The sequence below is a fragment of the Dendrobates tinctorius genome, unplaced genomic scaffold, assembly GCF_039654945.1.
Source record: "Dendrobates tinctorius isolate UK_male_01 unplaced genomic scaffold, ASM3965494v1 ptg000073l, whole genome shotgun sequence".
In the NCBI taxonomy this organism is placed as follows: domain Eukaryota; kingdom Metazoa; phylum Chordata; class Amphibia; order Anura; family Dendrobatidae; genus Dendrobates; species Dendrobates tinctorius.
The window spans coordinates 6452106-6715073 of record NW_027361741.1 but is presented as its reverse complement, the minus strand read 5'-3'; the positions used below and the strand labels follow the sequence as shown (position 1 = coordinate 6715073).

The 262968-nt window shown below is 45.4% G+C and overlaps 3 protein-coding genes across 7 annotated transcripts; 1 reads left to right on the top strand and 2 right to left on the bottom strand.

The window, feature by feature from the left end:
• Positions 1-27098: 27098 nt before the first annotated feature.
• Positions 27099-82476, bottom strand: UNG (uracil DNA glycosylase). Of its 2 annotated transcripts, XM_073582599.1 has the most exons (7): positions 82202-82473; positions 81512-81721; positions 67477-67572; positions 57546-57643; positions 45343-45431; positions 34745-34923; positions 27099-27730 (listed from the first exon to the last, which is right to left on the bottom strand). In XM_073582599.1, the coding sequence occupies exons 1-7, from the start codon at positions 82403-82405 to the stop codon at positions 27590-27592; spliced, it is 1017 nt and encodes a 338-aa protein (XP_073438700.1). In that variant the 5' UTR covers positions 82406-82473; the 3' UTR covers positions 27099-27589. The 2 variants fall into 2 exon arrangements, with proteins under 2 accessions (XP_073438700.1, XP_073438701.1); XM_073582600.1 differs by lacking the exon at positions 67477-67572 and having other exon boundaries at positions 82202-82476.
• Positions 80339-109610, top strand: ALKBH2 (alkB homolog 2, alpha-ketoglutarate dependent dioxygenase). Of its 2 annotated transcripts, none has more exons than XM_073582602.1 (4): positions 80339-80388; positions 99873-100224; positions 108065-108263; positions 109242-109610. In XM_073582602.1, the coding sequence occupies exons 2-4, from the start codon at positions 99954-99956 to the stop codon at positions 109537-109539; spliced, it is 768 nt and encodes a 255-aa protein (XP_073438703.1). In that variant the 5' UTR covers positions 80339-80388; positions 99873-99953; the 3' UTR covers positions 109540-109610. The 2 variants fall into 2 exon arrangements, with proteins under 2 accessions (XP_073438703.1, XP_073438702.1); XM_073582601.1 differs by lacking the exon at positions 80339-80388 and adding an exon at positions 81975-82122.
• A 520-nt stretch (positions 109611-110130) lies between these two features.
• Positions 110131-180398, bottom strand: USP30 (ubiquitin specific peptidase 30). 3 transcript variants are annotated; one of them, XM_073582596.1, is made up of 13 exons: positions 180208-180394; positions 173930-174039; positions 165917-166096; positions 161326-161429; positions 159152-159250; positions 157291-157333; positions 156601-156695; positions 147860-147919; positions 132456-132542; positions 132068-132148; positions 116613-116811; positions 115603-115708; positions 110131-112662 (listed from the first exon to the last, which is right to left on the bottom strand). In XM_073582596.1, exons 1-13 carry the CDS (start codon positions 180276-180278, stop codon positions 112404-112406), a joined length of 1494 nt encoding a protein of 497 aa, XP_073438697.1. In that variant the 5' UTR covers positions 180279-180394; the 3' UTR covers positions 110131-112403. The 3 variants fall into 3 exon arrangements, with proteins under 3 accessions (XP_073438697.1, XP_073438699.1, XP_073438698.1); XM_073582598.1 differs by lacking the exon at positions 180208-180394 and adding an exon at positions 180038-180158; XM_073582597.1 differs by lacking the exon at positions 132068-132148 and having other exon boundaries at positions 180208-180398.
• Between the last annotated feature and the right edge of the window lie 82570 nt (positions 180399-262968).

Below are 262968 nucleotides of genomic sequence, written 5' to 3'. Positions count from 1 at the left end.
GTTTAGGGGGACATAACACATTTTGATTGCTTTTCATTGCATTTTTGGGGGGAAATGCAGCAATCAAATTATGTCTATTATCGCATTGTTTTTTTTTTTTTTTGTAATTTAACATGGATTAACTCCGTTTTTGTTTTCATTTTTTTGCTCCCCTTCTTCCCAGAAACATTACTTTTTATTTTTCTGTCAATATGGACATCAGAGGGCTTGTTTTCTATGGGATGAGTTGTACTTTTGAACAACACCATTGATTTTACCATATAATGTACTGGAAAATGGGAAACAAAATTCCAAGTGCGGTGATATTGCAAAAAAAAAAAAGTGCAATTCCACTATTGCTTTGTTTTTGTTTACCATGTTAACTAAATGCTAAAACTGACCAACCATTATGATTCTCCACACGTCATTACGAGTTTGTAGATACCAAACATGTATAGGTTCTTTTTTATTCAAATGTTGGGGGAAAAAAATCCCAAATTTGTAAAAAAAAAAAAAAAAGAAGAAAGAAAAATTAAAAAAAAAAATCATACCATTTTCCGAGACCTGTAGCCTCTCCATGTTTCTCGTTCTGGGGATGGATGAGGACTTATTTTTTGCGCACCAGACTGACATTTTTATTGCTACAATTAAGGCTATGTGCACACAATGCATTTTTGATGTGTTTTCGCTGCTTTTTTAAGAGCGGATATGCCCCAAAAACGAAATGGAATACTAAAGCAAGGTAATGCAATGACAATCCTAAAGTGCTGTGCACATGATCAGTAAATTTCCGTCTTTGCAGCATTTTATTTTCTGCAGCACGTCAATTCTTTTTGCGTTTCTGCAGCATTTTTGACTCATTAACTTCAATTGAGTCAGTCAAATCTGCAGCAAAAATGCATGTGTAAAAAGGTTTGCATATTTGCTGCCGATTTGCTGCCAAAAGCGCTGCTGAATTGTCAAACGAAATGTCAGAAGGAGTTTGAGTGTGTGGGCGGAGAATATGTGCGTGTCTGTCTGTGTCTGCGTTTGTTTGCATCTGACTGTGGATGTCTGTGTCTGTCTGCGTAAATGGGCGGACACACCGCATGTGCCCAGAGGCTCCAGGCGGCCCCTGCAAGGTGGCTAACAATGAGGGCAATCTGGCCTGTTTATCCGGCCCCGGGGAGCCCCTGGCCAGATCGCCCTCATGCGCGGCGGGCAGGGAGAGATCTATGCAGCTCCGCTGCCTACAAAAGAAAATGGCAATGGAGCTGCAGCAATCCGTCCTGCTCCCTGCCAAAGCTTCCTGTCTCTGTCACAGTAGTCAGCGGCGGGGCTGGATAACATCATCCATCACCACAGCTGACGGCTGTGCCAGAAAGAAGCTGCAGGCGAAGATGATGCTGCGGGAGAGCATGCGGTGAGGTGTGTGTGTGTGTGCATAGCTGCAGGCGAAGTTGATGCTGCAGGCGAGCATGCGGTGAGGTGAGTGTGTAGGAGAGGGGAATGATGGGGGTGATTGCGGAGAAGGCAATAATGTGGTGCTAGGGGAGAAAGCAATGATGGAGGTGGTGGAATGGGAAATGATGAGGTGGTGGGGAAAAGGCAATGATTGTGGTGGTGGCAAGGACGATAATGGTCGTGGAAAAGGCAATAATGGGGTGGTGAGAGAGGAGGAAATGATGGAGGTTGTGGAATGGGCAATGATGGGGTGATAGGGGAGGAGGAAATGATGTAGGTGGTGGAATGGGCAATGATGGGGTGGTTTGGTGAGAAAGCAATGATAGATGTGGTGGAAAGGGCAATCATGGGGGTGCTGGGGGAGAAGGCAATGATGGGGGTGAGGACAATAATGGGATGCGGGGGAGGAGGAGAATGAGGGGTGTGGGGGATTGGGGAGGAAGGGGGATTTATAATGGATTTAGGAACAGGGGGAGGTGGAGGAAAACCTTATTATCGCTTATTATGTTTAAAGGCAACCTGTCACCTGTTTTGGACGCTTTAAAATGCGGCCACTGCCTTTCAGGGCTTATCTACAGCATTTTATAGTGCTGTAGATAAGCCCCGAACCGACCTGCAAGTGAAGAAAAATAAGTTTTATTATACTCACCCGGGGGGGGGGGGTAGTCCGGTTCGGTCCCGATGGGTGTCGCAGGTTTGGCGGCTCCCATCTTCTTGCGATGCTGCCCTCCTGCTTGGGTCGAGGCTCCCTGACATCGCGCTCCAGCTCAGGCTTATGTATCTGTCCTGGTGAGGGCAGAGCAAAGTACTGCAGTGCGCAGGCGGTAGGCCTCTCTGACCTTTCCCAGTGCCTGCTCACTGCAGTACTTTGCTCTGCCCTCAACAGGGCAGATAAGTACGCCTGCGCAGGAGCGCGATTCCCGGGAGCCATGAAGCAAGCATGAGGGTGGCATTGCAAGAAGATGGGAGGCGCCGGACCCAGACCTGCGACACCCATCGGACCGGACCGCCCCCCAGGTTAATTATAATAAAACTTATTTTACTTATTTTTCGGGTCGGATCAGGGGCTTTTTTACAGCATTATAGAATGCTGTAAATAAGCTCTGAAAGGCAGTGGCCACATCTTATAGCGGCCAAAACAGATGACAGGTTCCCTTTAACACAGTCCCTTAGTATATAGTGTACTTACTTATTATACATAGTCCCTTAGTATATAGTGTACTAGCTTATGTATAGCACTATTCCTCAGTATATAGTGTAGTCACTTTTTAGGTATAGCACAGTCCCTTAGTATATAGTGTACTCACTTATTATGTATAATACCATCTTTAGTTACATAGTTTCCTCTTTTGTTATAACACCGTCCCTTATTACATACCATCCTCTAATTATATATGGTGTCGTCCCTTATTATATAGCTTCCTCTGCTGTTATGTACAGTGCTGTCTCTTACATAGTATATTCTTGTTATTTTTGTTGTTCACAGTGCCCTCTTTTATTACATAGTCCGCTCTCTTGTTAGATGAAGAATGACTGCTGATGGTGGAGCCGGTGAACAGACTACCAGTCTATTATCTCCTCCATTAGGGAAGCTTTCCCATGCTCCATCAGCCATCATTGCATTATAAATCCTGCGTCGCTGATTGGTCACGCCCGACTGGCCGCGACCAATCAGCGACAGGCGCAGTCCGGCCGCGAATTGGTGCGGAATTCGAACGACAGATGCCACCGCTACCGTCGGGAGATCTACGGCGCTAGCGTGCACAGCGTTTTTTTTTTTTTACATAGGCTACAATGGTACTGTACATCACCTGCAGTTCTGCTGCAAATCCACAGTAGAAACCGCACCGTGTGCACAGAGCCTTACATAGTCACCTTTATAAAAGACTCCTGTCCACAGACTCAATTAATCAGTCAGACTCTAACTTCCAGAACATGGGCAAGACCAAGCCGGACAAAACGCCAGAATTGGCTCATCTAATAGATGTGCCTTTTCTGAAGAGCTGCGGGCTGCTATTTTTAGGCTGGGGGTCCAATATCCATGGCCCCTTACCAGCCCCCTGCTGTCTGCTTTAGCAAGGATGGTTATAAAAAATGGGGGGAACCCCACGCCATTTTTTAAAATTAAATAATTGGAAAACAAAAAACAGCGTGGGGACCCCTCTATGCTTGATAACCAGCCTTACTGAAGCTGACAGCGGTTGCAGCCCCCAGCTGTGAGTTTTGACTGGCTGGTTATCAAAAAGAGGGGAACCTACGCTGTTTTTTGTTTTTAAATTCTTTGCAGCGCAGGAGCGGCTGATACATACTCCCATCCTCTGCTCCTGCAGGTGTTGGATGATGGGATCAGTAGTCCCATCAGCAGACACCAGTGACCGGAGGTAAACTTTATACCTCCGATTACAGCTGAGCCCTCATGCTGTCTTTGACAGCGTGGGAACCGTGACTCTCTGACCGGCGGCGATGATTTTTCCGCCGATCAGTAGCGGTGTTTGCTGCGCTGTCATGCACGTGACAGCGTGGCAAACACTGGATGTTCAGACCCCCATTCAAGTGAATGGGTTCCAGGGTACTGCTCTGGTACCCAAACTTTTTTTAACCGTTCGGCCGGACACGAACATCCAGGGATCCGCCCATCTCCAGCCGACGATAAAACATTTGCTGTTTAGGCACTCTGTGCCAGAGGTCTGTAGGCCAAAACAACAGAACTCCGGATCAGAAGGTCTAGTTCTGGGACTTCTGATTATGGGATCTTTGACCTCACTTCCGGAAAGCCATCTTGCAGCATAGTGTAGACTCCATTTCACTACTATTAGGCTGTGTGCCCACGTTGCGTTTTTTTAAGCATTTTGGCAGCGTTTGTGCCGGCTCAGACGCTGCAGAAACGCTTAAAAGAAGCTTCAAATTAATTTGCATGCGTTTTTGGCTTTTTGTGCCAATGCATGCGTTTATAAACGCTCAGGAATCGCTTAGCGGCTAAAAACGCAGCATGCGCATTCATTTCCGCATTGTTGAGCGTTTTTAGCCTTGCCCAATGTTCCCAGAAAACGCGCGTCAAAAACGCGCATCTTTTGTGCAAAAAACGCGCAAGAAACGCGTGGAAAAAAGATGCGCGTTTTCTGGGACGGGGATCAGTTTCCTGAGCGTTTAAAACCGCTAAGGCCTGTTTCACACATCCGATTTTTGATGTCACTTCAATGGAGAGAGAGGGAGAATTTTTTTTTTTGCCTGTCCCGGAATGGCATTTGAGGGTTAAGTGTTCCTGGAGCAAAGCTTCCGCGCAGGCGCAGTTAAAAATAGCGGTCCGTCAAGTCAAAAAAACGTTGCAGTGTCCGTCCCATCCGCCCGGGAGACCAAAATATTTTAGCGGATCCGTCAAAAAACGGGTGTGACGGACGACTGTCAGTCAAGATCCGCCACTAATTTAAGTCTATGGGGGAAAAATACGGATCCGTCCCTTTTTTGGCGGATCCGTTTTTTTCGGAAATTGGCGGATTTTGACTGATGCCAAAAAATGGATGTGTGAAACAGGCCTAACGTGGGCACATAGCCTTACTGTTGTGCATCCTTATTAACCCCTATTTCTGCTCATTAACCCTGCCCTTTCCTAAAAGACAGTTACATGTGCCATCTTGTGGTCAGTTAGGCTAGTTAACCCCTAATTGCCTGCAAGGCTAACAGGCTACTTATAATTCTATCTTCTGTTACTGCCCCCCTGATAGAGAACCCAAAAAATTAAAAAACAAGGTAAAGTAAAGGAAGTAAAGAAAGTTTAAACACAAATTAAATAATATCAAGACCAACAAAAGAAAGCGACTAACGGATGAACAAAGAAATCACTAAGCAGGTAAGATAAATACCGTATTTTACAGTTTATAAGATGCACTTTTCCCCCCAAAACTTGGTGGGGAAATGGGGTTGCATCTTATAATGCGTATATACCTTACCGGTACCGTTGCTGCAGGCTGGGATGAGGGGGTGTCCGGCGGTGCTGCTGGGGGCTCTGCCGACATTTTGTTCCTTGGTTTCCTGTGCGGTGGACTCCGGGAAAATGGCTGCTGGGGGGCTGCGCATGCGCAGATAGAGATCTCGGCATCAAAATCTCGGGAGATGAGATTTCAGCGCTTAACTGCGGGTGCTCTGGCCTTTCACAAAATAACGGCAGAGGTCCCCGCAGCAGCGCACTGCACATCGGAATACCCCTCATCATAGCCTGCGGCCTGCAGCATCACCCCACTCCTGCCTCCTCCAGCAGCGACCCTTGGACCCCGCTTCACCGCAGCCACCACACCCATTAAGTAATAAGACGCATGGATTACAAGAAGCACCACCATTTTATTAAATTTTTTTCCTATTTTTTTCCTCAAAATTTGGGGTGCGTCTTATAATCCGGAGCGTCTTATAATGCGAAAAATATGGTAATTAGTTTTTGGTTTATTAAATACAGTTATATATTACAATTATACATTTGTTATAAATATCGCAAAATAGGGATACGGTGTACTCACCGTAAAATAATTTTCTCTGAGCCATTCATTGGGGGACACAGACAGTGGGTGTTATGCTGCTTGCCACTAGGAGGACACTAAGTAAACCAGAAAAAAAGTTAGCTCCTCCCCTGCAGTATCACGCTGGATGAGATTTCTCCAGTTCGGTGAAAAAAGCAGTAGGAGCTTAAACAGTCAACAGTAACCATAACTATGTCAAAACCTAAGAATGCTACAATAAGCCAGTAGGCAAACAGGTGCTGTGTCCCCCAATGAATGGCTCGGAGGAAAGTATTTTACAGTGAGTACACAAAAATCCCTATTTCTCCTACGCCTCACTGGGGGACAGACAGTGGGACATCCTAAAGCAGTCCCTGGGTGGGGAGCATACATCTGCTAATACCCCATGTACCACTGAGTCAACACTGAGGTACTGCCGATTGCAGGATGCGTCTGCCGAGAGCTGCAGCTGCAGAGGCCTGAGCATGAATTTGGTAATGTTTTGTAAAGGTATGCAGACTGGACCAAGTCACAGCCTTGCAGACCTGTTCTGCCGAGGACTGGAGCCAAATGGCCCAAGAGGCGCCCACTGACCGGGTAGAGTGCGCCTTAATCCCCGCTGGGACAGGCGCGTTCCTGACACGGTAGGATTCCTGAATCGCTAAGCAAATCCACCTGGCTAGCATTGCTTTTGAAGCAGCTAGACCCTTCCTATGCCCCTCTGGAAGTATGAACAGGGCATCTGACTTGCGGAAGGGAGCCGTCCGCGAGATGTACCGTCTCAGCGCCCTAACCACATCCAGGGTGTGGAGGGCCTTTTCAATGCGATGGACTGGCGCCGGACAAAAGGCAAAACAATTTCCTCATTGAGATGGAAAGAGGAGACAACCTTGGGCAGGAAGGACGGGGACGTCCTGAGAACTACCTTGTCCTGATGAAAATTCAGAAACGGAGAATGGAAGGACAGGGCTGCCAATTCCGAAACTCATCTGATTGACGTAATTGCCACTAGAAAGACCACTTTCCAAGAGAGGACGATCAGTGACACGTCCTGCAGTGGTTCAAAAGGAGCCTCCTGTAAGGCCCCGAGAACCAGGTTAAGTTCCCATGATTCCAATGGCCTTCTACAGTATAAGGAGGTGCCACATGGGAAACTCCCGGAATGAACATCTTGACCTGAAGTTTGGTGGCAATTTTGCATTGGAAAAGCACTGACAAGGCAGAAATTTGGCCCTTGAGTGAGCTAAGCGCGAGGCCTGATTTTAATCCGGATTGAAGGAATTCCAATATGGCCGGAACGGAAAACACCAGAGGTGATCGACCATGATCCTTGCACCACGAAAAGGTCTTCCAGGTGCGGTGATAGGTGCGCCTGGACACAGACTTCCTAGCACTAATCATGGTGGAAATCACGTCGTGAGAGAACCCAGCCTGCGCTAAAATCCATGATTCAACGGCCACGCCGTCAAAGACAGGGCCACGGAGTTCTGGTGGTAATTCGGGCCCTGTGAGAGCAGATCCATGCGATCTGGAAGTCGCCAGGGGATGTCGGCGACTAGTTGTATTAGTTCTGCATACCATGCTCGGCGCGGCCAATCTGGCGCGCCTAGGATCACTGGTACTCCCTCCGCTCTGATCTTCTTGATGACCCTCGGAAGCAAGGGAAGTGGGGGAAAGATGCACGGGAGCCGGAACCGGTGACATGGCAGAACTAGGGCATCCGCTCCGATGGTGCATGGATCGCGCGATCGGGCAATGAACCGAGACTCCTTGTTGTTTAGTCTTGAGGCCATGAGATCCACATCCGGAGTCCCCCAACGATGACAAATCTGCTGAAAGACTTCCGGATGAAGAGACCACTCTCCCGAGGCAATGCCTTGGCGACTGAGAAAATCTGCCGCCCAATTTTCTACACCCGGGATGTGGATTGCTGAGATGGGCAAAGGGTTGGTCTCGGCCCAATGGAGGATGTGACTCACTTTGTGCATGGCGATCCTGCTCCGGGTACCTCCCTGGCGGTTGATATATGCTACAGCCGTGGCATTGACGGATTGGATGCTGATGGGGTGACCTGCAAGGAGATGGTGGAAACTCCGTAGAGCTAATCTGATCGCTCGTATCTCCAAAATGTTGATGGGGAGACGTGACTTTCGAGGCGACCAACGACCCTGTGACGTGTGGTGACGAAAGACCGCACCCCAGCCGAGAAGCTTTGCGTCGGTGGTTACTACCAACCATCTTACTGGGAGAAAAGACCTCCCTTGATTCAGGGAGGACCTCAGAATCCGACAGTCCAGGGAGAACGGGTTCTTGTCCCAAGCTATCAGCAACACATGTTGTAAGGGACGGAGATGGAACTGTGCAAATGGAACTGCTTCCATCGCAGCCACCATCTTTCCGAGAACTCTCATGCTAAAACGAATGGAGTGAGAAGCTGGTTGGGAAAGAGTCCGCACTGCCTGTTGCAAGGCTTGGGTCTTTTCTGGAGGGAGAATGACCAACCGGCGGGAAGTGTCCAAGATCATTCCTAAAAAGGAAATCTGCTGAGCCGGTTTCGGGAAAGACTTTTCGAAGTTTATCTTCCACCCCAGGCGCGAAAGTGTATTTACTATTATATCCACGGATTACTTGCAGGCTGGAAGGGACGGACCCTTGATGAGCAGGTTGTCCATATACGGTAACACCACTACTCCCCGAGAGTGGAGAATGGCCATGACAGACGCCATGACCTTGGTAAAGACCCTGGGGGCGGTGGCAAGTCCGAAGGGCAAGGCAACGAACTGGAAGTGTTCCTCGTGAATTGCAAAACGCAGGAACTGCTGGTGGGACGGGCAGAACGGAATGTGAAGGTAAGGGTCCTTTAATGTCAATGGATGCTAGGAGCTCTCCTTTTTCCATGGAAGCGACAACTGATCGGAGATTACATTCGGAATCGCTGTACCCTGACAGACTGATTTAACAGTTTGAGATCCAGAATGGGTCGCATCATCACGTCCTTCTTTGGAACCACAAAAGGTTTGAATAAAATCCTCTGAACCTTTCGTGATGAAGGACCGGAATGATGACTCCTTCCCTTAGCAGAGCCTGACTAGCCCGAAGGAAGGCTCTTGTCTCTTTTTTTGGGGGGAGAAGGGAAAAACCGAGTTGGAGGGGGAGAAGAAAATTCTATCTCGTATCCGGAGGACACCAGCTCCCTGACCCACTTGTCGTGGACGACCGCGAGCCAGGCGTGGCTGAAGGAAAGTAGGCGACCGCCTACTTTGTCGGTGTCCGCCGGATACCGCAACAAGTCATTGGGTAGATCTATGAGATCTGGCTCCCCTAGATCCAGAAGCATTAGGCCTGGGTTTCCAAGAGCGGTTAGATCTGTATGAGACCTGGGAGCCTCTGTCTCCGCGCGGGGACCGACCTGATCCGGAAGAGAAGGTAGAGGAGGACCAACCGGAATTGTTGCGAAAAGATCGAAAATGTGTCGGCTGTTGGTTGCGAAACGGCCAAACAGCCTTTTGTTGAGAAAGGAATTTACTTTTTCCCCCCGGTAGCATCAGAAATGAGCTGGTCCAGTTTCTCTCCAAAAAGACGACCCGTTTCAAAAGGGAGAGAAGTTAACGATCTTTTAGATGTGGCATCCGCCCGCCAGTCGCGGAGCCATAGGGCTCTTCTAATGGAGATTGCATTAGCGGCAGCTTGATCAGCGCAATTGGCAGCATCAAAAGAGGAGTCCTGTTGTGAATTCGCTTTCTAGCCTACCTCTGGTTATTGCTGAAGGTGGTGGAGCTGGTCAGGTTGACGGAGGGGTTGCGAGTTTTCTTTCTGGGCTCCCTTTGGTTACTGGAGGTAATGGAGCTGATCTGATTAACAGAGGCTTGCCACCTGATAATGAGGACGACGATTGGAGATCTGGGGTTTTTCAGACTGGATTTAAGACAGCCGACTCCCTCTTTCCCTGCTGATTTTTTCCTGTCTCCTGAGGTCTTAGTTTCCAGCTCAGTCCCTGCATGCTCAGCTAAGTGTTCTTTTGCTATTCTGTTCACATTTGATCTGGTTTTGTCTATTTCAGTTTTGTGTGGGTCAGCCAGCTCCGACTAGGGCTGTGCTGAATCACCATCCATATGTTACTGCTTGTACCAGTTTGTTTTTGTCCCTTATTAGATTGGCCTCTTTTTGCTCTACTTTCAGAATATACCAGAGTGCTGATATAGTGGGCGAAGTCGTGCAGCTTCAGTATTTTTGCATCAGACGTGTTGGACCTTTTTGCAGGGTTTTTTGCGAGATTGCAGACAGTGTCTTTCCTTTCCTGTCTAGTCAGTGTGGGCCCCATCGTTTGCTCAGTCTATTTTCCTACCTGCGTTTGTGTTTTCATCTTGTCTCCGACAATATATGTTTGGGGGCTGTCTATTCCTTTGGGGTCTGCTCCAGGGCAGTTTAGATTTCCCCTTTCTTGCTTTAGGCTTAGTTAGTTTTCCAGCTGTGCCGAGGCGTCTAGGATCATCGTAGGCACGCTCCACGGCTACTGCTAGTTGTGTGGATAGGATCAGGGGTCTGCAATCCGCTTAGTTACCAACCTCTGGTTTTCTGTGGCTTAGCTTGGGCTTGCTCTCCTCCTCGGTGACCCAATCATAAGAGTCCACTACAATGTCCGCTGCGTGAATTATCTGCCTGGGGACAGTGGCTGCCTCCGGAGGAAGATCGGTGCCCTGGAAGTAATCAAGACTTCTGCCCAAGCTGCCATGAAAGATGGAAAAAGCGCTGCTCCTGAAGCTTCAAAAACTGAACAGGCAAGGTAGTCAATTTGACGATCATAGAGGTTTCTGATTGAGGATCCCTCAGAAACGGATAGGAGCGTTTTAGAAGCAAGGCGCGATACAGGAGGGTCCACCGGAGGGGACTGTAACCAATCCTTCATTAGGTCTGGATCAAAAGGGTATTTAGCCTGAGTAGACTTTTGCACTGTGAACCGCTTATGTGGACGATCCCTATGTTTCAAGACAATTTACTTAAAGTCCGGATGGCTGGTAAATAACCTGCGCACATGCTTGGTTTTCTTAAGTGAGATAGGATGTGCTGGAGCGGGAATATTTTCCTCATCCAACTTCAGAGTCCTGTTGACTGATTCTATAAGAGAATCAAGCGACTCTTGATCAGTTGGGGGATTCTAAGGGGCTGACGTGTCAGATTCAAATTCAGAGTCATGCCCGCTGTGAACTTCAGAAGAGCGAGACAGGAGTCGCAGATGCTGAGGTGCGACCGTGACTAGGGGATGAGTCATGGGTCCACTTTCTAGAGACCTGACCATCCCTTGAAAGAGTACGGCCCCTGCTGGTGGACGGTTCCCGGCTGACGCCAGAGCCCTCCTCGGGAGGTAAGGACGCTTTCTGACCTAGAGTCCTCCCGGAGAGAGAATATAGCCTGGGTCAGAGACTCCACCGACTGTGACAGGGACGCAGCCCACTCAGGGGTACTAAACGCAGGAGGCCCATCAGCAGCGGCGGCGAGGGGCGTTTGAGCGCAGGCTGGGTCACAGTCCGTGCATAACGGATTAGTCTGTGCACAGGGTAAGGCAGACTTGCAAGTGGTACATACGGTAAAGAACGCAGTGTGCTTCTTAGCAGCCCGTTTAGCCTCCTTAGATGGAGACATAGTGCTCCTGAAAGGGTTAACGGCAGAGTCTGTCTGCATCTACAGGGAATGTGCCGGGAAGGGGTTAAGATTTAATCTGAGGGCAGATGCAGATTACCCACAGTGCTGTGCTGTCCCCAGGAGGAAAGTGGTGGCCCTGTGGTGTCACCCAGTATCCTGCACGCCTCACAGCTCGTGTCCAGAGCAGGCTGAGGTAAAAGACATGGCCCCCGAGATTAGGATTGCGCATCTTGTAAGTAATGAGAGGCGCCAAGAGGAGGGGGCGACGTTAGCGCGGGCGGCGCTATTTAAATTGCGACCTAGTAGGCCTGAAAAGCCGTGGACTAAATTTTTGGCCTACCCGAGCACCAAGAGCGGGAGTGGGCGCCGGTGCACCGCCGCTGACGCCAAGTCAGCGCTTTTACCGGGGGCCAGGACCCGACCCCATACCTCCACTCCAGTGCTCGGCAGGCCGCGCTGTCCGAGGCCATCCATGCAGGTCTTCTCATCCTCCTCAAAGCCACAGAAAAGAGGAAAGAATCCTCCAATATTTGAGAAAAAAACAAAACAGGAGGAGATGCTTACCTGTATAGACAGGCCTCAATACAAATGCACTATCAGGGTGCAGCGGACCCAAGTAAAATGGCAACTGAACAGGTGCAATACCACCTAATGAAACAGCCAGCCCACAATCAGGGATTGGCCGTGTGGCACACCAGTGCAAAAAATAATCCGTATGTGGCAATGTTCACACAGGGAATGCAGAGCATATGGTTCACAGCCTCTTAGTATCACCATATAGGGGGGCTGCCCAGTGCTAACTATAATGCATCCCGTGTGAACAGAGGCCACAGTTTACAGAACCATTTGGGCCCAACTGCACCCTGAAAAGATAAAAAGTGCACAAAAACATATCAATATATGTAAGGTATTGGTTAATATTATGGCCATAATACGTAAGCTGGCAAACTGCGTCAAAGTTCCTTACACTTGCCAGTCCTACTCTAACATGAAAACCACAGAAAAGAGGAAAGAATCCTCTAATATTTGAGAAAAAACCAAAACAGGAGGAGATGCTTACCTGTATAGACAGGCCTCAATATAAATGCACTATCAGGGTGCAGCGGACCCAAGTAAAATGGCAACTGCACAGGTGCAATAATACCTAATGAAACAGCCAGCCTACAATCAGGGATAATATTAACCAATACCTTACATATATTGATATGTTTTTGTGCACTTTTTATCTTTTCAGGGTGCAGTTGGGCCCAAATGGTTCTGTAAACTGTGGCCTCTGTTCACACAGGATGCATTATAGTTAGCACTGGGCAGCCCCCCTATATGGTGTTACTAAGAGGTGTGACATCGGCGGCCGTGCCCGCCGATGCCCCTTCAGCGGCGGTGCCCGCCGCAGCGTTCCCTCACCTGCGCGCTCCTGTCCACGCGCACTTCCGCCCTGCCCTCCGCCCTGCTGCGGGTACCCGCGCCGGCCTTAGGCCGCGCACGCGCGTTCCCCCGCTCTCTTCCACTAGTGGGGGGCGTCGCTGAGGGGCGGGCCTGTAGGACGTACTTCGTGGTTCAGGATATATCAGGCGTCCGCCCTATTCTGAGGGCGCCTGGTGATTGTGTGACTTCCCTGCACTCACCGGCCGCATATCTGCTCTAGAGTACCCTGCCTGTCCTTCTGTCTAGGGCTATTTCCCCCTGTGTGCCTTGTGTCCTGCTCCGCTCCCGTCTGCCTGTCTCTGCCCTGTCCCCTCCGACTCTCCTCCTGTGGACTTCTGCCCAGTACCCTCCGCTATTCCGTCCTGGTACTCTTGTTCTGCCTGCCTGTCCTTCGAGCCGTCCCTCCTGGTACCGGCTGTCGCGGTTCTGCCCCCTGCGGTCCTGCCCCTAACGATCCCTGTACAGGGGTCGGTCTTCACCTGGTGAGCTCGGCCCAGGGGCTCCTGATCCACGACCCAGAGGGTCCACTCTCGGACGTATTTGGCCAGAATCGTCACAGTATCACCAGGCCATGGATCCCGCCGGTGCCGCGGCCGCTACACAGAAGGAACTGCTTTTCCTACGAGAAAATCAGACCCGGATAATGTCCTTCATGAAGTCAATGGACACCCGGCTATCCGCCTTGCAGACCTCAGACCCCGGGCACGCCCCCTTCCTGGCCAGCCTCCAGCAGGAGCTCGCGCAGCAGCGCGACGCTCAATCCCACATCTTAAGTTACATGGCATCCGTGGATGATCGATTGCTTGCTCTGCAATCCTCTGCGGCCGCAACAACTTCCTCCTGGGACGTAGTCTCAGCTCCGTCTCCCCGTCTGGGTAAACCCCCCAGGTACAGCGGAGACCCTAAGTTATGCCGGGGTTTTCTGAATCAGTGCAGACTGCACTTTGAGCTGGCCCCCCTCCAGTATCCTACTGACCGTGCTAAGGTGGCGTTCATTGTGTCCCATCTCGAGGGTGAGGCTCTGTCCTGGGTGAATCCGTTGTGGGAGAGGGATGACCCCGTAGTGTCTAGCATTCAGAATTTCTTGGAAACCTTTCGCAAGGTATTCGATGAACCGGGTCGCTTAGCATCCACTACGGAGGCTCTTTTTAACCTCCGCCAGGGTTCCCTTACTGTGGGGCAATACGCCATCCGCTTTCGGACCCTGTCTTCAGAGTTGGGATGGAACAATGAGGCTCTTGTGGGAGCCTTTTGGAGAGGTCTATCCAGTAAGATCAAGGATGAGCTTGCCGGGCGAGACACTCCCACCACCCTGGAGGACCTTATTTCTCTGGCCACTCGTATTGATCTACGCTTTCAGGAGCGCGCTCGAGAGGCGGTCGGGGAGAGAAGGTCCTTTAGGCTGTACCAGGCTCCTGTCCCTCGTTTCCCTGCATCTCCTGTTAGTACCGCTCCTGAGCCCATGCAGATTGATCGTGTCAGACTGTCCGAGCAGCGGCGCAGGGAGAGGATCACCAAGGGACTCTGCCTGTACTGCGGAGGGGCCAACCATTTTGTGCGCTCTTGTCCGGAGAAGCCAGAGAGGCCGGGAAATGCCTCCACCTAGGTCAGGTAAGAGAGGACCCCCTAGGTGATCAAAATTCCTCTCTCCCCCTTACCCTTTCAGCTTTGATAATTGCAGGTCGGGAGCGTGGATCTGTGGAGGCGTATGTGGACTCGGGTGCTGCTGGTAATTTCATCCGCCAGGAGGAGGTTGATAAACTCCGGATCCCGGTGAATGTATTGAGGAACCCTCGTGCTATTTCCTCCGTCGATGGTAAACCTCTGCCCGGACTCATCACCACGGTTACCGTCGAAGTAGATCTTCAAATCGGAGCACTCCACCTCGAGAGAATAGCCTTTTATGTCCTGCCGCAACTAGCCCATGCTGTTCTTCTTGGGTTACCCTGGCTCAGACGGCACGAGCCGGTGATTGACTGGCGCTCTGGGGAAGTTCTCCGTTGGGGGCACTCCTGCCAGGAGCACTGCCTGCGGGCTCTCATTCGTCCCGTCCGTGGTCGAAGCCAGCCGACCTTCCGGGCCTTCCCGCTCCCTATCACGCGTATGCCGACGTATTCAGCAAGAGGGAGGCGGACTCTTTACCACCTCATCGCTCCTATGACTGCCCTATCGACCTGATCCCCGGAGCCACCCCTCCCAGAGGAAGAACTTATCCTCTATCCCCAGCAGAGACCACGGCTATGACGGAATACATACAGGAGAATCTGGCCAAGGGGTTCATCCGGAAATCCTCGTCCCCTGCGGGCACAGGTTTCTTCTTCGTTCGGAAGAAAGATGGGTCCCTGCGACCCTGTATTGATTACCGGGGCCTGAACAACATCACTGTTAAAAACCGGTACCCGCTCCCGCTGATTCCAGAACTCTTCGACCGGCTGAGGGGGGCCAGGATCTTCACGAAGTTGGATCTGCGGGGAGCTTACAACTTAATCCGAATCCGAGCAGGGGACGAGTGGAAGACGGCCTTCAATACTCGGGACGGCCATTATGAATACTTGGTCATGCCGTTCGGTCTCTGCAATGCTCCGGCGGTGTTTCAGGAATTCGTAAACGAGGTATTCCGGGACCTACTCTATTCCTGCGTGGTGGTATATTTGGATGATATCCTCGTTTTCTCGGCCGATCTGTCCTCCCATCGGAGAAGTGTACGCATGGTCCTGCAGCGCCTTCGAGAAAATCGTCTTTACGCCAAGATTGAGAAGTGCCTCTTCGAGCAAACAGCGTTACCTTTCTTGGGATATATCATCACGGATTCCGGCCTAAAGATGGATCCGGAGAAGCTGTCCGCGGTACTCCAGTGGCCTCGTCCAGTTGGCATAAAGGCCATCCAGCGTTTCCTCGGCTTCGCTAACTATTACCGACAGTTTGTACCCCACTTTTCTACAGTTACCAAGCCCATCACGGTCCTGACCCGTAAGGGGACGAAGTCTAACGGCTGGTCTTCCGAAGCCGAGGACGCCTTCCTTGCCCTGAAACGCTCTTTTGCCTCTGCTCCGATCCTACACCGCCCAGTGGCCAGTAGGCCCTTCATCCTAGAAGTGGATGCCTCCTCCACTGGAGCTGGGGCGGTCCTTTCCCAACAGGCTCCATCCGGACGTCTAGTCCCCTGCGGGTTCTTCTCCAAATCCTTTTCCCCTGCGGAGTGCAACTACTCCATTGGGGACCGGGAATTGTTGGCCATTAAGATGGCGCTGGAGGAATGGCGATATCTGCTCGAAGGGGCAGTGCATCCCTTTACTATCTTCACGGACCACAAGAACTTGGCCTACCTGCAATCCGCCCAGAGACTCAACTCCAGACAAGCCAGGTGGGCCCTGTATTTTTCCCGTTTTGAGTTTAAGCTCCACTTCCGGCCCGGCAGTAAGAACATCAAGGCTGATGCACTTTCCAGGTCCTTGCAGTCACCTGAAAAGGAGGAGGATCCATCATATATTATCGAGCCGGCTAAAGTTATCTCCGTGGCTCCTGTGAGATTCTCTACTCTTCCGCCTGGCAAGACCTTCGTCCCTTTGAACAAGCGTCTGGAGGTGCTGCGCTGGGGGCATTCCTCCAAGGTTGCTGGGCACGTTGGGATTAAGAAGACCCTTTTGCTTCTCTCCCGGTATTACTGGTGGCCCTCTCTCCACCAAGACGCAAAGGACTTTGTAGCCTCCTGCAGGACCTGTGCTCAGAACAAGGTTCCGAGGACTCTGCCCTCCGGTCTCCTTCACCCGTTGCCTGTGCCAGAGGCCCCTTGGCAGCAAATCGCAATGGATTTCGTGACTGATCTGCCTCGCTCTGCTGGATGTACTACCATCTTAGTCGTCGCAGACCGCTTCTCCAAGATGGCCCACTTCATTCCCTTGTCCGGACTGCCATCTGCTCCGAAGTTGGCCGAGATCTTTATCCACCAGATCTTCAGACTGTATGGTCTTCCTCTACGAATCGTGACCGATCGAGGGGTCGTTTACCTCCCGATTCTGGAGGGCTCTCTGTCGGCTCCTGGGCACATCTCTCGACTTCTCCTCAGCGTATCATCCGCAAACCAATGGCCAAGTGGAACGGATTAATCAAATTTTGACTACCTACTTACGCCACTTTTCTAACGCCCATCAGGATAATTGGGTCTCACTCCTACCTTGGGCAGAATTCGCTCATAATAATCATCCCAGCGAATCAACGGCCAAGACGCCGTTCTTTGTAGTAACTGGGCTAAATCCTGGTGTTCCGCTGCCCTTTTCCGCATCGTCTGGAGTTCCTGCAGCAGATACTCTCGCCAAGGAATTTTCGCAAATCTGGAGGGAGACCAGGGAGGCGCTCGAGGTAGCCAGCATTCGAATTAAGAGACACGCAGACAAGAGACGAAGGGATCTACCCCCATACCATCCCGGGGACAAAGTCTGGCTTTCAACCAAACATATCCGCCTAAAAGTCCCTGCTTACAAGTTAAGTCCTCGATACATCGGGCCTTTTGAAGTACTTGGGCGCATTAACGAGGTAGCCTACAAATTGAGGTTGCCGGCATCGCTCCGAGTCCCTAACGCCTTCCATGTCTCGCTCCTTAAACCTGTAGTTCTGAATCGGTTCCAACCAACCTCCATGTCCCCTCCTTCGCCAATTTGTTCGGACGATGTCTTTGAAGTAAAGGACATTTTGGCCATGAAAAGGGTCAAGGGTAAGACTCTTTTTCTTATCGACTGGAAGGGTTTTGGTCCAGAGGAGAGGTCCTGGGAGCCCCGAGAGAATGTCGATGCCCCCCTTATCATGAAAAGATTTCTGGCCAACCTCAGAAGGGGAGGACCTATGGGGGGGGTACTGTGACATCGGCGGCCGTGCCCGCCGCAGCGTTCCCTCACCTGCGCGCTCCTGTCCACGCGCACTTCCGCTCTGCCCTCCGCCCTGCTGCGGGTACCCGCGCCGGCCTTAGGCCGCGCGCGCGTTCCCCCGCTCTCTTCCGCTAGTGGGGGGCGTCGCTGAGGGGCGGGCCTGTAGGACGTACTTCCTGGTTCAGGATATATCAGGCGTCCGCCCTATTCTGAGGGCGCCTGGTGATTGTATGACTTCCCTGCACTCACCGGCCGCATATCTGCTCTAGAGTACCCTGCCTGTCCTTCTGTCTAGGGCTATTTCCCCGTGTGCCTTGTGTCCTGCTCCGCTCCCGTCTGCCTGTCTCTGCCCTGTCCCCTCCGCTCCGACTCTCCTCCTGTGGACTTCTGCCCAGTACCCTCTGCTATTCCGTCCTGGTACTCTTGTTCTGCCTGCCTGTCCTTCGAGCCGTCCCTCCTGGTACCGGCTGTCGCGGTCCTGCCCCCTGCGGTCCTGCCCCTAACGATCCCTGTACAGGGGTCGGTCTTCACCTGGTGAGCTCGGCCCAGGGGCTCCTGATCCACGACCCAGAGGGTCCACTCTCGGACATATTTGGCCAGAATCGTCACAAGAGGCTGTGAACCATATGCTCTGCATTCCCTGTGTGAACATTGCCACATACGGATTATTTTTTTGCACTGGTGTGCCACACTGCCAATCCCTGATTGTAGGCTGGTTGTTTCATTAGGTATTATTGCACCTGTGCAGTTGCCATTTTACTTGGCTCCGCTGCACCCTGATAGTGCATTTGTATTGCGGCCTGTCTATACAGGTAAGCATCTCCTCCTGTTTTGTTTTTTTCTCAAATATTGGAGGATTATTTCCTCTTTTCTGTGGTTTTCATGTTAGAGTAGGACTGGCAAGTGTAAGGAACTTCTCATCCTCCTGGGCTGATGTAGCAGAGCTGCAGGAGTTCTTAAAGGGGTATGCTCAATCGATCCTCCCTATGGCAGGGGGATGGAGAGCTATGGGGCTGATTCAGGGCATTCGGAAGCGCTGTTCCAGTCTTCTCCATTGCACCCATGCGCTAGCCCTCGTATCTGTGGATTACCGGACCGTAAAGTTCATCGCCATTATCGCCAGAGGAATCAGCCCCAATCGTCGCAGGAAAGTGTATAGGGAGGTATACTCCACGTGCTTGCCTGTTGTTAGTTCGGGGGAGAGCGGGCCGTAGAAAGGAACCGTCGCCCCCTTAACTCCATTAATTAAAAAATAAAAATTTACAGAAAAATCAAAAATAAAATAAAAACGGTGGGGTCTGAAACCAGCCCCTTGTGCCTCCTATAGACACTAAGCAAGAACTGGAGAAATCTCATCCAGCGTGAGGGTGTATACTGCAGGGGAGGAGATAACTTTATTCTGGTTTAATTAGTGTCATCCTAGTGGAAGCAGCATAACACCCACTGTCTCTGTGTCCCCCAATGAGGCGTAGGAGAAATTATGTTTTCTTTCTCGAAGTGACAACACCCGTGTTATGCTCGGTTTTTTGGCGTATTTTGACACGCCAAGCTCAAAAGGTTGCCCATCACTGCCCTAGGCCCAGCTTCGGCATAAGAGCATGAAGCTAGAATCAGCCCAGAAGCATAGCCCTTTGAGACAATTACACAGTGCAATTACCTGTGCTGCCTCCACACCATCCTATAGCTTCACCCCTTCCTTCCTCATAACCTTCCCCTCAAGATACCATTAGAAGGGAGCTGGTAATGTTGAGAGCCCATCTACCCAAGAGGGAAGCAGCATCACAACTAGGAATGCTGAATTTTTACAGAAGGTGCACTGGCTGTAAGCTGTGGGACCTCTACCCAAAGAAATGTCCACCTCGGACATGTGGAGGGGGGGGCGGAGACTTCCCAATCCCCCAACAAATCCATACTCTAATACAGTGACTGATAGCTGAGGGACCTCTACTCAGAGAAGTATCAGCCCCGGGACTGCTTGGCAGGGAAGGCCAAGCTAGGAGACCCTCACCTCTCAATAGTCTGTACAATGAAGCTACACAGGATAAGATATCTTCACTCCAAGGTCGGGGTCACACTACCGTAGAATACAGATGTCTGCTATGCGATAATACATTGCATAGTACTCGGACCAGTGTTAATCTATGGGGCAACTCACATCATCACATTTTTTCTCAGGCATATTTAATGTGCGTGTAAAAACGCATCATGCTGCAATTGTACGCGTATATCTTCCGAGAATCACCAATGCAAGCCTATGAGTGCGAGAAAAACTCGGGACACCACACAGACAATCCATATAGCTTGCTACAAATATGCACACATTTTCCTCATTTCAGCCCATTGAACCATTAAATTCAATTGGGAAAAATCAGTGAGAAATGTAAAGCCATTCGCATGTCATACAGATACATAGGCAAGAGAAAAATCGCATTGGAAACGCATTACACACGGATGACCTACGGAGAACACTTGTGCGACTCTCGGCAGGGAGACTCGGACCGATTTTCCATACGTTTAGTGTGACCCCGACCTAAGAGCATTTCTCATGAGATTTTCCCCTGTAGGGATATGAAAAACACTGCAGGGTGGCGGTGGGAGAACAGCAGATGGATGACAAGAAAGGAAAAAAAAAAAAAAAAGGAAAATGTACCACTTTTCTGAAAATTGTGCCTTTTTTTATACTGTCTTTGACTCTAGCTCGCACATGTCAGATTTATATGCTCGTCTGCATGAGCACTTACACTGATAAACAACATCTATCTTACAGGTCGTCTATGATTGGTCACCATACATGGAGAGCAATTTTTGACTCACTGTCACCATAACCATTAGGAAACCACAATCACATCCCAGAGGGGTGGAAATTTTGATGGGTGAGAGGAAGCCTCCCCATCTCCTTCTAAATACTACAATTGCTATTTAAGGATAAACAGCCAGTAATAATACTGGAACCAGGTATGGCTGTTCCAGCAATACCTCTGTTGTGAAGCCAAGTTCCCACAGTTATTGAGGCGGTCACAACTCTTGTACCCAGATGATCACCAGGACAGGCTGGTATGTCAATTCGCAGAAATATCCTGGCTGATAGCATGCATCAGCATGTTCTATGTTTGAATTTGATTAATGTCTTGAAGGAAGGAGGGGAAAAAAGATGGATTTTTGGTTCTTACCGTAAAATCTCTTTCTTGGAGCCTTCATTGGGGGACACAGAATACCATGGGGTGTATGTTGCTGCTGCTAGGAGGCTGACACTATGCAAAAACAAGAAAATTAGCTCCTCCCCGGCAGTATACACCCACCGACAGGCACCAAGCACCTCAGTTGGTGAAAAAGCAGTAGGAGAAGCAACGAGAAAAACTCGAACCATATGTACCAACCCAACAAGGGACTCTAAGACCCAACACGGTACAACTTAAACAGGGAGGGTGCTGTGTCCCCCAATGAAGGCTCCAAGAAAGAGATTTTACGGTAAGAACCAAAAATCCATCTTTCTTTATCGCCTTATTGGGGGACACAGAATACCATGGGACGTCCCAAAGCAGTCCCAAGGGTGGGAACAGCAATAAGGAACGAAAGTAACCGAAAGGCTTAGGTCGGCCGGTGAGCCACCGCCGCCTGCAGAACCTTCCTACCAACCACAGCATCAGACGAGGCCTGGGTATGAACCCTGTAGAACCTCGTGAAGGTGTGCAAAGATGACCAGGTTGCAGCCTTGCAAATTTGCATGGCCGAGGCCTGGTGACGGGCAGCCCACGAAGCCGCCACAGCCCGGGTGGAATGAGCACTTACTCCCGGAGGGGGCCACTTTTCCTGAAGACGATACGCTTCCAGAATGGTAGAACGAATCCAGCGAGCGATCGTGGATTTGGAAGCCGGAAGGCCCTTCTGGCGACCTTCAGAGATGATCAGCAAGGAATCGGACAGACGAAAGGAAGAAGTCCTGGCGAGATAGACACGCAGGGCTCTAACTACGTCCAGTTTGTGGAGAGACTTCTCAAGAGGATGAGATGGAGCCGGACAAAAAGAAGGAAGGACGATATCCTCATTGATATGGAAAGCGGAAACCACCTTTGGAAGAAAAGAAGGAACGGGCCTGAGGACGGCTTTGTCCTGATGGAGAATGAGGTAAGGGGAACGACATGACAAGGCCGCCAATTCAGAAACTCTTCTGATGGATGACATGGCGATCAAAAAGGTGACCTTCCAAGAGAGAAGGGACAAAGGAATGTCCTGGAGAGGCTCGAACGGCGCCTTCTGGAGAGCGCTAAGGACGAGGTTGAGATCCCACGGGTCTATTGGCGAATGATGAGGAAGAGCCACGTGGGAAACCCCTTGCAGAAAGGTTTTGACCTGTGGTAGAGAAACTAGCTCTCTTTGGAAGAGGATAGAGAGAGCGGAAACCTGGCCCTTGAGCGTACTGAGGGACAGACCCGCGTCTAACCCAGACTGAAGAAACCCCAGGATAGATGGGATAGAAAAAGACATTGGGAAGACTCTTTTATCATCGCACCAACGGAAAAAAGCCTTCCAGTACCTATAGTAAATGCGGGAAGAGGCTGGTTTTCTGGCTCTGATCATAGTTTGAATAACCTGACTGGACAGACCTGATTCCTTCAGAATTGCGGTCTCAACGGCCATGCCGTCAAACTCAGAGACTGAGAATTCTCGTGGTAAAGGGGGCCTTGTGAGAGAAGGTCTGGACGGTCTGGAAGCCTCCAGGGAACGTCCGCGAGCATGTTGACCAGTTCCGCGTACCAAGGCCGTCTTGGCCAATCTGGAGCGACTAGAATCACTGGTACGCCTTCCGATTTTATCTTTTTGACCACTCGAGGGATCAATGCCAGAGGCGGGAACAGATACGGAAGTTGAAACTGGGACCACGGAGTCACCAGTGCGTCGCACGCGACGGCTAGAGGGTCCCTGGACCTGGCTACGAACTGCGGCACCTTGTGGTTCATCCGAGATGCCATGAGATCGACATCCGGGGTGCCCGAACGGTCGCATATCTGAGAGAAAAACGCGGGGTGCAGGGACCATTCGCCGGACGCCAGGCCCTGGCGACTCAGAAAGTCGGCTGCCCAATTTTCCACCCCTGGAATATGGACGGCGGAGATTGTCGGAACGTAACGTTCTGCCCAGCGTAATATCTTGGCCACTTCTGACATTACTTGTTTGCTGCGCGTGCCCCCCTGATGGTTTATGTACGCCACGGCCGTGGCGTTGTCCGACTGAATACGGACCGGCTTGCCGGAGAGGAGGGGCTGCCAATGAAGAAGGGCCAGGAAAATTGCTCTGATCTCCAAAAGATTGATTGGGAGGAGAGACTCCTGTGGCTTCCAGCGGCCTTGGGCCGCTTTCTGATGGAACTCGGCTCCCCATCCTAGAAGGCTCGCATCGGTGGTGATGACTTGCCACTGAGGCGGAAGGAAGGACCTCCCTTGGAGAACTGACGCTGGCCGTAGCCACCAAGTGAGAGACTGCCTCACTCTGAGAGGAAGCCGAATTGGACGGTCCAAGGACATGGTGGTCTTGTCCCAGGCTGAAAGCAGAGACAGCTGGAGGGGGCGAAGATGAAACTGCGCAAAGGGTACTGCTTCCATGGAGGCCACCATCTTCCCCAGGACCTTCATGCAGAACCGAATGGGAATGGGAGCAGGCCTCTTGAGAGTTCTGATGCCCTTGGACAGAGTTGTAAATTTTTCCTTTGGAAGAAAAACATGGGCTAGCTTCGTGTCGAATTCCATACCCAGAAAGGTCAGACGCTGGGTGGGGATCAGAATGGACTTCTCCTTGTTGACCAGCCAACCTAGGCGGCTGAGAGTGTCCAGGGTTATCTGAAGGCTCCAGAGACAGTCCTGGCGAGACGAACCCTTGATCAAAAGATCGTCCAGATAAGGGATGATGAGGATCCCTCTGGAGCGAAGGATGGCCATGACGGTCGCCATCACCTTCGTGAAAACACGGGGCGCTGAAGCTAGGCCGAAAGGAAGAGCTGTGAACTGAAAGTGGTCTCCCTGAAACGCAAATCGAAGATACTTCTGATGTTGCACACAAATTGGAATGTGCAGATAGGCATCCCGAATGTCCACCAAGCAGAGAAATTCCCCGGGCTCCATGGAAGCAATCACCGACCGAAGAGACTCCATCCTGAAATGAAGAATCTTCACGTGGCGATTGAGCAATTTGAGGTCCAGAATAGGACGAAGAGAGCCGTCTTTCTTCGGGACTACAAAGATTGGAGTAGAACCCAGAAAGCCGTTCGTCTGAGGGAACGGGAACAATGACTCCGGCGGAAAGAAGGGAGGAAATGGCCTGCAGAAAACCCGGAATCTGGGCCCGCTGTCGCGGAGGCCGAGACCGGAAAAACCGTCTGTTCGGGAGTGAAGCAAATTCGATCTTGTATCCGGATGCGACGAGTTCTCTGACCCAAGCGTCGTCGACAACGGACAGCCAAGCATCCGCAAAAAAGGAAAGTCTGCCTCCCACCCCGGAAGAAATTCCAGGTGGGGGTGACCCGTCACTTAGACGAAAATCTGCTGGAATTGGCTCCTGCAGATCTGGAATATTGTCCTCTAGATCTCCAGCGAGGAGCGGGTTTGTAGGAAGGTTTCCTCTGATCCCGCTCCCTGGTGGCGGGCGGCCGATCCTGTTGAGTGGCTCTCTCCGTGGCAGAGAAAGGACGAAAGGGCCTGAATGGTCGAAAACCCCTTCTGTTGAAAGGACGTTTTGGTCGAGATTGGGGAAGCGAAGTACTTTTACCTCCAGTGGCATCGGAAATTATCTGATCCAGCTTTGCTCCAAAGAGCCTAGAGCCATGGAATGGCAGATTGGTAAGCGACTTTTTCGAAGTAGTGTCCGCATTCCATGACTTTAGCCAAAGGACTCTGCGTACAGCTACTATGTTGCTGTTAGCCCTTGCTACGCAGCCGGCCGCGTCCAAGCAGGCGGCCAAAAGGTATTTTCCCGCCTGGTTAATCTGATCTGCAAGATCTGCCAACTCGTCTTGAGGAGCTGACGCTAAGATGCCTCTGCGAAGAATTTTTGCCCAAGCGGAAATGACCTTCTCCACCCAGGCGGATGCGAAAATAGGGCAGAGAGAGGCGCCAGATGCCTCAAAGATAGACTTAGCCAGAGATTCAATCTGCCTGTCAGTAGGATCTTTGAGCGATGCCCCGTCTGGCAGAAAGAGCACCGTTTTTGAGGCTATCCGGGAAACTGGAGGATCTACCTCGGGAGCCTTGGACCACTTTGAGAGCAGTTCTGCGTCAAAGGGGTACAGAACGTCCAAGTACTTGCGGCCTGAGAAACGTTGCTCAGGGCGCTCCCAGTGTTTGGATAAGGTAGTATCGAAATCGTTGTGATTGGGAAAGGTTCGAGACGGAGGTCTGGCTCGTTTAAGGAGAACCGAGCTTTCCTGAGGTGGAGCCTCATCCTGTTTAAGTTTTAGTGTTTGGAAGATAGCTGCAATAAGACTATCGACCATGTCCCGCGTTTTAGAAACGCTGTTCCCCTCTGAGCTAGCTTCCGAATGAGAATCATCGCCTGACTGAAGGTTGTCATCCGAGGAAGGAGAAGGAGGCCTGGGAGCGGAAGGGCCCTGCGAGCTCGAAGACGAAGTGGACAGAGCCCGCTTCCTAGAAGTCCTTCCCTGTCTGTCTCTCTGAAGGTCGCGGTCAGGTGCGGACGACTCACCCCGAGAGGCGGTCGGGGCAGAGGTGGCTGAGGATAGCTGAGGTAATCGTTCTAAGACCTGGACCAGCGACTGTGATACTTTTGTCAAGTCAGAAACAGACTGTGACATTGTAATGGCCCACTCCGGGGGGAGAGAGAAAGGAAGAGCGCCCTCCGCCCGGGACTCTGTGCGTTCCTGAGATGCTGACATATTTGAAGGACTGCAGGGGGGGCAGAATGGGGACGACTGACCCGATGCCCACTTCTTTTTACAGCACGCACAGGCGTAATAGGTAGCGGTGGGCCTGAAGCAGAGATCCCCTGAAGGGTTGGGCATAAGTAAACTGCACTGAATGGCCGCAGAAATTAGGGAATAACTGCCGAGGAAAGCTAACCTCAGAGCCGAGCCTACCGAGATTCTGTGCGAGCAGCAGAAGAAACGCCGAAGTGTCCCCCAAGCAGCGCAGGAAGGAGTGATTCAGGCATCAGGAAATCCTTGTGCTGGGAGATGGGGGCGGAGCTTAGCGGCCGCGCCTGGTTAATAGCGACGGAGAGGGCATGGCAGAAGAGGGGGGCTGGCATCCAAGAGAGAAAGAAGCCCTGTGATGGGCTAGAAAGGGCGCGCTGAAAAGAGCGCGCTCAGGAAGGGAGGAGGGAGAGCAGAGGAGTTCCCCGCGCTGAGGGGAAAGTGAAAGTGAAAGTGCCTCCCACCCTGACGGCGCCGCAGCCCCTTGCCCGACATACCGCGCTAAGGATGCAATCCAGGTCCTGCTGCTTGAGACGCTGCGGTGAGTGAGGAGATCCCCATAGACTCCCTGACTAGAGCAGGGAAAGTGTAGGAACGCAAGCGGCTGAGCGCGCGGCAGGCAGAAAAGGGCGGGAGATTCAAATCTGTGGACCTGAAACCAACAAGGTCCCTTCTTCTCCCAGGTCACTGAAGCTTATGCGGGGCCGGAGGGAACGTACAGGCACTTACCTGACGTCCCTGAAGAGGATGAACACGGGCCCACGGGGAAACGGCAGGCCGCTGGGAGGGGAAGGAGTCCTCTGTACCCGCATCCTGCAGAAGACGGCTTTCTTGGAACACCTACGATCGCCTTCTTCCTCTCAGCCCTGTCCTGAGAAAGGGGTGAGGAGGGGGATTCGGCAAGGACCAGCCACCTGTCCGCAACCCTTATCACCAGAAGGTGATAGGGAAAAGTCCTGCCTGCGGTACTGAGAGTTGCGATGTGGGTGACACCACACTGCTCGCTCAGCCGCATGATATAGGAAATCAGGGTGATAACTTATACCCTGTTTCCCAATGGAAAAAACCTAAAAGACAAAAGAGGGAGAAAATTAAAAAGTTCAAACTAAACCTGAAAGGAAAATTGGATTAAAACTGCGGATCTGGGGAGATCCCGGTCCGCCTCCTACAGACACTAAGCACAAACTGAGGTGCTTGGTGCCTGTCGGTGGGTGTATACTGCCGGGGAGGAGCTAATTTTCTTGTTTTTGCATAGTGTCAGCCTCCTAGCAGCAGCAGCATACACCCCATGGTATTCTGTGTCCCCCAATAAGGCGATAAAGAAAAAAAACCCACACACCTCACTTCTCAAAACACTATTTATTAAAAATAAAAAATAGATTCACATTCACCAGTTTGTATCAAAACATGGCAACTATAAAAATAAGTTTAAATATACAAACTATATACCAACTGAATAATGCAGTACAAGAAAATGCCCCTTACATGAGATGTTCACATTCTGACTTCACCAAGAGGCTACAAAACATTTCTAAATTTTGTGTCTGCATGAGATGTTCATGCAGTATGTTAAACATTAATAAGGGTAGCATTTTCATTAAACAACATTCTAACAACATTCATGTAGATTTCTCACACATTAAATGTCCTGACTATAGTGTATTTAAGTTATAGCTTCCTTGTAGATTTTTTTTTGTAGAACAGGGTATTGTAAAATTTATGGAAATCATAAATTCAAGTATTAACTGAAACAGCACCAATGGCAAAGACAAGGAGCTGATCCACCAATGCTTCCTGCTGCCAATAGTAGGTCTGACCATCTACTGTGAAACAGGCTATAAGGCTTTCCAGTCAATCGCTTTTTTACCCAAATCTTCCAAATAGGAGTTTGTCTTCGAGAAATGACGGCAGCCAAAAAATCCTCTGTGTGCTGACAGAGGAGAAGGATGTACAGTCTGTAGTACAAGATGACGTTTCTAGGAGAGAAAAATAGGAGACCTTAATTAATATGGCTCAATTATATAAGTTATGGATTTCCTATTGATTTATTCCAAAGTGCATAGCAGAACAACAATTTAGAAAATGCTCTGCCTCAGTTTGGGAAAAGGATGTAGCATAAAAGAAAATGTTCTTGGCACCTCTTAAATGTATAAAAAACTCTTTACTAAACACGAATCCCAAGGTGCTACTTCCCCCCTCGCCGACTATTCTCCCTCCTTTCTACTCCCTCCCCCTCTCCTTTGTCCCAGATTCCTTTTGATTTACTTTTATCATTCTTTCCAACAAATGTGGAAAGTTTCTATAATTCTTTTAATAACAGTGATTGAATCCTCATACACAAAATTGCCTCTAAACTTTGCCGGAAGCATTTATTACTGTTTCCATCATAGATACTGCTTCTTCCTCAAACACTGTTTGTTTCATTCACACCTTTTCAATAAAAAGAACACTGAAAGAAAAAGAATAGAAAATGGATTTTTTAATTACCGTATTTTTCGCTTTATAAGACGCACCACAATTTTTGAGGAGAAAAATAAGAAAAAAATATTTTTTAATAAAATGGTGGTGCCTCTTATAATCCTTGCATCTTATTGCTTACCGGGGTTGGTGGCTGCGGTGTAGAGGGGTCCCAGGCTCGCTGCTGGAGGAGGCAGGCGTGGAGTGATGCTGCAGGCCGCATTCAGGGATGAGGGGGGGCTCCGATGTGTGCTGTTGCTGCTGCAGAGTCTTGTGCTGGTGTCAGGTTTCTCCACTTGTCCGGCGGTTGGAAGCCGGTGCTGCGGGTGCTCCGGTGCGGCGTTGTGTGCCCATCGATGCCCGGGGCTCTGCCGACATTGTTCGACAGACCAGAGCCCCAGCATTTCCTCGGTTCCCTGTATATGTGCGCTGAAGTGCCGGTAAAAAAAAAATGGCCGCCGGCGCGTGCGCAGATGGGATCTCGGGACCAGTTCTCGAGAGATGAGATCTGAAATCTCATCTCTCGAGAGCTGGATCCCGAGATCCCATCTGCGCACGCGCGGCGGCCATTTTTTTGCAGGCACCACCGCGCGCACACAGGGAACCCAGGGAAAATGGCCGCCGGCGCGTGCGCAGATGGGATCTCGGGACCCACCTCTAGAGAGATGAGATTTCAAATCTCATCTCTCGAGAACTGGGTCCCGAGATCCCATCTGCGCACGCGCCGGCGGCCATCTTTTTACCGGCACACAGGGAACTGAGGAAATGCCGGGGCTCTGGCCTGTCGCACAATGTTGGCAGAGCCCCGGGCATCGACGGGCACACAACGCGGCACCGGACACACCCGCAGCAGCGGCCAGCAACCGCCGGACGCCCCCGATCACAGCCTAAGTAAGGCATGTCCGCTTTGTAAGACGCACCCCTGTTTTCCCCCCAAATTTTGGGGGGAAAAAAGTGCGTCTTACAAAGCGGAAAATACGGTAAGTAAAACAACATTCTATGTGTTGCAAAATTTTCGGTGTTGTAACAGCATGCTGTTTGACACTGGACACGCGATTGCATCAAGAATCAAAAACATGAAGAGCTGTAGGCTAGACAGCTGATGGCCCATTTACACATTTTCTTAATGAAACAACAGGATGCCAAAAAACGCTGTAGATCTGTGACAAAGCAACAGCATATTGTAAATCGCTCATCTCCCATTAGACAGTTGTCAGGGTTTATTTATTTATTTTTTAATTACAGCAAAACTAGAAATTCGTTATTAGAACAAGAAAAAAAGATACAAGCTAAAACTAGCAATATTTAGTTTGGATGTCATACACCAACAGAGCAAAATACAATAAGGAGGGATAATCATTTACATACAGAAAAAATGACAAATTTTCAGTTTTTTGACCTTTCAATTTTTACTACGCTCTTCTAACCATTTGATTTGTTTTTCCAACATAGCTTTAAAGCTAGTTTTTTTTGCAGGACGAGTTGCTGTTTTGAATGAAACCATTCACATTACTATGTAATCTACTGAAAAATGAGGGGAAAACAAAATTACAAGTGTGGCAAAATGATGAAAAAAAATGCAATTCTGCCATAGTTTATTGGGTCTCATTTTCAACTACCTGGCACTATTACTCTTCCAGTTGAACAGCATACCATTTTCATATTTCAGTGGTCAAAATATAATTTAGTTAGAGTTATTTTCTGAGACCTATAACTTTTTTGGAGATGTGCGAGGTTTTTTTTTTACACGGCAAACATATTTCTGTTGATACCACTCTGGTGTCCAAACATTTTGATTAGTGATGAGTGAACGTGCTTGGATAAGGAGATATCTGAGCATGCTCGTGTGATAACCGAGTGACTTTGGTGTGCTCGAAAAATATGTTCGCGCTCCTGGAGTCTGCATGTATTGCGCCTTTGAATTAGTGCTGCCTCATATCTGGGGGTATTACTTAGCTCTCCAGTTTCAGCATTTTAGTAGATGAGATTGGAAGGGACTCAGGAGACAGGGAGGATATTAATAAAACATTTGGAGGGGGGAAAAATAACTTACTAGATTTGTTAGAATCACACAAATTCAAGGGCAATGAGATGCCACCTCTCTATTTCAAAATATTTGGTGGACATGTAAAAAAAAAAAAAATAAAGGCTGCTCAAAGTATACTCCCCTGTGGAATAATCCTAACTTGAGGGAACTGCAGCATCTGGAGGGATTTGGGGAATGGAGAAATCAGGGGCTGAAGTATTTTTAGCAGTTGTACTTAGATGGCCATTTTTGTACATTTGGCCACCTAAAGCAGGAGTTTAATTTGTGCAATTCGGGCTAAGTACTTGCAATGAGGGCTCAGGAAACCATCTATGATCTTACCATTTCCTTTAATTGGTTGTTAGACTTTGTGGTACACACTAAAACTACTAATATTTATTTTTTTTAAATAACTCCTTGCCGTTAAATATTCTGGGAGATCGAATGGGATCGGTCAAGGCTAAATGAGAAAGACGTGGGCAGTATTTCCACTGAGGAATGGAATGATGTAATAGAATCGACAGGATTGGTCTCAATAAATATGGGGTAGAGAAGGTCCCAATTGTTTCTTACACAAAGTCTACAGTGCTCCAAAAGTATATAGATCTGATGACTGTTGTCCACGTTGTAGAGAGAAGAGGGTGGACTTAATGCACATCCTATGGACATGCCCTCGATTAGTCGGGCTATGGGAAAGTATTGGCGCATCGTTAAATTTGGGAAAGTGTGGGGAGAATGGATTAGATGACCAGTCGTAGTTTCTGAGGCACAAGCAGGGGGTGCACCTACTATGAGGCAAGTTGAGCCCTTTGCCTCAGGAGGCGGTGCGTCCCTGAAGATAGGGGGCGGCAGATTTTCCTCTCCTCATCTGCTGGGGTTGCTCATACACGGCTACTCTGTGCGCACCGGACCTGTGATGAGGTCACAGGAGGGGAGAAGTCAGGGGTCACGTGATCAGGGGCCTCAGTGTGTGCAGGACGCTGCTGTGCTGGTTGTCATGGTGCTGGATGAGGGGAAGTTTGTGTGTGGGGTCAGAAGGGGTTTACAGGGTGGATGTAGCGGAGCCGCGCGTGTATGCGGTGTGCAGAGCCGTGCGTGTACGAGGTCAGTGTATGGTGGGGGGCATTCATACCTCCCAACCGTCCCAGATCCAGAGGAGCAGTCCCGATTTTGAGAGTCTGCCTCGCTGTTCCGGCCGGGAGCTTACTTTTCCAGCGGACACAGTACTACACGGCGGAGCCCCGTGGAGCACTTTAAGACTCGCACGTGACGTTCCACCGGAAGTGACGTGCTGGAAGCTGACCGGAAATTAGGTAATTTCATGAGGAGATTGTGACGGAACCATGGAGGCACTTCAGGGAATGCTTCAGATCCATCACCATGTCCTCCTCTGCCAGCGCGGACAATGGGATCGCCTTGGAATCGGGGATGCCGGCCATGTGAGCGGATCATGATAGGATGAATAGTATATACATGATCTCATTTATATGGTACAAATAAGTCGTGCTTATAAGAAAAGGATTTGATACCCATACATGTTTGCTATGAATGGGTCACCGAGGAGGAGAGCAGGTCCAGGCTAAGCCACAGAAAACCAGAGAGGTTGGTACCTAAGCGGATTGCAGACCCATGATCCTATCCACACAACTAGCAGTAGCCATGGAGCGTACCTACAATGATCCTAGACGCCTCGGCACAGCTGGAGAGCAAACTAAGCCTAAAGCAAGAAAAGTGAAATCTAAACTGCCCCAGAGCAGACCCCAAAGGAATAGATAGCCCCCAATCATATATTGTCGGTGAGACAAGATGAAAACACAAACGCAGGCAGGAAAATAGACTGAGCAAATGATGGGGCCCACACTGACTAGACAGGACAGGAAAGACACTGCAACCACGCAAAAAACCCTGCAAAAAGTCAACACGTCTGATGCAAAAAACACTGAAGACACACGACTTCGCCCCCAACTATATCAGCACTCTGGTATATTCTGAAAGCCGAGCAAAAAGAGACCAATCTAACAGGGGATAAAACAAACTGGCACAAGCAGTAACATATGGGCGATGATTCAGCACAGCCCCAGCAGGAGTGGGCTGACCCGCTCCGAGAAGAGATAGACAAAACCAGATCAAATGCAAACAGAATAGCAAATAAACCACTTAGCTGAACATGCAGGGACAGAGCTGGAGAAATCAGACCTCAGGAGGAACAGGAAGCAAATCACCAGCAGGGATAGAGGGAGTCAGCTGTCTTAAATCCCAATCTGAAACCCCTGATCTCCAATCGTCGTCATCATTATCAGGTGGCAAGCCTCTGTCAATCAGATCAGCTCCATTACCTCCAGTAACCACCAGAGGGAGCCCAGAAAGAGAACTGGCAACCCCTCTGTCGATCTGACCAGCTTCACTACCTTCAGTAATAACCAGAGGGAGGCCAGAAAGTGAATTCACAACACGTTATTGTGACTTACTTGGGCAAGTGGATGACATATCCTATGGGCAACTATAGTCATTTTGCTATTAGGTCAGATAAATATTGAGGATCTGAGAGGCCAGTAGTACCTTTTTAACACCCCCTCTCTTTCTCTGTTTGTTGGTTATAGGGAACTTCCTTCACTGTGGTACCCCTTTGTTTTTGTTGTTTGACTAATTTGGCTTTTTACAATTTTACCTAATAAAGGTTAAGTTTTAATATCCAAGTTGCTACACAGAATCTATTTTGTAGATTGTTCTACTCCTACTTTACATGCTAAAAGATATTAATACTGCAGTGATGTATTTTATTTTTTGAGGATACTGTTTTAAATGGATGGGCAGTCCTGTTAATGTGCAGAGCGACACTGTCGCTTTTTTCTTCATATGGAGTAGTTTAGAATTTGGGATAAAATTAAGTAATGTGTTCTGGAAATGGTGCTCTAGATAACTGTGTCATTTCCTGCAGAGACGAGCCCTGGCTGGAAGAATTGACAGCGGTCTGTGCTGGATGAAAGATGAAAACTACGAGAACTTCACATAAAGACGTCACTGGCGAGTTAGTGTGTTACCTGTACACTGACACTATACATTGCATACTATATACAGCAGTCTGGTGTATAATGTCACCGGTGATCACTGTACTGTATTACCTATACATTATATACAGAGCTCCTGTGTATAATGTCACCGGTGATCACTGTATTACCTGTACACTGACATTGTATACAGAGCTCCTGTGTATAATGTCACCATCTCCACCTTTTATCTGCGCCATCTTGTCACTGCAACATCTGTCTGCAGGAAGTCAGAAGTAGCAGAAACCCTCTATCAGGCCACATTCACATGTTCAGTATTTTACCTCAGTATTTGTAGGCCAAAACCAGGAGTGGAACAATCAGAGGAAAAGTATAAGAGAAACACGTCACCACTTCTGGATTTCTCACCAACTCCCGATTTAGCTTACAAATACTGAGGTAAAATACTGACCAAATACAGAACGTGTGAATGTGGCTTTAGGCTGGTTTCACACATCCTGATATTTTCGGTACCGGAAAAACCGGTAGTGAAGATATCCGTGTCCGTGTGTAATACGTGTGGCAACTGTGTGCCGCATCAGTCCCACACGGATGGCCGCCAGGGAAGAAGCACTACAGTAAGCACTGTTCCCGGGCCAAAGGTGCACCTAAAATGAAGCAAGTAGATCACTTCACCTCAGGCAGCATTGAGTCCCTGGAGACAAGTGTAAAGATTGAGGTTTCAAATATATTCCTATTTAAAAGTGTATATATTTTACATGCGCGTCAGGATAGGCTAGTAAAGAGTAAACCAGACTTATTTGTACTGATTTTACTATGGGGAGGGTTGCGCCATTTTCAAGTTCACCTCAGGCAGCAGAGAGGCTAGGTTCACCCCTGGGCACAAGCAAAGAATGTTGTTTTCCCATCTGTTGGTCTTTTTTTAATTCCGGTCTTACTTGGAATGTGTAATACTAAATAGGGTACTTAACCTACGGAAACAATATCACTTAAACTTGATTGGTGTTCAATGACAAATGACCGCAAAGAGTGGAGGGGTAACCGTATTAATTCAGGGGCAGGGAGGGAGGGCATTTGGTTTGTAACATGTATGAAAATTGGTTTATATGTTTGCCACTCTTGTACCCAAGTTGCATAAGGTTCTGCCTTTTGCTTTTTTTTTTTTTTTAAATCAAGAAACTTATTAAAACCAAACAAACAAAAACCACTGCCTTAACATAATACGGTCCTCCTCTATGCAGAAACACAGATCTCTTGTCCTGCGGCCGCTCGCTTTTCTTCTTCTATAGGTTTAGCAAGGACACTGTTCAGGCAGTGCTCACTCCAGGCAAACAGGCACTGTCCATGTATAGGGAGGGGTCATGTGGTGAAAATTCAGGGGCTAGAATAGTGCACTGAGCTCTGGGCCACACCATGAACCCCAATTGCATACTGGTTAAGCAGTGTTTTATGGACATTAAAGACATGGATTAAAACACTAAAAAGATACCATAACTTACTCTGTCAATGCTGATGCCTTTCTTCTGAGCATAGGCCCCCCACAGCATGAAGACCAAGCCATCCAGGTTCTTGTTTAGCCATGACACCACTGAATCTGTAAACTGTTCCCATCCTCTGTCCTTGTGCGAATTTGCATTGTGTGCACGAACTGTTAAGACAGCATTTAATAGAAGGACTCCTAAACAATAAAAAGAAAAAAAAAGAAAAAGATTTACCTAACTTTGACTATCCTTTCTTATAGGGAATATCCAGGACTTTGTAAAAGGACTGCTCCTGTCGGCAAGTCAGCTGCCTCTACTGACGTCACGTCGGCGGAGTGGTGGTTTATTTTCTTCTCTGATGACAGGGCAAGACTGCCGACATCATGTAGATTTACAACCGGATCCCCAATATAGAACTAGGGGAGCTAGCTGTCTATCAGCATGACGTCAGCAGTTATGCCCCATTGACAGAGCAGGGCGGAAAAGAAGCCGCAGCTCCATGTCAGCGAAGAACGGTGCTGGCAACACAGGTTGGTAGGTAGCAACTATCTGCCTGTTAGGTCTTAGGCACTTTTTTTTTCTAACAAACTCCCGGATATCCCCTTTAAAATAGGACCTGTCATGTCTGATAACGCTCTTAACTTGCAGATATAGAAATAATATAAAGATAATCTGCAGGTACTTTCAGGCATACAGGCGTGGCTACAGTCAACCCTTACAGAACTGCGAGCGACAGCTATTAACATGCCCCGACACTATGACTGACAGCCGGTCCTGCAGTACATCAGTGACCGAAACTGTGCCAACATGCATGCATGATTCAATGTCGGGGGCTCTCGGAAGTAATAAAGTTAATTTTCTATGGGTATTGCAACCAGGCACCTTATTAACACTAGCAACCTGCAGATTTGAAGCGGTTTATGACGTGACAGGTTCCCTTTAAATGCTGGTGTCCCTGGTGTAAATAAAAAACAAACAAACCCAACCCATAAGGTGTGTGCACTCGCTGCGGATTCTGCTGCGGATTGATCCGCATGGATTTTGCAAAATTTGCGGGTAAATCCGCTGGTCAAAAGACCTGCAGTTTATCTGCGGATTAGCCTGCGGTTATGCCCTGCGGTTTATCACCTCTACAATGGAGGAGATGGTAAACCGCAGCGGAATCCGCAGAAAGAATTGACATTTCAATTCTTCCTGTGGATTAGAAACCGCGGAAAAATCCGCACTGTCTGCACTGCGGTTTCTATTTCCCATAGGATATTAAGGTACTGCCAAAACCGCTGCGTATCCGCAGCAGAATCCGCATGTGCACACACCCTTAGGCCAAGTTCACATGTTCAGCATTTAGTTACTTTTTCAACAACATTTAAAAATGGAGACTATATTCACGCACATGCTGAGCTGACCATATCCCTTTCCCCTTTTTATTATTTCATTTGTAAGCCAAAACCAGGAGTGGAACAATCAGAGTTAAAGTAGAATAGAAACACGTCACCACTTCTGTATTTTTCACATACTCCTGGTCTTGGTTTACAAATACTGATCGTGTGAAGGTGGCCACGGGTCCAAGTTCCATTTATGAAGTTCTGAATAGTTTAATTAAATTTGAGGGGGGGGGGGGGTTTACAGACTTCTTTTAAGGAATATTTTTTTCAGAATGAAATAGATGTATCACACAATGTAAAGAATTTTGGGTATGTAAAGATACATTTTTAACAAGGGGATAGATCATTCATTCAAACAAGTTCAGAGATACCTTTACATGGCCAGTCCATTCAGTTATTTAGAAATCAGCATTTCAATTCATATGCAAATGAGACTGTAGATCTGAAGCCTCTGTCACTCCAACTCTATTCCCAACCCAGCGCTTCCTCCACCTGCTTGATTGGCAACGCCTTTGCCTGAAGTCACACAGCACAGAGGCTGTCGGTCAAGCAGGAGGCAGTGGCGGAACTGGGCAGGGAATAGAGCTGGAGTGAAAGAGGCTTCATATCTACAAATGGCTCTTTAGCCTAATTTGCATATCAATTCAAATTCAAGAGCTGATTTCTCAGTAATGAAGGAAAGGACTGGACTTTTAAAGGTGATACTGCTGGACTTGTCTGTGAAAGATTTACAAGCACATATTGTTTGGGGGGAGAAATCCTGCTGGTAGATTCCTTTTAACTTCTTTATGACATACTAACTTCACATGACCGGATGAAAAAACAAAAACAAAAAAAACCTCATCTGACTTTTAACCCGAAAAAATGATTTTTCATCTATATGGCATCTGTTTTTCTACATTAGTAGTAGGGATGAACACAAGTGCTAGTTACTTAGGTATGCACTGAGTATCGCTGGTACTCGAGTAACATGTTCGAGTCCCCACGGTTGCATGTTTCTCGGTTGTTCGACCACCACAAAACAAGTAGGGATTGTTTGATAAATATGGGCAATCCCCTGCATGTCTTGTGGCTGTTTAACGGTCACGAAACATGCGGCTGCAGGGACTAGAACATGTCACTCGAGCAACCGCAATACTCTGTGCATACTCGAGAACTTGCACTTAGCACTAGTGTTGAGCATTCAGATACCGCAAATATCGGGTATCGGAATTCCGATACTTTTACATATCGAATACCGGAATCGGAAGTTCCCATAATGCTATGAGCCAGTTTGATTTGATTCAGCCAATGAGGAATCCTAAGAAATGTGGGCACGTCCTGTTAGGCATGTAAGCATGTTAACTAATGGCATGGCTGTGATTGGCTGCTGAAATGATGTCATGATGCACTATAAAAGCCGCCGCCATTTTGGGTTCACTCTGCTGTGAATTCAGTTAGGGACAGGACGCTGCTCTTGTGACTCTGAGGGAAAGTTAGAAATATCGATTTGCTAGATTGTGCTTTACCCAGGCTAGTTTAGCAACCCCTGTGAGAAGCTTTCTTTTGCCTTGCAGCGCTGTTCACAGCTGTCCGCAAGGTCGGTGTGAGTGCACCTCATGCTGTATTGTGTCCTGCAGCCACCTCTGGTTGTAGGCCGCTCAGCGTGCGTCACTGCCTCATACATATTTATTTTTGCTTTATTGCTGCTCATTTTTCATTAAATTCTCCTATTAGTGTGCATCCATCCGTATGCATCTACATTGGTTGCAAACACTATATAGGAGTAGACAGCGGAGCCTTTCTGCAGCCTTTCAGTTCTCTGCACTATTCACGGCTGTCTGTGTGTGAGTACAGCTCACGTTGTAGTGTGTTCTGCAGCAACTCTGGTTGTAGTCCGCTCAGCGTGTGTCACTGCCTCATACATTGTTCTTTTTTGCTGTAGTGCTGCTTGTTTTTCCTGAATTTCTCCTATTAGTGTGCTTCCATCTGTATCCAGCTAGATTGGTTGCAAACACTATATAGGAGTAGATAGAGGAGCCTATTTTCTGGCTTGTGCCCTGCAGTCCCAGCCAGATTAGTATTAGCCTATTTTTTTGAAGCCTCATCTATTGCATTGTAGGTTACCTTCCTGCATTGTAATAGCTCCAAAAAGTTTGTGATACTATCGCTTTCACATCTTTGGTCACATCCTTTTTGTTTTTTTGAAAAAAAACAAAACACGTAAATAAAGTTCACCAAACACTCCACTTGACAGTTGTGTAGGCCACATTAGCTCATATTAAAGTGTAGTCCACACACTTTAGCTGTTCAGGAATAAGCACACTAAGCCCCCCCTTTGTACTTTTCTGCCTATCTTTATCAGTCTGCCAAGATGAAGAAGGCAGGGAGTAAGGCACGTGGTCGTGGGCGTGGAGTTTCAGCAGAGAGAGGACGTGGGGATTCTGTGCCTGCTGCGGGCACCAGTGACTCAGCATCCCCCAGTTTTACCAGGGAACAGTCCAATATGCGCAGCTTTGTAGGACCTCGCCGTACCCCACTGCTGCGGGACGAACAAATTGAAGCCGTTGTCGGATGGATGGCAGCTAACGCATCGACTTCAATTACTTCCACATCCTTTCAGGGCCAGAGCACTGAAGAGCAACCATCTGTCTCTTCACCACCTGCCAAATTGCCCAGACAGTCAAGAGAGCCCTGGACAGGAGCCATCTCTACTTCTGTTCTCTGAATCTCTTGGCTTGGAAACAGGGGGCCAGTCAAGCATCATTCTAGAATGTGAAGAGGGAGTATGCAGTGATGCGCAACTGCTTTGTCCCTCTGAATTTGAAGAGGCGGGTGGGCCAGTGCCTATGGTCAGCACACCCCAGTACGCATCAGATGACGAGACTCAGGTGCCACTTTCTGGTGCGTACTGTGCTGGCGAGACTACCCAGGAGAAGCAGGTGTTTGAAGAGGGGAGTGTAGATGATGAGGTCCTTGACCCATCATGGTGTGAGGAACAGGAAGGTGGTGGGAGCAGCTCTGAGGAAGAGATTCCCCAAATGGCCAAAACAGGAGGGAGAGGGAGGGGGCAGACTTGGTTGCCTGAAGCCTCCACTTCGGCACCCGTTAGGAGCATTCCTCTTCCAAAACGGGCGCTCCCAGGACTTGCAGTGCGTGGTCCTTTTTTGACACAGTTGCAGATGACATTTGCTTTGTCAAATGCAAGCTGTGTAATCAGAAAGTCAAAAGAGGGAAAAGTGTCAGCAACCTCAATACCACAAATATGTGGAAACATGTGCGGACCAAGCACGTGGTGGAGTTACAAAGACACACTGAAGATGTAGGCCAACCTACAGCACCACCTACCACCTCTTCAGCTCGAGTTGTAGCCTCTTCCTCCAGCTCACACACAGCTGGTTCGGCTTCCTCACAGGATCGCCATGGAAGAACCTCTGGCACTGTTGTTCAGAGACCCAGTGACATTCCACCCACAGCACCACGTTCCCTGTCATCCTCACACTCCCAGGCCACTCTACAGCCATTGGTAGCACAGGCATGGGAGAAAAGGCGGCCATACTCGGCAAACCATCCCCGAGCACAGGCTCTGAATGCTGGCATTGCAAAACTACTGGCCCTTGAAATGCTCTCATTCAGGCTGGTGGAGACTGACACCTTCCGTAACTTCATGGCATTGGCAGTCTCACAATACACCATGCCCAGCCGCTTTTATTTCAGCAAGCAAGCCGTCCCTGCCCTGCAAAAGCATGTGGAGGGAAAAATTAAACATGCGCTACTAAACGCTGTCAGTAGCAAGGTCCACCTGACCACCGATGCGTGGACCAGTAACCATGGACAGGGACAATACCTTTCCCTCACTGCCCATTGGGTCAATGTTGTGGAGCCGGGTACAGATCTTTAGAGTGGCGCTGTACGTGTTCTGCCAACTCCAAGGACTGCAGGAATCCAGTATGTATACATTGACTCCTCCTCATACTCCAGTTCCTCAGAATCAGCGCTGCAGGAGCCGTCACGGTCTACCTCCACATGGACCCGTGAACGCTTACCTGTTACGACCGATATGAGCACAGCCGTGGCCAAACGTCAACAGGCTGTACTGAAATTAATTTATTTGGGGAATCGAAGCCACACAGCGCAGAAGCTCTGGAATGCCATCAAGCAGGAGAGCGACGTGTGGTTTGTGCCAGCGAATCTCCAGCCAGGCTTGGTAGTGTGTGACAATGGCTGAAATCTGGTGGCAGCTCTGGGCCTAGGCAACCTCACTCACATCCCATGTCTGGCACAGGTGCTCAACTTGGTCGTGCAGAGCTTTGAGGGACTATCCGTATCTTGATGCACTGCTGCACAAGGTCCGCATAGAGTGCGCTCACTTGCGGCGTTCCAGCATGGCAAGATCGCGCATTGCAGCGCCGATTCCGCCTTCCAGAACATCGCATCATATGTGACCTACCCACCAGGTGGAATTCAACGTTACATATGTTGGAGCGGTTGTGTGAGCAGCAGGCAGCAGTAATGGAGTACCAGCTGCATCAGGCGCAAACAAGTCGCACTGAGCGCCGGTCACACTTCACCACCACTGAGTGGGCCTCTATGAAGGACATCTGCCACGTTTTGCGTGCCTTCGATGATTCCACGACGATGGCGAGTGCAGATGATGCACTAGTCAGCATGACTGTCCCCCTTATCTGCCTGCTTCAAAAAACACTGCAAGCACTAAGGGAGGAGGTTTTGGAAGAGGTGGAGGATGAGGAGTCACAAATGCCATCTGCTTCTGGACAGTCTGCGCAACATGGTTCCTCACAAAGGCCTAGGCAGGGGACACTTTGTGAGGAGGAGGAGTCAATGGATAAGGAAGACATCTCTCCAGAGGAGGGAGGTACACAATGCTCTAGTAGTCAGTATGTAGAGCGAGGGTGGGGTGATGCAGAGCAGGCAGAGATGACGCCTCAAGCAGGGGACAGCGTTTCTTGGCCAGTTGGGAGTCTGCAGCACATGGTTGATTTCATGCTGCAGTGCCTGAGAAACGACCGCCGCATTGCACACATTCTCAACACGGCTGATTATTGGGTGTACACCCTCCTAGATCCTCGCTACCGGGACAACTTACAAAGCCTCATAACACCGTTGAAGCGGGAGCGTAAATTGCGGGAGTACCAAGACACACTGGTGCATTCCATCATGTTCTCCATTACACCCGAGAGCAGTGCTGCTAGTGCTTTACAAAGCAGCTCTGTGCGTTGAGGCATTGGAGGAAGCTCTGCACAAAGAGGGAGCAGAAGCAGCGCCTCAGCACAAGGCAAGACCAGTATAGCCAAAATGTGCCAAAGTTTTGTGTGCCCGCCACAAAGTGTCTACACCATCACAGACGGCTCCAGTCAGCAGGAGGCAACGTTTCCGTCACATGGTGACAGACTACGGGTCTTGCCCTCTCAATGTACTCCCAGACGACTCTTCCCCCTTCAAGTTTTGGGTCTCTAAGGTGGACACCTGGCCAGAGCTTAGCCAGTATGCATTGGAGGTGCTGGCTTGCCCTGCTGCTAGTGTGCTAGTGTATTATCGGAACGCATCTTTAGTGCCGCAGGTGGTGTACTAACAGACCGTTGCATGCGACTATCCTCCGATAACGTTGACCGGCTTACTTTTCTGAAAATGAACAAGGCCTGGATCTCGCCTGAATTTGCAAGTCCTCTTCCAGATTAAATAATTGGTTGGCAACAGTATCCAGGTCTCCTGTTGTGTTCATGTTTCTACCACCTGAACTGTAATCCCTGGGCTCCAACACGACCAGTTGCTGCTCAGAAGTGCCGTCTGCACAGAAAAAAACACTAGCTCCTGTGTTAGTGGGGTTCAGTAACGCCAGCTGCTCCCCTGCTGTGTGTCCGGCAATATCTCCTGCTCCCTCCACATTCAAAGTACATCAGATTTTAAACTTGCTCCAAGTAGGCCTCAGCCTACTCCATGATTGACCCTGTGCTCCAACACAGCCAGTTTTTGCTCAGAAGTGCCGTCTGCACAGAGAAAAACACTAGCTCCTGTGTTAGTGGGGTTCAGTAACGTCAGCTGCTCCCCTGCTGTGTGTCCGGCAAAGTCTCCTGCTCTGTCCACATTCACACTACTTCTGATTTTAAACTTGCTCCAATTAGGCCTCTGGCTCCACTCTGTCTCTAGTATTTACCCTGGGCTCCACAACCGCCAGTTGCTGCTCAGAAGTGCCGTCTGCACAATCGACACTTGCTCCTGTGTTACTGGGGTTCAGTAACATCAGCTGATCCCCTGCTGTGTGTCCGGCAGTTTCTCCTGCTCTGTCCACATTCCCACTAAAATGTGGACAGAGCAGGAGAAATTGCCGGACACAGAGCAGGGGATCAGCTGACGTTACTGAACCCCACTAACACAGGAGCTAGTGTTTTTCTCTATGCAGACGGCACTTCTGAACAGCAACTGGCGGTGTTGGAGCCCAGGGTAAATACTAGAAACAGCGTGGAGCCAGAGGCCTAATTGGAGCAAGTTTAAAATCAGTTGTAGTCTACAACAGATATTAATCTTGATCCAATTAGGCCTCTGGCTCCATTATGTTTGTAGTATTAACCCTGGGCTCCAAGACCGCCAGTTGCTGCTCAGAAGTGCCGTCTGCACAGTCAACATATGCTCCAGTGTTATTGGGGTTCAGTAATGTCAGCTGATCCCCAGCTGTGTGACCAGCAATTTCTCCTGCTCTGTCCACACTCACAACTACAGATTTTAAACTTGCTCCAATTAGGCCTCTGTCTCCACTCTGTTTATAGTATTTACCCTGGGTTACAGCACCGCCAACTGGTTCCCGGCAGTGGCTTTGGCACGGGTTCTCCCTCCTGCCCAGCCTGGTTCCAGCACACTAGCTGTTTCCGGGTAGTGTCAACGTCACTTTGCCACCAATACTTTGTCCTGTCGTGTTGCGGTCGGGTTAGCCGACTCTATGGTGCCTGCAGTTTAGGTGCTTCCTATGTGGGCTGTGGGATCTGGCAATAAAGGCTGGTTCCGTAGTGCCAATAGGACAAGCACCCCCTGTAGGACTGTGGGTTTTGGTAACTGCGGCCGGCTCGCGGCCTTGCAACTTTGTTTTTCATTGGTACTTTCTGCTACCCATCCGGGTTCCAGTACCGTCAGCTGCTTTGGCTTAGGTGCCTCCATCTCGGTATCCGAGTACCAGCAACGTCTGCCGGTCCTTGGTAGTGCTTTCTAGCACAGGTACCTCCTGCTTAGTAACCGGGTTCCAGTACCATCATCTGGTCCTCGGTAGTGCCATTGGCTCTTGTTCCTTCTGCTACCCATCCGGGTTCCAGCACCGTCAGCTGGTCCTTGGTAGTTCCATTGGCTCTTGTAGCTTCTGCTACCCATCCGGGTTCCAGCACAGTCAGCTGGTTTTCGGCAGTGTCTTTGGCACGGGTTCTCCCTTCTGCCCAGCCTGGTTCCAGCACGCCAGCTGTTTCCGGGTAGTGTCAACGTCACTTTGCCACCAATACGTTGTCCTGTTGTGTTGCGGTCGGGTTAGCCGACTATGGTGCCTGCAGTTTAGGTGCTTCCTATGTGGGCTGCGGGATCTGGCAATAACGGCTGGTTACGTAGTGCCAATAGGACAAGCACCCCCTGTAGGACTGTGGGTTTCGGTAACTGCGGCCGGCTCGCGGCCTTGCAACTTTGTCTTTTTCATGGGTACCTTCTGCTACCCATCCGGGTTCCAGTACCGTCAGCTGGTCCTCGGTAGTGCCATTGGCTCTTGTTCCTTCTGCTGCCCCTCCGGGTTTGAGCACCGTCAGCTGGTTCTCAGCAGTGCCTTTGGCTTAGGTGCCTCCATCTCGGTATCCGAGTTCCAGCAACGTCTGCTGGTCCTTGGTAGTGCTTTCTAGCACAGGTACCTCCTGCTTAGTAACCGGGTTCCAGTACCATCAGCTGGTCCTAGGTAGTTCCATTGGCTCTTGTTCCTTTTGCTACCCATCCGGGGTCCAGTACCGTCAACTGGTTCTCGGCAGTTTCTCAGCCTTCTTGTACCTTCTGCTACATTTCCAAGTTCAAACTTTTTGAAATGGTTTTTGGTAATCACTCTGGATCTCCCCGACAACGACCCTGAAGACCACCCCAAAGAAGACCCTGTAGAAGATGACCAAGAGGACAAAGAACATGAAGACAACCACCAAGATACAGAACAACAAGAGACAGAAGACCAAAAAGCAGAAGACCAAAAGATATCTAAATTATAAGCAGAATACGACTAAGCTGTGTATGGAGGCGAGTCCGTTCCTCCTTGTGGTGCCCCTGGAAAATGCCTGCTGCTGCAGGCCAAACTGAACGCGGACAAATCCTGTTGTAAATCTTTTGTGACAGGCAGAACGGCTAATGTAATCTTCAAACTTTTATAGATAACTACAGGAATGCCTGTCATAAATAAGAATATGATGAAGAAGAATAGGAAGAAGATGAAGTAGAATATGAAGATGAAGAATGTAAAAAAAAAAAAAGAATAATAGGAAGAAGGTGAAGAAGAAGATGAATAAGGTGAAGAAGTTGATGAAAAAGATGCTGCTGCTGCGGATCATGAAGGAGAAGGTGTGGGAGAAGTAAAAAAAGAAGGTGAAGAGCATGGAAGTAGTGAAACATACATATCTGACAAAATATAAAAAAGGTTAACATAGTCAATATCTTTGTAACTCCGAACGTCTTAAAAAAAAAAAATTCCTGCTATTCCATTTGATTGGCCTAAACCTCTATGCCTTTAATGTCTCCTCCACCTCCCCCAATACATTCTACATTATTATTAGTTGTTTTTCCTCATATAGAATTAACCTACAAGGAAAGTAAGGGTTTATTTTAATTCCGATATTTCTGTCCCATTGACTTGCATTGGTTTCCGGTATCGGAATCGGCGATATCCGATACTTTTTGGGTATCGGTCCGATACGATATTTCACGATATCGGAAGGTATCGCTCAACACTACTCAGCACTAATCACCAATAAATAAAATTTAAGAGACCAAAAATAGTTTCCTACATTAAGAATTACAATGTAGTCATAAAAATCAAACGCTATAAAAAAATGATCTGTATAAGAAATGATTTTTTTTTTGTTGCGCACCAATAGACTTGAGCATGTTACAATTCTTGTCACGTGAACATTTGGTCCTTGTAAAAACAACATGTCCATGGGATGTCAGTTCTTCCAAGTATGAAACGGTTTTGACACCAAAGCCCAAAAGTACTAGCTGCATTACTTTTACCTTGCTTAGCCCAACCTGTCAGATCTCCATGTCCTGGGTGCACAAAGCCTTCAATATCTGTCTGCAGCTCCTTGTACATATTTTCCAAGCTAAAAGGGAAAAATGGACATTTTGAGACAAATACAACAACTTGTTAACTGAAGCAGGACACAAATATCTGTCTGATGATCGTACCAAACAAAATTAGAAATACTACATTTCATTATATTACAATAATAAATCCACTGAAAATCTGCCTGAGGAGATCTCCACAAATCCTCATGTGCGGCATGTGGATTTGGATGCAGGTTTCACAGCTTTTCAATGAAGGGAATGAAATTCACGACATAATATTGATAAGCTGTGGATTTAAAAATCAGCACAGATTAATTTTGGGAATAAAAAAAACAAAACAACAAAAATTGTACAGCATGAACCATGCAGGGGGCGTGGCTTTGACTGCTCATGGCATAGGACGTGCAGTCTGAGTTCTCCCGTGCACCCTTCCTAAATCTACAGACATCTGCTGATATAAGCACATCCTGGCTAAATCTGCACTGAAGAACTGTCAAACGTTCTTTTCAGATCAACATCAGGCCCTTTTGGACTGTATTGCCAAAGAAATCAGTGTGATTCACTAGGGATTGTGCTCACAGGGCCAGAACTCACTACTGAGGCCTACCGGACCTGCCGGGCCGGTCTCTTTCAAGCCCAGATACAGACTGGAGGATCTGGGAGAAATACACCCCAGCAACCGTCCAGACTTGCATCTACGACTGAAGAAGCTCATATCTGGATTTTGTACAGCTTGGGCCCAAGACAAAGAAACATCATCCTCTGGACCCTGATCCCTCAGCGGCTCCTGCCTCCCGCCCGCACCGCGGCTCCCCTCAAGGGCCCCCCGCGGCTAAGAGAGGGGAAGAGAGGACCCCCCGCTGTTCTCCTAAGAGGCCTCCAGGACTCTGACTTCCTCAGCCCTTCTCCCCGGTAAGATCTGACGCAATCCCAAGCCCCGAAACACAGACGCATTAGTGGCGTCAGATAGGCGGCCTTCTGCGCATGCGCGGCAGCCTTGGCTGACAACCTCGAAAAGTCAGGGATAATAGCGGCACACTGGGGTCCATGTTAACAGCACCCGCAACCTCCGCTGGTTTCATCGAGCCCCACAGCCCCCGCCTGCTCATATTAAACTACTGCCACCGGCTAAACCAGCCCGCACAGAGCCCCGAGGAGGCACAGCTAACAAGACTAATCTGCAGCCACGACTAGGCTGACTGACATTCACCCAGAGCGCAGGCGCACTGACCTCCACTCACGGCTGATAACCCCGAGCGCTGTGAGACAACAGCGGCAAATCGGGGTCCAGAAACACTCCGCCCGCAGCCGCTGCAGGGCTCGGAGGCCCCCGCTCTCGCCGCCAACCCACAGAGCAGAGCCGCCTGCGGCTTAACTTGCACGGGACTGGGAAAAACACAGCGGCTGCTGACGAATCAGTCGCTGTCACAAAGCGGCTGAGTATACCTGATAGCGCGCATGCGCACATCTCCCCTGCTGTATCCCCGCTGACAGCGAGTGAACCGCTTAGAAAAGTGTTGTTTAGGCAATATAGGCGACCTGCTGGGACAACAGACATTTATTTACGCAAATAGGGCGGAACTCTGTCTCGTGCCTCTGAGTACCTGCCGGGCTGTCTCTTTTACCGGCTGGGCCGCTCTGGTTAAGAGTCTTATCTCTCATTCCAACACAAGTATGGAGGGTGCTCTGCATGAGTATCTCTCCGTAATGAGCCTATAGTGACACCAAGTGTCCATTCCTCGTAAGCTGTTCTTATTTCAAAATATGGGCAAGTAAATTATCTCCACTCGTCCAAGTTGTGTACGCAGCTACTCACGTTATTAAAAGCCTCATCATGGTTAAATCACAAAAAGAACGTGAAAAGTTAGCGAATAAGGCTATTGCAGATGAACAGAAAAAGAACACCCGTGGAGAACTTGACAAATACCTAAAGAAGAAGATTGATTCCTCCCACACACCGTTAAAACGCACCCTTAAAAAAAATCTATTTCTCTTGATAATATGGATGACTCGGATCTCAGTGAAGTTGACTGTGAATGTGACTCCACACTACAAGATGCAGCGCCTATTTCCAGGGCTTTTATGAAGAAACTAATGGCCCAGAATATGAAAACTCTTCTGGAAGAGCTATCTGGTATGCGTTCGGACTTTCAACAATTGGGGCAGAGAGTGGAGGTGCTGGAGTCCGGCACCGCAAAGACAGTTGATGCATTATCTAGTATCCAAGACCAGGTCCTTAAACAACAACACCATCTCAATATTGCTCTGTTGGCTGCAGAGGATCAGGAAAACAGGAGCAGGAGGAAAAACATTCGTTTAAGAGGCATTCCGGAATCCTTTGCACGTGAAGCCTTAGAGAAAGTAACCAGAGAAATTTTTGCCAATCTCGTAGGCCAAGAGAGAGCATCTGCAATCACAATTGAAAGAGTTCACCGAGCGCTGCGACCTAAGCCAAAAACTGATGAGCCGCCAAGAGATATCATTTGTGGCATTCTCAGCTATGTGGATACAGCAGCTATTCTGGCAAGTGCCAGAGAACAAGAAAAGATTGTGTATGAGGACTCTCAAATTCAGCTGTTCCAAGACATGGCGGCTTCCACGTCCCCTTATTTCAGCCTTAAAAGCCAAGAATTTGCCGTATAAATGGCTTTTTGTGTTTGGTCTGGCAGTCAACGCAAAGTGTAGACAGATAGTGATTCGAACCCCAGATGAAGTACCAAGTTGTTGGGAGACACTCAACATCTCTCCAATTGAGCTCCCTTCTTGGATGCCTGTGGACTCCAGCTGGAGACTTCCTCCGCTCACCAAACCACAGGAATGGTCCTTAAAGAAAAAGCAAGCTTCGCCGAAAGTCAAGAAATATGACCCCAAGAAACACCCTCCATGAAGAATCAGTCTTATGGACTTCACCTTATCTAACCTGTTCTCCCAAATTCTTTTTCTCCTTTTGATATCTATGATGTCGTGGACCATCCTTTAACTAGGCAGTTCTATTCTGTAATATCAGAAGCGTTATTCATCATTCCCATTTTTTGGTTCACAACTTGGACTACCTCGCCTATGTTTGGGTATATTAACCCCCCCCTGCGTTAGGCGAGCGAATGTATGTAAAAAGTTTGATGGTTATGCGGTTTTTCTTTTTTGTCAGGTATCTGGTTGAGACAAATTTCTCTACAAGACATGTCGAGGGGGAGTAGTCAGGTGAGTTCTGGGTCCGTCACTGTGGCTTCTTTTAACGTGAAAGAGCTTAATTCCCCTGCTAAGCGAAACCAAATCCTTACACTCTTTAAAAAACAGCACTCACAAATTGTCTTTTTCCAAGAGACTCATTTCAAAATAGGTAGAGTCCCCAACACATCCTTTTCCGCATACCCCACATGGTTCAATAGTTGTAGTACTTCCTCCTCCAAGGGCATCAGTATAGCCTTAAGGAAGGGTCCGCCTTTTTCTCTCAAGGATAGCTTAAGTGATCAAGAGGGCAGATATATTTTTGTTAAAGGGACTTTAGCTAACACAACAGTTACTTTTGCCAACTTATATGCTCCTAACAACCACCAGGTCCATTGGATTGCCAAAACTCTTGAAGTATTACACTTATTTAAGGAGGGACTATTGATTGTGGGAGGTGATCTCAATTTGACTCTCAATCCTGAATTAGACGCATCTAGCGGCTCATCACCCATCTCCCAACGTCTAAGAAGGAGTCTTCTTAACAAGTTTAATTCCCTACACCTTGTCGATCCCTGGCGTATTCTCCATCCCACAACCAAGGACTACACATTCTTTTGTCCCCCGCACTCCTCTTACCACCGAATTGACCTCCTTCTAATACAATCCCAAGCCTTGCATTTGATTAAATCTGCTGATATAGGTTCGATCAAAATTTCTGACCATGCCCCAACCTTCATCGATATCATCATTAATACCTTACCCTGCCCTGCAACATCCTGGAGATTAAATGAATCTTTATTGGACACTGCGCAGAATTATGAAAAAATAAAATCTAGCATTTCACATTATTTTGAGGAGAACGTCACAGAAGGCACTCTCACACCTAATATTTGGGAAGCGCATAAGGCTGTACTTAGAGGAGAACTTATATCTATCGGTTCTTATACCAAGAAACAGAGGGAAAAGGAGATTATGCCCCTTTTACATCAAATAAGTACCCTAGAGCGACTCAACAAAAGGTCTGGCGCACAAAGATTTCAGCTAGACCTCTCCTCCCTTCGTAGTAAGTTAAAAGACCTACTCAATGTCAATTCTGCAAAAAATGTTTTTACACTGTAAACACAGATGTTATGTCCATGGGAACAAGAGCAGTAAGCTCACTTCCCGATTGCTTAAAAATCAATTTGGAAATAAATTTATAAAACATATACATACAAATTACAATACGAGGGTGGAGAGATCGGGTGAGATTGCGGAGGCATTTAGACTTTATTATGAATCCCTTTATAATTTAGACCCACCTGAACTAATGAAAGATCCACTGTTTGTAGATGAAAGGATCCAGAAATTTTTGACCCCCCTCTCCCTTCCAAAAGTCCACCCCGAAGATTTCCCAGCTCTACTTTCCCAAATCACCCCTCAAGACATTTAAGACACTATACAATCAATGGCAAACAATAAAACTCCAGGACCAGATGGTTTCCCTTTGAGTTACTATAAGAAATTCTTGGACTTGCTCCTCCCTCAGCTAGTATCTCTCTTTAATGCATTCCTGGCAGGAGACACCCCATCTAAACAGACTCTTGAGGCTCACATCGCTGTTATCCCTAAGGAGAGGAGAGATGGCGGTTTTTGTGGTAATTATAGACCCATCTCGCTGCTTAACACGGATATAAAATTAGGGGCAAAAATCCTTGCTTCCAGAATTAGCACTGTTCTAAACTCTTTGATCCACCCTGACCAAGTTGGCTTCGTCAGGGGCAGGGAGGGTAAAGATAATGCCACAAAAATTCTCTTAGCCATTTCCTACACGAGGCGCTCGGGTTCATCCCTGACCATTCTATCAACTGATGCAGAGAAGGCCTTCGATAGAGTCAGTTGGCATTATATGGTAAGCACCTTCGGAAATTTGAATTTCCCCCTCCTTTTATTGATGCCATAATGACTCTTTACTCGGCCCTGACTGCTAGGGTTAGAGTAAATGGTCTGCTCTCTGACTCCTTCGCGACTGGAAATGGTACCAGAAAGGGATGCCCTCTCTCCCCTACCCTTTTCGTGCTAGTGATGGAGACCCTGATTCAGAAGCTAAGACAGGAAACTGAGGTTAGAGGTATTGTAACAGACCATTCCGAATTTAAGACGGCAGCCTTTGCAGATGACCTCTTACTCCTTGTCTCGAATCCTGAGACAGCTTTCCCCAGTCTCCTAACCCTGCTTGAGTTTAGAACTGTCTCTAACTTCAAGGTCAACATGGACAAATCCGAAGCCTTAAAAGTCTCGTCCCCAAAGTCAGTGGTCTCTAGACTTAAACAAATAACCCCTTTTAAATGGCCTTCTGAAAAGCTGAAATACCTTGGAGTGTTCCTAACAGATCCATCTACACTATATGAACATAATTTCCCTCCTCTGTTAGATAAATTGCAATCATTACTCAAATCATATGATTTGCCCTACACCTTTCATGGAACGGCAGGATCAATATAGTCAAATCTTATATTCTCCCTAAAATTTTCTACTCCATGAATATGATCCCCATTGCTCTCCCTGAGTCGTTCTTTTCCTTGTTAAATAAACTGATATCTAAATTCGTTTGGAGAGCTAAGAGAGCCAGACTCCCCTTCAAAATCCTCTCCTTACCTAAAAATGCTGGGGGTCTTGGCCTTCCCAATTTCAGGACATATTACCACGCAATACACATAGCCCAATGGTTAAACCTGGTAAGACCTAGACCAGACAGAAAAGTACCCAATCTTGAACTTACTCTATTAGGTAAGAAAGCGGAGATCTATCTTTGGACCTCCTCTGTACCCCCACCCTATTCAGTAGATGCCATAATGAGCAATACTCTAGCCATTAGACATAAACTTATCCCCCAATGGACTACCACAGTGCCTGTTTTTAGATAACATCCCCGTAAAAATTATCCCCTGGCTTACGGACTCGAGTTATGTAGATGTATTTGATTTGTGGGAATCCTTACCTAACCTACCTATCTCGCATCTTCTCTCCAGTCAGATTAAATGTGATGACGAGTGGCCACGAGGTGCTAAAAAAAGACCTCGTGACTTCATACAAAAATACCACATACAACATATCATCTCTAAATTCAAGTCCAAAGTCACACATAACACCGATTGGCTCTGGCTAGAGCTTCTTCTTAGGTTAAAATCCCTACCTCCAAAACTTATCTCTAAAATATATGCCAACCTTGTTTCTCCTTCCCCTCATTTTAAACCGCTTTATCTATCCTCATGGGAAACTGAACTTAACTTGTCTTTATCCCTTGCTGAGACGAAGCAGATTTTGAGTCACTCTCACGGTTTTTCCAGATGTGTTCTGCTGCAGGAAAACGCCTTTAAAATTCTATCACGCTGGTATAAAACCCCTGAAAAACTGCAGTATCTAGGCCTTTCAGAGTCCCCTCTATGTTGTAGATTTTTGAGTTTGGTGGGTCCCTTCCTCCATATCTTTTGGCAATGCCCAAGAATTGCTATTTATTGGGATGAAATATTCAAGTACATTCACCAGTTGGGTTTAATTAAAAAAAAAAATTAACTCCCCAGGAGGTTCTGTTATCACTCCCCACAAATTCCTATAATCCTAAAAACATGACTTGCTCCCTCTTTTGGTAGCTGCAGCAAAACACCTGATCTTGTTACATTGGAGACAAACGTCCCCTCCTTCTTTAGGCCTCTTTCACACTTCAGTTTTTTGCATCAGTTATAATCCGCCAAAAAGGCGGACAAGCGGATCCGTTCTCAACTGATGTGAACGGATGGCACAGGATCCGTATTCAGACGGATCCTGAAAATGAAGAAATTTAAAGGAATCGCTGGCCGGGAAAGAAAGAGAGAGAAAGAGAGAGAAAGAGAGAGAGAAAGAGAGAGAGAAAGAGAGAGAGAAAGAGAGAAAGAGAGAAAGAGAGAAAGAGAGAAAGAGAGAAAGAGAGAAAGAGAGAAAGAGAGAAAGAAAGAGAAAGAGAGAAAGAAAGAGAAAGAAAGAGAAAGAAAGAGAAAGAAAGAGAAAGAAAGAGAGAGAGAGAAAGAGAAAGAGAAAGAGAGAGAGAGAGAGAGAGAGAGAGAGAGAGAGAGAGAGAGAGAGAGAGAGAGTTTTTTTTTTGTCCGGCACCCAGAAAGAAATTCGGGTTAAATCAGTGTTTGCAGGATCCGCCAGAGAAAAAAACGTTACAAGCTCCGTTTTGAAATTTTTGAGTATGGTGACGGACAGCAACTTTTGGCGGATCCTCACAAAAAACTGATGCAACGGACACCAATCCGCCATTAATGCAAGTCAATGGGAAAAAAACGGATCCTCAAAAAAAATTTGAGGATCCGTTTTTTTTCAAAACCTGGCGGATTGTGACTGATTGTAAAAAACGGAAGTGTGAAAGAGGCCTTAGGGGAATGGATAGCTAAAGTACATGAAATCCGTAGGATGGAAGAACTGTCTAGCTGGGACTCTCATATATATGACAAGTTTTTTACTACATGGCTTCCCTGGATAAGCTCTACTTCTCAGCATACATGATTCTTGTGCTCTCCTCCCCATTAGTCTAATTACTCTCGTCTTTGGTGTTACCCCACAGCCACAATGACTGGACCCAGACTCTTAGTTTAAGTTCGCTATCTCAACCTAGCTCACACTGTACTCTCCTTTACTCGCCATGTGTCTATTCAGAATTTATGTGCCTTGATTGGGCTAACATGTCTCGGCCCTGTTAAAGGCTCCGGGTTTCGTATTTCTGTTAACCGGAGCTATTACTCTTAGATTATTCTAACATTACTAAATACCTGAAATGTTAATGTTGTTGTGTTATGTTCTTTCATGGAACTACATCTGATGCTATCCATCTCATTGAGGGTTTGGATACCCCTCTACTTCACTATCGTGATTGTTTACAGATGTGAGTACATGTTTGTTATATTTTCTGTAATTCAAAATAAAGAATTTAAATGAAAAAAAAAAATTGTACAGCATGTGGACAAGATTTGCTTAAATGTCTGCCATATTGTAGGTATTGAAATGGAGTGTTCACTACGTTCAGATGAACGTCTTTTCCTAAAGCAGTCATGTCAGGCAAATTGTCCCTGTGCAGCTCCAGCCGCTCAAAAGGCACCTGCCATTAATTGAAGCAGTGCCTCGGCCACAATGTGGACAAGGATGGTGCAAGATGCTTTTTTTTTCTCCTTAGGCTAGTGCATTTAGTTAAATAATTTTCTGTTCATAACTGACTGCACACAGAAACGCCCAGAATGCGTAAATGCACAAGAGTAATTTTTCACATGGAAAAGTTTTGTCCAATTTGCTAGTTTTAATGACAAATAGTTCCTGCGCCAGCCCACGATGCAGTAGGATACATGCTCATGGGTCCCAGTCACGCCAGTACTCCATGTTCATTTGAAAGAAACCTAACAAATACATTGCACAAAAAAATTTGACTTAATACAAAATAATGCTTTAACCCTGTAATGCAATATTAGATATACATAATTATGGTGTGTGAAGAATAGTAGAGATATAATTTTGTGTCACTCGTTTGTATGCTATTTGGCATGGGATTATAAAACCACCTTCCCATGTGCAGCTGGAACAGGACACCTAGCTCAGCAAGGGGTCAAGCCTCAAAAGGCTGTGAGTGACATCTCATATCTTGAGCCAGCTAAGCTCAAAACTAAAAGGTTTGCTTGCAAAATAGATACCATGCATTCGCCCTGTGTTGAGTCAGCTATGATTTCATAAGGAGAATATGGAATTATCGTACACACTGGATACATTTTTTGAGATCCCTGAAATGGACTGAACGAACGCCTTCCAGGGTTCTCAATCTATTCTAACATCACAGGGTGCGGAGATACATAGCTTTGCAACCTGGCTCCTACTAGTCATTCTGAGTTTGGTTTCAAAGTGTGGCAGGGGCCTGGCCGGATCCGATGGCACCAAAACCATCTTCCTGGGACCATTCATTAAGGTTTTGAAGTTTTTAGCTGCTAGAGGCAAGGGGAGGGGATTTACACTCAGCCCAGAGGGCAGTAGGGGAGTGACTCAAAGAGGATAAAGGCTAGTGTAAGGCTATGTGGCCTCTCCCTCTGTTATGCTTGCAGTTCACTTAGAAAGTGGGGGCCACATCGAGCGATGTGCTGTGAAGGAATGAGGAACCAGCTGGCAACTCATGCTCCCTGCGGTCCAGCGCAGACATGGTCTAACATTAAACTGGTAATTGACAGAATTCCTTTTTATATACATTTTTTCTCCCACCATTACTGTATTTGCATATCTGACCATTGTGTATATAGTGTATTGTCTAGTGTGCCCTTAAGGTGATTAAATATAGAATTTAACCTTGGGCTGCTTTTATCTCGATCCACACGTCCGTTTCTCGGTTTAACTTTCCATGCCACCGGGGCTGGTTTCTGGCCCGAAATAATCCAGTTAATGAACTGGGCTTATATCTAAAAAGGAACTGGTGGAAGTCCTACCGGGCTGGCAGCGCTGTTTCACTGGTGCTAGTGAAAGGGGCCTCACATGGTTGTGAGAGTATGGTGCCACGTTAGTGACTGTGTGGGCCACATCCTCTCACTCCCCGTGACTCTTTGGGCCCATGTGGGCAGGGAGTGCCTGTGTAAAACTCTACCAAGCTGACTTTACGTGTCCCCAGGGGGTGCAGAATATAACGTTGGTGCAAGTGGGGAGACCGCATTACGTGATCCTTCTGAAGCAATAGTGATGTCAGGTGGGGTGGCAAGGTGCGGGTTCATCACATGGGTATTGGCGTGTACAGGGGGCTCAGGAGCTGAGCTTCCTCCACAAGTGGCAGATCCAGGATGTATTAAATAGCCAGCATCTGTCTAACATGCAAGGCCAAAGATGAGTGCCGGCAGTTAACCATTTATACACCACTGTCAATCTCAGACAACGGTATTTAAATGGAATGCGTGCCGCTGCTTTATGTTTACCGGCTCCCAATGGCATTCATGATCTGTCAGCACGGGATAGTGCTGTCACCCTGCTCCCAGAATCCTTGCTGCATGCCATCCTCGGTGACCGAAGACCCCATTCCTCTCCTCAGATCCTTTCCTGGCGATGTGTGAAAGCGAGGCGACAGGGGCCTGACACATGGTGGAAGGAGCAGGGTGACAGCAGCACAGAGTATTTCAGGAGAGCAGTGTGCTGGTCTATGGGGGGCACCCTGTTCGGTGCCTGGGATTGTACATAGAGCGCTGTGTTATATACACCTGGATGGACCGTCTTCTTGTCTGCTCCACAGAAATCCAGGAAACATTTACATTTCTGCTGATTGGTGACCTGTTCTGATCCAGACTTTATATGCAAAGACAGTCAGTAACTTTGCAGGCCCCATAAAAATGGCAGCTCACTGTGTTCCTAGACGTCATCCTCTCTTTTCCCTTAGCAATCACCCAGAAGGGGAGGGGAGGAGTGACATCACACCCATGTCATCAGACTCTGCCCATAATTACTGCAGGGTAGTAATGTGAGCTAGTTGTACACTAGGTTTTTGTGCCAAATTTCAGTAGCTGCTCCCCCTAGTGTTAACAAGTGGAAATGCCAAACTTTTTAAAATTATTTTTCATATTTTACAAAATTAAAAACAAATGGTAATAGTTTTTAAGAAAATGTAAACAATTCTTTACATTTTTTTCAATTGCTGAAAAAAATTTTTTGGATGGCACCTTCCCTTTAAAACACTGAAGTCATCATTCATTGGCCAATTCATGTCACATGGGCACCAACAATTAGTCACAGGTGATTCTCATTTGTGATTTACCATGGGCGAGTCAAAATTCATTACCATACTAATTTAATGTAAAGGGTGCCAATACCAGTGCCACAGCAAGCCTTAGGTTTTTATACTTTTTCCTCCCATTGTTTGTTTTAAAATATTGTTTATCATTTGCCCTTTTTTTGTATAGAGCACTCGTGTTAAATACAACTGTTGTTTCACTTGATTCATTTTTTTCATGAGATATTTCACATTATGTACTTAAACTTCATGGGTGCCAATAATGATGAGCAGGTCTCTATATAGCCAAAAATGTTATCAATAAAATAATCAGCTTGTCATGCAAAAAAACAAGCCCTCACTAAGGCCGGTTTCACACTAGCGCTTTTTCAGCGCGCGCACGGCCGGGGGTAGCTCCGCCCCCGATCCGGCTCTCTGCCCGGCGTGCCCGCCCCTTCCTTGTAGCGCCGCCTCCTAGCGGACAGCGGCGCCTGCGATCGGCGCACCCTATCTTTAGCATAGGGTGCGCCGATCGTGCGCAGGCCGTGCGCTAGTTGCGCTTTGACCTGCGCTGCGCACTTTTGACGGTGCGCCGTGCGCGCCAAAATCAAACTTTTCGGATTTTGGCGCGCACGGCGCACCGTCAAAAGTGCGCAGCGCAGGTCAAAGCGCAACTAGCGCACGGCCTGCGCACGATCGGCGCACCCTATGCTAAAGATAGGGTGCGCCGATCGCAGGCGCCGCTGTCCGCTAGGAGGCGGCGCTACAAGGAAGGGGCGGGCACGCCGGGCAGAGAGCCGGCTCGGGGGCGGAGCTACCCCCGGCCGTGCGCGCGCTGAAAATGCGCTAATGTGAAACCGGCCTAAGCTCGATCATTGTAAAAATAAAAATGTTATTGATCTTGGAATATAGTGACAAACGAAAGACTTACTTGAAATTTTTTTTACTCCACTTAAAATAAATAAATACATTTTTGGAACCATGATGTAGAGTAACTTTTACCATGAAATATACGCTGTAAAAAAACAAAACACAAGAAGCCATAGCAGAACTGCATTTTTCCCTCAACTTCACCACACTTGGAATGTTGAATGGTAACATGAATGGAGTTATAAAAACTACAACTCGTACTGCAAAAAAAACAAGCAGAAATAGTGGATGGAAAAAAAAGTGCAAAAACAAAAATAGTCTACGAAGGGAAGAGGTTATTAAATTGTTAAAAATTAGAAAGCCTTGTTACCTGGGTGGTGGTGATACAGGTTTTTGAACACTGAAGCACAAACCGTGAGCTTGATTAGGACCATGGTAAGGATCCTGTCCTAAAATTACAACCTTTACCTAAAAATAGAAACAAAATATAAAATTAGTTCCTAAGGGGGGAGATAAAGAATATAAAGAAAACAAAATGCTGTCTGACTAGGAAAATTATTTTCTTTATACCAGCTTAGACCCTGCGATTGATTCTGCAGAAACTACAGGCTGCATAGTAGCCCTAATTGAGCAGATCCTGTAGTAGCAGAAGTTACACACCTGGGATATCCACTTAAGAAAAAACAAACCAAGGGATCACCACCCGGTGTTGGATATTCAACAGATTTTCCTACTAGGAAAAGTTGCTGCATAGGGTAGTTCAGTGGCTCAGTGGTTAGCAGTGTTGCTTTGCAGCAACGGGTTCAAATTCCATCAAGGACGACATTTGCAAGAAGGAGTTCGTACTGCATGTTTGCATGGGATTCCTTCCACACTCCAAACATATAATGATATTAATTTATAATGTGAAACCCAATGGAGACAGTGATGCTGATGGCTCTAAGTACAATAAATATTAGTAGCCAGCATTGTGTATGAGATTTCAGTAAAACAATGTAGTATAAATTGGCCTACGATGCAATGGTTGAAAAAACAAATTTGCAGCATTCCAGCAATGAAAGACATCACGATCTTGTGCAGATTTTGCAGCTGCGGAATGGAGACAGAAGAAAATCTGCAGCGGCCAAGTCACACGTGTGGTGTTAATATCTCTGAGCCGCAACGACCTCACAAGGTTTTAACCATTTTCTCTTTGTAAAAAGTAGTAAAACCCACTTGTGCTGGACACAGAAATTAGTTACCAGCTGCTGTGTTTGGGTGACAACAACCACCTGTTGTCAGAAGTAAAAAATAAATATATAAATATGTAATATCCAAACAGCGCTCCAAACTAATATGAGGGGAGATAAGAGAGGAAGGCGCTTGAGAACCACAATTGGACGGAGGGGGCAGTTCTTCTTTGGGACAATGAAAAGATTGGAATATGTATAAGATCACAGAAGGGCACCACTAAATAAAGAAAGCGGATCCACCAGCGGCCAGTAAGAACAGTAACTGTAAATTGTGAGAAGAAAGCTACTGACCATCAATGCAGGGATCACTGCAAAATTACAAATTTTATTGGTAATAGACAAACAAAAAGCTTATTAGCTTATTAAAAACATTTAAAAGTCAAAGAATGACTTAGACAAAGCACAAGGCTCACAATAGAGCCAAACAAGACTCCCTCCAGTGGATGGAAATATATGCAATTGGCTTTAAAATGCGCTATAACAAGCCTGCAACAATATTACATTGTCAAGGGTATACATATCTACATGGATCTTAATAGTCCTGTAGAGGAGGTAGATCTATTAGAATTAAACATCATATATAACAGGCTATGCAAATACACACAAAAAAGAGCCATATAAATGAGAGGAGCACAATGCAACCATGAAATACAAGAGGAATCAGCAACCTATATAAAATATAGCGTATAAAGTGTAGCCCAATGAGCTGATAACGCAAAGATAGGATCCTGCCTGCATAGTCCCAATGTGAAACCACTTACAAGGGGGGAGCTTGTGGAGTGCCCGACGCGTGTCGCCACCGCAAGGTGGCTTCGTCAGGGGCTGAAGAGTCGGTCTATTACACTCATATAAATATAGTAGATAATCAACAATTATAAACAGCAGCTGCGGCGACATACCTAATTAGCCGCAATGGAGGCCAGGACTTACAGACGCGCCGAGGAACTGGGAGTGATCCGTGACTCATGGTGATTTCCGGGTTTAGAGCAATGTGACGTAACACAGCCCACTGCGCATGCGCAGACAAGGATGACTCAATAACATAGTAGCTTCCAAGTGCCGAGCAGGGTAACGTCACACTATCCAATGCACAGGCGCAAACACAGAGGGTTGCCATAGTGTCAGGCAGAAAGCGTCAAGGAAGCTGTATAATGTGTGGTTATCAAATGCGCTCACAAAATTAGAGATGATGGCAGATATATTGCATTCAACACAGAGATGCCATAGTGACAGGCAATGGGCGTCAAAAAAACTAATATAACGTGTGAATATCAAATGCGCTCGCAAAGTTAATAAAGATGGCAAATATATTATACTCAATCCACAGTGCAGAAACGAGGAGAATATAACAAGCACGGTTATCTCAAATTATGTACCTAGATCGCTTGACTTAGCCGTCACATACCGTCACAACATTAAAGGACATGCAATATACCAAATCGCATAGCGCAAGCGTGTAACCATTTCTGAATAAATGGCTACGTAATCCCAAATATAGGGAATCAGAAAGGCTATATAAGGTAATCGTGATCAAATGCACGAAAGCAACGGTTTGGGAAATGTATTGCGCATGTGCAAACAAGGATGACTCAAAAACAGAATAGCTTCCAAGTGCCGAGCAGGGTAACGTCACACTATCCAATGCGCAGGCGCAAACACAGAGGGTTGCCATAGTGTCAGGCAAAAAGCGTCAAGGAAGCTGTATAACGTGTGGATAACGAATGCGCTCACAAAGTTAATGATGATAGCGGATATATTGCATTCAACACAGAGAGATGCCATAGTGACAGGCAATGGGCGTCAAAAAAACCTAATATAACGTGTGAATATCAAATGCGCTCGCAAAGTTAATACAGAGGGCAAATATATTATACTCAATCCACAGTGCAAAAACGAGGAGAATATAACAAGCACAGTTATCTCAAATTATGTACCTAGATCGCTGGACTTAGCCATCACATACCGTAACAACATTAAAGAGCATGCAATATACCAAATCGCATAGCGCAAGCGCGTAACCATTTCTGAATATATGGCTATATAGTCCCACATATAGGGCATCAGAAAGGCTATATAAAAGTAATTGTGACCAAATGCACGAAAGCAGGGGCAAAAATTGCCGCAAACGTGATGTATGTGTATTACATTTGGCCTACAATATAAAAGCACAAAATCACGACTGGCTGGCGCACAGTTGTTTCAAAACATACAACTGTATGCCATGCCAATCCACATTACATAAGCGTGCCTAAATGTCACAATGAAATGCATATGTAAATACCATAAAAAATGCCCAGATGCAGTGGCAAAAATTGCCACAATCAAGACACATATGTTTAACACTCTTTAGATATCAAAATATCATTTGACCTTGCACAAAAAGTGTATGGAGATACAAGAAAACGCACGAAGGGTAGATAGAACCCCACACTCATAATTATATTAATAATAGGTCTTGTTTCCCCGATTGGTACATAAACCAAAACGTAGGAGATAATTCACCACAAGCTCCACCCCTTTTGAGATTTGTAAGTCAGACTTGTATTAATTCACAATATTTTGGTCTACTATTGAAAGTTGAACAGATAGAACGACACAAGCTCAACCCCAGTGTCAGCACATAATGGACTTCCAAAAGTTTAAGCAGTCAACATTTCTTTATCCATATACAAATACAGATAGTACTGGCGTTTGTTTTGACGCCCATTGCCTGTCACTATGGCATCTCTCTGTGTTGAATGCAATATATCCGCTATCATTAACTTTGCGAGCGCATTCGTTACCCACACGTTATACAGCTTCCTTGACGCTTTTTGCCTGACACTAAGGCAACCCTCTGTGTTTGCGCCAGCGCATTGGATAGTGTGACGTTACCCTGCTCGGCACTTGGAAGCTATTGTTTTTGAGTCATCCTTGTTTGCGCATGCGCAATCCATTTCCCAAACCGTTGCTTTCGTGCATTTGATCACGATTACCTTATATAGCCTTTCTAATGCCCTCTATTTGGGATTACGTAGCCATATATTCAGAAATGGTTACACGCTTGGGCTATGCGATTTGGTATATTGCATGTTCTTTAATGTTGTGATGGTATGTGACGGCTAAGTCAAGCGATCTAGGTACATAATTTGAGATAACCGTGCTTGTTATATTCTCCTCGTTTCTGCACTGTGGATTGAGTATAATATATTGCCATCTTTATTTACTTTGCGAGCGCATTTGATATTCACACGTTATATTAGTTTTTTTGACGCCCATTGCCTGTCACTATGGCATCTCTCTGTGTTGAATGCAATATATCTGCCATCATCTCTAATTTTGTGAGCGCATTTGATAACCACACATTATACAGCTTCCTTGACGCTTTCTGCCTGACACTATGGCAACCCTCTGTGTTTGCGCCTGCGCGTTGGATAGTGTGACGTTACCCTGCTCGGCACTTGGAAGTTACTATGTTATTGAGTCATCCTTGTCTGCGCATGCGCAGTGGGCTGTGTTACATCACATTGCTCTAAACCCGGAAATCACCATGAGTCACGGATCACTCCCAGTTCCTCGGCGCGTCTGTGAGTCCTGGCCTCCATTGCAGCTAATTAGGTATGTCGCCGCAGCTGCTGTTTATAATTGTTGATTACCTACTATATTTATATGAGTGTAATAGACCGACTCTTCAGCCCCTGACGAAGCCACCTTGCGGTGGTAACACGCGTCGGGCACTCCACAAGCTCCCCCCTTGTAAGTGGTTTCACATTGGGACTATGCAGGCAGGATCCGATCTTTGCATTATCAGCTCATTGGGCTACACTTTATACGCTATATTTTATATAGGTTGCTGATTCCTCTTGTATTTCATGGTTGCATTGTGCTCCTCTCATTTATATGGCTCTTTTTTGTGTGTATTTGCATAGCCTGTTATATACTGTGCCTACAAGTAGTATTCAACCCCCTGCAGATTTAGCAGGTTTACACATTCGGAATTAACTTGGCATTGTGACATTTGGACTGTAGATCAGCCTGGAAGTGTGAAATGCACTGCAGCAAAAAAGAACATTATTTCTTTGTTTAATTTTTTTTTAAATTGTGAAAAGTTTATTCAGAGGGTCATTTATTATTCAACCCCTCAAACCACCAGAATTCTGTTTGGTTCCCCTAAAGTATTAAGAAGTATTTCAGGCACAAAGAACAATGAGCTTCACATGTTTGGATTAATTATCTCTTTTTCCAGCCTTTTCTGACTATTTAAGACCCTCCCCAAACTTGTGAACAGCACTCATACATGGTCAACATGGGAAAGACAAAAGGAGCATTCCAAGGCCATCAGAGACAAGATCGTGGAGGGTCACAAGGCTGGCAAGGGGTACAAAACCCTTTCCAAGAAGTTGGGCCTACCTGTCTCCACTGTTGCGAGCATCATCCGGAAGTGGAAGGCTTATGGAACTACTGTTAGCCTTCCACGGCCTGGACAGCCTTTGAAAGTTTCCTCCCGTGCCGAGGCCAGGCTTGCCCGAAGAGTCAAGGCTAACCCAAGGACAACAAGGAAGGAGCTCCGGAAAGATCTCATGGCAGTGGGAAAATTGGTTTCAGTCAATACCATAAGTAACGTACTCCACCGCAATGGTCTCCGTTCCAGATGAGCCCGTAAGGTACCTTTACTTTCAAAGCGTCATGTCAAGGCTCGTCTACAGTTTGCTCATGATCACTTGGAGGACTCTGAGACAGACTGGTTCAAGGTTCTCTGGTCTGATGAGACCAAGATCGAGATCTTTGGTGCCAACCACACACGTGACGTTTGGAGACTGGATGGCACTGCATACGACCCCAAGAATACCATCCCTACAGTCAAGCATGGTGGTGGCAGCATCATGCTGTGGGGCTGTTTCTCAGCCAAGGGGCCTGGCCATCTGGTCCGCATCCATGGGAAGATGGATAGCACGGCCTACCTGGAGATTTTGGCCAAGAACCTCCGCTCCTCCATCAAGAATCTTAAGATGGGTCGTCATTTCATCTTCCAACAAGACAACGACCCAAAGCACACAGCCAAGAAAACCAAGGCCTGGTTCGAGAGGGAAAAAATCAAGGTGTTGCAGTGGCCTAGTCAGTCTCCTGACCTTAACCCAATTGAAAACTTGTGGAAGGAGCTCAAGATTAAAGTCCACATGAGACACCCAAAGAACCTAGATAACTTGGAGAAGATCTGCATGGAGGAGTGGGCCAAGATAACTCCAGAGACCTGTGCCAGCCTAATCAGGTCTTATAAAAGATGATTATTAGCTGTAATTGCAAACAAGGGTTATTCCACAAAATATTAAACCTAGGGGTTGAATAATAATTGACCCACACTTTTATGTTTAAAATGTATTAAAATTTAACTGAGCCACATAATTTGTTTTTTAAGATTTATGCATCTGTTAATAAATCCTGCTCTTGTTTGAAGTTTGAAGGCTCTAACTTATTTGCATCTTATCAAACCTGCTAAATCTGCAGGGGGTTGAATACTACTTATAGGCACTGTATGATGTTTAATTCTAATAGATCTACCTCTGTACAGGACTATTAAGATCCATGTAGAGAAGTATACCCTTGACAATGTAATATTGTTGCAGGCTTGTTATAGCGCATTTTAAAGCCAATTGCATATATTTCCATCCACTGGAGGGAGTCTTGTTTGGCTCTATTGTGAGCCTTGTGCTTTGTCTATGTCATTCTTTGACTTCTAAATGTTTTTAAGAAGCTTTTTGTTTGTCTATTACCAATAAAATTTGTAATTTTGCAGTGATCCCTGCATTGATGGTCAGTAGCTTTCTTCTCACAATTTACAGAAAAGATTGGAATAGAAACCGGAGAAACGATCTTGGGCTGGAATGGGAACGATGACTCCTGCTAGGATGAGGGAAACTATGGCTTAAAAGAAACCTGAAATCGGAGCTGGGAGCTTTGGTGGCGGGACCTGAAGACCCAGGTCCTGGGTGAGACGAGAACTCTATCTTGTAGACAGAAGTCACCATTTCAACACTGTGATCTCATCTCCCAAGATCATGGTGCCGAGATCTCCATCTGCGCATGCGCCCCCCCCCCCCCCAGCTGCCATTTTCCCGGAACAACAGCATAGGAAACGATGGAACTGTAGGGGCTCTGGCCTTTCAAAAAATGTTGGCAGAGCCCCCACAGCAGCACCAGACACCCGCAGCGGCGTGCCGAACATCCGAACACCCCCTCATCACAGCCTGCGGCCTGCAGCAACGCTCCACTCTTGCCTCCTCCAGCTGCGACCCCACTTCAACGCAGCCACCACCCACGGTAAGCAATAAGAGGCATGGGCTACAAGCACCATTTTATTAAAAAAAATAAAAAAATAAAACTTTCCTATTTTTTTCCTCAAAATTTGGGGTGCGTCTTATAATCGTAAAATACGGTAAATGGCTATGCTTCAAAAGGTAGTCACCAGACATGGTCTTCCAACTGCCTTGAAGGAGTTTTCAGAGATGATTAGCACTTGTTGGCCCTTTTGCCTTCACTCTACGGTCCGGCTTACCCCAAACCATCTCGATTCGGTTCAGGTCTGGTGACTGTGGAGGCCAGGTCATCTTGCGTAGCACCCCATCACTCTCCTTCTTGGTCAAATAGCCCTTACACAGCCTGGAGTGTTATGAATGGGTCACCGAGGAGAAAAAGGCAAAACAAGCTAAGTCACAGAAAACCTGAGAGGTTGCTAACTATGCAGATTGCAGACCCCTATCTTACCACACATCTAGCAGTAGCCGTGGAGCGTGCCTACAATGTTCCTAGACGCCTGGTCACGGCCGGAGGACTAAATAAGCCTAAAGCAAGAAAAGGGAAAACTAACTGCCTCAGAGCAGACCCCAAAGGAATAGATAGCCCCCACACATGTATTGACGGTGAAAAAAGATGAAAGCACAAACACAGGCAGGAAAATAGGCTAAGCAAATGATGGGGCCCAAACTAACTAGACAGGCAAGGAAAGGAAAGACACTGTCTGCAACCTGCAAAAAACCCTACAAAAATCATGTCCAACACTTCTGATAGCAAAATTAACCCTGAAGTCACTAGACTTCTCCCACTATATCAGCACTCTGAAATATTCTGACACAGAGCAAAAAGAGACCGAACTAGTAAGGGACAAAAAGCCAATTGGCAAAATACTGATAAATAAGAGTGGAAATTCAGCACAGCCCCCAGAAGGGGCTGGCTGGCCACACCAAAAAACTGAATAGACCAACAAAATCAAGTGTGAACATTAGCAGAAAAACTTAGCTTTAGATGACTGGAACAGAGCCGAAAACCAAGAGCTGACAAGCCAGAAGGAATCACCAGCAACTGAATAGGGCGTCGGCTGTCTTAAATCCAATCTGAGACTCCTGAGATCCAATCGTCATCCTCATTCTCAGGTGGCTGATGTCAACCGATCAAATCAGCCTCTCTACCTCCTATTACCACCAGAGGGAGTCTGGAAGGAGAACTCACAACTGGTGAACCAGAGAATGAACTCAACACTGGAGGTGTGTTTGGGGTCATTGTCCTGTTGAAAAATAAATGATGGTCCAACTAAACGCAAACCGGATGGAATAGCATGCCGCTGCAAGATGCTGTGGTAGCCATGCTGGTTCAGTATGCCTTCAATTTTGAATAAATCCCCAACAATGTCACCAGCAAAGCACCCCCACTCCATCACACCTCCTCATCCATGCTTCACGGTGGGAACCAGGCATGTAGAGTCCATCCGTTCACCTTTTCTGTCGCACAAAGACACGGTGGTTGGAACCAAAGATCTCAAATTTGGACTCATCAGACCAAAGCACAGATTTCCACTGGTCTAATGTCCATTCCTTGTGTTCTTTAGCCCAAACAAGTCTCTTCTGCTTGTTGCCGGTCCTTAGCAGTGGTTTCCTAGCAGCTATTTTACTATGAAGGCCTGCTGCACAAAGTCTCCTCTTAACAGTTGTTGTAGAGATGTGTCTGCTGCCAGAACTCTGTGTGGCATTGACTTGGTCTCTAATCTGAGCTGCTGTTAACCTGCGATTTCTGAGGCTGGTGACTCGGATGAACTTATCCTCTGCAGCAGAGGTGATTCTTGGTCTTCCTTTCCTGGGGCTGTCCTCATGTGAGTCAGTTTCATTGTAGCACTTGATGGTTTTTACCACTGCACTTGAGGACACTTTCAAAGTTTTCCCAATTTTTCGGACTGACTGACCTTCATTTCTTTAAGTAATGCTGGCCACTCGTTTTCCTTTACTTAGCTGCCTTTTCTTGCCATAATACAAATTCTAACGTTCTATTCAGTAGGACTATCAGCTGTGTATCCTCCAGACTTCTGCACAACACAACTGATGGTCCCATCCCCATTTATAAGGCAAGAAATCCCACTTATTAAACATGACAGGGCACACCTGTGAAGTGAAAACCATTTCCGGTGACTACCTCTTGAAGCTCATCAAGAGAATACCAAGAGTGTGCAAAGCAGTAATCAAAGCAAAAGGTGGCTACTTTGAAGAACCTAGAATATGACATATTTTCAGTTGTTTCACACTTTTTTGTTAATTATATAATTCCACATGTGTTAATTCATAGTTTTGATGCTTTCAGAGTGAATCTACAATTTTCATAGTCATGAAAATAAAGAAAACTCTTTGAATGAGGTGTGTCCAAACTTTTGGTCTGTACTGTACATAAAAACATCTCCAAAAAAGGTATATAGCATTTAGCTTGTCTGTCTGAAAAGATGCTTGGACATAATTAAACTACCTTTCTCTATTTCTAGGGCTGCCAAAGTCCAAATGATGCACCACTTGTCAGGGCTGTCTATAGAGATCTACAAGGCAGTAACCGTGAAAGAAGGAGACAGCGGCATGCAGAAATCAAACAGCAGCTGGACATCATGATCTGTTGTGCAGCAGCAGTTTTGAAGCCGATTTTTTGGTCAGTCCTTTTTTGCAAAAATCAGATTAAAATAGAAGGGAAATTAAAATTTTCCTACCTCAGCCTCGTGCCAAGTAGAGTAAGAAAAATCAAAAACCTTACATTAGCATGAAATAGGCAGAAGCAAACACTTACATCTGTAATATCACACATCTGAGTCCAGGTAAAGACCTGATGCGGTGGAGGGTAGACTGTGCATCGTTTCCGTTCTTCTGAAACAAAACTGGTTAGCTACAAATGGAAAACAAATAGGAAGGTATGAAATGCTTTGTACGGTTGTAGATGTATTATTATTTTATGTATTAAAATTTATATGCTCCTATAGTGGGATTGATAGCCTAACAGCCACAAGTGGACAAGACACCCCTGTTCAAAGTGTGCTCATTAAGTTAACTTCAGATGAAATAAAATAACTTCCACTGCTCAAGGACAGTAATATACACTATGTAATCCCTTTGACTGCTTTAGGTAGACACCTAGGAGCGAGTATTTAAAAAAAAAAAAAAAAAAAACGGACAGAAAAGTGATAAAAATCTAGTGAGTAATGATCCCTCTGCTAGTACACTGCAGCCCATTATCTAATACATAAAGCTCAATGTGTGTATGTGTGTATGTATGTATGTATGTATTGTGATAAAACACTCCGGGATCGCCTTTGCTGGGGTCAAAGGTCACGTGCATTCAGCATGAAACTCAGGCGCAGAGCTGGGGTTCGTGTATAACTGACCCTGGGTCAGGTTTATTAACGGTGAAAGCAATGCAAAAGGAAATAGAAGCATAAAACAAATCCTTGCCTGTCCGGCACTAACTAAACAATGGACAACCTAACTACCAACTGGCGGGCTTCTCCCGTCCAGCCAAACCACAGTTGCAGTGGGCACTGCTTCCACTCACGTGTGTCTCTCACACAGACAGGCTCTCTGTGTTCCCAGGCTGAGACACTCACACAACCACCTTGCATCCTTTTATATCCACCTCCCATTATCCATTAGTAAGCAGGTGCGATACTGACCAGACTAGGCCACATAGGAAAGGAATCTGGGCGAGATATACCTGCCCTCATCCACTATTCCCACATGATTCTCACATATCCCCCTCTTCTGCTCAGACCACTCCGGTCGAGCAATGACACCCGCCAAACAGTGCACTCGGGACAGGGCATCTGCATTTCCCATCTGTACCCCTGGGCGGTGCTCCACTGTAAAAGTGTAGGCCTGCAGGGCAAGGAACCACCGGGTCACCTGGCTATTCCGTTCCTTGTTCAAGTGCATCCACTTGAGAGGGGCATGGTCAGTGATCAGCCTGAACTTTCGGCCCACCAGGTAATATTTGAGGGCCTTTAGAGCCCACTTAATGGCGAGGCACTCTTTTTCTACGACTGCATACCTTTGCTCGTGTTTATTCAGCTTCCTGCTGAGATAGAGGACTGGGTGTTCCACTCCGTCCCTCACTTGTGAGAGTACAGCCCCGATACCGGTATCAGAGGCATCCGTTTGTACCACAAACTCACTGCGGAAGTCCGGAGTCACCAGTACGGGCTGAGAGCAAAGTGCCCGTTTTAGGCTATGGAAGGCTTCTTCAGCCGCTAAGCTCCATTTAATCATGACGGAGTCTTTCCCTTTTGTAAGATCCGTCAGGGGGGTAGCGATGGCTGCAAAATTTGGTATGAACCGGCGATAATAACCGGCGATCCCCAGGAAGGCTTGCACCTGCTTCTTGTTGACAGGTTGTGGCCAGTCCTGAACCGCCTGAATCTTATTAACCTGGGGTTTAACAACACCCCTCCCAATTACATACCCCAAATACCGGGCTTCTTCTAGCCCGATGTGACATTTCTTGGGGTTCGCGGTTAGACCTGCCTCCCACAGGTCGTCAATCACAGCTTGTACTTTCTGGAGATGAGTCTCCCAGTCCAAGCTGTAAATGACAATGTCATCCAAATAGGCCGAAGCATACCGCCTATGTGGCCTCAAGACTCGATCCATCAGTCTCTGGAAGGTCGCCGGTGCCCCGTGCAGTCCAAACGGCATATACACATACTGAAATAAACCTTCCGGCGTAGCAAATGCAGTCTTTTCTCTGGCAGCCTCCACCAGAGGGATCTGCCAATACCCCTTTGTTAGGTCTAGGGTCGTAATATACCGGGCTTTTCCTAACCGATCTATTAACTCGTCGACCCGGGGCATGGGGTAGGCATCAAATTTTGAGACCGCATTCAGTTTCCTGAAGTCATTGCAGAACCGGATGGTGCCGTCCGGTTTAGGAATTAGCACAATCGGGCTGGACCACGCACTGTGCGATTCCTCAATGACTCCTAACTCTAACATTGCCTTCATTTCTCGGGAAACGGCTTCACGGCGCGCTTCCGGGATTCGGTAGGGCTTTACGTGAACTGTAACACCAGGTTCCGTTACGATGTCATGTTTCATTAGCATAGTCTGCCCGGGTTTTTCTGAGAAAAACTTTTGGTTGTGAAGTAGAAACTGCCTGACTTCCGTCTTTTGCCGCTCCGAGAGAGTCTCTGCAACCCGTACCTCCGGTACGGTATGCGAGCAGACAGGACGGGCCAGCTCCGCTGACAAGGCAGACCGATCCTTCCAGGGCTTTATCAGATTTACATGATAAATCTGTTCAGGTTTCCGTTTACCTGCCTGGTATACTTTGTAGTTTACTTCACCAACTCTTTCTTTGATCTCAAAGGGGCCCTGCCACTTTGCCAGGAACTTACTGTCCACCATGGGGACCAGGATCAACACCCTATCTCCGGGTGCAAACGTACGGATGTTGGCACCCCTATCATAGATTCTTTTTTGGGCTCCTTGAGCCTGTATCATGTGTTCTTTGACGATAGACATAACAGCCGCAATACGGTCCTGCATTTGTGTGACGTGATCAATCACTGTTTTAAATGGAGTGACCTGACCCTCCCAGGTTTCTTTTGCAACGTCTAACAGTCCGCGAGGACGTCGGGCGTACAATAACTCGAAAGGCGAGAATCCCGTGGAAGACTGGGGTACTTCCCTGATGGCAAAAAGCAAATACGGAAGTAAATAGTCCCAGTTCTTCCCATCCTTGTCTATCACCTTTCTCAGCATCTGCTTCAGAGTTTTATTGAACCGTTCAACCAACCCGTCTGTTTGAGGGTGATACACAGATGTGCGTAACGGTTCGATTTGTAACAATCGGCAGAGCTCCTTCATTATCCTGGACATAAAGGGGGTCCCCTGGTCGGTGAGTATCTGTTTTGGTATACCGACCCGACTAAACACATGCACCAGCTCCTTGGCAATCGTCTTGGTGGCCGTGTTACGCAAAGGGATGGCCTCCGGGTAACGAGTGGCATAATCCAAGATGACCAGGATATGCTGGTGTCCACGTGCAGACCGTGGAAGGGGCCCAACTAAATCCATCCCAATCCTCTCAAACGGGACTTCAATAATAGGTAGGGGTACCAAAGGGCTACAGAACCGGGGCTTAGGTGCAGAGGCTTGGCAGTCAGGACAAGACTCGCAATATACACGAATATCATGATGCATGCCTGGCCAAACAAAACAGTGTAATATCCTTTCGGTGGTTTTCTGGACTCCCAGGTGACCTCCCATCACATGTCCGTGGGCCAGGTCCAGCACCTGCCGCCGGTAGGGTTTTGGCACGAGTAATAGTTGCACCGTATCTTCCCCCTTTTTCTCTATCTGATAGAGTAAATCATTCTCCAGAACCATGTAAGGATATGCCAGCCTAGAGCCAGGTTCTACGGGTACCCCATTTATCACCTTTACATTTGTCCTAGCCTGAGAAAGGGTAGGATCCTTTATTTGCTCGCTTTGGAAGTCATCTTTCTGAACTTCTAAATCCGGCAAACGGGGAGGTGGACGGCTGTCAGCCTCCTCCTCTTCCCCGGTCTCCTCATTATCACCCGCCATGACTGAAAACGGGAACTGCAGGTCATTTCCCGCAGACTCTTCCCCCGAGTCTTCCGGGGAGACCTGTTCCAGGGGTTCGGGACCCACACGCTCCCTGGGAGAAGAATCATGTACACTATTACCCGAGGGCATCAACTGATTCTCCCACAATTGCCAGAAGTGGGGAAAATCCCGGCCCAGGATAACATCATGAAATAACGTCGGGACGAGTCCCACTTTATGTTGCACAGACCCATAGGAAGTAGTAATGCATATGACCGTGGTGAGGTACGAACAGGTGTCTCCATGCACACACGTTACAGAAAATTTGTCTGATGGTCCAGTCGGGGCTGACACCAGACTGGCCTTCACCAGAGTCACCACACTTCCCGAGTCTAACAATGCCACCACATTTTTGCCATCAACAGTTAAATCACACAAGTGTTTTTCCACATCCTTTTGACCGGCATTCACACTCACTACCCGTGCAACCATAGACATGCGGTTTTTAGAGTCTGTGACGTCGCACTGCATGGGTTCAGTAGTGACCGGACAGTTCGCAGCAATATGTCCCATCTCTTGGCAGCGGAAACACCTAACGGGCCCCTTGCTTAGACCATAGTTCGTTACTCTCGGCCTCGCAGTGCGGGCAGTCCCGTTTTCCTCCCCCACTGTCTTAGGGATTTTTCCATCTCCCCTACTCCCTGGAACAGTCTTACCGGTTCCACGTGGAGATGATGAAGAACGAGATGGGGTAGCGTCGTCTCGGAGTCCTTCCGCCACGGAGTAATGTTCAACCAGATCCACCAGTTGATCTGCCGTCGTAGGATTTCCATGGCTTACCCACTTCCTCAGGGCTGGCGGTAGAGCCCTCAGGTACTTGTCCATGACGACTCTCTGGATTATCTCTGGCGCTGTCAACACCTCGGGTTGTAGCCACTTCTTCGTCACGTGGATCAGGTCGAACATCTGGGACCGCGGTGGTTTATCCGGCTGATAAGTCCATTGATGCACTCTCTGTGCACGGACAGCGGTCGTCACTCCCAGCCGGGCCAAGATCTCGGCTTTCAGTTTGTCAAAGTCCTGCGCGGCTTCAGGCTCTAAGTCATAATAAGCCTTTTGGGCCTCACCGGAAAGAAACGGGGCAATCAGGCCGGCCCATCGTGCCTTCGGCCATTTTTCTCTCACCGCCGTCCGTTCAAACGTGGTCAGGTATGCCTCGACGTCATCTTCGGTTGTCATTTTCTGCCAGTACCGACTCACGTGAATCACTCTCGACTCGGCTTCCAGGTTAAGCTCAGGTAAGCTTGCCAAGCGCTGCGCCACCTGCTGGAGAAGCGAACGATCGGTAACTGTCATGTCCACCAACTCCTTCAGCTGGGTCATCATCACCCGATTAGCTTCCTGCTGGACGGCGGTGGACTGTACCAGCGCTTTCACCACATCCTCCATGCTCATGCTTGCAACGTGATGCCCGCATTCTCCACCACAATGTGATAAAACACTCCGGGATCGCCTTTGCTGGGGTCAAAGGTCACGTGCATTCAGCATGAAACTCAGGCGCAGAGCTGGGGTTCGTGTATAACTGACCCTGGGTCAGGTTTATTAACGGTGAAAGCAATGCAAAAGGAAATAGAAGCATAAAACAAATCCTTGCCTGTCCGGCACTAACTAAACAATGGACAACCTAACTACCAACTGGCGGGCTTCTCCCGTCCAGCCAAACCACAGTTGCAGTGGGCACTGCTTCCACTCACGTGTGTCTCTCACACAGACAGGCTCTCTGTGTTCCCAGGCTGAGACACTCACACAACCACCTTGCATCCTTTTATATCCACCTCCCATTATCCATTAGTAAGCAGGTGCGATACTGACCAGACTAGGCCACATAGGAAAGGAATCTGGGCGAGATATACCTGCCCTCATCCACTATTCCCACGATTCTCACAGTATGTATGTATGTATGTATGTATGCATGCATGCATGCATGCATGTCCGGGATTGGCATGCGCATCGTCGCAGCTACAGCCACAAAATTTGGCACAGTCACACATCTGGTCCCCGAGAGCGGGCTATGTTGAGGCAAAATTTTAACCCCGCACGTTCCAATTCACCAAACAATTTTGCCCCTATCTGCATAATGGGGAAAAAGTGTATGTATGTATTGGCATCCGCACCGTCGTAGCTACAGCCATAAAATTTTGCACAGTCACACGAATGAGAGCGATGGCACCAAAGAGTATATACCGTATAGTTGCTAAGGTGTGTAGCTACAGCCATAAAATTTTGCACAGTCACACGAATGAGAGCGATGGCACCAAAGAGTATATACCGTATAGTTGCTAAGGTGGGGCCCTGACATGGGATACTCACCACACACGGGGATATGAACACACACACAAAATGCACCACACACTACCACGTGCTTCAACACATATACCACCCTCAGCATACATTTCACTACACATACACAAACCTCGCCACATAAAAGTCGAAATACAAAAGTCGCCACTCAAAACTCGCCACGCTGTCCCAGAGCTGTTTAAAAGATGAAAAATGAGCTGTGATGGAAATAACACAATTTATTACCGTGCCAACACAGACCATCCTCTGACACAGACTGCAGGGGGAGCCCAGTATCACACAGGATAAGATTAGATACACGGTTCAGCAGTCAGTATCACACAGGATAGAATTAGATACATGGCTCAGCAGACAGTATCACACAGAATAGGATTAGATATTAGATACACGGCTCAGCAGTCTGTATCACACAGGATAGGATTAGATGCACAGTTTTTATGTGCAATATAATCATAATTTGTTATAACTAACCACAGTTGGTTACTATGCCCAGGCAACGCCGGGCTCTTCAGCTAGGGAACATATATAAACCAATGAGTCAGTGCAGGACTATTAACTGGTGGATAATAAAGCAAGCGAGTTACCACATTAAAATGATACAGGAAAGATGTATATCTTTGTACCGTGTTAGTTAGCCATTAAAAGGTATCAACCACTGAGGACTCTCAAATCTAAATATTCACATTAAGGCTATGTGCCCACGTAGCATTTTAAAACGCTCACTAAAAACCGGACTCCTTCCCAGAAATCGCGCGTTTTTATCCGCGCGATTATGATCGCGATTTTGCCGCAATTTTCGAGTGCGATATTCAAGCACTTTCCAAGCGATTTGAAGCATCGCTTGGAAAGTGATTGACAGGTTGGTCACACTCGTCAAACATAGTGTTTGACAAGTGTGAGCAGCTTTTTACTATTGGGGCCGCCTATGCTGGCATCTGTGATGACTACTAGATATGGCCCAAATACTCTTAGGTCAGAGAAGGGGATGGAGCATAATTTGGACTTTGAAGCGTTATCCCCCGACCAGGACTTAAGCCGGCAGTTCTCTGTGCTGCATTAGACAGGGAGCTGTTCCTGGCCGCAAATCTTACTGATTCGGCCGACGTGTCTGACCAGAACGCCGTGGTTGATTTCATGAGGGGAAGGGAGGCCAGGATGTCTGCTCTAGGGGTCTTGTTGGCAAGGTGTTAATCCAACTGACCCATCCATATGAACATAGATATGGCCACCGAGTTGGCTGCTATGTTAGCTCTAATAAGTGATGCAGAAGTCTCCCATGTCCTTTTCAAGAGAATGTCCTCATTTCTGTCCATTGGGTCACGGAGGGTTGATGAGTCTTCGAACACTTAGGGACTTCTTCCATTTGCATTGTGTTCCTTACTGCCTGGACCAACTCGTCGGTGTCTTCCGACTGAAACAGGTACTTTCTGCCCCAGTCATGGCTGTCTGCTGGGATTTCTCCTTCCTCCTCTGGATCGGAGTCCCGCAAGTCAGACTCCTCTTCAGAGCTCGGTTCCGACTCCCCTGGTTCTGTCTCCCACCTTGCGTGCTTGCGACTAGGCCCTGAGCTGGGAGGCTGCTGTCGTGAGAGGCTGGACATGGAGGTCTGAACTTCCTCACGTATCAGGAATCTCATCTCAGAGGAGGGATGGCTGCTCATCTCTCATGACCCTTGATGTACAGGGTCCACAGAGGGTTTTGCCATGGGTGTCGGGTAGCTTCACGCGGCATACAGGGCATCTGACAGATTTTGCTGAGTCTTTAGTCGCGGTCGGGGGGCTGCTGGGGTTCCCTTATCCTAATGGCAAAAGATAGGGATAGTCAGGTCGGTCCGGGCCCTGCAAGTAGCTGCGGGGCTGGCTGTGGAGAGGGTGGTCTGCGCCAGGCGTACTAACCCCTCCGTCTGCTGGAGCTTCTGCTTCCATTGCCGGTCCGCGTCTCCTGCGATTGCAGTCAGTCACTCTCTGCCACGGAGCGCGCGCTGAGTGTTCAAACCTGGCAACAGTGACGTCACCGAAAGTGACACGCATCCTCTCGCGAGAGCCGGGGATCCGTGTGCTGACCACTTTCGCTTTCCACCCTGGAACGCAAGTCGCCACCCGCTCGTCTGACAGCGCCTGGTCATGACGTCGGCCCCCACCCGGAAGCCCAGCTGCCTGCGGGGACCGTGCTCTGTACCGCGTTCACCGCCGAGATCCGGTCTGATGTCCGGAGCAGAGAGCCTCCCACCAGGAGGAGCGGCCCCCTCCAGGAGCGTCAACCTGTTCACTGGCCTTTGGGGCAGAGGGACACCCCACCGGGAAGCTTTGGCCCTGGGCTTCCTGACAGGGGGAAGGATTGGACTGGCCACACAATCTCCCTGAGCCCTCCTGTAAGCTCTGCGCAGCGATCTCTCAAGTGTCCCTCCATGCAGGGACAAGAAAAACACTGGGGGAAAGGGGGTGGGACGGGACCTTTTAACCGCTCATGTGCTTTCCTGCCCCTGCAAGGAGGAGGAGGACATCCTCCATGGTGCTGTCAGGAGGGACGTCCTGGAAAAATTCACTGGATGTAAATGGTTTGGTGTACAAACACTTATTGCACAGAGTTTACTCAGGCAAAATGTGCCCGGCTTTTAGTCCATGCTAGATGCACTCAGCAGCAAAATGCACACTGCAGTGTTCAGAAAGTCCCAGCCGATGACAAACCTGACACGAGATGGTGTGCGAGGAAGCAAATGACATGACGTCACTATCTTCGCAAGGTACAGATTCCTGGAGACACCGTGTTTTCCTTAACATGTTGGAGAAACTATTTGCTTCATCAGAGGCCCTCTCCGTCATTAGTCTATGTATGTTCTGTGAGATAGTGGCCGGCATTGTTGTAAATGGCAGGTATGTGTCACAGAGGAGGTGATCCTCTGGGTTGTAAGCCTGAAATGTTGCTCTGGGACCTGTAGTTCCACGAGCTTTGTTTTCTTTATAAAGGAGGGGCTTACAGGGTTAGCTGGAGAGTTGGGCGGGACTGGCTAACCACACACACCTCCCTCCTATGGGGATGGTTTCAGCTACATAATGTGACCATGGTTTGGGTCACATGGTCTAGATTGTAAGGTCCTACTAGAGGTCAGGCCTGTGTGTTGGAAGGTCCTACGAGTGGATGCACTTCCTGAATAGCACATGGAGAGGCCATGTACCTGGAAGGCCTGTGTTGGAAGGACCCACGAGGGGACTGTATTCCTGAAGAGCACAGGGTGAGACCATGTGTGTGCAGAGTATGTGATGGCACTATGTTGGGGAAGCTATCGACCTTCTGAGGGTCTGGAACTGCCCTGGTCGCAAGGATGTGATCACAGTAAGGCAGCTTCCCTGGGAAAGAGGACTGACAAGGACTCAGTGTGTGAAGCAGGAGCTCCTGTAAGGTAACTCCAGACAGGGGGGTTATGGTAACGGCAGACAAGTAACTGTCTTTGGAACAGACTGTTGGTGCTTGTTATGTTCCGTGGATGTTAATGAATTGTGCGGTCACCAACGGTAACTGGACGAAGTGAGATCCAGCATCTTTAGAGAATGAAACCTAATGTTGTGGAGTTAAGTTGTGAGAGACACTGACACGGCGTGTGGTCGCCCACGTTACCTGGACAAAGAAGTCCGGCGTGTTTAGTGTCTGCTGGAATTAAAGCCGTGTACGAAGAAGTGTTATGGACTGTGTGTTAGGTCTGTGATATATAACATGGCCTCAAGTGGTTTATGAGTGCATAATAAACCGCATGGACTGTTTTGTGAAAAAAAAAAAACGTGCCTGTGTGCCTTCATCCAGTTGCCAAGCAAGTGTCCCCCAACACATGCAGTAAGCGCTGCTTTCCAGTTCATAATGGGCAGCTAGCTGTAGAGTACTTTTGGAGCGATTACGCATTAGATTTTTATCACATTTCTGAGCAGCAAAAGGGATTGTAGGGATTGTACAGTGTTAATTCCTGTCCTTCTAGCATAGTGGACGTTATTTTATATGATGTATTAATTTGTTCTCCAGGGAAGATACGGTAATTTCTCAGCTATACACAGGGTAGATGATAACTTATAGATCGGTACAGGTCATGAACCCCACGAATCAGGATCTTTGTATGCGCTTTAGAATGGAGCAGCAGTGCATATGTTTAGAGATGGACAAATCCGAACAGTAAAGTTCAGCGTCCATACCGAACACCTACTTTTCAGGAACGGACACTGAACACAGACTTCACCAGAAGTCTGTGTTACTGTTCGGGTTTGGACCCCCCAACACCTGGTGTTTCTCGCGTTGTCAAGTGAATGACAATGCGACAAACACTGCCTCTGATCGGCAGTAAAATAATTACCACTGGTCAGACTGCTGTAGTTCCCACGCTGTCAAATGACAGCGTCAGTGCGCAGCTATGACCTCCGGTCACTGGCGTCAGCAAATGGAATTACTGCTCCCATCAGCCTAAGCCTGCTGCCTCTAAAAATAGCAAGAGCAAGCGGCGGCTGATGTAAGCATTTATCAGCTGCCGCCTGTGCTCCAAATAATAATAATAATGAAAAAAAATAAATAAATAAGGCATGGATTCCCCTGTATTTTTGATAACCAGCCAAGGAAAAACTGACAGCTGACTGCAAATACCAATTTTTTTTTTTTTTTTTTTTTTTTTAACTGTTTGGCCGAACCTGAATATCCAGGGTCCGCCCATCTCTACATATGCCCAAAGTGAGTTTTATTCATTCTCATTGTTAGCACTGAGCACTGCATTTTTACAGCAGTCCCACTGAGAATGAATGGATCAGCGGTTGAGCATGCGTATTCTCGCTCCATTCGAACAGACACCCACAAATCGATAACTTATTTCCACCAGACAATCCCTTTAACAATTGACTAGAAAACAGCCTTACTCCATGGGATCTTTTTCAGTGTGTAGAAGGACTGTGAAGTCTGTGTCCATTTTGGCACAGTCGATATAAAATGGACAGACTCCTGATATATATAATAAATTGTGTACAGTAGTACAATGCAGGATGTGCTGTAAATGTATTCATAAGAATTTGGGAAAGTTATGAAATGTCCTATAAAGGTCTGTTCTGTTCCTGATCTAAAGATCTCGACTTTTAGCTGCGATGAATCGGTGCTGCACTTTATTTATTTATTTTTTTTAACTCCACAGCGCTTTACAGACATTATTGGCACTGTCCCCGATATGGCTCACAATCTAAGCTCCCTATCAGTATGTCTTTGGAATGAGGGAGGGAACCCCAGCAAACACAGAGAGAACATACAAACTCCTTGCAGAGGTTGTTCTTTGTGGAATTTGAACACAGGACCCCGATGCTGCAAGGCTGCAGTGCTAACCAATGAGCCACCACGCCGCCCTACGTACAGTTGTGCTCCAAAGAATTACATACCCAGGCACAATTTTTGCTTTCTTGGCCTTTTTTCAGAGAATATGACTAACACCAAAACTTTTTCTCCACTCATGGTTAGTGGTTGGGTGAAGCCATTTATTGTCAAACTACTGTGTTCTCTCCTTTTAAATCATAATGACAACCCAAAACATTCAAATGACCCTGATCAAAAGTTCACATACCCCATTTCTTAATACCGTGTATTGCCCCATCTAACATCAATGACAGCTTGAAGTCTTTTGTTGTAGTTGTGGAAGAGGTTCTTTATTTTCTCAGATGGTAAAGCTGCCCACTCTTCTTGGCAAAAAGCCTCTAGTTCCTGTAAATTCCTGGGCTGTCTAGCATGAACTGCACGCTTGAGATCTCCCCAGAGTGGCTCAATGATATTGAGGTCAGGAGACTGAGATGGCCACTCCAGAACGATTACCTTCACTTTGTTCTGCTGTAGCCAATGACAGGTCGACTTGGCTTTGTGTTTGCTTCGTTGTCATGCTGGAACGTCCAAGTACGTTCCATGTACAGCTTCTGGGCTGATGATTGCAAATTTGCCTTCAGTATTTGCTGATAATGTGCTGCATTCATCTTTCCTTCAACCTTGACCAAGTTTACTGTGCCTTTGTAGCTCACACATCCCCAAAACATCAGAGATCCACCTCCGTGCTTTACAGTAGGAATGGTGTTCCTTTCATCACAGGCCTTGTTGACCTCTCTCCAAATGTAACGTTTATGGCTGTGCCCAAAAAGTTCAATTTTGGTCTCATCACTCAAAATTACCTTTTTCCAGAAGTTTGTGTATTGTAGGCAAGATACTTTGTGGCATTTGCGCAGTAATGGCTTTCTTCTGGCGACTCGACCATGCAGCCCATTATTCTTCAAGTGCCTCTTTATTGTGCATTTTGAAACAGCCACACCTCTAGTTTTCAGAGAGTCCAGTATTTCAGCTGATGTTATTTGTGGGTTTATCTTTGCATCCTGAACAATTTTCTTGGCAGTTGTGGACAAAATATTTGTTGGTCTACCTGACCGTGGTTTTGTTTTTACAGAGCCCCTGATTTTCCAATTGTTAATCACAGATTGTATGCTGCGGACTGGCATTATCAATTCCTTGGATATCTTTTTGTATCGCTTTCCTGTTTTATACAGTTCAACTACGTTTTCCTGTAGATCTGTTGACAATTCTTTTGATTTCCCCATGACTCACAATCCAGAAACATTAGTGGCTGGATGAAAAATGCAAAAGTCTGTCTGAATCCCAGAAACTCACTCAGGTTTTATGCACACACACTGATTACAAGCAAACAGGTCACAGGTGGGGATGTTACCTATAGAAGCCATTCAGACCCATGTGTGTCAACTTCTGTGCATGTCATCAGGCCAAAATCACCAAGGTATGTGAACTTTTGATCAGGGTCATTTGGATCTTTTGGGTAGTCGTCGTGATTTAAAAAGAGAAAACACAGTAGTTTGACAATAAATGGCTTCACCTAACCATGAGTGGAGAAAAGGTTTTGGTGTTATCATTCATATTCTCTGAAAAAAGGCCAAGAAAGCAAAAATTCTGCCAGGGCATGTAAACTTTTGAGAACAACTGTACCTGCTCATTAGTGAGGATTGGGCTATGGGGTCAGAGTCATAGAAATCAAGAAATCTGAGGTTTGGCTTATCGATTCCACAGCCCTGTGTCAAAGGGATCATCAACCGCACTTCAGCACTTCCCAGTTTTAAAACCTGCCCTATGGAGCCTTCACATGTGTGTACACAATGAGACTACTGTAGAGTACAGACATATGATTTTATTTCAATACGGTATAGCCGACGGCCCTGCCAGGTAGGCAGCGAGCAGCCAACCGCCTGTGAGAGCTCAACCTTAGGTTCATAGTTCTGTTATACATGTTGCTCCATCTAACAAGAATAGTTTGTAGCCAAGCTATGTGATTGCCGAATCAACGCAATTTGGATGTGCACTGACAATTCCCCGGTTTTCCCGATGTGAGCGGGCAGTCACGTTTAGCATACCTCATGTGTCCACTAGTCTCATCCAAAGTCACTGATGGGAAGCCGCTCACCCGCATGGGCACTAGTGACAGTGTGGCGGTGCACAATATCATGATCAGAGTGACTGCCCGCCTTACGGCTTAGACGGGCACAACCCCTTTAATATACTAGAGACTAGAATTTAACGAGGAGCTGTCATCTGTCCAGAAACACAATGATCCTATTCTCCATGAAATAACATTGCGGCTCGTATCTTTTAGAAGTCTGCATTGTGCTGTTCCTGTTATTCCCCCGAAATATTTATGAAGTGACAACTGGGTGTTACCAGAAGGTAGCGTGTCGTCCTGTAAAGCCTAGGACAGATTGGATAGTGGCACAAGAACACGCCGCATTCGGTGACACCCATACATTTCTAGGATTATGGGGACTAAGAGGACATCGGTGACAGGGGTGATCGTACGGACGTCCTTGGCGACAACGGCTATCTGGGAAGTGAGGACATGTGCCCCATGTTACCTTGGTGAAGTAAGGCTTGGTGAACTCCACCAGCAGCTCCTGCCGCCAGCTGTCCCCGAACCCTTCCGGAACATGGCGAGCTGCGAGTTTCTGTAGTGCTGCAGCTTTGTTCCTCTGGATCCGGTCCAGCTGCTCCGGGCTCAGGGGAGGGGACACGACTGCAGGGGTCTGCTCATCTTCTGGATGTCTGCTCTTCTTCACTGGAGTAATCTGGGGAGAGGAGTAACACAAGGCTCGGATCACACACTGCAGTCTCCGGCCATCGTACACGCGCGCCCCTATGCTACACAGTAGGCTCATGGTACTGCACAACGGCCGGGGCCCTACCAGACCAGGCGCCGCCTCCGGCTCACACGTGCTATTACACTTCCGGATGCTGCACACGCTGGATTTTCCCGGCAAAAAAAAAAAAAAAAGTTCAGTTGAAACTCCGCCCTCCCATCTGGATCTGTCCCCTAATTGGCTGTCAGACTTGCCATTCAATGATCCAGCCTATAGGATCGAACAGCACTTCTCTCAATGGCTCCATTCAGTCACACACTCTATAATAGACAATCAGACATGCTTCCCTTCAGCAGCTGACTGTGCGCGTCTGCCCTGCTGGATGACAGGTAATGACAGCGGTACGAGCAGTATGTAGTGGGCACTATTCCTGCATTACCACAGCCACCGTGCGTCCAGGTCACTCACCTCTCCCCTGCACCCTTCCGCTTCTGTAAAGGCCTCTGAGGAAGACCTCTTCTTGGAGACGGGGGTGAAGAAGGAATGGATGGTCTTCTGGCCGATCATGGTCGCCCTGCGGGAGTTCAGCTTGTCAGACACAGTCCTGCAGAGTGCACGGTTTTGGCGCCAAATTCTTCCTGCCCTGTAGGAGGCGGACCCAGCGGTTACCATGGTTACTGGCTGCGCTGTGAGGGGAGCTCCATGCCTGCACTCAGCTGTGAGGGATTAGGACGGTCACCTGCCCTGCAATGTATGGTGTCACTTGTAGTGCGGGAGTCGCAGCTATCGGTTATAGGCTTATAGAGTTATAGGCTATGTTCACACAGAGACCCAACCCTTTAGGCCATGTTCAGTATTTGGTCAGTATTTTACATCAGTATCTGTAAGCCAAGACCAGGAGCTGGTGATAATCCAGAAGTGGTGACGTGTTCCTATAAAGATGGGTGCCCACGATCCGGAACTAGAACTGTGAACGCAGCGCATGTCCCCTGCATCCAAAGCGCTGCCGTCTATTGAACGCAGGTGACGCCGCATATGATCACTGAACTGTGTGGAATCACCGCATCCCATACGTTTCTATTGGTGAAATGTCTCTTGCGGAGGCTGGCGTCTCCAGGAGAAACTGACGTGCTGCGGTCCTGATAGACAGGCTGCGGGCATCTCTGGACACAAAGCGGACATGGGATTCTTTGAAAGCCCATCCACTCTGCTGTAACATCTGGGCGCTGCACATGATCGTGGGCACATTCCCTTATACTTTTTCCTCTGATCCTCTCCTGCTTTTGGCTTACAGATACTGATGTAAAATACTGAACATGTGCACGTGGTCTATAGAGACACGCACGGAGCGTGCGGCTGCAGCCTGTGCTCAGTACACATTGGCCCGGGCACACTGACAGCCATCTGTGCAGTGTATCAGACAATGTGCCAGGGTGCTTCCAGCCGCCGGTGACTGAAGCCATACCAGTGTCTCTATGACTACGTGGGGACTGTGTGGCTTTACGCTATGTACCTACAGATTAACAGCATTTGGGGTCATGAAAGTTCGCCTTAAAAGCAGGCCAGGGACCAAGCTGCATGGGAGACTAGTCAGATCAGTGGATCCTTGGCAGCTGCCTCCTGCCAATGACTCACAGATCTCTCCCTTTACCCGCCAGAGACTCACCTGTCCGACTAGCCCCCCGTGCGGCTCTGTCCCCGGTTGCTATTAATCTAAGTATCTTTCTCTGGAATGAAGCAGGGTTTCAGGATCAAACGTATATGACTGAAAATAGACAGCCAGTGTCTTCTGCCTGTGGATCGGGCAGCGGGTATCACCTGCCAGGGACCCTTTAATTTAAATGGTAGAGAAGGACCTTGTTCTAAAGCCTCAGTCAGACATCCATGTTGCACATACGTTTTTTTCCACTGATATAAAGTGTACCTAGTATAACCTATAGTGCTAGTCACATGTCCGTGTTTTTCATGGACCGTGTATCCGTGCAGTACAGATGGAGACGTCTATTTTTCCCCCCCCAGGTGCACGGATAATAAGGGCAATACAAATATATGGATCTGTAAAAAATACGTACAGTAAACAGTCAATATTGGACGTTGCAAAAAATAGGAGACGCTTTGTAATTTTTGCATCCATGAAAAATGCTGGCTGAATGTCATTTACTGGTGGTAAAAACAAACCATACACTGATGACACCGGTAGCATTTTTCATGTACGTGTTTTAACACTTATGTGTGAATGAGGCCTAGACGTGTGTGTTGTGTTTACTACACACCTAATGTTCAAACTGAAACCTCGCCCGCTGCAACCAATGTTCTTGCTGTGGGTCTTTTGCAGTTACGCTAGTGGTTTTTAAGCACCTACCTCCTCAGGAATCTAGTCGGTGATGGCGTCCTCTTTTTGCCACATCCTGTATTGTAGTTAGCGTACCTTTAACCTTGAACTTTGCTTTTTGCTGTATCTCGAAGAGCATTTAATGACTTTGCTATCTTTTTGTATTCTTTCTGTATGCTTTTCTTTGTTTCTACAAGGCAGTGGACTCTTCAATTGTACAGTAACTAAAACTTTTGTATTTTGGGTTTTATCAATGTTGATTGCAACTTTGTTGTGGGTACTGAAACTCACTGCAGATTTATGGACCTGGACCCCAACCAATTCAACAAGCAAAAGAGCTCAATCCCCTGTACACTGCGTTCCAAATTATTATGCAAATTGGATTTATGTGTCATAAAGATCTAATTTTTTGTTTTTCAAATAAACTCATAGATGGTATTGTGTATCAGGGCCCTTTGGATCACTGAAATCAATCTCAAACGCCTGTGATAATTAGTTTACCAGGTGAGCCCAATTAAAGGAAAACTACTTAAGAATGATGTTCCACATTATTAAGCAGGTCACAGGTTTCAAGGAATTTAGGAAAGAAAAAGGATCTCTCTGCTGCTGAAAAGCATCAAATAGTGCAATGCCTTGGTCAAGAGATTAAAACATTAGATATTTCCCAAAAACTTAAATGTGATCATCGTACTGTTAAGAGATTTGTGTGCTCAGAATCAGCCAGACATGTTTGTGCTGATAAAGGCAGAATGAGGAAGGTTTCTGCCAGGCAAGTTCATCGGATTAAGAGAGCAGCTGCTAAAAAGCCATTACAAACCAGCAAACAGATATTTAAAGCTGCTGGTGCTTCTGGAGTCCCTCGAACCTCAAGGTCTAGGATCCTTCAAAGGCTGCAGTGGTACATAAACCTACTATTTGGCCACCCCTAAACAGTGTTCACAAGCAGAAACTGTTGCAGTGCGCCCAGACACACATGAAGACTAATTTTCAAACAGTCTTGTTTACTGATGAGTGTCGAGCAACCCTGGATGGTCCAGATAGCTGGAGTAGTGGATGGCCACTATGTCCCAACAAGGCTGTGACATCTGCAAGTAGGTGGAGGAGTCATGTTTTGGGCCGGAATCATGGGGAAACAGCTGGTAGGGCTCTTTAAGGTTCCTGAAGGTGTGAAAATGACCTCTGCAAAGTATATAGAGTTTCTGACTGACAGCTGTCTTCCATGGTATAAAAAGCAGAAATGTGCCTTCAGGAGCAAAATCATCTTCATGCATGACAATGCACCATCTCATGCTGCAAAGAATACCTCTGACTCATTGACTGCTATGGGCATAAAAGAAGATAAACTCATGGTGTGGCCGCCATCTTCCCCTGACCTCAACCCTATAGAGAACCTTTGGAGTATCATCAAGCAAAAGATCTATGAGGGTGGGAGGCAGTTCACATCAAAACAGCAGCTCTGGGAGGCTATTCTGACTTCATGCAAAGAAATCCAAGCAGAAACTCTCCAAAAACTCACAAGTTTAACGGATGCAAGAATTGTGAAGGTGACATCAAAGAAGGGTTCCTATGTTAACATGTAACTGGGCCTGTTAGGATGTTTTGGAGTTAAATGGCTTTTTTGTTCAGTGAATCTGACCTCCTAATGCTGCAGATTCCAGAAATGAGCATTTTCAGTTCTTTAAAACATATCAAATGTTTAGAAATTCTACTGTGCCTAATAATTTGGAACAGTGCATTTTGAATTTTTATTCATTTTGGAGATTATACTGTTATCATTGGGAGGTTTCTTCAATAAAATTCGATGTATACTCTAACGAGTGATGACTTTTATTAGATTGACTGTCATTTGTACCGACTATTTAGGAAAATCAGAGAAAAATATCATTTGCATAATAATTTGGAACACAGTGTATGAGCGTGTGTAAAGTGTAGAATTTTGTACAGGTTCAATATTAAGTACTTGGGCCTGTCACCTCTGTGAGGGTTTGTGCAGGAGCTTAAGGCTGGAGTCACACTAACCTGTGCAAAATACGGTCCGTAGTTTACACGCGTAATACGGATGAATGACCCCTAAATAGTGCTCCGTAGGTCATCCGTAAGCAAGGTGAGGTCGCGTATTTTGCGCATGTCTGCATCCGTATGCAATCCGTATGGCGAGATTTTCTCGCAGCCTTGCAAAATGGACATTTAACGGTTTTGAGGCCTGCAAACAATTTAAATCATTAGCCTGCACCCTATTTAGACACTCAGAAACAGGTGACTGCCTACATTCTGTCCATTTGTCACATTGCTTTCACGAGGTGTGTTGGTGTTCTTTGTGCAGCATGGCAGAGGGTCTGAGATTCAATACAACTGAGCAGGTTCTCCTTACCTGGCTTTTGTCACGGCGCTTTGGGCAACCATATCCTGTGATAGTGGATCCGCGGAGGAGGAGACGCATGTGGGTCCATCCACTTTTGAGGCAACGACTCACAAGAGGTCATTTTCACCGCCTCTATTCTTCTCTGCGGGAGCATCCGGACAAATTTTACCAGTACTGTCGCATGAGCATTTCCACATTTGATCGACTCTTGGAGACAGTGCTCTCTGGGATAACCTTTCAGGACAAAAGGATGCGCAAAGCTATATCTGCAGAGGAGCGACTTCTACTCACAATATGGTATGTACTACACAACCACATTCTCTATGTTCATAATGTGTGGGCTAAATTGTTTTTTGGCCTTCTTGGACAAAGTTTAATGCCCTCATCTTACTCCAAATATGTTTCAACTGACACAGCAGAATGTTAGGTCTAATATGTACTGCATATCACTTAGTCATTGTGCCACCAAATGTGTGTGTGTGTGTGTTATTCTATCTCAATTCCTACCAAGTTTTGTCGGCATGTAACTGATTTTTTTTTTTTTTTTTTTACTTTAGCCATTCTAAACTTTACTATTTCTGTTGTCCTACAGCTTCCTGTCCACTGGCCTGTCTTATGCTGCCCTCCACCATGAGTTTCTCATTGGAAAGTCAACCATTTCAGGCATAGTGAGGTCTACATGTGCAGAAATCCGGACAAGACTCCATCAGGTGGTCATGCCCGAGCCCAGGATGGAAGACTGGTTAAGGATATCAAGGGACTTTGAGAAGGACTGCCAGTTTCCAAATTGTATTGGGGCCCTGCAGGGCTGTGGAGTCGGAGTTAGTTTTGGTCGGAGTCGGTAGAAATGTACCGACTCCAGCTTTAAAAAAAATGTATTAATATTTCATAATTGATCTTTCATATGAATTTTATAAATGTTACTCAAATATATATGTTCTATCAAACTATGAACAACAGTGATAAGCAGTTCTGCTGGAGATAGAGACATTTCTTACTTCTTGTGTCACTGTTCTCCACTGCCCTTATCTAATCTTATACTTGGTTAACCTCATGCTGCCCCAACCCCCCTACTTACAATGTATGAAACTGAAAGTGAAAATGTGTTGCAAATTCTTAGTAGTAAAGCTCCTCCTCTAGACTAGATCATACTAGGTGTGCGTCTTCCAAGCATCTCACAGCTGCCTGCTACTCGGAAGAGGAAGACTGTAAGAAGTATTATCCTTTCAACAAACTTTGCATCAGTTAACTGTGAGTACATGAGGAATAATAACAGTATTACTGACCACTATATCAGTTGTACGACCTGGCAATAATTTTGTACAATTGTTTTTAAGAAAAACAATAGTCATTTGGATTGTGAATGCAGAATTAAAAACCTGAGAATGTCAAAGAAGCATCACATTAAATCAGCTGTATTTGAACATTTCACCATCACTCAAGATAGAAAACATTATGTCTGTCAGTGTATGACAAATGATCCAGACGAAAACAAATGCTGTGAAGCCAAGATGAGTGCATATTCAGGCAAAGATAAAAATGCTCCTACCAGAGCTTCTAATCTAAAGAGACATTTACAGCGCTTTCATCCAGAAGTACTGAAAGCAGTGGATGAGAAAGACTGCATCCAAACCAATGAACCAGTGCCCAGCTATTCCAGCCAAACAAAGGAGCAGAGAACTTTGCAGCCATCAGTTGCAAGATATTTTGTCAGTGACAAAGTTACTGTGACAATGACAGTAGATACATTTAAAAAACAGATCATAGAGCTGCTTGTAAAGGATAGTGTGCCTATTTCATTATTTTCACGACCAGCTTTTATGTGTCTGAATGGGGAAATGGCCCTCAATCTTGGTGTTTCTCTGGAGAGAGAGAGTATTAGAAAATTAGTAATCGAAGAAGCTTTTAAACAAAAGGAAGAACTTAAAAAAACTCTCAAGGGACGCTTTCTGTTTCTTAAAATGGATGCCTGCACACGTCATAGAGTGAACTATTTTGCCATCAATGTCCGATTTGTTTGTGACAAAAATGAAATAGTTACCAAGACATTGGCAGTAAAAGACACCAAAGCTCATCACACCAGTGAGTTTCTCCAGGTCTTGGTGGAAAAGGTTCTGCAAGACTATGAACTTAAAGAGCAAGTTCTTTCTGTCGTAACTGACAATGCTTCAAATATGATAAGTACTATTAAGCTAATGAATGAGAGTAATGATGGTGACCAGCAGCTAGAAGAACATTCTGGGTCCACAGACACAGACATGTTTGAAATAGAGGAACACAGTATTGTAACTGAGGAGCAAACTGAAGTTGCTTCAGATGAACAGCAACATGATAGTTTAGATCTTGTTGAAACTGTGTCAATATGTTCTTTCATTCCTCACATGCGCTGTGTTGTGCATACGCTACAGCTGGCTATAAGAGACAGTCTGTAAGAAGGACATGCTGCTGCACTGATTGGCAAGGTGAGAAAATTGGCTACTGTTGCCAGAACCCCTAAAGTTGACTCAATTTTGAAGAGACGTGCTGGAAAAGGGGCAATTATTGATCAAGCCACACGATGGGGCAGTACTTACTTAATGATTCAGCGCTTGGTTGAACTGAAAACCTTTCTTGTAGACATGGCTAACCCTCAACTGACGCTAAATGAAAGTCAGTGGAATCAGGTGACTGAGCTGGAAAAATTGCTAGAGCACCCATTTACAGTGACTAAAAAATTACAAGCAGAGGACTTAACTCCATGTATTTTCTTAAAGGAGTGGAAGAACCTGATGTTTCGCCTGTCCCAAAGAGGAGGGTTAATTGCAAGTGGCATTGCTACATCAATGAAACGGAGAGAGGAGCTTCTATTACAAAATAACATTCTTTTGGCAGCTGTTTATGTAGACCCAATGCATCGGATTCTTCTAGATGATCAACAGCTAAGTAAAGGAAAAGAAGCTCTGTTTGAAATAGCAGTAAGGATGAAAGGGTTGCAGAACAGTCAGGAGGAACAAGAAGAACTTGGTCGTCCTGCCACATCTTCACCCTCATCAACTGATGAAGAATTTAATTTCGAAAAATATTTGGATCACAAGGACCGTGCAAAGCGTTCCCGCATAGAAGAGTCATCCCCATCAAGGAACACAGCCAGTACATTTCAGCAGAATTTTTCATGTGCACTAAAAGAAATTGAGAAATTTGACCGTTCTTCAAAAATAACAGTGCAACAAGCGATTCCTCTGTATCCTGACATTGTCAGAGATGTTGCCCGAGTGGTTACTGCTTTGCCACCAACACAAGTTAGTGTAGAGAGGTTGTTCTCTGCTCTCAAAATAATTAGATCAGATTTGAGGGCATCCATGAAGGAGGATCTGACAGAGGCAATACTTTTTCTGAGGACAAATCTATAGATTTCTTCTTATTAACTGCATAAAAGTGTTTATTGCATATTTACTTACAGTTTAGAAAAGTTTATAAAAGTTATTTGCTATATTCTAATTGTATTCTAATAAATGTAGTTTTTGCTCTAAGTGGTCTGATTACTTATATGATGGTGAGAAACTGAATAAGCACGATGTTTAATATTTTACAACAGTAAATTTGTTGTTATGAATTGGCCATTTATGAAGGAGTCGGAGTCGCAACTGTGGCTTACCGACTCCACAGCCCTGGGGCCCTGGATGGCAAACATATCAGGGTGCGTAAGCTGCCGAACTCTGGCTCCCAATTCTTCAATTATAAACAATACTTTTCTGTTGTATTGTTGGCTCTGGCAGACCCTTAATACAAGTTTATAATTGTTGACATTGGGGCCTATGGAAGGACGGGAGACTCTAGAGTCTTCAATACTTCCATAATGGCTCGGCGGCTACGCACCAACCAGTTGGATCTACCACCACCACGCCAGCTACCAGGCTCCACTGAAGAATCAGTCCCTTATGTCCTTGTGGCAGATGAGGCCTTTCAGTTATCGCGCAATGTCATGAGGCCATATCCCTGGCACAACCTTGACCACAGGCGCAGAATTTTTAACTTGCGCCTATCACGTGCTAGGAGACTGGTGGAGTGTTCCTTTGGGATTCTTTGTGCCAAATGGCGGGTACTCCAGTCTGCCATTCAGTTGAGTGAGCAAAATGTGAATGAAGTTGTGAAAGCCTGTGTTGTTCTGCATAACTTCACCAGGATACATGATTGTACCTCCTCTGATGGTGTTGTGCGCAGGGTGAGACCACCTATGAAACCTCAACGTAGACCGCTCTCTGGCCTAAAAGTGCGTGATATTTTCACTAATTACTTTATCTCACCTGAGGGGGCAACTTATTGGCAAGGGCATGCTGTGTTTGTTATAATTTTTCTTTAATTGTGTCTAAATATATATTACTCAAGCCCTTATGATTCTGAGTGTTTCATTGCATTGGTTTGTGTCTGTTAGTATGTTGTGAGGGATTGTGAAAAATCAGAGACGTTAACTAGAGTAGACAAATTTTTAGTGTTGCCTTTTTTTTTTTTTTTTGTTTTGCTTAAAGGCAAACATAATATTGCCATAATAAAATTTTGGCAATGGGCAAAATGACCCTTTGTGCCGCCTTTGATATTCTGAATGCTGGTTGCCTTGAATTTTTTTTACTAGAGATTGCTAGCAAAAAAAGGTGACTACTTCACTAAGGCCAGCACGCCTTTCCTAGGCGTTAGCAAGTGAGTAGTGCATTTTCATCCTTTCATTTTACAGTATAGCGCGTTTAAATATTCTCTTTTCTACACACATGTAATATCTGTCTGAAAGGTGTGAGGTAGCGTTGCCTGTCATGATGGATTGTTTAATATGTTTGGAAAACATTGTTTAAAAATGTGAATGTTAAATTATGTTCTAAATGTTGGTGATGGAAAACACCTGTTTTTTCCTTTCTATTAGGAGCACCAGTTAAAACTCACTGGACATCTCCACCCATCAGAATCATAAATCCTCATAGGTTGGGGAAGGGGAATGTGGAAGAACAGCCTGTGGGTGCTGCTGGACACTGTGGCCAACATCGCCCTGTGTGGGGCCATACTGTTGCCCATGATGCTGGAATTGTCCTGCCTCCTGGGACTGTTGGGGATACTGGCCAGAGTAATGATGATGGTGAGGGGCTTCTTGTTGGCTCTGGTAGGCACGTGGCTCATACCCACCAAGATAGCCAGATCGTCCCCCAACCAGGTTGGGACCAGCCTCCAACACTGGGTGGGTACAAGTGGCCATATTGGTGGGGTTGGCTTGAGGAAGACATTTGGGGCTGCGGAATAGAAGGTTGGGTAGGGGGAGGAAGGGGTTGAGGTGTTGGCCCACGTATTAGGGGCTGTTTGGACCCTGCTTGAGCAAGCATCTGTGTGGATGGTCTCATGCGCATTAAATTTCGTGGTGAGAGCTGCCACCTCTCCAGAAACTCAAAAACCTCATATGGGGTATTGGGGGGGGGGGGGGGGGGGTGCTTGCATCAAGCAGGATCTGAATACATCCCCTAATACGGAGCCGGACCTCACGGGTAAGGGCACGGATATAAAGGGTGAGGCTACGTGCATAGGCCTCCTCCCCATCATCTGTAGTTACTCTAGACAAATAATTGAGCACCCCTGTGTCCACATTGGTCCTGCTCTCTTGAATAGTGACCTGGCGCCTTCTTCTTGTTCGCCATGATGTTAGAGCAGCCTGTGGGGAGGACCTGATCTGGGTAGTTGGGCTGCTGCTCAAGTTGCCCGGCTCTTCCAGGATGGGTGATGTGGCAGCAGCAGACCGTCCTGGTGGTGTTGTGTGTAGGCCAGCCATTGTGTTGTCTTGTGATGCCTCATCTTCAGCCATCCTTCTTGTAGGGGGAGAAGATGGGCCAGCCACCTCATCCCCTACAGGATCTAGAATGGGCTCTGCCTCTGAGGCCGTTCCTCGATCCGTAAGGTTGGATTGAGTTCTGTTATGAAATAGAACAGAGGCAAAAATACATCAATATTTTTGTCCCTGTAATGTGGTGTGAGGTATGTACTAACGGTCTCAGATCCAGAATTGGGGCGAGGAAGTTCAGCCGGTCATAGTATATGTACTTTCTTTTGACATATCCAGCATCCCCACTCCTGGACCGCTGCTGGTGTTCCCGGCGGAACTGGTCCCGGATGCTTCGCCAGCGTTTCATCACATCTTCCACTGCAATGTGACAGGAAATATTGTCAAATTCACATATTTGAGAGGTCACATTTTCAAAAACAGTCTAGGCATGGGGCCTTCTGGGGTGTGCGTTCTACCCATGGTGGCATATGTAATTGGGCAGATACACAGGTTCTCATTAGCTACACTTAAACTAATTTTTTTGTCTAGGAGGATGAGGAGCTTGTGGCCTAACCCCAAATTATGGCTGTGTGAAGGCACGTGTCACATCCAAATGTAACGGCCTCATGAGGCTAAAAGTACATGCAGTACAGGAAGGGGGGTGCTGAATCTAGATTTTTTTTTTTTTTTTTTTTTTTTTTTGGCGCGCTAAGGTTAGGCTAGTTTCACACTTGCTTTTTTTTGCAGCGCGTTTTTCCCGCAAAAAAACGCATACATAAGCATACAACTGCTGCGTTTTTTTCAAGCATTTTTATGAGCATGCATGAAAAAAACGCAGCGTTTGTATGCGTTTTTAGCGCGTTTTTACCGCGTTTGCATTTTTTTCCAACATTTTTAGGTGGCCCCTCACACTACCCAAACCATGACTTTACTAACCCTAACCCTAACCCTGACCCTTAACCAAATCATACTTAACCCTAACCCTGACCCTAACCCTTAACAAAACCATACTTAACCCTGACCCTAACCCTGACCCTAACCCTTAACCAAACCATACTTAACCCTAACCCTAACCCTGACCCTAACCCTTAACAAAACCATACTTAACCCTAACCCTGACCCTAATCCTTAACAAAACCATACTTGACCCTAACCCTTAACAAAACCATACTTAACCCTAATCCTGACCCTAACCCTGACCCTAATCCTTAACAAAACCATACTTAACCCTAATCCTGACCCTAACCCTAACCCTTAACCAAACCATACTTAACCCTAATCCTGACCCTAACCCTGACCCTAACCCTTAACAAAACCATACTTAACCCTAATCCTGACCCTAACCCTGACCCTAATCCTTAACAAAACCATACTTAACCCTAACCCTGACCCTAACCCTTAACCAAACCATACTTAACCCTGACCCTAACCCTTAACAAAACCATACTTAACCCTAACCCTGACCCTAATCCTTAACAAAACCATACTTGACCCTGACCCTAACCCTGACCCTAACCCTTAACAAAACCATACTTGACCCTAATCCTGACCCTAACCCTGACCCTAATCCTTAACAAAACCATACTTAACCCTAATCCTGACCCTAACCCTAACCCTTAACAAAACCATACTTAACCCTAATCCTGACCCTAACCATGACCCTAATCCTTAACAAAACCATACTTAACCCTAACCCTGACCCAAACCCCAACCCTGACCCTGACCATAACCCTAACCCTAAACCCCCTTAACTAACCCTAACTCTAACCCAAACCCCTAAATTCCATGGTTTAAAAAAAAAAAACGCATATGCAAAAAAACGCATACATGAGCATGCCAGTGCGCACATATGCGCATCCATAGGCTATAATGGCCATTTTTAGCGCAAAACGTGCGCATGCGCTTTTTTGCAGGGCCAAAAAATGCAACATGCTGCGTCTGGAAAATCCCAACGCACACCCCAAAAAAACGCAGCGCATGAAAATCGCATACATGCGCTTACCAGCGCGCAGGTATGCGCACCCATGTTAAATAAAGGGGAAAAAACGCATGCGCAGGTGTGCGTTTTTTTCCAGCGCTAAAAAACGCAAATGTGAAACCAGCCTTAATGATGTATTTATGGTTGCACTTACGAATTTTATGCTGCTCATCACGTGGTCTGTCACCAAAATCATGGTACATCTGGCGACAGATGCGCCTCCATAACGTCTCCTTTCTTGTCCGGTTAGCATAATTTGCAGCGCGTGGGTCCCATATTTCGGGACGCTCCTGCACCAGGACAATGAGCATCTCAACATTAATGTAGGTGGACGCCATGCTGCTGCTGTACTCCGTGGAGGCGTACTTCCTGGATGGCTGGAGCACTTTTTGAGCTCATTTGCATGTCTAGGCTTCCTGATGATGGATTGGCCCATTTCCTGTCACCAGCCAAAAAACCTGCGTATTTCTCGCAGGTCACACGTGTGTTCCGTGTGTAATCTGTATTTTTTGCGCACCCATAGACTTGCATTGGCGTACTACGGGCGTAGTACGCTGACAATCGCAGCATAGGATACGGATGAGAAATATACGCCTGGTGCGAGTGACCCCATAGAGAATCATTTGTCCGTGTCTAATGCGTGCTTTTAGCGCCTCACTCGGCCGTATTCCTCGCCAGTGACTCCGGCCTAAGGCCTCTTTCACACATCAGTTTTTTGGCTTCATTTTCAATCCGGCGGTTTTAGAAAAATACAGATCTGGCAAATGATGCCGCCGGATCTGTTTTTTTTTTTTTTCAGACTTGTATTAGCTACGGATTGCAACGCCTCACGTTTCATCCGTCGTTTGCTGAATCCGTCGGAAATTTTGTGTCCGGCGGCCGGAGATGACGGACAAAGTAACGTTTTTTTGTCTCCGTCGGACAGCGACGGATCCAGCGCCGTCTGTCGTTTGCTAGAATGGAACCTATGGGTGCCGAATCCGTCGCTGTCCGTCAAATGACGGAATCCAGCAACGGATTACGTTTTTTAGCTGTGCATGCTCCAATTATTAACAGGTAGGGCAGTTGGATCCGTCGCATCAGTTTTTCACAATCTGCAACGGATCCGTTTTTTCTAAAACTGCCGAATTGCGACTGACGCCAAAAATCTGATGTGTGAAAGAGGCCTTATTCTTGTCTATTAAAGTGAGCACTTCGGAAAAGATTTGAGTTATTGTTGGTAGTCTGGGTCCTGAGTCTTCACCAATTATTTATCAGGGCATTATTTATTATTGGTGCAGAATCCAACCAGAGGCGCAGCACTTTTAGACCTAATACTATCTAATAGACCTGACAGAATAACAAATCTGCAGGTCGTCGGGCATCTAGGAAATAGCGGCCACAATATTGTACAGTTTCACTTGTCTTTCGCAAGGGGGACTTGTCAGGGAGTCACAAAAACACTGAACTTTAGGAAGTCAAATTTGACCAGCTTAGAGATGTTCTTACTAGCCTATAATTTCCAGGTTCACGTTTAGAGCCCTTTTTGAATATTGGTACCACATTTGCTATGCGCCAGTCCTGTGGAACAGACCCCATCGCTATAGAGTCCCTAAATATAAGAAATAATGGCTTGTCTATTACATTACTCAGTTCTCTTAGTACTCATGGGTGTATGCCATCGGGACCCAGAGATTTATCTATTTTAATCGGTTTCGCACCTCTTCGTGGGTTAGATTGATGACCCTTAATATAGGGTTTTCTCTGTCTCACGGCATTTCACCTAGCATTTCCTTTTCCACTGTGGAGAAGGTGTTTAATATATTAGCTTTTTCCTCGTCATCTACAACCATTCTTTCCTCACAATTTTTTAAGGGGCCTACCTTTTCACTTATGATTCTTTTACTATTGATAAAGTTGAAGAACAGTTTGGGATTGGTTTTACTCTCCTTAGCAGTGTGCTTCTCTGTTTGCTTTTTGACAACTTAAAAGGGGCTTCCACATAGCAATATCGCTAAAGCGTCACCAATTTTGTGACGCAGCAGCGATATTGCTAGCGATATCGCAATATGTAACACTTACCTCCCCCCGCTGGTTATCGCTGATCACGCGAGAATGTCCTGGGCCGTCTCTCGGCGGCGGCTTCCTGCTGGTGTGGATGCGGGCAAGAGGACGTCTTCGTCGCCGCGTCTGACCGGTAAGTGCCGACCGCTGCTGCATCGCTGGTGAGATCTCCCTGTTTGGCAGCTCACTAGCGACCATTTAGCGAAGCACCAGCGATCCTGACTGGGTCGTATCGTTGTCGGGATCGCTGGTGCATCGCTAAATGTAACGGGACCCTTAGTTAGCTTTTTAGATAAAGTATTTTTCTCCCTATAGTGTTTTTTTTTTTTTTTTTTTTTTTTTTTTTTGAGCTTCAACGGTGCCATCCTGCTTTAGTAGTTTAAATGCTTTCTTTTTACTGTTAATTGCCCCTCTTACTACTTTGTTTAGCCACATTGGGTTTTTCCTATTTCTTGTCCTTTTATTCCCACAAGGTATAAACCGCTTACGGTGCCTATTTACCGTTGGATGTTCTAAAACATTTCCCATTTATTATCTGTATTCTTATTGCTGAGGACATTGTCCCAGTCAACCAAACTAAGTCTAACCTGTATTGTTAGTAAAATATTTGAAGGGTTTCTGAGGGATGTTGTTCTGGATTATCTCAATTATCATAACTGATTAACTCCGTATCAGCACGGGTTTATGAGGAATCGCTCCTATCAAACCAATCTAATCAGTTTTTATGAAGAGGTAAGCTATAGACTGGACCAAGGTGAGTCATTGGATGTGGTATATCTTGATTTTTTACAAATCTTTTGATACTGTGCCACACAAGAGGTTGGTACATAAAATGAGAATGGTGGGTCTGGGGGAATATGTGTGAAAATGGGTAAGTAACTGGCTTAGTGATAGAAAGCAGAGGGTGGTTATAAATGGTATATTCTCTAACTGGGTCGCTGTGACCAGTGGGGTACCACCGGGGTTGGTGGTGGGACCTATTCTTTTCAACATATTTATTAATGATCTTGTAGAAGATTTACACAGTAAAATATCGATACTTGCAGATGATACAAAACTATGTAAAGCAGTCAATACAAGAGAACATAGTATTCTTTTACAGATGGATCTGGATAGGTTTGAAACTTGGGTCGAAAGGTGGCAGATGCGGTTTAACAATGATAAATGAAAGGTTATACACATGGGAAGAAGGAATCGATATCACCATTACACACTGAACGGGAAACCACTGGGTAAATCTGACATGGAGAAGGACTTGGGGATCCTAGTTAATGATAAGCTTACCTGGAGCAGCCAGTGGCTGCCAAGGCAAACAGAATCATGAGGTGCATTAAGAGGTCTGGATACACATGATGAGAGCATTATACTGCCTCTGTACAAATCTATGGTTAGGCAGCACATGGAGTACTGTTGTGAATTCACTTTCTGGGCTGCCTCTGGTTGCTAGTGAAGGTAGTGGAGCTGGTTGTATTGACAGAGGAGTCGCAAGTTCTCTTTTCGGGCTCCCTCTGGTTGTTACAGGAGGTAATGGAGCTGATCTAATTGACAGAGGCCTGCCACCTGATAATGAGGACGATTGGACATCGAGTCTCTGGATTTAAGACAGCTGACTCCCTCTATCCCTGCTGGTGATTTTTCCTGCCTCCTGGGGTCTTAGTTTCCAGTTCAGTCCCTGCATGCTCAAGCTAAGTGTTCTTTGCTATTGTTCACATTTGATTTGGTTTTGTCTATTCAGTTTTGTGTGGTCAGCCAGCCCTGGCTGGGGCTGTGCCGAATTTCCATCCTTATGTTACTTTGTGTCAGTTTGGTTTTTTTGCCCCTTATTAAATTGGCCTCTTTTAGCTCTGCTTTCAGAATATGCCAGAGTGCTGATATGTGGGAGAAGTCTAGTGACTTCAGAGTTTTTGCTATGAGAAGTGTTGGACATCTTTGCAGGTTTTTTTGCGTGATTGCAGACAGTGTCTTTCCTTTCTAGTTAGTGTGGGCCCCATCGTTTGCTCAGCCTATTTCCCTACCTGTGTTTGTGTTTTCATCTTGTCTCACCGACAATATATGTTTGGGGGCTGTCTTCCTTTGGGGTCTGCTCTGGGGCAGTTTAGATTTCCCCTTTTCTTGCTTTAGGCTTATTTAGTTCTCCGGCTGTGTCAAGGCGTTTAGAATCATCGTGGGCACGCTCCACGGCTACTGCTAGTTGTGTGGATAGGATCAGGGGTCTGCAATCCGCTTAGTTACCAACATCTGTGGTTTTCTGTAGCTTAGCTTGGTCTTGTTTTCCTCCTCTGTGACCCAATCATAAGAGTACTGTGTACAGTTTTGGGCACCGGTGCTCAGGAAAGAATGGAACTAGAGTACAAGGAGGGCAACAACATTAATAAAGGGGATGGGGGAACTACAATACCCAGAGAGACAAGCAAAATTAAGATTTAGGCTGGCTTCACATTAGCGTTTGTGCGCAGCGTATCATCTGCATGTGCAAACACATGCTTACGCTGCGTTTATCGGCATCAGCTTACGCATACCAAAAAAAGGCTGCGTGTGTGTGCGTTTAAATGCATTTTTGTTTGTTGTTTATGCGCATGCGTTCGATATTTCCAGGAGAATTTGGGTATGCGGACAGTGCTTTTCCAGTAGAATTTCCTTGACACAAGCCACACAAGCGTGTCTCATGGGATTTCTATATATAGACCCTGCACAGATGAAATCCTTTTCTTTTGCTGCTGTATCAAGCTGCAAGATGGATTTTGGCGTGGAGAGCATCAATCTTAATCTTGATTAAGATTAAGATCCACACCCCATTTTATACACCTGGGATTTTGGAGGGGCTGAAATCAGTTCCTGGATATGCTCAGTCTGAAGTACCCATGCGCATCAAACGCATCCATGCGCATGACCTTGCGTACCAGTGTGTTCCCATAGACAGTAATGCCTTGTTTTGACGCACTCATGCGCATGCCTGCGCATATTTGACGGCTCAAAAACTGCAACATTTTGTGTTCGGCGTGCACCGTGAAACGACGCACGAGGACGCATTCGCATACAAACTGATGCCAACGCATCTCCCTGCGTACATAATGTTAAAAATAGGTACGCAAGACGCATGCGGATCTTGGGAAAGGAGTACGCAGGCATACGCTGCGCACAAACGCTAATGTGAACCCAGCCTTAGTCTACAAAAGACGACTGAGGGGCAATCTAATAACTATGTATAAGTATATAAGGGGACAATACAAATATCTCTCCGAGGATCTGTTTATACCAAGGAAGGTGACGGTCACAGGGGGGCATTCTCTGCGGCTGGAGGAGAAAAGATTTTTCCACCAACATAGAAGAGGATTCTTTACTGTTAGGGCAGTGAGAATCTGGAATTCATTGCCTGAGGAGGTGGTGATGGCGACCTCAGTCGAGGGGTTCAAGAGAGGCCTGGATGTCTTCCTGGAGCGTAACAATATTGTACCTTACAGTTGTTAGGTTCTTTAGAAGGACGTAGATCTGGGGATTTATTCAGATGCAATTTAGGCTGAACTGGATGGACAAATGTCTTTTTTCGGCCTTGCTAACTGTTACTATTACATATATAATATAATAAAAAGGTTACTGTTCTTATTGGTATAGTATTACTTTTGACAATTATATTCGTGTGTTCTTTTCCAGGTGGCACTGTGGGAAGCTAACTGGACAACACTATGTACAGTATAATCACAATTGGGCTTTCTTCTGTAGTATGTTAAAATAATGGATAAGTTTGTGATTAAAAAAGCCCAAACTAAAAGCAAAAGGACGTTTGTAGATGAAGATGCTGAATGTTCAGACACTAGCAGTCGTACAGAAAACCTACCCGGAAAGAGATGTAGGATTGAAATGATGGATTCATTCCTGAATCAAATATATACATGGAAGAGAGTCCGTGCAGAAAACCTGAGCTGTGATTATACCTTTCTATTTAACAAGACAGAAGCTAATGAGCTATTTCAGCAGCTGGAGAAGGACATTGTCTACTTTACAGGTGATAACGCTGTAGCTATCCATCAATTAGTGAGGCTTTCTTGTCTGACATTACCCTCTGTAAGACCCTATAGGAGCCTGATCGCGGAGGTCAATGCTTTCCTACGGTAGCCAGGGACCCAACTGGTACGATCCATAGAATTACTAAAAAGGTGTTATTTTTAGTGCACAATCAACAGAAAAAAATAAAACATAAGATTTATTTGCATTTTGACACCCGTTATGTCCTAAAAATAGCAATTATAAAATATGTAGCCCAAGACTAAACCAATCCCTCCCAAAAAAGCCCCCTATACAGCTCCAAAGATGGAAAGTTTAAAAAGTTTTGGCTGTAAGAATACAGCAACATTTTTTTAATGTTTGTCTAGTACAAAAGTAAAAAGATAAAAAAAAAATCTTTTGTATTGCTATTATTGTATTGACACATAGAATAAATGTACCTACAAAAAAGTTACTAAACATCCACTCACAGCTGCATGTGCACAAAAAGCTTTAACAATTCAGTTAAATAGATAAGATTCCTTAACCCCTTTCTGACATTGGACGTACTATTCCGTCCATGTGCCCTGGGACTTAATGCCCATAGACGGAATAGTACGTCATCGGCAATTAGTCGCACTCATGGGGGGAGTGCGGCTGATCGCGGCCGGGTGTCAGATGATTCTCACAGCTGACACCCGGCACTAAGTGACAGGAGCGGTCACGGACCGCTCCCAGCACTTTATCTCCCAGAACACTGCAATCAAACACGCTCGCTGACATGGAAACCCGATGTGTGATGATCATCATGCACAAAACGAGTGTCCCATAGTGGGACAAGTGTAAAAGTAAGAATTAAATTAAAAACAATTTTTAAACAAAATATTGAAAATAAAAAATATTCCAAAATTAAATCAATATTTGAAGAAAAAAATCTAAACAATAAAAGTACATATTTAGTATCGCCGCGTCCGTAACGACCCGACCTATGAAACTGTCCCACTAGTTAACCCCTTTAGTGAACACCATTGAAAAGGCAAAAAAAAATGCTTTATCATCATACCACCGAACAAAAAGTGGAATAACGCGATTAAAAAGACATATAAATAAACGTGGTACCGCTGAAAACATCTTGCCCGCAAAAAACAGGCCACCACATAGTTCCATCACCAGAAAAATAAAAAAAAACTATAGCTCAGAATAAAGCGAAGCAAAAATAATTTTTTCTATAAAAGTTTTTATTGTATAAAGCGCCAAAACAGAAAAAAAATATAAATGAAGTATCGCTGTCATCGTACTGACCCGAAGAATAAAACAGCTTCATCAATTTTACCACATGCGAAACTGTATTAATGCTCCCCCAAAAGAAATTCATTAATTGCTGTTTTTGGTTCATTTTCCTCCCAAAAAATCTGAATATAAAGCGATTAAAAATAAGTCATGTGCCCGAAAATGGTACCAATAAAAACGTAAGCTTGTCCCGCAAAAAACAAGACTTCACGTGACTCTGTGGGCCATAATATGTAAAAATTATAGCTCTCAAGATGTGGTGATGCAAAAACTATCTTTTTGCAATAAAAAGCATCTTTTAGTGTGTGACAGCTGCCAAACATAAAATCCCGCTATAAATAGTAAATCAACCCCCCCCAATCACCCCCTTAGTTAACCCCTTCATGACCAAGCCTATTTTGACCTTAATGACCAGGCCATTTTTTGCAATTCTGACCAGTGTCCCTTTATGAGGTAATAACTCAGGAATGCTTCAACAGATCCTATCGATTTGAGATTTTTTTTTTTTTTTTTTTTTTTTTTTTTCCCTGACATATTGGGCTTCATGTTGGTGGTAAATTTAGGTCGATAATTTTTGCGTTTATTTGTGAAAAATTTTGCAATTTTCAAATTTTGAATTTTTTTTCTGTTAAACCAGAGAGTTATGTGACACAAAATAGTTACTAAATAACATTTCCCACATGTCTACTTTACATCAGCACAATTTTGGAAACAAAGTATTTTTTTGTTAGGAAGTTATAACGGTTAAAAGTTGACCAGCGATTTCTCTCTTACAATAAAATTTACAAAACCATTTTTTTTTTTTTAGAGGGACCACCTCACATTTGAAGTCACTTTGAGGGGTCTATAAGGCAGAAAATACCCAAAAGTGACGCCATTCTAAAAGCTGCACCCCTCAAGCTACTCAAAACTACATTCAAGAAGATTATTAACCCTTCAGGTGTTTCACAGGAACTAAAGCAACGTGGAAAGAAAAAATGGACATTTTAATTTTTCCAACAAAAATTTTCATTTAGCATCAATTTTTTTCATTTTCACATGGGTAACAGGATAAAATGGATCCTAAAAATTGTTGGGCAATTTCTCCTGAGTACACCGATACCTCATATGTGGTCATAAACCACTGTTTGGGCGCATGGCAGGGCTCAGAAGGGAAGGAGCACCATTTGACTTTTTGAATGGAAAACATGCTGGAATATTTAGCGGTTGCCATGTCACGTTTGGAGAGCCCCTGTGTACGTAAACATTGGAGCTCCTCCACAAGTGACCCCATCTTGGAAACTAGACCCCCCCCCCCCAATGAACTTATCTAGATGCATAGTGATCACTTTGAACCCCCAGGTACTTCACAAATTGATCTGTAAAAAAAACAAAAAACTTTTTTTTCACAAACTTTCTTTTAGCCTCAGTTTTTTCATTTTCACATGGGCAACAGGATAAAATGGATCCTAAAATTTGTTGAGCAATTTCTCCTGAGTACACCGATACCTCATATGTGGTCATAAACTACTGTTTGAGCGCACGGCAGGGTCCGGAAGGGAAGGAGCACCATTTGACTTTTTGAATGGAAAATTAGCTCCAATCGTTATCGGACACCATGTCGTGTTTGGAGAACCCCTGTGCGCCTAAACATTGGAGCTCCCCCACAAGTGAGCCCATTTTGGAAACTAGACCCCCTAAGGAACTTATCTAGATGCGTAGTGAGCACTTTGAACCCCCAAGTGCTTCACATAAGTTTATAACACAGAGCAGTGAAAATAAAAAATATTTTTTTTTCCTCATTATTTTTTAGTGCGCAATTTTTTATTTTCACAAGGGTACGAGGATAAATTAGACCCCAAAAGTTGTTGTCCAGTTTGTCCTGAGTACGCTGGTACCCGATATGTGGGGGGGAACCACTGTTTGGGCACATGTCGGGGCTCGGAAGGGAAGTAGTGACATTTTGAGATGCTGATTTTGATGGAATGGTCTGCGGGCATCATGTTACATTTGCAGAGCCCCTGATGTACCTAAACTGTGGAACCCCCCCCCCACAAGTGACCCCCATTTTGGAAACTAGACCCCCCCAAGGAACTTACCGAGATGTGTGGTGAGCACCTTGAACCCCCAAGCGCGTCTCAGAAGTTTATAACGCAGAGCCGTGAAAATAAAAAATATTTTTTTTTCCTCAAAAAAAAAAATTTTCAGCCAGCAATTTTTTATTTTCACAGGGGTAGCAGGATATATTGGACCCCAAAAGTTCTTGTACAGTTTGTCCTGAGTATGCTGGTGCCCCATATATGGGGGGGAACCATTGTTTGGGCACACATAAGGGCTCGGAATGGAAGTAGTGACGTTTTGAAATGCAGACTTTGATGGAATGGTCTGCGGTCGTCGTTACGTTTGCAGAGCCCCTGATGTGCCTAAACAATAGAAACCCCCCACAAGTGACCCCATTTTGGAAACTAGACCTCCCAAGGAACTTATCTAGATGTCTGGTGAGCACTTTGAACCCCCTAGTGCTTCACAGAAGTTTATAACGCAGAGACGTGAAAATAAAAATAAAAAAAAAATTTTCCACAAATATTTTTTTTAGCCCCCAACTTTTTATTTTCCCAAGGGTACCAGGAGAAATTAGACCCCCAAAGTTGATCAGTTTTTCCTGAGTACACTGATACCCCATATGTTGGGGTAAACCACTGTTTGGGCACATGTCGGGGCTTGGAAGGGAGGGAGCACCATTTAACTTTTTGAACGCAAAATTGGCTGGAATCAATGGTTGCACCATGTCGCATTTGGCGAACCCCTGATGTGCCTAAACAGTGGAAACCCCACAATTCTAACTTTAACCCTAACCCCAACACACCCCTAAACACATCCCTAACCATAACCCCAACACACCCATAACCCTAATGGAAAAATAAAAATAATTTCTTTGTTTTATCAGTTGATCCTGCCTATGGGGGTGATAAACGGGGGGTTTATTTACATTTCATTCTATTTTGATCACTGTGAAAGTGATCAAAATGAATGAATGGAAATTGGAGCCGGCGGGCGCACTGCACATGCGCCCGCCATTTTCCCATATGGCGGCGCCCATGGTCCGGGACCGCGGGACACCGGGAGCCATAACGGCACTCGGTGAGTGGTGGGAGGGGGGGCAAGCGGAAGCCGGGGGGGAACTGAGGGAAGGCGGGGGGGAGATGATTACAGCGGCGGCACATCGCCGCTGTCATTCAGTGGCGGGGGGCAGATGGCTGTCACCAGCCATGTCCGATGCTACAGCAGCGTCGGACATGGCTGGATTGTAATATTTCATCAGTTTTCATTGATGAAATATTACTATCGCTCTGATTGGCTGTTTCACTTTTAACAGCCAATCAGAGCGATCGTAGTCACGTGGGGGCGAAGCCACGCCCCTGTATCTGCGGGTCGGGTGACCTTTCAGTGACCTAGGTCACCCGACCCGCAGGGGGGCTTTAAAGTCATGACGCCACATAGGCGTCACTGGTCAGATTTGCACCAGTTTTCATGACGCCTATGTGGCGTCATTGGTCGTGAAGGGGTTAATAAAATAATAATAAAAAAAAATGTATTTTCATTAGGGTTGGGGCTAACGTTGGGGTTGGGATCAGGTTTAGGGGTGGGTTAGGTTTGTGGTTTCGGTTAGAGTTAGAATTGGGGGGGGTTTCCACTGTTTAGGCACATCAGGTGCTCTCCAAACGCAACATGCATCTGATTTCAATACCTGCCAATTCTGCGTTGAAAAAGTTAGGCTGTGTGCACACGCTGTGGATTAGGTGCGGATTCATCCGCGCAGATTTTGTAAAATCCGCAGGTGAAACCTCAGGTCAAAAGACCTGCGGATTGCTCTGCGGTTTTGCCCTGCGGTTTTTCATCTCCTCAATGGAGGAGATGGCAAACCGCAGGAGAATCCGCAGAAAGAATTGACATGTCAATTCTTTCTGCGGATTGAAAACCGCAGATAATCCGCGCGGAAAATTCCGCACCGTCTGCACTGCGGTTTTTGATTCCCATAGGGAATCATTGTAGCGGCCAAAACCGCTGCGGAACCGCAGCAAAATCTGCAGCGTGTACACACAGCCTTAAACGGTGCTCCTTCCTTTCCGGGTTCTGCCATGCGCCCAAACAGTGGTTTACCCCCACGTATGGGGTATCGGCATGCTCAGGACAAATTGCACAACAACTTTTGGGGTCCAATTTATCCTGTTACCCTTGGGAAAATAAAAAATTGTGAGCAAAGAGATCATTTTTGTGAAAAAAATATTTATTTATACGGCTCTACATTATAAACTTCTGTGAAGCCCTTGGGGGTTCAAAGTGCTCACCACACATCTAGATAAGTTCCTTAGGGGGTCTACTTTCCAAAATGGTGTCATTTGTGGAAGGTCTCCACTGTTTAGGCACATCAGAAGCTCACCAAATGCGTCATGGCGTCCCATCTCAATTCCAACTAATTTTGCATTGAAAAGTCAAATGGCGCTCCTTCCCTTCCGAGCTCTGCCATGCGCCCAAATAGTGATTTACCTGCATTTCTCCTGTTACCCTTGGGAAAAGAAAAAAAACTGGATCTGAAGTAAATTTTTTGTGAAAAAAGTTTATTTTTTTTTTTTTTTAAACATTCCAAAAATTCCTGTGAAGCACCCGAAGGGTTAATAATCTTCTTGAATGTGGTTTTGAGCACCTTGAGGGCTGGATTTTTTTAGAATGGTATCACTTCTGGGTATTTTCTATCATATAGATCCCTCAAAGTGACTTCAAATATGATGTGGTCCCAAAAAAAAAATGGTGTTGTAAGAATGAGAAATCGCTGGTCAACTTTTAACCCTTAATTTCCTAACAGAAAAATTTTCGTTCCAAAATTGTGCTGATGTAAAGTAGACATGCGAGAAATGTTATTTATTAACTATTTTGTGATATTTCTCTGTTTTAAGGGCGTGAAAATTCAAAGTTGGAAAACTTCAAAATTTTTGCCAAATTGTCTTTTTTTTCACAAACGTTAGTCATATGAAAAATTTTACCACTATCATGAAGTACAATATGTCACGGGAAAACGTTGTCAGAATCACCGGGATCCATGGAAGCATTCCAGAGTTATTACCTCATAAAGGGACAGTGGTCAGAATTGTAAAAATTGGCCTGGTCAATAACATGCAAACCAGGCCAAAGGGTGGAGAAACTGTCGGATCTGGAGGCACTCAAATCCCGTGTCAAACAGTTTAACAATACATATACAATCGATAATGTAAATAGTGACAGATATAAAAGCTCAGAAAAAAAAATCAAGTTTGATATAATATCCAAAAAAATGGAAACAAAAATTTGAAAACTAGATAAGTATCAAGTATGAGCAGTATGTGTGGATATAACTGCACTTACACATCTTGGCATGCTGTCATTAAGGTTGTTAATGGTTGAGGAATCTTCTGCTATGCTAAATGAACTTGGGCACAAAATTCCTCAAGATCCGCTGCTAGCAGCTCCGTTCCAGTTGTCTCGTGTTTGAAGGTTGCCTTTTCCAGATGGCATGTTTCAGCTCTTTCCAAAGATCCTCAATAGGATTTGGGTCAGGGCTCATAGAAGGCCGCATCAGAATATTCCAATGTTTTCCTGTTATCCATTCTTGGGTATTTCTAGCTGTGTTTTGGGTCATTATTCTGTTGCAAGACCAGTGACCTGCTACTGAGACCAAGCTTTGACACTGGACAACACATTTCTCTCTAGAATCCCTTGATAGTCTTGATTTCATTGTATCCTGCACAAATTCTAGACACCCTGTGCCAGATGCAGCAAAGCAGCCCCAGAACAGTAGTCTCCTCCATGTTTCACAGTAGAGATGGTGCGATCTGACACTGATGTTCCTTGAGCTTGAAATTCACCTTTAATCTGTTTAGCTTTGCTGGGCTCTTTTGTTACTAGTCGTATCAGTCTCTTTGTCATCAGTTTTTCTCCTGCTGCCATGTCCAGTGAGGTTGGCTACAGTCTATGGACTTAAGTTTCTGAATAATATGTGCAGCTGTAGTCACCAGAACATCAAGCTGCTTGGAGATGGTCTTAAAGGTAAAAGATATAACATGTCTCCTGAGACAACTCTTTCCTTAGTTTCCTCTGGTCCATGTTGAGTGAGATACACACCATGTCACCAAACAGCACAGTGAGTATCTGTAGCCCTCTATACAGGCCCACTCACTGATTCCAAGATTGTAGACACCTGTGATGCTAATTAGTGGACACCTTGATTTAACATGTCCCTTTTGTCACATTATTTTCAGAGGTACCATCATTTCTGTCAAGGCCTATTTCATGAGTTTTATTTTTTGAAAAATTTGGTGGAAGCATGGTTAAAAAGCAAGGTCTGACTTTTTCATTTTCATAGACTTTATTACTTTTGTCATATTCAAGTTATTTCTGTGACCATAATGGGTTTTTCTGTCATTAAATGAGGGGTACCAACAATTTTGACCGTGTGTATAAGTGCGACTTTCACACTTTTATACCTGTATCTTGGCTTGTCTGAAAAAATACCTTTCTACAGTTGTCTTGAGTTACTAAGTTCTTCCTTAAATTTGCAGGTGAAATGAGTAAGGTTCAAGTATATGGAAAATGGCATAATGTTCCACGGAAACAGGTGACTTTTGGTGATGAAGGATTAACCTATACATTTTCCGGCATCACATTGTCTCCTAAACCTTGGCTTCCTGTGCTGGACCTAATAAGGGAGAGAGTACAAACGGCCACAGGACATGTTTTCAACTTTGTTCTTATCAACAGGTAAAGCTGAGCTGAAATACATTATTTTGGATGTTTTTAGGCCCAAAAATGTGTGGACATGGTGGATTTTTGTTGTACTGTACCAAATCTACAATATACATGAATGTACTTTTTAAAATACCATAAATGAGACTTTTTGCTATAGGTTTTCTAATACAAGGCATGGGTCTTGTCAGAGTTCTGACTGTTATCTTATTTCAAATCTGCATATAATGAGAATCTGGCCTGAAGTGTAAAGGCCCCGTCACACACAGCGTTATCGCTGATTTTGTGATGCCACAGTGATCTCGCCAGCAACATCGCTGTGTGACATTGATCAGCGACCGGCCCCCCTGCCGGGTATCCCTGGTCATGCAGGATCGTACTGGGCCGTTTTTTGATCGCGACGCTGCACGCTGGTTTCCAATGTAAACAGCGGGTATCTAGGAGCCGCGCGGCTCTTAGTTACCCGCTGTTTACCTTGGCACGCTGGTTTCCAAGGTAAACAGCGGGTAACCAAGAGCCGCGCTGCTCTTGGATACCTGCTATTTACATTGGAAACCAGCTTGCTCGCTGGTCCTGATTGCTGGTGGGGCTGTCTATGTCCAAGCAATCCCATCCACGTCGGATTGTTGGGACATTGCTACGTGTAACGGGGCTCTAAGACTGACGTAAAGTACTACCAAAGATGAGTCTAATAACTAGAACTGTCCCCATCATAGAGATCTATGATGCATGCTATCATCTTGGATCATTAGACCTAAGGACGAGCCAGGACATATACATGCTTTTATTAGGGTATATTCACACGCAGCACATATTCCTGCAACTATCTAATAGTCCACTGCTCTGGTAGTACTTTTTTACATAAAAAAAAAATATTTTGAAGTCTCAGTTTACATAATCTATTTATATTCAAATGCACAACAATAGTGATGCATATTGTAATTTTTTTGTTAAATGGTTATATTTAAGATGTTTAATCCTATTATTTTTTAGATATAAAGATGGTAATGATCACATTGGTGATCACAGAGATGACGAAAAAGATTTGCTTCCTCAAAGTCCCATTGCTTCTGTGTCATTTGGTGCATGTAGAGATTTTATCTTCAAACACAGGGACTCAAGAAGCAAAAATTCTGTGTGGAAGATTGAACCTGTGAAGCTGGAGCATGGCAGCTTGCTTATAATGAACTTCCCAACCAATGTCTATTGGTACCACAGCCTTCCAGTCAGAAGAAAAGTGCTTGCTCCCAGAGTTAATCTAACATTTCGAAAAATTAAACCACAAAAATAGATCTGACTGTCAACTGCAATAGCAAAGAATTTCAATAAAAATCAACCCCGATGTTCAACTCTGCTAAGAAATGGGTCAGGGAATGATTGATTGTAACATAGATGTTGATGAGATTGTGTCACTCACAGCAGTTGATTGTTGTGAATGTCCAGTTCAGAAAGGAGATGATACGCTGGTTGGTGCTACACCAGGTCAGTCTTTATTTCATAATAATTTGTAGGCTTTTTTTTGCTTCTTCGCACAGCACTTTTTTTACGTCTTAAAAAAAAAAAAAATGAACTCAAAAATACCGCTGCTTTAGACTGGTCTCAGAGAATTAAAATGTGATTAAATGCTAGCAACATACAAATGCATAATGGTTCTTCGAAAAGAAATTTTAATTGTAGACGTGCTTTCAAAAACCTTTTGACAGTTATAGGATCACGTCAGACGTTTTGATTTGTGTGAATTCAATCAATTGCAAAAAAAAAAAAGGCAAGCGCTGCTCTTCCTCTGAGACTGAAAGTGGATTCCTTCTCAAAATTCAATATACAGTCCATTACCATTCAAGAAAAAAAAAATTGACAGACATGATTCTCATCATAAGGGAACTTTCTTCAACAAAACATCTTTATTACCAAAGATCTTTAACATTAAAATTAAGCAGGAGAATAAGTCTTTTAGTACAATTTCTCCACATAAGAATAAATATCTCTTATATACACCTATATACAAGAAATCAATTAATACATCAATAAAATGATCTTTTGTGGCACTTTTGAGGAAATAAAACCACAAGGTGGTATATATTACCTGAATAATCAAAATTGATTGGCAGTGTCAGGGACATATTTCTCATCACTGTTAAATTTACCAACCAGATGAGCATTAATCTCTTCTAATACATATTGAATAATTGGAATATTTTAAAAAGATAATAGGTGGAGATTTCACTTACTTTCCCAGTTATGTACTGGTAAATGTATACTGTAAAGCTGGTGCCCATTATGGCTACAGTTTTTAGTTCTTTTCGTTACAGATGGCTCATTGGTGGGGAAGTAAACACGTACACAAAACCATTGTGATGTGCTTGTAGATAAAAGATAATTCTGCTTTAGGCTATGTGCCCACGTAGCGTTTTAAAACGCTCACTAAAAACCGGACTCCTTCCCAGAAATCGCGCGGTTTTTTCCGCGCAATTTCACCGCGATTTTCACGTGCGATATTCAAGCACTTTCCAAGCGATTTGAAGCATCGCTTGGAAAGTGATTGACAGGTTGGTCACACTCGTCAAACATAGTGTTTGACAAGTGTGACCAGGTTTTTACTATTGAGGCGGTATCAATAGTAAAAGATAAAATGTTAAAATGCTTAAAAAAATAAAAAAAATCGGGGTATATTTACCTTCCGGCGTCCCGCGCTGCATTCCCGGGCCACAGCGTTCCCAGTAATGCCTTGCGAGACCTGTGATGACGTAGTCTCGCTTTGCTATAGCGATCTCGCGAGACCGCTAGAGTCACGCGAGACTACGTCATTACAGGGCCTTGCCGCAAGGCATAACTGGGAACGCTAGGCCGGGAATGCAGCGCGGGACACCGGAAGGTAAACATACCCCGATTTTTTATTCTTTTTTTTACAGGGGTATGGTACCCAGGGCCTGGAGGACAGTCTCCTCTCCTCCACACCGTGGGTACCAACCGCACATGAGACGCTTAACTTCCCGCATGGTGGGCATAGCCACATGCGGGAAGTAAGCGATTCTCATGCATTCCTATGGGTGCGGAATCGCGGCAATTCTTTGTGATTCTGCACAAAAGAATGATCATGCTGCGATTTTTTTTTGCGATGTGATTCCGCCGCGGAAAAAAGCGCAGCATTAGCACATGTGCGGAATGCCATAGGAATGCATGGGGGGCGTTCTGTACACGATTTTTAAGCGTTATCGCGGCAAAAACGCTTAATCGCTACGTGGGCACACAGCCTTAAAGTGAATCTGACAGTTGAGACATACTGCCTGATCCACAGGTAGCATGTGTCAGTTGGTAACTGCATTACTGACAGGTAGGTTTAACTCAAACACTGCAGTGTTTAAGAACATTGTTTAATAGCTGCAAGGGACCACGATGCACAGGAGACTAGGAGGACAGGCAAGCCGCTGGTTGCTTCTCCCCCCCCAGCTGCTCCCCTGGAGTGACTTGTCCCTCTAGGACAACAGGGGTGGAGAAGGTGCCATGGAATCGCCTATCCAACCAGTCGGTGCAGCTCCTTCCCATGTGGCTATTAAACTGATTTTCTCTGATGCGCAACAAGGTTTCAGAGTTAAACATATATGGCTGAGAAGATGCAGCCAGATCTGGCAGCATGTATCAGCTGCTAGAAGTTCATCATCTCGAATGCTACAATTTCATACATTACAGATACTGTAAGATCACTAGCAACAATTTCAATTATATTGTGCCTGGCCTTCACACCACTACCTCTGCCAGGCTGTTTAAGAAATTACCTTATAAATACTGTAGACATGTTTTTTTTTTTTCTTTTCTAATAGAAATGTGAGTAATACAGGGACTTACAATATTAACTCCACCGGAGAGGATTAGAAATTAAAGCCACTAGTGTAGCACAATATTGGGAGAACGTCACTGTATATACATACACAGGTTACAGATATCCATACAGCACCATTCACTGGACAGAAGCCAGTATGGACTCCGTTCAGCAGTAGAGTTTATGTTTCTTTGGCTAAATGAAATAGTACAGCAAACCGCATTATTCTAGAAAGTGGAGTTATACTTTAAATTTGTAGGTTTAGGATCCAAGTTTAAACACAATGTTGACAAGAGTATACGAAATTGAAATGCACGTCTTTTCCCAGTTTGTCACATTTATTCTTCTGCCCGAATCGCACATCCTTGAACTTGTGACTTAGACTGAACACGCTCATAAAACAGCAGGTAAGCATTCGAAGAGAGGACCTCCTGTATGTTTGCCCTGCGCACAGTATCATCAGAAACCCACAACCAATGCTGACTGAGATGTTTGGGGGTCTTAGCAGCTGGAGGTGAACGTCGATAAGTAACAAAATGTCCTGAGTGCATATCGCCATGATGAATGATAACTGCCATAAGACGGAAGAGATAAGAACTGCAGAGAAAAACGCATGAAAGTCATTTATACTATTTATATATAAATAGAGACCAACCAAGGCACAATAGTAATATAGGGGACACCCACACGACCAGCAACCATATTCAGTCATAAAAGGGTTCCCTGAAGGACACTCCAAAACGAGAGCCTGAAAACCATTGATTAACAAGGGAGTAAGTATAAAGTCCAATTAGTATATAAAAAGTATATTTTTATTAAACATATATGCCAATACAAATAGTACACACAATGTTGCAATAAAGGATCAAGCAATGAAGACTCGGTCACTAATTAATCACACAAAGTGCATAAGGTCAATAAAATTAATGCCATGGAAATAGAGTGCATAGATATCTGCCAGTATAGACCTCTACAGATTTTCCCAAAAATGTTGCCTGATCCTTTATTGCAACATTGTGTGTACTATTTGTATTGGCATATATGTTTAATAAAAATATACTTTTTATATACTAATTGGACTTTATACTCCTTGTTAATCAATGGTTTTCAGGTACTATTTATATATGTACAGACAATCATTGTAAAAAGTCGTTAAAGGAGTAGTCAAATACATAAAAGTAACAACGGTTTTAACCCCTTAATGACCGCCAATACGTCTTTTAACTGACGTGAGATATAAGAGAATAGCATCCCCATACAGGTGACAATCCAGCAGCTGTCAGCAGTACACTATAGCTGACACATTGCTGGATCAGTGTTTGCAAGTTCCAAATTATTTTAACCCCTTAGATGCTGCTAATAGTGACATCATATAAATGGTTAACAGAATGTGGGGACTTCCTCTTTAACCCCATCAGCACCCTGAGATCATGATTGTGTGGTCCTGAGGTTTGCCATGGCATTTCACGACCAAATAGCGGCCTTAGAGTCTGACGGCTGTTGTAACCTGTTCAGAAGTTAGTGGCATTTAGGTGGTAAAAATACACTTTTTCATTTCTGTCATGCCACTTTGCATTAATTCCTGAAAATGACCTGAAGGGTTAATAAACTACCTGACAGCAGTTTTCAATATGTCAGGGGGTGCTGTTTTTAAAATGGTATAACTTTTGGGGGTTTCCCAATATATAGGACCCCCAAAGTCACTTCAAACCTGGATAGGTCCCTAAAAAAAAAAAAAAAAAAAATTTGTAAATTTCCTTGATAAAATGAAAAATTCCTGCTACATTTTTAAACCTCCTAAAATGCTAACAAAATAAAAGAACATTTTACAGATGATGCTGCTGTAAAGCAGGCATATGGAAAATGTCATTTATGAATGTTTTTGTGTGGTATGACAATCTGGATTAAAGGGATAAGCATTCAAAGTTTGAAAATTGCTAGTTTTTTAACATTTTTCTCAAATTTCTGATAATTTTTATAAATAAAAACAAAACATTGACCTAAATTTACCAGTATCATAAAGTACAATGTGTCACGAAAAAAATCTCAAAATCACTGGGATTTTTTGAAGCGTTCCAGAGTTATTACCACATAAAGTGACACTGGTCAGATTTCAAGAATTTGGCTCCGTCACTAAGGGGTTAAATTTGCAACAATCTTGGGGACTTTTACAGATATTTTCAAGGTCTGTTATCCAAGGGAGATATCTGTGCCTTGTCCATGGGCAGAGGTGTAGTCAATATGCTGAGGTACCTGCCATCAGGGTGATCTTGGTGTATTGGCGATCATGTCATTACAATACACGTTTATTCAGCTAGGATGATTTAGCTTTTGAATCATCAAGGTTATTTAGACTTATTAAGGTGGAAAGAGCTGATGGATTTAAAATCTATTCCAGTGTATTTTTTTTTTTTTTTTTTTGCTGTTTTCACGTTGCTATAGTTTGCTGTTATTTACCTTAAACGAATGTGTCATCAGAAAATAGGCTATTTTTAAAATTGGGCTTTGATATGTTTTCTTGTATTATTGTTTTTACATACAATCTAGTCGGACACACCCACTGTCTTGTCGCATTAGTACAAGTGTAGGGAGCAAGGCAACACTCACTGGCCGTAGTCTGAAATCAAGGAATCCCCACAATACATAGTGCGTGTGCTGGGGTAATTCACAAGTCTGCAGTCACACAGATTGACTGCAGCCTTATCGGTTTTGAGCGGACAACCCCTTTAAAGGGGAGGTCCGAATGCAAATTATTTTTCCCCATCTATTTAGTCCCATAATCTGTTATTTTCTAATATACTTGCATTAAAAATTCCCTACCATTCCTTAACTACACTAACTACTTTTGTATTTTTTTTTCCTCTACTTCCTGTCTGATGACGATTCCTTTGACTACCCCCAGTGCATGCTGGGATACTCAATGCATCATCAAGGGGCAAATGCATCATCAAGGGGCAGAGGCTGAGGTAATTATCACAGTCTTGCCCCCTCCCTAAAATAATGCGTTACCAGTGACACTCCTTTCAGGGACGGTGATGTCTCAGTGTCTCCCTCTGTGCGATGAGCGCGGCTTCTGGTCTGTTGTCTGCTTAGCCAAATAAGCCGGAAGCAGAGCGGTGTCACTACACCTAGTGTGCAGGAGCACTAGTGCCACCCCTCAGGTGACGTCACAGGTCTCTGCTGGGTATAGTGACACCGCTCTGCTGCCGACTTATTACTATTCAGGGACACAGCAGGGACAGCACTGCCCCTGAAACAAGCATCACTGATGTCTCTGTTTCAGGGATGGGACAGTGGCTTTGACAATTACCGCAGCCTCTGCCACCTGATCGCAGATCGGCAATGACAACCACAGGGGTTTCCTGCAGGGTCACATGTCGGCTGATGAAATCAGCTGACGTGCTGAGACTGCATGTTTTGGAATGCAAGGACACGACCTATGACGTATATATACACATAGGTCGTGAAGGGGTTAAGAATACATGTAAGGCACTCAAAAACTGACTGAGAAACATATCTACAGAAAGAAGTACTCACGTGCACTCTGCGCTAGAAGGTTTGGAATTTGTGTGAGATGACAGTATTGCTGCAGAATATGTTCCATTCAGCAATGGTACTCTGGAATTATGATGCCCATCAGAACCTATAACAAGGATAAATCAGAGCAATATACAGTAATGATAATAAAAACATGCCAAAAGATTACATAGTGTAGGGGTTCGCGTTTGCGAATAGCCGCCACTGGGTTTTTATCTCAAAGTGGAATAATGTTTATTTCCACTGGTTGCACAGTACCAAAAACAAAACCATGAACATAAAATCCCTAAACTTGTCCAGGCACGAAGTAAACAACATAGACCCTGGATACTCAGACATGGCTGAAATACTCTCAGTGCGGTCACACAAAACAGCTATCAACCACTGATACTTGCAGTTGGTGAACACGGCCTGTGCAGTCTCTTCTCAGAGCGATTGTGGCTAGACGCTCTTTAGCTCCAAGACAGCCCACTCTGCTCGGCTTCCCCAAGCTGACTGACCAGCGAGCACATGGCCTAATTCTAGTCCACCTGATAAGGATCTGGAGTGCTAGGATTTATCCTTTGCCTACCTGCTTTCCTACAATAGGTAAAAACCAAGTGCACACAGCCTATAACAGAAGCATGATGAAGAAATGAAATATTCAACTGGGACCAGTGAAACCCACTCATGAGACGAGATATGCAGAAAAGCTAGTACAAAAGGCAGGACCTACTCTTTTAGAATAAAAAAAAGTATTTCTAGATGCATTTTAGAGATTACCTTTTCTCATAAAGACTAGTTCAAGACTATTATGGCAAATTGGCTGGCGAACAAAGCGCCCAGTGGTAATTATGTAGTCAATATATAAGATGATGTACTATTCGAATAAGCACAGGTAGACCATCAAAGCTCTAATCCTTCCCGATTTATCTGACAAAAGGGAATGCATTATTTATCTCAATCTGCTGCACAATCGATGTGGAACAAATATACAATATGATGTCAGAATATGTAGATAGTCCATGTACCTGCTGATGCTTCAGTTGTTTGGTTTGTTCCTTCTCGAGTAGCACATTGCCGCTGGCGGAATACATTCCCATTGAGTCGATACTTATACCTATCCAATGCCAGGAATTCACTAAACTGGACATGTTCATTACGTTTCAGAGGGCTACCTTGATTGGACCAGCTTAGGCGCTGCAAGTGGATGCACAGACACTGAGGAAGCTATTGAAAAAAACATGGCAATGTCAAATGAATTACCATGTAACAGTACATGGATTTATGGTACTTGCAATCATCCAGCTGCATACAAAGTGTTCTGCAAACTGTACACATACAGTATTACTGCCTTAGGCTAGTTTCACACTAGCGGTTATTCGACGCAGCACACGGCGCCGCTAAGCCCCGCCCCCTGCCGGCTCCCTGCCCGCCCCATCCGGTCATCGCCGCCTACTATCGCACATGGACGCTTGCGATCTGCGCACCCTATCTTTAGCATAGGGTGCGCAGATCGTGCGCTGGCCGTGCGCTAGTAGGATTTTGGCGTGTGCTGCGCACTTTTGAAGGTGCGCCGTGTGCGCCGAAATGCAACATGCTGCGTTTGGCGCGCACGGGCGCACCTTCAAAAGTGCGCAGCGCACGCCAAAATCCTACTAGCGCACCCTATGCTAAAGATAGGGTGCGCAGATCGCAAGCGTCCATGTGCGATAGTAGGCGGCGATGACCGGAAGGGGCGGGCAGGGAGCCAGCAGGGGGCGGGGCTTAGCGGCACCGTGCGCTGCGTCGAATAAACGCTAGTGTGAAACTAGCCTTAAAAAGGTGTTACTCGCGCTTCTCACTTCCATATCAGGAGGTATATGGTGTTGCAGACATGGGGATGACAGACAGGTATCGCCTGGTTTCGTGAACCTATCCTATGAATTTGGTATCTGGCAATCAGCAGTCTTTGCAACGTAAGAAGCATATCTTATACTCCCATACATAAGTGAGAGGAGGTGAATAGCTGCTGTAATCTGATGGCTAGGGGGCAATATCAACTGTATTTCCTGAAAGTGTAACGCAAAAGAAAAAGTACCTAATGAGTGAAACAGCTCCTAGGGTCATGAGCATACCAGCAACTTTCACACAGGTCCCAGATCCCTGCAACATTTGACTGTAGTTGCACCTCTCAGAGTTCCTGCTGTGCTCTCGCCCTACATGCACACAATTCTAGTGATACTGAAAGCCATCAGCTCTGTTTTAACTGCTTACTCTTGCAGTTGGGATAGAAAGCAGGGCAATCATCTGTAAAGCACTGTAAAGTTTTTATGATTATTTGCAAAGGACAAGCAGGAATGATGTCAGAAAAGGGACTGAGTTTGGCAAACTTTTTTCTTCCAATGGTACTAAGGACCAATTGGCCTAGTATGTTAGATGAATCCAGTAAGTCATCTAGTAAACTTAACCCCTTCATGACCAGTGACACAGCGTATGCGTCATGAAAGTCGGTGCCATTCCGACCAATGACGCATACCCTGTGTCATGACTTCAAAGCCCCCTGCGGATCGGGTGACCTAGGTCACTCGACCCGCAGATACAGGGGGCTTTGTACTTCACCACGGGGGGCGTGGCTTCGCCCCCACGTGGCTACGATCGCTCTGATTGGCTGTTAAAAGTTTAACAGCCAATCAGAGCGATAGTAATATTTCATCAATTTTCATTAATGAAATATTACTATTACAATCCAGCCATGTCCGACGCTGCTGTAGCATCGGACATGACTGGAATGAAATATTACTATTACAATCCAGCCATGTCCGACGCTGCTGTAGCATCGGACATGGCTGGTGACACCGATCTGACCCTCCCCCCACCGGTTAACGGGGGCGATCTGTCCCCCGTTACTGAATGACAGCGACGATGTGCCGCTGCTGTCATCATCTGCCCCCCGCCTTCCCTCCACTCCCCCGCCTTCCGATCACCCCCCCTTCCACCCCCCGGTACTCACCGAGTGCCGCTATGGCTCCCGGTGTCCCGGACCATGGGCGCCGCCATATTGGAAAATGGCAGGCGCATGCGCAGTGCGCCCGCCGGCTGCAATTTCCTTTCATTCATTTTGATCACTGTGATAAACTCTCACAGTGATCAAAATAGAATGAAAAGTAAATAAACCCCTCGATTATCACCCCCATAGGCAGGAACAACTAATAAAATAAAGAAATTATTTTTATTTTTCCATTAGGGTTAGGGTTGGAAATAGGGTTAGGGTTGGAAATAGGGGTAGGGTTGGAATTAGAGTTAGAATTAGGGTTAGGCTTGTGGTTAGGGTTGGGATTAGGGTTAGGGGTGTGTTGGGGTTAGGGTTGAAGTTAGAATTGAGGGGTTTCCACTGTTTAGGCACATCACGGGGGTCTCCAAACGCGACATGGTGCAATCTTGATTACAGCCAATTTTGAGTTCAAAAAGTCAAACGGTGCTCCCTCCTTTCCAAGCCCCGACATGTGCCCAAACAGTGGTTTACCCCAACAAATGTGGCATCAGCGTACTCAGGAAAAATTGCACAACAACTTTGGGGGTCTAATTTCTCCCGGTACCCTTGGGAAAATAAAAAATTGGGGGCAAAAATATTATTTTTGTGGAAAAAATTTTTTTTTTATTTTCACGTCTCTGCGTTATGAACTTCTGTGAAGCACTTGGGGGTTCAAAGTGCTCACCAGGCATCTAGATAAGTTCCTTGTGGGGTCTAGTTTCCAAAATGGGGTTTCTATTGTTTAGGCACATCAGGGGCTCTGCAAACGTAACGACGACCGCAGACCATTCCATCAAAGTCTGCATTTCAAAACGTCACTACTTCCATTCCGAGCCCCGACGTGTACCCAAACAGTGGTCCCCACCCACATATGGGGTACCAGCATACTCAGGACAAACTGGACAACAACTTTTGGGGTCCAATTTATCCTGGTACCCTTGTGAAAATAAAAAATTGCACACTAAAAAATAATTTTTTGAGGGAAAAAATATTTATTTTTTTTCACAGCTCTGCGTTATAAACTTTTGTGAAGCACTTGGGGGTTCAAAGTGTTCACTATGCATCTAGATAAGTTCCTTAGAGGGTCTAGTTTCCAAAATGGGGTCACTTGTAGGGGGAGCTCCAATGTTTAGGTACACAGGGGCTCTCCAAACGCGACATGGTGTCCGATAACGATTGGAGCTAATTTTCCATTCATAAAGTCAAATGGCGCTCCTTCCCTTCCGGACCCTGCCGTACGCCCAAACAGTGGTTTATGACCACATATGAGGTATCGGTGTACTCAGGAGAAATTGCTCAACAAATTTTAGGATCCATTTTATCCTGTTGCCCATGTGAAAATGAAAAAACTGAGGCTAAAAGAAAATTTTTGTGAAAAGAACTTTTTTTTTTTTACAGATCAATTTGTGAAGCACCTGGGGGTTCAAAGTGATCATTATGCATCTAGATAAGTTCCTTAGGGGGTCTAGTTTCCAAAACGGGGTCACTTGTGGGGGAGCTCCAATGTTTAGGCACACGGGCTCTCCAAACGCGACATGGCAACCGCTAAATATTCCAGCATATTTTCCATTCAAAAAGTCAAATGGCGCGCCTTCCCTTCTGAGCCCTGCCGTGCGCCCAAACAGTGGTTTATGACCACATATGAGGTATCGTTGTACTAAGGAGAAATTGCCCAGAAAATTTTAGGATCCATTTTATCCTGTTGCCCATGTGAAAATGAAAAAATTGATGCTAAAAGAAAATTTTTGTTGGAAAAATTAAAATGTCCATTTTTTCTTTCCACGTTGCTTTAGTTCCTGTGAAACACCTGAAGGGTTAATAATCTTCTTGAATGTAGTTTTGAGGAGCTTGAGGGGTGCAGTTTTTAGAATGGTCTCACTTTTGGGTATTTTCTGCCATATAGACCCCTCAAAGTGACTTCAAATGTGAGGTGGTCCCTAAAAAAATGGTTTTGCAAATTTTGTTGTAAAAATGAGAAATCGCTGGTCAACTGTTAACCCTTATAACTTCCTAACAAAAAAAAAAACTTGTTTCCAAAATTGTGCTGATGTTAAGTAGACATGTGGGAAATGTTATTTAGTAACTATTTTGTGTCACATAACTCTCTTTTTTAACAGAATAAAAATTCAAAATTTGAAAATTGCGAACTTTTCAAAATTTTCACCAAATTTCTGATTTTTTCACAAATAAACGCAAAAATTATCGACCTAAATTTACCACTAACATGAAGCCCAATATGTCACGAAAAAACAATCTCAGAATCGCTAAGATCCGTTGAAGCGTTCCTGAGTTATTACCTCATAAAGGGACATTGGTCAGAATTGCAAAAAATGGCCTGGTCATTAAGGTCAAAATAGGCTTGGTCATGAAGGGGTTAAGACTAGACCATTTCAAACTTAGAATACTTAAACTTGGACAAGGCCATCTTAAAATGCATCACTTTATCACAATGGTTTATGCTGTTTGATAAATCTGATGCATTGTCCTTTCCTTCCCCTCTCTTCCATTCTTCCCTAGGAGGAGCTAAAATGGCATCAATTCAGGTGGGATCCCTGAATGTATGTGGATTGAACATTCCCCAGAAGATATCTCAGGTTCCTATGATATGCATAAAAGTAAGGTGGGAAATGTTTCCACAGTAAACTCATTTAGGCCATATTCCTGCTTTTCCGAATGAATATTTCAAAACTTGGTTCCATAATGCCAACCCTGAAGTAAAATCGAGTGGGGTGGTCGATTATCATTCATAGGTCCCTCCCTCATGCCCTTGTGGACTCTTGCCTTTGTCGTCAAGTGCACTATATTTTCCTCATGCTTAAAATTACCGTAATTCTACCACATTCACATTTGCAAATTGGTACATTCCTAATATAGGTTCAGTGCTGGCTTGAAAATCATTCCTAACTACTTTGTCTTAATTCTCTGAGGGAGTTCAATCTTACATCTGTGGACTCATCCTTAGGTAGGGGCTCTGTCCATCGGGGAAGCTTCATTCTCTTCAGCGTGATTTTCATGCTCTGCACATGGTAGATGTATGAAGAACCCTGAACTCCCATACCAAGGACTAAACTTTCTATTCTCCATCTCAGAATTCACACAGCCGGACAGATTTTTTTCTTAGCAAGTCATTGCCTGTTGTCCACTTCCATCCATCGGAGGTATAGGCCTCTCCGATCATGCACTCATTTTTCTCTCTCTAAGGGTAAGTTCCCATTAGCATTCAGTGGCTTTGCGGATGGCTGCGTACTTCCTCCGTGAAGCTCCACCTACTTCCGCATGCGTCCTGCGTACCCATCTTTAACATTCGGTATGCAGGACATGTGGATGCGTTGTTTTGACGCGCCCGCTGACCGCACAGGAACGCAACAAGTTGACGCAGAGAAAGCATTTGATCAGGTTGACTGGGGCTGTCGGCTGTCACAAGGTTCTTTCATGTACTATCAGTCACTCCTCTTCCCTCTTTCAGGGACCTACAGATTCTTGGTCCATTAGTTAATCTATCTTGGCTAAAATATTCTCATTTGAAATCACTCCTTAATCCTCCCACTTTATTTGAGGCCTTATTTCTTTTGGAATACTCCACATCTCACAAGGATTTACAATATCTTAAACCAAGACAGTAATAATGGTGTCTTGAGCTTCGTTGACGCATGGAAATCTCATCACAGGTATGGCAAAAGGTTTTCCTGTTCTCTCAAAAGATATCTTTTGCTTGCAGAGCACAGGAGAACATTTTCAAGTTACTGTATATACTCGAGTATAAGCCGACCCCCCCCTAATTTTGTCACAAAAAACTGGGAAAACCTATTGACTCGTGTATAAGCCTAAGGTGGAGAATGCAGCAGCTATTGGTAAATTTAAAAAAAAAAATACCAATAAAAGTAAAATTAAGGTTAAATGTCTTTGAATATCCACATTGAATCAGGAGCCCCATATAACGTTCCATACAGTTCATGATGGCCCCATAAGATGCTAAATACAAAATACACCCCATAATATGCCGCACAAAGGTTAATAATGGCCCCATAAGATGCTCCATAGAATAATATGCCCCATATAATGCTCCATAAAGGGTATGGCCCCATAAAATGCTTCATAGATTATGCCCCCATATGCAGCTCTCATAAGATGCTCCTTTTATTATGCCCCCATATGCTGCTCCATAGACTATGCCCCGATATGCTGCCACCATATGCTGCCCCACAGAATATGCCCCCATATGCTGCTCCATAGAATATGCCCTCATATGCTGCCCCTATAAGATGTGCCATATATTATGCCCCCATATGCTGCTGTTGCTGCATAAAAAATGACACACTCTCCTCTCCGTCGCTGGGGGCTAGGTGCCGGTGTTGCCGCTCGCTCAGGACCCGGCACCTGAGATATTCACCTGTCCCGGGTCCATTGCTGCTCACTGCTGTCTGCCGCTTCCTGTCTGTGACTGTTCAGCCAGCAGAGGGCGCGGCGTGCACTATCCATATCATCGCGCCCTCTGCTGCCTAAACGTCACTGACACAGGACGCAGCAGACAGCGGTGAGCAGCGATGGACCCGGGACAGGTGAATATTGGAAATACTTACCCCCTCCTGGCACGGTCTCTGCAGCCCCGCTTCTCCCACTGTCTCCATTCCTTCCTTCAGCGGTCATGTGGTACCGCTCATTAAACTCAAATATGCGCATATTCATGAGTTTAATGAGCAGTACCACATGACCGCTGAAGGCAGGAAGGGAGACCGTGGAGAAGCGGGGGGGGGGGCTGCAGAAACCGCGCCAGGAGGGGGTCAGTATGATCTCTGACACCCCCCGCTCCCCCTCCCCCGCCGACCCCCAGGTGTATGACTTGTGTATAAGCCGAGAGGGGGACTTTCAGTCCCAAAGTTGCCATGCTTTCCAGTTTCCCTGGATCCATTAAAGCACAGAAAAAAAAACAAAACGCGATACTGCCTTACAGTTGCCAGAACATTTATTTCACGTCACTGGCGGTGCTCCACCACTCCTTCGGTGTTGGAATGGCAGCAGGAAATGTCATTTCTTTATGTGATGGTAAAATTTCAGCTGAAAACCCTGATGGTTCTGGGAAATTCTGGCATGGGAACAATTTAAAGATTCTGACAACTTCTAGACCTTATATTTTTGAGTTAAGCCCCCATCACACACAGCGAGATCACTGCTGAGTCACAAGTTTTGTGACGCAACAGCGATCTCACCAGCGATCTCGCTGTGTGTGACATGTATCAGCGACCGGCCCCCGCTGATCATGCTCGAATGCCCTGGAAAATTTTTTGATCGTTGGTGCGTGGCAGCGGGAGACCATCGATCAGCGAGATGGAGCTGGTATCCAAGGTAAACCGCGGGTAGCTAAGCGCGCGCGTAGCTTAGTTACCCGCTGTATACCTTGGATACCAACGTGCTGGCACTGGGAGCTGGTATCCAAGGTAAATAGCGGGTAACTAAGTGCCGCACGTGCTTTAGTTACCCGCTGTTTACCTTGGATATCATCTTCCAGCGCGAGCACGCTGGTATCCAAGGTACACAGCGGGTAACTAAGCGACGCGCGCGCTTGTTACCCGCGTCGTCGCTGGTCCTGATCGCTGGTGAGATCTGCCTGTTTGTAGCAACACACCAGCGATCCTGACCAGGTCATATCATTGTCGGGATTGCTGGTGCGTCGCTATGTGTGACGGGGGCTTTACAGATTGGGTCTTATCAATGTGGCACTCCCTTCTCCCCTCCCCCTTATGTCTTTTCCTTCTCCCCCCCCACACTTTTTTTCCTTTAGTTTTTTCGTGTTTGTTTTCTCTTTTGTTTACTATTTCTAGTAGTTTAGGCACAAAGGATCTTTATATACATTACTATTGGATGATCCACACATTGAGAAAATTAATGTACAATGTTACTCTATCGCATATTTATAATTTGATGATCCTGCATGACCTATTATTTGTTTATTTAAAACTTAAAAACTGATTCAACATAAATCTGATGCATTCTGAGACTAATCTAAGTTTACACCAACTTTTAGCTTACTTTATGGCAGAAATTTGCACCACAATTTTGGGTGCTCAATGTTAGGTCACGTACCTTTCTAGTGAAGGCAATACATGGATTTTTGTGAGTACTCACCGTAAAATCCTTTTCTCCGAGACGCTCATTGGGGGACACAGAGACTGTGGTGTGTGCTTCTGCCGTCTGGAGGCCGACACTAAGTATACAAAAAAAGTTAGCTACTCCTCCGCCGCATACACCCTCGCCCCCAGACCGGGCGTAACTCAGTTTAGTGCATAAGCAGTAGGAGAACGCGCCTTAAACTCAGGCAAGAAATTATATGTCTGAAAAAGGGGCCACCCTAAACCCTACACAAGGATTTGTATAACTCAAAATAAGTAAATGCCAAGTGGCTAATAGGGTGGGTGCTGTGTCCCCCAATGAGCGTCTCGGAGAAAAGGATTTTACGGTGAGTACTCACAAAAATCCATGTTTCTCCTTCGTCTCATTGGGGGACACAGAGACTGTGGGACGTTCTAAAGCAGTCCTCTGGGCGGGATCTTAGCTCACCCAATCCATGCTAATTTGCGCCCCTGATTAGAGGTGCGCAACTGCTGCCTGGAGAATCTTTCTTCCCAGGCTTGCATCTGAGGATGCCTGGGTATGTACGTTATAATGTTTGACAAACGTATGCAAACTGGACCAGGTAGCTGCTTTGCACACCTGCTCCGCTGAAGCCTGGTGTCGCAGTGCCCATGAGGCACCCACTGCTCGAGCCGAGTGTGCCTTGATCCCTGCCGGAACCGGCGTGCCACTGATTTCATAAGATTCTTGGATCGTCAGGCGAACCCATCTGGCCAAAGTCGCTTTGGACGCAGCGAGCCCCTTCCGCCGCCCTTCTGGAATCACGAATAGAGAGTCTGTCTGGCGGAATGGTGCTGTCCTTGTCACATACATCCTAAGGACTCTTACCAGATCCAGGGTGTGCAATGCCTTTTCTACCCTGTGCACCGGTGCCGGGCAAAACGAGGGTAAGACAATGTCTTCGTTGATATGGAACGCAGACACAACCTTCGGCAAGAAGGGAGGAGCTGGCCTTAAAACTACCTTATCTTTATAAAAGGTTAGGAACGGCGGTTTACAAGATAAGGCCGCCAATTCCGAAACCCGCCTAATAGACGTTATAGCAACCAGAAAAACGACCTTTCTGGACAGGTAAGGTAAGGAGACTTCTTGCAATGGTTCGAAGGGAGCCTCCTGAAGGGCTCTGAGCACCAAGTTCAGGTCCCATGATTCCGTCGGCGCCTTATAGGGGGGTACTAAATGTGCGACCCCCTGCATAAACGTCCTAACCTGCCAGACGGTAGCGACCTTTCATTGGAAAAGCACCGACAGGGCCGAGATTTGCGTTCTGAGCGAACTCGGAGCCAATCCTGCGTCCAGCCCTGCCTGCAGAAAAGCTAGTACGTTGGGGATCGAAAAAACCAGAGGAGCCAGATCCCTACACCAACGGAAAAAAACTTCCCAAGTCCGGTGATATACTTTCGCCGAGGAAGGCTTCCGGGCACTCACCATCGTGGCCGCCATGTCGCGCCTGAATCCTGCCTGTGTTAACAGCCAAGATTCAATGGCCACACCGTCAAACACAGGGCCCCTAAGTTCGGATGGCAGATCGGCCCCTGGGACAGTAAGTCCGGCCGATCTGGGAGACGCCAAGGTACGTCCACCACTAGTTGAACCAGATCTGCATACCAGACCCGCCGGGGCCAGTCTGGGGCCACCAGAATTGCTGGAATCTTCTCTCTCCTTATTTTTCTGATGACTCTTGGAAGCAGAGGCAGCGGGGGAAACAAGTACGGGAGACGAAACTGGCTCCACGGAAGCACCAGAGCGTCTGCTGCGATTGCCTGCGGGTCGAGGGATCGAGCGACAAACCTTTGTACTTTGGTGTTCTCTCTGGATGCCATAAGGTCCACGTCTGGTGTCCCCCACCGTTGGCAGATCTTTTGAAAGACCTCGGGATGCAGGGACCATTCCCCTGCCGTGACCCCCTGTCGGCTGAGAAAATCTGCCGCCCAGTTTTCGACTCCCGGAATGTGCACCGCTGAAATTACCACGTGGTTCTTCTCTGCCCAACGCAGTACCAGCCCAACCTCGCGCATGGCTGCCTGGCTGCGCGTGCCCCCTTGATGGTTGACATATGCTACTGCTGTAGCATTGTCCGACTGAATGCGCACCGGCCGGTGTCTCAGCAACCGCTGAAAATGTTGCAGGGCCAATCGTATTGCCCGTATCTCCAGAATGTTGATCGGGAGATTTATTTCCCGAATGGACCACCGCCCCTGGGCTGTGTGACTCTGGAAAACTGCTCCCCAACCATGCAGGCTTGCATCGGTCGTCACCACCAACCACTGTTCCGGGGGAAAAGGTTTCCCCCGGACCAGAGACGAGTCGCGAGTCCACCATCGGAGTGATCGCCGGACCGGCGGAAGCAACTTGCACTGATGATTGAGAGACAGCAGCCCCCGGTCCCATGCTGACAAGAGCGCATGCTGAAGCGGACGGAGATGGAACTGGGCAAACGGGATTGCCTCCATCGCCGCCACCATTCTGCCCAACACACTCATGCCGTACCTGATGGATCTGGTGCCCGGCTGTAGAAGGTTCCGTACCCCCTGCTTGATCCTTCGCGCCTTGTCCTGAGGGAGGATCACCAGCCCCGGGGAGGTGTCGAAAACCATGCCTAGGAATATGATTCTCTGGGCTGGAACCAAGGACGACTTGTTTCGATTGATCAACCATCCTAGACGGGCCAGGGTATCCAGAGTGATACTGACATTCCTCTGGCACGCCTGAAACGACGGACCCTTTACCAAAAGGTCGTCCAGGTACGGTAGTACCGTTATGCCCTGTGCATGCAGGATGGCCATAACCACCGCCATTATCTTTGTAAAGACTCTGGGGGCAGTGGCCAAACCGAAGGGCAGAGCCACAAATTGGAAATGTCGCCCTCCGATCACAAAACGCAGGAACCTCTGGTGTGGAGGAAATATCGGAATGTGTAGATATGCATCCTGCACATCGATCGAGGCCAGGAATTCCCCTGGATCCATGGCTGCAATGACCGAGCGGAGGGACTCCATCCGGAACCGCCTGACCCTGATGAATTTGTTCAGGATCTTTAGATCCAGTACCGGCCTCACAGTCCCGTCTTTTTTGGGGACCGAAAACAGGTTGGAGTAAAAACCCTGCGTCTCTTCGCCTTGCGGCACTGGGACAATGACCCCTTTGCGCTGAAGCGTCATTATGGCCTGTAACAAATCTTCCGCCTGCGATTCTGTCCCGGAAAGTCGGGAACGGAAGAATCGCTGTGGCGGGAGTCCGAGAAACTCTATCTTGTACCCGGACGATATCAATTCCGCCACCCAAGCGTCGCGTGCCACTGCGACCCAAACGTGGCTGAACCCTAGTAGGCGTCCGCCCACTCTGTCGTCCGTAGGTACGAAGCGCCTCGAGTCATTTTGCCGGAGGCTTTTGGGATCTGGCCCCCCTCGCTCTGGGCAAACGGCCTCGGTCTCTGCCCAGCGGATTGGCCCTGTAAGAGGTTTGCCTTTCCCTACTCTGGCCATTGTTTGCGGAGGAGGATGCCCTGGCCGAAGTCCCCCCCCAGGGGCTACGAAAAGGCCGAAAACGCCTCTGCGTTTGCCTGAATGCCGGGCAACTCCTCTGCTGCGGGAGGAAACTACTTCTCCCCCCTGTGGCTTCTGAGATAAGCTTATCAAGCTTCTCACCGAACAACCGATTGCCCTGAAAAGGCAATGAGGTTAAGGATTTTTTAGAGATAGAATCCGCTTTCCACAACCTCAGCCATAATGCTCGCCTAATGGCGATCGCATTTGCTGCTGCCACAGCCGAACACTCGGCCGCGTCCAGTGAGGCGCTGATGAGATAATCACTCGCTCCTGATATCTGATTTGCAACTTCCAAGACCTCCGCGGGCAGATCCCTGTCTTGGAGGGCCTTATGCAGAGCGTCCGCCCATGAAACCATGGCCTTAGCCACCCAAGTTGCCGCAAAGGAGGGGGCCAGAGCCGACCCTGCTGCCTCATACACTGAGCGGGCAAGCCCCTCTATGAGGCGATCAGTTGGGTCCTTGATGGAAGAAACACTGGGTATCGACAATAGCGACCTTGATGCTAAACGTGATACCGGTGGGTCCACTACTGGCGACTCCACCCATCCTTTATGGAGCTCAGGAGGAAACGGATACTTTGCTTGCAGCGCTTTTTGCATTGCAAAACGCTTATCCGGGTGTTCTCTATGTTTTTGGACTAGATCCTCGAACTCCGGATGCGTGGCAAACCTTCTATGTGGTCGCCTGGTTTTCTTGAAGGAGACCTTGTGACCTGAGGCCGTGGACACATCGTCCTCGATCTCTAATGTCTGGTTGACTGCCTCAATGAGGCTGTCCACCGAGTCTTGGTACCCCAGGCCTTCTAGATTCCAGGCCTCCTCCTCCTCGCCCTCATCCTGATCGCTCCCTGAGCTCAGCGACGGGGAACGAGATGCCCTATTACCCGCCGCCGAAGCCCCGGAGGGCCCGGCCGACGGGGAACGAACTCTTTTGCCATGAGCTTGTCTGGAACTGGAGCGGCCTCTAACGGTCGGAGGGTCCTGAGACGTGGACGAGCTGTCTTCCGCTGGCAGACCACCATCCTTGTCCCTGCCCGGGCCTCGAAGGGATTCAATTGCCCTTGTAAGGGACAACATAGAATGTGATAAAGATACCGCCCATTCTGGGGGGTCCTGACCCCTGGGCTCTGAAACAGTGGGGGGCTCCTGGGCGCGCTCCGACTCGCAGGCTTCACAAAATTTACCCGCCTGCGCCTTTGGCAGCCTGACCCCACAGGAAACGCAAACAGCGTATAGGAAAGAGTGAGCTTTCCCTTTGCCAGACATATTGCCCAAGCTTGAAGGTAGGGTAGAAGGAGGAGGAGGGTAACCCCTTCCCTGAGTACCAGTGCGGCTCTCGAAACGGGGTTGCACTCACCCACAGGTAACGTTCCACTCCTGTTGAACGACCGCGGAAATGCGAGGGGGGAGGGGGGTCGGGAGTTTCCGCTCCGGTACTGTGTGCGCCCGCCGCTCTCCACCCCCTGGGCTGCGTACCGGAAGTCAGTGGGCGGGTCTTCCGGCTACCACCGGAAGTCGGCGGGCGGAGCCTCGCGCGATACCCACGGACTTCCTCATGCAGCGGGGGCCGCGGCCGCCGGCGGGGCTTCCGGCCGCACTCCGGTAGACGGGGCGTGCGGCGTTACTCGCCGGGGGCAGCACCGGGTACCTGCGGTGCCAGGAGAGAGGCGGACCTCCCCATTTATCAAAGGTGAGCAGGGCCTTCCACTCACCCATAGGTACGCCGTGGGGGCTCTCTTGGGGTGCTCTCAACTCCATCCCCGGGCAGGGAGGGGGAGGCTTCTGGTATCGGGACGAAACATCGATCCCTCGGCTCACCTGCGCCTCCAACTCAACCCCTGGTCTCACTACCTAGGGGAGGAAGGGGCCTCAATGAATCGCGTTGCAGGAGAGGAACAGCGTGGAGGGTCGCTCACACGTGCTCGCCCGTTGAGTTTATGGGGAAACCGAATCCTCTTATCAGGATGCGTTGCCGCCTCTTTACAAAATAAAAAAGAAAAATGGTTGTCTGGGGAAAAGTCCCAGATGTGTCCCTCGGTGCGGGAGAGAAACACGTGGAGGGTTACTCACACGTGGTCGCCCGTTGATGATTTGGGGAGATCGGACCCTCTCTATAGGATCCGTCGCCCCTGTCTTATCTTCATAGAAAAGAAGGGGAAAAAAAAAAAAAAAAAATCTAGTCTGGAGCTCCAGACTGCGTGTGCCTCCATCAGACACTAAGCAAAAAACTGAGTTACGCCCGGTCTGGGGGCGAGGGTGTATGCGGCGGAGGAGGAGCTAACTCTTTTTTTGTATACTTAGTGTCAGCCTCCAGACAGCAGAAGCACACACTACAGTCTCTGTGTCCCCCAATGAGACGAAGGAGAAAACCCTATTGTCAGACAAAATGCAGAAAGTATGTAAAACACATAACTGTGGTGCAAGGCACTTTTTTTGCACAAATTGCACCACAGTTCCGACACCTTTAGCTTGATAAAAAAAAAAATAATGGGTAAAATTTATGTTTGCTAAATTTTACTTGAGAAGGAATAAGTTTTTTCTTTAAGATGTTCGCCGTGTGATACAAATGACGTCACTTATAGTCTTGTGGGTTGGTTCAATTATACCAAATGTATATAATTTATTTTACTACTTTTTTTTTTATATCAAAATAAAGAACAAATTGTTTTTTGCATCTCCATGTACTTAAAGCAACACATTTTCTGCAGATATAGTTGTATGATGGCTTTTTTGCAAGATAAATTGACATTTTTACTGGTACCATAGATGGTATTATTTTATACAGAAGCAGAGTTAAAAATTGTGTGAACTTTTTTCTTTTTGACATAGTGATTGGGAGAAGAGTTTTTATTTTTAATCTTTGAAAAATTACCTTATATACATACTTATGTATAAGCGAAGTTTTTCAGCACTTTTGTGCTGAAAACGCCCTCTTTTGGCTTATACACGAGTCATTGTCCCAGAAGCCGGCATGGGAGGGGGAGCGGGTCACAGGAAGCAGGAGCTGGCGGCTGCAGCTGTAACTGTGCCCGCTGCTGAAGAGAAATGAATATTAATTTCTCTTATAGCACACACAGTTACAGCCGCAGCATTCCAGCAGCTGTAAAAAAACCCAAAAACCTCCTAGTTACCTTCCCTGCACACCCTCACAGCATCTTGTTCATGCGCCAGCAGCTCATGCGGCCGAGCAATCACCGGTGAGTGGAAGAGAGGTGAATATTCATTACCTTAATGAGCGGGGACACATGATCGCTCGGCCGCAGGAACTTCTGGAAGCCGGAACAGGATGTGGCGAGGGTGTGCAGGGAAGGCAAGTAGGATTTTTTTTTAATGCTTTTCTCATGGGGCCATGCATTCAATGATAGGGATGAGGAACCATGCATACAAGGCCCGGGATGAGGAGCCTTGCAGACAAGGACGGCGATAAGGAGCCAAGCATAGTAGGGATGAAGAGCCATGAATACAAGGATAGGGATGAGGGGACAATGCATACCCGGCTTATACTTGAGTCCATACGGTTTCCTGGTTTTTCGTGGCCAAATTAGGTGCCTCGGCTTATACTCGCATCGACTTACACACGAGTATATACAGCAAATTAAAAAAACTTAACGCACAATTTTGTCATGTATCACTTAAGAGTTTAAATAAAAAATGCAAAAAAAAAAACTAGAAAACTGACATTTTCGATAGCTTATTTTTTGTCTAGGTGAACAGGATGTTTGTTTATAGATTATTTTCATCTATACAATATTTGATGGTGTTATTTTTTTTCTTCACATCCATAATACAACTCACTTTTCCCAGCTTCAGCTGTTTAACAAATGTTGTTTTCTGGTCTTCCACCAAAGGTTCATTTGGTCTATCTTGAGATTGAATCTGGAATAATTGTAAAATTAATGATAATCACTAAGGTGTTGGGCGGTTCTTAGGCATTTTTTTGCAAGAGCAAGTGACCATTAGGAACTACTACATTGGCAAAAGTGCCATTTTCGAAGTCGAGGTGCCCGGAGATTCAAATGAACTTACTTTGTGGGACAATCCCTTTAAGGACAATTTTATATGCCCATTTGGAAAAGGGACTGATGTTAGTGAATACAACCAGTACTTCAGAATATGTTGCTTCTACACATTAATATCAAAGGCTAAAAAATCAATAGAAATATTAATGTCAAGTATGACTTACTTTGGTGCAATTTTCACAGACAACATCCTTAACACTCTCAGTGGAGATGAAATGCTGCAGGCAGTTTTCAAGGGTCATGGCGCAACCCTGGTGAGAGAATGAACCATATTTTAAACTAAAAAATACACACACCTTTATGCTTTGTTCTCTCAAATACTGCTTAGTTTGAATTTTTTTATTTTTTTTTATGTAAAAACACATTGTTGTGTGCATAGTCCTTGTATGCTTACTGCCAAACATGGCTAAGTTAGTAACACAGACCTGTAGGCACTGTATGTGCCTCTGTGATGTAGCATTGCTTCCAGGAAAGAATATCTCCTTAGTAAAGCATCTGATGGATCATGCCATGATTAATTTTATCAGAGAATAAAAGAAGAAAACATTTCTGTGTTGACAAGGCCTGAAGCGATTCATGCACAAAAGATAATGATTAGCCTTAATGCTGCAGATCGGTCCTCCATGAGATTGTTTCTACTAACAATCTGACTATCAACATCACAAATTCTAGGGAAAGTGGTCCACAAACACTCCTATATACATAAAAAAAATAAAACAGAGCAGGTACTCGCACTTCTCAGATCCATTGGGTCTCATTGTTTTGGCTGCAGCAGTGAAGTCACATCGAGAGTGTACGACACCGCTGCATTCAATCACTGAGCTCAGTGGCTCTTGCCGTGTACAATGTCCATACCAATGAACTCAGTGATTCGCTTGGGTATAAATATTATTTAAGAGCATTTGGGGTCCACTTTCCTTAAAGTGGAAAGCTTTAAAGGGAACCTCTCAGCACGATTTTGTAATATAAAGTAAAAACATGGCTGTACTGTAGATCAAATTGATATCTTTGGTGGCGAAATCAACTTTGTTGTTGTTCTCTTTACTCACCATTTTTCTGCTAATAACATTTCAGTGTACAATGGCCGAACTGTACGCTGGGTCTTCTCCCCCCCATCTGTGATTACCGGTCCATACGTCTGCCTCCGGTCTGTAGATGACAGGTCACTGCTGAGATCTCAAACGGAAGAGTCTAGTCATTCACAGACCAGAGGCAGGTAGTGGGGCTGGGGAATCACAGACAGGGAGAAGACGCTATCTGCATATTTCCTGTAGGTCCAACGTTGCCTCTCCAATATACCCCACTGGACTTGTTAAATTGGCTACAGCTACTCATAGGGATCACCAGTAGAGACAGCACAAGATCTTTTAATGGGTTTTTCACCACTCGGACAACCCCTTCTGAATACCTATGTTTCTCCCCAGTAAAATAATAATACTTATACGCACCTCCGGTGCCAGCAGCGTTCCAGTGATGTTGGCACAGGCTCCAGTGGGATCTTGTGACATTGTTATGTCACATGATCTCTGCAGCCAATCAGCAATGGCTTCACTCTTCTCTCCTACAGACGCAATTGACATCCAGGGGAAGTGAGAGAGCAGCCGCAGCTCTCCCTTCCTCTGGATGTATTGACTTGTCCGAAGGAGAGGAGAGTGAAGCCATTGTTGAATTGACTGGACACAGGGAATACAAGACATAACATCACACGAACCCTGTGAAAGCCAGTGCTGACACCACTAGAATGGCGCCAGAAGAAAATATGTGTTATTATTCACCTGGGGGCAAACATTAGGATTCAGAAGGGGTAGTGGACAACCCCCGTAAACCAAGCGATTGGTTGCTGAGGTTACATTCTGTTGATGGAACGTCCCCCCTGCACTCATGGGAATAAAAACCAGTGGCAGCAGCTGTTACCTCCTTGCAGCTTCAAGCTTGCCTTAATAAGGCTTTGTAATTATTCAAGAGTACTACAACAATAAGTTCTGTCTGTTAACCCCTTCACGACCTTTGACGCCACAAAGGCGTCATGAAAAGTCGTGTCAAAACGACCCATGACGCCTATGTGGCGTCATGACTTTAAAGCCCCCCTGCAGGTCGGGTGACCGGGGTCACTGAAAGGTCACCCGACCCGCACACAGAGGACACCTTAGAGTTAACCCTAGGGGGCGTGGCTTAGCCCCCATGTGCCTACGATCGCTGATTGGCTGTTAAAAGTGAAACTGCCAATCAGAGCGATTGTAATATTTCATCAATGAAATATTACAAATCCAACCATGGCCGATGCTGAAATAGCATCGGGCATGGCTGGAGACACGGAACCGACCCCACCCTAACTGACTGACAGCGCCGATCGGCCGCCGCCACCATCTGACGGCGCCGATCGGCAGCTGCTGTCAAAATCTGCCCCCCCGCCTTCCTTCCGGTCCCCCAGCCCTCCGATCACCCCTTCTCACCCTCCACGAGGCCTCCGAACTCCCTCTGGCCGTCTCGGAGTCCCGCCGTCCCGGATCATGGGTGCCGCCATCTTGGAAAATGGCGGGCACATGCGACGTACGCCCGCCGGGAATCTGCGACGCTGCAGATTCATTCATTTATTTTGATCACTGTCACAGTGATCAAAATAAATAAAAAAGTAAATCACCACCCCCCTTATCACCCCAATAGGTAGGGACGTATAATAAAATAAAGAAAATATTTTTATTTTTCCATCAGGGTTAGGGCTAGGCTAGGGTTAGGGAAAGGGTTGGAATTAGGGTTAGGGTTGGAATAAGGGTTAGGACCAGAATTAGGGTTGGGATTAGGGTTAGGGTTGTAATTAGGATTAGGGGTGGGTTGGGGTTGGGATTAGGGTTAGGCTTGTGGTTAGGGTTGGGATTATGGTTAGGCTTGTGGTTAGGGTTGGAGTTGGGATTAGGGTTGTGTTGGGGTTAGGGTTGTGGTTAGGGTTATGATTAGGGTTGGGATTAGGGTTGGAGATATAATTGAGGGGATTTCACTGTTTAGGCACATTAGGGGGTCTCCAAACGCGACCACCATTGATCCAGCCAATTTTGCGTTCAAAAAGTTAAACAGTGCTCCCTCCAATTCGAGCCCCAATGTGCGCCCAAACAGTGGTTTACCCCCACATATGGGGTATCGGCTTACTCAGGAAAAATTGCACAACTTTGGGGGTCTAATTTCTCCTGGTACCCTTGGGAAAATAAAAAATTGGGGGCTAAATAATTATTTTTGCGGAAAAAAAATTATTTTTTATTTTCACGGCTCTGCGTTATAAACATCTGTGAAGCACTTGAGGGTTCAAAGTGCTCACCACACAGCTAGATTAGTTCCTTGAGTGGTCTAGTTTCCAAAATGGGGTCACTTGTGGGGGGTTTCTACTGTTTAGGTACATGAGGGGCTCTGCAAACCAGGGCTGTGGAGTCGGTAAGCCAAACCTGCGACTCCGACTCCAACTCCGACTCCACGACTCCGACTCCCACACATATTGCTTATATTTAAGTGAAAAATTTATTGTAGTACAATGTGAACCTCAGACATTTAATCATTTTTATGATCCAATAATCAAGATATTTAGATAGAACAGAATATATATTGGTGTACTACCCGGTTTTCATTCTTTTTGGTACAGATACGATATGGATAGACAGATATGGATAAATGGATAGATAGACCAGATTTCTAATCTGCTTTTGCTATTGAAAACATTATCTATGAGCTCAAAAACCTTTCAGGTGATGCGGTTTTTTAAAAAGATGATCAGCTTTTGCAGCTGAAAAACGTATCCTCAAAAAATACAGGAAAAACGCTGTGTGTGAATGTAGCCTTAGATCAGGAATAGAACAGCCATTTATAGGACATTTCATAACTTTCCCAAACTCCTATGAAAAAATATTCAGCACATCCTGCATTGAATTACTGTACCCAATTTATTATATATTTTAGGAGTCGGAGTCGGTCCATTTTATACCGACTCCAACTCCGACTCCGACTCCACCAAAATGAGCACCGACTCCGACTCCACAACCCTGCTGCAAACGTAACATGACACCCGCAGACCATTCCATCAAGTCGGCATTTCAAAACATCACTACTTCCCTTCCAAGCCCCAACGTGTGCCCAAACAGTGGTCCCCCCCCACATATGGGGTACCAGCGTACTCAGGACAAACTGGACAACAACTTTTGGGGTCCAAATTTATCCTGTTACCCTTGTGAAAATAAAAAATAGTGGGCTAAAAATCATTTTTTGAGGAAAAAAAAATATTTTTATTTTCACGGCTCTGCGTTATAAACTTCTGTGAAGTACCTGGGGGTTCAAAGTGCTCACTATGCATCTAGAAAAGTTCCTTAGGGGTCTAGATTCCAAAATGGGGTCATTTGTGGGGGTGTTCCAAAGGTTAGGCACACAGGGGCTCTCCAAATACGACATGGTGTCCGCTAACGATTGGAGCTAATTTTCCATTTAAAAAGTCAAATGACGCTCCTTCCCTTCTGCGCCCTGCCGTGCGCCCAAACAATGGTTCCCCCCCACATATGGGGTACCAGCGTACTCAGGACAAACTGGACAACTTTTTCCAATTTATCCTGTTACCATTGTGAAAAAAAAAAGCGGGCTAAAAAAACATTTTTGCGAAAAAAAATTTTTTTTTAATTTTCACTGCTCTGCGTTATAAACTTCTGTGAAGCACTTGGGGGTTCAAAGTGCTCACTACACATCTAGATAAGGTCCTTGGGGGTCTAGTTTCCAAAATGGGGTCACTTGTGGGGGAGTTCCAATGTTTAGGCACACAGGGGCTCTCCAAACGCGACATGGTGTCCGCTAACGATTGGAGCTAATTTTCCAATCAAAAAGTCAAATGGCGCTCCTTCCCTTCCGGACCCTGCCGTGCGCACAAATAGTGGTTTATGACCACATATGAGGTATTGGTGTGCTCAGGAGAAATTGCCCAACAAATTTGAGGATCCATTTTATCCTGTTGCCCATGTGAAAATGAAAAAACTGAGGCTAAATAAAATTTATGTGAAAAAAAAGTACTTTTTTTTTTTATGGATCAATTTGTGAAGCACCTGGGGGTTCAAAGTGCTCACTATGCATCTAGATAAGTTTCTTGGGGGGGGTCTAGTTTCCAAAATGGGGTCACTTGTGGGGGAGCTCCAATGTTTAGGCGCACAGTGGCTCTCCAAACGCGACATGGCAACCGCTAAATATTCAAGCATATTTTCCATTCAAAAAGTCAAATGGCGCTCCTTCCCTTCTGAGCCCTGCCGTGCACCCAAACAGTGGTTTATGACCACATATGAGGTATCGGTGTACTCAGGAGAAATTGCCCAACAAAATTTAGGATCTATTTTATCCTGTTACCCATGTGAAAGTGATAAAATTGATGCTAAAAGAAAATTTATGTTGAAAAAATTAAAATGTCGATTTTTTTTTTCCTCCACGTTGCTTTAGTTCCTGTGAAGCATCAGAAGGGTTAATAATCTTCTTGATTGTAGTTTTGAGTAGCTTGAGAGGTGCAGTTTTTAGAATGGTGTCACTTTTGGGTATTTTCTACCATATAGACCCCTCAAAGTGACTTCAAATGTGAGGTGGTCACTAAAAAAATGGTTTTGTAAATTTTGTTGTAAAAATGAGAAATCGCTGGTCAACTTTTAACCCTTATAACTTCCTAACAAAAAAAAAAAATTGTTTCCAAAATTGTGCTGATGTAAAGTAGACATGTGGGAAATGTTATTTATTAACTATTTTGTGTCAGATAACTCTCTGGTTTAACAGAATAAAAAGTCAATATTTGAAAATTGCGAAATTTTCGCCAAATTTCCGTTTTTTTCACAAATAAACGCAAAAATTATCGACCTAAATTTACCACTAACATGAAGCCCAATATGTCACGAAAAAACAATCTCGGAATCGCTAGGATGCGTTCCTGAGTTATTACCTCATAAAGGGACACTGGTCAGAATTGCAAAAAATGTTCAGGTTATTAACCCCTTAAGCCCCGAGGGTGGTATGCACGTTAATGACCAGGCCAATTTTTACAATTCTGACCACTGTCCCTTTATGAGGTCATAACTCTGGAACGCTTCCATGGATCCCGGTGATTCTGACAATGTTTTCTCGTGACATATTGTACTTCATGTTAGTGGTAAAATTTCATTCAAATAACTTGCGTTTATTTGTGAAAAAAACAGAAATTTGGCGAAAATTTTGAAAATTTCGCAATTTTCCAACTTTGAATTTTTATGCCCTTAAATCACAGAGATACGGCACACAAAAAACTTAATAAATAACATTTCCCACATGTTTACTTTACATCAGCACAATTTTGGAACCAAAATTTTTTTTTGTTAGGAAGTTATAAGGGTTAAAAATTGACCAGCGATTTCTCATTTTTGCAACACCATTTTATTTTTAGGGACCACATCACATTTGAAGCCACTTTGAGGGATCTATATGATAGACAATACCCAAAAGTGACACCATTCTAAAAACTGCACCCCTTAATGTACTCAAAACCACATTCAAGAAGTTTATCAACCCTTTAGGTGCGTCACAGGAATTTTTGAATATTTAAAAAAAAAAAAATGAACATTTAACTTTTTTTCACAAAAAAAATACTTCAGGTTCAATTTTTTTTATTTTACAAAGGGTAACAGGAGAAATTGGACTGCAAAAGTTCATGTGCAATTTGTCCTGAGTACGCTGATACCTGATATGTGGGGGGAACCACTGTTTCGGCGCATGGCAGACCTCAGTAGGGAAGGAGCACCGTTTGACTTTTTCAATGCAAAATTGGCTGGAATTCAGATCGGACGCCATGTCGCGTTTGGAGAGCCCCTGATGTACCTAAACAGTGGAAACCCCCCCAAGTGACCCCATTTTGGTAACTAGACCCCCCAAGGAACTTATCTAGATATGTGGTGAGAACTTTGAACCCACAAGGACTTCACAGAAGTTTATAACATACAGCCGTACAATTAAAAAATCATATTTTTACAACAAAAATGATCTTTTCACCCTCAATTCTTATTTTTCCAAGAGTAACAGGACCCTAAAAGATATTGTACAATTTGTCCTGAGTGCGCTGATTCCCCACATGTGGGGGTAAACCACTATTTGGGCGCATGGCAGAGCTCGGAAGGGAAGCAGCACCATTTGACGTTTTTGGCTGGAATTGAGATTGGACCAAGGGTACAAGGAGAAATTGGACCCCAAAAGTTGTCCAATTTGTCCTGAGTAAGCTGATACCTCCATATGTGGGAGAAAACTACTGTATGGGCACACGTCAGGGCTCGGAAGGGAAGTAGTGACGTTTTGGAATGCAGACTTTGATGGCATGGTCTGCGGGTGTCATGTTGCTTTTGGAGATCCCCTGATTTACCTAAACAGTGGAAACCCCCCACAAGTGACCCCATTTTGGAAACTAGACCCCCTAATGAACTTATCTAGATGTGTGGTGAGCACTTTGAACCTCCCAGTGCTTCACAGAAGTTTATAACGACCGGGCGTGAAAATAAAAAAATCATATTTTTTCCACAAACATGATCAATTAGTCTCCAATTTTTTATTTTCCTAAGGGTAACACGAGAAATTGGACCCCAAAAGTTGTTTTGTAATTTGTCCTGAGTAGGCTGATACCCCATATGTGGGGGTAAAACACTGTTTGACTTTTTCAACGCAGAATTGGCTGGAATTGAGATCAGACGCCATGTTGCATTTGGAGAGCACCTGATGTGCCCAAACAGTGGAAACCCCCCAATTATAACTCCAATCCTAACCCCAACACACTCCTAACCCTAACCCGAGCCCTAACCCTAGCCCTAACCCTAATGGGAAAATGGAAATAAATACTTTTTTTTAATTTTATTATTTTTCCCTAACTAAGGGGGTGATAACGGGGGGTTTGATTTACTATCTATAGCGGGTTTTTATTTTTGGCAGCTGTCGCACGCTAAAAGATGCTTTTTATTGTAAAAATAGTTTTTGCATCGCCACATATTGAGAGCTATAGTTTTTACATATTTTGACCCACCGAGTCATGTGAGGTCTTATTTTTTGCGGGACGAGTTGACGCTTTTATTGGTACCATTTTCGGGAACGTGACATTTTTTGATCGCTTTTTATTCCAATTTTTGGGACGCAGAATGAACAAAAACCAGCGTTTCATGAATTTCTTTTGGGGGGGTGCGTTTACACCGTTCCGCGTGCGGTAAAATTGATAAAGAGTTTTTATTCTTCGGGTCAGTACGGTTACAGCGATACCTCATTTAGGTCGTTTTTTTTATGTTTTGTCGTTTTTTTGCAATGAAAACAATTTTATATAAAAAATAATTATTTTTGCATCACTTTATTCTGCGAGCTATAACTTTAGTTTTTTGCTGATGACGTTGTATGGCGGCTCGTTTTTTGCGGGACAAGAGGACGTTTTCAGCGGTACCATGGATATTTATATGCGTCTTTTTGATCGCGTGTTATTGCACTTTTTGTTCGGTGGTATGATAATGAATCAATTTTTGCTTCGTTTTTTATTTTTATTTTTTAAGGTGTTCGCTAAAGGGGTTAATTAATGGCAGGGCTGTGGAGTCGGTAAGCCAAACCTGCGACTCCGACTCCTCAATTTCCCTTACACCGACTCCAACTCCGACTCCGACTCCCACACATATTGCTTATATTTAAGTGAAAAATTTATTGTAGTACAATGTGAACCTCAGACATTTAATCATTTTTATGATCCAATAATCAAGATATTTAGATAGAACAGAATATATATTGGTGTACTACCCGGTTTTCATTCTTTTTGGTACAGATACGATATGGATAGACAGATATGGATAAATGGATATATAGATAGAGCAGATTTCTAATCTGCTTTTGCTATTGAAAACATTATCTATGAGCTCAAAAACCTTTCAGGTGATGCAGTTTTTTAAAAAGATGATCAGCTTTTGCAGCTGAAAAACGTATCCTCAAAAAACACAGGAAAAACGCTGTGTGTGAATGTAGCCTTAGATCAGGAATAGAACAGTCATTTATAGGACATTTCATAACTTTCCCAAACTCCTATAAAAAAAATATTCAGCACATTCTACATTGAATTACTGTACCCAATTTATTATATATTTTAGGAGTCGGAGTCGGTCCATTTTATACCGACTCCAACTCCGACTCCACCAAAATGAGCACCGACTCAGACTCCACGACTCCGACTCCACAGCCCTGATTAATGGGACAGTTTTATAGGGCGGGTCGCTACGGACGCGGCGATACCAAATATGTGTACTTTTATTGTTTGTTTTTTTTATTTTGAAAAAATGGATTTATTGGGGAATATTTTTTTTTTTAATAATTTTTTTTTTTTTTACTTTATTACCTTGTCCCAGGTGGGACATCACTGTCCTGTGACAGATCGCTGATCTGACACATCACAGATCACTGTGACAGATCAGCGATCTGTCACAGGCACTGCACAAGGCTTCCTCATGCCTGCGCTTTGCAGGCAGTGAGGAAGCCAGCTCCCTACAGGCCCCCGAAGGCCCCCGTTGCCATCTTGGATCCGGGGGCCTGTAGGGAAGGAGACCCCCGCAGGAGCGCTGCACATTGCGCTGCTGTGGGGGGCTCAGGGAAGCACGGAGGGAGCCCCCTCCCTGCCGATGCTTCCCTTTAACCCCCCGGTACACCGCAATCGCGTTTGATCGCGGTGTACAAGGGGTTAACATGTCGGACCGCCCCTGACACATTGTGCCAGGTGTCAGCTCTGATAATCAACTGACACCCGGCCGCGATCAAAGGCGTTCACCACGTGGGCGCCGCTGATCGCATTAGACGTACTATCCCGTCCTTGGGAATTAAGTCCCAGGGCACATGGACGGGATAGTACGTCTAACGGCAGAAAGGGGTTAAGATCAAAATAGGCTGGGTCATGAAGGGGTTAAACGCACAATCCCACCTTTAGTAACTGTAGATGTACATAAAAGATGGATTTTTGGTTCTTACCGTAAAATCTCTTTCTTGGAGCCTTCATTGGGGGACACAGATTACCATGGGGTGTATGCTGCTGCTGCTGCTAGGAGGCTGACACTATGCAAAAACAAGAAAATTGGCTCCTCCCCGGCAGTATACACCCACCGACAGATACCAAGTACCTCAGTTGGTGAGAAAGCAGTAGGAGAAGCCACGGAACTTTAAACATATGTACCAACCCAACAAGGAGCTCAAAGCCCAACACGGTACAACTTAAACAGGGAGGGTGCTGTGTCCCCCAATGAAGGCTCCAAGAAAGAGATTTTACGGTAAGAACCAAAAATCCATCTTTCTTTATCGCCTTATTGGGGGACACAGATTACCATGGGACGTTCCAAAGCAGTCCCAAGGGCGGGAACAGCAAAAAGGAACGAAAGAACCGGAAAGGCTTAGGTCGGCCGGTGAGCCACCGCCGCCTGCAGAATCTTCCTACCAACAACTGCATCAGACGAGGCCTGGGTATGAACCTTGTAGAACCTCGCAAAAGTGAGAAAGGACGACCAGGTCGCGGCCCTGCAAATCTGTAAAGCCGAAGCCTGGTGACGCACAGCCCACGAAGCTGCCACAGCCTGGGTAGAGAGGGCTCTCACTCCCGGAGGGTGCCGCTTTTCCAGAAGTCGGTACGCTTCCAGAATGGTAGAACGAATCCAGCAAGCTATCGTGGATTTGGACGCCGGAACCCTTTCCGGCGACCTTCATAGAAGACTAGCAAGGAATCGGATTGACGAAAAGAAGCAGTCCTGGCGAGATAAGCACGCAAGGCTCTGACTACATCTAGTTTGTGGAGGGACTTCTCAATAGGGTGAGACGGAGCCGGGCAAAAAGATGTAAGAACGATATCCTCATTGATATTGAAAGAGGATATGACCTTTGGGAGAAAGGAAGGAATGAGTCTGAGAATGACCTTATCCTGATGGAGAATCAGGTACGGGGAACGGCATGACAAGGCCGCCAATTCAGAAACTCTTCTGATGGATGTAATGGCAATCAAGAAAGTTACCTTCCACGAGAGAAGGGATAAAGGAATGTCCTGGATAGGCTCGAACGGCGCCTTTTGGAGAGCGCTAAGGACGAGATTGAGATCCCACGGATCTATCGGCGAATGATGCGGAGGAGCCACATGGGCGACCCCTTGGAGAGAAGTCTTAACCTGCGGTAAGGCCGCCAGCTCTCTTTGGGAGAAGACAGACAGGGCGGAGACCTGGCCCTTGAGGGTACTGAGGGACAGACCCGCATCTGAACCAGACTGGAGGAACCCCAGAATAGATGGAATGGAAAAGGACATAGGAAAGACTTTTTTTTTTTTTTACCGTCGCACCAACGGAAAAAAGGTCTTCCAGCACCTATAGTAAATGCGGGAAGAGGCCGGTTTTCTGGCTTTGATCATAGTCTGAATCACCTGGTCAGACAAGCCTGATTCTCTCCGGATCGCGGCCTCAATGGCCTTGCCGTTAAATTCAGAGACTGAGAATTCTCGTGGTAAAGGGGGCCTTGCGAGAGAAGATCCGGACGGTCTGGAAGCCTCCAGGGATCGTCCGCGAGCATGTTCACCAGCTCCGCGTACCAAGGGCGTCTTGGCCAGTCTGGGGCCACCAGAATCACTGGTACACCTTCCGATTTTATCTTTTTGACCACTCGAGGGATCAAGGCAAAAGGCGGAAATAGATAAGGAAGTTGGAACTGGGACCACGGAATTATCAGGGCGTCGCAAGAGAAGGCTAGAGGGTCCCTGGACCTGGCTACGAACTGCGGAACTTTGTGGTTTATCCGAGATGCCATGAGATCGACATCTGGGGTGTCCCAGCGCTGGCATATCTGATGGAAGACTGAGGAGTGAAGGGCCCATTCGCCTGATGCTAGACCTTGACGACTTAAAGTAGGCCGCCCAATTTTCCACCCCTGGAATGTGAACGGCGGAGATCGCAGGAACGTGACATTCTGCCCAGCGCAGTATCTTGGCTACTTCCGCCATTACTTGCTTGCTGCGCGTGGCCCCCTGGTGGTTTATGTATGCCACAGCCGTGGCGTTGTCCGACTGAATGCGGACCGGCTTGCCGAGGAAGAGAGGCTGCCAGTGAAGAAGAGCCAGGAAGATTGCTCTGATCTCCAGAAGATTGGAGAGAAGAGCCTCCTGTGGGTTCCACCGGCCTTGAGACGTTTTTAGATGGCACACCGCTCCCCACCCTAGAAGGCTGGCATCGGTGGTGATGACTTGCCATTGAAGCGGAAGAAAGGACCGACTCTGGCCTTGCCCACCAAGTCAGGGATTGTTTCACTCTGAGGGGAAGGAGAATGGGACGGTCCAAGGACAGCGAGGTCTTGTCCCAGGCCGAAAGAACAGCCAACTGGAGGGGACGAAGATGAAATTGTGCAAAGGGCACCGCTTCCATGGAAGCTACCATCTTCCTCAGAACCTTCATGCCGGACCAAAGGGGAATGGGGGTTGGCCGCTTGAGAAGTCGGATCCCTTTGGAAAGAGCTGAAAATCTCTCCTTTGGAAGAAACACACGGGCTAGATTTGTGTCGAATTCCATGCCTAGGAAGGTCAGGAGCTGTGTGGGGATCAAAATGGACTTTCCTTTGTTGATTATCCACCCAAGACGGCAAAGAGTGTCTAGGACTATCTGAAGACTCTGAAGTCAGTCTTGCCGGGACAATCCCTTGATCAAAAGGTCAGGATGATTTCCCTGACCCAAGCGTCGTTGACAACAAACAGCAGGCATCCATGAAAAAAGGAAAGTCTGCCTCCCACCCTGGAAGAAATTCCAGGTGGGGGTGACCCGTTACTTGGAGGCAAATCGACCGGACCGGGTACCTGACGACCTGGGGTATTGACCTCTAGATCTCCAGCGGGTTTGTAACATGGTCTTTTCTGCTCTCGCTCCTTAGAGGCGGAAGGCCGATCTTTGAGGTAGTGTCCGCATTCCATGACTTTAGGCAAAGGACTCGGCGTACGGCCACTATGTTGCTGTTAGCCCTTGCCACGCACCCAGCTGCATCTAGGGCGGCGGCCAAAAGGTATTTACCCGCATGATTAATTAGATCTGCCAGATCCGCCAACTCGTCCTGAGGAGCTGCTGCTAAGATGCCCCTGCGAAGAATCTTTGCCCAAGCAGAGATGACCTTTGCTACCCAGGCAGGTGCGAAAATCGGACAGAGGGAGGCACCAGATGCCTCAAAAATTGATTTTGCTAGAGACTCTATTTGTCTGTCTGTTGGATCCTTAAGTGATGTCCCATCCGGGAGGGATAGGACCATCTTTGAGGCTATGCAAGAGACAGGAGGATCCACTTCGGGGGCTTTGGACCATTTTGCGCGTAAATCCGCATCAAAGGAGTACAGGACCTCTAAGTACCTGCGGCCTGAGAAGCTCTGCTCGGGGTGCTCCCAGTGTTTGGTCAGTGTAGTATCAAACTCTTTATGGTTTGGGAAAGTTTGGGATAGAGGCCTTGCCCGCTTAAATGGAATGGAACATTCCTGAGAAGGGGGCTTGTCTTGTTTAATTTCTAAGGTTTGAAAGACAGCTGAAAGGAGGCTATCGACCATCTTCCGAGTTTTAGACATGCCATCTGCTTCTGAGCTAGATCCTGATTGGGGATCCTCATCTGACCTAGTGTCGTCTCCTGAAGAGGGAGAAGGGCACCTGGGAGAAGCAGTCGGGCCTAGAGAGCTGGAAAACAAGCCAAAGAGAACACGCTTCCTAGTAATTCTACTCGATCTGTCCCTCTGAAGGTCGCGGTCAGGTGCAGACGACTCACCTTGCGAGGCAGTCGGTGCACAGGTGGCTGTAGATAGCTGAGGCAAACGTTCTAGGACCTGGACCAGGGACTGAGACACTTTAGTCAGATCAGAGACCGACTGCGACATTGCTACGGCCCACTCTGGGAGAGAAGAGGTACCCTCATCCCGGGAATCTGTGTGCTCCCGAGAGGCTGATATGGCGGAGGGACTGCAGGACGGACAGAGGGGCGACGACTGACCTGAAGGCCACTTCATTTTACAGCGTGCACAGGCGTAGTGAATAACGGTGGGCTAGAAAGAAAGCGCCGTTGAAGGGTTGAACATAGGTGGGATACGCCGTATGGCCGCACTAGATAAGATCAGGGACTGCAGAGGGGAGCTAATTTGCAATAAAGGGCTGAGCTTACCGAGAATCTGACGAGCAGCAGGACCCTGAAGTGTCCTCCAAGCAGCGAAGGAAGAAGAGAGATTCCAGTCAGGAAACTGGCTGTGAGGTTGAGGAAGGCGGCGCTTGGCGCCGGGACGTGATCGGGCCATGGAGGCGGGGGGAGCGGTAATAAAAAGATTGATGCCTCTGAAAGCAAAAGGAGCCCTGTAATAGGGTGGAATGGGTGCGCGAAAAAGGGCGCCAGAGAGAAAAGGAGAAGCGCGTCCTGAGCAGGGAGGCAGGAGAGAAAGTGAAAGTGAAACCGCTCCCCCTCCCCGCCTGGATCTCTAGCCTGCAATGGCCGCGGCGCCGATAGATAGAGGTGAGCTGCGCCCCCACCGCTCTGGAAACCCCCCCCCCAGTGATGAAAAGACCCATTCAGCTGGAGCGACCGCTCCAGGGGACCGCTGATGCCTGTGAACGGCGGGGAGCGCGGCTGTCAGCATGAGGCGCGCGGCTGGCAGAGAGGGAGGAGGGCGGGAATTTCAAATGTTGCTCAGAGACATGCCGGCTGAAGGGAACGATCAGACTCTTACCTGACGTCCCTGAAGAGGATAACCGCAGGGGCCCTGCGTAACAGTCAGGCCGCTGGGAGAAGACCTCTTACTCTCTGACATGTAGAAGACGGCGTTTTCTTGCTGGGAGCGAGGGATAGCCTGCTGACCACCACCGTCTTCCTCTCAGCCCTGTCCCAGTAGAGGGGTGAGGGGATGTTTTGGCAAGGACCGGCCACCCATCATCCGCCCACAACACCGACTGGTGTTAGGGAAAGGTCCTGCCTGCGGTACTGAGAGTTGCGATGTGGGAAATCACCACACTGCTCGCTCAGCCGCCTGATATAGGAAATCAGAGTGAAAACTACACCCTGCTTCCTGATGTGAAGACCTGAAAGAAATAAGCGAGAAAAGATTAAAAAGTTCGACAAACACCTAAGGAAATAAAAGGATTATTAACTGCGGATCTGAGAAGATCCCGGTCCACCTCCTACAGACACTAAGCTCAAACTGAGGTACTTGGTATCTGTCGGTGGGTGTATACTGCCGGGGAGGAGCCAATTTTCTTGTTTTTGCATAGTGTCAGCCTCCTAGCAGCAGCAGCATACACCCCATGGTAATCTGTGTCCCCCAATAAGGCGATAAAGAAATACACTCAATGATCACCCCTTCTCCCCCTTCCCTCTTGATGCATTTGGGGAGCCATTCCAGAACCGAACCAAGAGCCCCATAGGCTTATATGTGGCTGTTAGTTCAGGTGACCTGCTGTAGGGCTGGGAATTAGGACACTAAGTACAAAGTGATCCTGCTGTAGCCTCATTATGCATATTATTACATACAACAACTGATCATTTGCTTTGCACATCTACTGTCACATCATACGTACCCAAGAAGCAGAAGGTATACTTAAGGACAGGCTGTCAAAGGTGTCATATCTCATTGGGCTCTGAAGGAAGAGAGATATTAACATTCTTATTTATAAATTTTAGCTTTACCGGGCTCATGGTAACATGACATATTATACATTAAAAACACATGTGACATGCACAAAAGTGAACAGGTCGGTTGGACAGTGTTAACACCACCCAAAGACTGAAACACAAAGAAAAAGTACAGTATGACTAATACTCTGTTGTAAAAAATATAACAGTAGACAGCAAGTGCTAGTAAAAAATGATGACAAAAACAGGGTATTTAGTTGATACGTTTTTTGCAAAAAATGTATACTAAGCCACTCCACCAATGTCACGGTATATAGTAACATAATTATTAAGGTTGAAGGGAGACTTTAAGTCCATCTAGTTTAAACCATATCCTATCCTAACCTGCCCTAACATGTTGATCCAGAGGAAGGCAAAAAAAACCCCCATGTGGCAAACAGTAAGCTTCACATTGGGGAAAAAAATTCCTTCCCGACTCCACATACGGCAATCAGACTAGCTCCCTGGATCAACGCAATATTAAGGAAACTAGTGTATATACCCTGTAATATTATACTTTTCAAGGAAGGCATCCAGTCCCTTCTTAAATTTTATTAGGGAATCACTCATTACAACATCATATGGCAGAGAGTTCCATAGTCTCACTGCTCTTACAGTAAAGAATCCGCGTCTGTGAGTATGCTTAAACCTTCTTTCCTCCAGACGTAGAGGATGCCCCCTTGTCCCCGTCACAGGTCTAAGAATAAAAAGATCATTAGAAAGGTCTTTGTATTGTCCCCGCATATATTTATACATTGTAATAAGATCACCCCTAAGCCTTCGATTCTCCAAACTAAATAACCCCAAGTGTAATAACCTGTCTTGGTATTGCAGACCCCCTAGTTCCCTAATAACCTTGGCCGCTCTTCTCTGCATCCACTCCAGTTCAGCTATGTCTTTCTTATACACCGGAGACCAGAACTGTACACAGTATTCTAAGTGTGGTCGCACTAGTGACTTATATAGAGGTAAAATTATGTTCTCCTCATGAGCATCTATGCCTCTTTTAATGCATCCCATTATTTTATTTGCCTTTGTAGCAGCTGCCTGACACTGGCCACTAAATGTGAGTTTGTCGTCCACCCATACACCCAGGTCTTTTTCAGTGACAGTTTTGCCCACTGTTTTACAATTAAGCACATAATTATACATCTTATTCGTTCTACCCAAGTGCATGACCTTACATTTATCCCCATTAAAGCTCATTTGCCATTTATCAGCCCATGCTTCTAGTTTACATAAATCCTCCTGTAATATAAAACTGTCCTCCTCTGTATTGATTACCCTGCAGAGCTTAGTGTCATCTGCAAATATTGAAATTCTACTCTCTATGCCCCCTACAAGGTCATTAATATGTTAAAAAGAAGCGGGCCCAAAACTGACCCCTGTGGTACCCCAGTGCTAACCGTGACCCAGTCCGAGTGTGCTCCATTAATAACCACCCTTTGTTTCCTATCCCTGAGCCAGCTCTTAACCCACCTACACATATTTTCCCCTATCCCCATTGTTCTCATTTTATGTATCAACCTTTTGTGTGGCACCGTATCAAAAGCTTTTGAAAAGTCCATGTACACCACGTCCACTGCATTACCTCGGTCCAGTCCGGAACTTACCTCTTCATAAAAGCTTATCAGATTAGTCTGACAGGAACGGTCCCTTGTAAACCCATGTTGATATTGGGTCATGAGGTTATTCTTCTCCAGGTACTCCAGTATAGTATCTCTTAGAAAACCCTCCAGGATTTTACCCACACAGTTGAGGTTAAACTTACTGGCCTATAATTTCCAAATTCAGTTTTTGTCCCCTTTTTGAATATTGGCACCACATTTGCTATACGCCGTCCTGTGGTACAGACCCTGTTATTATGGAATCTTTAAAGATTAAAAATAATGGTCTATCTATGACTGTGCTTAATTCCTGCAGTACTTGGGGGTGTATCCCATCCGGGCCCGGGGACTTGTCAATTTTAGTGATTTTTAGACGCTGCTGTACTTCCTGCTGGGTTAAGCAGGTGACATTTAATGGAGAATTTTTATCCCTGATCATGTTATCCGTCATGGGATTTTCTTGTGTAAATACTGTTGAAAAAAAGTCATTTAGCATATTGTCTTTTTCCTCATCCACCATTTCACCCAGACTATTTTTAAGGGGACCAACACTATCATTTTTTAGTTTCTTACTATTTATGTAGTTGGGATTATTTTTACTTTCTCTGGCAATGAGTCTCTCTGTCTCAATCTTTGCTGTCTTGATTTGCTTTTTACAGAATTTATTTACTCTTCTGTATTTAGTTAATGCCTCATCACTACCTACTTGCTTTAATTCTCTAAATGCTTTATTTTTATCTCTTATTGCACCCCTTACAGCTCTATTTAGCCATAGTGGTTTCATCCTATTTCTCGCATGTTTATTCCCATACGGTATATATTGTGCACAGGTCCTATTCAGGATGCTAATAAATGTCTCCCATTTACTTTGTGTATTTTTATGTCTCGGGATATCGTCCCAGTTAATTGCACCATGATCATCTCTCATCCGTTGGAAATTTGCTTTCCTGAAGTTTAGTGTCCTTGTAACCCCTCTACTACACATCTTATTAAAGGATACATGAAAACTTATTAATTTGTGATCACTATTACCCAAGTTACCCCCAACCCTTACATTTGATATGTGGTCTGGCCTGTTGGTTAATATTAGGTCTAGTAGTGGCCACCCCTCTTGTTGGGTCCTGAACCAGTTGTGAAAGGTAATTGTCTCTCATAGTTGTCAAAAACCTATTACCTTTGCTGGAACTGCAGGTTTCGGTTCCCCAATTTATTTCAGGGTAGTTGAAGTCCCCCATAATAATGACTTCTCCTTGAATCGCTGCTTCATCTATTTGCTTTATGAGGATATTCTCTGTTGCTTCCATTATTTTTGGAGACTTATAACAAACCCCTATCAGTAATTTATTATTTTTCCCCTCTCCCCTTATCTCTACCCACAGGGACTCTACAATTTCATTAGATTCATATATATATGTATACCGATCTCGGAGCAGTCCTATCTAATGTATTTAAAACCTGATCATGTGGACAGTACCTATATGAGCAGGATTAAGAAAGTCGCTTCCTGATGTGGGCACGCTCTGTAAGACTGCTCCTTATGTGCATGTCACACAAGAGAGGGGTGAGGATCTCCAAAACCTTGCATAAGCAAGAAGCTAATAGATTAAAAACACATGTGACATGCACTATACTATATGCCCACAAACTCCATTATCAAGGTTTTAAGATATTACTTCACTGCCACCTCAATCACAAGTGATGTCCTACATGTACTATACATCTTGAGAAATTCTGAAATCATTTTTTTCTTCTATCACAAAGAATACTAAAAATTGCATTAAGTTAAAAACAGTGTTCCCATCTTATAAACTGATGACACTTTTGCTAGGATATGCCATCACTTTATGATCGTCAGGGGTCCGACCTCTGAAATCTAGTGATGAGCGAGTATACTCGTTGCTCGGGTGTTCTCGAGCATGATCGGGTGACCTCCAAGTATTTTGGCGTGCTCAGAGGTTTAGTTTTCGACGCCTCAGCTGCATGATTTGTGGTTGCTGGCCGGCCTGAATACATGTGGGAATTCCCTAACAAACAGGAATTCCACACATGTAATCAGCCTGTCTAGCAGTCGCAAATCATGCTGCTACAGCGGCAGAAACTACATCTTCGAGCACGCCAAAATACTCGGAGGACACCCGAGCATGCTCGTAAAAACCCGAGCAACGAGTATACTCGCTCATCACTACTGAAATCCTCTCTTTTTTTTTGTGTGTTCTTTCAATTAAAAGATTTTAATATTTTACAAAAACACATACAATACAAAATCCCAAAGCTCCCTCCACCACCTAAAAAGAACAACTCCCACATCCAGAATAAATTACGTATTGCAAGTCACATTAGAATATATGCGAAGTACAACATGCAAAAATTGCATAATGCATACCATTATAGGCACAATATCACAGTGTATCTATCATGAAGTCGCCGCCACACTTCCTTCCCCTACAAAGTTGCTGCCCTCTAATTATAAAAAAATAGCCAGAACGTAGGTAATTCTCTATAGGCCATTCCTGAGGTTTCTAGCCACAACACCAAGTGCTTTACAATTTTGCAATGACACCCCATTTTGCAAACACTTCTTTCTTTAAGTTTATGAGTCACTTTAGTTTGTCAATACACTCTCATACAGTCTGAGCCTTCTCATCCATGCAGTGTTGCAGCATATAGAGCAGTCTTGCTACCACAATCCTTCCTGGTTGATTAGTCTCTAAATAGTCCCCATATGTCAATAACTGCACAATCAGTGGAGAGACACTTACAGATAAACATTATTACCGTATATACTCGTGTATAAGCCGAGGTTTTCAGCACTTTTTTGTGCTGAAAACGCCTCCTTCGGCTTTTATACAGGTCATTGTGACTGAATATGGTGGGGGATGGCGGAGCAGCGGGTCACAGGAGGCAGGAGTCGGCGGCTGTGGCTATAACTGTGCTCACTGCTAAAGAGAAATGAATATTCAATGCAATGGTAATGAATATTCATTTCTCTTATAACATGCACAGTTGCAGCCGCAGCCGTCGGTTTTCTCCAGCTCCTGCGACGGGCCGATCACTTGTCCCCGCTCATTAAGGTAATGAATATTCACCTCTCTCCACTCCCATAAGCATGGAGTGAATATTCATTCCTTAATGAGTGGGACACGTGATCAACCGGCGACAGAAGCTACTGGCACTGAAAAAAGATGCTGCGAGGGTGTGCAGGGAAGGGAAGTAGGATGTTTTTTAACGCTTTTCTCATGGGGGCAGTGCACAAAAGGATAGGGATGAGGAACCATGCATGCAAGGATAGGGATAAGGAGCCATGCAAACAAGGATGGGAATAAGGAGCCATGCAGACAAGGATGGGAATAAGGAGCCAAGCAGACAAGGATGGGAATAAGGAGTCATGCAGACAAGGATGAGAATAAGGAACCATGCATATCAGAATAGGGATGAGGGGGGACAATGCGTACCCGGCTTATACTCGACTCTAATAAGTTTTCCCAGTTTTTCGTGGTAAAATTAGGGTTGGCTTATACACGAGTATACAAGGTAATTATGCCTCTTTCACTTCTCTGAAAGCTTTCCAAATATAAAACAGGCCCAGATTACATATAGCAGATCGGAATCTAGGGCACAATGAGTCAGCCCCGGGCCCAATACCCTATAGGAATGGATGTTATTTTTTCACAAGATAAAGTAGATATATATGTACCAGTCTGTGTGTCTTGCTCAATGGAAATTTTCTTGAATCCTCTCTGATCCTGAGATTTAAAAGGATTGTCCCATAAGCAAAGCACATTTTAATCAATAGATCTTGGAACAATAATAAAGTTCCATAATTGGATGTGTTAAAAAAATGTTCCTGTGCTGAGATAATCTTATAAATGTGCCCCTGCTGTGTACTGTGTAATGGCTGTGTCTAACCATATATGGACCTTGTCTCATCATACTACAGCTCCTGGGCAGGAGAGAAAGCAAAAGAGTATACAGACAGGACAGAAGGGGGATCATATCTGATTCTTTTTTTGTGAGGCAAAATATTTCACTAGCTGTTTTTAAGCAATGTTTTAAGTCTTAGAAAGAATCAGCTGTGATCCCGTGCTGTCCTGTCTGTATACTCTTTTGCATCCTCCCCTGCCCAGGAGCTGTGGTAAGATCAGAACATGTCCCTGTACAGGCAGACACAGCCATTACACCATACATAGCATGGGCACATTTATAAGATTGTAAGCCACAGGGAAATGTGAATAGCGGCACCAGTGTTAAAACATGTAATCCTTTGTATAGAGGAGTTGACCTGGATTATAGAGCCTTTATCAGCATAAATGTCCAATTTGGGGTGCTCAGCATACATCAACATGTAGATAAAAACGACGTTGAAGTGTGGTAACGCGAAACGGCCGACGTCCTCTTTCCTCTCTCCCCGCACGCCTCTGCCCACTGCTGCATCTTACCATCTAAGACAGGGGTGGCCAATTAATTTTTCTGAGGGGCCACATGAGAGACTGTGACTGTTGTAAAGGGCCGAACCAATAGGCCGAAAATAATTCTGCTCAATATTAATATTCATATATAATTATTAAATTATTGATAATTTTATTAATATTAAGTGTATCACTTAATAATGAGCAGAATTAAGTATGCTGAAGACTCCCTATATATAGTTTGAACAGCCTCCCCCATATGCGGCATAAGCCCCACAGAGCCTCCCCAAATACAGCATGAGCCTCCCCAAATACGGCATGAGCTTCCCCAAATACGGCATGAGCCTCCCCAAATACGGCATGAGCCCCACACAGCCTCCTTATATACTACACCATGTCACCCCATGTATGCAGCACCATGTGACCCCATGTGTGCAGCACCATGTCACACCCCCATAACATCCCAATGCCCACCCAAACAGTCCATACACATGAGAAGAAAAAAAAAAACACCACATACTCACCTCGGTCTGTTCTCCGGCGCTCTGCCTCTCTCTGTGCCTCCGATACGCTGACTCTCTGGAGTACACAGCCGACACGATGAAATGACATCGCATCAGCTGATTCACATGCTGATTGGTGGAGGAAGAGGCCAGACGCCCCTCCTCCACCAAAGGAGTCAGCGGCGCAACACAAAGCCGCACATGGAAACAGCAAGTAGGTGGGCACCGTGCAGCCCGGGGACCTCTCATTTCTAGCCCCACAGCTGTCTCGATCCGCGGGCCGGACTAAGACAGCCAGAGGGCTGGATGTGGCACACGGGCCGCACTTTGCCCAGGTCTGATCTAAGATGATAGTCACAAAATAAGAGACTTTTCATTCAAGCTGCCATGGTGAGTGCCGCATACTTTTTTCTGAATCATTTACATTTATAAGATTATCTCAGCACAGGAACATTTTTTTTTAAAACACATCAAATTGTGGAACTTATTATTATTCAAAGATGTATTGATTAAAATGTTGATTAAAATTAACTTTGTTCGTGGGAAAACCCTTTTAAGGAAACCCAGCTGACCAGTAAACTCAAGCACAGTCCTATTCATATGAGGTCGGAACATCACTGATACCATCACAGTAATATGCCTTCAATTTTCATGACAGTAAAGGCCCCGTCTCACTAAGCAATCTCGGTAGCGAGATCGCTGCTGAGTCACAACTTTAGTGACGTAACAGCGATCTCACTAGCGAGATCGCTGTGTGTGACAGCGATCAGCGAGCGGCCCCCCTGCCGGTATCGCTGATCGCTGCAAGAAACCTCTGGACATTTCTTTGGTCGCTGGTCTCCCGCTGGCCAGCACGCATCGCTGTGTGTGACAGCGGGAGACCAGCGATCAGGAGTAAAAAAATAATAAAAAAAATAAAAAATATAGTTATTCTCACCTTCCGATGTCCCGTTCAGCCATCCTGCCTCTCTCCACGTTCCGGTCCCAGTGATCCTTTGCATGAATGACCGCGAGACTTTGTTATCCCGCGAGACCGTGACATCTCGCGGTCATTCTCGCGGTCTGTGTGACAGCTCACCAGCGATCACATAGCGACTTACTAGCGATCCCGACACCTTCATATCGGTGTCGGGATCGCTGGTGAGTCGCTAAGTGTGACGGGGCCTTTAGGCTGTGTTCACACGTAGCGTTTTTTTTTCCCGTTTTCGCTGCGTATTTTTACGCCCGAAAACGCTAAAAAAACGCATCCCATGCAATCCTATGGGATTCCACAATGTTGTGCTATGAATTTTTCCGCTGCGGAATCGCATAGCGGAAAAATCCGCAGCATGCTCATTCTTCTTGCGGAATCGGGGGGATTCCGCACCCATAGGAATGCAATGAAACGCTCATTTTTCGCATGTGGCTATGCCCACCATGCGTGAAGTGAGCGCTTCATGTGCGGATGGTACCCAGGGTCTGGAGGAGGAGAGAGACTCTCTGTCAGGCCCTGGGTACCATAATCCTGTAAAAAAATAGAATAAAAATAAAAAATATTGTTATTCTCACCTTCCGACAGCCACCAGAGTCCTTACCGCCTCTCACCACGCTCCCGGCATCTTCCGGTCCCAGTAATGCTTTGCGCGAAGGACCTGCGATGACGTCGTGCTATCGCGAGCGTGACGTCATCGCAGGTCCTTCGCGCAAAGCATTACTTGGACCGGAAGTTGCCGGGAGCGTGGGGAGAGGCGGTAAGGACGCCGGTGGCCGTCGGAAGGTGAGAACAACAATATTTTTTATTTTGTTGTTATTTTTTACATCCTATCTTTTACTATTGACGCTACATAGGCACCCTCAATAGTAAAAAGTTGGTCACACTTGTCAAGCACTATGTTTGAAGAGTGTGACCAACCTGTTAATCAGTTTTCCAAACGATGCTACAGATCGCTTGGAAAACGCTAGCATTCTGCAAGCTAATTACGCTTGCAAAATGCTAGTTTTTCGAGGGAATTCCACGATTTTCGCGTGGCAGGGAGTTGCAGAATTGCTGCGGAAATTCCACACGTGTGCACATAGCCTAATACCCCTCGACTTTTCATAACAGTTTAATCAGTTTGCAAATAGTGAGGAGATATGGAAGATATACTCTTACCTGGTGCTGACAGTGCTTGCATATCATGTTACTGGTTAGTCTTCCATGAAATGGGTGTTGAGTTTTCCATTGCCTGGGAATTGGGTTTAACACCCCTAAATGAAAGAACAATTACTTAAGTCTTGCTAATTGCATTATTAATTACTGTATTTTTCAGACTATGAAATGCAACTCACTATAGATGAGCTACATCAACACACACAACTCTGCAAAATCAACACACAGCCCAGCTACAACATCATAAACACACACAACTTTGCTTCAAACACACACTGCTCAGCTACATCAATACACACAGCCCAGCTACATAAACACACCTCCAATGCCTGCTGAGTATACAAAAGCAATATTTTAAGTTCCTTCCCAGCATGCGATTGATCTCATGAACTGGTCACAACCTGCAGCTTTATAGATGTGCAGACTGATCAGTGTGAGGCCGGAAGAGAGAGAACTGTGCAACTGCATAGTTTTCTCAGTGATTGGGTAGGAAGTTCTGTCAGCATTAATATCCTCGATCATAGGAAGATGCCTAATACACACACATTTTTAAAGATTTTTTATTACTAAAAAGAGTATCTCAAAGTCCAAAAAAATACAGAAATAAGGCAAAAAAGTAAATAAACACCTGAGACTCCCATTGTTTCTGTCAAGAAATATACACCATTGAAAGTATGGGCTACCTTAACGTACCTTGGATCCTGCAGTGAATTTGCCTGTCTGTGTTCTGGGGAAGCTGTGATACAAACAAACAATATTGTACACCAAGAAAGGCAACTTAAAGGATATGTAGCACGTAAATATTATTGTAAGTAACTTAGCTCTTCAGAAATACTTGCCTTGCTATGTAGTTGTCTTACATATACAGCTCTGGCAAAAATTAAGAGACCACTGCACAGTTTTATAAAAATCAACTTCTCTACATGTCTGACAGCCATTCCATTCCAGTGTCAATTGAATTCCAACCAGAGTACACCTCTTTCTACTTAATGTGCTTCTGATTAGGTGATCACCTGAACCAAATCTTATTTAGCGAAGGAAAGTATAAAAACCCTGCTGTGTTGTTCACAATCCTCTTGCAATAGGACAAGCTGGATGGCAAAACAAGTGCTAGTAATATCCCAAAAGTAATAGGAATGAAAAAATAACTTTTAACCATGCCAAAGGAGTTGAAAAGAAAACTCTTGAGTGAGAAAAAGAAGGGCTCAATTCTGGCTTTACTAGCAGAGGGATACAGTGAGCATCATGTTGCCTCCATCCTTAAAATTTCTAAGACGGCAGTCCATTACAACAAGGTCAAGCAGCAGACATTGGGGACAGCAAAGCTACAGACATGCAGAGGGTGAAAACGACTCTCCACTGACTGGGATGACCATCATCTTATTCGAATGTCACTCCGCAACCGCAGGATGACATCAAGTGACCTAGAAAAAAAATTGCAAATTGCAGCTGGGGTGAAGTGCACGGCAAGGACAGTTTCTAACAGGCTCCTAGAGGCAGGGCTCAAGTCATGTAAAGCTAGAAAAAAGCCTTTCATCAGTGAGAAGCAAAGGAGAGCCAGGCTGAAGTTTGCCAAACACTATAAGGATTGGACCATAGAAGACTAGAGTAATCTTCTCTGATGAGTCTAATTTTCAGCTTTGCCCAACACCTGGTCGTCTAATGGTTAGACGGAGACCTGGAGAGGCGTACAATCCACAGTGTCTTGCACCCACTGTGAAATTTGGTGGAGGATCGGTGATGATCTGGGGATGCTTCAGCAAGGCTGGAATTGGGCAGGTTAATATTTGCGAAGGACTTATGAATCAAGCAGCATACAAGGTTATCCTGGAAAAACAGTTGATTCCTTCTGCTCAGGCAATGTTCCCCAACTCTGAGGACTGGTTTTTCCAGCAGGACAATGCGCCATGCCACACAGCTAGGTCAATCAATGTGTAGGTGAAGGACCACCACATCAAATCCCTGTCATGGCCAGCCCAATCTCCAGACCTGAACCCCATTGAAAACCTCTGGAATGTAATCAAGAGGAAGATGGATAGTCACAAGCCATCAAACAAAGAACTGCTTAAATTTTTGGACCAGAAGTGGCATAAGGTCACCCAAAAGCAGTGAGAAAGACTGGTGGAAAGCATGCCAAGACGCATGAAAGCTGTGATTAAAAATCATGGTTATTCCACAAAATATTGATTTCTGAGCTCTTCCTGAGTTAAAACATTAGTATTGTTATTTCTAAATGATTATGAACTTGTTTTCTTAGCATTATTTGAGGTCTGCAAGCACTGCATTTTTTGTTATTTTGACCATTTCTCATTTTCTGAAAACAAATACAAAACTTAGTGCTTAGTAATTTGAAGACATGTTGTCAGTAGTTTATAGAATAAAAGAGCAATTTACATTTTACTCAAAAATATGCCTAAAAAGAGAAAAATCAGACAAACTGAAAATTTTGCAGTGATCTCAATTTTTGCCAGAGCTGTATATTTATTAACGTTTTATGACTGATAATTGAAAATTTCCATCACTTCAGCCATACTTAATATAAGGAAACGCTTACCTCTAAGGCACTGACATCAAACAGATGTGTTACATGGGGCTGATGATCTTTCTCATCTTCTAATGATGAGGTCAAAACATGAAACAATTCATGGGCATCCTGCACAATTAAAAAACACATTTAATGTGAAGCAGCTTGTCATGGCTTTGCTCAGTAAAAAAAACAACTCTGTTTTCACAGGATTTTTTTTTGGAAAATTGCAACCATAATGTCACTTAAAATTATTTTACCAGAGTTCTCCAGATGCATGTAAGTGTACAGAAATATTGCTTTTACATACAGTGCCTTGCGAAAGTATTCGGCCCCCTGGAACTTTTCAACCTTTTCCCACATATCGTGCTTCAAAACATAAAGATACCAAATGTAAATTTTTGGTGAAGAATCAACAACAAGTGGGACACAATTGTGAAGTTGAACAAAATTTATTGGTTATTTTAAATTTTTGTGGAAATTAAAAAACTGAAAATTGGGGCGTGCAATATTATTTGGCCCCTTTACTTTCAGTACAGCAAACTCACTTCAGAATTTAATTGTGGATCTCTGAATGATCCAATGTTGTCCTAAATGACTAATGATGATAAATATAATCCACCTGTGTGTAATCAAGTCTCTGTAGAAATGCACCTGCTCTGTGATAGTCTCAGGGTTCTGTTTGAAGCACAGAGAGCATCATGAAGACCAAGGAACACAACAGGCAGGTCCGTGATACTGTTGTGGAGAAGTTTAAAGCCGGATTTGGATACAAAAGGATTTCCAAAACTGTAAACATCCCAAGGAGCACTGTGCAAGGGATCATATTGAAATGGAAGGAGTATCATACCACTGCAAATCTACCAAGACCCGGCCGTCTCTTTAAACTTTCATCTCAAACAAGGAGAAGACCGATCAGAGATGCAGGCAAGAGGCCCATGATCACTCTAGATGAACTGCAGAGATCTACAGCTGAGGTGGGACAGTCTATCCATAGGACAACAATCAGTCATACACTGCACAAATCTGGCCTTTATGGAAGAGTGGCAAGAAGAAAGCCATTTCTCAAAGATATCCATAAAAAGTGTCATTTAAAGTTTGCAACAAGCCACCTGGGAGACACCTCAAACATGTGGAAGAAGCTGCTCTGGTCAAATGAAACCAAAATCGAACTTTTTGGCAACAATGCCAAACGAGATGCTAGGCGTAAAGGCAACACAGCTCATAACCATGAACACACCATCCCCACTATCAAACATGGTAGTGGCAGCATCATGGTTTGAGCCTGCTTTTCTTCAGCAGGGACAGGGAAGATGGTTAAAATTGATGGGAAGACGGATGGAGCCAAATACAGGACCATTCTTGAAGAAAACCTGTTGGAGTCTGCAAAGACCTGAGACTGTGACGGAGATTTGTCTTCAACAAGACAATGATCCGAAACATAAAGCAAAATCTACAATGGAATGGTTCACAAATAAATGTATCCAGGTGTTAGAATGGCCAAGTCAAAGTCCAGACCTGAATCCAATTGATAATCTGTGGAAAGAGCTGAAAACTGCTGTTCACAAACGATCTCCATCAAACCTCACTGAGCTCGAGCTGTTTGCCAAGGAAGAATGGGCAAGAATTTCAGTCTCTCGATGTACAAAACTGATAGAGACATACCTCAAGCGACTTGCAGCTGTAATCGCAGCAAAAGGTGGCGCAACAAAATATTAATTTAAAGGGGCCGAATAATATTGCACGCCCCCCACTTTTCAGTTTTTGAATTTCCACAAAAATTTAAAATAGCCTATAAATTTCGTTCAACTTCACAATTGTGTTCCACTTGTTGTTGATTCTTTATCAAAAATTTACATTTGGTATCTTTATGTTTGAAGCATGATATGTGGGAAAAGGTTGAAAAGTTCCAGGGGGACAAATACTTTCTCAAGGCATTATGTCCACAAGGTCCTAACATTTGGGCTCAAGCACACACTCATGTATATTCTGGATGCCAACACTGGCCCAAATTGCTTTATACATGTAATGGAGAACTGCTGGATCCCAATGCCATCATAAAATTTGATAGCTAAAGTGGATGTCTAAATGTTTAGCTGAGATATTTATGAAATTTACATTTACAAAACACTACAGGTTCAAGCACATATCAAGGAAATGCCACTATAATGGCACATATATATGGGAAGTAGAAATGCACTCACCTGCTCTTCAAAGGAAGAGATTTGCCACCTGTATGTTCTTAGGACTTCTAAAAGAGGACTGGCATCTAATACCTCATCCTCTGTAGTCTCCTGTTTAGATAAGGCTGAAGTGAGAAAAATAAGAAAACATCAAAATTTTCGTTAAAAAGCCATTCCAGTGATCTGACCGCTGCAGATAAAAACAGAGCTCAGTGGTTTTGTGACAGAACGGTGAAAATGGATGGGGGGTTCTTATAGTCCGAATGTAGCTTATAGAGCTGTACCTGATTTGCTGTAGGGAAGTGGGGAGGATGGCGGTGGTGAAGCGGGTCACAGGCATACAGGAGCAGAGCAACAGCTGCAGGAAGCCGGCAGTGGCAGAAGTGGGGCAAAGCTGCGGGCCCTGGGCTGGGAGGAGGGGGGCGTTCCGGCAATGTGAAGCAAGGGAGGTAGGAGCGGAGTCCCCACTGCACACAATGACCTAGCGGTGAGCTTCAGGAAAATGGAGCCAGGGTTGGCGCATTTCCAGATTTCCACCTCAGCTGGAAGATCAATGTGTGCATGCACCGACACCGGCACCATTTTACTGAAGCCCGCTGCAAAGTGAACATGCGCAAGCACCGCCAGCAGTTACGACCACGCTGGTGCAAATTTTAAAAAACAGTAATAACATATTGATATTAGAGAAAGCTGACAGGTCGGAGCAGAGCCAAAGACCCTACCCACAGTCCCGAACAACCAGAATACAGATTTTTAGAGGGACGGTACTTATATAAACCAATATGCCCATGTATTTAGTTTAAAATGCCAGATAATGAAGACAGGTTCAACATTTTTATCCTATTTTCTTCCTCTAAAACCTAGGTGCATCTTATAGTCCGAAAAATACGGTAGTCTTTGATCTCCGGGGATTCGACAGCTGGGACACCCATAAATCTTGCAAATGTGGCTACAAAACAATGAGAACATCTTAAATGGAGCGGATGTGTTCATGCTTGATCTCCGCTCCATTCACGGACTATGGGACTACCAGAAATAGCTGAGCACTGTGGCTTTTTTCCTCAATCTCCATATACAATGGATGTCGCAGAAGATAAGAATGCCCAGGGCTTCAATATACTGTTAGATTTATAAACTCCCAATATACGAGAGCAATTAGTATAATATCACCAACCATTATAAGAATGTTGATTACTGGTGATTTTCTTTTGTGTTTTTAAAAGAATACCCCTTCCTGCAAGTGGGCGTAGCGGTATGTCAAGACTGAAAGTGCAGATGGCTTCAGGAGTTGCGTTTGTGCCATCAGCAGCAGGAGACAGCTGCATTTGCTAGGTCTAGAGCTAGCTCTGATCACAACACTTTAACCCCTCACCTGCCACTATCAATAGTAACAGCAGCATGTTAAGTGTTTGAAAGAGGGAGATCACTAACTCTGTCATTATATCTCAAAATGGGATTTAAACTTGAACAAAATAGAGAATTGCTGTTTTTCTATTAGTCTCCCAAAGAATGTAATAAAAGTTGCATATACTACAAGACGATACCAATGAAAACTACAGTTTATCTTGAAAAAAAATTAGCCCTCATACAACTACGCTGATGGAAAACTGGAAAACTTGGGGTCCGGAAAATACGATGACACAAAAACAAATGATTTTTTTTTTTTTAAATACGGTATACAAAAAAAAAATAAAAATGAAACATTAACCCCTTTACTCCCAAGGGTGGTTTGCACGTTAATGCCCAGGCCAATTTTTACAATTCTGACCACTGTGCCTTTATGCTTCCATGGATCCTGGTGATTCTGACATGGTTTTCTCGTGACATATTGTACTTCATGTCAGTGGTAAAATTTAATTGATATAACTTGCGTTTATTTTTGAAAAAAACGGAAATTTGGCAAAAATTTTGAAAATTTCGCAATTTTTCAACTTTGACTTTTTATGCTCTTAAATCACAGAGAGATGGCACACAAAAAACTTAATTAACATTTCCCACTTGTTTACTTTACATCAGCACAATTTTGGAACCAAAATTTTTCTTTGTTAGGAAGTTATAAGGGTTAAAAGTTGACCAGTAATTTCTCATTTTTACAACAACATTTTATTTTTAGGGACCACATCACATTTGAAGTCAATTTGAGGGGTCTATATGATAGAAAATGCCCAAAAGTGACACCATTCTAAAAACTGCACCCCTCAAGGTGCTCAAAACCACATTCAAGAAGTTTATTAACCCTTCAGGTGCTTCACAGGAATTTTTTGAATGTTTTAAAAAAAATGAACATTTAACTTTTTTTCACAAAAAAAATTACTTCAGGTCCAATTTTTTTTATTTTACCAAGGGTAACAGGAGAAATTGGACTGCAAAAGTTATTGGGCAATTTGTCCCGAGTACGCCGATACCTGATATGTGGGGGGAAACCACTGTTTCGGCGCATGGCAGAGCTCGGAAGAGAACGAGCACTGTTTGACTTTTTCAACGCAAAATTGTCTGGAATTGAGATTGAGCGCCATGCACGTTTGGAGAGCCCCTGATGTGCCTAAACAGTGGAAATCCCCCACAAGTGACCCCATTTTGTAAACTAGACCCCCCAAGCAACTTATCTAGATGTGTGGTGAGAAATTTGAACACCCAGGGACTTCACAGAAGTTTATAACGTACAGCCGTACAATTAAAAAATCATATTTTTTCCACAAAAATGATCTTTTCACCCCCAATTTTTATTTTCCCAAGGGAAACAGGACCCCAAAAGTTATTGTGCAATTTGTCCTGAGTACGCCGATACCCCATATGTAGGGGTAAACCACTATTTGGGCGCATGGCAGAGCTCAGAAGGGAAACAGCGCCATTTGACTTTTTTGGCTGGAATTGAGACCAAACGCCATGTTGCGTTTGGAAAGCTCCTGATGTGCCCAAACAATGGAAAACCCCTATTCTAACTCCAACACTAACCCCAACATACCCCTATAACCCTAATCTCAGCCTTAGACCTAACCCTAGCCCTAACCCTAAAGGGAAAATGGAAATACATTTTTTTAAATTTTATTATTTTTCCCTAAATAAGGGGGTGATAAAGTGGGGTTTGATCTATTATTTATGGCGGTTTTTATATTTGGCAGCTGGTATACGCTAAAAGATGCTTTTTATTGTAAAAATAGTTTTTGCATCACCACATTTTGAGAGCTATAATTTTTCCACATTTTGACCCACCGAGTCATGTGAGGTCTTATTTTTTGCGGGACGAGTTGACGTTTTTAGTGGTACCATTTTCAGGCATGTGACATTTTTTGATCGCTTTTTATTCAGATTTTTGGGACGCAGAATGAACAACAACCAGCGTTTCATGAATTTCTTTTGGGGGGGGTACGTTTACACAGTTCCACGTGTGGTAAAATTGATAAAGGGGTTTTATTCTTCGGGTCAGTACAATTACAGCGATACTTCATTTATGTCGTTTTTTTTACGCTTTGTTGCTTTTATGCAATGAAAACTATTCTATATAAAAAATAATTATTTTTGCATCGCTTTATTCTGCGAGCTATAACTTTTTTATTTTTTCGCTGATGACGCTGTATGGCGGCTCGTTTTTTGCGGGACAAGATGACGTTTTCAGCGGTACCATGTTTATTCATATCCATCTTTTTGATCGTGCGTTATTGCGCTTTTTTTTCGGTGCTATGATAATAAAGCATTGTTTTTTGCTTTTTTTTTTAAAAAAAAGGTTCACTAAAGGGGTTAACTAGTGGGATAGTTTTATAGGGCGGGTCGTTACGGACCCAGCTATACTAAATATGTGTAGTTTTGTTGTTTTTTTTTTTATTTAGAAAAAAAGAATTAGGGAATTTTTTTTTTTTTTAATTATTTTTACACGTGTTCTTTTTTTTTTTTTTTAAATTTATTATATTGTCATCAGTGTCTTTTGTCAGATCGCTGATCTGACACTTAGAACAGCGCTGTGTCAGATCGGCGATCTGACAGGCGCTGCTGCAGGCTTCCTCCTGCCTGTTCTCAGCAGGCAGTGAGGAAGATGCCTCCCCTGCAGGACCCCGAAGGGGTGTCAGCTGTGATAATCAGCTGACACCCGGCCGCGATCAGCTGCGCTCCCCCCGCGAGCACTGCTGATCGCGTTTGACGTAATATTCCGTCCTTGGGACTTAGGTCCCAGGTCACATGGACGGAATATTACGTCCAATGTAGGAAAGGGGTTAAACTATAGAAATGTGGTATTGTCATAATCATACAGATCTGCAAAATAAAATTAACACTTATTTTTTTTCAGCAAAGTGGACTGCGTAAAATTTAGAACGCCAAAAAAAGTGGCAGAATTATAGTTTAGTATTCCATCCCATAAAGAGTTAAAGAAAATTTGCTAATTTGCGATTAACTTATATGAAACCCAAAATGATACCATTGATAAAAAAAAAAAAAAAAAACTTCAATGTTGCCCAAATGATAAAAAGGTTATAGCTCCTGAAATGTGACAATAGAAAAGTGAAAAAAGCTTGTCACAAAAAAGACCCTTAAACTTGCTGTGATTCCAGAAGGCTAAATAGGCCAGTTTTATAAAAAAAAAAAAAATGAAAAAGAATATATATTTTTTTAATGTTACCTTTTAAAAGCTCTAGTAAGTTAACAGACAGGGAGCGATGTGATGTATTCTTTGGTTCCAGTTGGTACTCTGATGTGAATTCTTCCAACCAATGAATAAAAGAAGGGCAGGCAGATAAACTTTGAAGTAAGGAGTTCATAAAACAAGTGTTGCCTAAATTCAGCAATCCGGGTACAAGGCCTAGTGGACAAGAAAACAGCAGTAAGGATATATTCAGCAAGCTACAGTCTATAAAGTTATTTTTTTCTTTGTGAAGTTATGAAAAAAACACAAAAGCACAAAACTCTATTCACAAGTATTTTGTGTAAGAAAGACGTAGTTACTTACCGGTAACGAGATTACTCAGAGCCCATAACAGCACCACGGAGAGAGGGGATCTGCCATGCAAGGACAGGAAAGCTACAGATAAAAAGGGCAGTACCGCTCCCTCATATCAGATGGTTTACAGAGCACAAGAGGACCTCCAGGTTATTCCAACAATAAACATTTCAGCCATAATACTTATAAGTAAAACACCCTGTGACCTATACATAAATCACACACAAACAAAGAGCGTGCTTACCCACACGTGACAGGAGGGAATATAAGGGTGCAGTCATAGGCTCTGAGAAATCCTGTTACCGGTAAGTAACTACATCTTTCTCCTTCCCCCATGACAGCACCACAGAGAGAATCGCAGAGAATTCTATTTTACAGAGGCATCACAGCCTGTAGAACCCTTCTCCCAAACGTGAGATCAGAGGAAGAGGCAAGGTCCAGTCGGTAGGGATTTTAAAAGGTAGGAGATGACAACTGTCAGCTTTACAGATCTGTTGTATAGAAACCTCTGAATTTTCCACCCAAGAGGTTGCCACCGCTCTAAAAGAATGAGCTCTCAAATCTCTCTGGGATGACATTCCCACTGGACGAGTAAGCCATCGAGAATGCATCCCTTATCCACCTTGCCAATGTGCTTTTTGAGGCCTTGAGCCCTTTTCTGGGCCCCTGAAAGCACACAGAGACCTACACTACCGTTCAAAAGTTTGGGGTCACCCAGACAATTGTGTTTTCCATGAAAACTCATACTTTTATTAATCAAATGAGTTGACAAATGAATTTAAAATCTAGTCCAGACATTGACAAAGTTCGAAAAAAAGATTTTTATTTGAATAATTTTCTCCTTCAAACTGCTTTCGTCAAAGAATTCTCCTTTTGCAGCAATTACAGCATTGCAGACCTTTGGCATGATAGCAGTTAATTTGTTGAGGTAATCTGGAGAAATTTCACCCCATGCTTCCAGAAGCCCCTCCCACCAGTTGGTTTGGCTTGATGGGGACTTTTTGCGTACCATACGGTCAAGCTGGTCCCACAACAGCTCAATGGAGTTGAGATCTGGCGACTGACTCAGATATTTTTCAAAAGTCCATAACTCGAAAGATGTGCTCATAATCCATGATCCTAGGATGGAGCTGGAGAGGCAATGGATGTGTATTTCTGAGTCTAGCTGACAGGTATATTCTAATTGAGGCCCCCAGGCCCCTTCCTGCCCCATGCTGGCGTGGCTCCTGCTTAAGCTTTGAAGTTCTGTTTTGGGCCTTATCTCATTATCATACTAAAAGGCCTTGCTATTCAACATTGGGCACTAAATCCTGCTTTCTTCAATATGTGTACAAGCCCTGGGGGGGTAGGAGCAGTTAACTCCTTCATCACACCTCCCTGTAATTCTTGTGAACTCAGACCAAAATGGACAGGGCAAGCTCAGACATGAGGCAAGCATTAGGCCCCATATCCAAGATGGCGGCTGCTCCTTCATCACACCTTTATTTCTAAGAACAAGAATAGACTGTCGAGTTTCACATGAAAGTTCTTTTTTTCTGGCCATTTTGAGAGTTTAATGGAATCAACAAATGTAATGCTCCAGATTCTCAACTAGCTCAAAGGAAGGTCAGGTTTGTAGCTTCTCTAATCAACAAAGCTGTTTTCAGCTGTGCTAACATACTTGCACAAGGGTTTTCAAGGGTATTCTATGCATCCATTAGCCTGCTTACACAGTTAGCAAACACAAAGTACCATAAGAACACTGGAGTGATGGTTGTTGGAAATGGGCCTCTATACACTTATGAAGATATTGCATTACAAACCAGATGTTTGCAGCTAGAATAGTCATTTACCACATTAACATTGTATAGAGTGTATTTCTGAATCATTTAATATTGGCTTCATTGGAAAAAAAACCTGTGGTTTTCTTTCAAAAATAAGGAAATTTCTAAGTGACCCTAAACTTTTGAATGGTAGTGTAGCCTTACTACACCCGTGGGTGGCCGCTATGTACTGATCTAAACACCTTCTTATGACTAATGTATTTAAACTTTCCTCTTTTGCGTTCTTGGGGCTTGATCAAAAGGATGGGAGGACTACTTCTTGGAACGTATGGAAGCAAGACACTACCGAATGACCCTATCTTCTAAAATCTGAGTGAAGTGGAGGCCAGCAGACAGGGCCTGAAAATCACTCACCCTGCGGACTGATGTCAATGTCTCTAGAAGAACTGCCTTTAGGGATCCTAACGGGGACATAGCTTTTCTCGACGTCATATTGCGATGCCCTCAACAACGGACCTGTAATTTTTTCTATTTTGTCTTCCGAGAGGCGACACTTCCTGTTTTTCAGAGTCTAGTAGAAGTTCCAGGAACTCCTGTACCCTTTTCGGCTCGAGCTTCGACTTAAGATTAAGGCCCTTCATTAGCTCACTAAAGAGGTCATAACTCTTTCTAGCTGAGCTTTGCAGTGCTGGATCAAATTGCCTATCACTAGAAAGTCCTCTAGGTAATGTAAAATCAAGATGTCCTGCTCCCTTAGGTGTGCCATCGCTTCTGCCACCAGCTTGGTAAGCACTCAAGAAGTCACCGCCAAGCCGAAAGGGAGGGATCTGTACTGAAAGTATCCGATTCCCCACCTATGGAGACCGCTACCCTGAGGAACCCCACATTTGATCCCATTACAGAAGTTTCCAGGCTCCTCTCTTCTTGTCATCTGACAACATGCATTACCGACCCCATTCCTTCACATCTCCTCCAGTCTCTGTCTCTAGTCATCACTACTCACCTAAGTACAATCTTTAATCTCTCCCTCTCCTCTGGCATTTCCTCTCCTCCTTCAAACACTCTACCTTTATACCATTGTTAAAAACCCCCTCTCGATCCATCCTGCACAAATAACTACAGACCAGTCTCCAATCTCCCCTTCATCTCTAAACTCTTGGAGTGCCTGGTCTACTCCTACCTTACTAGTTACCTCTCCACTCACTCCTTCCTAAATCTTTCACAGTCCAGGTCCGCCCCCTACATTCGACAGAAACTGCACTCGTCAAAGTGACCAATGACCTTCTGACAGCAAAATGTAATGGTGACCACTCTCTGCGGCTTTCGACACTATTGACCACCATCTCCTACTCTCTATGCTCCAGTTAATAGGCATAAAGGACACTGCCCTCTTCCTGGTTCTCTTCCTACCTTTCTGACCGCTCCTTCAGTGTATCATCCGCTGGATCCACTTCGTCTCCTCTTCCTCTCACTCTTGGGGTCCCTCAGGGCTCAGTCCTTGGCCCCAATTGTAGAGACCATCAGCAGATATGACTTTCAGTACCATCTTTATATCGATGACACACAACTATACACGTCATCCCCTGACCTTATCCCCGCTGTACTACAAAACGCCAGTGACTGTCTGCCCGCAGTCTCCAACATCATGTCCACTCTCTATCTGAAACTCAACCTTTCCAAAACTGAACTTCTTCTGCTCCTGCCGTTTACCAACCTCCCTAAATCTGACATCTCCATCTCTGTGGGTGGCATCATAATAACATGCAGGCAGCAGGCGTGCGCTGTCTGGGTGTTATGTTTGACACCAATCTTTCCTTTACCTTCCATATACAATCTCTTGCCGGCTCTTGCCGCTTACACCTAAAGAACATCTCTAGAATCCGCCCTTTTCTCAACATTGAAAAAACAAAAATCCTCACTGTTGCCCTGATCCACTCCCGCCTGGCCTACTGTAATGCTCTATTAATTGGCCTCCCCCTCACTCGACTTTCCACTCTCCGGTCCATCCTTAATGGAGCAGCAAGGGTCGTCCATCTGGCTAATCTGTACTCGGACGAGTCTGATCTTCGCCAGTCAGTGCACTGGCTGCCCATTCATTATAGGGCCCAATGCAAACTGCTTGTTCTCACCCAAAAAGCTCTCCACAGTGCGGCACCCCCCTACATCTCCTCCCTAATTTCTGTTTATCGGCTTACCCACTCGTTACGCTCTGCAAACGACTTTCGACTAACCTCTGCACTAACCCATACCTCCCACTCCCGGCTCCAAGACTTCTCCCGCGTTGCGCCAATCCTCTGGAATGCTCTACCCCATGAAATAAGGACTATCCACAAATTGCACAGTTGTAGGCGCTCCCTCAAAACACGTCTGTTCAGAGTGGTCTATCACGTTCCCTAATTAAAGTCAGTGTGTGTGTGTCCCATTCACTATCTGAGAATAATCCTCCATCAAAATCCACCGCATCCAACAGCACCACAAATACTGGCTGGTGACCAGCTCATGCAGCCTTTATCTATCCCCCACTCCCTCAAGATGGCTGGATCACCATTATAAATACACACCTGTACTTTGTGTCACCCCTCACCTCATTGTAGATTATAAGCTCTCATGAGCAGGGTCGTGTTATTTAGCTTTAATTATTGTATTATCTTGTTTCTTCTGACTTATATATAAACTGTTAAATTGTAACAAGTTGCGGAATATGTTGCCGCTATATAAAGATTATTATTATTATTATAGTCTTTGTGTATGGGAATGTAATAATAAGCATCCCTCAGGTCCATAACTGTCATAAAACAATCTGGAAACAGGATTTTGACAGTTGCTTTTATTGACTCCATTTTGAGAGTTTGAGTCTTTAGTGACTTGTTCAGCTTTTTTAGGTTCATTATTGTCCTGAAGGATCCATCTTGTTTCTTCAACAGAAACAACGGGGAGTAGAATCCTTCCATTTTTTCCTGAAAGGGAATCTCCTGGAGGACAGCTTTGTCTACTAGGCTTAACAATTTGTGTTTCAAGGCCAGTTGTTCCTCTGTAGAGGACCGCAGAGGAGTCACAACAAAGTATGGGACGGAGAGGAATTCTATTTTTACACCCGACTTTATTAGGCTTAATATCCAGGAACTCCTCTCCCAGGTCGGGATAAAAAGAGAATCTTCCCCCCACTGGAAAAGACCATAACTGGGAGGGACCCCAAAGAGGAAATCTCTGCTACTCTTTTTTCCCTCTTCCCACTTGGTTTGCTCTCTCAGGGGCATTCTACAAAAAAAATGTCCTAATCTGAAAAGACTTTTTATAAATGGGAATAGGAATGTTGGGAAAGTCCTTTTTTCTATCCCCCGCTTTCTCAAGGATGCCATATAATGTTGACCCGATCATAAATTCACCTTCACAGGGGATGGAACATAATTTTGATTTTATCTGGACGTCCCCAGGCCAACACTTAAGCTAGAGGGCTCTACGAACTGCATTGGTGAAGGCTGTGGATCTGGCTGCCAGTCTAAGGGAATGGAAGCTAGCATTTTATCTCTAGAGACACTATCCTGGAACTGATTCTCTAATTGGTCTAACCAAATCATTAAACACCTAGCTGTGTCGGTTGCTGCTATAACAGGTCTTTGAGTGCCACCTGATGCTTCCCATGAATCCTTAATGATCAAATCTGCTCTATTATCTAGTGGATCCTTTAATACCCCCATGTCTTTAAAGGAAAGGGCAAATTTCCTGGAAGCTTTAGCAATAGCCACATCTAACTTCAGGGCTTTGTCCCAGGATGCTGGATCCTAAAAAGAATATTTCTTTTTGAGGGATGGCACAGAGGAGTTCTTTCTTTCAGGTCTATTCCATTTTCTCTTAATCAGAGAATGTATGTTCTCATTAAGAGGGAATGACCTATGTTTTTTCTATCCGTGCCCACCATACATTAAATTCTACACTGACTTTGCAGGGCGTGGGCATATAATTGCCATCGTGGACCTTACAGCCGTAACCAGACTATTTCTTTCACTGGAAAACAATGGTGCCCTCCCATATCTTCCTCTAACGACGAAGAGAGTCCTATGAACCAGTGTCTCTCCGTTCTTCTGTTCTTCCTCTGAACTACTGGTCCCGGATTCAAGGCTCCTCCGGATGGATTTCTGCCTCTGTCCTGATTGCAGATCTTAACTCAGAGGCGAAATTTGGGGTCTCCTTACATAGCACCTGCTCTGTGCACGATTGATAAATCTTCATTACAGATTGGAAACTTCTGTGTTTTGTTTTAGCTAAGCATTTTCCTCCCAGTTTAGAAGGAGGAATCAAATCCACTGATGGGTTTCCTATGGAGGCCGGAGATTCGTCCACCACGCCGGAGCTCCTGCTGTGCTGGGTAGATCTGCTGCCGGAACGTCCACTCAGCTGGGATGAAGCTTCATGCTGCCGCACCTCTTTCTGCCTTTGTATCCTTGGGTTCTGATGCCGCTGTGCTGGTTCTCCCTCCAGGACCTCCAGATCTACAAGGTATATCCTAAGCTGCTGAGAGTGTTTCTTACTGCGTTTTAAAGGCAAGCAGCCTCGGCGCGTCCCCTGTGTCCCTTCCAGCAGCTTCATCGCCAGAAGTCGCTTTTGGTCATGTGACCCTGCCGGCCGTGTGATCAGGGAGCTACTGTGGCGCGCCCCCGTGCATATGCACAGCTGGACGCCTGGAAGCATGGTGCAGCTGCGCTCCTCCCGCACACACTGAAAGGCCCACCAGCCCCAGCGGTGGCGGCCCCAGGACACTGCACCAGCCGAGGCAGGGGCACCCCTGCTGCCTGTACCGGTCTGGCCAGGCCGAGTTCCATTTTCTCTTCATACTTCTTTCTTCAGGTACGTCACAACTGAACGTTCCCCGTCAAGGACAGGAAACCAACTGAGGCGAGGGAGAGGTACCACCCTTTTTATCTGTAGGTTTCCTGTCCTTGAAGGGCGGATCCCCTCTCTCCGTGGTGCAGTCATGGGGGAAGGAGAAAGCTGGTGTTAAAAAGTTGCTAATTTTTATGCAAAATGTAATTGATGACTATTTGAAACATAGCCAGTGCTTAACAGGAGGACATGGTCTACTTCGGCCCTACAGGGTCACTATAATTTACGTCACAAAAAGGGAGGGAATTATAGCACAAATGTATTCTCTGATGGGTAATGAAAGAAGGCGTAGTTGGAAAGCAACTAAGCTGCTCATAGGGGTGTAAAAACATTTTGAGATTTGCACCAAAAGCCCTGTTCTACCTTCACCCGATTTCAGCACAAAAACAGTAAATGAGGGCCACAGAATCCTAACACTTTAATAATTCCTTACCACGAATACTAGTTATTACTATCTAAGGCTAGTTTCACATTAGCGTTTTTTTGCGCAGCGCATCGTGCGCATAAAAAACGCAAAGAAAAACGCAAAACAAACGCGCGTTTTTTTAACGTCATGCGCACGCTGATGCGTCAAAAAAACGTAGCGTTGCTTGCGTTTTACATGCGTTTTTGCATGCGTTTGCGTTTTTTTAAGCACATGCGTTTTTAGGTGTTACATTTTTTCCATTGTCTAGAGAACATTCTAGACTTGTTTCACTCAAACGCATGCGCAAAAAAACGCAACCGTGCGCAAGACCATGCGCACGCATGCGTTCCCATAGACTTCAATGTGTTGTTTTTGCGCATTCCGTGCGCATGCGTTTTTTTGCCGAGACAGGGCGCACCAAAAAATGCAACATGTTGCGTCTGGCGCGCCTGGCGCAAAAGAAAAAAAAACGCATGCGCACGAAAACGCAAGTGTGCGCAAGACCATGCGCACGTCATGTTAAACATAGGTGCGCATGCGCACGATGCGCTGCGCACAAAAGCGCAAATGTGAAACCAGCCTAACTGGAATGTAATCATACAGCTTCAATACATTAGTCACTGATTATATACAAGATGATTTTACCTTTTTTATGCTTTTTTCTCTCTGTCATGGGTCCCCACAGAACATATATCCCAGCTGCGAGAGCTGCAGCGAACCCACCAATCATGCCCCAGTTCTTCATCATTTTACATCTCAAGTAAAAAAGAAAAAATGGCAAGTTCAGTAAAAGATGCAAGTCTTTACAGTGCTGAACAATCACAAGTAGCAATTATATTCTAATACATCATCACACCTCATGTATAGCAATTTGTACAGTCACATCAGATCGCACTGTTACCTAGTGTTTAGTGAATATGGTGGGCATTCATAAAGCTTCATGAAAACATGTAGATATCACACAAGAAAGTGACATAGCAGAATACAACTACTAGCAGCCAACGACTCTGTGAGGCTGGTTTCACACTTGCGTTTTTTTGCGCTGTGTTTTAGTGCAAAAAACGCATGCGTTTTTTCCCTATACTTTAACATGGGTGCACATATGTGTGCATACACACGCGTTTGTACGCGTTTGTATGCGCATGCGTTTTTTTGTAGTGTGCGCTCGGGCGCACAAAATGCATCCCGTTGCATTTTTTGTGCGTCCGACTTGCCCCAAAATAACGCATGCGCACGCAATGCGTTTTTTTACAGCAAAACACCCATTCTAGTCTATGGGTGCGCATACGTGCGCATTGTAATGCGCAAAAAAAGCATGCGTTTTTTTAAAAATGCTCCAAAACCCGCAAAAAAACGCAAACGCATAATGCGTTTTTTCATGCGTTTGTGTGCGCAAAAAACGCGCAGCAAAAAACGCAAGTGTGAAAGTAGCCTTAGTCGGCCTTTAATGGCTCATACTCATTTGTGAGAAAAACGGACGAGTGCAATCCAATAAAAAAAAAAAATTGGATTGCATTCTGTCTAATGTTACTCTGATTCCTTGCTCATCTCCAATTTTTCTCTCAGCTCAGATCGGACTGGATGAGACTCGCCAATGCAAGTCAATGGGTATGTTGTCCGATTTTTACACACCCATCTCCTACAAAATCCGACATTTCATCAGCTGATTACAGTAAATTCACTGTGTGACCCGTCAGGATAGAATAGAGTAGAAATATACATAGAATAGATAGAAAGAGGTCAGTGACATATACAGTTAGTCTAGTGCATGTGTAGTTTAACCCCTTCACCCCCAAGGGTGGTTTGCACGTTCATGACCGGGCCAATTTTTACAATTCTGACCACTGTACCTTTATGAGGTCATAACTCTGGAACGCTTCCATGGATCCCGGTGATTCTGACATTGTTTTCTCGTGACATATTGTACTTCATGTTAGTGGCAAAATTTCACTCAAATAACTTGCGTTTATTTGTGAAAAAAACGGAATTTTGGCAAAAATTTTAAAAATTTCGCAATTTTCCAACTTTGAATTTTTATGCCCTTAAATCACAGAGATACGGCACACAAAAAACTTGATAACTAACATTTCCCACATGTTTACTTTACATCAGCACAATTTTGGAACCAAAATTTTTTTTTGTTAGGAAGTTATAAGGGTTAACAGTTGACCAGCGATTTCTCATTTTAACACCACCATTTTATTTTTAGGACCACATCACATTTGAAGCCACTTTGAGGGGTCTATAGGACAGAAAATACCCAAAAGTGACACCATTCTAAAAACTGCACCCCTTAAGGTGCTCAAAACCACATTCAAGAAGTTTATTAACCCTTTAGGTGCGTCACAGGAATTTTTTTGAATATTTAAAAAAAAATGAACATCTAACTTTTTTTCACAAAAAAAATACTTCAGGTTCAATTTTTTTTATTTTACCAAGGGTAACAGGAGAAATTGGACTGCAAAAGTTATTGTGCAATTTGTCCTGAGTACGCTGATACCTGATTTGTGGAGGGGAACGACTGTTTCGGCGCATGGCAGAGCTCAGAATGGAAGGAGCACCGTTTGACTTTTTCAATGCAAAATTGGCTGGAATTCAGATCGGACGCCATGTCACGTTTGGAGAGTCCCTGATGTACCTAAACAGTGGAAACCCCCTACAAGTGACCCCATTTTGGAAACTAGACCCCCCAAAGGAACTTATCTAGATGTGTGGTGAGAACTTTGAACCCCCAAGGGCTTCACAGAAGTTTATAACATAAAGCCGTACAATTAAAAAATCATATTTTTTCCACAAAAATGATCTTTTCACCCTCAATTCTTATTTTTCCAAGGGTAACAGCACCCTAAAAGATATTGTGCAATTTGTCCTGAGTAAGCTGATACCCCACATGTGGGGGTAAACCACTATTTGGGCGCATGGCAGAGCTCGGAAGGGAAGCAGCGCCATTTGATGTTTTTGGCTGGAATTGAGATCGGACACCATGTCGCGATTGAAAAACCCCTGATGTACCTAAACAGTGGAAACCCCCCACAAATGACACCATTTTGGAAACTAGACCCCCCAAGGAACTTATCTAGATGTGTGGTGAGAACGTTGAACCCCCCAGTGCTTCACAGAAGTTTATAATGCCAGGGCATGAAAATAAAAAAATCGTATTTTTTCCACAAACATGATCAATTAGTCCCCAATTTTTTTATTTTCCCAAGGGTAACAGGAGAAATTGAACCCCAAAAGTTGTTGTCCAATTTGTCCTGAGTACGCTGACACCCCATATGTGGGAGAAAACTACTGTATGGACACACGTCAGGGCTCGGAAGGGAAGTAGTGACGTTTTGGAATGCAGACATTGATGGAATGGTCTGCGGGTGTCATGTTGCCTTTGGAGAGCCCCTAATGTACCTAAACAGTGGAAACCCCCCACAAATGACCCCATTTTGAAAACTAGACCCCATAAGGAACTTATCTAGATGTGAGGTGAGCACTTTGAACCCCCAAGGGCTTCACAGAAGTTTATAATGCCAGGGCATGAAAATAAAAAAATCGTATTTTTTCCACAAACATGATCAATTAGTCCCCAATTTTTTTATTTTCCCAAGGGTAACAGGAGAAATTGAACCCCAAAAGTTGTTGTCCAATTTGTCCTGAGTACGCTGACACCCCATATGTGGGAGAAAACTACTGTATGGACACACGTCAGGGCTCGGAAGGGAAGTAGTGACGTTTTGGAATGCAGACTTTGATGGAATGGTCTGCGGGTGTCATGTTGCCTTTGGAGAGCCCCTAATGTACCTAAACAGTGGAAACACCCACAAATGACCCCATTTTGGAAACGAGAACCCCGTTTATAATGCCCGGGCATGAAAATAAAAAAATCGTATTTTTTCCACAAACACGATCAATTAGTCCCCAATTTTTTCATTTTCCCAAGGGTAACAGGAGAAATTGGACCCCAAAAGTTGTTGTCCAATTTGTCATGAGTACGCTGACACACCACATGTGGGAGAAAACTACTGTATGGACACATTTTGTTAGCCATTAAAAGGTATCATACCCACAAGATTCCTATTTCGTTTCTCTCACTGAGAGCACCTTATATATTTTTTTCTACTGGCTAACACGGTACCAAACCACTTTTTTCATTTATGCCTATGAAACAGTTAACTCAGTTTGGGAAACCCAGCTGTTGGGCTGACACAAAAACAGTCAGTGTTTTATGGATGTATGAACACAACCTGTCTTTGATTGTCTGGGTGAGCACAACAGGACTCCTCTGATCCAGCGCTCAATGAGGGTCCCAGTGGTCCAACACTTATGAATCTCATGTATACATGATAAATGTTATTGGTGATGACACAGATTAATGTTAAGGTATACAAATTTAACTATTAGACATCTGGCCTAACTTACGACTCTGATGGGGCGTCATTAAGGCTGGGACTACACTTATGCGAGTGGTGCCCAAGAGCAATTTTTAGACAAGTTGCGCGGCCAAAAACATCTGTGCAAATTGCCTGCAACTTCCTGTCACGTGGCTAAAGTCCAAATCGCAAAGAAGGTGCATGCAAGTCGCAGTTGTATTGTTAGTTGCATTGAAGTCTGTGGCAAGCAAGTTGCATGTGATTTTCAACAAATGATAAAAAGTCCAACACATTTGGAAACATTTGCAACTGTGTTGCAATGGCAGGAGGTTGCAATGCAACACCATAGGAAATCAATAGATGTGATGTCACAAACTAACACTGCAATTTCAGAGTCGCGAGACACATCGCCATTAGTGATGATGCTTGGGTGTGTTCAAATAATATCTTCGAGTCCCCGCGACTGTTAGACAGCCACAACACTTGTCACATGAAGGGATTGCCCAACAACCAGGTAATCCCCGCATATGTTGTGGCTACCAGCCTCGAATCATGCAGCCATGGGGACTCGAATATAATATCTGAGCACGCCCAAGATAGTTGGATAACACTTTATCCGAGCACGTTCGCTTATCAGTAGTCGCCCTGTAGCCCTAGCCTAAAATGAGTTCAAATTGTGTTAATGCTCTACAAAATCCCCAAATTACTAATAAACGTGTCCCTAGGCACATTCATTTGGTTTAAAGGGAATCTATCTGCACAAAATGACTTTTTAAACCAAACACATACGCTCGGTGCACCCAACATTTCGGTGCACCCTCCTACCTACTTGGTTCACATCTATTTCTACCCTTCTTTGTCTCTTGTAGAGCCAAAACATTCACAATCACTACTTGCAATATCACGGTACAAACGTGCAATCTTTGTGCTGCACAATAAAGTTAGCCGACCTAAAAGTGAAAGCACTGCGCTAACCTGACGTGTTTAATCACCTTCAGGGCAGAAGTGGAGAGAAATCAAGGATATAAAGAAACTCATGGGATGCATCAAAAAAAGTGTGATAATAAAGAACAGTCACTGCCATATAGCGGCACATATAGATCCCATTGGAAAACATGTCAGGCTTGTTCTTTTTTGAGGTTTACCGTTCTGTTGGGACCATCACAACCGCATGTCACACATTTAGCATGTTGTGCACACTAAACATACATTACAAATGAGAACAGAGCCTTGTTTTGTTACATTTGCTTCCTGACAACAATCCTCAAAAATATTTTTCAACAAGTAAAGGTCATTGTAAAAAAACAAACTGAGATTTACTCCCTCCCCAGATCCAGCGCTGAGTCTCCATCGCCGCTCCCGGTGTCTGTTATGGTTTGCAGTGCTGATGTCACCTCGAAAGCGCTGCAGTCAATCAGTGAGATCGGCAGCTCTGACTGAGTGGACGGCACAAATCGCTGAGCTCACTGATTGGCTGCTGACAATAACAGACACTGGACTCACCGCTGGACCCGGAGAGAGAGAAAGCAAACCACAGGGTGACTGGTTTTATCAAGGATCTGTACATAGCAGGAAAAGTTTTCTGAAAAGGACAAGCATTTAAATTGCATCTACAGGCATATGTCAGAAGCCTGAAAGGTGGAGGGGGGCCTGAGAGGTGTTGGGCCTGAGGGGGTGGAGGGCCTGAAGAGGTGGAGGGCCTGAGGGGGTGGGTGGCCTGAAGAGGTGGAGGGCCTGAGGGGGTGGGTGGCCTGAAGAGGTGGGTGGCCTGACGAGGTGGAGGGCCTGAGGGGTGTTGGACCTGAGGGGGTGGGTGGCCTGAAGAGGTGGAGGGCCTGAGAGGTGTTGGACCTGAGGGGGTGGAGGGCCTGAAGAGGTGGAGGGCCTGAGGAGGTGGGTGGCCTGAAGAGGTGGAGGGCCTGAGGGGGTGGGTGGCCTGAAGAGGTGGAGGGCCTGAGGGGGTGGGTGGCCTGAAGAGGTGGAGGGCCTGAGAGGTGTTGGACCTGAAGAGGTGGAGGGCCTGAGGGGGTGGGTGGCCTGAAGAGGTGGAGGGCCTGAGAGGTGTTGGACCTGAAGAGGTGGAGGGCCTGAGGGGGTGGGTGGCCTGAAGAGGTGGAGGGCCTGAGAGGTGTTGGACCTGAGGGGGTGGGTGGCCTGAAGAGGTGGAGGGCCTGAGAGGTGTTGGACCTGAGGGGGTGGGTGGCCTGAAGAGGTGGAGGGCCTGAGAGGTGTTGGACCTGAGGGGGTGGGTGGCCTGAAGAGGTGGAGGGCCTGAGGGCTACGGTTTATTGGGCTGTGTGTCCCAATATACTTATTTAGCAGAGGAATGACAACTAATAAAGGTGAGAGTATAGAAATGTGACTCCGGACATTGGTGGCTGCAGAACCGGACCTGCTCACTCCGTCCGTCCTCTCGCCGTGTCTGGTGTTGCGTTATCTCAGAGTCCTCCACGAGTGAACTCTGTACACACAAGAGCATGTGCACCTGCGGCCTTTCTGAGACACCCGCCCTCCTCTCCACATGTGTTCCTGTAGCCCCTTCCCACCTGCCCCGCTTCTAACCTGGCACCAGGCGCTCGGTGTAGTGGCCCGCCGACTCTCGCTTCAGAGGCCAGGGATGAGCCGCTGAGCATCACGCCCGCAAAAACGGAACTAATCTTTTCTCTTGTCCCGTCCGGACAATAAAACCAGAGCACCGGGAAAATGCAGGACGGAGCGCTAAAGTGAACGGACCACACAACAGGCCGCTGCTGGGCGCTAGTTACCATGGAAACCTGGTGTCAGCGCTGAGCCGCCTATGTCCTGTCCTGTGCACTGCCAGTGCCTAATGGACGGGAAGTACAATGAGAGCAGACAGGAGCGGTACCCCACGGCCATTCCTGCATGTCTCAGCCTGCTCCAGACAATTCTGTCCACAACTGAGAGACGTGAGGATCATGTGCAATAGATTTACAAGCGCCCCCAAAATAGTGGCTACACCCCATAAACAGTGCAAAGGGCATGCCAGTACTCCCACCAGGTACGGACTGGAGGTGAAATTCAGCCCTGGCATGTGAAATCACACAGGCCCATGGTGTCCCCGTCCCCAAGCTCCAGATGGGATATATTTTTAATATTACCCTGGATGGAGGAAAGCAAGATTTACTACAAGACCAATATTTCTAATGATACCCGTGGCCTGCTGGGGTAAGTGTCGGAGTCAGCGACTTTGTGCTCCGCCACAACTCAATAGTATGCCTGTCATGAGAACACTGATTCTAATAACAACATAGACAAGGCAGCCCATGACCAGACAGGCCCTTCTGGCATGTGCCAGGTGGCCGGTCCGGCCCTGACTCCCACCATTGTACCGCCTAACTTTCAGAGAGCGACAAAGTATGCGGTGAGCTGTGCACGCCATGGAAAAATTGCCCACACCACAATCCATGCCCAATTACCAATTCTTTCTCCCCGGGCAGGAGGAGATGTCAGAGGGGCGGAGGTAGTGAGTGAATACACCATACGCCTTAGACTGCAGGGTGCAGACAGACCCAAATCCGGGACTGTGTTGTATCCAGGACAGTTAGGACTAGAGATGAGCTGATGGATTCACAGGACTCCGGTCCAGTGTCCAGATCAGTGGTACCTAGCGGCTGGACAGGAGGCCGTAAATCTCTGGCGTTCTGGCTTTTGATTAGCCAGAGCTGGTGCGACATTATCTGTGTGTCCTGCTTATCTCTAGTTGGAACGTGTGGATTTATTCTTTGTTTCGTCAGTCGCAACCGCCAGAACTTTCTCATCTTTGTGTAGTTTCATTATATGACATCCGGCTTTTCGTTGTTTGTAAAGCCGTGTTCACACGGATAAATACTGTATTTTTTGCAGGTGTCTACCACAAACCACGCAATGTTCTCTGATTACTGCTGCATTTTTTTCCCTTATTTGATACGTTTTTGGTGCAGATGTGAAGCTGTGTTTCAAATGTGTTTTTTATAGTACAGAAAAGTTTTGATTCTGCACTTAAATAAGTAACTGCAGTTTTTTACATGTGTTTTTTAAAGGAAATATGTCACCCCATTTTAGCCCTATCTGCTGCGGCCACCGCCATCAGGGGCTTATCTACAGTATTCTGTAATGCTGTAGATAAGCCCCCGATGTAACCTGAAAGATAAGAAAAAAGAGTTAGATTATACTCACCACGGCGTTCGGTCCGGTCCGATGGGTGTCACTGTCCCGTCTAGCGTCTCCCATCTTGATAGGATGATGTCCTCCTCCTTGCTTCTCCCTTGGCACCTGCGCAGGCGTACTTTATATGCCCTGTTGAGGGCAGAGTAAAGTACTGCAGTGCGCAGGTGCGGGACCTCTCTGACCTTTCCCGGCGCCTGCGCACTGCAGTATTTTACTTCGCCCTTAACAGGGCAGATAAAGTGCGCCTGCGCAGGAGCCGAGGGAGAAGCAAGGAAGAGGACATCATCGTATGAAGATGGGAGGCACCGGACCGCGACACCCACCGGATCCGCCCCCCGGTGAGTATAATATAACATGTTTTTCTTATCTTTCAGGTTACATCGGGGGGCTTTTCTACAGCATTACAAAATGCTGTAGATAAGCCCCTAATGGCAGTGCCGGCGGCTTATAGGCCGAAAATGGGGTGACATATTCCCTTTAAGGCTCCACATAAAAACCTCTAGAGGAAAAAAATCACCAAAACTCGCACAGTTCAGCAGCATCTTTAGACCACAGGGGGCACAATTTTCATGAAATCACATCCACTATGCTTGGACCAGAGGTGTATCTGGGAGGGACAAGTAGGGCATCCGCCCCAGGCGCAACTGGCGAGGGGAGGGCGCAGTCGGGCCTCCTAATTCAGTGGTCCAAGATATCTCCCCCGGCGGCTGCATTTTGTCGCCCCCCAGACTGGGAGACTTCCGTTCTCTAAGTTGGCTGTCAAGGTGACGGCTGACTCACAGAAGGTGCAGTGCACCAGCTCCCAGTTAACAATTGTAGTTGCGTCTTTTATATGCAAGTACAAATGAAGCTCTGACCTCCGAGTCAGGGTGATGTCAGCAGTGTGATCTGGTCATGTGATCACGCTGCTGATGTCACTCGCCGGCGTGCAAAGAACATTGGTGGTAAGTGCTCCTGTGGAGCTAAAGGCAGCAAAGATTCAGAGTAATGGGGAAGACTTCGTGTAATGGGAAGATTTGAGGATACAGTTTGGGGAGCAAAGAAGGGACAGGAGCAGACAATATGGAGAGCGGGAGAAATTTGAAGACATGGTATGAGGAGCAAGGGTAAGATGGAGGGCATGTATCAGGAAACTGGGGGGTTGGGTGCAAACAGTATGATGAATGGGGGATGGGTGCGGTAACAGTATGGTGAGTGGAGGCGAATATATAAGGGGGATGGGTGATGACACATTATGTTGAATAGAAATGGTGCGAACTCAGTATGGGGCGCAAAGAGGGGGAATGTATGCACACAGTATGTGGATTGAGTGGGGAGATGGGTGCAGACATAGTATGGTAAGTGTGGGGAGTGAGAGTGATGAAATGTGTGGAAACAGTATGGGGAGTCGGGGGATGTGTGAGGAAGCAGTATGAGGAGTTAGGGTGAAATGTGAGGAGGCTATTGAGGGGAATCGTGTGAGGAGACAGTATGGGGGGAAGTGTGAGTGGGCACAGAATAAAGATTGAGTAGTGTGGGAGTAGCTTGGGGGGACAGTGTAAGGAAACAGCCAGGAGGGGAGAGTGTGAGGAGGGGGCACAGTATAGAGACTGGGCCCTATATGAGAGGACACTGTGTGAGAGGACAATGTGAAGAGGGGCCAAGTATGGAAAGGAGAGGGCAGTGTGGAGGGCATGTACCACAACATTGACAGTGTGTGGGTTATATTTTGTGTAAGGAATATAGTGAGGAGTAATTATTTATTCAGGGGCTCAGCACAGGGCATATATAGCTGTGTGAAAAAGTGTTTGCCCCCTTCCTGATTTACTATTTTGCATGTTTGTCACACTTAAATGTTTCAGATCACCAAACAAATTTAAATATTAGACAAAGATAACACAAGTAAACAAAATGCACTTTTCAAATGAAGGTCTTTATTATTAATTGAAAAGGAAATCCAAACTTACAGGGCCCTGTGTAAAAAAAAAAAGTGATTTCTCCCCCTTAAAACATAAATTAACTGTGGTTTATCACATCTTTGGGAAGCTGAGTTCAAATTCCCTAGCCATACCCAGGCCTGATTACAGCTACACCTGTTCTCAATCAAGAAATCATTAATTAGGATCTGTCTTACAAATTGAATTAGTCCACAAGATCCTCAAAAGCTAGACATAATGCCACAATGTGGAACAAATTAAAAACAAAGTAATTGAGATCTATCAGTCTGGGAAAGGTTATAAAGCCATTTCTAAAGTTGTGGGATGCCAGTGATCCACAGTGAGAAACATTATCCACAAATGGCAAAAACATGGAACACGTGTGAACCTTCCAGGAGTGGCCTACCAACCAAAATTACCCTAAGAGCGCAGCGACAACTGTTTCAAGAGGTCATAAAAGACCCCACAACAACATCCAAAGAACTGCAGCTCCCACTTGCCTCAATTAAGGTCAGTGTTCATGACTCCATCATAAGAAAGATACTGGGGAAAAATAGCCTGCATGGCAAAGTTGCAAGACTAAAACCACTGCTGAGTAGTGTTGAGCATTCCGATACCGCAAATATCGGGTATCGGCCGATATTCGCGGTATCGGAATTCCGATACTGAGTTCCGATACTTTTTGCATATTGAATACTGGAATCGGAAGTTCCCATAATGCTATGAGCCAGTTTGATTTGATTCAGCCAATGAGAAATCCTTAGAAGTGTGGGCACATCCTGTTAGGCATGTAGGCATGTTAACTAATGGCATGGCTGTGATTGGCTGCTGAAATGATGTCATGATGCACTATAAAAGCCGCCGCCATTTTGGGTTCACTTTGCTGTGAATTCAGTTAGGGACAGGACGCTGCTCTTGTGATTCTGAGGGACAGTTAGAAATATCGATTTGCTAGATTGTGCTTTACCCAGGCTAGTTTAACAACCGATGTGAGAAGCTTTCTTTTGCCTTGCAGCGCTGTTCACAGCTGTTTGCAAGGTCTGTGTGAGTGCAGCTCACGCTGTAGTATGTCCTGCAGCCACCTCTGGTTGTAGGCCGCTCAGCGTGCGTCACTGCCTCATGCATATTTATTTTTGTTTTATTACTGCTCATTTTTCATTAATTCTCCTATTAGTGTGCATCCATCCGTATCCATCTACATTGATTGCAAACACTGTATAGGAGTAGACAGCGGAGCCTTTCTGCAGCCTTTCAGTGCTAGTGCACAGTTCTCTGCACTGTTCATGGCTGTCTGTGAGGTCTATGTGTGTGAGTGCAGCTCACGCTGTAGTGTGTTCTGCAGCCACCTCTGGTTGTAGTCCGCTCAGCATGCATCACTGCCTCATACATTGTTCTTTTTTGCTGTAGTGCTGCTTATTTTTCCTGAATTTCTCCTGTTAGTGTGCTTCCATCTGTATCCAGCTAGATTGGTTGAAAACACTATAGAGGAGCCTTTTTTCTGGCTTGTGCCCTGCAGCCCCAGCCAGGTTAGTATTACCCTATTTTTTGGAGCCTCATCTTTTGCATTGTAGGTTACCTTCCTGCATTGTAATAGCTCCAAAAAGTTTGTGATACTATCGCTTTCACATCTTTGGTCACATCCTTTTTGTTCACCAAACACTCCACTTGACAGTTGTGTAGGCCACATTAGCTCATATTAAAGTGTAGTCCACACACTTTATAAAATTAGTGTTTCTTATACCTGTTAGCAGCTGTTCAGGAATAAGCACACTAAGCCCCCCCTTAGTACTTTTCTGCCTATCTTTATCAGTCTACCAAGATGAAGAAAGCAGGGAGTAAGGCACGTGGGCGTGGAGTTTCAGCAGGGAGAGGACGTGGAGATTCTGTGCCTGCTGCGGGCACCAGTAACTCAGCATCCCCCAGTTTTACCAGGGAACAGTCCTTTATGCGCAGCTTTGTAGGACCTCGCCGTACCCCACTGCTGCGGGACGAACAAATTGAAGCGGTTGTCGGATGGATGGCAGCTAACGCATCGACTTCAATAACTTCCACATCCTCTCAGGGCCAGAGCACTGAAGAGCAACCATCTGTCTCTTCACCACCTGCCAAATTGCCCAGGCAGTCGGAGAGCCCTGGACAGGAGCCATCTCTACTTCTGTTCTCTGAATCTCTTGGCTTGGAAACGGGGCCAGCCAAGCAGCATTCTAGAATGTGAAGAAGAGGGAGTATGCAGTGATGCGCAACTGCTTTGTCCCTCTGAATCTGAAGGGGCGGGTGGGCCAGTTCCTATGGTCAGCACACCTCAGTACGCATCAGATGATGAGACTCAGGTGCCACTTTCTGGTGCGTACTGTGCTGGCGAGACTACCCAGGAGAAGCAGGTGTTTGAAGAGGGGAGTGTAGATGATGAGGTCCTTGACCCATCATGGCGTGAGGAACAGGAAGGTGGTGGGAGCAGCTCTGAGGAAGAGATTCCCCAAATGGCCAAAACAGGAGGGAGCGGGAGGGGGCAGACTTGGTTGCCTGTAGAGTCCACTTCGGCACCCATTAGGAGCATTCCTCTTCCAAAACCCTAAATGGGCGCTCCCAGGACTTGCAGTGCATGGTCCTTTTTTGACACAGTTGCAGATGACATTTGCTTTGTCAAATGCAAGCTGTGTAATCAGAAAGTCAAAAGAGGGAAAAGTGTCAGCAACCTCAATACCACAAATATGTGGAAACATGTGCGGACCAAGCACGTGGTGGAGTTACAAAGACACACTGAAGATGTAGGCCAACCTACAGCACCACCTACCACCTCTTCAGCTCGAGTTGTAGCCTCTTCCTCCAGCTCACACACAGCTGGTTCGGCTTCCTCACAGGATCGCCATGGAAGAACCTCTGGCGCTGTTGTTCAGAGACCCAGTGACATTCCACCCTCAGCATCACGTTCCCTGTCATCCTCACACTCCCAGGCCACTCTACAGCCATCGGTAGCACATGCATGGGAGAAAAGGTGGCCATACTCGGCAAACCATCCCTGAGCACAGGCTCTGAATGCTGGCATTGCAAAACTACTGGCCCTTGAAATGCTCTCATTCAGGCTGGTGGAGACTGACACCTTCCGTAACTTCATGGCATTGGCAGTCCCACAATACACCGTGCCCAGCCGCTTTTATTTTTTTATTTCAGTATGCAAGCAGTCCCTGCCCTGCAAAAGCATGTGGAGGGAAAAATTAAACATGCGCTACTAAACGCCGTCAGTAGCAAGGTCCACCTGACCACCGATGCGTGGACCAGTAACTATGGACAGGGACGATACCTTTCCCTCACTGCCCATTGGGTCAATGTTGTGGAGCCGGGTACAGATCTTGAGAGTGGCGCTGTACGTGTTCTGCCAACTCCAAGGATTGCAGGAATCCAGTATATACACATTGACTTCTCATACTCCAGTTCCTCAGAATCAGCGCTGTAGGAGCCGTCACGGTCTACCTCCACATGGACCCGTGAATGCTTACCTGTTACGACCGATATGAGCACAGCCGTGGCCAAACGTCAACAGGCCGTACTGAAATTAATTTCTTTGGGGAATTGAAGCCACACAGCGCAGGAGCTCTGGAATGCCATCAAGCAGGAGAGCGACGTGTGGTTTGTGCCAGCGAATCTCCAGCCTGGCTTGGTAGTGTGTGACAATGGCCGAAATCTGGTGGCAGCTCTGGGCCTAGGTAACCTAACTCACATCCCATGTCTGGCACATGTGCTCAACTTGGTCGTGCAGAGCTTTCTGAGGGACTATCCGGATCTTGATGCACTGCTGCACAAAGTCCGCATAGAGTGCACTCACTTGCGGCGTTCCAGCATGGCAAGATCGCGCATTGCAGCTCTGCAGCGCCGATTCAGCCTTCAGGAACATCGCATCATATGTGACCTACCCACCAGGTGGAATTCAACGTTACATATGTTGGAGCGGTTGTGTGAGCAGCAGGCAGCAGTAATGGAGTACCAGCTGCATCAGGCGCAAACAAGTCGCACTGCGCGCCGGTCACACTTCACCACCACTGAGTGGGCCTCTATGAAGGACATCTGCCATGTTTTGCTTGCCTTCGATGATTCCACGCGGATGGCGAGTGCAGATGATGCACTAGTCAGCATGACTGTCCCCTTTATCTGCCTGCTTCAAAAAACACTGCAAGCACTAAGGGAGGAGGTTTTGGAAGAGGTGGAGGATGAGGAGTCACAAATGCCATCTGCTTCTGGACAGTCTGCGCAACGTGGTTCCTCACAAAGGCCTAGGCAGGGGACACTTTGTGAGGAGGATGAGGAGGAGTCAATGGAGGAGGAAGACATCTCTCCAGAGGAGGGAAGTACACAATGCTCTAGTAGTCAGTATGTAGAGCGAGGGTGGGGTGATGCAGAGCAGGCAGAGATGACGCCTCAAGCAGGGGACAGCATTTCTTGGCCAGTTGGGAGTCTGCAGCACATGGTTGATTTCATGCTGCAGTGCCTGAGAAACGACCGCTGCATCGCCCACATTCTCAACACGGCTGATTATTGGGTGTACACCCTCCTAGATCCTCGCTACCGGGACAACTTACAAAGCCTCATAACACCGTTGAACCGGGAGCGTAAAATGCGCGAGTACCAAGACACACTGGTGCATTCCATCATGTTCTCCATTTCACCCGAGAGCAGTGCTGCTAGTGCTTTACAAAGCAGCTCTGTGCGTCGAGGCAGTGGAGGAAGCTCTGCACAAAGAGGGAGCAGAAGCAGCACCTCAGCACAAGGCAAGACCAGTATGGCCAAAATGTGGCAAAGTTTTGTGTGCCCGCCACAAATGTCTACACCAGCACAGACGGCTCCAGTCAGCAGGAGGCAACGTTTCCGTCAGATGGTGACAGACTACATGTCTTGCCCGCTCAATGTACTCCTAGACGGCTGTTCCCCCTTCAAGTTTTGGGTCTCTAAGCTGGATACCTGGCCAGAGCTTAGCCAGTATGCATTGGAGGTGCTGACTTGCCCTGCTGCTAGTGTATCATCGGAACGTGTCTTTAGTGCCGCATGTGGTGTACTAACAGACCGTCGCATGCGACTATCCTCCGATAACGTTGACCGACTTACTTTTCTGAAAATGAACAAGGCCTGGATCTCGCCTGAATTTGCCTGTCCGCTTCCAGATTAAATAATTGGTTGGCAACAGCATCCAGGTCTCCTGTTGTGTTCATGTTTCTACCACCTGAACTGTAATCCCTGGGCTCCAACATGACCAGTTGCTGCTCAGAAGTGCCGTCTGCACAGAAAAAAACACTAGCTGCTGTGTTAGTGGGGTGGGTTCAGTAATGCCAGCTGCTCCCCTGCTGTATGTACGGCAATGTCTCCTGCTCCCTGCACATTCAAACTACATCACATATTAAACTTGCTCCAATTAGGCCTCAGCCTACTCCATGATTGACCCTGGGCTCCAAAACCGCCAGTTGCTGCTCGGAAGTGCCGTCTGCACAGAGAAAAACACTAGCTCCTGTGTTAGTGGGGTTCAGTAACGTCAGCTGCTCCCCTGCTGTGTGTACGGCAATCTCTCCTGCTCCCTCCAAAATCAGACTACATAAGATTTTAAACTTGCTCCAAGTAGGTCTCAGCCTACACCATGATTGATCCTGGGCTCCAACACCGCCAGTTTTTGCTCAGAAGTGCCATCTGCACAGAAAAAAACACTAGCTCCTGTGTTAGTGGGGTTCAGTAATGCCAGCTGCTCCCCTGCTGTGTGTATGGCAATACCTCCTGCTCCCTCCACATTCACCCCACATCAGATATTAAACTTGCTCCAATTAGGCCTCAGCCTACTCCTTGATTGACCCTGGGCTCCAACACCACCAGTTGTTGCTCAGAAGTGCCGTCTGCACAGAGAAAAACACTAGCTCCTGTGTTAGTGGGGTTCAGTAAAGCCAGCTGCTCCCCTGCTGTGTGTACGGCAATATCTCCTGCTCCCTCCACATTCACCCCGCATCAGATATTAAACTTGCTCCAATTAGGCCTCAGCCTACTCCTTGATTGACCCTGGGCTCCAACACCGCCAGTTGTTGCTCAGAAGTGCTATCTGCACAGAGAAAAACACTAGCTCCTGTGTTAGTGGGGTTCAGTAATGCCAGCTGCTCCCCTGCTGTGTGTATGGCAATACCTCCTGCTCCCTCCACATTCACCCCACATCAGATATTAAACTTGCTCCAATTAGGCCTCAGCCTACTCCTTGATTGACCCTGGGCTCCAACACCACCAGTTGTTGCTCAGAAGTGCCGTCTGCACAGAGAAAAACACTAGCTCCTGTGTTAGTGGGGTTCAGTAAAGCCAGCTGCTCCCCTGCTGTGTGTACGGCAATATCTCCTGCTCCCTCCACATTCACCCCGCATCAGATATTAAACTTGCTCCAATTAGGCCTCAGCCTACTCCTTGATTGACCCTGGGCTCCAACACCGCCAGTTGTTGCTCAGAAGTGCTATCTGCACAGAGAAAAACTCTAGCTCCTGTGTTAGTGGGGTTCAGTAACGCCAGCTGCTCCCCTGCTGTGTGTCCGGCAATATCTCCTGCTCCCTCCACATTCACACTACAACATCAGATATTAAACTTGCTCCAATTAGGCCTCAGCCTACTCCTTGATTGACCCTGGGCTCCAACACCGCCAGTTGTTGCTCAGAAGTGCTATCTGCACAGAGAAAAACTCTAGCTCCTGTGTTAGTGGGGTTCAGTAATGCCAGCTGCTCCCCTGCTGTGTGTCTGGCAATATCTCCTGCTCCCTCCACATTCACACTACAATATCAGATATTAAACTTGCTCCAATTAGGCCTCAGCCTACACCATGATTGATCCTGGGCTCCAACACCGCCAGTTGTTGCTCGGAAGTGCTGTCTGAACAGAGAAAAACACTAGCTCCTGTGTAAGTGGGGTTCAGTAACGCCAGCTGCTCCCCTGCTGTGTGTCCGGCAATATCTCCTGCTCCCTCCACATTCAAACTACATAAGATTTTAAACTTGCTCCAAGTAGGCCTCAGCCTACACCATGATTGATCCTGGGCTCCAACACCGCCAATTGCTGCTCAGAAGTGCCGTCTGCACAGTCAACATATGCTCCAGTGTTATTGGGGTTCAGTAATGTCAGCTGATCCCCAGCTGTGTGTACGGCAATGTCTCCGGCTCTGTCCACACTCACACAACTAAAGATTTTAAACTTGCTGCAATTAAGACTCTTCCTCCACTCTGTTTGAACTGTAATCCCTGGGCTCCAATGCTGCCAGTTGCTGCTCAGAAGTGTCTTTGGCACAGGTAGTCCTTGGCCAGCCTGTTCCAGCACGCCAGCTGTTTCCGGGAGGTGTCAACGTCACTTTGTCACCAATACGTTGTCCTGTCGTGTTGTGGTTGGGTTAGCCGACTCTATGGTGCCTGCAGTTTAGGTGCTTCCTATGTGGTCTGCGGGTTCTGGCAATAAAGGCTGGTTCCATAGTGCCAATAGGACAAGCACCCCCTGTAGGACTGTGGGTTTTGGTAACTGCGGCCGGCTCGCAGCCTTGCAACTTTGTTTTTCATGAGTACCTACTGCTACCCATCCGGGTTCCAGCACCGTCAGCTGGTTCTCGGCAGTGCCTTTGGCTTAGGTGCCTCCATCTCGGTATCCGAGTTCCAGCGTCTGCTGGTCCTTGGTAGTGCTTTCTAGCACAGGTACCTCCTGCTTAGTAACTGGGTTCCAGTACCATCAGCTGGTCCTCGGTAGTGCCATTGGCTCTTGTAGCTTCTGCTACCCATCCGGGTTCCAGCACCGTCAGCTGGTCCTTGGTAGTTCCATTGCCTCTTTATCCTTCTGCTGCCCCTCCGGGTTCCAGCACCGTCAGCTGGTTCTCTGCAGTGCCTTTGGCTTAGGTGCCGCCATCTCGGTATCCAAGTTCCAGCAACATCTGCTGGTCGTTGGTAGTGCTTTCTAGCACAGGTACCTCCTGCTTAGTGACCGGGTTCCAGTACCGTCAGCTGGTCCTCGGTAGTGCCATTGGCTCTTGTTCCTTCTGCTGCCCCTCCGGGTTCCAGCACCGTCAGCTGGTTCTCGGCAGTGTCTTTGGCACGGGTACTCCCTCCTGCCCAGCCTGGTTCCAGCATGCCAGCTGTTTCCGGGAAGTGTCAACATCACTTTGTCACCAATACGTTGTCCTGTCGTGTTGCGGTCGGGTTAGCCGACTCTATGGTGCCTGCAGTTTAGGTGCTTCCTATGTGGGCTGCGGGTTCTGGCAATAAAGGCTGGCTCCTGTTATGAATGAGTCACCGGAGGAGGAAATAACAAAAACACAAGCTAAAGTCCAGAAAACCGGAGCTGGTAGCTAGCGGATTGCAGTCCCCTGATCCTATTCACCACAACTAACAGTAGCCGTGGGGGGTTCCTACGGTGCCCTAGACCCCTCGTCACAGCCGGAGAGCTACATAAGCCTAAAGAAAGAAAGGGGAAATCTAAACTGCCCCAGAGCAGACCCAAAACAATAGACAGCTCCCAACATGTATTGTCGTTGAAAAACAGATGAAAACACAAACGCAGACAGAAAAACAGGCTGAGCAAATGATGGGGCCCAACTAACTAGATAGGAAAGGACAGAAAAGATGCTGGCTGCAATCACGCAAAAAACCCTGCCAAAAATAAAGTCCAACACGTCTGATAGAAAAGGCCCTGAAGTCACTAGACGTCAAAATCTCTATATCAGCACTCAGGTATATTCTGAAGACAGAGCAAAGAGATCAACTGGTCAGAGACAAAAATGGAGTCCAGCCCGTCCCAACCAGGGCAGACTGAAAACAAACACTAAGTAAACAGACAAAATCTTATGGAAAAATAGCAGAGCAAAAACTTAGCTTTTAGTAGACAGGAACTAAACTGGATGCCAGAGCTCAGAGCAGAAAGGATCACCAGCAACCCAGCAGGGCGTCGGCTGCCTTATATCCACTCAGAAATTCCGGATGTCCAATCACACTCCACCTGTTCAGATGACAGGTTCTTCCCATCAATCCCCAGATCAATTTCACTACCTCCTTTCACCAGCAGAGGGAGTTCATCAGACATCAGAGGTGAAGGAGAAAATGAACTCATAACAGGTTCCATAGTGCCAATAGGACAAGCACCCCCTGTAGGACTGTGGGTTTCGGTAACTGCGGCCGGCTCGCGGCCTTGCAACTTTGTTTTTCATGGGTACCTTCTGCTAACCATCTGGGTTCCAGCACCATCAGCTGGTTCTCGGCAGTGCCTTTGCTTAGGTGCCTCCTTCTCGGTAACCGAGTTCCAGCAACATCTGCTGGTCCTTGGTAGTGCTTTCTAGCACAGGTACCTCCTGCTTAGTAACCGGGTTCCAGTACCATCAGCTGGTCCTCGGAAGTTCCATTGGCTTTTGTTCCTTCTGCTACCCATCCGGGTTCCAGTACCGTCAGCTGGTTCTCGGCAGTTCCTCAGCCTTCTTGTACCTTCTGCTACATTTCCAAGTTCAAACTTTTTGAAATGGTTTTTGGTAATCACTCTGGATCTCCCTGACGACGACCCTGAAGACCACCCCAAAGAAGACCACAAAGACGACCCTGAAGAAGATGACCGAGGACAAAGAACATGAAGGCAACCACCAAGATACAGAACAAGAGACAGAAGACCAAGAAGCAGAAGAACAAAAAAGCAGAAGAACATTAAGCATAAGACTAAAAATCAGAGCAAAAGATATTATCTAAATTATAAGCAGAAGACGACTAAGCAGTGTATGGGGGCGAGTCCGTTCCTCCTCATGGTGCCCCTGGAAAATGCCTGCTGCTGCAGGCCAAACTGAACGCGGACAAATCCTGTTGTAAATCTTTTGTGACAGGCAGAACGGCTGGTGTAATCTTCAAACTTTTATAGATAACAACTACAGGAATGCCTGTCACAAATAAGAATATGATGAAGAAGAAGAATAGGAAGAAGACGAAGAAGTAGAATATGAAGAAGAATAATAGTTGAATAAGAAGAATATGAAGAATGTAAAAAAAAAGAATAATAGGAAGAAGGTGAAGAAGAAGATGAATACGGTGAAGAAGTTGATGAAAAAGATGCTGTTGCTGCTGAGGATCATGAAGGAGAAAGTGTGGGAGAAGTAAAAAAGAAGGTGAAGAGCATGGAAGTAGTGAAACATACATATCTGACAAAATATAAAAAAGGATAACAGTCAATATCTTTACAACTCCGAACGTCTGAAAAAAAAAATATATTCCTGCTATTCCATTTGATTGGGCTAAACCTCTATGCCTTTAATGTCTCCTCCACCTCCCCCAATGCATTCTACATTATTATTAGTTGTTTTTCTTCATGTAGAATTAACCTACAAGGAAAGAAAGGGTTTATTTTAATTCCGATATTTCTATCCCATTGACTTGCATTGGTTTCCAGTATCGGAATCGGCGATAGCCGATACTTTTTGGGTATCGGTCCGATCCAGTCCGATCCGATATTTCACGATATCGGAAGGTATCGCTCAACACTACTGCTGAGCAATAAGAAAATAAAAGCTTGTCTCACTTTTGCCAGAAAACATCTTGATGAGCCCCAAAACTTTTGGGAGAATACTCTATAGACTAGAGAAAAAATTTGAAGTTTTTGGAAGGTGTACGTCCCATCTGGCGTAGAAGTAACACAGCCTTTCCGAAAAGCAAAATCATACCAACAGTAAAATGTGGTGGTAGTGTGATGGTCTGGGGCTGTTTTCCTGCTTCAGGAACTGGAAAATTCGCTGTGGTAAATGGAACCATGAATTCTGCTCATGTATGGTGCCTACAGTGAAACATGGTAGAGGCAGTATTCCTATGTGATGCTGTATCAGTGCTGCTGGTATCAGGGAGCTAAATTTCATTGATGTATCATGAATGTGAAGATGTAGTGCTCTACATTGAAAGAAAAGATACAGCCATCACTCTATGCCTTTAGTGTTGGAGTCCCTGCATGTTTTCCATCCTTTCTTTCAGGGATACCAACTCATTAACTGCTCCAGCCCGCAGTCCACATTTCCTCTACACGTCAGATCCCCGGTCACTGCACTTAGGTTGCGCGTGCTTCCGGTCTTTTAAAGAGACAATGTCTGCCATCCTAAAGTGTCTCCAGCCAGTGGCTGGAAGACACTTATTATTTAAGGTACCTCCTCCTCTTAGGAGGTAACTGAGCAATGTGTTCACTCTGCGTGTTCACTCTGAGTTCCCTATTCTAGTATATCTTTCAGTGCCTGCCTGTATACTAGCTGTACGGGCCAGCACCTGCCTTGTCTTCCACTGTGCCTGCCTGTACCAGCCAATCCTTCCCATTTTTGGCTGTTTCAGCTTCCTGCCCTTTTGGGGGTCAACTGTTGTGTGTCCAAGGTCTGTCTTAGAGTAGCACCTGGCGTCCATCTGGAGCCAAGTCTAACCACACAATCAGGGGCTCTAGCAAAGAGTCAGATGTTCACCTAGTTACGCTCTCCAGGCTCTCCTCTGTGGCACAGTGGTTGTTAGGAGTGGCGGAAGGCACTAAATAAAAAATAAAGTGCCTTCGCCACTCGGGGTCCAGCATGCGGTGGATGGAAAAACCGCTGCTAAAGAGGCAAAGCACTGTGGCGGTAATGTGCACAGGGTTTAACTGCACCCAATGCACTAAAGCAAGCTCTGTTATGATCACAGAGCTGCAAGCTTAAAGCATACAAAACCGCTGAGTCTGTTCTAGGTCACAGACTTCAGCGAAGCAGACACGGTATTAACAGTCACAGGAGTAGCGACATCAGGTCGACTCCGTCTAGACCTGTGAAATAAGTAGCAAGATGTCGCAACTGCGTACGCTCGGCAAAGCTGCTACCGCAGAGCGGCGTAAACTAAGCCGCAAGGAAAGACAGCTAAAACGCAAGCGTGATGCAGGACGCTAGCTGCTGAGATAGAAGGAGCTTGAGCGCGCTGGCGCTAGCGCTGCTACTGACTGAATCCCACACACTCACACAGATGTAATATCAGAGGGAAGGGGTTCTTAATAAGTCAGTCACCAGTCCAAGCATCCATCACCATACACACAGCAGCAGTATGAAAATACTAGCACATGGCGGAACGGTCATGCGCACTTTTTATAGCGTACGGGACCTGCCGGAAATCTCCAGGTCTCCAAAAGGAGCCAATAGGATCCGGAGCGGGACCTGAGCACCTGACTCCCGAACTCCAATGGGAGCTCGTCCAGTGAGCAAGCTCAGAAGACGGAACAAAGGACTTAGCCTCTGGAGATAAATGTGAGAATCTGGATTCCTGCATAGGCATGGTAGAAACCAGATTCCTAACATTACCCCCCCTCCTAGGACCCCCTCCTCCCTGTGCCTTCTGGGCCAACAACCTGTGCCCTAAGGTGGCGCAGGGCTCAAACTCGTCCGAAGGCGTGCTTGGTGTCTTGGTAGGTGTTACAGAGACCCGGGACACTTGAAAGGCATCAGAGGAATCAAGGTCACCCGGTTTCAGAAGGGAAACCTGGGAAATGGCGGGAGCGGGCGCTGTAGCAGAGCGCCGCCGTGAATCGGCGACCGTCACCACTCTCCGCCTAGGAAGGGTGTCCTGAACACATGAGGTGCAGGCCTGGATAAACTTTTTGATATCTCGAGCCCTATGTGGCCACCAATATGCTCCAGCCAATAGCTTTGCGACTTGCATGTGGCCCCGATGGCGGTGCGTATTGGATGCATGTGCCCAGGCAAGGACCTGAGCCCTAAGGTGAGGAGGAACAAAAGTCTCGTTGTGCGACTCAGACTCTGACCATTGCGGGGAGCTGGCTTCCGGAGAAACCGCACACACCTGGTGACAACCGCAAATGGATTCCTGGTCCGAATCTGTATTAAGATTGGTTCGAGACACTTCCATGGGCTCAGGGAGTAGAACCTCGGGCTCAGAGAGCTCCAGAGGTTCAAAAAGTTTAGGAGCTGAGACAGCTCTTCGCTTGGACTGAGCCCGCTCCATACCGCTCTCCGAAAAATGGAGGTCGATACGGGAGGAGATGGAAATTAGCTCCTCCAGAGAGGTAGGGATTTCTCTAGTGGAGAGAGCATCCTTAACATGCTCCGCTAATCCTCTCCAAAAAACAGGGATCAGTGCCTTGTCGGACCACTCCAACTCGGACGCCAGTGTCCGAAATCGGACGGCGTACTGGCTAACCGAGAGAGACCCCTGAGATAAGGCAAGCAGCTGTAGAGAGGTGTCATGGGTGACCCGGGGACCAAGAAAAACTTACCTGATGGCTGTCAGCAAGTGGGCAGCGGTCCGAATCTCGGGATCACCAGCGCCTTGCCCGACAGTAGGGATATAATAAAGGCCACGTTGGCCCGTTCTGTAGGGAATTGCGCAGCCAGCAACTCCAGGTGGATGGAGCACTGGCTGATAAACCCCCTGCAGGAGGCGCCATCCCCAGAATATTTATCGGGCAACGGGAGGCGGGTAACTGTCGGCGCAAGGGTGGACATGGACATCCGCCTGACCGCATCTGTAAGTGCCTGTACAGCAGCATCCGTGCCCTGCGAAGCTTCGAGAGCTCTCAAGGGTGGTCAAGCGAGTCTCGAGCTGTCGCACACACTGGAGGAGTTGCTGCTGTTCTGTCATCTCTAGCCAGACCCTGGCGCTAGTATTATGTTACGGCGGCGGAACACGCTTAAAAAAATATAAACGTCTTCGCCGCCCGGGGTCCACCGTGCGGCAGATGAAAAAACCGCAGCTAGAAGACACAGAGCACTGTGGCGGTAATGTGCACGGGGTTCTATATCACCCAGGTGCAATCAAGCAGTCTCTGTTAAGTGCACAGAGCTGCTACAGGAAAAATATAAAAGGAACGCTGAGTCTGTTAGTAACACAAGGACTCAGCGGCACACATGCGGTAGGCAAAAACCGGAGTAGTTAAAACGTCACTACGTCCGACACCTACCGTGGTAACAAGGGTGCTGGCGTCTCAACCGCGGATGCAGAAATAAGCTGCAACTGCAGCGCGGCGTGAACAGAGCCGCAAGCAAGGCGCTGCAAGGCCGCTGGCGCAATGCAGGACGCTTAGCTGCTGCACAAGGTATGGCTGGAGCGCGCTGGCGCTAGCGCTGCTACTGGCGGCTGCCCAATCACTCACACAATCATAATATCAGAGGAAAGGGGTTTCATAATAAGTCATCCACCAGTCCAAGCATACATTACCATACACACAGCAGCAGTATGAAAATACTAGCACTTTTTATAGCGTACGGGACCTTCCGGAAGTCTCCATAACCCTGAGCTGGACCATTGAAATCAGGAGCAGGACCTGAGCCCCTGACTCCTGAGCTCCAATGGGAGGTTGTCCCAGGAGCATGCTCAGAGTATGGAGTGAAGGACTTAACCTCCGGAGAGAGTTGCTGAAAAGCAATCTCTTCTGCAGTCTCTCCTGCCGTGGACGGATAGCAGGAGACTGCAGGATGTAAGGGTCCAGATCTCTGCATAGCCAGGGCAGAAATCTGACTCCTAACATGTATTTACAAAACTTCCATTTTCTCTATGCCTGACCTAAACTACTTCATTTTTCAGTAGGTATTAGTATATAATGAGGTGGCCTTCACCATCCATCTCCTGAAATGGGCACCATCAATGGCATTTAACGGGTCCCAAATACTTAATTACATCTCAATATGCCATATAAAGAGGCTATCAGGCATATAAAGCTTACTGGAATAATATTAAAATTATAGGCAAGGATGTGACATCTTATCAGTGGTAAAGGCACCACAAAAGAACCCAGGATGTTAAAACTCTAGGTTTTGACTCTTTGTAAACAATTGTACTTTTTAATTCCTGTATCACAACTAGACAATAAGATGCATATTTAGCCAAGAAAAATCTTACTAAAATGTGTATGTGTGTTACAGTCCAGAGGCAGCTTATTCTGAATGAGCAGAATGCTGACAACATCCTTCCTGATCACTGAGAGAACTGTTTTCTCTGTTCTTGCCCCACACTGATCTATCTGATCGGTGCTGTACTGGAGAGAATGAAACTGGGACCTGCAGGGACACTGCACGTCCTGTGAAGCTGAAGGCCCATTCAAAGCATGTGATCAGTCACATTCTTGAAAGGAATTTCAAAATGTGGTAATGTATACAGGGGTTGTGCTGATGTATATGTGTTTGTGTGTATATATATATCTGTGTGAGTGTACATAGAGAAGCTGTATGTGTTGCATATATGAGACTTTTGAGTATGGAGGAAAGCAATGTGCGTGTGTTTAGCAAACAGTGTATGTATTTATTTTACTCATTTATATAGCGCCATTAATCCCACAACTCTTTACAGACATTATTGTCACTGTCCCCGATGGGGCTCACAATCTAAATTGCCTATCAGTATGTCTTTGGAATGTGGACGGAAACCCACGCAAACACGGGGAGAACATACAAACACCTTACTCATTTATATAGCGCCATCAATTCCACTGCGCTTTACAGACATTATTGGCACTGTCCCCGATGGGGCTTACAATTAAAATTTCCTATCATTATGTCTTTGGTATGTGAGAGAAAACTCACTCAAATACGGGGAGAATATACAAACTTCTTGCAGATGTTGCCCTTTGTAGGATTTGAACTAAGGACCCCATTGTTGCACGACTAACCACTGAGCTACCGTGCCGATATAAGTAGCACATATGTGTGTGTGCATGTTTCAAAGCCGTGTTTGTTTCTGGGTAGCTGTGTTTGTGTAAGTAGAAGAGCTGTATGTGAATGTGGCAAAACTGTATATGTATACGTGTGAGAGCTGAGTGTTATATAGGAAAGGTGTGTGTGTGAACATAGGAGAGCTGTGTGTTTCTATGTAGCTGAGCTGTGTGTGTGTTGGAGAGGTGTGTGTATGTAAGACAGCTGTGTGTAACTGAAATGTGTGTATGTATGTTGCAGACATGTGTGTATGCATAGCAGAGCTTAGTGTGCATATACTGTGCATGCAGTAGTGATGTTACGTATGTGCTCCAGAGAATGCATATAAACTGCCTGCGGCAAAGGTACACATGTATAATATACATGCTGCAGAGAAATACTAACATTAGATCTCTATCCACTATATTCTTCCCTACAGCAGTAAAGTTAGTGTTATCAAATCCCCTACAAATTTACACCTGTGGGAAATGTTAAATAGTTGCAAAAGTTTTTATTCTATATTTTTACAAAGTAAACCTGGGGGTGCGTTTAAAATTAAGGTGTGTCTAATAGAAAACTTTGAAACTTTACATAAATTAATAGCAAAATGTTTACATTACACCTATCAAAAAACAGCCTCCTCCATTTCCCCTCAAGCTGTCCTATCCATCACCAAGATAGGTGCGCTTTCTGCCATTTAAGTAGAAGTAATCTTCAAACAATTTGCTTCTAATTTAGATAAAGTAGCTGGAAGGTATGTCATGGAAACTCTACATGTGAGGTCAGCCTATTAAACACTAGTTGCAATATGTATTGTTACGGCGGCGGAACATGCTTAAAAAAACATAAATAAACGTGTTCGCCGCCCGGGGTCCACCGTGCGGCAGATGGAAAAACCGCAGCTAGAAGATACAGAGCACTGTGGCGGTAATGTGCACGGGGTTCTATATCACCCAGGTGCAATCAAGCAGTCTCTGTTAAGTGCACAGAGCTGCTACAGGAAAAATAGAAAAGGAACGCTGAGACTGTTAGTAACACAAGGACTCAGCGGCACACATGCGGTAGGCAAAAACCGGAGTAGTTAAAACGTCACTACGTCCGACATTTACCGTGGTAACAACTGCAGCGCGGAGTGAACAGAGCCGCAAGCAAGGCGCTGCAAGGACCCTGGCGCAATGCAGGACGCTTAGCTGCTGCACAAGGTATGGCTGGAGCGCGCTGGCGCTAGCGCTGCTACTGGCGGCTGCCCAATCACTCACAATCGTAATATCAGAGGGAAGGGGTTTCATAATAAGTCATCCACTAGTCCAAGCATACATTACCATACACACAGCAGCAGTATGAAAATACTAGCGCATGGCTGAACGGCCATGCGCACTTTTTATAGCGTACGGGACCTTCCGGAAGTCTCCATAACCCTGAGCTGGACCAATGGAATCAGGAGCAGGACCTGAGCACCTGACTCCTGAGCTCCAATGGGAGGTTGTCCCAGGAGCATGCTCAGAGTATGGAGTGAAGGACTTAGCCTCCGGAGAGAGTTGCTGAAAAGCAATCTCTTCTGCAATCTCTCCTGCCGTGGACGGATAGCAGGAGACTGAAGGATGTAAGGGTCCAGATCTCTGCATAGCCAGGGCAGAAATCTGACTCCTAACATGTATTTACAAAACTTCCATTTTCTCTATGCCTGACCTAAACTACTTCATTTTTCAGTAGGTATTAGTATATAATGAGGTGGCCTTCACCATCCATCTCCTGAAATGGGCACCATCAATGGCATTTAACGGGTCCCAAATACTTAATTACATCTCAATATGCCATATAAAGAGGCTATCAGGCATATAAAGCTTACTGGAATAATATTAAAATTATAGGCAAGGATGTGACATCTTATCAGTGGTAAAGGCACCACAAAAGAACCCAGGATGTTAAAACTCTAGGTTTTGACTCTTTGTAAACAATTGTACTTTTTAATTCCTGTATCACAACTAGACAATAAGATGCATATTTAGCCAAGAAAAATCTTACTAAAATGTGTATGTGTGTTACAGTCCAGAGGCAGCTTATTCTGAATGAGCAGAATGCTGACAACATCCTTCCTGATCACTGAGAGAACTGTTTTCTCTGTTCTTGCCCCACACTGATCTATCTGATCGGTGCTGTACTGGAGAGAATGAAACTGGGACCTGCAGGGACACTGCACGTCCTGTGTAGCTGAAGGCCCATTCAAAGCATGTGATCAGTCACATTCTTGAAAGGAATTTCAAAATGTGGTATTGTATACAGGGGTTGTGCTGATGTATATGTGTTTGTGTGTATATATATATATCTGTGTGAGTGTACATAGAGAAGCTGTATGTGTTGCATATATGAGACTTTTGAGTATGGAGGAAAGCAATGTGCGTGTGTTTAGCAAACAGTGTATGTATTTATTTTACTCATTTATATAGCGCCATTAATCCCACAACGCTTTACAGACATTATTGTCACTGTCCCCGATGGGGCTCACAATCTAAATTGCCTATCAGTATGTCTTTGGAATGTGGACGGAAACCCACGCAAACACGGGGAGAACATACAAACACCTTACTCATTTATATAGCGCCATCAATTCCACTGCGCTTTACAGACATTATTGGCACTGTCCCCGATGGGGCTTACAATTAAAATTTCCTATCATTATGTCTTTGGTATGTGAGAGAAAACTCACTCAAATACGGGGAGAATATACAAACTTCTTGCAGATGTTGCCCTTTGTAGGATTTGAACTAAGGACCCCATCGTTGCACGACTAACCACTGAGCTACTGTGCCGATGTAAGTAGCACATATGTGTGTGTGCATGTTTCAAAGCCGTGTTTGTTTTTGGGTAGCTGTGTTTGTGTAAGTAGAAGAGCTGTATGTGAATGTGGCAAAACTGTATATGTGTACGTGTGAGAGCTAAGTGTTATATAGGAAAGGTGTGTGTGTGAACATAGGAGAGCTGTGTGTTTCTATGTAGCTGAGCTGTGTGTGTGTTGGAGAGGTGTGTGTATGTAAGACAGCTGTGTGTAACTGAAATGTGTGTATGTATGTTGCAGACATGTGTGTATGCATAGCAGAGCTTAGTGTGCATATACTGTGCATGCAGTAGTGATGTTACGTATGTGCTCCAGAGAATGCATATAAACTGCCTGCGGCAAAGGTACACATGTATAATATACATGCTGCAGAGAAATACTAACATTAGATCTCTATCCACTATATTCTTCCCTACAGCAGTAAAGTTAGTGTTATCAAATCCCCTACAAATTTACACCTGTGGGAAATGTTAAATAGTTGCAAAAGTTTTTATTCTATATTTTTACTAAGTAAACCTGGGGGTGCGTTTAAAATTAAGGTGTGTCTAATAGAAAACTTTGAAACTTTACATAAATTAATAGCAAAATGTTTACATTACACCTATCAAAAAACAGCCTCCTCCATTTCCCCTCAAGCTGTCCTATCCATCACCAAGATAGGTGCGCTTTCTGCCATTTAAGTAGAAGTAATCTTCAAACAATTTGCTTCTAATTTAGATAAAGTAGCTGGAAGGTATGTCATGGAAACTCTACATGTGAGGTCAGCCTATTAAACACTAGTTGCAATATGTATTGTTATGGCGGCGGAACACGCTTAAAAAAACATAAATAAACGTGTTCGCCGCCCGGGGTCCACCGTGCGGCAGATGGAAAAACCGCAGCTAGAAGACAGAGAGCACTGTGGCGGTAATGTGCACGGGGTTCTACATCACACAGGTGCAATCAAGCAGTCTCTGTTAAGTGCACAGAGCTGCTACAGGAAAAATAGAAAAGGAACGCTGAGCCTGTTAGTAACACAGGGACTCAGCGGCACACATGCGGTAGGCAAAAACCGGAGTAGTTAAAACGTCACTACGTCCGACACCTAACGTGGTAACAAGTGTGCTGGCGTCGCAACCGCAGAAATATGCTGCAACTTCAGCGCGGTGTGAACAGAGCCGCAAGCAAGGCGCTGCAAGGACGCTGGCGCAATGCAGGACGCTTAGATGCTGCACAAGGTATGGCTGGATTGCACTGGCGCTAGCGCTGCTACTGGCGGCTGCCCAATCTCTCACACAATCGTAATATCAGAGGGAAGGGGTTTCATAATAAGTCATCCACCAGTCCAAGCATACATTACCATACAAACAGCAGCAGTATGAAAATACTAGCGCATGGCTGAACAGCCATGCACACTTTTTATAGCGTACGGGACCTTCCGGAAGTCTCCATAACCCTGAGCTGGACCAATGGAATCAGGAGCAGGACCTGAGCACCTGACTCCTGAGCTCCAATGGGAGGTTGTCCCAGGAGCATGCTCAGAGTATGGAGTGAAGGACTTAGCCTCCGGAGAGCGTTGCTGAAAAGCAATCTCTTCTGCAATCTCTCCTGCTGTGGACGGATAGCAGGAGACTGCAGGATGTAAGGGTCCAGATCTCTGCATAGCCAGGGCAGAAATCTGACTCCTAACATGTATTTACAAAACTTCCATTTTCTCTATGCCTGACCTAAACTACTTCATTTTTCAGTAGGTATTAGTATATAATGAGGTGGCCTTCACCATCCATCTCCTGAAATGGGCAACATCAATGGCATTTAACGGGTCCCAAGTACTTAATTACATCTCAATATGCCATATTTCCCATTTCAGGAGATGGATGGTGAAGGCCACCTCATTATATACTAATACCTACTGAAAAATAAAGTACTTTAGGTCAGGCATAGAGAAAATGGAAGTTTTGTAAATACATATTACAACTAGCACATATGTGTGTGTGCATGTTTCCAAGCCGTGTTTGTTTTTGGGTAGCTGTGTTTGTGTAAGTAGAAGAGATGTATGTGAATGTGGCAAAACTGTATATGTGTACGTGTGAGAGCTGAGTGTTATATAGGAAAGGTGTGTGTGTGAACATAGGAGAGCTGTGTGTTTATATGTAGCTGAGCTGTATGTGTGTTGGAGAGGTGTGTGTATGTAAGACAGCTGTGTGTAACTGAAATGTGTGTATGTATGTTGCAGACATGTGTGTATGCATAGCAGAGCTTAGTGTGCATATACTGTGCATGCAGTAGTGATGTTACGTATGTGCTCCAGAGAATGCATATAAACGGTCTGCGGCAAAGGTACACATGTATAATATACATGCTGCAGAGAAATAGTAACATTAGATCTCTATCCACTATATTCTTCCCTACAGCAGTAAAGTTAGTGTTATCAAATCCCCTACAAATTTACACCTGAGGGAAATTTTAATTGGTTGCAAAAGTTTTTATCCTATATTTTTACTAAGTTAACCTGGGGGTGTGTTTAAAATTAAGGTGTGTCTAATAGTTAGAAAACTTTGAAACTTTACATAAATTAATAGCAAAATGTTTACATTACACCTATCAAAAAACAGCCTCCTCCATATCCCCTCAAGCTGTCCTATCCATCACCAAGATAGGTGCGCTTTCTGCCATTTAGGTAGAAGTAATCTTCAAACAATTTGCTTCTAATTTTGATAAAGTAGCTGGAAGTTATGTCATGGAAACTTTACATGTGAGGTCAGCCTATTAAACACTAGTTGTAATATGTATTGTTACGGCGACGGAACACGCTTAAAAAATATAAATAAACGTGTTCGCTGCCCGGGGTCCACCGTGCGGCAGATGGAAAAACCGCAGCTAGAAGACACAGAGCACTGTGGCGGTAATGTGCACGGGGTTCTATATCACCCAGGTGCAATCAAGCAGTCTCTGTTAAGTGCACAGAGCTGCTACAGGAAAAATAGAAAAGGAACGCTGAGACTGTTAGTAACACAAGGACTCAGCGGCACACATGCGGTAGGCAAAAACCGGAGTAGTTAAAACGTCACTACGTCCGACATCTACCGTGGTAACAACTGCAGCGCGGAGTGAACAGAGCCGCAAGCAAGGCGCTGCAAGGACGCTGGCGCAATGTAGGACGCTTAGCTGCTGCACAAGGTATGGCTGGAGCGCGCTGGCGCTAGCGCTGCTACTGGCGGCTGCCCAATCTCTCACACAATCGTAATATCAGAGGGAAGGGGTTTCATAATAAGTCATCCATCAGTCCAAGCATACATTACCATACACACAGCAGCAGTATGAAAATACTAGCGCATGGCTGAACAGCCATGCACACTTTTTATAGCGTACGGGACCTTCCGGAAGTCTCCATAACCCTGAGCTGGACCAATGGAATCAGGAGCAGGACCTGAGCACCTGACTCCTGAGCTCCAATGGGAGGTTGTCCCAGGAGCATGCTCAGAGTATGGAGTGAAGGACTTAGCCTCCGGAGAGCGTTGCTGAAAAGCAATCTCTTCTGCAATCTCTCCTGCTGTGGATGGATAGCAGGAGACTGCAGGATGTAAGGGTCCAGATCTCTGCATAGCCAGGGCAGAAATCTGACTCCTAACATGTATTTACAAAACTTCCATTTTCTCTATGCCTGACCTAAACTACTTCATTTTTCAGTAGGTATTAGTATATAATGAGGTGGCCTTCACCATCCATCTCCTGAAATGGGCAACATCAATGGCATTTAACGGGTCCCAAGTACTTAATTACGTCTCAATATGCCATATTTCCCATTTCAGGAGATGGATGGTGAAGGCCACCTCATTATATACTAAAACCTACTGAAAAATAAAGTACTTTAGGTCAGGCATAGAGAAAATGGAAGTTTTGTAAATACATATTACAACTAGCACATATGTGTGTGTGCATGTTTCAAAGCCGTGTTTGTTTTTGGGTAGCTGTGTTTGTGTAAGTAGAAGAGATGTATGTGAATGTGGCAAAACTGTATATGTGTACGTGTGAGAGCTGAGTGTTATATAGGAAAGGTGTGTGTGTGAACATAGGAGAGCTGTGTGTTTATATGTAGCTGAGCTGTGTGTGTGTTGGAGAGGTGTGTGTATGTAAGACAGCTGTGTGTAACTGAAATGTGTGTATGTATGTTGCAGACATGTGTATGCATAGCAGAGCTTAGTGTGCATATACTGTGCATGCAGTAGTGATGTTACGTATGTGCTCCAGAGAATGCATATAAACTGTCTGCGGCAAAGGTACACATGTATAATATACATGCTGCAGAGAAATAGTAACATTAGATCTCTATCCACTATATTCTTCCCTACAGCAGTAAAGTTAGTGTTATCAAATCCCCTACAAATTTACACCTGTGGGAAATTTTAATTGGTTGCAAAAGTTTTTATCCTATATTTTTACTAAGTGAACCTGGGGGTGTGTTTAAAATTAAGGTGTGTCTAATAGTTAGAAAACTTTGAAACTTTACATAAATTAATAGCAAAATGTTTACATTACACCTATCAAAAAACAGCCTCCTCCATATCCCCTCAAGCTGTCCTATCCATCACCAAGATAGGTGCGCTTTCTGCCATTTAGGTAGAAGTAATCTTCAAACAATTTGCTTCTAATTTTGATAAAGTAGCTGGAAGTTATGTCATGGAAACTCTACATGTGAGGTCAGCCTATTAAACACTAGTTGTAATATGTATTGTTACGGCGACGGAACACGCTTAAAAAATATAAATAAACGTGTTCGCTGCCCGGGGTCCACCGTGCGGCAGATGGAAAAACCGCAGCTAGAAGACACAGAGCACTGTGGCGGTAATGTGCACGGGGTTCTATATCACCCAGGTGCAATCAAGCAGTCTCTGTTAAGTGCACAGAGCTGCTACAGGAAAAATAGAAAAGGAACGCTGAGACTGTTAGTAACACAGGGACTCAGCGGCACACATGCGGTAGGCAAAAACCGGAATAGTTAAAACGTCACTACGTCCGACACCTAACGTGGTAACAAGTGTGCTGGCGTCGCAACCGCAAAAATATGCTGCAACTGCAGCGCGGCGTGAACAGAGCCGCAAGCAAGGCGCTGCAAGGACGCTGGCGCAATGCAGGACGCTTAGATGCTGCACAAGTTATGGCTGGATTGCACTGGCGCTAGCGCTGCTACTGGCGGCTGCCCAATCTCTCACACAATCGTAATATCAGAGGGAAGGGGTTTCATAATAAGTCATCCACCAGTCCAAGCATACATTACCATACACACAGCAGCAGTATGAAAATACTAGCGCATGGCTCAACAGCCATGCACACTTTTTATAGCGTACGGGACCTTCCGGAAGTCTCCATAACCCTGAGCTGGACCAATGGAATCAGGAGTAGGACCTGAGCACCTGACTCCTGAGCTCCAATGGGAGGTTGTCCCAGGAGCATGCTCAGAGTATGGAGTGAAGGACTTAGCCTCCGGAGAGAGTTGCTGAAAAGCAATCTCTTCTGCAATCTCTCCTGCTGTGGACGGATAGCAGGAGACTGCAGGATGTAAGGGTCCAGATCTCTGCATAGCCAGGGCAGAAATCTGACTCCTAACATGTATTTACAAAACTTCCATTTTCTCTATGCCTGACCTAAACTACTTCATTTTTCAGTAGGTATTAGTATATAATGAGGTGGCCTTCACCATCCATCTCCTGAAATGGGCACCATCAATGGCATTTAACGGGTCCCAAATACTTAATTACATCTCAATATGCCATATAAAGAGGCTATCAGGCATATAAAGCTTACTGGAATAATATTAAAATTATAGGCAAGGATGTGACATCTTATCAGTGGTAAAGGCACCACAAAAGAACCCAGGATGTTAAAACTCTAGGTTTTGACTCTTTGTAAACAATTGTACTTTTTAATTCCTGTATCACAACTAGACAATAAGATGCATATTTAGCCAAGAAAAATCTTACTAAAATGTGTATGTGTGTTACAGTCCAGAGGCAGCTTATTCTGAATGAGCAGAATGCTGACAACATCCTTCCTGATCACTGAGAGAACTGTTTTCTCTGTTCTTGCCCCACACTGATCTATCTGATCGGTGCTGTACTGGAGAGAATGAAACTGGGACCTGCAGGGACACTGCACGTCCTGTGTAGCAGAAGGCCCATTCAAAGCATGTGATCAGTCACATTCTTGAAAGGAATTTCAAAATGTGGTAATGTATACAGGGGTTGCGCTGATGTATATGTGTTTGTGTGTATATATATATATATGTGTGAGTGTACATAGAGAAGCTGTATGTGTTGCATATATGAGACTTTTGAGTATGGAGGAAAGCAATGTGCGTGTGTTTAGCAAACAGTGTATGTATTTATTTTACTCATTTATATAGCGCCATTAATCCCACAACGCTTTACAGACATTATTGTCACTGTCCCCGATGGGGCTCACAATCTAAATTGCCTATCAGTATGTCTTTGGAATGTGGACGGAAACCCACGCAAACACGGGGAGAACATACAAACACCTTACTCATTTATATAGCGCCATTAATTCCACTGCGCTTTACAGACATTATTGGCACTGTCCCCGATGGGGCTTACAATTTAAATTTCCTATCATTATGTCTTTGGTATGTGAGAGAAAACTCACTCAAATACGGGGAGAATATACAAACTTCTTGCAGATGTTGCCCTTTGTAGGATTTGAACTAAGGACCCCATCGTTGCACGACTAACCACTGAGCTACCGTGCCGATGTAAGTAGCACATATGTGTGTGTGCATGTTTCAAAGCCGTGTTTGTTTTTGGGTAGCTGTGTTTGTGTAAGTAGAAGAGCTGTATGTGAATGTGGCAAAACTGTATATGTGTACGTGTGAGAGCTGAGTGTTATATAGGAAAGGTGTGTGTGTGAACATAGGAGAGCTGTGTGTTTATATGTAGCTGAGCTGTGTGTGTGTTGGAGAGGTGTGTGTATGTAAGACAGCTGTGTGTAACTGAAATGTGTGTATGTTTATGCAGACATGTGTGTATGCATAGCAGAGCTTAGTGTGCATATACTGTGCATGCAGTAGTGATGTTACGTATGTGCTCCAGAGAATGCATATAAACAGTCTGCGGCAAAGGTACACATGTATAATATACATGCTGCAGAAAAATACTAACATTAGATCTCTATCCACTATATTCTTCCCTACAGCAGTAAAGTTAGTGTTATCAAATCCCCTACAAATTTACACCTGTGGGAAATGTTAAATAGTTGCAAAAGTTTTTATTCTATATTTTTACTAAGTAAACCTGGGGGTGCGTTTAAAATTAAGGTGTGTCTAATAGAAAACTTTGAAACTTTACATAAATTAATAGCAAAATGTTTACATTACACCTATCAAAAAACAGCCTCCTCCATTTCCCCTCAAGCTGTCCTATCCATCACCAAGATAGGTGCGCTTTCTGCCATTTAAGTAGAAGTAATCTTCAAACAATTTGCTTCTAATTTAGATAAAGTAGCTGGAAGGTATGTCATGGAAACTCTACATGTGAGGTCAGCCTATTAAACACTAGTTGCAATATGTATTGTTACGGCGGCGGAACACGCTTAAAAAAACATAAATAAACGTGTTCGCCGCCCGGGGTCCACCGTGCGGCAGATGGAAAAACCGCAGCTAGAAGACACAGAGCACTGTGGCGGTAATGTGCACGGGGTTCTATATCACACAGGTGCAATCAAGCAGTCTCTGTTAAGTGCACAGAGCTGCTACAGGAAAAATAGAAAAGGAACGCTGAGCCTGTTAGTAACACAGGGACTCAGCGGCACACATGCGGTAGGCAAAAACCGGAGTAGTTAAAACGTCACTACGTCCGACACCTAACGTGGTAACAAGTGTGCTGGCGTCGCAACCGCAAAAATATGCTGCAACTGCAGCGCGGCGTGAACAGAGCCGCAAGCAAGGCGCTGCAAGGACGCTGGCGCAATGCAGGACGCTTAGATTCTGCACAAGGTATGGCTGGATTGCACTGGCGCTAGCGCTGCTACTGGCGGCTGCCCAATCTCTCACACAATCGTAATATCAGAGGGAAGGGGTTTCATAATAAGTCATCCACCAGTCCAAGCATACATTACCATACACACAGCAGCAGTATGAAAATATTAGCGCATGGCTGAACAGCCATGCACACTTTTTATAGCGTACGGGACCTTCCGGAAGTCTCCATAACCCTGAGCTGGACCAATGGAATCAGGAGCAGGAACTGAGCACCTGACTCCTGAGCTCCAATGGGAGGTTGTCCCAGGAGCATGCTCAGAGTATGGAGTGAAGGACTTAGCCTCCGGAGAGCGTTGCTGAAAAGCAATCTCTTCTGCAATCTCTCCTGCTGTGGACGGATAGCAGGAGACTGCAGGATGTAAGGGTCCAGATCTCTGCATAGCCAGGGCAGAAATCTGACTCCTAACATGTATTTACAAAACTTCCATTTTCTCTATGCCTGACCTAAACTACTTCATTTTTCAGTAGGTATTAGTATATAATGAGGTGGCCTTCACCATCCATCTCCTGAAATGGGCAACATCAATGGCATTTAACGGGTCCCAAGTACTTAATTACATCTCAATATGCCATATTTCCCATTTCAGGAGATGGATGGTGAAGGCCACCTCATTATATACTAATACCTACTGAAAAATAAAGTACTTTAGGTCAGGCATAGAGAAAATGGAAGTTTTGTAAATACATATTACAACTAGCACATATGTGTGTGTGCATGTTTCAAAGCCGTGTTTGTTTTTGGGTAGCTGTGTTTGTGTAAGTAGAAGAGATGTATGTGAATGTGGCAAAACTGTATATGTGTACGTGTGAGAGCTGAGTGTTATATAGGAAAGGTGTGTGTGTGAACATAGGAGAGCTGTGTGTTTATATGTAGCTGAGCTGTATGTGTGTTGGAGAGGTGTGTGTATGTAAGACAGCTGTGTGTAACTGAAATGTGTGTATGTATGTTGCAGACATGTGTGTATGCATAGCAGAGCTTAGTGTGCATATACTGTGCATGCAGTAGTGATGTTACGTGTGTGCTCCAGAGAATGCATATAAACGGTCTGCGGCAAAGGTACACATGTATAATATACATGCTGCAGAGAAATAGTAACATTAGATCTCTATCCACTATATTCTTCCCTACAGCAGTAAAGTTAGTGTTATCAAATCCCCTACAAATTTACACCTGAGGGAAATTTTAATTGGTTGCAAAAGTTTTTATCCTATATTTTTACTAAGTGAACCTGGGGGTGTGTTTAAAATTAAGGTGTGTCTAATAGTTAGAAAACTTTGAAACTTTACATAAATTAATAGCAAAATGTTTACATTACACCTATCAAAAAACAGCCTCCTCCATATCCCCTCAAGCTGTCCAATCCATCACCAAGATAGGTGCGCTTTCTGCCATTTAGGTAGAAGTAATCTTCAAACAATTTGCTTCTAATTTAGATAAAGTAGCTGGAAGTTATGTCATGGAAACTCTACATGTGAGGTCAGCCTATTAAACACTAGTTGTAATATGTATTGTTACGGCGACGGAACACGCTTAAAAAATATAAATAAACGTGTTCGCCGCCCGGGGTCCACCGTGCGGCAGATGGAAAAACCGCAGCTAGAAGATACAGAGCACTGTGGAGGTAATGGGCACGGGGTTCTATATCACCCAGTTGCAATCAAGCAGTCTCTGTTAAGTGCACAGAGCTGCTACAGGAAAAATAGAAAAGGAACGCTGAGACTGTTAGTAACACAAGGACTCAGCGGCACACATGCGGTAGGCAAAAACCGGAGTAGTTAAAACGTCACTACGTCCGACATCTACCGTGGTAACAACTGCAGCGCGGAGTGAACAGAGCCGCAAGCAAGGCGCTGCAAGGACGCTGGCGCAATGCAGGACGCTTAGCTGCTGCACAAGGTATGGCTGGAGTGCGCTGGCGCTAGCGCTGCTACTGGCGGCTGCCCAATCACTCACACAATCGTAATATCAGAGGGAAGGGGTTTCATAATAAGTCATCCACCAGTCCAAGCATACATTACCATACACACAGCAGCAGTATGAAAATACTAGCGCATGGCTGAACAGCCATGCACACTTTTTATAGCGTACGGGACCTTCCGGAAGTCTCCATAACCCTGAGCTGGACCAATGGAATCAGGAGCAGGACCTGAGCACCTGACTCCTGAGCTCCAATGGGAGGTTGTCCCAGGAGCATGCTCAGAGTATGGAGTGAAGGACTTAGCCTCCGGAGAGCGTTGCTGAAAAGCAATCTCTTCTGCAATCTCTCCTGCTGTGGACGGATAGCAGGAGACTGCAGGATGTAAGGGTCCAGATCTCTGCATAGCCAGGGCAGAATTCTGACTCCTAACATGTATTTACAAAACTTCCATTTTCTCTATGCCTGACCTAAACTACTTCATTTTTCAGTAGGTATTAGTATATAATGAGGTGGCCTTCACCATCCATCTCCTGAAATGGGCAACATCAATGGCATTTAACGGGTCCCAAGTACTTAATTACATCTCAATATGCCATATTTCCCATTTCAGGAGATGGATGGTGAAGGCCACCTCATTATATACTAATACCTACTGAAAAATAAAGTACTTTAGGTCAGGCATAGAGAAAATGGAAGTTTTGTAAATACATATTACAACTAGCACATATGTGTGTGTGCATGTTTCCAAGCCGTGTTTGTTTTTGGGTAGCTGTGTTTGTGTAAGTAGAAGAGATGTATGTGAATGTGGCAAAACTGTATATGTGTACGTGTGAGAGCTGAGTGTTATATAGGAAAGGTGTGTGTGTGAACATAGGAGAGCTGTGTGTTTATATGTAGCTGAGCTGTGTGTGTGTTGGAGAGGTGTGTGTATGTAAGACAGCTGTGTGTAACTGAAATGTGTGTATGTATGTTGCAGACATGTGTGTATGCATAGCAGAGCTTAGTGTGCATATACTGTGCATGCAGTAGTGATGTTACGTATGTGCTCCAGAGAATGCATATAAACGGTCTGCGGCAAAGGTACACATGTGTAATATACATGCTGCAGAGAAATAGTAACATTAGATCTCTATCCACTATATTCTTCCCTACAGCAGTAAAGTTAGTGTTATCAAATCCCCTACAAATTTACACCTGTGGGAAATTTTAATTGGTTGCAAAAGTTTTTATCCTATATTTTTACTAAGTGAACCTGGGGGTGTGTTTAAAATTAAGGTGTGTCTAATAGTTAGAAAACTTTGAAACTTTACATAAATTAATAGCAAAATGTTTACATTACACCTATCAAAAAACAGCCTCCTCCATATCCCCTCAAGCTGTCCTATCCATCACCAAGATAGGTGCGCTTTCTGCCATTTAGGTAGAAGTAATCTTCAAACAATTTGCTTCTAATTTTGATAAAGTAGCTGGAAGTTATGTCATGGAAACTCTACATGTGAGGTCAGCCTATTAAACACTAGTTTTAATATGTATTGTTACGGCGACGGAACACGCTTAAAAAATATAAATAAAAGTGTTCGCTGCCCGGGGTCCACCGTGCGGCAGATGGAAAAACCGCAGCTAGAAGACACAGAGCACTGTGGCGGTAATGTGCACGGGGTTCTATATCACCCAGGTGCAATCAAGCAGTCTCTGTTAAGTGCACAGAGCTGCTACAGGAAAAATAGAAAAGGAACCCTGAGACTGTTAGTAACACAAGGACTCAGCGGCACACATGCGGTAGGCAAAAACCGGAGTAGTTAAAACGTCACTACGTCCGACATCTACCGTGGTAACAACTGCAGCGCGGAGTGAACAGAGCCGCAAGCAAGGCGCTGCAAGGACGCTGGCGCAATGCAGGATGCTTAGCTGCTGCACAAGGTATGGCTGGAGCGCGCTGGCGCTAGCGCTGCTACTGGCGGCTGCCCAATCACTCACACAATCGTAATATCAGAGGGAAGGGGTTTCATAATAAGTCATCCACCAGTCCAAGCATACATTACCATACACACAGCAGCAGTATGAAAATACTAGCGCATGGCTGAACGGCCATGCGCACTTTTTATAGCGTACGGGACCTTCCGGAAGTCTCCATAACCCTGAGCTGGACCAATGGAATCAGGAGTAGGACCTGAGCACCTGACTCCTGAGCTCCAATGGGAGGTTGTCCCAGGAGCATGCTCAGAGTATGGAGTGAAGGACTTAGCCTCCGGAGAGAGTTGCTAAAAAGCAATCTCTTCTGCAATCTCTCCTGCCGTGGACGGATAGCAGGAGACTGAAGGATGTAAGGGTCCAGATCTCTGCATAGCCAGGGCAGAAATCTGACTCCTAACATGTATTTACAAAACTTCCATTTTCTCTATACCTGACCTAAACTACTTAATTTTTCAGTAGGTATTAGTATATAATGAGGTGGCCTTCACCATCCATCTCCTGAAATGGGCACCATCAATGGCATTTAACGGGTCCCAAATACTTAATTACATCTCAATATGCCATATAAAGAGGCTATCAGGCATATAAAGCTTACTGGAATAATATTAAAATTATAGGCAAGGATGTGACATCTTATCAGTGGTAAAGGCACCACAAAAGAACCCAGGATGTTAAAACTCTAGGTTTTGACTCTTTGTAAACAATTGTACTTTTTAATTCCTGTATCACAACTAGACAATAAGATGCATATTTAGCCAAGAAAAATCTTACTAAAATGTGTATGTGTGTTACAGTCCAGAGGCAGCTTATTCTGAATGAGCAGAATGCTGACAACATCCTTCCTGATCACTGAGAGAACTGTTTTCTCTGTTCTTGCCCCACACTGATCTATCTGATTGGTGCTGTACTGGAGAGAATGAAACTGGGACCTGCAGGGACACTGCACGTCCTGTGTAGCTGAAGGCCCATTCAAAGCATGTGATCAGTCACATTCTTGAAAGGAATTTCAAAATGTGGTAATGTATACAGGGGTTGCGCTGATGTATATGTGTTTGTGTGTATATATATATATATATGTGTGAGTGTACATAGAGAAGCTGTATGTGTTGCATATATGAGACTTTTGAGTATGGAGGAAAGCAATGTGCGTGTGTTTAGCAAACAGTGTATGTATTTATTTTACTCATTTATATAGCGCCATTAATCCCACAACGCTTTACAGACATTATTGTCACTGTCCCCGATGGGGCTCACAATCTAAATTGCCTATCAGTATGTCTTTGGAATGTGGACGGAAACCCACGCAAACACGGGGAGAACATACAAACACCTTACTCATTTATATAGCGCCATTAATTCCACTGCGCTTTACAGACATTATTGGCACTGTCCCCGATGGGGCTTACAATTTAAATTTCCTATCATTATGTCTTTGGTATGTGAGAGAAAACTCACTCAAATACGGGGAGAATATACAAACTTCTTGCAGATGTTGCCCTTTGTAGGATTTGAACTAAGGACCCCATCGTTGCACGACTAACCACTGAGCTACCGTGCCGATGTAAGTAGCACATATGTGTGTGTGCATGTTTCAAAGCCGTGTTTGTTTTTGGGTAGCTGTGTTTGTGTAAGTAGAAGAGCTGTATGTGAATGTGGCAAAACTGTATATGTGTACGTGTGAGAGCTGAGTGTTATATAGGAAAGGTGTGTGTGTGAACATAGGAGAGCTGTGTGTTTATATGTAGCTGAGCTGTGTGTGTGTTGGAGAGGTGTGTGTATGTAAGACAGCTGTGTGTAACTGAAATGTGTGTATGTATGTTGCAGACATGTGTGTATGCATAGCAGAGCTTAGTGTGCATATACTGTGCATGCAGTAGTGATGTTACGTATGTGCTCCAGAGAATGCATATAAACTGCCTGCGGCAAAGGTACACATGTATAATATACATGCTGCAGAGAAATACTAACATTAGATCTCTATCCACTATATTCTTCCCTACAGCAGTAAAGTTAGTGTTATCAAATCCCCTACAAATTTACACCTGTGGGAAATGTTAAATAGTTGCAAAAGTTTTTATTCTATATTTTTACTAAGTAAACCTGGGGGTGCGTTTAAAATTAAGGTGTGTCTAATAGAAAACTTTGAAACTTTACATAAATTAATAGCAAAATGTTTACATTACACCTATCAAAAAACAGCCTCCTCCATTTCCCCTCAAGCTGTCCTATCCATCACCAAGATAGGTGCGCTTTCTGCCATTTAAGTAGAAGTAATCTTCAAACAATTTGCTTCTAATTTAGATAAAGTAGCTGGAAGGTATGTCATGGAAACTCTACATGTGAGGTCAGCCTATTAAACACTAGTTGCAATATGTATTGTTACGGCGGCGGAACACGCTTAAAAAAACATAAATAAACGTGTTCGCCGCCCGGGGTCCACCGTGCGGCAGATGGAAAAACCGCAGCTAGAAGACACAGAGCACTGTGGCGGTAATGTGCACGGGGTTCTATATCACACAGGTGCAATCAAGCAGTCTCTGTTAAGTGCACAGAGCTGCTACAGGAAAAATAGAAAAGGAACGCTGAGCCTGTTAGTAACACAGGGACTCAGCGGCACACATGCGGTAGGCAAAAACCGGAGTAGTTAAAACGTCACTACGTCCGACACCTAACGTGGTAACAAGTGTGCTGGCGTCGCAACCGCAAAAATATGCTGCAACTGCAGCGCGGCGTGAACAGAGCCGCAAGCAAGGCGCTGCAAGGACGCTGGCGCAATGCAGGACGCTTAGATGCTGCACAAGGTATGGCTGGATTGCACTGGCGCTAGCGCTGCTACTGGCGGCTGCCCAATCTCTCACACAATCGTAATATCAGAGGGAAGGGGTTTCATAATAAGTCATCCACCAGTCCAAGCATACATTACCATACACACAGCAGCAGTATGAAAATACTAGCGCATGGCTGAACAGCCATGCACACTTTTTATAGCGTACGGGACCTTCCGGAAGTCTCCATAACCCTGAGCTGGACCAATGGAATCAGGAGCAGGACCTGAGCACCTGACTCCTGAGCTCCAATGGGAGGTTGTCCCAGGAGCATGCTCAGAGTATGGAGTGAAGGACTTAGCCTCCGGAGAGCGTTGCTGAAAAGCAATCTCTTCTGCAATCTCTCCTGCTGTGGACGGATAGCAGGAGACTGCAGGATGTAAGGGTCCAGATCTCTGCATAGCCAGGGCAGAAATCTGACTCCTAACATGTATTTACAAAACTTCCATTTTCTCTATGCCTGACCTAAACTACTTCATTTTTCAGTAGGTATTAGTATATAATGAGGTGGCCTTCACCATCCATCTCCTGAAATGGGCAACATCAATGGCATTTAACGGGTCCCAAGTACTTAATTACATCTCAATATGCCATATTTCCCATTTCAGGAGATGGATGGTGAAGGCCACCTCATTATATACTAATACCTACTGAAAAATAAAGTACTTTAGGTCAGGCATAGAGAAAATGGAAGTTTTGTAAATACATATTACAACTAGCACATATGTGTGTGTGCATGTTTCCAAGCCGTGTTTGTTTTTGGGTAGCTGTGTTTGTGTAAGTAGAAGAGATGTATGTGAATGTGGCAAAACTGTATATGTGTACGTGTGAGAGCTGAGTGTTATATAGGAAAGGTGTGTGTGTGAACATAGGAGAGCTGTGTGTTTATATGTAGCTGAGCTGTGTGTGTGTTGGAGAGGTGTGTGTATGTAAGACAGCTGTGTGTAACTGAAATGTGTGTATGTATGTTGCAGACATGTGTATGCATAGCAGAGCTTAGTGTGCATATACTGTGCATGCAGTAGTGATGTTACGTATGTGCTCCAGAGAATGCATATAAACGGTCTGCGGCAAAGGTACACATGTATAATATACATGCTGCAGAGAAATAGTAACATTAGATCTCTATCCACTATATTCTTCCCTACAGCAGTAAAGTTAGTGTTATCAAATCCCCTACAAATTTACACCTGTGGGAAATTTTAATTGGTTGCAAAAGTTTTTATCCTATATTTTTACTAAGTGAACCTGGGGGTGTGTTTAAAATTAAGGTGTGTCTAATAGTTAGAAAACTTTGAAACTTTACATAAATTAATAGCAAAATGTTTACATTACACCTATCAAAAAACAGCCTCCTCCATATCCCCTCAAGCTGTCCTATCCATCACCAAGATAGGTGCGCTTTCTGCCATTTAGGTAGAAGTAATCTTCAAACAATTTGCTTCTAATTTTGATAAAGTAGCTGGAAGTTATGTCATGGAAACTTTACATGTGAGGTCAGCCTATTAAACACTAGTTGTAATATGTATTGTTACGGCGACGGAACACGCTTAAAAAATATAAATAAACGTGTTCGCTGCCCGGGGTCCACCGTGCGGCAGATGGAAAAACCGCAGCTAGAAGACACAGAGCACTGTGGCGGTAATGTGCACGGGGTTCTATATCACCCAGGTGCAATCAAGCAGTCTCTGTTAAGTGCACAGAGCTGCTACAGGAAAAATAGAAAAGGAACGCTGAGACTGTTAGTAACACAGGGACTCAGCGGCACACATGCGGTAGGCAAAAACCGGAGTAGTTAAAACGTCACTACGTCCGACACCTAACGTGGTAACAAGTGTGCTGGCGTCGCAACCGCAAAAATATGCTGCAACTGCAGCGCGGCGTGAACAGAGCCGCAAGCAAGGCGCTGCAAGGACGCTGGCGCAATGCAGGACGCTTAGATGCTGCACAAGGTATGGCTGGATTGCACTGGCGCTAGCGCTGCTACTGGCGGCTGCCCAATCTCTCACACAATCGTAATATCAGTGGGAAGGGGTTTCATAATAAGTCATCCACCAGTCCAAGCATACATTACCATACACACAGCAGCAGTATGAAAATACTAGCGCATGGCTGAACAGCCATGCACACTTTTTATAGAGTACGGGACCTTCCGGAAGTCTCCATAACCCTGAGCTGGACCAATGGAATCAGGAGCAGGACCTGAGCACCTGACTCCTGAGCTCCAATGGGAGGTTGTCCCAGGAGCATGCTCAGAGTATGGAGTGAAGGACTTAGCCTCCGGAGAGCGTTGCTGAAAAGCAATCTCTTCTGCAACCTCTCCTGCTGTGGATGGATAGCAGGAGACTGCAGGATGTAAGGGTCCAGATCTCTGCATAGCCAGGGCAGAAATCTGACTCCTAACATGTATTTACAAAACTTCCATTTTCTCTATGCCTGACCTAAACTACTTCATTTTTCAGTAGGTATTAGTATATAATGAGGTGGCCTTCACCATCCATCTCCTGAAATGGGCAACATCAATGGCATTTAACGGGTCCCAAGTACTTAATTACATCTCAATATGCCATATTTCCCATTTCAGGAGATGGATGGTGAAGGCCACCTCATTATATACTAATACCTACTGAAAAATAAAGTACTTTAGGTCAGGCATAGAGAAAATGGAAGTTTTGTAAATACATATTACAACTAGCACATATGTGTGTGTGCATGTTTCAAAGCCGTGTTTGTTTTTGGGTAGCTGTGTTTGTGTAAGTAGAAGAGATGTATGTGAATGTGGCAAAACTGTATATGTGTACGTGTGAGAGCTGAGTGTTATATAGGAAAGGTGTGTGTGTGTGAACATAGGAGAGCTGTGTGTTTATATGTAGCTGAGCTGTGTGTGTGTTGGAGAGGTGTGTGTATGTAAGACAGCTGTGTGTAACTGAAATGTGTGTATGTATGTTGCAGACATGTGTGTATGCATAGCAGAGCTTAGTGTGCATATACTGTGCATGCAGTAGTGATGTTACGTATGTGCTCCAGAGAATGCATATAAACAGCCTGCGGCAAAGGTACACATGTATAATATACATGCTGCAGAGAAATAGTAACATTAGATCTCTATCCACTATATTCTTCCCTACAGCAGTAAAGTTAGTGTTATCAAATCCCCTACAAATTTACACCTGTGGGAAATTTTAATTGGTTGCAAAAGTTTTTATCCTATATTTTTACTAAGTGAACCTGGGGGTGTGTTTAAAATTAAGGTGTGTCTAATAGTTAGAAAACTTTGAAACTTTACATAAATTAATAGCAAAATGTTTACATTACACCTATCAAAAAACAGCCTCCTACATATCCCCTCAAGCTGCCCTATCCATCACCAAGATAGGTGAGCTTTCTGCCATTTAGGTAGAAGTAATCTTCAAACAATTTGCTTCTAATTTTGATAAAGTAGCTGGAAGTTATGTCATGGAAACTCTACATGTGAGGTCAGCCTATTAAACACTAGTTGTAATATGTATTGTTACGGCGACGGAACACGCTTAAAAAATATAAATAAACGTGTTCGCTGCCCGGGGTCCACCGTGCGGCAGATGGAAAAACCGCAGCTAGAAGACACAGAGCACTGTGGCGGTAATGTGCACGGGGTTCTATATCACCCAGGTGCAATCAAGCAGTCTCTGTTAAGTGCACAGAGCTGCTACAGGAAAAATAGAAAAGGAACGCTGAGACTGTTAGTAACACAGGGCCTCAGCGGCACACATGCGGTAGGCAAAAACCGGAGTAGTTAAAACGTCACTACGTCCGACACCTAACGTGGTAACAAGTGTGCTGGCGTCGCAACCGCAAAAATATGCTGCAACTGCAGCGCGGCGTGAACAGAGCCGCAAGCAAGGCGCTGCAAGGACGCTGGCGCAATGCAGGACGCTTAGATGCTGCACAAGGTATGGCTGTATTGCACTGGCGCTAGCGCTGCTACTGGCGGATGCCCAATCTCTCACACAATCGTAATATCAGAGGGAAGGGGTTTCATAATAAGTCATCCACCAGTCCAAGCATACATTACCATACACACAGCAGCAGTATGAAAATACTAGCGCATGGCTGAACAGCCATGCACACTTTTTATAGCGTACGGGACCTTCCGGAAGTCTCCATAACCCTGAGCTGGACCAATGGAATCAGGAGTAGGACCTGAGCACCTGACTCCTGAGCTCCAATGGGAGGTTGTCCCAGGAGCATGCTCAGAGTATGGAGTGAAGGACTTAGCCTCCGGAGAGAGTTGCTGAAAAGCAATCTCTTCTGCAATCTCTCCTGCTGTGGACGGATAGCAGGAGACTGCAGGATGTAAGGGTCCAGATCTCTGCATAGCCAGGGCAGAAATCTGACTCCTAACATGTATTTACAAAACTTCCATTTTCTCTATGCCTGACCTAAACTACTTCATTTTTCAGTAGGTATTAGTATATAATGAGGTGGCCTTCACCATCCATCTCCTGAAATGGGCACCATCAATGGCATTTAACGGGTCCCAAATACTTAATTACATCTCAATATGCCATATAAAGAGGCTATCAGGCATATAAAGCTTACTGGAATAATATTAAAATTATAGGCAAGGATGTGACATCTTATCAGTGGTAAAGACACCACAAAAGAACCCAGGATGTTAAAACTCTAGGTTTTGACTCTTTGTAAACAATTGTACTTTTTAATTCCTGTATCACAACTAGACAATAAGATGCATATTTAGCCAAGAAACATCTTACTAAAATGTGTATGTGTGTTACAGTCCAGAGGCAGCTTATTCTGAATGAGCAGAATGCTGACATCCTTCCTGATCACTGAGAGAACTGTTTTCTCTGTACTTGCCCCACACTGATCTATCTGATCGGTGCTGTACTGGAGAGAATGAAACTGGGACCTGCAGGGACACTGCACGTCCTGTGTAGCTGAAGGCCCATTCAAAGCATGTGATCAGTCACATTCTTGAAAGGAATTTCAAAATGTGGTAATGTATACAGGGGTTGCGCTGATGTATATGTGTTTGTGTGTATATATATATATATGTGTGAGTGTACATAGAGAAGCTGTATGTGTTGCATATATGAGACTTTTGAGTATGGAGGAAAGCAATGTGCGTGTGTTTAGCAAACAGTGTATGTATTTATTTTACTCATTTATATAGCGCCATTAATCCCACAACGCTTTACAGACATTATTGTCACTGTCCCCGATGGGGCTCACAATCTAAATTGCCTATCAGTATGTCTTTGGAATGTGGACGGAAACCCACGCAAACACGGGGAGAACATACAAACACCTTACTCATTTATATAGCGCCATTAATTCCACTGCGCTTTACAGACATTATTGGCACTGTCCCCGATGGGGCTTACAATTTAAATTTCCTATCATTATGTCTTTGGTATGTGAGAGAAAACTCACTCAAATATGGGGAGAATATACAAACTTCTTGCAGATGTTGCCCTTTGTAGGATTTGAACTAAGGACCCCATCGTTGCACAACTAACCACTGAGCTACCGTGCCGATGTAAGTAGCACATATGTGTGTGTGCATGTTTCAAAGCCGTGTTTGTTTTTGGGTAGCTGTGTTTGTGTAAGTAGAAGAGCTGTATGTGAATGTGGCAAAACTGTATATGTGTACGTGTGAGAGCTGAGTGTTATATAGGAAAGGTGTGTGTGTGAACATAGGAGAGCTGTGTGTTTATATGTAGCTGAGCTGTGTGTGTGTTGGAGAGGTGTGTGTATGTAAGACAGCTGTGTGTAACTGAAATGTGTGTATGTTTTTGCAGACATGTGTGTATGCATAGCAGAGCTTAGTGTGCATATACTGTGCATGCAGTAGTGATGTTACGTATGTGCTCCAGAGAATGCATATAAACAGCCTGCGGCAAAGGTACACATGTATAATATACATGCTGCAGAGAAATACTAACATTAGATCTCTATCCACTATATTCTTCCCTACAGCAGTAAAGTTAGTGTTATCAAATCCCCTACAAATTTACACCTGTGGGAAATGTTAAATAGTTGCAAAAGTTTTTATTCTATATTTTTACTAAGTAAACCTGGGGGTGCGTTTAAAATTAAGGTGTGTCTAATAGAAAACTTTGAAACTTTACATAAATTAATAGCAAAATGTTTACATTACACCTATCAAAAAACAGCCTCCTCCATTTCCCCTCAAGCTGTCCTATCCATCACCAAGATAGGTGCGCTTTCTGCCATTTAAGTAGAAGTAATCTTCAAACAATTTGCTTCTAATTTAGATAAAGTAGCTGGAAGGTATGTCATGGAAACTCTACATGTGAGGTCAGCCTATTAAACACTAGTTGCAATATGTATTGTTACGGCGGCGGAACACGCTTAAAAAAACATAAATAAACGTGTTCGCCGCCCGGGGTCCACCGTGCGGCAGATGGAAAAACCGCAGCTAGAAGACACAGAGCACTGTGGCGGTAATGTGCACGGGGTTCTATATCACACAGGTGCAATCAAGCAGTCTCTGTTAAGTGCACAGAGCTGCTACAGGAAAAATAGAAAAGGAACGCTGAGCCTGTTAGTAACACAGGGACTCAGCGGCACACATGCGGTAGGCAAAAACCGGAGTAGTTAAAATGTCACTACGTCCGACACCTAACGTGGTAACAAGTGTGCTGGCGTCGCAACCGCAAAAATATGCTGCAACTGCAGCGAGGCGTGAACAGAGCCGCAAGCAAGGCGCTGCAAGGACGCTGGCGCAATGCAGGACGCTTAGATGCTGCACAAGGTATGGCTGGATTGCACTGGCGCTAGCGCTGCTACTGGCGGCTGCCCAATCTCTCACACAATCGTAATATCAGAGGGAAGGGGTTTCATAATAAGTCATCCACCAGTCCAAGCATACATTACCATACACACAGCAGCAGTATGAAAATACTAGCGCATGGCTGAACAGCCATGCACACTTTTTATAGCGTACGGGACCTTCCGGAAGTCTCCATAACCCTGAGCTGGACCAATGGAATCAGGAGCAGGACCTGAGCACCTGACTCCTGAGCTCCAATGGGAGGTTGTCCCAGGAGCATGCTCAGAGTATGGAGTGAAGGACTTAGCCTCCGGAGAGCGTTGCTGAAAAGCAATCTCTTCTGCAATCTCTCCTGCTGTGGACGGATAGCAGGAGACTGCAGGATGTAAGGGTCCAGATCTCTGCATAGCCAGGTCAGAAATCTGACTCCTAACATGTATTTACAAAACTTCCATTTTCTCTATGCCTGACCTAAACTACTTCATTTTTCAGTAGGTATTAGTATATAATGAGGTGGCCTTCACCATCCATCTCCTGAAATGGGCAACATCAATGGCATTTAACGGGTCCCAAGTACTTAATTACATCTCAATATGCCATATTTCCCATTTCAGGAGATGGATGGTGAAGGCCACCTCATTATATACTAATACCTACTGAAAAATAAAGTACTTTAGGTCAGGCATAGAGAAAATGGAAGTTTTGTAAATACATATTACAACTAGCACATATGTGTGTGTGCATGTTTCAAAGCCGTGTTTGTTTTTGGGTAGCTGTGTTTGTGTAAGTAGAAGAGATGTATGTGAATGTGGCAAAACTGTATATGTGTACGTGTGAGAGCTGAGTGTTATATAGGAAAGGTGTGTGTGCGAACATAGGAGAGCTGTGTGTTTATATGTAGCTGAGCTGTGTGTGTGTTGGAGAGGTGTGTGTATGTAAGACAGCTGTGTGTAACTGAAATGTGTATGTATGTTGCAGACATGTGTGTATGCATAGCAGAGCTTAGTGTGCATATACTGTGCATGCAGTAGTGATGTTACGTATTTGCTCCAGAGAATGCATATAAACTGTCTGCGGCAAAGGTACACATGTATAATATACATGCTGCAGAGAAATAGTAACATTAGATCTCTATCCACTATATTCTTCCCTACAGCAGTAAAGTTAGTGTTATCAAATCCCCTACAAATTTACACCTGAGGGAAATTTTAATTGGTTGCAAAAGTTTTTATCCTATATTTTTACTAAGTGAACCTGGGGGTGTGTTTAAAATTAAGGTGTGTCTAATAGTTAGAAAACTTTGAAACTTTACATAAATTAATAGCAAAATGTTTACATTACACCTATCAAAAAACAGCCTCCTCCATATCCCCTCAAGCTGTCCTATCCATCACCAAGATAGGTGCGCTTTCTGCCATTTAGGTAGAAGTAATCTTCAAACAATTTGCTTCTAATTTAGATAAAGTAGCTGGAAGTTATGTCATGGAAACTCTACATGTGAGGTCAGCCTATTAAACACTAGTTGTAATATGTATTGTTACGGCGACGGAACACGCTTAAAAAATATAAATAAACGTGTTCGCCGCCCGGGGTCCACCGTGCGGCAGATGGAAAAACCGCAGCTAGAAGATACAGAGCACTGTGGCGGTAATGTGCACGGGGTTCTATATCACCCAGTTGCAATCAAGCAGTCTCTGTTAAGTGCACAGAGCTGCTACAGGAAAAATAGAAAAGGAACGCTGAGACTGTTAGTAACACAAGGACTCAGCGGCACACATGCGGTAGGCAAAAACCGGAGTAGTTAAAACGTCACTACGTCCGACATCTACCGTGGTAACAACTGCAGCGCGGAGTGAACAGAGCCGCAAGCAAGGCGCTGCAAGGACGCTGGCGCAATGCAGGACGCTTAGCTGCTGCACAAGGTATGGCTGGAGCGCGCTGGCGCTAGCGCTGCTACTGGCGGCTGCCCAATCACTCACACAATCGTAATATCAGAGGGAAGGGGTTTCATAATAAGTCATCCACCAGTCCAAGCATACATTACCATACACACAGCAGCAGTATGAAAATACTAGCGCATGGCTGAACAGCCATGCACACTTTTTATAGCGTACGGGACCTTCCGGAAGTCTCCATAACCCTGAACTGGACCAATGGAATCAGGAGCAGGACCTGAGCACCTGACTCCTGAGCTCCAATGGGAGGTTGTCCCAGGAGCATGCTCAGAGTATGGAGTGAAGGACTTAGCCTCCGGAGAGCGTTGCTGAAAAGCAATCTCTTCTGCAATCTCTCCTGCTGTGGACGGATAGCAGGAGACTGCAGGATGTAAGGGTCCAGATCTCTGCATAGCCAGGGCAGAAAACTGACTCCTAACATGTATTTACAAAACTTCCATTTTCTCTATGCCTGACCTAAACTACTTCATTTTTCAGTAGGTATTAGTATATAATGAGGTGGCCTTCACCATCCATCTCCTGAAATGGGCAACATCAATGGCATTTAACGGGTCCCAAGTACTTAATTACATCTCAATATGCCATATTTCCCATTTCAGGAGATGGATGGTGAAGGCCACCTCATTATATACTAATACCTACTGAAAAATAAAGTACTTTAGGTCAGGCATAGAGAAAATGGAAGTTTTGTAAATACATATTACAACTAGCACATATGTGTGTGTGCATGTTTCCAAGCCGTGTTTGTTTTTGGGTAGCTGTGTTTGTGTAAGTAGAAGAGATGTATGTGAATGTGGCAAAACTGTATATTTGTACGTGTGAGAGCTGAGTGTTAGGAAAGGTGTGTGTGTGAACATAGGAGAGCTGTGTGTTTATATGTAGCTGAGCTGTGTGTGTGTTGGAGAGGTGTGTGTATGTAAGACAGCTGTGTGTAACTGAAATGTGTGTATGTATGTTGCAGACATGTGTGTATGCATAGCAGAGCTTAGTGTGCATATACTGTGCATGCAGTAGTGATGTTACGTATGTGCTCCAGAGAATGCATATAAACTGTCTGCGGCAAAGGTACACATGTATAATATACATGCTGCAGAGAAATAGTAACATTAGATCTCTATCCACTATATTCTTCCCTACAGGAGTAAAGTTAGTGTTATCAAATCCCCTACAAATTTACACCTGAGGGAAATTTTAATTGGTTGCAAAAGTTTTTATCCTATATTTTTACTAAGTGAACCTGGGGGTGTGTTTAAAATTAAGGTGTGTCTAATAGTTAGAAAACTTTGAAACTTTACATAAATTAATAGCAAAATGTTTACATTACACCTATCAAAAAACAGCCTCCTCCATATCCCCTCAAGCTGTCCTATCCATCACCAAGATAGGTGCGCTTTCTGCCATTTAGGTAGAAGTAATCTTCAAACAATTTGCTTCTAATTTAGATAAAGTAGCTGGAAGTTATGTCATGGAAACTCTACATGTGAGGTCAGCCTATTAAACACTAGTTGTAATATGTATTGTTACGGCGACGGAACACGCTTAAAAAATATAAATAAACGTGTTCGCCGCTCGGGGTCCACCGTGCGGCAGATGGGAAAACCGCAGCTAGAAGATACAGAGCACTGTGGCGGTAATGTGCACGGGGTTCTATATCACCCAGTTGCAATCAAGCAGTCTCTGTTAAGTGCACAGAGCTGCTACAGGAAAAATAGAAAAGGAACGCTGAGACTGTTAGTAACACAAGGACTCAGCGGCACACATGCGGTAGGCAAAAACCGGAGTAGTTAAAACGTCACTACGTCCGACATCTACCGTGGTAACAACTGCAGCGCGGAGTGAACAGAGCCGCAAGCAAGGCGCTGCAAGGACGCTGGCGCAATGCAGGACGCTTAGCTGTTGCACAAGGTATGGCTGGAGGGCGCTGGCGCTAGCGCTGCTACTGGCGGCTGCCCAATCACTCACACAATCGTAATATCAGAGGGAAGGGGTTTCATAATAAGTCATCCACCAGTCCAAGCATACATTACCATACACACGGCAGCAGTATGAAAATACTAGCGCATGGCTGAACAGCCATGCACACTTTTTATAGCGTACGGGACCTTCCGGAAGTCTCCATAACCCTGAGCTGGACCAATGGAATCAGGAGCAGGACCTGAGCACCTGACTCCTGAGCTCCAATGGGAGGTTGTCCCAGGAGCATGCTCAGAGTATGGAGTGAAGGACTTAGCCTCCGGAGAGCGTTGCTGAAAAGCAATCTCTTCTGCAATCTCTCCTGCTGTGGACGGATAGCAGGAGACTGCAGGATGTAAGGGTCCAGATCTCTGCATAGCCAGGGCAGAAATCTGACTCCTAACATGTATTTACAAAACTTCCATTTTCTCTATGCCTGACCTAAACTACTTCATTTTTCAGTAGGTATTAGTATATAATGAGGTGGCCTTCACCATCCATCTCCTGAAATGGGCAACATCAATGGCATTTAACGGGTCCCAAGTACTTAATTACGTCTCAATATGCCATATTTCCCATTTCAGGAGATGGATGGTGAAGGCCACCTCATTATATACTAATACCTACTGAAAAATAAAGTACTTTAGGTCAGGCATAGAGAAAATGGAAGTTTTGTAAATACATATTACAACTAGCACATATGTGTGTGTGCATGTTTCCAAGCCGTGTTTGTTTTTGGGTAGCTGTGTTTGTGTAAGTAGAAGAGATGTATGTGAATGTGGCAAAACTGTATATGTGTACGTGTGAGAGCTGAGTGTTATATAGGAAAGGTGTGTGTGTGAACATAGGAGAGCTGTGTGTTTATATGTAGCTGAGCTGTGTGTGTTGGAGAGGTGTGTGTATGTAAGACAGCTGTGTGTAACTGAAATGTGTGTATGTATGTTGCAGACATGTGTGTATGCATAGCAGAGCTTAGTGTGCATATACTGTGCATGCAGTAGTGATGTTACGTATGTGCTCCAGAGAATGCATATAAACTGTCTGCGGCAAAGGTACACATGTATAATATACATGCTGCAGAGAAATAGTAACATTAGATCTCTATCCACTATATTCTTCCCTACAGCAGTAAAGTTAGTGTTATCAAATCCCCTACAAATTTACACCTGTGGGAAATTTTAATTGGTTGCAAAAGTTTTTATCCTATATTTTTACTAAGTGAACCTGGGGGTGTGTTTAAAATTAAGGTGTGTCTAATAGTTAGAAAACTTTGAAACTTTACATAAATTAATAGCAAAATGTTTACATTACACCTATCAAAAACAGCCTCCTCCATATCCCCTCAAGCTGTCCTATCCATCACCAAGATAGGTGCGCTTTCTGCCATTTAGGTAGAAGTAATCTTCAAACAATTTGCTTCTAATTTTGATAAAGTAGCTGGAAGTTATGTCATGGAAACTTTACATGTGAGGTCAGCCTATTAAACACTAGTTGTAATATGTATTGTTACGGCGACGGAACACGCTTAAAAAATATAAATAAACGTGTTCGCTGCCCGGGGTCCACCGTGCGGCAGATGGAAAAACCGCAGCTAGAAGACACAGAGCACTGTGGCGGTAATGTGCACGGGGTTCTATATCACCCAGGTGCAATCAAGCAGTCTCTGTTAAGTGCACAGAGCTGCTACAGGAAAAATAGAAAAGGAACGCTGAGACTGTTAGTAACACAGGGACTCAGCGGCACACATGCGGTAGGCAAAAACGGGAGTAGTTAAAACGTCACTACGTCCGACACCTAACGTGGTAACAAGTGTGCTGGCGTCGCAACCGCAAAAATATGCTGCAACTGCAGCGCGGCGTGAACAGAGCCGCAAGCAAGGCGCTGCAAGGACGCTGGCGCAATGCAGGACGCTTAGATGCTGCACAAGGTATGGCTGGATTGCACTGGCGCTAGCGCTGCTACTGGCGGCTGCCCAATCTCTCACACAATCGTAATATCAGAGGGAAGGGGTTTCATAATAAGTCATCCACCAGTCCAAGCATACATTACCATACGCACAGCAGCAGTATGAAAATACTAGCGCATGGCTGAACAGCCATGCACACTTTTTATAGCGTACGGGACCTTCCGGAAGTGTCCATAACCCTGAGCTGGACCAATGGAATCAGGAGCAGGACCTGAGCACCTGACTCCTGAGCTCCAATGGGAGGTTGTCCCAGGAGCATGCTCAGAGTATGGAGTGAAGGACTTAGCCTCCGGAGAGCGTTGCTGAAAAGCAATCTCTTCTGCAATCTCTCCTGCTGTGGATGGATAGCAGGAGACTGCAGGATGTAAGGGTCCAGATCTCTGCATAGCCAGGGCAGAAATCTGACTCCTAACATGTATTTACAATATGAAAATTATAATCCTTAAGGGTTCTCAAATCAAACTCATATACCAATCCCTAAAACAATACTTTATTATTTAAAAACCACAGATGTGGTACACACCGGAAAAATGTGACAGTAATAGAAAAATAAGTGTTCAAAATTAAACCCACACTAGGGTAACCCCTACGAGTCCCTATTAGGTAACTATGCTGTACCCTGCCTGGCTGCGGAGGTTGGCACCCTAAGGGGGGAACGTTGTGGCGCCCCCGCTCACGATGGCTATCCCTGGGGGCCCTGATAAACCCTACAGCCACTAGTGGTCCCTTCTACCCAATGTAAGGGAACCCCTCGTTCTAGACAGAGATCAGACCTGCTCTATAGAGGACCCTGTGTCCCAAAAAGAGAGGTTAAAAACAAATTAGAACACACATGGCAAAAAGTGGCATATTTGAAGTCCCACAGAAAGATACAGGCAAACTTCAAGGCAGACCAGTGGGGTATCTCAGTTCAGATCATGCCTAATTCTTATATACACAATAGGGAGAGGCATCTTTTACAGAAATCGATGTAGAAATAGCTGAAAGATGCCATCAATAGTCTCCCACTCATGAAAAATTTATATGGGAAACGCAGAGCTGCAGCAGCGGTACTTATCTGCGTTTTTCGCCACCTGCCATCAATTTATGAATGCCTCAAACAAATTAGAACACACATGGCATCGAGTGGCATATTGAAGTCCCACAAAAAGATACAGACAAACTTCAAGGCAGCCCAGTGGGGTATCTCAATTCAGATGATGCCTAGTTCTTATATACACAACAAGGAGAGGCATCCCTTACAAAAATCAATATAGAAATAGCTAAAAGATGCCATCAATGGTCTCCCCTTATTGAAAATATATGGGAAACGCAGAGCTGCAACAGCGGTACTTATCTGCGTTTTTCGCCACCTGCCATCAATTTATGAATGCCTCAACGCGTTTCGCCTTCCAGGGCTCATCAGGAGGCCCGATGCTACGATATTTGGTGTCCAATATAGGTGCACATAGCTTACCGATATTCCATAAGTCTCCACTCTTATAATCTGCCGCGCAGAGCCTAAGCTCCGCCCACTGCAATCCCATTGCCTCTTGCAACACCACCCATTTTCTGCTGCCCCAATCGGTTACCAGATCTCTGATGCACCGTCATGCTAACCAATCACGTGTCCTCACACACAGGGTTCCCCATAGCCAGGATGACAGGGGAGCTATGGGGAACCCTGTGTGTGAGGACACGTGATTGGTTAGCATGACGGTGCATCAGAGATCTGGTAACCGATTGGGGCAGCAGAAAATGGGTGGTGTTGCAAGAGGCAATGGGATTGCAGTGGGCGGAGCTTAGGCTCTGCGCGGCAGATTATAAGAGTGGAGACTTATGGAATATCGGTAAGCTATGTGCACCTATATTGGACACCAAATATCGTAGCATCGGGCCTCCTGATGAGCCCTGGAAGGCGAAACGCGTTGAGGCATTCATAAATTGATGGCAGGTGGCGAAAAACGCAGATAAGTACCGCTGTTGCAGCTCTGCGTTTCCCATATATTTTCAATAAGGGGAGACCATTGATGGCATCTTTTAGCTATTTCTATATTGATTTTTGTAAGGGATGCCTCTCCTTGTTGTGTATATAAGAACTAGGCATCATCTGAATTGAGATACCCCACTGGGCTGCCTTGAAGTTTGTCTGTATCTTTTTGTGGGACTTCAATATGCCACTCGATGCCATGTGTGTTCTAATTTGTTTGAGGCATTCATAAATTGATGGCAGGTGGCGAAAAACGCAGATAAGTACCGCTGCTGCAGCTCTGCGTTTCCCATATAAATTTTTCATGAGTGGGAGACTATTGATGGCATCTTTCAGCTATTTCTACATCGATTTCTGTAAAAGATGCCTCTCCCTATTGTGTATATAAGAATTAGGCATGATCTGAACTGAGATACCCCACTGGTCTGCCTTGAAGTTTGCCTGTATCTTTCTGTGGGACTTCAAATATGCCACTTTTTGCCATGTGTGTTCTAATTTGTTTTTAACCTCTCTTTTTGGGACACAGGGTCCTCTATAGAGCAGGTCTGATCTCTGTCTAGAACGAGGGGTTCCCTTACATTGGGTAGAAGGGACCACTAGTGGCTGTAGGGTTTATCAGGGCCCCCAGGGATAGCCATCGTGAGCGGGGGCGCCACAACGTTCCCCCCTTAGGGTGCCAACCTCCGCAGCCAGGCAGGGTACAGCATAGTTACCTAATAGGGACTCGTAGGGGTTACCCTAGTGTGGGTTTAATTTTGAACACTTATTTTTCTATTACTGTCACATTTTTCCGGTGTGTACCACATCTGTGGTTTTTAAATAATAAAGTATTGTTTTAGGGATTGATATATGAGTCCTAACATGTATTTACAAAACTTCCATTTTCTCTATGCCTGACCTAAACTACTTCATTTTTCAGTAGGTATTAGTATATAATGAGGTGGCCTTCACCATCCATCTCCTGAAATGGGCAACATCAATGGCATTTAACGGGTCCCAAGTACTTAATTACGTCTCAATATGCCATATTTCCCATTTCAGGAGATGGATGGTGAAGGCCACCTCATTATATACTAATACCTACTGAAAAATAAAGTACTTTAGGTCAGGCATAGAGAAAATGGAAGTTTTGTAAATACATATTACAACTAGCACATATGTGTGTGTGCATGTTTCAAAGCCGTGTTTGTTTTTGGGTAGCTGTGTTTGTGTAAGTAGAAGAGATGTATGTGAATGTGGCAAAACTGTATATGTGTACGTGTGAGAGCTGAGTGTTATATAGGAAAGGTGTGTGTGTGAACATAGGAGAGCTGTGTGTTTATATGTAGCTGAGCTGTGTGTGTGTTGGAGAGGTGTGTGTATGTAAGACAGCTGTGTGTAACTGAAATGTGTGTATGTATGTTGCAGACATGTGTATGCATAGCAGAGCTTAGTGTGCATATACTGTGCATGCAGTAGTGATGTTACGTATGTGCTCCAGAGAATGCATATAAACTGTCTGCGGCAAAGGTACACATGTATAATATACATGCTGCAGAGAAATAGTAACATTAGATCTCTATCCACTATATTCTTCCCTACAGCAGTAAAGTTAGTGTTATCAAATCCCCTACAAATTTACACCTGTGGGAAATTTTAATTGGTTGCAAAAGTTTTTATCCTATATTTTTACTAAGTGAACCTGGGGGTGTGTTTAAAATTAAGGTGTGTCTAATAGTTAGAAAACTTTGAAACTTTACATAAATTAATAGCAAAATGTTTACATTACACCTATCAAAAAAAGCCTCCTCCATATCCCCTCAAGCTGTCCTATCCATCACCAAGATAGGTGCGCTTTCTGCCATTTAGGTAGAAGTAATCTTCAAACAATTTGCTTCTAATTTTGATAAAGTAGCTGGAAGTTATGTCATGGAAACTCTACATGTGAGGTCAGCCTATTAAACACTAGTTGTAATATGTATTGTTACGGCGACGGAACACGCTTAAAAAATATAAATAAACGTGTTCGCTGCCCGGGGTCCACCGTGCGGCAGATGGAAAAACCGCAGCTAGAAGACACAGAGCACTGTGGCGGTAATGTGCACGGGGTTCTATATCACCCAGGTGCAATCAAGCAGTCTCTGTTAAGTGCACAGAGCTGCTACAGGAAAAATAGAAAAGGAACGCTGAGACTGTTAGTAACACAGGGACTCAGCGGCACACATGCGGTAGGCAAAAACCGGAATAGTTAAAACGTCACTACGTCCGACACCTAACGTGGTAACAAGTGTGCTGGCGTCGCAACCGCAAAAATATGCTGCAACTGCAGCGCGGCGTGAACAGAGCCGCAAGCAAGGCTCTGCAAGGACGCTGGCGCAATGCAGGACGCTTAGATGCTGCACAAGTTATGGCTGGATTGCACTGGCGCTAGCGCTGCTACTGGCGGCTGCCCAATCTCTCACACAATCGTAATATCAGAGGGAAGGGGTTTCATAATAAGTCATCCACCAGTCCAAGCATACATTACCATACACACAGCAGCAGTATGAAAATACTAGCGCATGGCTGAACAGCCATGCACACTTTTTATAGCGTACGGGACCTTCCGGAAGTCTCCATAACCCTGAGCTGGACCAATGGAATCAGGAGTAGGACCTGAGCACCTGACTCCTGAGCTCCAATGGGAGGTTGTCCCAGGAGCATGCTCAGAGTATGGAGTGAAGGACTTAGCCTCCGGAGAGAGTTGCTGAAAAGCAATCTCTTCTGCAATCTCTCCTGCTGTGGACGGATAGCAGGAGACTGCAGGATGTAAGGGTCCAGATCTCTGCATAGCCAGGGCAGAAATCTGACTCCTAACATGTATTTACAAAACTTCCATTTTCTCTATGCCTGACCTAAACTACTTCATTTTTCAGTAGGTATTAGTATATAATGAGGTGGCCTTCACCATCCATCTCCTGAAATGGGCACCATCAATGGCATTTAACGGGTCCCAAATACTTAATTACATCTCAATATGCCATATAAAGAGGCTATCAGGCATATAAAGCTTACTGGAATAATATTAAAATTATAGGCAAGGATGTGACATCTTATCAGTGGTAAAGGCACCACAAAAGAACCCAGGATGTTAAAACTCTAGGTTTTGACTCTTTGTAAACAATTGTACTTTTTAATTCCTGTATCACAACTAGACAATAAGATGCATATTTAGCCAAGAAAAATCTTACTAAAATGTGTATGTGTGTTACAGTCCAGAGGCAGCTTATTCTGAATGAGCAGAATGCTGACAACATCCTTCCTGATCACTGAGAGAACTGTTTTCTCTGTTCTTGCCCCACACTGATCTATCTGATCGGTGCTGTACTGGAGAGAATGAAACTGGGACCTGCAGGGACACTGCACGTCCTGTGTAGCAGAAGGCCCATTCAAAGCATGTGATCAGTCACATTCTTGAAAGGAATTTCAAAATGTGGTAATGTATACAGGGGTTGCGCTGATGTATATGTGTTTGTGTGTATATATATATATATGTGTGAGTGTACATAGAGAAGCTGTATGTGTTGCATATATGAGACTTTTGAGTATGGAGGAAAGCAATGTGCGTGTGTTTAGCAAACAGTGTATGTATTTATTTTACTCATTTATATAGCGCCATTAATCCCACAACGCTTTACAGACATTATTGTCACTGTCCCCGATGGGGCTCACAATCTAAATTGCCTATCAGTATGTCTTTGGAATGTGGACGGAAACCCACGCAAACACGGGGAGAACATACAAACACCTTACTCATTTATATAGCGCCATTAATTCCACTGCGCTTTACAGACATTATTGGCACTGTCCCCGATGGGGCTTACAATTTAAATTTCCTATCATTATGTCTTTGGTATGTGAGAGAAAACTCACTCAAATACGGGGAGAATATACAAACTTCTTGCAGATGTTGCCCTTTGTAGGATTTGAACTAAGGACCCCATCGTTGCACGACTAACCACTGAGCTACCGTGCCGATGTAAGTAGCACATATGTGTGTGTGCATGTTTCAAAGCCGTGTTTGTTTTTGGGTAGCTGTGTTTGTGTAAGTAGAAGAGCTGTATTTGAATGTGGCAAAACTGTATATGTGTACGTGTGAGAGCTGAGTGTTATATAGGAAAGGTGTGTGTGTGAACATAGGAGAGCTGTGTGTTTATATGTAGCTGAGCTGTGTGTGTGTTGGAGAGGTGTGTGTATGTAAGACAGCTGTGTGTAACTGAAATGTGTGTATGTTTATGCAGACATGTGTGTATGCATAGCAGAGCTTAGTGTGCATATACTGTGCATGCAGTAGTGATGTTACGTATGTGCTCCAGAGAATGCATATAAACAGCCTGCGGCAAAGGTACACATGTATAATATACATGCTGCAGAGAAATACTAACATTAGATCTCTATCCACTATATTCTTCCCTACAGCAGTAAAGTTAGTGTTATCAAATCCCCTACAAATTTACACCTGTGGGAAATGTTAAATAGTTGCAAAAGTTTTTATTCTATATTTTTACTAAGTAAACCTGGGGGTGCGTTTAAAATTAAGGTGTGTCTAATAGAAAACTTTGAAACTTTACATAAATTAATAGCAAAATGTTTACATTACACCTATCAAAAAACAGCCTCCTCCATTTCCCCTCAAGCTGTCCTATCCATCACCAAGATAGGTGCGCTTTCTGCCATTTAAGTAGAAGTAATCTTCAAACAATTTGCTTCTAATTTAGATAAAGTAGCTGGAAGGTATGTCATGGAAACTCTACATGTGAGGTCAGCCTATTAAACACTAGTTGCAATATGTATTGTTACGGCGGCGGAACACGCTTAAAAAAACATAAATAAACGTGTTCGCCGCCCGGGGTCCACCGTGCGGCAGATGGAAAAACCGCAGCTAGAAGACACAGAGCACTGTGGCGGTAATGTGCACGGGGTTCTATATCACACAGGTGCAATCAAGCAGTCTCTGTTAAGTGCACAGAGCTGCTACAGGAAAAATAGAAAAGGAACGCTGAGCCTGTTAGTAACACAGGGACTCAGCGGCACACATGCGGTAGGCAAAAACCGGAGTAGTTAAAACGTCACTACGTCCGACACCTAACGTGGTAACAAGTGTGCTGGCGTCGCAACCGCAAAAATATGCTGCAACTGCAGCGCGGCGTGAACAGAGCCGCAAGCAAGGCGCTGCAAGGACGCTGGCGCAATGCAGGACGCTTAGATGCTGCACAAGGTATGGCTGGATTGCACTGGCGCTAGCGCTGCTACTGGCGGCTGCCCAATCTCTCACACAATCGTAATATCAGAGGGACGGGGTTTCATAATAAGTCATCCACCAGTCCAAGCATACATTACCATACACACAGCAGCAGTATGAAAATACTAGCGCATGGCTGAACAGCCATGCACACTTTTTATAGCGTACGGGACCTTCCGGAAGTCTCCATAACCCTGAGCTGGACCAATGGAATCAGGAGCAGGACCTGAGCACCTGACTCCTGAGCTCCAATGGGAGGTTGTCCCAGGAGCATGCTCAGAGTATGGAGTGAAGGACTTAGCCTCCGGAGAGCGTTGCTGAAAAGCAATCTCTTCTGCAATCTCTCCTGCTGTGGACGGATAGCAGGAGACTGCAGGATGTAAGGGTCCAGATCTCTGCATAGCCAGGGCAGAAATCTGACTCCTAACATGTATTTACAAAACTTCCATTTTCTCTATGCCTGACCTAAACTACTTCATTTTTCAGTAGGTATTAGTATATAATGAGGTGGCCTTCACCATCCATCTCCTGAAATGGGCAACATCAATGGCATTTAACGGGTCCCAAGTACTTAATTACATCTCAATATGCCATATTTCCCATTTCAGGAGATGGATGGTGAAGGCCACCTCATTATATACTAATACCTACTGAAAAATAAAGTACTTTAGGTCAGGCATAGAGAAAATGGAAGTTTTGTAAATACATATTACAACTAGCACATATGTGTGTGTGCATGTTTCCAAGCCGTGTTTGTTTTTGGGTAGCTGTTTGTGTAAGTAGAAGAGATGTATGTGAATGTGGCAAAACTGTATATGTGTACGTGTGAGAGCTGAGTGTTATATAGGAAAGGTGTGTGTGTGAACATAGGAGAGCTGTGTGTTTATATGTAGCTGAGCTGTGTGTGTTGGAGAGGTGTGTGTATGTAAGACAGCTGTGTGTAACTGAAATGTGTGTATGTATGTTGCAGACATGTGTGTATGCATAGCAGAGCTTAGTGTGCATATACTGTGCATGCAGTAGTGATGTTACGTATGTGCTCCAGAGAATGCATATAAACTGTCTGCGGCAAAGGTACACATGTATAATATACATGCTGCAGAGAAATAGTAACATTAGATCTCTATCCACTATATTCTTCCTTACAGCAGTAAAGTTAGTGTTATCAAATCCCCTACAAATTTACACCTGAGGGAAATTTTAATTGGTTGCAAAAGTTTTTATCCTATATTTTTACTAAGTGAACCTGGGGGTGTGTTTAAAATTAAGGTGTGTCTAATAGTTAGAAAACTTTGAAACTTTACATAAATTAATAGCAAAATGTTTACATTACACCTATCAAAAAACAGCCTCCTCCATTTCCCCTCAAGCTGTCCTATCCATCACCAAGATAGGTGCGCTTTCTGCCATTTAAGTAGAAGTAATCTTCAAACAATTTGCTTCTAACTTAGATAAAGTAGCTGGAAGGTATGTCATGGAAACTCTACATGTGAGGTCAGCCTATTAAACACTAGTTGCAATATGTATTGTTACGGCGGCGGAACACGCTTAAAAAAACATAAATAAACGTGTTCGCCGCCCGGGGGCCACCGTGCGGCAGATGGAAAAACCGCAACTAGAAGACACAGAGCACTGTGGCGGTAATGTGCACGGGGTTCTATATCACACAGGTGCCAGACCTAAACTACTTCATTTTTCTGTAGGTATTAGTATATAATGAGGTGGCCTTCACCATCCATCTCCTGAAATGGGCACCATCAATGGCATTTAACGGGTCCCAAGTACTTAATTACATCTCAGTATGCCATATAAAGAGGCTATCAGGCATATAAAGCTTACTGGAATAATATTAAAATTATAGGCAAGGATGTGACATCATATCAGTGGTAAAGGCACCACAAAAGAACCCAGGATGTTAAAACTCTAGGTTTTGATTCTTTGTAAATAATTGTACTTTTTAATTCCTGTATCACAACTAGACAATAAGACGCATATTTAGCAAAGAAAAATCTTACTAAAAAGTGTATGTGTGTTACAGTCCAGAGGCAGCTTATTCTGAATCAGCAGAATGCTGACAACATCCTTCCTGATCACTGAGAGAACTGTTTTCTCTGTTCTTTCCCCCCACTGATCTATCTGATCGGTGCTGTACTGGAGAGAATGAAACTGGGACCTGCAGGGACACTGCACGTCCTGTGTAGCTGAAGGCCCTTTCACAGCATGTGATCACATTCTTGAAAGGAATTTCAAATTGTGGTAATGTATACAGTGGTTGTGTTGATATATATATTTGAGTGAGTGTACATAGAGGAGCTGTATGTGTTGCATATGAGTTTTTTGTGTATGGAGGAAAGCTATGTTCGAGTGTTTAGCAAACAGTGTATGTATTTATTTTACTCATTTAAATAGCGCCATTAAATCCACAGCGCTTTATAGACATTATTGTCACTTTCCCCGATTGGGCTCACAATCTAAATCCCCTATCAATATGTCTTTGGAATGTGGGAGGAAACCCTCACAAACACGGGAAGAACATACAAACAGATCTCGGCGGGCGCATTCTGTAATGCTGTAGATAAGCCTCTGATGTAAACTGAAAGATAAGAAAAACGAGTTAGATTATACTCACCGTAGGGGGGGGCGGTCCGATGCGGTCCGGGTCCGATGGGTATCACGGTCCGGCACCTCCTATCTTCTAGCGATGACGTCCTTCTCCTTGCTTCATGCCGCGCTCCTGCGCAGGCGTACTGATCTGCCCTGTTGAGGACAGACCAGAGTACTGCAGTGCGCAGGCGCCGGACTTCTCTGACCCTTCCCGGGGCCTGCGCACTGCAGTTCTCTGCTTTGCCCTCAACAGGGCAGATCAGTACGCCTGTGCAGGAGCGTGGCATGAAGCAAGGAGGAGGACATCATCGCTAGAAGATAGGAGGTGCCGGACCCGGACCCCGACACCCATCGGACCCGGATTGTTCCCCCCCGGTGAGTATAATCTAACTCGTTTTTCTTATCTTTCAGGTTACATCAGGGGCTTATCTACAGCAGTACAGAATGCTCTAGATAAGCCCCTGATAGTGGTGGCCACATCTCATAGGGCAAAAAATAGGTGATAGATTCCCTTTAATCAATGTATGCAGCATGGAGAGAAATCAGATCTCAACATCAGGTAAATGAGCTCATATATGTATGTGTATATATGTAGATAGGATGATAGATGCTGAACAGAATGGTTATCCATGACACATACAGTAATACACTGCACCATAGTCGCATACACTTATTATAAACTGCACACGTTATATACACATATCTATATACTTACACCACGCATACTGTGTCTAAGTAGACAGCACATCTACACTACACATACATCCATCACATGTACACTATGGATCACATCAGTAGTTTTAAGAGAAAACCAGGAGTGAAACCTAAACAGATGAAACCTATTTTGGAGCGATCTGCACCTCTGTGGTGTTTTGCACACACTCCAGGTTTTGGCTTACAAATTCCAAAACCAGGCCATAATCTCTATGTGTGAAAGTGGCCCCAGGATGGCAGCCGTAATGGGATAGTGCTTTTATCATTTCTCCCACAGTCCCTGCAGCTTCAGCCGCACAGTAAACAGATATGATCCCGGGTGAGGGGTAAAACCTGCTGCAATGCTTGTATACTGCAGTACGGCGGCCTATGTACGGGGGTCCAATAAAGTTATACGTCAGGGAAGACAGTGGAGGGAGGAATACGAAAACGGGTCAATGGTACTTATCCGTCACTTAGTAAATCCAAATCTTCCATCTGTGGCCTGGAGAAACCTCTGGTCTTGTTTGGACACAACTGCCGGGGAGACGACTGCTCTGCTCCAGTGATCGGCTGCAACTGGTGCGGCTGGTGGATGGAGCTGTGTCATAAGGCAGAAGGCGATGATGTCATAAAGAGAAGGCGATGATGTCATAGGAGAAGAAAGAATCCCAGGACTAGCACAGCAATTTCTCCTACAGAAATGTATTATGATCACTGCATTGAAAATATTGTAATAATATATTTTATAATTTGGAATATTTATTTAGAGGTGCAATTACTGAACATACATTTCAGTAGGCCAACATTTTGGATTTTAAAATCATTTTTCAAGCTGGTGTTATAAAGTATTCTAATTCACTGAGATGACTTTTGGGTTTTCATTGGCTGTAAGCCAAAATCCTCAACATTAACAGAAATAAACCCATGAAATAGATCACTCGGTGTGTAATGGCTCTATATAATATACGAGTTTCACTTTGTGTATTGAAGAACTGAAATAACTTTTTGATGTTATTCTAATTTTGTGAGAAGCACCTGTACACTTATTATAAACTGCACACGTCATATACACATACCTATACACTAACACTACACTTACACTACACATACTGTGTGTAAAAGGACAGCACATCTACACTACACATGTACGTCCATCACAAGTACACTATGGATCACATCAGTATTTTTAAGAGAAAACCAGGAGTGAAACCTAAACAGATGGAACCTATTTTGGAGCGATCAGCACCTTTGTTGTGTTTTGAACACACTCCTGGTTTTGGCTTACAAATGCCAAAACACAAATCCAGGCCATAATCTGTGTGTGTGAATGTGTCCCCAGGATGGCGGGAAGACAGCGGAGGGAGGAATACAGAAACGGATCACTGATACTTATCCATCACTTAGTAAATCCCAATCTTCCATCTGTGGCCTGGAGAAACCTCTGGTCTTGTTTGGACACAACTGCCGGGGAGACGACTGCTCTGCTCCAGCGATCGGCTGCAACTGGTGCGACTGGCGATGGAACTGTGTCATAAGAGAGAAGGCGATGATGTCATAAAGAGAAGGCGATGATGTCATAAGAGAAGAGAGAATTCCAGGATGAGCACAGCAATTTCTCCTACAGAAGTACATTATGTTCACTGCATTGAAAACATCTTAATTGTTTGTGACCTGTAATAAATATTTATTTAGAGGCTTCTTTCTGATAGAACCACCCCAAACATCACAACACAGGATGAGCCCCATAAACACTGCAATTGTGCACAGGGTAGACTCTAGAAATATGGACATCCTGGTACTAACGGCGACATGACGGCTACCAGCAGTCACTAGTACTAGTAGAGGGAGCGCAGGGGCGAGCAGCAGAAAGCCGAACATTATATGTCCTGTGTATTAACTTACCGGGCGGTAGAGGGCGCGATTTAAAAAAATAAAAAAGTAAAGGGCTGTCATGTGCCAGCGTCGCCATCAGGATCCTCCATCCGGCACCAGCCAAGAGATGGCCGCAGCGCAGGCGGTCCCTAACACTGCTCCCTGACCCCGGCCATCGATACCTCCCTGCTCTGTCAGCGCCGCCCAGGACAGAAACTAAGGAGCTCCCCTTGTTACCTCAGCAGGACGCAGGCTACTTCTAGCCATTGCAGGCCGGTGTCACTGCATGGCACTGGCCAGCGTCAGCTGTGAGTAGAGACAGACGAGGAGATGGAGGCTGTGGTGGTCCCGGAGCCTGGATTAGGGAAGTTGCAAAAGTTTTTATCCTATATTTTTACTAAGTAAACCTGGGGGGTGTTTAAAATTAACGTGTGTCTAATAGTTAGAAAACTTTGAAATTTTACATAAATTAATAGCAAAATGTTTACATTACACCTATCAAAAAAAAGCCTCCTCCATAGCCCCTCAAGCTGTCCTATCCATCACCAAGATAGGTGCGCTTTCTGCCATTTAGGTAGAAGTAATCTTCAAACAATTTGCTTCTAATTTAGATAAAGTAGATGGAAGGTATGTCATGGAAACTTTACATGTGAGGTCAGCCTATTAAACACTAGTTGTAATATGTATTGTTACGGCGGCGGAACACGCTTAAAAAAATATAAATAAACGTGTTCGCCGCCCGGGGTCCAACGTGCGGCAGATGGAAAAACCGCAGCTAGAAGACACAGAGCACTGTGGCGGTAATGTGCACGGGATTCTATATCACCCAGGTGCAATCAAGCAGTCTCTGTTAAGTGCACAGAGCTGCTACAGGAAAAATACAAAAGGAACGCTGAGCCTGTTAGTAAAACGGGGACTCAGAGGCACACATGCGGTAGGCAAAAACCGAAGTAGTTAAAACGTCACTATGTCCGACACCTACCGTGGTAACAAGTGTGCTGGCGTCGCAACCGCGGACACAGAAATAAGCTGCAACTGCAGCGCGGCGTGAACAGAGCCGCAAGCAAGGCGCTGCAAGGACGCTGGCGCAATGCAGGATGCTTAGCTGCTGCACAAGGTATGGCTGGAGAGCGCTGGCGCTAGCGCTGCTACTGGCGGCTGCCCAATCACTCACACAATCGTAATATCAGAGGGAAGGGGTTTCATAATAAGTCAGCCACCAGTCCAAGCATACATTACCATACACACAGCAGCAGTATGAAAATACTAGCGCATGGCTGAACAGCCATGCGCACTTTTTATAGCGTACGGGACCTTCCGGAAGTCTACATAACCCTGAGCTGGACCAATGGAATCAGGAGCAGGACCTGAGCACCCGACTCCTGAGCTCCAATGGGAGGTTGTCCCAGGAGCATGCTCAGAGTATGGAGTGAAGGACTTAGCCTCCGGAGAGAGTTGCTGAAAAGCAATCTCTTCTGCAATCTCTCCTGCTGTGGACGGATAGCAGGAGACTGAAGGATGTAAGGGTCCAGAACTCTGCATAGCCAGGGCAGAAATCTGACTCCTAACATTACCCCCCTCCTAGGGCCCCCCTCCTCTGAACCTTCCGATCCGCCAGCCTGTGCTTGACAGTGGTACAGGCCTCAGACTCGTCAAAAGACGAGTCTGATGTGCCGGTAGGTGAAACCGAAAACCGGGATATACGGATGGAATCAGCGGAGGCCAGGTCGCCAGGACTCAGGAGGGACACCCAGGAGATAATGGGAGCGGGAGTTTTAGGAGGACGCCGCCGTGTATCGACGGCCGTCGCCACACTCCGCTCGGGAAAACTATCCCGGGCACATAAAGTGCATGCCCGAATGAATTTTTTTACGTCCTGAGGCCTGTGCGGCCACCAATACGATCCGGCCAGAGACTTCGTGGTCTGCATATAGCCACGGTGGCCGTCCGCATTGGGCGCGTGTGCCCACGCGAGAATTTTAGACCGCTGGCGAGGGGGAACAAAAGTCTCGCCTACCGACTCACAGTCAGACCATTGCGGGGGGCTGTCTTCCTGGGAAGCAGCATGTAGGTGGTGGCAACCGCATATGGACCCGTGAGCCGGAGGTGTCTCTGAAATGGCGCTTGACACTTCCATGGGCTCGGGAGGTAGAACCTCTGGCTCGGCCAGCTCCAGAGCCTCAAAAAGGTAGGGAGACGGGGTACCTCTCCGCTTGGAGTGAGCTCGCTCCATACCGCGCTCCGAAAAACGGAGATCGATACGGGAGGAGATGGAAATTAGATCGTCCAGAGAGGTAGGGATTTCTCTAGTGGAGAGAGCATCCTTAACATGCCCCTCTAATACTCTCCAAAAAACAGGGATCAGTGCCTTGTCGGACCACTCCAACTCGGACGCCAGTGTCCGAAATCGGACGGCATACTGGCTAACCGAGAGAGACCCCTGAAACAAGGCAAGCAGCTGTAGAGAGGTGTCATGGGTGACCCGGGGACCAATAAAAACTTACCTGATGGCTGTCAGCAAGTGGGCAGAGGTCCGAATCTCGGGATCACCCCGCTCCCATAAAGGCGTAGCCCATTCCAGCGCCTTGCCCGACAGTAGGGATATAATAAAGGCCACCTTGGCCCGTTCTGTAGGGAATTGCGCAGCCAGCAACTCCAGGTGGATGGAGCACTGGCTGATAAACCCCCTGCAGGAGGCGCCATCCCCAGAATATTTATCGGGCAACGGAAGGCGGGTAACTGTCGGTGCAAGGGTGGACATGGACATCTGCCCGACCGCATCTGTAAGTGCCTGTACAGCAGCATCCGTGGCCTGCGAAGCTGCGAGAGCTCTCTCAAGGGTGGTCAAGTGAGTCTCCAGCTGTCGTACACACTGGAGGAGTTGCTGCTGTTCTGTCATCTCTAGCCAGACCCTGGCGCTAGTATTATGTTACGGCGGCGGAAAAAGCTTAAAAAATATAAACGTGTTCGCCGCTCGGGGTCCACCGTGCGGCAGATGGAAAAACCGCAGCTAGAAGATACAGAGCACTGTGGCGGTAATGTGCACGGGGTTCTATATCACCCAGGTGCAATCAAGCAGTCTCTGTTAAGTGCACAGAGCTGCTACAAGAAAAATAGAAAAGGAACGCTGAGCCTGTTAGTAACACAGGGACTCAGCGGCACACATGCGGTAGGCAAAAACCGGAGTAGTTAAAACGTCACTACGTCCGACATCTACCGTGGTAACAACTGCAGCGCGGAGTGAACAGAGCCGCAAGCAAGGCGCTGCAAGGACGCTGGCGCAATGCAGGACGCTTAGCTGCTGCACAAGGTATGGCTGGAGCGCGCTGGCGCTAGCGCTGCTACTGGCGGCTGGCCAATCACTCACACAATCGTAATATTAGAGGGAAGGGGTTTCATAATAAGTCATCCACCAGTCCAAGCATACATTACCATACACACAGCAGCAGTATGAAAATACTAGCGCATGGCTGAACAGCCATGCGCACTTTTTATAGCGTACGGGACCTTCAGGAAGTCTCCATAACCCTGAGCTGGACCAATGGAATCAGGAGCAGGACCTGAGCACCTGACTCCTGAGCTCCAATGGGAGGTTGTCCCAGGAGCATGCTCAGAGTATGGAGTGAAGGACTTAACCTCCGGAGAGAGTTGCTGAAAAGCAATCTCTTCTGCAATCTCTCCTGCCGTGGATGGATAGCAGGAGACTGCATGATGTAAGGGTCCAGATCTCTGCATAGCCAGGGCAGAAATCTGACTCCTAACATGTATTTACAAAACTTCCATTTTCTCTATGCCTGACCTAAACTACTTCATTTTTCAGTAGGTATTAGTATATAATGAGGTGGCCTTCACCATCCATTTCCTGAAATGGGCAACATCAATGGCATTTAACGGGTCCCAAGTACTTAATTACATCTCAATATGCCATATTTCCCATTTCAGGAGATGGATGGTGAAGGCCACCTCATTATATACTAATACCTACAGAAAAATATAGTTTAGGTCAGGCATAGAGAAAATGGAAGTTTTGTAAATACATATTACAACTAGCACATATGTGTGTGTGCATGTTTCAAAGCCGTGTTTGTTTTTGGGTAGCTGTGTTTGTGTAAGTAGAAGAGATGTATGTGAATGTGGCAAAACTGTATATGTGTACGTGTGAGAGCTGAGTGTTATATAGGAAAGGTGTGTGTGTGAACATAGGAGAGCTGTGTGTTTATATGTAGCTGAGCTGTGTGTGTGTTGGAGAGGTGTGTGTATGTAAGACAGCTGTGTGTAACTGAAATGTGTGTATGTATGTTGCAGACATGTGTGTATGCATAGCAGAGCTTAGTGTGCATATACTGTGCATGCAGTAGTGATGTTACGTATGTGCTCCAGAGAATGCATATAAACCGTCTGCGGCAAAGGTACACATGTATAATATACATGCTGCAGAGAAATAGTAACATTAGATCTCTATCCACTATATTCTTCCCTACAGCAGTAAAGTTAGTGTTATCAAATCCCCTACAAATTTACACCTGTGGGAAATTTTAATTGGTTGCAAAAGTTTTTATCCTATATTTTTACTAAGTGAACCTGGGGGTGTGTTTAAAATTAAGGTGTGTCTAATAGTTAGAAAACTTTGAAACTTTACATAAATTAATAGCAAAATGTTTACATTACACCTATCAAAAAACAGCCTCCTCCATATCCCCTCAAGCTGTCCTATCCATCACCAAGATAGGTGCGCTTTCTGCCATTTAGGTAGAAGTAATCTTCAAACAATTTGCTTCTAATTTAGATAAAGTAGCTGGAAGTTATGTCATGGAAACTCTACATGGGAAGTCAGCCTATTAAACACTAGTTGTAATATGGATTCACAAAACTTCCATTTTCTCTATGCCTGACCTATACTACTTCATTTTTCAGTAGGTATTAGTATATAATGAGGTGGCCTTCACCATCCATCTCCTGAAATGGGCACCATCAATGGCATTTAACGGGTCCCAAGTACTTAATTACAGTTGTGGCCAAAAGTATTGACACCCCTGCAATTCTGTCAGATAATACTCAGTTTCTTCCTGAAAATGATTGCAAACACAAATTCTTTGTTATTATCATCTTCATTTAATTTGTCTTAAATGGAAAAACACAAAAAGAACTGTCCTAAAGCCAAATTGGATATAATTCCACACAAAACATAAAAAAAGAGGGTGGACAAAAGTATTGGCACTGTTCGAAAAATCATGTGATGCTTCTCTAATTTGTGTAATTAACAGCACCTGTAACTTACCTGTGGCACCTAACAGGTGTTGGCAATAACTAAATCACACTTGCAGCCAGTTGACATGGATTAAAGTTGACTCAACCTCTGTCCTGTGTCCTTGTGTGTACCACATTGAGCATGGAGAAAAGAAAGAAGACCAAAAAACTGTCTGAGGACTTGAGAAACCAAATTGTGAGGAAGCATGAGCAATCTCAAGGCTACAAGTCCATCTCCAAAGACCTGAATGTTCCTGTGTCTACCGTGCGCAGTGTCGTCAAGAAGTTTAAAGCCCATGGCACTGTGGCTAACCTCCATAGATGTGGACGGAAAAGAAAAATTGACAAGAGATTTCAACGCAAGATTGTGCGGATGTTGGATAAAGAACCTCGACTAACATCCAAACAAGTTCAAGCTGCCCTGCAGTCCGAGGGTACAACAGTGTCAACCCGTGCTATCCATCGGCGTCTGAATGAAAAGGGACTGTATGGTAGGACACCCAGGAAGACCCCACTTCTTACCCCAAGACATAAAAAAGCCAGGCTGGAGTTTGCCAAAACTTACCTGAAAAAGCCTAAAACGTTTTGGAAGAATGTTCTCTGGTCAGATGAGACAAAAGTAGTGCTTTTTGGGCAAAGGCATCAACATAGAGTTTACAGGAGAAAAAAAGAGGCATTCAAAGAAAAGAACATGGTCCCTACAGTCAAACATGGCGGCGTGTTATGAATGAGTCACCGTAGGAGGCAGACACAAAAATAGCAGCTAAGTCCAGAAAACCGGAGAAGTTGGCAACTATCAGATTGCAAACCCCTGAACCTAACAACACAACTAGCAGTAGCCGTGGGGGGTTCCTACGGTGCCCTAGACCCCTCGATCACAGCCGGAGAAACTAAATAGCCTAAAGACAGAAAAGGAAAACTAAACTGCCCCAGAGCAGACCCCAAAGTAAAAGGCAGCCCCCAACATATAATGACGGTGAAGCAAGATGAAAAAACACACACACAGATAGAAAGATAGGCTGAGCAAACAATGGGGCCCAAACTCACTAAAATAGGACAGGATAGGATAGGAGCTGTCTGCAATCTGCAAAAACCCTGAAAAGACAAAGCCAACAGGCTGATATGGAAAAAGGCCCTGAAGCAGCTAGGCTTCAAAAACTATATCAGCACTCAGGTATTTTCTGAAGACAGAGCTAAAGGAATTCAGATCACCCCAGCAGGGAATGACAGAAATCCAGCAAAAACAAAAACAACGTACAAATGCAAACGGAAGAGCAGAAAACTTAGCTTTTGGAGAGCAGGAATTCAGACTGGTATCCAAGGATCCACAGAGAAATCACCCGCAGAGCAGACGGGCGTGGACAGCCTTATATCCAGTCAGAAACTCCACTCAGCCAATCATCATCAATAGACCCAGATGCCTGATAATCAGGCTTACTATCTTTCTTTACTAGAAGAGGGAGTTCATCGGGCCTCAGTGGTAAAGGGGAAAATGAACTCACAACAGTACCTCCCCCTTGAGGAGGGGTCACCGAACCCTCAACCACGCCACCAGGGCGATCAGGGTGAGCCCGATGAAAGGCACGCACCAATCTTTTGGCATGAATATCAGAGGCAGAGACCCAGGAATTATCCTCCTGACCATAACCCTTCCATTTAACCAAATACTGGAGTCTCCGTCTAGCCAGACGGGAATCCAGTACCTTCTCTACCTCATATTCCATGTTACCTTCAACCAATACAGGGTCTGGAGGTGCCACCCCAGGAACAACAGGTTCAACAAACCTCTTCAACAAAGACTTATGGAACACATTATGGATTTTAAATGTGACAGGAAGAGCCAAACGAAAAGAGACTGGATTAATAATCTCCAAATTCTTGTAAGGTCCAATAAATCTAGGCTTAAACTTAGGAGAAGCCACCTTCATAGCAATATTTTTTGATGATAACCACACCATATCACCAACCTTAAACTGGGGACCAATGGTCCTATGTCGGTTGGAAAACCGCTGGGCCTTTTCCTGGGAGAGAGATAACTTATCCACCACTTGGTCCCAGATCTGGTGCATTCTCTCCACCACAGTGTCAACACCTGGGCAGGCAGAGGGCTCCACCTGCCCTGAAGAAAATCGAGGATGAAACCCAAAGTTACAAAAAAAAGGTGACATCAAAGTGGCAGAACTAGCTCTATTATTTAAAGCAAATTCGGCCAAGGGCAAAAATGAAACCCAATCATCCTGATCAGCGGAAATAAAACATCTCAAATATGACTCCAAGGTCTGGTTTGTTCTCTCTGTCTGCCCATTGGTTTGAGGGTGAAAAGCAGAGGAGAAGGACAACTGAATTCCCAGCTTGGAACAGAAAGTTCTCCAAAATCTAGACACAAACTGAACCCCTCTGTCAGATACAATGTTCTCAGGAATCCCGTGCAAGCGAACCACCTGTTGCAAAAACAGGGGTACCAACTCAGAGGAAGACGGCAACTTAGGGAGTGGTACAAGATGGACCATCTTAGAGAATCTATCACAAATCAGCCAAATAACAGTCATTCTCTGAGAGACAGGCATATCAGAGATAAAATCCATTGAAATATGGGTCCATGGCCTCTTGGGGACAGGCAAAGGCATCAACAACCCACTAGAGCGAGAACACGATTTAGACCGGGAGCAAGTCCCACAGGACTGCACAAAATTCCTGACTTCACGAGACAAGGAGTGCCACCAAAAAGACCGACTCACCAAATCTCTAGTACCAAAAATACCTGGATGACCAGCCAAAGCAGAGCAATGAACTTCAGACATCACTCTCCTCTTCCACTGGTCAGGAACATACAACTTTCCACTGGGACGATGCTCAGGTTTGTCCTCCTGGAACTCTTCCAGAGCACGTCTCAAATCGGGTGAGATGGCAGAAAGAACTACCCCTTCGCCTAAGATGGTAGCAGGTTTGGTCACCACAGGAGAATCAGCAAAGAAGCTCCTAGAGAGGGCGTCTGCCTTGACATTCTTAGTTCCAGGAAGAAAAGAAACCACAAAATCAAAACGTGTAAAAAACAAGGCCCACCTAGCCTGTCTAGGGTTCAAGCGCTTAGCCGACTCTAGGTAAATCAAATTCTTGTGGTCAGTGAGGACCACGATTTGATGCTTAGCTCCCTCCAACCAATGTCTCCACTCCTCAAATGCCCATTTCATGGCCAACAGTTCCCGATTCCCCACATCATAGTTACGTTCAGATGGAGAGAACTTTCGGGAAAAGAAAGCACAGGGATTCATTTTAGATGTTACAGGATCCTTTTGGGACAAAACAGCTCCTGCACCAATCTCAGAAGCATCCACCTCTACCTGGAACGGAAGTGAGACATCAGGTTGCCGCAAAACCGGGGCGGAGGTGAATCTTCGCTTCAGCTCCTGAAAGGAAGAAACAGCTTCTGGAGACCAACTCAACACATCAGCACCCTTCTTAGTCAAATCAGTCAATGGCTTGGCAATACTAGAAAATTTTGCTATAAATTTCCGATAAAAATTAGCAAAACCCAAAAACTTCTGAAGGGCCTTCAAAGAAGTGGGCTGAACCCAATCGTGAATGGCCTGTACCTTGGCCGGGTCCATTTCAATAGTTGACGGAGACAAAATAAATCCCAAAAAAGAAATCCTCTGTACTCCAAAAAGGCATTTAGATCCTTTGACATACAGGGAATTCTCCCTCAAGATCCGGAACACAGTCCGAATATGTTCCACATGAGAATCCCAATCCTTGGAGAAGATCAAAATATCATCCAGATAGATAATCAAAAATTTATCGACAAAATCTCGGAAAATATCGTTCATGAAGCACTGGAAAACAGAAGGGGCATTAGTGAGCCCAAAAGGCATCACCAGGTACTCAAAATGTCCCTCCGGAGTATTAAACTCCGTCTTCCATTCATCCCCATGCTTAATGCGAATAAGATTATACGCCCCCCTGAGGTCAAGCTTGGTAAACCAACAAGCACCTTTAACTCTAGAGAATAGATCCGAAATCAGGGGTAACGGATACTGATATTTAACAGTAAATTTGTTGAGGGCACGATAATCAATACAAGGTCTTAATGATCCATCTTTTTTGGCTACAAAAAAAAAAACGGCACCTAAGGGTGACGAGGATGGTCTAATATGACCCTTCTCCAACGCCTCCTTAATATAGGATCGCATAGCCCCGTGCTCGGGTACAGATAAATTGAAGAGCCGACCCTTGGGGAATTTACACCCCGGGCTCAGTTCAATAGCACAGTCATAACTTCTATGAGGAGGCAGAGACGCAGACTCATTCTCACTAAATACATCATAAAAGTCCGCCAAATAATCAGGAACATCATGCGACTGAGGAGAGGTGGAAAACACCGGAGCCTCACTAAAGGCACACCGACAACCCCAACTCACCACAGACACAGATTTCCAATCCAAAACTGGATTATGAATTTGCAACCAGGGAAACCCCAGAACAATGGTATCATGCAGATTATGCAACACCAAAAATCTGCAATTTTCTTGATGGTCTGGGGCGACCCGCATTACCACCTGGGTCCAAAACTGAGGTTTATTTTTTGCCAAAGGAGTAGCATCAATCCCCCTCAAAGGAATAGGCGTCTGCAGAGGTGTCATCGGAAATCCACAACGTTTAGCAAAATCCAAGTCCATTAGGTTTAGAGCTGCTCCCGAATCCACAAAAGCCTTGGCGGAAAATGTGGACAGGGAGCAGATCAGAGTAATAGCCAGAAGAAACTTAGGTTGAACACCACCAACAGAAAACGTGTGTGCAAAGCGTTTCTCTCGTTTAGGACAGACAGAAATAATATGCGAGGCATCTCCACAGAAAAAACACAACTTATTACGCCTTCTGAACTCCTGACGCTGCTCTCTGGACAAAACACTATCACATTGCATAGGCTCAGACACTCGTTCAACAAGTGGCAACACCACTCGTGCAGTTTTGCGTTCGCGCAAACGCCGATCAATCTGAATGGCTAATGACATAGAATCGTCAAGACCAGAGGGAACAGGAAATCCCACCATAGTATCTTTTACGGCTTCTGACAAACCCTTCCGAAAGACAGCCAAGGCATTATCATTCCAGGTAGTAAGTACAGCCCACTTTTGGAATTTTTGACAGTACGACTCTGCAGAATCTTGACCCTGGTTCAATGCCAGCAGGGTCTTTTCAGCCTGATCAATGGCATTAGGTTCGTCATACAACAACCCCAAGGCTTGAAAAAATGCATTCACACTAGTCAGAATAGGATCATCAGGTTTCAAAGAAAACGCCCAATCCTGGGGATCGCCACGCAGCAAAGAGATGACAATTTTAACCTGCTGCGCGGAGCTCCCCGACGAGTTAGGCTTCAAGGCAAAAAATAATTTACAATTATTTTTGAAATTCAAAAATTTAGACCGATCCCCAAAAAATACATCAGGTGTGGGAATCTTTGGTTCAGCAGTATGAGAATGAGCAAGGTAGGCGGAAATTCCCCGCACTTCCGCAGCGAGCTGCTCCACACGATCAGACAATTGCTTTATCTCCATTGAGAGAAAAAAAAATCCCCCTACGGCCTCAGAGATATAGAGGAAAAAATATACACACTTTTTTTTTTTTTTTTTTACAATTCTTTCCTGCTATTGAGTACCCTAGGATCTGCGGTTCGGCGGGTGATTCTGTTATGAATGAGTCACCGTAGGAGGCAGACACAAAAATAGCAGCTAAGTCCAGAAAACCAGAGAAGTTGGCAACTATCAGATTGCAGACCCCTGAACCTAACAACACAACTAGCAGTAGCCGTGGGGGGTTCCTACGGTGCCCTAGACCCCTCGATCACAGCCGGAGAAACTAAATAGCCTAAAGACAGAAAAGGAAAACTAAACTGCCCCAGAGCAGACCCCAAAGTAAAAGGCAGCCCCCAACATATAATGACGGTGAAGCAAGATAAAAAAACACACACACAGATAGAAAGATAGGCTGAGCAAACAATGGGGCCCAAACTCACTAAAATAGGACAGGATAGGATAGGAGCTGTCTGCAATCTGCAAAAACCCTGAAAAGACAAAGCCAACAGGCTGATATGGAAAAAGGCCCTGAAGCAGCTAGGCTTCAAAAACTATATCAGCACTCAGGTATTTTCTGAAGACAGAGCTAAAGGAATTCAGATCACCCCAGCAGGGAATGACAGAAATCCAGCAAAAACAAAAACAACGTACAAATGCAAACGGAAGAGCAGAAAACTTAGCTTTTGGAGAGCAGGAATTCAGACTGGTATCCAAGGATCCACAGAGAAATCACCCGCAGAGCAGACGGGCGTGAACAGCCTTATATCCAGTCAGAAACTCCACTCAGCCAATCATCATCATTAGACCCAGATGCCTGATAATCAGGCTCACTATCTTTCTTTACTAGAAGAGGGAGTTCATCGGGCCTCAGTGGTAAAGGGGAAAATGAACTCACAACAGCGGCGGTTCCCTGATGTTTTGGGGTTGCTTTGCTGCCTCTGGCACTGGACTGCTTGACCGTGTGCATGGCATTATGAAGTCAGAAGACTACCAACAAATTTTGCAGCATAATGTAGGGTCCAGTGTGAGAAAGCTGGGTCTCCCTCAGAGGTCATGGGTCTTCCAGCAGGACAATGACCCAAAGCACACTTCAAAAAGCACTAGAAAATGGTTTGAGAGAAAGCACTGGAGACTTCTAAGGTGGCCAGCAATGAGTCCAGACCTGAATCCCATAGAACACCTGTGGAGAGATCTAAAAATGGCAGTTTGGAGAAGGCACCCGTCAAATATCAGGGACCTGGAGCAGTTTGCCAAAGAAGAATGGTCTAAAATTCCAGCAGAGCATTGTAAGAAACTCATTGATGGTTACCGGAAACGGTTGGTCGCAGTTATTTTGGCTAAAGGTTGTGCAACCAAGTATTAGGCTGAGGGTGCCAATACTTTTGTCTGGCCCATTTTTGGAGTTTTGTGTGAAATGATCAATATTTTGCTTCATTCTCTTCTGTGTTTTTTTCATTTAAGACAAATTAAATGAAGATAATAATACCAAAGAATTTGTGTTTGCAATCATTTTCAGGAAGAAACTGAGTATTATCTGACAGAATTGCAGGGGTGTCAATACTTTTGGCCACAACTGTACATCTCAATAAGCCATATAAAGAGGCTGTCAGGCATAAAAAAGTTTACTGGAATAATATTAAAATTATAGGCAAGGATGTGACAAAAGAACCCAGGATGCTAAAATTTTGGGTTTTGATTCTTTGTAAATAATTGTACTTTTTAGCTCCTGTATCACAATTAGACAACAAGACGCATATTTAGCAAAGAAAAATCTTACTAAAATTTGTATGTGTGTTACAGTCCAGAGGCAGCTTATTCAGAATGAGCAGAATGCTGACAACATCCTTCCTGATCACTGAGAGAACTGTTTTCTCTGTTCTTGCCCCACACTGATCTATCTGATCGGTGCTGTACTGGAGAGAATGAAACTGGCACCTGTAGGGATACTGCATGTCCTGTGTAGCTGAAGGCCCTTTCACAGCATGTGATCAGTCACAATCTTGAAAGGAATTTCAAAATGTGGTAATGTATACAGGGGTTGTGTTGATGTATATGTGTGTGTGTATATCTACATATATATATATATAAATATATATCTGTGTGAGTGTACATAGAGGAGCTGTATGTGTTGCTTATATGAGTTTTTGTGTATGGAGGAAAGCTATGTGCGAGTGTTTAGCAAACAGTGAATGTATTTATTTTACTCATTTATATAGCGCCATTAATTCCACAGCGCTTTACAGACATTATTGGCACTGTCCCCGATGGGGCTCACAATCTAAATTCCCTATCAGTATGCATTTGGAATGTGGGAGGAAACCCACGCAAACACGGGGAGAACTTTCAAACTCCTTACTCATTTATATAGCGCCATTAATTCCACAGCGCTTTACAGACATTATTGGCACTGTCCCCGATGGGGCTTACAATTTAACTTTCCTATCAGTATGTCTTTGGTATGTAGGAGGAAACCCACGCAAATACGGGGAGAATATACAAACTCCTTGCAGATGTTGTCCTTGGTGGGATTTGAACTAAGGACCCCATCGCTGAAGGACTAACCACTGAGCTATCGTGCTGATGTAAGTAGCACATATGTGTGTGTGCATGTTTCAAAGCCGTGTTTGTTTTTGGGTAGCTGTGTTTGTGTAAGTAGAAGAGCTGCAATTGAATGTGCAAAAACTGTATATGTGTATGTGTGAGAGCTGAGTGTTATATAGGAAAGGTGTGTGTGTGTGAACATAGAAGAGCTGTGTGTTTATATGTAGCCGAGCTGTGTGTGTGTTGGAGAGGTGTGTGTATGTAAGACAGCTACGTGTAACTGAAATGTGTGTATGTATGTTGCAGACATGTGTGTATGCATAGCAGAGCTTAGTGTGCATATACTGTGCATGCAGTAGTGATGTTACGTATGTGCTCCAGAGAATGCATATAAACTGCCTGCGGCAAAGGTACACATGTATAATATACATGCTGCAGAGAAATACTAACAATAGATCTCCATCCACTATATTCTTCCCTACAGCAGTAAAGTTAGTGTTATCAAATCCCCTACAAATTTACAACTGTGGGAAATTTTAATTGGTTGCAAAAGTTTTTATCCTATATTTTTACTAAGCAAACCTGGGGGTGTGTTTAAAATTAAGGTGTGTCTAATAGTTAGAAAACTTTGAAACTTTACATAAATTAATAGCAAAATGTTTACATTACACCTATCAAAAAACAGCCTCCTCCATATCCCCTCAAGCTGTCCTATCCATCACCAAGATAGGTGCGCTTTCTGCCATTTAGGTAGAAGTAATCTTCAAACAATTTGCTTCTAATTTTGATAAAGTAGCTGGAAGTTATGTCATGGAAACTCTACATGTGAGGTCAGCCTATTAAACACTAGTTGTAATATGTATTGTTACGGTGACGGAACACGCTTAAAAAATATAAATAAACGTGTTCGCTGCCCGGGGTCCACCGTGCGGCAGATGGAAAAACCGCAGCTAGAAGACACAGAGCACTGTGGCGGTAATGTGCACGGGGTTCTATATCACCCAGGTGCAATCAAGCAGTCTCTGTTAAGTGCACAGAGCTGCTACAGGAAAAATAGAAAAGGAACGCTGAGACTGTTAGTAACACAAGGACTCAGCGGCACACATGCGGTAGGCAAAAACCGGAGTAGTTAAAACGTCACTACGTCCGACATCTACCGTGGTAACAACTGCAGCGCGGAGTGAACAGAGCCGCAAGCAAGGCGCTGCAAGGACGCTGGTGCAATGTAGGACGCTTAGCTGCTGCACAAGGTATGGCTGGAGCGCGCTGGCGCTAGCGCTGCTACTGGCGGCTGCCCAATCACTCACACAATCGTAATATCAGAGGGAAGGGGTTTCATAATAAGTCATCCACCAGTCCAAGCATACATTACCATACACACAGCAGCAGTATGAAAATACTAGCGCATGGCTGAACGGCCATGCGCACTTTTTATAGCGTACGGGACCTTCCGGAAGTCTCCATAACCCTGAGCTGGACCAATGGAATCAGGAGTAGGACCTGAGCACCTGACTCCTGAGCTCCAATGGGAGGTTGTCCCAGGAGCATGCTCAGAGTATGGAGTGAAGGACTTAGCCTCCGGAGAGAGTTGCTGAAAAGCAATCTCTTCTGCAATCTCTCCTGCCGTGGACGGATAGCAGGAGACTGAAGGATGTAAGGGTCCAGATCTCTGCATAGCCAGGGCAGAAATCTGACTCCTAACATGTATTTACAAAACTTCCATTTTCTCTATGCCTGACCTAAACTACTTCATTTTTCAGTAGGTATTAGTATATAATGAGGTGGCCTTCACCATCCATCTCCTGAAATGGGCAACATCAATGGCATTTAACGGGTCCCAAGTACTTAATTACATCTCAATATGCCATATTTCCCATTTCAGGAGATGGATGGTGAAGGCCACCTCATTATATACTAATACCTACTGAGAAATAAAGTACTTTAGGTCAGGCATAGAGAAAATGGAAGTTTTGTAAATACATATTACAACTAGCACATATGTGTGTGTGCATGTTTCAAAGCCGTGTTTGTTTTTGGGTAGCTGTGTTTGTGTAAGTAGAAGAGATGTATGTGAATGTGGCAAAACTGTATATGTGTACGTGTGAGAGCTGAGTGTTATATAGGAAAGGTGTGTGTGTGAACATAGGAGAGCTGTGTGTTTATATGTAGCTGAGCTGTGTGTGTGTTGGAGAGATGTGTGTATGTAAGACAGCTGTGTGTAACTGAAATGTGTGTATGTATGTTGCAGACATGTGTGTATGCATAGCAAAGCTTAGAGTGCATATACTGTGCATGCAGTAGTGATGTTACGTATGTGCTCCAGAGAATGCATATAAACGGTCTGCGGCAAAGGTACACATGTATAATATACATGCTGCAGAGAAATAGTAACGTTAGATCTCTATCCACTATATTCTTCCCTACAGCAGTAAAGTTAGTGTTATCAAATCCCCTACAAATTTACACCTGTGGGAAATTTTAATTGGTTGCAAAAGTTTTTATCCTATATTTTTACTAAGTGAACCTGGGGGTGTGTTTAAAATTAAGGTGTGTCTAATCGTTAGAAAACTTTGAAACTTTACATAAATTAATAGCAAAATGTTTACATTACACCTATCAAAAAACAGCCTCCTCCATATCCCCTCAAGCTGTCCTATCCATCACCAAGATAGGTGCGCTTTCTGCCATTTAGGTAGAAGTAATCTTCAAACAATTTGCTTCTAATTTTGATAAAGTAGCTGGAAGTTATGTCATGGAAACTCTACATGTGAGGTCAGCCTATTAAACACTAGTTGTAATATGTATTGTTACGGCGACGGAACACGCTTAAAAAATATAAATAAACGTGTTCGCTGCCCGGGGTCCACCGTGCGGCAGATGGAAAAACCGCAGATAGAAGACACAGAGCACTGTGGCGGTAATGTGCACGGGGTTCTATATCACCCAGGTGCAATCAAGCAGTCTCTGTTAAGTGCACAGAGCTGCTACAGGAAAAATAGAAAAGGAACGCTGAGACTGTTAGTAACACAAGGACTCAGCGGCACACATGCGGTAGGCAAAAACCGGAGTAGTTAAAACGTCACTACGTCCGACATCTACCGTGGTAACAACTGCAGCGCGGAGTGAACAGAGCCGCAAGCAAGGCGCTGCAAGGACGCTGGCGCAATGCAGGACGCTTAGCTGCTGCACAAGGTATGGCTGGAGCGCGCTGGCGCTAGCGCTGCTACTGGCGGCTGCCCAATCACTCACACAATCGTAATATCAGAGGGAAGGGGTTTCATAATAAGTCATCCACCAGTCCAAGCATACATTACCATACACACAGCAGCAGTATGAAAATACTAGCGCATGGCTGAACGGCCATGCGCACTTTTTATAGCGTACGGGACCTTCCGGAAGTCTCCATAACCCTGAGCTGGACCAATGGAATCAGGAGTAGGACCTGAGCACCTGACTCCTGAGCTCCAATGGAAGGTTGTCCCAGGAGCATGCTCAGAGTATGGAGTGAAGGACTTAGCCTCCGGAGAGAGTTGCTGAAAAGCAATCTCTTCTGCAATCTCTCCTGCCGTGGACGGATAGCAGGAGACTGAAGGATGTAAGGGTCCAGATCTCTGCATAGCCAGGGCAGAAATCTGACTCCTAACATGTATTTACAAAACTTCCATTTTCTCTATGCCTGACCTAAACTACTTCATTTTTCAGTAGGTATTAGTATATAATGAGGTGGCCTTCACCATCCATCTCCTGAAATGGGCAACATCAATGGCATTTAACGGGTCCCAAGTACTTAATTACATCTCAATATGCCATATTTCCCATTTCAGGAGATGGATGGTGAAGGCCACCTCATTATATACTAATACCTACTGAAAAATAAAGTACTTTAGGTCAGGCATAGAGGAAATGGAAGTTTTGTAAATACATATTACAACTAGCACATATGTGTGTGTGCATGTTTCAAAGCTGTGTTTGTTTTTGGGTAGCTGTGTTTGTGTAAGTAGAAGAGATGTATGTGAATGTGGCAAAACTGTATATGTGTACGTGTGAGAGCTGAGTGTTATATAGGAAAGGTGTGTGTGTGAACATAGGAGAGCTGTGTGTTTATATGTAGCTGAGCTGTGTGTGTGTTGGAGAGGTGTGTGTATGTAAGACAGCTGTGTGTAACTGAAATGTGTGTATGTATGTTGCAGACATGTGTGTATGCATAGCAGAGCTTAGTGTGCATATACTGTGCATGCAGTAGTGATGTTACGTATGTGCTCCAGAGAATGCATATAAACGGTCTGCGGTAAAGGTACACATGTATAATATACATGCTGCAGAGAAATAGTAACATTAGATCTCTATCCACTATATTCTTCCCTACAGCAGTAAAGTTAGTGTTATCAAATCCCCTACAAATTTACACCTGTGGGAAATTTTAATTGGTTGCAAAAGTTTTTATCCTATATTTTTACTAAGTGAACCTGGGGGTGTGTTTAAAATTAAGGTGTGTCTAATCGTTAGAAAACTTTGAAACTTTACATAAATTAATAGCAAAATGTTTACATTACACCTATCAAAAAACAGCCTCCTCCATATCCCCTCAAGCTGTCCTATCCATCACCAAGATAGGTGCGCTTTCTGCCATTTAGGTAGAAGTAATCTTCAAACAATTTGCTTCTAATTTTGATAAAGTAGCTGGAAGTTATGTCATGGAAACTCTACATGTGAGGTCAGCCTATTAAACACTAGTTGTAATATGTATTGTTACGGTGACGGAACACGCTTAAAAAATATAAATAAACGTGTTCGCTGCCCGGGGTCCACCGTGCGGCAGATGGAAAAACCGCAGCTAGAAGACACAGAGCACTGTGGCGGTAATGTGCACGGGGTTCTATATCACCCAGGTGCAATCAAGCAGTCTCTGTTAAGTGCACAGAGCTGCTACAGGAAAAATAGAAAAGGAACGCTGAGACTGTTAGTAACACAAGGACTCAGCGGCACACATGCGGTAGGCAAAAACCGGAGTAGTTAAAACGTCACTACGTCCGACATCTACCGTGGTAACAACTGCAGCGCGGAGTGAACAGAGCCGCAAGCAAGGCGCTGCAAGGACGCTGGTGCAATGTAGGACGCTTAGCTGCTGCACAAGGTATGGCTGGAGCGCGCTGGCGCTAGCGCTGCTACTGGCGGCTGCCCAATCACTCACACAATCGTAATATCAGAGGGAAGGGGTTTCATAATAAGTCATCCACCAGTCCAAGCATACATTACCATACACACAGCAGCAGTATGAAAATTCTAGCGCATGGCTGAACGGCCATGCGCACTTTTTATAGCGTACGGGACCTTCCGGAAGTCTCCATAACCCTGAGCTGGACCAATGGAATCAGGAGTAGGACCTGAGCACCTGACTCCTGAGCTCCAATGGGAGGTTGTCCCAGGAGCATGCTCAGAGTATGGAGTGAAGGACTTAGCCTCCGGAGAGAGTTGCTGAAAAGCAATCTCTTCTGCAATCTCTCCTGCCGTGGACGGATAGCAGGAGACTGAAGGATGTAAGGGTCCAGATCTCTGCATAGCCAGGGCAGAAATCTGACTCCTAACATGTATTTACAAAACTTCCATTTTCTCTATGCCTGACCTAAACTACTTCATTTTTCAGTAGGTATTAGTATATAATGAGGTGGCCTTCACCATCCATCTCCTGAAATGGGCACCATCAATGGCATTTAACGGGTCCCAAATACTTAATTACATCTCAATATGCCATATAAAGAGGCTATCAGGCATATAAAGCTTACTGGAATAATATTAAAATTATAGGCAAGGATGTGACATCTTATCAGTGGTAAAGGCACCACAAAAGAACCCAGGATGTTAAAACTCTAGGTTTTGACTCTTTGTAAACAATTGTACTTTTTAATTCCTGTATCACAACTAGACAATAAGATGCATATTTAGCCAAGAAAAATCTTACTAAAATGTGTATGTGTGTTACAGTCCAGAGGCAGCTTATTCTGAATGAGCAGAATGCTGACAACATCCTTCCTGATCACTGAGAGAACTGTTTTCTCTGTTCTTGCCCCACACTGATCTATCTGATTGGTGCTGTACTGGAGAGAATGAAACTGGGACCTGCAGGGACACTGCACGTCCTGTGTAGCTGAAGGCCCATTCAAAGCATGTGATCAGTCACATTCTTGAAATGAATTTCAAAATGTGGTAATGTATACAGGGGTTGCGCTGATGTATATGTGTTTGTGTGTATATATATATGTGTGAGTGTACATAGAGAAGCTGTATGTGTTGCATATATGAGACTTTTGAGTATGGAGGAAAGCAATGTGCGTGTGTTTAGCAAACAGTGTATGTATTTATTTTACTCATTTATATAGCGCCATTAATCCCACAACGCTTTACAGACATTATTGTCACTGTCCCCGATGGGGCTCACAATCTAAATTGCCTATCAGTATGTCTTTGGAATGTGGACGGAAACCCACGCAAACACGGAGAGAACATACAAACACCTTACTCATTTATATAGCGCCACTAATTCCACTGCGCTTTACAGACATTATTGGCACTGTCCCCGATGGGGCTTACAATTTAAATTTCCTATCATTATGTCTTTGGTATGTGAGAGAAAACTCACTCAAATACGGGGAGAATATACAAACTTCTTGCAGATGTTGCCCTTTGTAGGATTTGAACTAAGGACCCCATCGTTGCACGACTAACCACTGAGCTACCGTGCCGATGTAAGTAGCGCATATGTGTGTGTGCATGTTTCAAAGCCGTGTTTGTTTTTGGGTAGCTGTGTTTGTGTAAGTAGAAGAGCTGTATGTGAATGTGGCAAAACTGTATATGTGTACGTGTGAGAGCTGAGTGTTATATAGGAAAGGTGTGTGTGTGAACATAGGAGAGCTGTGTGTTTATATGTAGCTGAGCTGTGTGTGTGTTGGAGAGGTGTGTGTATGTAAGACAGCTGTGTGTAACTGAAATGTGTGTATGTATGTTGCAGACGTGTGTATGCATAGCAAAGCTTAGTGTGCATATACTGTGCATGCAGTAGTGATGTTACGTATGTGCTCCAGAGAATGCATATAAACTGCCTGCGGCAAAGGTACACATGTATAATATACATGCTGCAGAGAAATACTAACATTAGATCTCTATCCACTATATTCTTCCCTACAGCAGTAAAGTTAGTGTTATCAAATCCCCTACAAATTTACACCTGTGGGAAATGTTAAATAGTTGCAAAAGTTTTTATTCTATATTTTTACTAAGTAAACCTGGGGGTGCGTTTAAAATTAACGTGTGTCTAATAGAAAACTTTGAAACTTTACATAAATTAATAGCAAAATGTTTACATTACACCAATCAAAAAACAGCCTCCTCCATTTCCCCTCAAGCTGTCCTATCCATCACCAAGATAGGTGCGCTTTCTGCCATTTAAGTAGAAGTAATCTTCAAACAATTTGCTTCTAATTTAGATAAAGTAGCTGGAAGGTATGTCATGGAAACTCTACATGTGAGGTCAGCCTATTAAACACTAGTTGCAATATGTATTGTTACGGCGGCGGAA

Excerpts from the sequence above, each read along its gene's own strand:
- UNG (XM_073582599.1), bottom strand. The coding sequence starts at position 82,405 with ATGGTAACCGCTGGGTCCGCCTCCTACAGGGCAGGAAGAATTTGGCGC. Across the intron at positions 57,644-67,476 it reads AGATGTGTGATATTACAGAT|GTAAAGGTTGTAATTTTAGG; the intron begins GTAAGTGTTTGC and ends TTCTATTTTTAG. Across the intron at positions 34,924-45,342 it reads GACAGGTTGGGCTAAGCAAG|GAGTCCTTCTATTAAATGCT; the intron begins GTAAAAGTAATG and ends TTTATTGTTTAG.
- ALKBH2 (XM_073582602.1), top strand. The coding sequence starts at position 99,954 with ATGGATAAGTTTGTGATTAAAAAAGCCCAAACTAAAAGCAAAAGGACG. Across the intron at positions 100,225-108,064 it reads GGACATTGTCTACTTTACAG|GTGAAATGAGTAAGGTTCAA; the intron begins GTGATAACGCTG and ends TTAAATTTGCAG. Across the intron at positions 108,264-109,241 it reads AACTTTGTTCTTATCAACAG|ATATAAAGATGGTAATGATC; the intron begins GTAAAGCTGAGC and ends ATTATTTTTTAG.
- USP30 (XM_073582596.1), bottom strand. The coding sequence starts at position 180,278 with ATGCTCAGCGGCTCATCCCTGGCCTCTGAAGCGAGAGTCGGCGGGCCA. Across the intron at positions 157,334-159,151 it reads TTGATGTCAGTGCCTTAGAG|CTTCCCCAGAACACAGACAG; the intron begins GTAAGCGTTTCC and ends TTTGTATCACAG. Across the intron at positions 115,709-116,612 it reads AACAACTGAAGCATCAGCAG|GTTCTGATGGGCATCATAAT; the intron begins GTACATGGACTA and ends TCCTTGTTATAG.